The 277,329-nt window shown below is 39.3% G+C and overlaps 2 protein-coding genes across 6 annotated transcripts; one reads left to right on the forward strand and one right to left on the reverse strand.

Annotated features, from left to right (window-relative positions):
• Positions 1-39,280: 39,280 nt before the first annotated feature.
• HS2ST1 (heparan sulfate 2-O-sulfotransferase 1) lies at positions 39,281-192,028 on the reverse strand. 5 transcript variants are annotated; one of them, XM_036256674.1, is made up of 8 exons: positions 173,907-174,032; positions 168,046-168,217; positions 70,175-70,413; positions 59,354-59,439; positions 49,593-49,731; positions 43,279-43,376; positions 41,289-41,446; positions 39,281-40,370 (listed from the first exon to the last, which is right to left on the reverse strand). In XM_036256674.1, the coding sequence occupies exons 2-8, from the start codon at positions 168,062-168,064 to the stop codon at positions 40,141-40,143; spliced, it is 969 nt and encodes a 322-aa protein (XP_036112567.1). In that variant the 5' UTR covers positions 168,065-168,217; positions 173,907-174,032; the 3' UTR covers positions 39,281-40,140. The 5 variants fall into 5 exon arrangements, with proteins under 5 accessions (XP_036112567.1, XP_036112570.1, XP_036112566.1 ...); XM_036256677.1 differs by lacking the exon at positions 173,907-174,032 and adding an exon at positions 168,353-168,469; XM_036256673.1 differs by lacking the exons at positions 168,046-168,217; positions 173,907-174,032 and adding an exon at positions 191,502-192,028 and having other exon boundaries at positions 39,281-40,367.
• Positions 192,029-192,529: 501 nt separating this feature from the next.
• On the forward strand, positions 192,530-228,973 carry SELENOF (selenoprotein F). Its single transcript, XM_036257321.1, has 5 exons — positions 192,530-192,652; positions 199,357-199,524; positions 218,871-218,934; positions 227,147-227,196; positions 228,097-228,973. The coding sequence occupies exons 1-5, from the start codon at positions 192,569-192,571 to the stop codon at positions 228,226-228,228; spliced, it is 498 nt and encodes a 165-aa protein (XP_036113214.1). The 5' UTR covers positions 192,530-192,568; the 3' UTR covers positions 228,229-228,973.
• Positions 228,974-277,329: the final 48,356 nt, after the last annotated feature.

Genomic DNA, 277,329 nt, shown 5'->3' on the forward strand with positions numbered 1-277,329 from the left:
TTCGAGAACAGCAATGGCACTGGGCTGGAAAGGGGACGCCATCAGAAGAGTCGTGCCTCGCACGGCAAACACACAGCCAGGAGCCTCCTGCGCACAGTGGGTGGCCACATCACCCAAAGCTGATGATCATGTGGCGCAGGGATGGTCTTCAGGTCACTCATGCTTCTTGGTTTGAATCAGCCTTCTTGATTCACTGCTCTCCCCAGGCCTACTGCAGACCAGACCTTCTGAGACCAACTCCTACAGTTCTCGTTCTTCCAACACCCTTCTGGCTCTTAGCTCAGGATCATGCCAAGATATTCTGGAGTGTGTTGACTGGGCTGTGCCTACTGGGATTGCAGGTTTTCATGTTACGTTCCCTCAGAAGGTCTGGCACAAGGCAGGCCATAGAGACATCATCAGGCCCAGGAAGTTCCCCTGCAAACGATGACTTTAGTTCTCCATGACGACTCACTCGGTGATCAGTCTTTTTTATACTGTTGTTTCCTATCAAATAAAGCATTGCCTTTAAAAGAATTCCCATCCCCAAACTTCCTATAATTTCATCATACCCTGAATGCTCATGTTCTAGCACCTGTGCCATTTGGCACTCATTCTAGTTCAGGGGCTATGCGCCCAGGGAGAAGTCTGGTTCATCCTGACACCATTCAACACATGCCTTCCTGGAGGCCTTCTGTGGGGCAAGACGCTGGGAGGGGCTGAGTCATCAGCCAGTTAAGTGCCTTCCTGACCCATACTGTTGAGTCATCTAAACAGTATTCAGAACCGTTGCTGTTTGCTCAGCAACATTTTAACACTTTGACATTTATCCTCCATCGGGAATATCCAATCTCCTTGTCTGAGGTTTATAACATTCTTTGAAACAGATAACATATTTTTTAATGAAAAAAATAATAAAACCACATGATTACTTATCTACAGAATGGGCAGACCTCTGCCAGCCCAGGTGGAGATGATGAGCACCGGGGCTTGATTTCCTAATTGCCCACAGCTTTTGGATGGGGGTGGCTGGAAGAACACTTTACTCCTCTCCCCGTAGTCATGATTGCTCTGTTGCAGCTAATCAAACTCTAACTCATTAGAAACCAGGACAAGAAACAGAAGAGAAAAATAAATAATGGCTTCCGCCAGCCCTTCAAGCCCTATGGGAATCTCTGATTAAATCTGGCACCTGGGCCCTGCTGGAAGGAGCACTCCATGAGAGCCGAGCCTGTGTGGCCGGCTCACCACGGACCTCCAACACCTAGATGAGTGTCTGGTGCATTGTGGTCACTTAAGTATTTGCTGAATGAAGCAATGGATGGATGGATGGATGGATGGATGGATGGATGGATGGAAAAACGTATGAACAACCAGGCCAGAGTCATTTAGAGCCACAGAGGGGCTAATGTCATAGTGGACAGAACGTGCACTTGAAATCAATGCCTTGGGTTGAGTCCCAAGTCTTCTGACTGAACGAACTGGGGTGGATTGCCTTACTTCTCTGAGTTATTTCCCTACCATAAAATGGGAGTGAAAGAAATATATATCCCACAAGGCTATTTTGCATATTAGATTATAAAATGTGTGTGAAAGTATTTCATAAAGTACCCGTGGCCCACACTAGAAATCTGAGTTACACGATATCCCACTGCCTTGCTCACCCCAGGCGCCTAGCATCACCCCCGCACCTCGTCTCCATTCCCACCACTGCTCTAACTGTGGTTCTCACGACTCACACCCAGAGAGCTCCCTGCCTGAGGGTTCCGGCCCTGCACCTGGCTCCCCTCTAGTTCCCTGCTGCCAACAAGCTTCACGGGTAAGTGGCCCTGCAGTCGCACAGGGCCCCACATTTCAAGATTAATGTCCTGTGGTTGCCATCCTGAAATTCTTAATGGCTTAGTGCCGTGGGAGAGAAGTCCACGGGACAAAACTCATGCACTGGGCACTCAGGGCTCTGGCTCACCCTCTCACCACCTGCTTCCTGGGACAGGTTCTAGCCACCCACCCACCGCACGCGGCGCCGCAGGCCTGCACAGCCTCCCTCCGCCCTGAGCCCTCGCAGTGACCACTGCCAACTTCTGCCCTGGCAGGTGCCTGGGCACAGCTGTGGGAAGGGTCAGGGCTGGGTGAACAGGCCTCACAGTGGCTAGGGGTGGTCATGGCAGTGGCTATTTCCCCCCTAGCTGACAGTGTCACAGTGTACTTGTCAGGGGACTTGATATAGGTAAGCCTTGTGCCCACACCAGACCCAGATACCTGACACAGACACTGCACACCCTTGTGCGTTGCCTGTCCACCAAGGTCTGGGGCACCGGGTCTCTAGGAAGGATAGACGCCTGGCTCCACCTTCCCACCTCTAGCTGGGTGCAGCCCATTAGTCCCACAGCTAATTGGCAGCACATGTCCCAAGTCTCAGGGTAGGGCCCCAGCTCCTGGGAGGGTCTGCGCTTGCAACATGAGTATCCCTGTCCTGGGGGAAGTGACATTAAATAGCAAATTGAAACAACACCATGACAGATTGAGAGACTGCAGAATAGAGGGGAAAGTCCTGTATTTTAGTACCTCTAACAGCATTTTTTCTTCGTTTTTGAATAGAGGGCCCCACTTTTCATTCTTCACTGGATCCCGGCTCCCAATATCACCTTCTAAAGCATGACCCTGCTCCTGGCAGGTACCTGTGCAACTCCTTCAGTGCTTCCCGTAACCTGAGCATAAAGCTCTAGCTTCCTGGTCACAGCTCCCCCCCCGACCCAGACCTTCCTCCTCTGGCATGTGCTGACCTCCTCTGCCTCATCCCCTCCACTCGCCCCCCCACCCCCTCCCTGGTCATTGTCATATAATAGCAGCTTCCTCGATGTGCCTTGCTGCTCCGTGTCTCATATTCTTCCCTCTATTACCGTTCTCCTACCCCCACTTCCATCTGACTGTGTCCACTCAAGCCCCACTTCCTTCCGTGGTCTTCCCTGACCACCCCCAGCCCCCAGGCTGCGTGCGCTGCCCCTGCACTGTGCTCCCACAGCACACCCCTCCCAGGAGACCCTGGTCGCACCCTTATCACGCTGTCCCATAATCAACTGTGCTCCCACCTGGCCTCTCCGCCAGACACATGCCACCTGGTCCTGATAACAGGGATCACATCTTAGACAGCTTTCGATTTCTAGCACCAGGCATAGTGTCTGTCACTTTTTTGGGGCAGCTGAAAATTTTTTTAAATTTTTTTCTTTATTGATTTTAGAGAGAGAGGCAAAGAGATAGAGACACTGATGAGAGAGAACATTGACTGGACGCCTCCTGCATGCCCGCTACTGGGGATCGGGCCCACAACCTGGGCACATACCCTCACTGGGAATCAAACCGGCGACCTCCTGGTGCATGGGGGGACGCTCAACCATTGAGCCACACTGGCCCAGCTGGGCAACTAAATTGAATACTAACCTGTTCATGCTGGCTCACTCTACCCATTCCCTTCACAGCCTGCTCAGGGAGGTGACCTGAATCAAACAAGTCGGTCAGATCAGCCACTTTCTCCCGAGAGAGTTGTCTTTTTAATAACACAGATGCCCAAGCACCTTTTTAAGCCTATTTTATTGACCTACCACTTCCTGACTGTGTTACCTTCAAGCTCGTGAAACCCTCAGGTTTCAGCTCTGCTGATCACTAAATATCCACCGCAGATATTGGAGACAGAAAACATTGGAGTCATTTTCTTAAGAGATTCAGTCATTTTTTCTTTTCAGCACATTCATGAAGGTCTAGCAATTCAGCCTCAGTATGTGAATCTTCCCTTCACCTCTCCCATGGAGAGCAATGCCCATATAATGGCATTCATGATCTTGGACCCAGAATCTCAACATAAGCTTATTGATCATGTGGTTCAGACTCCTCCTTACAGTTGTAGGAGGCCAAGTGGCTGCCCCTGATTCTGACCCCTGGGCCCATGCTCCTTCCATGGCTCCCTACAGTCTCTCACGAACTAGGAATATTATTTCCTGGCTTTTAATCTCTTTTACCCATCTCTCTTTGAAAATACAAGGTCATCCTTTCTTCTGAGTTTTGGGGGGCATACTTCAGGATCCCCAGACTACAGTGTTATCCCATCAATTGTCTGGTAACTTAAAACCTACCAGCCAACACTAAACTAACACATAATTCTGGCATTCTCTGTAGTCATTTCTCACCAATGCTTTTGCCCCCTTTGAATGTCCATCAGGTGGTTGAGTGAAAATTGGGAAGGGGAGTGATGAGGCTATTGATAGCCATCCGTGATGAGACGATACAGTTTACTTCACTAAAGTATGGGGGAGCTGATGATAAAGAAATGATCCTCGTTGACACGCAGTATTGACACAGTAGCCACACAAACCACATTCAATATCTCTCTAAACCAGCTGCTTGCTTGCTTTTTGGGGCAGTGTAATTGCTGCTACCGCGATTTGATGAACAACCCCCTCCTTATTCCACCTCCATTAATGGATTTGTTAACACGCTGGTAGGGTTCTGTTCCAGGCAGAGAACAATCTGCAAATCAGAAGCTTTCCAAATTGCCTTGAAAAGGGTAGTAGAATTGTACACATCCCCAGTCACCTTGCTAACAGCCATCAGGTTTCAGAAATGTCATCAAATGTTCCTTTCAAGAAACACACGCCCCCCTCGATGTGACCCACCTCCTCACCAGCCCCTGCACATTTTCTCCATCCTTCGGGCACACTCTACACTGAGAGAAATGTGGCCAGGAGAGAGTTAGATTACTTAGTGTGATGCAATACAGCCTGCTCAACTTTTGCATAGCAATTCAGCAAACACAGTTTTAAGCATTCGATTCTACTTCTACAGCTTCTTAAAATTCCCTGCAATATAATTATACTGATGGGAATGCAGAAAGATAATTGCTTTTAGAGGAAAGTTCCTCCTTTGTTCCATGTTCATCTGGCTTCCAGAAATGGAACAAGAGCCCTTGAACAGCAGAAATACGCTTCCATGTGTCTCTAGTTATCATTTATTTACAAAGATAGACCTTGACAAATGTAATTTGTTCAATAAAATTAAAAGGATGCACGATAATTCACTTAGACAAAGAGACTTGAAAGGGGACGTCATCGGCAGCAGCGCCGTCCATCATTCCAAATGATCAGCTGACTTTGAAGAAGTGGCAGGTGTTCCCCTTTGGAATGCAGCATTGAAATAGTATTTGGGGGGGGGGAGCTAGGGATTGGAGCAATGCTTTATTCAGGCAATAATTATACAAATTAGATCTATGAAAGCCAGAGAATGACTGTGCCTTGAACCCTGTCTGTGTGCATAGAACAATGGGGAAATTAATAATTAAATCTATTACATATGCTCATAATTCAATACAAAAGATACCTCAGTAGTTCAAACACTCCTGTATTTTCATTTGAATAAGGCTTTCACACATTCTCCTCATTATATATGTCTTATATTTTAAATTTAACAGCTTATTTTGTTGCCTTTATGTTTGAATTAATAAGGGCACACTTTAATGCACTAATGGGGGATTGCATTAGCTGGCTTTGCAGACATAACTTTGAAAAAGCTCCAGGTTCCCAAGGGTGAAATCAATTTGCCCCATAACATGTTGTCTCGCAGACACATCTGGAATCTTGGAAGAACAGCTCCCCTCGACGAGCTTCTGATTTGTGCCTCTGTATCTCCGGCAGGCTCCCCAGACTAGAAACCTTTGCTAAACTGAACAGGCCCATCAAGATCACATTCTGGATTTTGCAGCCTCTTAGCTGACATAGTTTCCATGCCTGGTCCCTGTTATTTTTCCAGAGAACAAAAATCATGTTCTTATGAAAAAGCGAAGGTTTATTTTGAAACCAATAATTAATTTTCTCTTTTTCGCTCCCTCCCTCCCTCCCTCTCTCCCCCTGGATCTCTTCACATTCCTACCTTTAACTCTTCCTATTACCTCTGAGCCATGGAGAGTGGCGAAGACAAGGAAGTGAAAAAAGAAAAGAGAAAGTCCATCTTACGGTGGATCCTAGGGAAGGGGAACCACGATGGCCGAGGTGCCAATGAACAGCTCCAGAATTACTGGGGTTCTGCGTCAGGGGGAGCATGGGTTGAACTGGAACATTGTAATTCAACAGAGCAAAATGAGTTCTGGGCCAGTTTGGCTCAGCGGTTAGAGCGACAGCCGCGGACCAGAGAGACCCGGGTTCGGTTCCCGCTAAGGGCACGTACCTTGGTTGCGGTTTGTCCCCAGCCCCGGTTGGGGTTGTGTGGGTGGCAGCCAGTCGATCTCTCTCTCTCACATCGATATTTCTCTCTCCCTCCCTCTCTTTCTCCCACTCTATCTGAAGATTAACGCAATAATGTCCTCTGGTGAAGATAAAATAAAAAAAAAATTTCACAAAGTGGGGGTCCCAATTACCTAGAAAACAGAGTGACTTCATTGGAGGATCCGATTCTATGGATTTAACCAACGGAAAATACCCATCCGTCTGCAACGCAGAAAAGAGACAAAGAAGTCAGTAGCTGGGAGAGAGAGAGGAGAAACTTAACCAAATGATCGCATTTTGGTGCGAAGTGGCTGCCAGCCTACCCGGCGCACACGAGCAGGCACTTCTGCTGCTGCCGCTGCGGTGTGACAAGGGGTTTGTGCCTTCGGAGACGCGCCAAATCCAATGATGCTAATTGCATTGCAGATTTCTAGCATCATTAGCAATTCTTACAATTACATTTGCCCTGCTTAGGTTCTCTACTTCCAGCTTGGAATACGGAGGGGGCAGTCTCTGAAGGGGGTATGGGTTACAGAGAAATCCAATTGGACACTCTGGCTTCAGGTGTGCAAGGTGGAGGCTGGCCAGGGGGATTCACAGACCAGGAAAAAATGCTTGCTTGTCTTATTTTAAATGCCGATTGCCGGGAGAATAAACAAAACCCACAGCTAAATGGGCCTTAGAGGAACCCTGGGAATTTTAGAAAGAAGAAAAGCCTGACCAAATATGGTTGGAACTAGCCCTGCTGGTTCTATGGTCATGAGCACCATCCAAACACCCCAAGCGATGGAGTGACTTGCAATTGAAATAGTTGGTGCAGAAATAACCACTCCTCCCCTCTCCTTTTGTTTGTTTGTATTTAAAACAAATGAATAAAATCCAGATGAATTGGTGTTTTGCTTTGTTTGGTTCCTTAAAGAGAACATATTTGCTCATTAGGAAAGCTAGACAGCCAGCTCCAGAAACAAAAGCTCCAGTCCATGTCTCCTGTGCCAAGTACACTTTCCCCCAGCATCTCCCACTCAAGTGTCTTAACACCTTTGGGAGGAGAAAAGGTCATCCCAATAGGAGAGCAGAGGTCAGAGCCTGCCTCTCCCAAGACTGCTGGCTCCTGACACTGTGGCAGGGCTCTGTGCAGCTGGGACTTCCCTGTGGGGTCACTGAGAAGCCACCAATGCTGCCCGCTCGTAGGGTGGTCTCTACTCTGAATCTAGCAACAAAATGGAAGCTGGCTCCTGGGTATTTTTTCCAACAATTTGTACCATGCAATTAAATTGTTAAGGATATATATATATATATATATATATATCCTTATACACACACACACACACACACACATACACACAGTTCTATGTATAAACACACACATAGAAGGAATGTGCAGCTTTTAATTAGGACGTCTTTTAAAAATAATTAAGCCAGTGTTAATGAATTACTGTCTAAGGCCGCTGGCAAGCAGAGGAGCCTCTTTTGCAAAGCATTAATAAACTGAGTCCTTCGCACGAGAGGGTGGCTAGGTGTATCAGCCACTTGCCTAGCAGCTATTAACAAAGGAGCTCTGCTCCCTGCCACAGGCCCAGGACCGCAGGGTCAAGAGCACTGAGGCAAGAGCAGCAAGTCCAGGCCTCTCCTGTTCCCCTGGCTGACTGTCCCAGAGCTGTGGCAGGGTTCAGGGTCGAGAACAGGAAGAAAGGTTTGTTTCCTCTCAGACAGGATCACGGCAGGAATCCAAGTCCATTTGCTCTGCCCCTGGAATGACAAGGTGACCAGCTGCAGGGCTGGTGGGATCTTCAGAGCTCCCTGGAGCACCTGGGGGAGTGCTGCTCCCAGACCGGGGACACAGCAGACTGGTGCCTCAGTTTCCTCATCTACACAGTAGAAGATACGTGCTTGTCATCCCCATATATCAATAAAATAAAAATACAGACAGCCTTACTCAATTGTGAGGTGTTGACGGTGTTAATATTCTAAACTCTTAAAACGAGGGTAGTACACCTTGGACAAATACAAAGTTACAAGTCAATTATATCTCAAAAAAAAAAACTGGAAGTGAAAACAGAGGGTAGACATTCTCGAACAGCACATGGAACATCTCTGCAGGGCAAAACAGGAATTTAAATAGGACTTTTCTTGTATTTTGGGCAGCAATAGGTATTTAAAGGCAAAGGAATGCTTGGTTTGATTTTCAGTCAAAGAGATGGTTTACACAGTCTCATACTGAGAAATCTTTACAGACTCTACTGACTTTCACCAAAAGCAAAGAGATGCTGCAACTCACAGGTCCATTCCAATGAGGCGGTTCAGCAGTATTTGGTGTCCCAGGATATTTCTGGAAGGGAAGGGGCCCGTGTGACATCCCGGGGTACAGGGAGGAAGCTGACATACCCTACCCCCACCCCTTGCACACAGTTTATCCCCAGGGGATTGGATATATCTTGAATTCTTCCTCAAGAGTCCTGGGAAAAGAAACTAAGCCAGTTACCTCTTCCTTTCTGCGGAGGAGAGGGGAGGACATTATAGCCCAAGAAACAAAGGAAAGTACTAATAATTCAGGGAAAGTTTCTCCTAATCCCAACACAGTAGGAAAAGCAAGCACGTTGGCTGTCGGTACAGTCAGTTTGGTGAAAGATTGGAGCAGTGGCTTCGATGGGATCCCTGCTAACAGCTATCATATATTAATTAGCCTTTGTAATTTGCCAGGAGGGCACTTCACAGCCATCGTTCATCATTCTCACCACACCCCTGTGAGGCAGCAGTAGTATTCCCATTTTACAGAACATGAAACTGAAGCTCAAGAAGCCACGTCATTTACCCCCAGTCCAGAGTTCTCCGCCACCCCGAGGCCTGCAAACACGGGCCCTGGTTCCTGTAACCCTTCCTCGTCCTCCCTCTCCCTTTTCTTCCGCGCTCATCCCGCTCTGCCTGGCCTCTCTTTGGCCTCACAGCTGAGGCTACTGTAGTTGAAATTTCCATCAACTTTCCAGATCTGAACTAGGACACTGTCAACTTCTGGGGCAGAAAGAGAAACTGTCCTTATCCTCAACCCATTTCCTGATCTGACTGCCCTGGTCAGCAGGAAAGTACCTGAAGAGGCCTTTCCGCACGAAGAACGAAGAAAAGGGACCAAAGTTGGCTAAATCCCCGATTCTCCAGAATCGGCAAGCGGAGGGGAAGCCTGGGCAAGGGGGGCACCCCGATGGGGCCTAAATCAGTGCCTGCCGGGTCAAGAGCGGAGAGGAGTCCTCCTTGGGAGCCACGGGCCGCGCTTGGCGGGGCGGAGGGGCGCAGGGACCGAGGCAGCGGGAACCGGGGCCCAGACGGGGAAAGGAGAGACAGCAACTGACTTCGAAGTGGGGAAATCTGATTGCGATTCGAGAGGCAATTGGGAATCTCTGCGGGACCCGGAGAGGGGAACAGAAAAGTGGAGGCGGGCCTGGCTGCCGCGGGGCGCCCGGTGGCGGCTCCCCGGCCCGCCTCCAGGGGGCGCGCGCGGCGGCAGGGCTGGAGCAAAGGCCGGTCCCGGGCGCACCTGCCGGCGAGCGCGGGGACCGCCCGGCGCCTGGCCGGCCTCCGGTCCACAGTCCCCCGCAGCCTCTGGCCAACTCGAGGCGCCCATCTCGCAAGCCGAACTTGTATCACGTCTGCAGCCTTTTAAAATTGGGAAAGCAGGGAGGTATTCTTCGCGCCCCCGAAGCCTTGTAACGCTGCCTCTTAAAGACAATGAATAGGTAATAACACCTGGGGCCGGGCGGGGCAGCGACTGATGAGGGACAAACAGGATTAGCCCTTTGGGGTTTAAAGTGATGAACTGGGGGCAGAAAACTAACGCCAAATGGGTCACGACTCCCTTCGCCAGGCAGGACACCACCAGGCTTTTCCCCAGAGAGGAGCCGTGCTTTGAACGGGAGGATAGGGTAGCGAGAGGTGACCCGCGGGACCCTGGCCCTGCGTGGAAGCCCGAGAATTCCGCAGAGCGGCAGCGTCCTCCGGGGCTGTAACGTACCTGGGGCCGCGAGGGTGTTCCTGTGGCGCCACCTAGCGTCCGAGGCTCAGACAACGCCCTGGCGAAGCTGCAAAGACAGGCTGAGATCACTTGGAAACAGTCCTGGGACCTCAAACTCAGGCCCACGACCTTGGAATGGGGCTGTCGTCCTGTGGACCAGTAGCACCCTTTGGCTGGGCAGAATACCTCCCAAGACCCCTGTCCCTACAGCCCCCAAACCTAAATAGAAAATTTACCAAATGAGTGGAATAAATGACTCTTTCTCGATGAGACATCATCCATGAGGTGATGTCTGGTTTTTCCTAAATACAATGGCAAGTCGATTATTAATTCATTCACAAAAAATATAGATGCTGTCATCGTATAAACATGAGTCCCAGCAGAACTGAGCCTCAGAACATCTGGAGGGGACATGTCTGAGAAACACTGAACTAGAACTTTGGGTAGGACACAGAAGCAGCTTTGTTTATTGAACGGTAAATTGAAGACCTCCAGAGAAGATTCCACGGTACAATGGAAAGCATAGAGATTTGGGAGCCAGAATACTTCCTGCCCCCAATTATCAGTGTGACCTTGACCACGGCAAACGGTCTTTACGTCTCACAACAACGCTGTGACGTCTGGATTATTATCTCCACATGATAGATGAGGACACAGGGGCTCCAGGAGATTAACCATGGTCAGACAGCAGGCCAGAGTCAAAGCCAAGCTTCAAATCCACGCCTACCCAACTCTAAAAAGCACGTTGCTTTCCCTCTGTGCTTTGGCTTCTTGGTGTACGGCATGAAGGAGCTGTGCCAGGCGGGTCACTTGGTCCCTTCCAGATACAGCAGACTCTGATCTAAGGTCTCCCTGGTCCCTTAAAACCCACTTTTAGTGCTCACAACCCCCATGGTGATAACAAAAGGGCCTTTAAAAGGGATTTATCCACCTATAAAAATCGTTAGATTTTATTTTTGGTTATGGGCCAAAGAACATCAAAACAGACGTGATGAAACATCAAACCTCTTTTGAAATTGAGGACAGTGAAGAAAGAGGAGAAATCTGCACGGGTCATGGAGTGACAACCTATGGATCAGTGGCAGAAACCAGACCTGCGGGGCACTGCTTATCTCTTGAGCCACTGGCCTCCCAGGGGATAATTGCCTTCAGATAATTGTTCGGACTTGATAAACACATGAAATCGGGCAGCCAGCAGTTTATCTAGCTACCAGTTCAGATCTGGACAGAACTAGATTAAGGAGTCAGGCACATTTGCAATAACGTCAAAGATAAAACCTTCCTATCTGAGGCAGTTTATCTCCTCCTCAAGGGTCATGCTGCCCAGTAACTGCCACCTTCAGAAGAAGGAAGGGAGAGACACACCAAAGGGCTCCGAATCGGCTTTGAAGCCTCTCTTCCTGCTAACCCTCACAGGTCACCAGCTTGAGAGCAAGGGGGTGGGCCTCTGCCCTTGTCTGGAAAGCCTGGGAAAATATGTTGGCAAGATGGGAACTGGGCAATGAGACCCCAAAGCCAAGGTCTCCTAACTCAGTGTTGTCCTCAGGGGTTCTCCCTCTACCTCAGAGCAGCAAAGAGCTTCAAACGTTCCAGCAAAGACAAGACCAGGAACTGCAAATCAGATCTTAGACCCTGCTGGGCCACAGACCCCGGTGACCAAAGGCGAGCTAGAAGTTCTCTGCGCTTCAGTTTCCTCAACTCTAAACTCAGGGCTTGAAGCTAAAGAATCTCTAAGACCCAATTGAACCATTTCATTGACCTGAGTCGAACCAGCTGGTACCTTGGACCAGGTTGAGAACCGCTGCTAGGGTTTCAAAGAGGACACCGATCTCTCTGAAAAACCATCTTCCCCACTTACATTCTTTCTCAGTTCCGTCCCAGCCTGCACTCCTCGCATTCCCGGGACCTGCCTGTCTGGGGCCTGTCTTGTTCCCTGGCCACACCCCTCCACCCTCCAACTCCTCCCACTGGAAGCCGCGGCTCTGCCAGGGGCTAAGGAGACCAGGGGAGCGTCGCCCCACAAGGGCCCTGCTGGCAGGACCTGTGAGCACGTTCTCTGGGTTGGGGACACTCCTTTGAAGTGAGGCCACTTCTTGTAGCTTTTCTCCTGCCATTAGCAGACTCCTCGGCTTCCACAACATTCTGTTGGGGGATGGGAGGGTCTTCCTCAGACAGGATCACTTGGGGTCAGATACTGAGCCAGCCCCTGCTCGGCCGCTCCTCCTCCCTCCTGCCCCAGCCCTGGAGTCGGGTTTGGTAGGAAAGTATTGGACTCAGCAGGCAGCAACCAAAGTCCTCTTCAGCTGCCCTGCAGCCCTAGCATCTTTAAAAAAAAAAAACAACTACTTCAGTAGCCCTTTGCGGACCCATAATTGAACTTTCCAGGAGGAAAAAAAAAAATTTTTTTTTAAAGAAAGGAATAAAGTACTGTTTTTCCAAGAGCCTTCTCTCCCTCAAGAAACTCAAGATAAACTAGGAATCTTGCCCGTATTTCCCCTTTGGTTGCAGAAGAGGACAGGGAAAGAGCCGCCCGCGGCGGTGACACTGTCTGCTTCCTTCAGTGCCCTGCGCGGAACGGCCTCGCAGCGGCTTTCACAGGCGCTGGTTCTTGAGGAGGCGCAGCGTTGGGACCAACTTACTGAGTACTGGACAGTAGGTTATAGAACCAGATACCCTTCAGACCAGCCCCAAGCTCTCCGCTTCCCTCTCCGCCCAGCCCCAGCCCAAAGCCGAGGGAAGAAGCCAAGGTGTGCCAGGCAGCCCTCTCCTCTCCCCTGGCCAGTGTGCATCCCTGGGGGCCTCCGCCTGCCTTCCCCTGAGAGGGATTCATGGCAGTCATTAGGGAGGAAACAGCATCTTCCACTTCTTTCTACCTCTTCTCTTATCTGTACAGGCTTCTTATTAAGCATTGTCTTCCAACTCACTTATACGATGTCACGCTGGGAAGCAGTGTGGTCAACGTGCCATTTTCCATGAGCACCGAAGTCGATGGAAAGAAGAGCCATGTCTCCACACAGCATCTTCTAGAGGCATGCCCCGAAGCCTGGGTACCCGGAGAGAGAGGTCTGAGCCCCCAAAGCATTGCTCGCCTTTCCTCCCCTCCTCTGGAGGGATTGGTCCAGGGAGCCCAACATCAATACCCCTTAGAAGCCAAGTCAAAAGCGAGGACACAGAGTCATGGGGGGCTGCCCATTGCCAAAGAGTCAAGTCATTGCCCTTCATTTCACTGTTTTGTTAGTTCCTTCTTGAATGTTTTAAAAGATACACAGATATATGTCTGTCGTTCCTGCTTTCATCCTGGAAAGGATCGGGCATGAAGAAGTGGCGAGGGGACAACGAGCCCTGGAGCATGTCAAGGGCGGAGCACTGCTTGGGGATCTGGATTCCGACCAGCCCTCCAGTCCGGGCCAGTGGGGAAAGGGGTGGGCATCAGCCCTGCTTTCCCGTTTGAATAAATGCTTATATTTGAAAATGTCTTGAACCACAGACACACATGGTGGAGAGTCCCCAAAGGATCTCCTCATCTTCTCTGATGGCATCTCTTTCTTCTGGTCAAATAGACCCCTCTGCACCCTCCATCACTTCGGTCACGCACGTCCCTTTGCCTTCGGTCCTTCCCACTCTCCACACCCTCGTTCCAAACCCCTTCCTCTCTTCAAGACCTATTTAGACATCATCCTCAAGAAAGCTTCCCTGACCCTCCTGTCCGATTCCACCTGGAGGGCACCCGTGTGCACAGGTGCCTGGTGTCCCATGTCACCACGGTGTTAGTACTCTGCTTATCCGTCCGCTCCCCCGAGTTACTGTGAGCTCTGTGAAGACAGGGCCTTGTTTGCATTTGCATCCCCTGCATCCATTGGTTGAATTCTCTGCCACCACTTGCCCAAACAACCCCTCTGTAGTCTAAGAAAAACTTGCCCTTCTGGAAGAATGTAGGCCTCTCTCTTCTACCCACCCTGTGCGTACACTTGCAGCCTCCAAGTAAGTATTGGCCAGCACGACTCCTTGTTCAAATCAGAAAAAGATGCCCCTTCCTCCTGGTGGATGCACTTCTACAGCTGAAGCAAGGCGTGGCAAGGAGTACGTGAGCTGCTTTCTGTGGTCACCTGCCCCTGTGCCCAGCCAACCTGCACAACCGTATTGGGTGGCCCTGGCTGAGTCAGACACTCAGTAATGAGCACAGTGACCCACTTCTGACCTCTGGCTCAGTTTCCAAGACACCAGGCTGCTTTTCTACTTTGCTTCTGACCGCTCTCCGCCTAACCACAGCCGCTCATCAAGTGAAGAGCATGTGTGTCTCCAAAGTCACAGTGTCCCGCGAAACGCAAACACACAACCCAGAAGAGTGAGGCTGAGAAGGTCCTATTTGTTCCAGGCCCGGTGCTGGCCTCTGTTCAGGCCTGGGCATGTGGGCTCGTTTACATGGCTGGTTTGGAGCCTTTGGCAGATGAAAGTGCTCAGATAGTTTTATGTGTGTTACTCATCATTAAACCTCCCCTTCAGGGTTTCTTGCCGCGTTTGGTTTGTGTCTCAATCTGGAGCAAATTTAAGCAAAAGTTCAGACCTCTGTGTTTCCTTGGTTTAATTAATAATTCATAATAAAAATTTAATCAAGGCATAAGCTTTTGTGGAAGGTTATAAAACACTTTTAGTTGCCCTGGAGATCAGAATGACCACTTTCTAAATCTGTGAAATGATTTTTTTTTTTCCCCAAATGAGGAAATTTTACTCTCAACTGTAAATTTCAGCCGTTTGCCATATGTAACCACAGAGAATCTGTTTATTGACTTAGTATATTAGAAGTAGTTAGGCAGGAAGAAAAATAAACCCAAACTCCAGACAGGAGAAAGTGTGGGGAGGATTGAAGAGCAGGAGGGAGGGTCTCGCTAACTCTAGCCTCAGAGGAGGAGGAGAGACGAATGACTAGACCCACCTCCCAAGGGAGAGGACGAGGATAGTAACCAGATGGGAGACAAAGAAATTGGCTGGATGGTAATCACAAGCTAGTCGGGATCTTTGGCGAAACAAGCAGAGACTGCAATGGGGAAATGGAGCGATAGAAGCATATCAGACCCTGGAAGGGCTCCCTTGGGGTGGCGCCCTGCTTTGTCTACAGCACCGGGGGGCTCCCACCTGCCTGGGACAGCAAAGAGTTCTTGCTCGTGGGGGAGGGAGGGGCTAGACAAAGGCACTCAAGCCCCACACACACACCAGGCCAAACCACTAGGAAAGCAACTTAAAAGCGAAGATCTCTTGGCATCCCCGACAAATGCCTTTGAAAGCTCAGCAGGGGACCCTCACGTGCAGCCAGTTCTGGGAACCAGTAGTCCAGGTGACCTTTCGAGGATCAGCACCAGCTCTCTGAGATTCCTAAAAATTAGGTCTAGAAAGGAAAGATAAAGTTGATGCTGAAGAGCTTGGGCAACATCCATCCATGGATTCAGACGCTAGTGTATAACAATCTGTGGTCCCTGCGATTCTTATAACAACATGTTACTAAGTGTGTGGCTTTCCCCTGTCATCTGAAAACACCCCAGCAAGAAGGGACTGTAGTCCCGGTGTACAGAGGAGGACACGGACTCAGGGCGGGGAGGGGCCAAGGCCACGCTGCTCGAGGGCGGGGGCACGGGCCGGGTTCTCCCGCTGCAGGTGCCATCAACATTTACAGCCTGACGGACCGGGCCTTCCTCCCGTTACCGCCTGGAAGTTAGACAAGGGTCCAACAACGGCTTTGAAGGCAGTACAAGTTACAGGAAGAAGCCCTGGAGACCCCAACCAGCACCGGTTCAGGCTTGTGAGGAGAGCCCCGGAGGACCATGAAGAAGTAAACCCTCGGGGCCTGGTGGCCAGCAGCATCTTCCCATGGAGGAAACTGACTCCAAGAAAAAAACTCAGATCCTAGCTTGGCAGCGTTACCTTTAAATAAGAAGTCCGGGCCTTTCCTCTTTCAAGTTATACCCCGCACCTCCAATCACAGCCTGAACCCCAGTCTCACCCAGACTCCCCCGCCCTGGCCAGCGCGGCCAGCCCACACTGGGAAGCACAGGACTTCAGAGAAGAAGTCCCTGCAGCACCCAGATGCTTCAGGGTTAGACCCCGGGCCACAGGGGAAGTTCCTGGGCTGCTCCGCGTAGCCGGGGCTGCACTGACTTCAGGGCAGAGGGAGTCGGCACCGCGAGAGCATCAGTCCTGCTCCGATCCGCTCCCTGAGCTCGAGCGGGAGCAGCCATCTGCTCCCACGGCCGAGGGTCAGCCACCAGCCAGCCCGGCCTCCTGCACGGGCCCCGCGCGAAGGGCCTGCGACACCACCACCAGTGCCCAGTTTAAATGAGACTTGCAGGGACTGCAGATCCTGCCACTTGACCATCAGCAGAGTTAACACTGATGCGGGGCAGGGGTCCCCAAGTTCCCAGGCTTCAGGGCTGAACTCTTCCCTTAACTCAGCATCTGTGCCAGGAGGCTGCGGGAAAGCCAGTCCTCAGCGCGCCCCCCTCCCAGGTGTGTCTGAGAATCCCGGGGAATGCATCCCCTCACCAGAGGTCAGGCTGAGTGTCACGTGTCACATTGCCCGGACCGTGCTCCAAGCCCTCTACGTCTCCTCTGGATGCCCCATAGGTTGCTGGTTCCCCCATAGCAGAGACATAGGCCCCTCTTCTCTTTCCCCAGAACACAATCAAGACCAACCTATAAATAATACTGATCGAGATTTTCCGAAAGCTTACAGGTAGCAGTAAAGAATTACAAAATAGAAACCAAAAGCCGAAGCCCTGGAGAGGGGGCGTCCGAGCTGTCTTTGTCCTTGACCAGAACCTAGGCTCCCTGGTTCTTTCAGGCTCCAACAAGAGAGAGAAACACTCGGGCTGGCCTCCAAGTCAGTGCGGTGACCTCAGACATGCCACTCTGCACACAGAGGGGACACCCAGTCACATTATTTTACAGAGCCACCTACCTCTGTGACTCAAACATCTCCATTCCAAGTAGGCTTTACTTGAACATGACCCAGTGTCCACGAAGGCCCTTCCTCCAAATAGGGCAGCCTTTCCCTCAGCAATGAATCCTAACGTTGCAATGAGTGCATCTCCAGGTCTCGTTATCGTGTTTCCAAGTGTGGGGTGCCATCTGAGTTCCAGAAACACCCCTCTCCACACCATGCAGCGGAGCGGAGGGCTGGGCCTCGTTCCCCCTGCCCGGCCTGCCCCTCTGGCGGTGGGCAGGATGGCTTCCCATGTTTGTGGCTTGGTAATTTTTGGACTCATTTGCAAGGCAAATGTACACTGTCTAAAATTAAGGTTCAGTGATGTGGGCGCTAGCTGAGGATTTTGTTTGTTTTGTTTTAAAGCCACAATCTTGCTCTACAAGACTTGTTGTCACAGGTCGAGATGGGCAGAGCGCTTTCTGTCCCATGTAGTCTACTCTGCTCCTCCCGGTGAAGCTTGGCCCACTCCGGCCTGATGGAAGGGACCGTCAAGGTAGGGTGGTAGCTGGTTGCAGCTGAGTGCCAATGCCCTGGGGTCAAGGCCCAGCTGCAAAGTTGGCTGGGCCTGGGAGCTGCTTTCTGTGCTGGAGTTACCGGTCAGAGTCCCCAACGGGGAGGCTTTGGGCTCTGATTTCTCTTAGTGAAGTGCAGGGGTGCAGAGTGTTTGGTCAACTTCAAAGGCCCATGCAACTTCCTCAGATCTTTATTTCATATTCAACCCAAGTCTGATCCAAATGTGGGGGCTGGGGGCGGGGAGGGGCAGTGCCGCGTTCAACTTAATTTACTCTTAGCAAAACAGATCCTCCCAGGTCTCTGGGGGAAAAGCAGCTTAGACAGACGTAAACAGGCTCTGAGGCCCTTTGGACATCAAATAGCATGAGCAAAACAACGTTTAGATGAGTTAAGTGTAAATCAATCAGAAACATATGGGCTACATTTCCCTGAAAATACACAGGGGTTTACAAATTACAGGCACTGGGGTTTGGCACATGCAACTCAGGTTTTGCCAAACCTAAAATGCTTGGAGAAGATTTAAAGAAAGTAGACTGACCGAAAATGCCTTCAACTCTGTCCATCCCTGACACTGATCATACCCCGCACAACCACAAGCATTTAAGTGCATGGGTTTTAAGAGATTTATTTGTTGAACAAACTTAACTACTCACAACAAGCTGAGATTCTTTTCCAGGCGAGCGTCCACAGAAAGCAGAGACTGCCCCTAACGGCACTCACAAAAGGGAGGCAGCATCTACCTTTCGAGCTGGGCCAAGGAGGTGTACCTACATGCTTCAGCTTGCAGCCAAATGGTGTCCTGAGCCTGGAATCCTGTAATTGCGGTTCACAGAGCACAGGAGTTCCCAGCGCAAGGCTGTCTTTGCGTGACCGGTGCACAGGCGCATCTGTGTGTATGGGGACAGCACGGTGCTACACTCACTGGTGTCTCTGTGGCGTGGTGACTGTTCCACGCGTGGCTGTCAGCTGTGAGGTATTCCTGTCTCAAAGGAAGGTTGTCCCCATGGAACCGAGATCCAAAAGTTTAGGTTTGGAGACTCAAAAGTGAGGACACGAAAGATGTATGGACTTCACCCTGAGATGAGACCAGGTCCCAGACTGGCACAGAGACCATGAGCGCAGATGGAGAATGAGACTCTGAGTGGGGTCCCTGACAAAGTAGGGACCTGCCACCTGCCACCCCACGTCGCACTCCCTTCTGGAGGTGAGGGGGAGGAGGGAATGGCCAAGAGGCTGGGACCGAAGAACAAACCAGGGCCGTGACTTCGCAGAGGCCTGGGCCCCGGCCTGAGTGGGAGCCGGAGAAGTGAGTCCTGGTGTGCGGGTGAGACCTGACAGCCCCGCCGTGTCACACCCAGGAGCAGTGTGGGGGGACGGCAGGACTCCCCCAGCCCTCCTCAGAAGGGGAGAGAGACCAGCGCAGGCCCTGCAGTGGACAGACTACGGCCACAACCCTGCATGGCCAGAGGCCCAGCGTGGGCGGAAGAGGCTGGTGTGGATGGAGAACCTGGGTCAGAGGCCCCCCTCTCCACCGTCCCCCACCGTTCCCCATGCTGTGCTGGCACTCAGGAGCCATGCAAAATGGGGACACAATCCCCAGGGACAGAAAAGCTATCCAGCGGTAACTGAGAGTGGCAGCCACCAAGCAGAATGGAGATTTGGAATGGAAATGACATTGACTTAAACAACAATATCCCTGGCACCCGTGTGCTGTGCTCTGAGATTCCCACCCTCTCCTCCAGTGGGTGAGGTCACCAAGGGGGTCAGAGGTGGCACGTCGTTTAGACTGTTCCGGACACAGCCCAATGTCTGGGAGACAGAGGAGCTTCCCCCAGCTCAGTCCACCCGAGGAAGACGGGGGACTTGATCTGGGAGCCGGAGGAAAGGCCGAGGTGGGAGGGGAGGGAGGGGGCAGATTGCCCCGAAGGAATGGGATTGTGAGTGGAACTGGGGCACGCGGACAGTCCTCTGCTGTGTCTCTCCTCACGATCCCAAATAGCTGAGCAGCTGCTGTAGGGAGGTGGGGTCCAGAGACAGTTGGGAGACGACCTCTGTCCACCCGCCCTCCCCCAGAGGAGGCCAGGAAGGCCTGAGAACACTGCACAGGAAAGCAGGTGCAGAGCGAGGGCGTCCTTGACAGGTCTGTCCCCAGGCTCCCTGAGAAGCGCGGCCCCTCGGGTGAAGGCTGGGTGGGGCGAGGGATGGGGAGGCCGTGCCGGTGCCTCCCAGGGAAGCCCAGCGCCTGCTCTGCCACTGACCAGCGCAAGAGTTTGATTTCCAGTCCCAGACAACGCAAATAATAGCAATTAAAAATATATAAGGAATATATCATTGTTGGGGGTCTTTTGTCACTTAAAAAAAATTCTTGCTCCCATAGTGGAGATCTCTGTGACGGGGTTATGATCGTTCTACATGTTGGTGGCTGACAGTAGGGACAACCTGGCCACTCCAAAATGAACAAAAACTTGGCTTGCTCTGTCCCTAAAGGCAGAGGCTGGAATTTGGGGACAGAACCTGTCTTTCTTCTGGGGGTTCCCTTTAGTGACTCTCTAAGTGGGTGTCAGTCACGTGCCCTCTCTGGTCTTGACCTTGGAGAATGTAGTTTAGACAGGGGTGTTGGCGCAGAAAGTCTTCACTAGTTAATAATTCTGGGGTGTCCACTGAATAGGAAACTCCTTGAGAAACAATTTTATAGTAAACCAGAGGGGAGTAAGAGGTTTGATTGGGGCCTAAACTTGGAAAATGAGACTCAAAACTATGAAATTATGCTTTTTAAATATTGAAGACAATTTAAGTTATTATAAATATGTATTAAGTGTTGCCCTGAACAAAGAAATGAATCATTTATTCTAGAAAAAGATTTCAAAAGCACTACATCTTTTGCTTTACATTTTACGTTCGCAGCTGATCATAAGAAGAGACGTTTTCCACAATAGCAGGATCTCTGTGAATTTCCCCAAAGGCTTTGCATAATTGTTTTTTACATACATCTCTCTCTTTGAGGTGCCTCTGGGGTCACTGTCTCTGCCAGCTTTTTCATTTCCCCATTAACTGGCTCGCCCTCACCACGCCCGTTTTTCACACCTTGCTATGGTTGGAGGAATTCCACACCTTCGTTTTCCTCCGCACCACAAAGTCCTCCATCTTTTGCAAGGCTTGGAACTTGACTTTGAAACCAATTTTCATAGGGCTCATTGTCCTGTCAGGTGTTTATAACAGTCCACAGTGGTCAGGAGGCCGGTCCAGACGGGATCCGTGGGGGGGAGGGGGGCTGAAGAAGGATGATGGGGGATGTTGATGAGCAGATATTTTTGTGTTTTCCTGTCCCTACACAACTTTGTCACTACAGACACTCGAATAACGAATGTTTGGGTAAGCTCTCTCATTCCGCTTATTAAAATCGGGGGAAGCAGCAGTACATCTCTACAGACAAGGCTGTTGTTTTGTGAGAGTTGGTTTTGTTTTGTTTTTAACTCTTCCCCTTCCTCCCTCCTTCCTCTGTTGGCCTCTTGAGGCGGACGTCCGGCAGCTTCAGCCTCCAGCCAGGCCTTGACTGCAGTTCAGAATAATTCCCGGATGTTTGCAAGAGTCCTTGGCGGCTCAGCAGAGAGGAGGCTGAACAATGATCGGAGGCCAGAGCGCTGAGTAGAAGGACGGTCATTTGCTGGGGGTCCGCGGAGCCAGAAATGAAAACAGTGGGGATGACAATAGTAATGCCACAGCCGGTGTCTTCCACAGTACAAAATAAAGACTGTCATCCGAAAACACTTCTGCTTGGCCCCCCCCGCCTGGCCTAGCCAGCCCCGTGGGTTCCTGCCCCTCACCCCTGTGACACCTCAGGCTGACTAGAGCTTATCCTCATGGTGGAGATAACTGAGTCTCTGGTCACTTCTAATCACAGAACAGACACAGCTCAGGAAGTAACATGTCCAGTTCCATGTAACAATGGAAAACGCCAGTCCGGGCTCCCACCCCGCAGCGTGGGCCTGCTTCAGGGCGGAAGGCCCAGAGGGAAGGGGGGCGGGTGGAGGGGGAGCTCAACTGTTCTATTTCTCGGCCCACAGTTCTGCCCTTGTCCCTGGTGCTCGTGGAATCGGGCAGTGGTCGCGGGCTCTTTGAGAGTGAGGGGGGCGGAGGAGGAGGGGCCCAGGGGCTGCCCCGGGTTGCAGGTGGTTGCCTCTGACCTTGGTGGAGGGCCACTCTGTCCGTTCCTGTCCAAGCGGGGACAGTTCAGAGAGTGAAAGTAGATGTGCTTTACAATTACACCAGAACAACAGATACCGACTAAGACTGACCTGGGCAAACCTGACATGAAGTCACCCTATTTACAGCTGACTTCGCTGTGGATCCCCCGGCCTGGGTTCTCTCATCTGCTCACCCAGGTGACGTGTCCTGCTCCGCCCAGCTGCTCACTTTCCCCTCCTGCCTCGGGAATTCTGAGGTCCCTCTACCCTCCCCAACAAGGTCTCTTCTGGGGCCCACTGCCCCTCCAGAACCCTCTTAGACCTGGAAGACAATCCTGGCCACCCTCCCAGGGGCCCCCCAGGCCGCTGCTGGTGTGTGTGTGGGTGTTACAGAACAAAATATTTCTTGTTAAAGAAATTCTCTCTCCGATCTCTGCTACTCTTTTGGCCTCTGAATCTTCTGAGGGTCAGCAAGTCACTGAAAACCAGTTCTGGGCCACCTCCTCTGCATATCCTGCTTTGCTGGCCAGCGTCTCTTCATGAAAATGGGAGACATCTTCTTAAGGCTTCAGCTGAAAGTACAGCAGAAAGGGTCCCCTCACCATCCTTTATAACAATGAAAATAACGACCATTGTTGTTGCCCTCCTTCCTGTTATTATAAAACAGTGACTAGGCCTGGGACTTGTAGCATCATCTCATTTAATCCTTACAATAACCCCATAAGGTAGGTACTATTCTTATCCATATTGTAGAGATGAAGAGACCGAAGTTCAGAGAAAGTAAGTTTGCGGCAAATCAAACTTGGACATCAGAGATTCACACATATTTCTCTCACCCTAGAGGATTATGGAATTCAGAACCTTAATCATTAGGAGACTCTACTCATGATAGCCACTGGGGCCAGTTAATTGCACCCCTCTGCTCGTTGAGGGATGAAACATCAGCTCTATCGCTGGACAAAGCTGGGTAGGAGAATGCAGCTGAACCTGTAAGCAGCAAGCCTTCCTGCTCCTCCTCCTCTGAGTTGAACTTACCTCCTTGGTCAGAGGCTAGGGCAGCAGGGCCTGCCCAAGGCACCTGCCAGGGCAGGAGGCATGCACAGGGGCCAGAAAAAGTGCAGTCCCCTCAGGAGCCAGATTTCAAAGTCAGAATGTCTTTCGTTTCCCTTCCAATAGAAGTCACGCCCTGGCTGGCCAGCGGTCCATCCACCGGCTCTGGGAGAGCAGGGCAGGCGGGGTGAGAGCCATGAGGAGTTCCATGAAGGTCAGCATGCTCGACCAGGGCTCTGCTTGGAGAGGAAGACGCTGAAGTCAGAGGAGGGGCCTAGAGACACAGGAACTGTGGGGAAGGGAGACACTTGGAATAGCTCATTGGATGCCCTTGGCTCCGAGAGGCCTGCAGACAGGAGCTGAGCTGGGAGAGAAGCAGCAGCAGCAGCAGCGGCAGAGGAAATTCTAGGTTTTTCCCTGCTTGTGTGGCACATGGTTTGGTGCAAGGGCCAGCCCACCTTCTCCTTTGCCCTGCCTCTCGTTGCTCGGTTCAAGCGTGGTCCCAGGCCAACGGGACTTGGAGCAGTTGAATGACTGTGAGGTTGCATCCGTGTCCATGAAAAGCACGCAGAGATTTTGCATAGGCCTCGTTAGCATGAAATGTCGGGCGAAGCTACAGTAACCACCCCGTCCCCACTCCTCCTTGGATTTCTATGGCTGCTGGAACAATTGCCACCAACGTGGTGACTTATAACAACACAAACTTATGATCTAACAATTCTTCAGGGGAGAAGTCCGAAATGGATCTCTCTAGGCTAAGTCAGGCTGTTATCAGGACTGTGTTCCTTTCTGATCTGTTTGCTTACCTTTTCCAGCTTCTAGCAGGGGTGGGGAACTCTGGCCCGTGGGCCATGGGAGGCCCTTGAAATCAATACCAGTTAACATCACACGCCTCCCCAAATCAGCCTGACCAAATACAGCAGGCTCATTTTTAAGCTGATAATTTTGTATGGCCCACGAGTGATGTCATAAATATCTAAATGGCCCTTGGCAGTAAAAAGGTTCCCCACCCCTGAAGCTGCCCATACGCCTTGGCTCACGGCCCTTCCCATCTTCAAAGCCAGTAATGGCCTGTGGTGGTCCTCACACCACACTGCCTGGCGCTCCTTTTCCTTCCTCTTCCATCTTCTAGGGACCCTTGTGACTACACTGCCCCCCTGGATAACCCAGGATAAGCTCCCTATTTCAAGGTCAGCTGGTTAGAAACAATTAAATCTGCACCCTTAATTCTCCCTTGTCATGTAACACAACATATTCACAAGCTCTGGCAATTAGGACATGGAGCTCTTTGGAGGTCATTGTTCTGACTAGACACTCCCTTCAGCTGCCCAGTGGTGGCTGGCACACGTGCACACACATACACACGCACGCACGCACAGGCGCACACATGCACACAAAACCTACCTTAAAAAGTCCCAAAGAAATAATTTGAACAAGCTCACTCATCTAGGGGTTTCTGCATCTGTTTTATATGATCCCTCTTCTAAATGAGGCTGGTTTTTACTTTTTCGGGCATTCGAGATTCACAGCTTGCTGATTTTTAATCTGATATAAAGTTGGAACTGCTTTAACCCAATTAGGAACAGCGCGTTGCATTCCGATGTGATCTCAAGCCAGTTATTTATTTATTTCAATCAGGCGTCAGCTGAGCGGAGCCCTTTACTGCCCGCCCACTCCCGGAGGTGTGCTCCGAGCTGGCCCCACCTCCACACGGCGGCTGCACGTTTCAGAGCCGATTCCTAGCACTGGAAGTGTTAACTGCATGATTAAAGATCATGAGAAGAAAGGAAGATTTTATACTTTCAAAAACCCCACAGTTATCAATCTTTATTATAAAAAACATATGTGCCTCCCCTTCTGTAGTAGACGTGTTCCTGACTGGGTATATGTAAATCAAATTCTTTATAAATTGAGTCATATTTTAAATGCACCAGGGGAGCTGGCTATTTAAAGGGATCCCTGCTGTGAATCGTTTTGTCAAGCCAAGAGGCTGTTTGTGATGCTAATTTTCGCCCCTTAATTTGTCTGTTTTGTAGGTGCAGATTTTCATAAAGTCCTCCAAATTCACAAACCAAAGCAAGGCACACCTGTATCCTATTATTTCAAGGATATCTTTTTCAGAAGAGCTCAAAGAGCTGTCATGGGGATTATCTCATTTATCTTCCCAACATTCTTCCAAAGGAGTTTGGGGCAGTCATTATTATCCTCAAAGGAGGTGTAACTGTCTCCCAAACAGCCACTGCATTGCAGGGGGCCCCATGAAAGGAGAAGCGTGCTCAGATGAGAGCTATTTATCTTCCAATTAACAATAGGCTCTGTCCCGGGAGGTGTGCTTCGGGAAGTTTTTCTTAAAGCCTAGAATATGCACTTTTTGCTCTTCTTTGTCACTACTCTCCAGATAGAGAATCTGAGAAACAGGTAAATTAAGTGCTTACCATGTTTTAAATGTTTACCAAACGCCCACTGTGCACAAGAGGTTTTGGAGTTGGGTGGGGTAAGTGCCAAGATGGCTGACTTTGGCCTTGACCTAGAACTCGCCACCTAATGGAGGTGATGGGTATTGACACCACCTGGAATGCAACATTAGGAACCATGGACACCTTCAGCTCTCCCAGAATTTTCTTCTCCCAAGCGTATAAATATGATCTCATTCAATCCTCACACCACTGTAAGGTAAAGTAGGCTTTGGTTTTACTTTTTGTAGCACAAGGAAATTTAAGAGATCAGTGATTTTCCAAAAGTCACATGGCAGGCGGGTGAGCAGCCAGGACTTAATTCCAAGTCTGTCTCATTCCACAAGCACGTGCTTCACATGCCGCTATTATTGAACATAGGCATGAGCAACGGGCTTTGTGTGTGTAGTGGCAGGAACAATAGATTCTGACCCTCAGGATTAAAGAAACTGTCTGAACCAGGCTTTGAAAGATTAGAAGCATTTCTATTGAGGATTAGAATAAAATGGGCAAAGGCATGAAAGTATGTATGAATAGTCCAGTGTGCCCAGGTTACTATAGAACTATAGTAGTAAGCAAGGCTAAAAGGGGGTTGAGGGATGTATCACAGAAGGTATAAATACTTCATTAAAGGAGAATTCCTTCCCACAGTGGTGGAAGGCCATTGAGACTTTTTGAGAGAGGAAGCAAATCCTCTTGGGAGATACAATTCTCTCATCAGTGTTCAAGAATGAGTTCAAGTCACAATATCAAATCTCAATACTTAAAATTAGATAGTATTTTCTCTAACAGAAAGACAAATCTTTTGTACACTGCCCAAACCCCTGGTGAGAATAGGGACTATCAGACCTAAAAGCTATGTTGCCTGACTCCAACACTAATCCTCTTTCCCTTTTATCAAATGCAATGGCTGGAGCCTTGAATAAAAGGAAGGTCTCGTCCAAAGCCACCACTGGCTGGTCTCCCTGCCTCTACGCCCAACAGGTCCAGGCAGAGGAGTAGGCTGTGGTCTGTATGTCCCTTCACCCTCTGATATCTGCACGAGTGCTGAGGATGGGGGTGTGTGGCCAAAATCTAACTCTTGCCTTTTCAGCCAACAATCCTTTAAGGCATCTGTGGAAATCATTCTTGTTGTCTGTCCTAAGCCACACAACAAGCTGGGCTCAGTGAGTGCCCCTGGGGGCATGACAGGCCAACATAATGTTACTGAACTTTACCTCTGCTTCTAAGACTCAAGTTTATTAGACTCATCCAAATGGAGTTCCACGGTCTTTGAGCTGCAAAACCAGAGGAAGAGAAGATGGTCACAACTGGTAGGGTCTGAGGCAGGAGAAAAGCCTCAGGTCTCCTTCACTCATCCATACCTGCCCATCCAAATTCATAAATCTTCACTAGCCACCCTCCACAGCAATATGCAAGGCCGTGGAGAATTGAAATAAGGTGTCTATTTTCCCTCAGTTTCTATATTTTGGCTTGCAGCATCATTCTTGCATTTGTTAAAGACCTGGGGGCTCCTGGAAGAAAGGAAATTTAAGTACAAAAGCCATTATAATCACACTGCTATTAGCAGTAGTGGGTTTGGCATGAGGCCTGGGCCACCCGGACTCCAGAGGCCTAAGTGACTAAATGGGAGGCCCAGTCTGACTCAGATGGGTCTGATCTGTCAGCCAGGGAGGGGCTGGGAAACTTCCCGGAACACAAAGGGAATGCTGAGGGCCCAGGGCAGGGGAGGCAGGAGCAGAGGGCAGCAGCCTCGGGGGGCTCTAGAGAGTTCAGAGCAGGTGCCACCTATGAAGTGAGATCCTTGGGGGCCGGAGGATGCGGGGCTCCAGCAGGCAGAGATTCATTCCTTTGGCTTCAGGCCTTGTGTACACTGTAGAAACTCAGCTCTGCCCTCCACCCTGACAAGGCCGGACTCACTGGGCATGGAGAGCTTTAAACCCGACTTTGCAGAAAGGCCCACAGTGCATAGAGGAAGAATGTGTGAACAGTAAGCCACAGAAGGCAATTAGGGATGACAGGAAGGAGGAGCAGGGATACTGGGAGACATCTAGACTCTTCTGGGTCCTCATGCTACATATGGGCCAAGTCCGCTCCGTGCCCAGGAGGAGACATAGCGGCTCACACCTGCCGCCTCCCCAGAGCAGGCTGGACCCCCTCCTGCCGTGGAGGCTGTTGTGCAAAGGCAAGGTTTGCACCTGGAGACCCTGCCAGAAGCCAAGAGCCCCAGGAGAATTCAAAGGCTGAGCCCAGGGAGCTGAGGACTGGGACCTGGCCGCACCCACTCTCAGGCATACTGAAAAACAGACCCAAGGCATCTACAGCGATTTTTCCAAACACCGAAGCTGGGAATCTGGTTACTCTTTAGACAGTCACAACAACAAACTACCATGCATTGACCTGAGAATGAAGTATGAAATCAGAATAGGAGGAAGCATTAAAAAGAAAAAAATGCTCTAAGCATGCCCCTCCCAACTTCCAACTGGAATCCTTGGGGCTGGAGGCCCCGCCGAGTTACAGATGCAGCTGCAGCCCACGTGGATGAGTGCCACAGCGCCAGGGTCCCACTTCTGCGGCTGCCAAGCTCTGTGGGGCTGTAGGAAAGAGGCTGAAATAGACACGTGGTAAGACTTTCAAAACAAACCCTCTCCCTGCCTGTCCCAGCTGTCAGAGCCTACGTCACACAATGATTAACCGCTGGAATTCTGCAGTTGGACAAGGACTTGCGTCCTGCCTCTGCCACTTCCTAGCTGTGTGACTGGGCAGGCAGACCTCTGTGAGCCTCATTTTCCTCTTCTGCACAATGGGGCTAATAGCAGCACCTTCCTCGGAGAGTTACGAGGGTGTCATGAGATACCAAATGCAGAGAGCTTGGTACAGAGCACATAGGAAGTGCTCTGTACGCGGGCAAGCCTCTGTCTTTCTCTGTCTCTGCCTCTCTCTACGACAATGTGCTGAGAATGCACTACACCCGGAGGCTCGGGCTGCTCCTCGGCTGATCTCTGGAGCCTGGGTCAGGAAGGCCTCGCCACGCAGGAAGGGGATCAGTCCCGATGGCCCTGGACGCCCCTTGAGCTATGGACTGAGTCTTGGTTTGGGCTCTTGCTTCAAGGGGAGAAAACACAGATGGAATTCATGAGAAACAGGTGGCACTTCTGTTTGAGCCGCACAGCTAGAAGAGTCCGCATGTGACCACAGGCAATGAACCTCAGCTGGGGAAATACTGCCAGTGGGGATGGCGGCAGGGGTTCCAAGTAGCTGTGGGTATTCCCACACTGCCCCCCTCCACCGCTCCAGATGCTGCCGCTGCAGGGAGCAAGGCGCCCCCTGGCAGTGAGCCCACCACAGTGCAGCACCAGGAGGCGCCCCGGGCCTGGGAGTGCTCTGGGTGAAACGTGCTTCCTCTGGAGAGCGTTTTGGACCCGCAGCCGAGTTCCTGCTTTCCCTGCCGTGGGCATTCCCGAGCCACGGTGAGGGCCATCCCCCTCGTCCCCTCTCCCGGGAAGCTGAACTCCGCTGGGGCCGAGTTTACGCCTTACTGCAGAAGCCTAATCCAGAGACCCCCTTCTCCTTACTGGGCTCTCCTTTTCCCCAAGGTATTTCAGAGAGGAATTTACCAAGACTAGTAAGGAGCCCGCTGCAGATAAAACAGCACTGGAGCCAGCCGCACCTGGGCTCAAACCCAGCTCACAATTTCTGTGACGAGGCCGCGGACGGGTCCCTTAACCTGGCTCCAGTCATCTCCTCCGTAAAATGGTGCTTTAGCCTAGTGGGTCTTGAACCTACGGCTGTTGTCAGAACCACCTGGAGGGCTTGTTGACAGCTGGCTGACCCTACCGAGAAGGTCTGGGGCCTGGGAATTTGCCCGTAACCAGTTCCCAGGTGGTACTGATGCTACTGGTGCAGTAGGGGCTGCACTTGAAGGACCTCTGCAGCTGTCCTGTGTGATGACACCTTGCTCACTTGGAGACGGGACCTGGTGGGCCAGGACCGCAAGGGCTGGGTTAGCCCATCCTCCTCCTCCTGTCAGTTCCCGGGATTGTAAAGGAAGGATAATGATATTCACCTTCAAGGGAGAATCTAATGAGACAGTAAGTGTGAAAGTGGCTTGTGAAGTCCGACCTTCTATACAAGTGTAAAGGATTGAGCATGAGGATTACTCTAAGGGGGTCGCGCTCACAGTGCAATGAGAGGTCTGCACTGGAGTGCCTGGCACATAATGACTCGGTACATATTGATTAAATTAAAAAAGATACCCAATAACTAAAAATAGCCATTGACTCCACGCCAGAGATTTCTGTCTCTGCCATACATTATAACAAAAAAAAAAATGGTAACAAAGTTACAATAAATGACATTTATATTCCCGTTATGGGTGGCGGGGACCTCCTTCTTGGCTTCTGATCCAATTCATTATTCAAATCCTTTTACCACGAGTGCTCCCCGCTCAGGGTGGAACCCACTGTGGATCTTGATAAGGGGAAGGCTGGGCTCTGTTTCCACCCTCTTGGCAGTCCTCAGGCCTCCCGTGTAACTTTCTTACAAAATGAATGGTGCTGGCTCCCAGAGAGACCAATCTAATTTCATCTTGTCCACTTGGAAGATCCGTATCAAACGTTACAGACAGTCTGACGGCAGGAGGGGGCATCTGATTCCATCTGGGTTTGGATCAGGGTTTAAACGATCAAGCAGGGAGCCATTAGCATGGTAGAAATAGAGAAGCAAACTATAACTGGCCCACTTTTTAAACATTGTTCTTGTCTAAGGCTTTCTTCGAAGAGCCCTCACATGAGACAAAGAGAGAACGAGTGAGAAAGCGCTAGAAAAGGGAGCTTTACGCCAGTCCATCGCCACCTCTGAAACCCGGGGAATGCGTCAACCTCCTGCATTTCCACTGTTTATGCGCATGAAAGTCTGATCAGATAGCCCTGCTATGCCAGGAGGCCTAATTACCGAGCCTTTCGAGAATTTAAATTACTTTTAAAGGAAAAAAAACCAACAAAACCCTCTCCGGTTATTCTTGGTGGAGCTGAATGTCTCTTATTTCCAGACAGCCGTTTTCAGAAAGGTGCCGCCCACCCCCGACGGAGCCAAGGCCGGGAAAGGTGCGCTCCAGCCAGCGGGGGCTGAGACGCTCAACACCAGTTTCTAACCCGTAAGGCTGCAAACGTTCTGCACTGCTTTTAAAAATTATTTATTTTTGTTACAATTGTTTCTCCTTTCCCCCCACTGATTCCCCCTTCCCAGTCCCTCCCTGCCCTGTCCCCAGCTTTGTTGTCCATGTCCACTGTTCATGCACACATGCATGTAAGTTCTGTGGTTTATCTCTCCCCCCCACCATCCCCTCTTCTGGGGATTGTCAGTCTGTACCCCACTTCCACGTTTCTCAGACTGTTATGTTCATTATATTCCACAGATAAGTGAGATCATATGATACTTGTCTTTCTCTGTTTGGCTTGTTTCACTTAGGATAATACTTTCCAGGTCCCTCCATGTAGTCTCAAAGGATAGGAGATCTTTCTTTCTTACAGCTGCATAGTACTCCATTGTGTAGATGGACCACAGTTTTTTTATCCATTTGTCTACTGATAGACATTTGGGCTGTTTCCAGATTTAGCTATTATAAATAGTGCTGCTACGAACATGGGGATACATATATTCTTTCTGATTGGTGTTTCAGGCCTCTTGGGGTATATTCCTAGAAGTGGGATCACTGGGTCAAATGGAAGTTCAATTTTTAATTTTTTGAGGTAACAGCACATTGTTTTCCATATTGGCTGCACCAGTCTGTATATTGCTTTTTTACATCTTGACCTGACTGTGTTATTAAGGGGACAGACAAAATTAGTCAAATGGATAAAAATGAAGTGTTATTGCCACAAACACTGTAATAAATCTCTAGGGATGCTATGTGAAATACCCTGATTTAGGTCAGATTGGTTCACATTTGTGAAAGAAAACCAAAGTTTAGAAGCCAGGTGACTTGGGGACTGTAGGCCCACCCTTTGCCAGATATATATATATTTTTTATTCCTCACCTGAGGATACTTTTCTATTTATCTTCAGATAGAGTGGGAGGGGGAGAGAGAAACATCAATGTGATAGAGCCACATCGACTGGTTGCCTCCCGCACGCCCTGACCAGGGCCAGAGATGAACGGCAACCAAAGTACGTGCCCTTGGCCAAAATCGAACCCACGACTCATTGGTCCATGGGCTGACGCTCTAACCGCTGAGCCAAACCAACCAGGGCCCTTTGCCAGATTTTAACACTCAATTAGATGCAAGTTAAAGCTTTGATTTGGTACTGGCAGAATACACATTTTTTTTGTTTTAAATCGCAAATTAGGTGTTTAAGTGTCAGAGCTTCTTTGATGTTGTTTCCACCAAGAGACTAAGTGACTAAATGTTGGGGTTTCTGGCCTGAGACCCCTCTGCTTCTCCCTAATGGTACCCCGGCTCCCCGAGAACTGCAGTGGCCTCCTCCTCAGGTTCCCAGGTCCCCACGTGCAGTCCCAGCGGGGCGTCCATTCTCCCCACGGCTGCGATTTCCTTAGAGACACTCCCTGCAACTCCCTCCTCCGCTTACACCACCCACAGAGTCAAACACAAACCACTCAGCGGAGGATTCAAGACGGAAAAATGTCCCTGAGAAAACAATCCCCGGGAAGGACACAGCCCTTCGATTCCTCTGCCTGAATGAAGGGATAGTCCACGGATGTTTACCCGAAAGCACCTCTTGTGGGCGGGGCCCACCTGTACAATTGGTTCTACATGGATCTCCAACATCTAGTTCGTGATGAGTTCTGAGAACACAACTCATTTGTAACATGGGGACTGTGTGGATTGCTTCATTTGTATTTCTTACTGTTTAAATGACTCTGGAATTGAAATAGAATTAAAAATTACATGTGAATGTCAACAATGCCTCTCATAGAAAACCTTATCATTTTAACCTCTGAACCTAATCGAGTGTCAGAAGTGCAAGGACAGACTCCTGGGTCATGACACTCAGCCTGTGACACCGATGGACCTGGAGGTTTACATTTGGGAATGGTCCTAGGCATATAGAACGCGATGCCAGGGCCAGGGCAGTACTTCTGCTATTTTAATGTTAAAACTAAGAGTAAGTGCAGTAAATCAAAAGGTCCAGGGGTGCTGGTGGCTATGACTCCTTAACAACAAAAACAACAAAAGAGGTGGTTTATCAGTGAGGCTGAGCTTTTTGCATGACGCTTTGTATTTCTTCAGCTGAGAGAGGCCGTGCCTCCTGTTGACCTTCCGTATTCCTCAGGCCTGGCACGAGTTAGTGGGTTGAGTGGATATCCACTTCAACCCAAACAGATGATCTCTCACCTTTTTCTTTCACATTCATCATAGAGGGTATTGTCAGCAGGCACTGAGGAAGTACTAAGTAAGCTTACATGTATATTATCTCACTTAATCCTCAAACCCACTGCTGATACTGGTGTTATTCCCATTTTGCAGAGGAGGAAAGGCAGCCCGAGGAAGGGTACTTTGCTCGAGATCAGATAGCGAGTTAAGTGGCAGACTCCAGAGCCCATCTTCTAACTACCACACAAACTGACTCGTTTCACAGCCATGCGCGGATCTCTCCATCCCCTGTAACTGCATCTCTCAAAAGTGACTTTCAGCTGTCCAGCTGAGACTCTCTGGAGCAATAGCACACATCAATGACTGTAGGAAAAAGAGGCAGTGCCAAGTCACAGGGGAATGGAGAGGTCAAATGATGTCTGAGACCTCAATTTTCAAGGTAAAAAGCAAGGATATCAGGTTTTTCCAAAAAGAGGATGTGATGATCTCACCGAGTTGGTCATCTGGTTTTAGATAAACACATGGCCACAAGGTGGGAAGAAAGTAATAACGACTAGCTAACTCTCAGAGATTATCTTTTTTTTTGAATCCCCACCGTCACTGTTTCCAAATAAAAAAAAATGATATATTCAAGCGACTGTATTCTCTCTCGAACAATGAAATAGGTGAAAGGCAAAAAAACCCCAAAACATCCCTCCTATATTTTTCCTGTTGTTTCCCTTCCTCACAGGTGGCAAGTGCTAAAATTCTTACCTAGAAGTCCATTATTCCTTAAGTAGACCCTTGAAACTTTCTGACCTGTTTAGTCTCATGCTACAAAAAGAAATATAGCCCTGGCTGGTTTGGCTCAGCAGTTAGAGCATCAGCCCTCAGACTGAAAGTTTGAGAATTCAATTCCCAGTCAAGGGCATGTACCTGGGTTGCAGGTTCAATCCCTGACCCTGGTTGGGATCATGCAGGAGGCAACCCATTGATGTTTCTCTCTCCCTCCCTCCCTTCCACTCTATCTAAAGACCAATCGAAAGATATCCTTGGGTGAGAATTAACAACAACAACAAAAGAAAATGTAACAAATCACAAAAAGAATAGTGACTTTATAAAAATGTTCCTTGTTTGCTCAAGTGGTTATTCCTGGAGTAGAAGGGGGAACATGGCATTTTAAAGTCAATTTTATTGTTGATGCTGCTTTATTTTCTGTTTTGTTGCAAGGTGCACACCGGTGCTCTGTGGTGACAAAGGTGAGAGGTGTAATGAAGACAAGGTAAGGTAACAGGTGTGTGTGGCGGGGGGGGGAGGGGGGGATTCTCCAGAGAAAAACAAGTGGACAGTGATCTGAAATTTGCACTTTTTCATTGTTATTACTGGAAGAAAAATCAGAAATTTCAACTGTTGCTTTAAAAAATAGCTGGTGACAGTAAGAGGACAGTGAAAACGTGCAGGTTTAGGCAACAATCACTGCCAGGCTTAGATATCCTAACCACCTCGAATTCTGACTCGGTCAACTAACCCTTACGGCAAATGTCCTTTCCTTTTCTTTCTTTTTTATAATCTTCACCCGAGGATATGTTTTATTGATTTGAGAGAGAGGGGAACGGAGAGAGAGAAGCATTGCTCAGTGGCCTCCCAGATGCGCCCCGACCTGGGATTGAACCTGAAACCTGGGTATGTGCCCTGACCAGGAATCGAACCCGCCACCTTTAAATGCCCCCTTTTCTTACCAAGTATGGATCGTTTCCTTTCTGGTAAAAGAATGCAAATCATTTTACTCCAGGTTGTCCACGCTGCTAAATTATTGCCACTTCTGGAAAAAGAGAATCCAGACTCCTTCCGAGCAATCACCAGTAACCCCGCACCCCATTTCGCACAGGAAATGTGCAGATGGAAACAGCAGCAGGTAACAGAACCAGGATATTATCTAAGCTATAGACACATAAGTCAGGAGGCATTAGGATAACAGGTTGTCAGTAAGAGTGTAAAATCCAGTGCCATCCAAAAATATGTATAAAAATATCTTTTATAAAATGACACAACTAGTGTTCTGCAGGGTCAGAAGGACGGGCCAGCTTCCCAGCACGCATACAGAGCTCTCCGTTATGAAGTCTACCTGGGCCAGCACTTTGCATCTATAACGACCGACATTTACAACAATCCTGTTCTCTCCATTTACTAAAGTCACATTGCCAAATATAGGTCTATCTGATCTCAAATCCACGCTCTCCGTTCCACCTCTGTGGCTACAGACCAAATTCTCTGTTTAGAAAATTTATCACCGAACTGCTATTTCATTCAACCCAATATCATATCATGTGAAAACAATCAATTGCTTGTTTCAAACAATGAGCCAGTAGCTGGAATTGGAAATCTATGTAATTGAGAGTTTTCCCTTGAAGGGTAAAAAAACATAATCATTGGAAATGTGTATTCCCAAAGAAACATTACGGACAGGTCTAAAACTATGCAATAAATGTTAATCAGTTAGCTTTTTTCTTTCAAATTTTCTTTTCTATTCTAAGTTGTCAGCCCTTTCCTTCCTTTTTTCCTTCTAATTAAGTGTACGTCCTCAGTATGCCTTGTACATTTTCTATCCGAAACCAACACGGCGAAGTACGAAGCAGAAAGCGGCACAGGCATGCTCATCTGGATACAAGACCGTCAGGAATGCTCCAGATACCTTTCTGGGGGCAACGACATCGGAGAGGGCGGCTGATGACTCTGAGCACGGTGTGCACTCGGAAAAGGCCCGCCAGCACCAAGGCTACCAAGGAAAATATTAAAACAGGACACCAAAACATTTCCCCTTCCCACTGAGTGTTTATTTTATAGCTTTTGCATCAGGTAATCAACGGAAACACTTCAACGACAGAAAGCTGGCAGAATGTTAAGGGAAAGGAGTGATTATCTCTGCAGCAGATGTAACAAAATGGAGTTGGAAACCGTATTGCATAAATGAATCAACTGAATGGGGGAGGGAGCAGAGACAGCAGGGAGTGAACATCCTCCAGTGTGGATTGTGAGGGGGGAAAGGCACTATTTAGCTGTCTGTCTGCTTATAAAATCAAAATCAAAATATATGATCCATGTTTCTCAAAATTACATTCGACACTGCTTTAGAGATGCTCCCATAACTCTGAATAGAAAGCTACAGGAGCTGTCTACAAAAGCAGGCAGGCAGCACCTGTGTCTAAATCATAGGCTTACCAGGACTGCGTTCTAAAGAGATCATCACCATCGGGGTCCTTTTATAAATAGTACTGCAAAGGTCACAACGCTGCACGAACTTAAATTATAGGATAAATCTGACAAACCGATCACCCATTTCAGTCTCTCGAATTCCCACTCCAGGAAGTCAGAAAGGAAGCTCCACTCCAGAGGCGCTGAGTTGGCGGTGCAGCTGAAACAGGGCCACGCTCCCCTCCACAGGCTGCCTGAGCAGCAGTTTTGCTGGCATCAGACAGCAACTTTGCACAGGGTAAATGGATGCAAAATTTAACAGCAATTGCCCTGCTTCCTCTCAAACTAAATAGCACTAATTTATGAAGAGGCAAGTTTTCAAATCATAAATTAGAAGCACCACCTGGGCCTCTTAAAGACAAACTTCCTAAAAGGTTACAGTACTGGGTGCTTCTCATAATAAAAGATTCAAGGACCATAGGTGTGTTTGACGATGATTGCTGGGAAAACCCAAATACCATGGTTTACACAGATGTTCTCTATGTAGAATTTAAATATAAATGAAAATACCAACTATGCATTTGGGAACCAGCCTTTAGTTAAATTCTCTAGTGCTTTTAGAATTTTTATTTCATTTTATTAGAAAAAGAGAGAATCATTGTCTACAAACTATTTTCTTTCTAACTATGCAAATACAATGAGCAAATCATCTGCAATATCAAAATACTGTTTGTAAATCACTGATGGCACTAACAAGTTTAGGAATTTTCAACAGGACATACATAGAGAAAGAACAACAGTAGATTTCAAATTGTAGGTGTTAACTTAATTTTAAGAATAGAAAAAAATTAAAGTTTAAAAGTCAGTAAGTTCGAGTTCTCTGATTTTCAAAAATGTAAACGGAATTACCAGGAATTCAGAAGTACCCCATATGTTCAAAGTTGCACAAATGAGTATGGATGGTAGAAAAGTAACCCCCATGCAATATCTTACGTGTTGCTATCGGGTATATTTAAGTGATACTTTACAGATTAAAGCTGGGTAAAATCAAAACATACCCTCCCCGTTACATTTTAAAACAGTCACAGTAATTTATCAACAGTTGCCATTTCACAGCAATTAGAAAACAGGAGTTGATACAAGTTGAACAAAAAAGTACTTTTCCCTCTTTTAGGAAATAACACATAGAGATATAGATATATATACACACACATACACACAGAGCATTATCTTTTAAAATTCAAAGTGGTTGATTTGCTTTTGTATTATTAAAAAAATTGTTTTTCCCTATGATCAAAATACTGAAAAAGCGCAAAGGCTAAAAAAAGAAAACCACGTTTGCCATTTTAAAAAAATACATTATTGTCTCAGTGGTTCTATATATTTAATTACAAAGTTAGGTCATTGGAAGGACTCTGCACTCAGCAGACTCCTCGGGCTGTACTGGACCAGATGGAATGAAAGCAAACCCTTTCTCAGCTTCCAGGAAGGATACTCCTCACCCAGCCGAAAAGGTGACAGAATAAGCCCCAGTCTGAACTGCTACACTGGGAAAGAAAACCTGGAAGCAATCTAAGTCAGAAAAGTTCATGAATCTGTGGGAGAGACTGCCTGAATCAGAAAGCTATTCTTTGGATAGGTTAGGAGCTTTTGGAAGTATATAAACTCTTAGGCCACTAGAGTACAGATTCAAAACTTACTTCTCCATGAATAGTGGTCTCTCTGTTTCAGGGGTTGGGAAACTACAACCCCTGGTCCATATCTGGCATGGACCTGTTTCTGTAATAAAGTTTTATTGGAGAACAGCAATTTCATTCATTTCTGTATTGTCTGTGGTGTGTTTGTGCTACAAGAGCAGAGCTGAGTGGTTGTGGCCGAGACCACGTGGCCCGCGGAGCCTCCGGGTTCACTCTCTGACAAAGGATGGTGACTGACCCCTGACCCCGCACACCACGTGCCCCTCTAGTGCCCCTCAGGGAGCAGCGACTCTGAGAATACCCTGTATAACACTGGGGCTCCTCAGCAGAGAAATGTCAAACTCCCCACCTTGAAGTGGTGCTATAGTTTGGGGTAAGGAAATAATTTGTATATATTTTCAACAAACATCTGTAAAAGTTAATATACACGAAAAAGAAAGAAAGCCAAATAAAAAAAGTAAGCCTATCAATGTTCTCTATTTTTCAATTACTGGGGGAAAGGGGTATGGAAATGATTCTGTCAATTAACTCCCTTTACTTTTTCTTTAAATTTGTTCAGAAATGGTTTTTGGTCAGGGGTGCCCCCACGCAGCGAACGGCCCTGACAGCAGCCTGCCTGAAATGCTTCCACAGTGGGTGAGGCCCTGTGTGGCAATGTTTGATTAAACTATACATGTTAAAGGTAATTCTTTGAGAAAAATGTTTCTAAAATTCTTTATCTCTGTCACTCTAAGAAGGGGAAGAAAGTAAAGAATGCCCAGGAAAATTAAACTCTGCAAAATATACCTTAAACACCAGAGATATAAAATAGTTACCACTTCTGAATGGTAATATAAAATAAAAAGAGAAAACTCTTCCAAATTTGAAGAACAAATTTTCCCTGCCCTGAGTCAGCTAATGGAGTCTCTTTCAAACAGGGAACCTCCTGAACTCAAGCAGCTGCTCTTGGAGCGTTAAGAACTCACAGGTGTTTCACATTTCAATAGTTGAAACAGGGAAGATAAAACTCTGAGAAGATATTTATCAAACACAAATTTATATCAAGATTAAATCTTTTTCAAATAGCTTGTAAGTGGACTTTCCCTTTCTTTTTTCAAAAAATGAATGGTACGAAACTATGTTAAAGGTGTTTCCATAATACCTTACATTCATATAGCGAGCGCTTCACGATTTTCAAAGTGCTTTCACAGGCCATCTCATTTAATCCTCACAACACCCCTGCGAGGTAGGTACAGCAGGTATTATTACCCTCATCCTCGGATGAGGAAATTGAGGCAAAGAGAGGTTAAGTGACTTACCCAAGATCACACAGCTGATAGGTGGCAGAGCCAGGACCAGAAATCAAGTTTTCTGACTCCTTATCCAGTACTCTTTCCACTATAACTACTGCCCCCAATTATGAACAATGTACTGTGTATCAAAATCGAAAGGTTCTTGAAGTTAATTTCAGTGATATCTTAAAGTTAAATGAGAAATACAAGAACAGTAGGTCTGATGGTTTTACTTGACATAATAAAATTGGTGCAAAACCACTTTTGTCTAATTACTTATAACCTTTTGGTCCAAATACATAAAATATGCAATATTTACAGCATTTTCCTTTTTTTTTTTTTTTTGTAAATGTAATGCTTTAAAACACATTATAAAGCACCTTAGTAAAAATAATCTACAAGTAAAAGTACAGAAGTAGTAGGAACATCCTACCCATACCACAGCTCACTAATGGAGTTATAATATGGAGTCACAGGTATCCGATTACAGCTTTACAAATAACCCACAGAGAAACAAATATTAAAAATACTAAACTTACTTTTTTGATATTAACACGTGGAAGTCTTAACTAAAATAACATTCTTTGCAGTGTCTCCACAATCTTAGATACTGGGGAGACAGGAATGAGAAATACTGCTTTGACTCTTTTTACAGTATTAGTAATAGTTTAAATTTTTTTCAAACACTAATGACAGTTATTTTGTAAAGGAAATCAACATGACCTAGATAAATATGGGCAATTCCAACTACAGCAGACATTTCTTAGCAAACATGATCGAACATTCCAATCAATTTCATGAGACTTGATTCACGAGAACAAAGCGCACGCTGCCAAACAGCACGGCCGCTCAGTAGAGCCGTGCAGCCCGAGCCCGGGGCCAAGGCGGAGGTGTACACGATTCGTCTTCACTCCCGGTGAGTTGAAAAAAATGCTTTATCAAAAAACAGAGTATCAGCACTTTCTCTGAAATTGTATTTAGCCTTTTGATTAGAACTGCTATGTATGTATTTTAGGTGATATGTAGGTTTTTCCCAGGCAGGAGGTTATAACTCCCACCAAAATCTAACCAGAAAAAAAAAAAAAAAGACGGAAACTTAAAACTTCTTAGACCACTGACATACCAGCCGGCATCTACTTCCTTGACGTCATTGTCTGTTTCCTAACTCGGCTCAATAAGAATTGTGGACCTGAGAACTAAGGTGAAGACAGGGTCCAGGGTCAAAGTTCTAGTTCAAAAATCGAATCATCACACCTTGTACTCAGTTCGACTTAGGGTAAATCTTTTCATAGAAAAAGTTTTGTGTGAGGATGTAGAGGTCTCCGTCTTTTTCTCGTACCGCGTGGGCTCTGATGAATTGGAACTGCTCTAGTGCGAATTCATAGAACTCATTCTCCATTTTCCAAATGTCAGATTGCTGCAGTTTAGCAATGGTTTGTTTAGTGGGGAGTTTCTTCTCCGTGGTTTTCCTAAGATGAGATTTCTTTCCTACTTACAGAGGAAAAAAAGAAAAGGTAAATAATTCTGAGAACACACAGAAGATCACTGCCTCTTCATTCGAAGAGATGGTTTAAGTTAAGAGCGAAGGACAAGTAACAACTGTTTTAGACAAAAACAAAAAAACCAGTGCCCTAATCATACTGAAACCGTGATTTACTCCTTAACTTGTTAAAGACTTAATGAGCTGTCAAACAGTTAAAGTAAGGACTGCCAATCAGTGAAGTGTGGGCCGGCACAGCGCACGCTGTAACTCAGGTGTTCTGACTCGTTCACTTTTGAAAATATGATCAAATATCTACTTTCAACCTTCGCACTAATTTCTCATTACCTAAACTCCATATAATTATATGTTAGACATTAGGGCATACGTCTATGCCAGAAAAAGAGCTCCTATGACTCTGTCTTACCAGGGAATTGCAGAACAACCAGCACAAAGAAACAAAACCACCCAGACTGCACCGCAATCACTTTCAGACTGAAGCACACTCTCAGGACTGTACAGATCCGCACATGGTGATCATCAGTGAAGTGACCAAGTCCTCCGACCGGCCTCTACTCTAAACGGCATGAGGCAGGTCTATGGGCAGAATATAGTCATAATGTCTGGTATCTGGGATTATAAAAGACTGCACATATCTGAAACTGGTTCTGTAGTTTGTATTTTTCCTACAATGCCTTCTAATTATCACCTAATACATGTTCATTCATTCAAAAAATATTTACTAAACACCATCTGTGTGCCAGGAATTGTTTTGTATTGAAAATGGTGGGAAGAAACAGACATTTTACCTGCCTTTCTGGAGTTATTTCTTGTACTTTACTCAAGACACTTCAAATCACACATATTTCTCAATTTGCAAATGAAAAAAGTTGAAGAGGGCTTTAAAAAGAAACCCATCGTTTATATACCTGTACGGTAGAGTTCTGTAGCACCCCTGAAGAACCGGGGCAAAGCTGCCTCCAAGAGCATGATAAAATCTTCAAGCTCTTCAGTAACTCCCACCAGAAAGTACTCATTAATTAGGTTATACTTGGCTTGATCCATAGCCCACCTGCTTCCCACATTCCTAAAACCAAGAAAAGAAATTAAGAACCTGGTTGTTCAATCTGCTAAGTATATTTTATGCCTTTGCCACTGTATTTATGGAAAAAATAGATAAACACATGTCCATCCAAAGCCTTAACACTCTTTGGTTAATGTCTTTTGGGAGGCACACCTGATTTTAATTTCCTTTACCTCTATCCCCAGTTTCTGCTCAACTATGCAGGGCTAACTCAGGCTTAACAGCTTACTATTAACAAAATTTAGTTTGAGGGCAGTTAAAAAAATGTGTGTGTGTGTATATATATATATATATTATATATATATAAAACATATTTCTCTTATCTGATTTAGTGTGAGTGCATTTAATTTTTTTTTTTAACTAAACTAACTTTGTTCATTTTAAAAGCTATCTAGCAAGGTCTAAGCAATTTGTGTTTAGTGCTTATCTTCATTTAATTTGTGAGCTTAGGTTTTTCTGTCATTTTTGAGGAACAGAAGTAAGATAAGAAATGGCTCTGCCAGGAACCTTTTATTTTTTTACACTGTCAGCTAATGGCTATTAGTAGATTTGGCTCTAAATAATTGATACTTTTTGGTTCTTTTTAGCACTGACACTCCCTAATCCTAAGTTCAGCCCTGTCTTTAATTGGCATGGTATTAAGCTGGTGACTTTACCTTTCTAACTTTTTCTCAGCCATTAAAAATTTGTGTGTGTGTGGGGGGGGGAGATAAATTAGCTTATTTCTAAGGTCCTTCCCAGTTCTATGAATCTGTAAAGACGTTCAATTAAAATCTCAACAGTGCCCAATGGAGCAATACTCTTCATTGTTCTAAGGCACCAGTTGGCAAACTTTCTATAAAAGGACAGAGAGTAAATATCTTTAAGTTTGCAGGCCACATGGGTCTTGGTCACATGACTGAATTCAGCTCTTGCAGCATGAAAACAGCTATAGACAATAAGTAAACCAATGAATGTGGCTGTGCTCCAATAACACTTTATCAAAACAGGTGATGGCCCAAACTTGGTCTCCAGGTTATAATTTGCCAATCCATGTTCTATGGAAATGATTAAAAACTAAGACATTCTTCCTATGCTTCCAATTCTTCTAATGCTATATTATACTTAGATATAATCTATTGCGTAGGACTTTAAAGTTCACAGTAATCAAATGATACATCTCAAATAATGAAGAAGAGAACAGAAGGCATTCCTTGCATCTCACTATGGTTTTAAGAAAGACACTAACTTTGAATGTGTTCCTGTTGTTTCAACTTTTCCTATTAAAATTATTGATTATATCAAGTGAAAACAAACCATTATTTTTTAAAATTGAAAACTCAGCACATTCTGAGGAAACAAACTCTTTATAAAAGATAAAATATCTTTATTTTCCATTTCATGTTTGTTAGCAGACTAAACCACAACCATAACCTTCTCTCCAAGTCAAAATCAGTTTAACAGTAAAGCCAGGTGACTACCCATTAGGACAAAGGTCCTATTTGATCTGACATAAATGGCTATCACAGTAAGCTTAGGGGAAAATTAGGTTTATGAAATGACCCCTGACCTCTACTTAAGAGCTCTGCCGAAAAAAAGCCAAACATGTAACACTGCAAACAAACAAAAAATTCAAAAACCAGCATCTGAGGAAATATGCAAGGATATTTATACATGAAGAATCTTTTTAATGCACTTAAAGGTAACCACAAAACTAAGTATTACTTAATTACATGCTTTTTTAGTCTGGTCTTTCACCCATTTCCTTATACCTACCCACTGACCGACACATTCACACTTGGGAAGACCGAGCACAGATAACGAGGACGACCAGTTAAGCTAACTTGATCTCCTACCAGCATTCGGAGCTGTGGCCGCAGAAGAAGGGGATCTGGAGCCAGAGCTTCTCTGGGGCACAATCCGAGCCGCCCTCTGCCACACACTCGTCGAAGGTCTGGAACGCAGACAGAGCGGCACATGTGAGCCGTGAACCCAGGTCTCCCCTACCAAATATCTGAACGTGGTAAGTTATTAAATTAATGGGTGGCAGTGGCTGTCCGTTCACCAAGATACTGAATTAAAGGGATAGGCAGGTTATGAACACATTCCTGATACTGAGGCAAGTTAAACAAGGATTTTTCTCATGTCTTTGTTTTATACCAATGCTTATGTGAGTTCTTTTACTATATGAATGGAACCCCCCCCCCATAAAAATTTGTCCTTGAAACTAAGTACTGGATCTTATGTTAAATCTGTGTATTTGTACTTTCTAATCCCTTACTAAATGAAAATTAAATAAAAACAAGGCTAAGGATACTCTCATTTCTTTATAATAGTATGATTATAATCGTTTGTGAAACAATCACTTGAAAAGACTATAAAGAACTTAAGTTCTTTTTCCCTTTCTCATTAAAATGAGCTAAATCATTGTACAAAGCAGAAATGACCTCAAATACTTAAGAACTGCATGCCTTCCTCTCCAAGTGCATCTGACTGAAGTAATTAAAAAGGAAAGAGACTCACAGCTTATGTATCTAAAGTACCCAATTTCACTTTCCTGAGCCCTTACTGTCTGTCACAGGCATTTAACGGTAGGCATCACCTATGTGAAATGCTATAATAATGAGATGTCAGAGAGCCAACTTGAGAGCTGTGGTTGTTGCCATGAGACAGCTACAAATACCATCTGCTTGCTTTCTCTCTCTCTTTCTTTTTTTTTGTGGTACGTGCCCCTAGCGGGAACAGAACCCAGGACTCTCTGGTCCGCAGGCCAATGCTCAACCGCTGAGCCAAACTGGCCAGGGCCCACCTGTTATTTCTGAGCAGAGGAAATAGGAAGGAGCAGAAGGAGTCCTTACTCGGAGTCCAGGCTCCTGACTTTCTAGATCCAGGTTCCTTTGTTTTAGAAGCTTCGCATCTACTCTAATTCACCTACCAAATGATTGATTAGACAATACAGAAGTAGAAAAATAGTTTGGGTTTCCACCTCATTCTTATTATTTGGGGGAGGTGTTTTGCCCCTATCAGCTAAAAGAAACAACCCAAAGATGACATGGAAGATGTGGAGAAAAAAACAAAACAAAACTATGAATAATCAAAAATTGATGAACATACATGTGTGTGTCAGATCTTAGCATATAACTGAAATTCTCCCATTTCTATATAAATATTTGAATAAAGTAAGCCAAGTATTTCCTAATGAGAGAAACCAAATTAGGACAACTCAATACCATTTTTACTGCATACAACCTGATGAATCAATGCCCTGAGATCTTAAGATGGACGGTCGCGCTGACTCCAACAGTGACATCAATACCTGGGCTTCTCTACTCAGATCACAGAAGACTGTCACTCAAATGCCTGGTCACCAAAAATTCCCTGCTTATTTGCTAACTTCTATTAGCCTTCTCCTTACATTGTGGTCACATTTCAGAGCTCAAATTTTCTATAAATAAATATTTTTCTTTTATAAAACTTCCAAGTACTTAAAAAGCCAAAACGTAAAATAAAAACACTCCAGACTCTACCTTGTCCACAAAATCACCAAAGGAACAAAAAGTTATGATCAACTTTCTCACTTAAAGTCCATTTATGGTTTTCAGAAAGAACAATTCTTTGTGAACTAGACACAAATGTTTTTAAAAGCATGAAATATAAAAATATTTTAGACCATTTATTTTTTTAGACCATTTAGATTTTAGTTTAGATATTTAACTCCTAAAATTAAGTTAAAAGGATCAAAACAAAATTTGATGCTTGATAGTAATGGCAATTATATTTACATTATATATGATTTTGCAAACAATTTTGTTTCATGCTTTATATAGAAAACTGAAGCTAAGTGTGAATTCCCTTAGCTTCCTGCTTAGATGAAAGTTTATCTGCATCTGTACCCCTAGAGCCCTCAGCTTTAAAGAGACATTTCCTTCTCTATCTTTGAACACTATTCTTACCCCCTTCTGAGACCCTGCTCCACCAACTTTTCTCCAGTTCCTTGTATGATCACCCCTTGCTGTCTTCAGATATATTAATATGCCCAAGTGTCTGTCATCTTAAAGAAACATTTCCTGCCCTGGCCAGTTTGGCTCAGCGGTTAGAGCGTCGGCCTGCGGTCCCGAGAGACCCGGGTTCGGTTCCCGCTAAGGGCACGTACTTCGGTTGCAGTTTGTCCCCGGCCCTGGTTGGTCGTGTGGGTGGCAGCCACTCGATGTGTCCCTTCACGTCGATGTTTCTCTCTCTCTCCCCCTTCCCCTCTCTCCCTCCCACTCTATCTGTACAAAAAATGGAAAAATATCCTCGGGTGAGGATTAAAAAAAAAAAAGAAACATTTCCTGATTTTTTTTTCCCATTCCTTTCAAAGCCAAACTTCTATTTCAAGAGGAGTCTTTCCTCAGGGTCAGTCTTAACGTATGTCTCACTTGCTTCTCAACCCTTTGGATTCCATGTGAACTCTTTTCTCTGACATCCCTGATGGACTTGCCACTGACAAACGAAGGAACAGATTTCAATCCTCAATTCACTAACCTCTTTGCAACTGAATTATTTTCTTATCTATTTCAAGGACTTGGCAGGTTTGTCTTCTGACTCTCTGACCTCAGTCTCCTTGGCATGCTGCTCTTTACCTGCTGGCATTCCCCAGAGCTAAGTGTCTGTACCCTGCCCACCTTTTTCTTCTTCCTTTTCCATCGGGTCCTCTTTTCATACTAAATATGTCTCAAAGTGCAATTTCATTCACTTCCTTGTTTCAGCTCCTGCCTAATGTTGCTGACTCTCAGGTCTATGATTTAGCTCGGACCTATTTTTTGAGGTACAAATACAATTTCTAGTGGATACCACCACCTACTTATACATGACTAAAAATAATGTCCAATTTCATCTCTTTCTTCAACTCCATTACAACGAACTCTTCCTTCTGTTTTCTCTTTTCTAGAGAAAGAAACCACCTATGGTCCAACCAGAAACCTGAGAAGAAGACAGGTCAAGACTGATTCTGGGTTACATACCTTTTACTGAGATTAAGAAAACTGGTCTACAATAAAAAGTTGCCGAACCTATAAATATGTCAACTGCAAAGATATTATATTGTTTTCCTGTACTTTTTTACATATAAAACACTTTCTAAGCAAACAGTAAGTTCTTAAATGCCTTTTGTGAACTGCTGAGCTCTATGGAGGCAGTATTCTGTAGGCCAAGGTAACATCAGGTAGTACTAAGTATGATTTCCTTTCAACTTTACTATCTTTTATAAATTAATATATAGGTTAATATATATAATATATAGGTAATATATATTATATTATATATATTAATATATATATTAGGTAGTATATTTTAAATTCATTATAATTGCTATAGCTGTTGATAAGCCTAGTTAATTTAAAGAAATACAAAAAGGTAATTGAGGTAGGAACTGGGATCTCTGGGACCAATGAGTACTTCTTAACACAAACTAATTCATCTTTAGATTGTTATTTAGTGCACATAATTACTTACTCTTTCCTTAAGTATACACTCCCCTTTGATGTTCTGCTAATAAAACAATAATTAATAAAAAGTGTTTAATAATCTATAGTGCAATACACAATTAAAATAACAAGAAAATATTTATATATTTAGAAAATGTGTGCGATGAGATTTATCAGCACAGTTAATACTATTCGGAAGCCATTAAGAAGGCCTATGCTGAAAGGACAAACTACGGCTATTCAAACTTGGGTTATTTGGTAGACATTTTCTCAAAATAAACAAAGTATGCTTGCCTGTCACTTGAAAGAAAACACTGAACAGTGCTGGCCCAGTGATGCGCCACTGAAGCTGTTTTGGCTGTCAGGTAACATTTGGCAGCGTTGGAAGACATTTTTAGTTCTCACAACCTAGGGTGTGTGTGGGAAACATGTTACTGGGTAGAGTTAGAGATGCTGGTAAACATCCTACAATTATAGGCAGCTCCCACACAAAAAATTATTGCTCAAAACAACAGTATCAAGGTTGAGAAATTCCATGTTAGCCAGTGATATAAGTTAAGCTTTCAAGCAAAAACAAAATAAAATTTTGGAATACTTGACCAGCCACCATGAGCTTGACTGTCTCCCAATACTTAAAAACTTTTGGCATGAGATCGTGGTGATATTAATCAATGTAAATTTTTGATATTGTATAATAAAATGTGTGAACATTTGGAAGGTCCACATAACTCAGTTAACTAATATGATCCAAATGACCAATGCATGATGTTACAAAATTATGCTCAGTTAAAAATCCATTCAAATGTAATGTATATCAATTGGTGTTAATGTAGCAGAGCATAATGGTTCACTGCTATGGCTTCAGACTCTACACTTCAACAACTTCAAGAAACTACTACTTGTCGAGTTTTAGTGTAGTATTAAAGAAGAATATCCACAATTTTCTGAAAAGGATAACCCATAGACTTGTACAAGCTACATGAAAAGAAAGATATATATATATATATGTATAAAACTTAAAATAGTGCTTACAGTAAGTACTCAGTAAATGTGAGCTATTATTATTGTTACATTATTATTAATTATTATTATTATTATATGATTCTCCAAACCATGGTATCTAGGGCTGACAATGACAAATGGTAGATGGTGGCACCTACCTGACTGCAAATCTTTTCCTTACCAACATTAAATTCCTTTGGTGGAAAGAAAGAGATGGATGGATACATTTACTAAGTAAGAGCTAATGTAAACGATAGGGCTTAAAAAAAAGTAGTAAGCATTGAAATGAATTTAAAAATAACTATCAATACATTCTAAAGTACTGGGTCACAAAAGAGTTATATTAGTAGAGTTTATAAAATTTTGCAGAATCTCTATAATATAAGTATATATATTTTTAGGAGATTAAGTAATACTAAGAGATCAGTAGACATTAAAAGTAATATTTTTGTCAGTTATCTGAGCTTGGATTAGTACCTTCTGCCTAAAGCTTTGAGACTAAGGAAAGAAAGAGCAATTTCTAGAAACATAAAGAAGTCAAATAAAACAAAAATTATTGACTCCTCATGTAACACTGAGGGCACTTAGGAAAAAAATTAATCGTTGGATAATAACTGTCCTAATACATCAAATATCTAGCATCACTATCATGTAACACTTGAGGACTAAATAAAAGGTGCAGAATTCACTCATTCAACCATTTGTTAAGCACATACAGATGAAGTAGGCACAATGCTAAATACCGGGGAAACAAAGATTAATGAAATAGAGCTCCTTTTTTTAGGACGTTTCACAACCTTTTGGAGAAGATGTATATGTAAACAAATAATTCAAATATCACAAAATAAATGCTTAAAAGAAGATCTGAATGGAATGCTCTGGGAGCCAAGACTAATGCCTGGGGGTACCAGAAAAGACCTCTTGGAAGAGGCAACATTTGAGCTGGACCTTAAAGGTGGACAAATCATTTTACAGAGTGAAGGAAAGACATTCTAAATGTAGGTAACAACACATGTACTGAAAATAAGAAGTGATAAGACTGGAGGACAGTGACATTTCACATGTCTGAAGCACTGGGTGCCTTAAAGAAAAGAAGGCAGGTCTCAGGTTATGTCAGATTGTGCCTCCTTTGCCTTGGGCAGTCCTGTGAGCAATGAGGTGCAGGTAAAGATGTTCCACCAGAAAAGCTGACAAATCAGTCTGGTTTTTTAGAAAAACAAGTCTGGTGTTCATCTGGAGGATGTACATAAACAGGACACAGCACAATACTGAACCTGCTAAGAACTCTGTTGAACCACTATTCTCTCCTTGTTCTTCTTCTTCTTTTTTAAAGCTGCCTTGGCAAAAAACAGTGTCCCTAAACTGATGATCAGCAAGACTAAGAGAACCAGAGTACATACACAAATACATCATATTAATGAATAATTATAATGGTCTCACAGAATATTGTTAATATAATAACTATAATAAAACAAATAGCCTTGGAACATAAGTAAAATATTTTTTTAATGACAAAAAATTATGTATATTCCAAAATATCAACTATAAAGTAGTTTTACTTTTGCTTCTTTATACTTTTGGGCTCTTTTCAAAATTTTTACAATAAGCAAATAGCACATGCATAACCAGTAATAATTTCTAAAAGCACATTGTTCATTGCATTTCATAAACAATTATCTTTACAAAAATCTTTAAAATATTACCTTTTTGTCTCCTTGTTTTCGTCTTCTTAACCCTGGCCTATAATCATCTCCGAATCTCAGAAAGTAATAGTAAGAAACTAGCCTCTCAATAGGATCCCTTATGACATTAATGTAAACTGGCTTCTTTTTCACACCAAATCTGAAATAGAACAAATTTTAAAAGGTAAAATTGACATTTCACTCTATTTAGGAGTGTCCTGAAATTATAAATTTAAGGTACTGATTTTACATGAAAAGTAGAATATGAATTAATTTAAATAAAATAGAGTATATGGAGATTAGAAAATATTTATGATTATTTATGTTATAATAAAGTAATAAGAAATGAGAATTTTAAAATCATGGCTGAAAATAAAGGCGAGAAGGGAAAATTAAATAAAAAATAATTTAAAAATTTACCAACAAAATTACATAAAACATTTTAATTTTATATAGCAATGATTTCTCATTTCTGGCCCACCAAACTAGATAAATGTTATGGATACAGCATAAGTCCACACAATTACGACCATTTGAGTCTGCTCTCTACTACTGCTGATTTTAAAGACAAGATAGAGGTGAAAGACATGTTTTCAGCATCATTTCCTCGTGGAATGAGATGAAAGAACACAGGGCTTTTACATTAGCAACCTCTGCAGAACCTAGAATTGTCCAGCTGGCTATTTTAATATCCTCAATTGTCCCAGTCCTGAAACTTTGGTGCTATCTTGACTCTTCACTTTCCTTTATTCTTCTTTAGTACAGTTGCTAAGTCCTGATTTTTTCTTTTGCAGGCTTTCTCACAGATCTGACCTTCCTTCACTGATGGTTCCCTTTTCCTTTACCACTGCCCTCTCCCTAGGTCTCCTGCTTAGATTATTGCAATAACCTAGTTGGTTTTCTTACATCCAGTCTCTCTCCCTTTCAATCTACCTTCCATACCAATTCTCAACTGATATTCCTAAAACACTATTTGTTAGATCACTCTTCTTAGAAACCTAAAACAACTCTACAGTTTATGTTGACATCATACCCACACTCCACTGCCTGACTGTTAAAATTTGTTTGCCTTATGTCTTAGGTACCACCGTATTGATCTAACTTTATTTTCAGATAGAAGACCATCGATCTGTTATAATTAGGCCTGCCTCTTCTACCTCCTCCTGCTACTGTATCTTATTATATTGATTCCTATTTCTTCTTACATGTCTTTGCCCATTGTCTTTCTTAACTAGAATGCCATCCTTATTTTTCTATTATATTAATTCACTCAAAAATGCTTTTCTGTGTACCTAATATATACCATGCACTATTCTAATACTATAGAGATAGCAGTAAAAAAAAAAATTCCTTGTCCTCTGAAGCTAACATTCTACCCAGGGGAGACAGAATATAAACAAATAAGCAAATATGTCAGATGGCAAAAAGTAGTAGGAAGAAAAATAATGCAGTGAAAGGAAAAGGGGACTGCCAGGAGAGGCGGAGAGTGGGCAATTACAAATAGTTTTTTTCAGGAAGGCATCACTGGTGTTATGTGATGAGAAGGGAACCATGTAGATATGTGGAGGAAAGTGTTCCAGAAAGAAGAGACTTCCAAATATGAAGGCCCTGATGCAGCTAAGTGCCTGGCATTTCTGAGGAAAAGCAAGATCAATCTGGGTGCAGCAGAAGCAGAAGGGATATTAACAGGGTATGAGAATAGAGAAATGGGGTGGGGTAAAGGAAGAGCACATTATGTGGGTCTTGTAGGCCATTATAAGAATCAGGAAGGATTCCTGACTGAGATAGTAGAGAAGTGTCATGATAGGGGACCTAATATACAACATAATGCCTATAGTTAACAATATTATACAATATACTGTAACCAAAACCCAGGTTTGGCTGCCTGCCACAGTGAAAGCCAAACTTGCAAGACAGGTGCTTGTGAGAAAGAAAGTGGTTTATTCAAGTGTGGGCCAGTTGGTAAGATGCGGGACTTTCATCCCAGAGTGCATCTCAACATCTTAGTATAGGCAGAGGTTTTTATAAGGAGGGAGAGGAAAAGAAGAACAAAGAGATCAAAGGGAGAGAGTTGAAAATTTTTCTAAGTGCAGAACAGCACAGTCCATTCCAATAAGGATCTAAAAACTGGTCAAGTGATGGTCTAGTGTATGTCATCCTGGTTTTCTTCATTCTAGATTTATGTGATCATGGTTTTACAGTTGAAGGTCAGCAAATCTCCCAGAGCTAGGATGGCTGAAGATTGGAGTTTGTATCTTTTGAAACTAGTTCCTAGAATTCTTATACAAACATGCTGTTTATCTACAAGCTACATTTAGTCAGAGTTGGCATTTATAGAAACAATGTCAAAAGAACGGTAGGGTGGCTACAGTTCACCACTGTTACAATACTTGAAAGTTGCTATAAGTGTCAAATTTAAATGCTCTCACAACAACAAAAAGGTAACCATGTGAGGTGAAGGATATGTTAACTAACCTTATTGTGGCAAACATTTCACAATATATACATTTATCACATTGTACACCTTAATGTTATATGTCAATTATATCTCAATGAGATATCTCAATATCTCATTGTCTCTGAGTAAGAGACAATGACAGTTGCTTCTTCTTTTAACCACTCTTGATACGCTCACTCATCTGTCCACTGAAACCTTCAATTCAGATAATAGCTTATAACTTAAACTTCCCATCTTACTAAAATCTTTCCCCAACGGCACTAAAAAGCATACAGTTAAACTAATTTCACAGTTTCCCTTTACTTCTGCCTATTACAAACAATGTCTTATACACAGCTGGTGTTCTATAGATGTTTTATACTAAAGTCTTAAGCAAATTAATAATAAAAAGAAACCACAAAAGAAAAAAAGCAAGGGGCCCAGATAACTTGATTATTTCAGTGAATTATTGAAAATTAACTGAACTTACAAATATCCTGACTTACAAATAGGTTGGACTGCTTTGTGGGTAAAACTGAACCCTAGTCCTTTTCTCATCATGAAGTAGCTCTAATTCAGCAAATTCTTTGTACATATGGAAATACTGAAAACTATAGAGAATCCGTTTGCAAAACATTATTATACCGGTTGTGAGTTGATTGATCAGAACTTGGTATACTTTTTTCCCACTGAACAACTCATTAACCTATAAATGCAACAATGCAGTAAAACGTTTTTGACAATTTTTTAAAAGGAAATAGTACTGCTGCAGATACATGGCACTGTCACATTGGGTATTAGAACAGAAGTTCCAGGAGGTCAGGGGCTGTTCCCTCTTGTTCATGGCTTTAACTCTAGTGTTCAGCATGGCGCTGGACACACAGGTGTTAAATATTAGTAGAATTACGTTGAATAGACTTGTGAAATAGCCACTTAAAAGCCTTTCTGTGGGAGAGCACTCAGTACTGAGAAGAGGATAGAGAGGCATCAGGAATACCAAATTGCTACCTTAACTGAGAGAGCTGAGTCTTATAATAGGAATCTACAAGAAAGAGAAAACACCAGATAAGGGGGCAATGACTCCATTCTTAAAATTATGGGTTTCCCTGGGAACTGCCTTTAGCCTCTCCATTATTAGCTGCTGAGCAGCCCTGAGCCATTCCCTTACCTTCTCCCAGAAGACCACCTCCTACCAAGCTTCCTCTTTCCTCCCTTCCCCTAGTTCCTGACACGTGGAATGGACAGCAATTCTGACCAAGTAGCAGTGAAAAGGGGGTACGGCACTTTATAAACCTCTTCTTGCTATTGAGAAAATGACTTTCTGGGGCATGGCTTTGGGTGACATTTATATGTATGATCTTAATAAGATAACGTGTGTGAACTTACTTGGAAAATGGATATGAATTATTATTTGTAAGTTAGGGCATAATTATATAGACATGGAAGCAAAAGATTATAACCAAACATAGGCATGATAAAAATAGGGCCTGGGCCATTCAGCTCAGCTGGTTAGGAAACAAGCATCCTCTATAGGATTAATTCTTTTGCCACCCAGGTAGTTTTGTACAGGGGGAAAATATGTGCTGTGGCCACAGACCCCACGTTTAACCCTGGTCAGGCATCTGAGCTGCTCCTCAGAAGGGCTCAGGTGAAAGAGAAGGAAACCATCTTCACCCCAGGAAAAATAAACTATTATTGACATGTTAGAACATGATCTGCCTGGGAACAGTAGAGCATGTTTGGTAGGAATCTGTGATGTTATACAAGAATCAAAAGGGGGAAAGTATAATGTGAGCAGCAGGTTGGTAAACAGACATTTTAGGAACCTTATTCTTACCGTGTCAGTGTACGTGGTATGACAAAGCTAGGAGCACAAACTCGGCTCATTTCTTTACAACCACAGTCCTATGTAGCTCAGAGGGATGAATGAGCATCAAGAATGGTTAAAAGAACAAGCACTCTCAGAACATCTGAAGGGAACCTTGTCAGCTGGCTAGACAAACCTAAATGGAAGACCATAAAGCTGAAAGAGGGCTGAATAGCCTTTGGGAAGCATTATGCTTTGAGATATCTGCTTTATGCTAGTTTTAACATCTCTAGTTAAACAGCAGTCTCACTGACAACATGGATATCGTATACAAATTTATTTTGGACTCTCTGAGACCAAAAAGGTTCATAGAAAGTTCCAAATCCTTCTATTGGCAAGTCCCATTGTCTTGCTTCAAAAATAGTGGATGACAGCCCGGGCCAGATAGCTCTGTTAGTTAGAGCGTCACACTGATAGGCCAAGGTTGCAGGTTCAATCCCGGGTCAGGGCACATACAAGAATCAACCAGTAAAATGCATAAACAAGTGGAACAACAAATCGATGTTTCTCTCAAATCAATAAATAAAAAATTTTAAGAACAACAACAAAAAATAGCAAATGACTTGTTGGTATATGTTGGTCCCACTTATGATAATGTTGTAAATCAGTAATTTTTTAAAGTATTTATCTCTTAAAATGGGCATCCATCTACTATACATCCATTAGAATGGCTCCAATTTAAAAAAGAAAAGGTCTAACAACACCATATGCTGGCAAGGACACACAGCAAGTGCAACTCTCATGTACTGTTTGTTGGTGACATTGCAAAATAATACAGCCACCTGGGAGAACAGTTTGGCAATGTCTTACAGAGTTACCACACACTCTAGCAATCCCACTTGTACGTTTTATCAAAGAGAGATGAGGACATAGATGTCCACACAAAACCTGTATGCAAATGTTTTGGCAGCTTTACTAATAATCACCAAAAACTGGAAATAACCCAAGTATCCAGCAACTGCTGAATGGTAGAAATTGTGGTGTGTCCACAGAATGGAATACTCCCCAGTAACAAACTAACTACCGACACATGCATCTGATTGGATACATGTCAAAGGCATTATGCAAGTGACAGAAGTCTGACTCAGAAGACTTGGTGACTGATCAGATATATGTGGTGGGGAAAAGGGTTGTTCAAGATGACTCTAAAAAGGGTTGTTCAAGATGACTCTAAAGTTTCTACTTGGATGTCTTCATAAATAAAAATGGGTAATAATGGAAGTAAAGATAAAGTCTTGAATAATGCTTTATTACGAGTTTGAAATATGAAGAGCCAGCAGATTCAAACAGGGAGGAGACAGAAACACTAGGAAGATAACATGGTAACTGAAAAACAGAATTTTAAAAGAACAAAACACTGATCTGTGAGAGAGACAGAGCTAGGTGCTTCGCATACATTGTGGTATTTAATCTTCACAACCACCCATGAAGCAGTTACATCAATTATCCTCATTTTACAAATGGGGAAACGAAAGACCGAGGTCACATGACCGAGACCACAGAGCTGGTAAGGGACGGCGTGGATGTAACTGTAAATCTGACTTCACAGATGGCTCCTGACAACCTAGATCATCACCGCTGTACAAAGAACTGGTAGTACAAGGTCAATAAAAATGCAACTCTCACATAGTACCTGTAATGATTAAAATTATTGTTTAAATGTTTCTCTAGTGCTGTGACATAATTGTTGAAAGTTGTACAAAATGGAGCAAACTTCAACTGGTTCAGCAGAGAAGGAAGAGAGACAATCTCACATTAATCTATATACTAATAAACTCTTCTCAGGCCTAAAACATTGTCACTTGACTACTCTCTAGGATATTTCAGACCTAGTGAAGCATTTAGTTATTCATTTTTTACCCTGATATATAAGCTTTTTTACTGATTCACTGCAACTGTCCTGAAAAAGACAGTAAGGGTGATATGGACTAACCAAAATGACAGCGATGAAAACCCATCCTCATTCCTGGCGACAACTACAAAGGTACGTACCTGACGTATACTTGAATAAAACTGACGCTATACCAAAATAATTTCCAAGTGTCTTTCTAAAACAGATGCTGACATGTGACCCCTAGGTCACTAGATCATAAAAAATCACTACATAGTCTGATCAAAACCAGTATGAAAACAGTTTTCTTTTAGCTGAACATTCATTATAAAGAAAAATGTTACTGAAAAGGTTTTTGAAAGAGATGTTCTAATGTCTTCCTCTTATAACATTTGAAGAAAATCAAAGTGGGGTTAACAGAAGCTGCTGATCAATGAATAGTATGAATTTAAAAGGGAGGGCAATCTTTAATATTTTCAGTCTTTATAAAGAAAGAAACATAATGAACTGATAATTACAAAAAAAAAAAAAAAATGAGGTTTCAGTGAACTCTTTGAGGATAAGAACTGCAACCCACTTAAGAGGATAAGAACACCACCCTATGACCTTTGGAAAATGTCCAACCTATACAATGTTTTAACTGAAAAAAACTATAAATTTATGACATTAATTTATCATATTTACATTATTTTTAAATTGTTGTCTACCAATTAAAAGGATAACAAAATAAGTCATTGAACATGAAAGGAAAAAATGGAAAAGAAGAACTAGAAAATGTACTTTAAAAATATCAAGAATGAGATTAAGCCATGGCTGGCGTGGCTCAGTTGGTTGAACATCCTTCTAGGCACTGAAGGCTGCAGGTTAGATTCTGGTCAGGGCACATACCCAGGCTGCAGGTTCAATCTCCAATCAGGAGTGTGTATAGGAGGCAACTGATTGATATTTCTCTCTCAAATCAATATTTCTCTCTCTCTCCTGTTCACTTACTCTTTCTCTGAAATCAATAAAAATGTGTCCTCAGGGAAGGATTTTAAAAAAGGATTAAAAACCCTGGCCGGGTAGCTCAGTTGGTTAGAGCACTGTTCCCTATAAGCCAAGGTTATGGGTTTGTCCTCAGTCAGGATACATTCAAAGAGCAACCAATGAACGCATAAATAAGTGGAACAACAAATCAATGCTTCTGTCTCTCTCCCCCCACCTTCCTCTCTCTTTAAAAATCAATAAATTTTAAAAAAATGTTTTTTAAAGAACAGAATTAGGACAAAAAGTAGTAGTCAGGAAAGGAATACAAATGTGTAACAAGAAGATATTTTTGTTATTATTTGAAAGTTCTGAATAAAACCACATAAATATAACCAAAACTTGCTTGAGCAGAAATAAGCCTGCAAATAAAATGTGTGCTTCTTAGTAATCAGTCTAAATGAGGAAGCACTTCTCATTTTTTATTTCTCTATCTTATTTCCTGGGTTTCCACTCTTTTTGTATCTCTAAGGTAATTGAAAGCTATGTGATTAAATATTTCTTTCACCAAATGTGTCCATTTTCTCCTGAAGGCAAGTATTTTAATAGATTACCAAAGTTACTATCCCAGTAAAGAATATGTTTTGAAGAAAAAAGTATTTGAAAAATTGGTAAGATGACATTTCTTTCTCTTTCTTTACTCATTCATGGTACGTATGACTATCAAACTAAAAATTTCTTTAAAAATACACTAGTTATATCTATAATAATTCTTGACTACATATATCAAAATATATTTCCTCTAGTTCATTTTTTTAGGTATTTGTTTAAAATCTTGTAAAAGTCTATTAAAAATTCTCACAATCCTTTTCACTTCAATAACGTGAAACCTATTATAAAAATATTTCAACTCTTAAACATTCATGTTTGTATTTAATAAACCAGATTAATTTTTTCAAGAAGCTTTATACTTTTTCAACTGCAAGAACTCCAGCATATACCAGAGCTTCATTCTGTGTACAAGACTTTTGCCAAAAGCAAAAGTATTCAATATATTATTTTAATAATGAAAACCTCAAGTATGAGAAACCAAGCTCTGTGTGGAAAAAAATAAATCATTTAGGTGAAAGGGTAACAAACATTCAATTGAAGGATAATGCAGCCCTGAGGGAAATATGCATATGAATGAAGTTTACGAAATTGGTTCAATGCCTCTGCAAAGAAAAAATAATTAGTTTATTTTAAAGCTGCCTATAAAATGTTTTCAATATTGCAGTATGAATTATTTATAGAAAAATTCACATCTACGGGGTGGGGAGAGGTAGAGGAAGGTACAGAGGGGATAAATGGTGATGGATGGAGACTGGACTTGGGATCGTGAACACACAAAACAGTGTACAAATGATGAGTTGTTGAATTGTGCACCTGAAACCCGTATACTTTTGTTAAGCAGTGTCACCCCAATAAATTCAATAAAATAGAAAGAAAAATGCACACATAACTTTAAAGCAACCATTTTATTGAAGATCTTGAATACTGTGAAAACAAGTAGAAATAAGGATATATTGTTTTGTATATGTAATATTTGGGAGATTCCTTTTTATTTACATGCTTTTCAAAAAAGTTAAGATTTATTATGAATCTGAATCAATAGTATTTCATTCAACTTTTTCTTTTCAAATTTAGGAACTTAAATTGATAGTGGGGTATCAATTTAATTTTCAAATTTTACACAGAATGCTCTTTAAAGTTGACAAATGTATTACTTTGAAGTCATGACTGCTAATGAAAAGACTGAGTGAACATGTCTAAGCTTAAATAATTTTTAAAATATATCTTAAATGTTTTTGAAGTTGGTATAAAATCTTATTAGGGAAAATACTTGGATTTGGGGTTACTATAATGGTACTCTATGTGCTACAAAAACATTTAAGTGGATTCACAAGCTGCCTATGTTTAGAATATTCCTTTTGACCAGTTTTCTGATTAGTACTTACCACAGCACAAACTCTACAGGGAACCACATAGTTCTTGGATGCTATAAGTAGGCCTGTAGTTTTACAAACTTTTCTTGAGAACACTATGACAGAAATTCACTAATCCAATTACTCCCCCAAAATATGGGAAATGAGTGTTATTTATCTGTAGTTTCAGGCAAATAACTATAAAGGAAAATCACTATATTTTAAAAAGTCTCCTTTGAATACATCTCAATGTTAAAACTAAAGCGAGGCAGCCCAAGAGAACGTGTATACTTGACTGTGTCTTGGATGAGGAGCAGAAACACTGGGGCACCAATAACTCAGGGGTGACTTCTTTGCTTTCTCAGCTCTCAATGACATGTTAAGTCATACTCTGGCCCCTAAGCTAAAACTTGGGGCTCTCCTAAAATAGTGTAATTTGGTTGTACAAGAAAAATAAATGTAATGATGATAAATAACTATTTAAAAAAACGAAATTTAATCTACCTAGAATTCTAAAATTACTATCAAAATTATCAATTTATGAACACTAGAGGGCAGTAAAACACTAAAAGGTATATTTAAATTACATAACTAAAAGTGGCAAAGGCAAAGCAGTACTTTTTAAAAAAAATCAAAATCTTAACAATTTAATGAATGTATTCCTTTTTAGGTTGCTAAAGACAAATCATTCTTTAGTGTGTCATTTTAGGTATAACTTACTTTGCAAAGTCCAAGTAAGAAATGTGTCCATGATAAAATCCTGGTTTCATCTCTTTCCAGGAAGTAATATTCTTCACAAAGCGCACCTGAAACAGGAGAACACACTCATTACTTAAGTACACTTTAAAGAAAATGAAATTTAATGATAGCAAAACACTTTCCATGTAGGCATTTAAAACCAATCATACCAGTTTGACAATTGCAGAGCCTAAAACACAGGTTTCTAAGGGAAGTATAGTGTGATCTAACTACTAATTCACTGAGGGAGAGCGATCACCACAGTCAGAAAAGAGTGAAAGAGGACCCTGAAAACCAAATGGCACAATGCAATTATTTACAATGCTACACAGCGCATACATTCACACAGGCTGAGGGGAGGGTGGGTACCAGCACAATGATGAAGCAGGCAGCACTACATTATAGGAAGAGACTATGCAAATTGAGTTTCTTCTCAGAGACCTGTTATTCCTAAAAATTTATTTTTATTAACAATTCAACAAATTAAAAAAATTAACTGCTAAATCAAAATGATCAAAGGAAACATAATGATTATCAGAAGACTTTAAAGAGTTAAGAGTAGAGCCCTGGCCGGTTTGGCTCAGCAGTTAGAGCATCAGCCTGCGGTCCCGAGAGACCTGGGTTCAGTTCCTGCTGAGGGCATGTACCTCGGTTACAGTTTGTCCCCAGCCCTGGTTGGTCGTGTGGGTGGCAGCCACTCGATGTGTCCCTTTCCTGTCGATGTTCCTCTCTCTCTCTGTTCCTCTCTCTCCCTCCCACTCTATCTGAACAAAAAAATGGAAAGATGTCTTCAGGTGAGGATTAAAAAAATAAAACTAAAAAAAAAAAAAGGGGGGGTTAAGAGTAGATATCATAAGTTTGTTGATAAAAAAAGATAAAATTAGAGATGTGATACAGGTAAAATACAATTTTTTAAAAATCTAAATATTAGTACTTTAATTCATTACAATTAAAAGTATACAAAAGATTAGTATAAAAAATTCTTTAAGTATAAATATACTTTTAAAATTTTATGAACTGTTTAATATAGAACTTGATAAACTTAAGTATCACCAGCTACAAAGTAGTGATACACAATTTCTCAGGGAAATGATAAATACTTCTGATAAGCAAATCTCTATATGATGAGCAGCAAGTGGTTACGGATCGCTTCTGGAGACCAGACACAATGGGATGAGAGTAGGAGTGGGAATAAAGTAGGAGGTAGGGATGAGGTGAGGGGTGGGGGTTCACCACCTTAGACTGAATTGAAAACATCTACAAACTAGGACTTCAGCCTCTAAAGCATAGGACTGTCAATAGGCACTTTTGATAATTTATCAGTCTTTCATCTACGTGTTAGAATAAAGTTAGTTACATGGAGATATTCTGGCGCACTTTTTAGCAGATTAGTCAATAAGTTAGTAACAATGAATGATGACGGCTGCGGCTGGGTTAATGACATTGGTAGGGCAGAGTAGGGAAAAAGTGCAAAAGTGGCCATATGTCAGAGAATGTGAACTAGAGAAAAATGGAAGGTTCTGGAAGTAAATTTTATTTTTTAGAGGAAGCATTAATAATGCATATTGTAGAGAAATAATGGAGTTTTTAGAAAATAAAATGAACCCTATCTTATTATCTTCCTCATACACACACTCATATTCCCTTAAAATCTGAAAATTGAATGTAGATAAAATTATGTTGCATTAGAAAATATTTTAGAAGATATTTTCAATTTCCCCCCACCAAAACAAAGAGCCAAATAATGTGTGATTTTAGGTTTTCATGTTCTTTCCTATTTGTTCTTCAACTAAGGCACCAAACAGAATGAAAATAAACAGCAAACGAGAAAGAAACAGACAATAAAAAATTAGATAACGCAGAAACTGAATCCTTAAAAAATGTTGTATGTTGAATATTAAAAGTCATTCAAACTGCCACTTAACGGTAAATTATTTCACATAAGCCTTTGGTTCTGTAAAAATAAGTTCCAGTATTCCAGGCAAAAATGAGGGGACACAGAGGCAGAGAGAATAGGAACGGGAAGTGGTAGTTCAAAGGGTGTTTAACACATATTTAGCAACTCAGCTCTATTTTCCAGAAGCTGATCTTTAATACGGATGTGATAGTATAAGAAGGAAATAAGAGAAGGTGCTAGATTGAAGACTAAGAAAATAGTGTTATATAAATCAAATATTAGAGAAGATCATAATACTACAAACTTAAGAGTACACTGTTGTGAAAGACTCACGTAGAAACGAGTTAGGTATAAGCTTCAAGTACCCTTTCCTCTACCCTTCCTAAGAAAGGTCAGGATTAAACAAAACCCTCCTAAGAACACAATTCATTCAACATGTGTTCTTTACTGGGAGAGAAAGAGCCCAGGAAGCTGGATAATGCCTGGACTGCTTCAGGGCTTCTCAAACTTCCATGTGCAAAATCCTCTCGTTAAAAAGCAGATTCTGATTAGTAGGTCTGGAGTGGGGCCCGAGAGTCTGCACTTTTTAGACGTCTCCATGTGTAGGCCTAGGAGCTAACTCTTGCAAAGGTGGCTCTTTAACAAGGATATTTTCTTACAGTCACTGTTTTTATGATATGGAAAATAGCATATTGAAAGAGAAAATTTTTAAAGATTGTACATATATAAAACAGAAGGGGGAACAGGAGCAGAATCTTCCCCTCACAGTGATACCTGAGGTACATTAGAACCAAAGTATTCCAAGAAACACAGTTTGAAAACTAATGGAATAAGAAAAAAGGGTAGTGTCACTAGTTGGATTCAGGGAAGTTTAATCAAGGGAGAGAGCAGAACAAGGCCATGAACCTTCCACTGCTGCCTGTCAAAATGCCTTGTTTACAGAATCAGTGTTTCAGAGGTGAAGGAATCTAGGAGATCCTGTACTCTTTATTTTATACATAAAAAAACTGAAGTCCAAGAACCATGTTCTTTAGCTTTGGGTCCAACCATCCCTCTACACCACTGGCTAATTTCCTTAACTTATTACTGTTCAATTTACACAAGGTATTTTTTAAAAATCAGAAGGATTTGAAAGCAAAGAAGAACAGCTATCATTCATGTCACGATTCTGATTTAAAAACTTGGACATTAAGAATTTTAGGTTTTATCCACTAAGGAAACCCCTCAAATCCAATAATTAAAACTCCTCAACCTCTAAGATCTCAAAGTTCTATTGATATCTCTCTCAATTGCTTATTTTCTTCAGTACATTCATTATAATCTCAACTTCTAAACCTCTCTGTCCACCATTCTCGTATTGGACAATCATTTTTCAAGAATGACCACTGACTTATTCTTTCCCTTTTCATTGTCTTGGGTAAACTTGGGGTGTGCTGAAGATTGCCAGTCAAAACTAAGAGACATGTCTAAATATCTATGTAAGCCCTGGCCGATTTGGCTCAGCGGTTGGCACGTCGGCCTGCGGTCCAGAGAGACCCGGCTTCGGTTCCCGCTGAGGGCACGTACCTCGGTTGCAGTTTGTCCCCAGCCCTGGTTGGGTTGTGCGGGTGGCGACCACTCGATGTGTCCCTTTCACGTCAATGTTTCTCTCTCTCTCTCTTCCTCTCTCTCCCTCCCACTCTATCTGAACAAAAAAACAAAACAAAAAAATGTCCTCGAGTGAGGATAAAAGAAAAAAACCTTTAAATATCTATGTAGGACTTTGAATTTTATTTCCCATCTTCATTCTGAGGTAAATTTAGGTGGGTTGTTGTTGCTTTTAAATTCTCTTACACACATTGTTAAAACCTCCAAAAAATTCTGAATATTTCTCTAATCTCCAACTAAGAGAATACTGAAGGCAACATACTTGATGCATATGTATTCTTTCTTCCATCTCATCAACATTTAACTAAGGCAATATGTTAAAGTCTCATCAATAAAATTGTGGCTGACTTGCCATTTGCAATCAATCAAAAGATGCTGAGCTGAGATTTACCTTCCCTATAAAGAAAAAAGTGCTAAGTAAACAAACAATGTCAATAAGGTTAAAGTGGCTCTTCAGACATATGGAGAGTAGTCTGAGCCTTCCAAAGTGTCATTTACATGCTACTGACGGTCTATTCCATCTTAATCTCTTCTTCCAAAGTGAGTTCCAAGGACATAACCTACTCAATAACCCTCTTTGAAGAACAGTATTTTTAATTTTTCTATTCAAATTATGAATTTAGCCACTTCTCCCTTTAGCCATGTTTAACATGTATCCTCTTATTTCTCCAGAATTTTCCCCGTCTCTCCTCTCTTCCCCGTCATGTTTTCCCTTTAATCAGTCTGGCTGCAGTTCCTGCTCCATCATTGCCTTCTCACCTCTCCTACAACGCGTGCCTTGTCTTTCAGTATTTCCTCTGTGTTTTCTCTACAGTGGAGCATTCTGCCCACGACCTTGATATAAAGCTCTGGAGTACAGAGGAGTAAGAGGAAATGGAGAGTAGATGATTTTTTATGGATTCTTACTGACTATACCTGGCACTGGACAAAAAGGAACAAAACTAATAGTATCGAATGAAGTTATGGAGACTGAAGACACCGAAAACTCCGGCTTGGGGAGAAAAAACAGTCACCATAGTGACTTTCTTCAAAGAGAATTTCCGTACTCTGATTAAAATAGGCTATCAAGAAGGATGTCTCGGCAGTAGTAGTTAGATATAGTAGATGAAAAGAGATGTTTTTATGCCTAGCCTGGAGCAGATCCTAAACTGTGATTTTTGTCAGATTTTATAACTGAAGCAGAGTCAGGCTAGCAAGTAATCAGAGAAGACCTTCAGGGGAAACTCGCGCAATGTGGGGAGCGGCGCTATGATTTATTAGCTCTCTGAGTCAGACCTGAACCAGTGCTGCAGGAAGAGGCTATGAAAGCACCATCTCACTAACAGTGTATCTAGACCTATTCTTAGTAAGACTAATCTCAACACTATGATTATCTGTTATCACAAAAGAACTCGTTTTCACTACCTAAAAGTAAGAATGCTATTCGGAACATCTTAGCCAAATTCCAACTTTGTAATTACTACCTATTAAATGAATACTACTATTAACTTGGGTAACTATTATATACCAAACTCCTACTCATGCATATACTTAAAATAAAGATTCATTGTACAGCATGGGTTTTTTTTTTTTTTTATGAGACTAAACTAAAGAATAAGTTTTCCACACAAAGTGGAAAAGTAATTGTTGGATAAAAATATAAGAAAGGTCAGCAGCAACAGAATACTATCTTCACTGAAGTTCATAACTGTGTTGGGTCAACCCTTTTTCTGTGGGAAGGTAGTGGTGGTGATGAGGTGTTCCAAATCACCTGAAGGATAGGTTACATTATTACCATCCATCAGAGGGGCTCATTTTGCCAATTATAATCCTGGTATTATGCTAAGAACTACTTTCAGAATCAAAATTGTTCATTTGTTCATTCATTTAACAAAAATGTTTCAGGCACTGATATTAAGCGCAGGAGACACAGTGCTGAGCAAGACAGATAAGTTTCTGCCTTTAAAGAACTTTTATTATAACAAAGGAAAAAACAGACAATAGGCAAGTAAATCAGTAATAGGAAAGATACAGAAAGAATGATGATACGAAGTAACTTAGAAGAGGTTTCTTATATGTAGATATAATATAGATATATTACATATATGATGACCAAGCAAGGTTTTTCTAAGAGAATGCCATTTATGCTGAAACCTTCAACTGGTAACATGAAGCAATCATGAGAAGCCAGGAGAAGTGCATTCTAAGAAGAAATGTAAGTGCAGAGGCCTTTAAATGGACATTTGGTGCATGAAATGAACCAAAAAGCCTGTGTGGCTAGTAAATAAGAGGTCAGAGCACAGGACAAGGACTTGACTAAAAAGGGCTTGTTGGTCTAGGTAAGGAATTTGGATTTTGTTGGATATTAGTACCTCACCATTCTGAGAAGATTATAATACACATGTTCCCATAACCCCACTGAGAATCATGTTCTAGATCTTTGCTATTCCAACTGTGGTTCAAGACCCAGAAGCAACAGTTTTTGACATCAGGTAGAAGTTGTTGGGGAAGGCCATCAAGAAGACATGACTCTAAAGTCTAAAGGAAAAAAAAGCCCGGTCAGTGTGGCTTAGTGGTTGAGTGTTGACCCATGCACCAAGAGGTCGCCGGTTCAGTTCCTGGTCAGGGCACATGCCCAGGTAGCCAACTGATATTCTCTCATTGATATTTCTATCTCTCTCTCTCTCTCTCTCTCTCTCTCTCTCTCTCCCTCCGTCTCTTTCTAAAATCAATCAATAAAAATAAATAAATAAAAAGAAAACACGACTGCTGGTTTGACTCACAAGCTGGTCAGGGGCAAGTGGAAGCTCCCACTCCTTCCCCTGGGCTTGGAACATGTGCCCTGCTTGCCTTCCCTGTGTTAGAAGCTACCCAAAGACACAGCCTTGAGATAGAGATGTGATGATACAACCATCTGGACGGTACATGACAAAACCCGGTTAAGGCCTCCTGCTTCTCCCTGCCCTCCATGTATGGATGCCGGTTTCATAGATTATTTTAGATTACCTTCTAAGGAGATTTCAACGCAACAGAGCTTTTTAAAAATTCAGAATATCAGGCCGCATCTTAGTCCTTCTGAGTTAGACTCTGCATTTTAACTGGTGATTAGATACACATTAGAGGTTGAGAAGTATTCATCTAAAGTGCTTTGCTGAAAAACCAGTATGCACAACTGATATCAAACCAAGAGAACAAATGACCAGAAGCTGGCTTAACAGTGAATTAAAAGAACAAAAAATTACTGTGTTGTCTACACAGAATGCAAATTCTATGTATTTTCAATGTCTTAACAGAAAGGGGTAAAATATAATCACAGACCTAAATATATGAGAGCAGAAAAGAATTACAAAATATCATAAAAGATAGTACCACTTACTATTTGACATAGTTATCTTAAAGACAAGACATTCTCTAATACAGAGGTATTTTCATGATAGCAGAGTAAACTTCATTTTCCAGTTAGAACAGCTGACTGAGTACCTGTCTCCTGCCAACTGAATAAAGCCCATCTCAAAAACACACTTCTCATGACTTAGTCTGCCTTATTCTTATTACTTAGTATTCTCATGTCTTACGTTCTCAAATGTCTATCTTTTAATCTCCTTGTTCTAACTTTCTTATTTTATTCTACCTTCTTAATTTTGAAAAATTCCTTATCTACAGAGAAGTTGAATCTCTATATATAGAGATATATATCTATATCTATATCTAAATTTAAATCTAAATCTGTATCTATATCTATATCTACACATACAATTTTTCCTGAACCATTTGGAAGCAAGTAGCAGACACTTTTGATCAAGGATCCAATCACTGATCACATTATATTTGGCTTTCCTTTCTCTTTAGTCTCCTCTAGTCTAGAGAAGACTAGCCGACCCAACCCCCGACCCTGACTTTTTGGTTGTCATGACATTGACACTTCAAAAGAGTTCAGAACAGTTGTTCAACACGAATCAGCCTGTTTCCTCAAGATAAGGTCTCTGTCAAATACTTGGGTGAGAAATATTTTTGGTTAAACATTTTGGTGAGGACACCATATCCTGATGTTTTCTTTGAATAGTCCTCATAGCTCCTGTGTCTGTGTTTTATATTCTCAAGTAAATTATAAATAAGCTCCCTGAAAGATGTAGCCTTTCTTTTTTTTCTTTGCTGTTTCCCCAAAGCCTTAGCACAATCTCTCTGTATATTACATACTTAGTAAATGAAAACTTAAAAGCAGAGTTAACAACTGTTTCTAAAATAGCAGAATATGTATAACTATTACACATTGAATAATTTTGTACTAAACTAAAAATATTTGAGCTTTGCCTCTAAAATTTTTGAGAGAAATAATTACACATGTAAGCAGTTTAGCGCAATGCCTAGTATAGTATGTACAAAATACATCTAGGAAAGAGCTAGGAGTAAAAGCAGATATTAAGCTGACTGAACTACTAAGGTTGGAAGGTGAGGGAATAAACAGAGTGGTTACCTATTATATCCCAAAATATTTTTATGAGTAAATTGGGCTTTAAATGAAAGATTGAGACAATGGCAGATTTAATAAAAATATATTTTTTCTTTATTGATTTTAGAGAGGGGAGGAAGGAAGAGAGAAATAGAAACATTGATGAGAGAGAACATTAATTCACTGCCTCCTGCATGCCCCCCACTGGGGATTGGACCCACAACCTGGCATGTGCCCTGACTGGGAATAGAATTCTTGGTACATGGATCGATGTTCAACCACTGAGCCACACTGGCTGGGCTAAAAAATCTAATTTTTTAAAGTCTCATTTCAGTCAGATATTGATTAGAAACTATTTCTCAGAGAAGAAATAAGAGCAAAATAGGTCATTTAATTCCTATTTGAATTACAAAGCAGTTGAGGACAGCACACAAGAACAAAAGTATGGTATTAAAATCAAAGTATGTTATGCAAAATAAGGTTCTTGGAATATTTAAAAAAATGTTTCAAGACATCTAGTATAATTTAGAAGTTTACATTTAAATAAAGTTTACTACTGCCCAGCCGGTGTGGCTCAGTGGTTGAGCATCAACCCATGTACCAAGAGGTCGCTGGTTTGTTTCCTGATCAGGGCACATGCCCAGGTTGTGGGCCCAATCCCCAGTGGGGGGCATGCAGGAGGTTCTCTCTCATCAATGTTTCTATCTCTCTCTCCTTCTCCCTTCCTCTCTCTCTAAAGTCAATAAAGAAAAAATATTTTTAATTAAAAAAATGTTTACTAGATTGAATAAAAAATGTTATCTAATATGTCATGTACAGGAGAGGGAAGCAGTAACTATAACTTGTCTGAACAATTGCTTCTATATATAGCAAGAGCCCAGTAAGGAACTTAGATATGGTGAATTAGAGAACATTTGGTGTGTAAGCTGTTCCTAATTAAAAGCAGGTTCTCGACCACCAGCTGCCATTTTGAAGTATGTTCGCTAATGATTAAGACTATTCCTCTCCTCTCCCCATACAAATATATTTTAAGTATTGTTCATTATGTAATCCAATTGCTTTTCAGATAGTGTTTACGCTTCTCTTCTGCTGTTTTCCCCTCCCTATCACTAGCAAGCTATTGAAAGAAAAACAGAAGTTTTATCTCATCCAAATGCAACTGGGAAAATATACCACTACATGATGCCTATAAATGTCAAATTTGGTAAGCTTCTGCAGATTTATATTTCCTAAAAAATATGGTCGATGTCATTGTCAGACATCTTGTAGCTGCCAGAGAACTCGGTAATGCTGGACACAAAACAACTTTAAATATTGAACAAGCAAGCTAACTTTATCTTTCTAAAAAATACTACTAAAGAAATATAAAATTATATGAGCATTAAGAAATGTTCCTTTTAAGCCAAGATATGTTCTGAAAAGCAATCATGCAAATAGATTTAAAATGTACCATATTATGTAAAAACTGATTATTTAGGATACTTGCCTTTAGGTATACAATATTACATAATGAATAGTTTTTATGACCCACTTAGCTAAATAAGCTCATGTTTCTTCTCATTTATAGACACGTTATTTGGTTTAGCTGACAGATGTAGATTTTTAAAAAAATCCTCACCCAAGGATATTCTTCCGTTCATCTTCACATACAGTGGGGCACAAAGGGGGGGTGGGGGGGGAGAGAAAGAAACATCGATGTGAGAGAGACACCACCTGACCAGGGCTGGGGACCGAACTGCAACAGAGGTACATGCACTTGACCGAAATTGAACATGTGACCCTTTAGTCTATAGGCCAACACTCTAACCACTGAGCCAAACTGGCCTAAGCGACAGATGTAGATTTTTGGTTCTATGAAAAAGAGTAATTGAGGATGCTGCAGAGAGCCAAGAATTACATGGGCAGATGATATGCCATATACTGTTGACCTTTATCAACAGCTCTCTAGCAAGAAAGTCTATGCATCAATGTTATTGTCTTGCTTCAATGTTATTCTCTTGCATATAGATATGCTAAATAATAGGATAACAGAGTCAATTTTGCAACTAATAAAACAAATTCACCTGCTTTCAAATAGATACATTTTATGAGTATCACAAATATCTTTCTAATAAGGCTACCCCAATACGTATCTAACCCTAGATAGTATTTCAAATATTATCTTTTCTTCTTACCTGGCTCAATACCCATTCTCTTCAATACTTGTAGAAAGAACTGTATTTATTTATAATCATAGTTAGAACTTCAGATGTGGAGAAAATGTGTACTATTACTGATTAAGAGGTGACTAAATTTCATGAGATAATTTCTTCCACTTTTCTTAAAACTATTCCTATAATTACCTATCCATCTGTTTATCTAAAGTATGACAACTTAAAAGGCAAGATTATGTTAAAATATAAGACACAATGTCTGTTTTCCAAAAGTTTATGCTAATATTTATATAAATTACTAGTAAAGATAAGATAAAATACATAAAAATTAATCCATACAGAATACAGGTATTAATCAAATAAAGATTTTGCTATCATAAGTTGAGAAAATATAATGTTTTCCATTGTAGGGTATCTTGATAATAATAAAATATATGTTTAAAAAATACCATATTAAAGAGCATCAATCTTCTCCTTAAAAATTCAAGCTATTAATTCATTTATTTCACATGTATTTGAATATATACTATATGCAAGGAAATGTACCAAATACTGTGAAGAATGTAAAATTAGAAAAGAATATGGTTGTTCCCTTCTCCCAACAGACTTATTTGGGATTAGCACACATATCTCTTAAAATGCTTTGTCCCCAAACATGCACTCCTTAAGTGGTTTACCTGATCTTGTAGTGACATCACCGGATTATTTTTGGTAGTGTTGATGTGAAGAACATGGTATTTATTCTTTGCACACAGGTCATAGGCAATATTGGTAAAAGAGGTGCTTGCAGTTTTGGGGACTCTGTTATAAATGATCACCATATCCTCTTCCTCATCTAAAGCTGCATCTTGCCGAGGGCCATCCAATGTATGACGTTGCTCAATTTCCCGGACTTCATGTCTTGCAATAGCCCTTTCTGCAAAGAAAAGTAGATATAAACTCAGTTTTTAAAGAGACTACAGGAAGTTATAAAACACTGAAAATAATTTCCTACACCTAGAATACAATGTTCTTTTTCAAGAATTGGGTAAGAGCAGCTGAAGAAATGTTTTAAGGACCAAACTTCACAACTACCTTTGAAGGATAATACATATGTATATAAAACAGAATGAAAGAATGCCACAAACCAGAGAGTTTTTCAGTGTAGTTCAAACGTCACTTTACAAGTCTAATAGAATTTCCACAGTCTGAATTAATTCTCAAACACACAATGACAGATTATATGGAATACTAAATCTCATAGTAAAAGATGCACTTAGAAAATAGGTCACTTAAAATTTAAGCAAAGATTTTGAAATGTATTACTCATCATTTAGTTATTCCCTGGTTTATCAAAAGGTTATCAGAGCAGTGATTATAAGAGCTGGTGTGATTTTAGGTAACAAAAGTAGAAACAAAACCATCACAAAACCTTTTACTTCTTGGTGTTGCATTATAGATATATCCTGAGTATGTTTACTCATTAAATCCCATGGTTCTTCTAATTCAAATCTCTGTCTACCATACAGTTTGAAAAGCAGTTACATTTTGTTTTCTACTATTCCCTATTTAATATACATTTCAGCTTCAAATATTTTTTAGAGTAAGAGAGCAAGAAAGGGGGAAAGAAGAACTGAAAGGGGGAAAAAATCTCTAACAAGATTGCACATTTCTTTGCACAAACAGCTGCACACACATAGCATGCACCTACTATCACTAGGTCTTTGTGAAAGCTATCACACCTGCCTTACATGAAAACACTCTTCCATTCTCTCTACTCCAAACCTGCCTGGTGAACTCCTCAACCCTCACATTGAATTTAATCATCACTTGCAAGGAAAGCATTATCTGCTCTCCCTAATTAGGTCAAATTACACATGCACATGTATGTATGCACAGTGTACCTCATACTACATGTCTTGTACTTACCATAATTGCAACTTTACATGATATGTATTGCTATTAGTGCCCATGATTTAGTAAAGTGACATGAAAAATCAGTGTGCTATAGCCCTGGCTGGTTTGGCTCAGTGGTTAGAGTATTGGCCTGCGGTTCCCACTAAGGGCATGTACCTCGGTTGCAGTTTGTCCCAGGCCTTGGTTGGGTTGTACAGTTGGCAACCACTTGCTGTGTCCCTTTCACGTTGATGTTTCTCTCTCTCTCCCTCTCACTCTATCTGAACAAAATATGGAAAGGTGTCCTCGGGTGAGGATAAAAAAAAGAAAAAAGAAAAAGCAATGTGCTATAATTACAATAACAAGTTCAGACTTCAAATATTGCTGGACCACAAATATCAAATTTTGGTTCAGAAAATAAGGTCACCATGTTACAGACAGTACATTCTGAGCTTAGGATTCACATTCAGAAGACTTGAATTAAAGTCCAGGCCTGCTACTTATTAGCAGTGGGTTTTTCAAAACAGGAAAAGGAGCACCTATAGTCCATATATATATGTATACATATGTATCCTTTTTTTTTACCTTAGGACAATTGGTTGGAAATGTAAGATGGGTTTCATATTGAACATGCTGTTGGATTACCTGAGACATCAAGAGGTGTTATGGAGGTAACTGGGCATATATTGAGAGTTGAGAATAAAGGTTCAAGTGATACTGTCATAATTAGCTAATTATTTAATAATAGGAAAGGAGCAAAGGGAAAGCCAGATATTACAGGCATGTTCCCTGCAAAACACTGGGGGATGGGGACTGGACAAAGGGAAGATAGACACATGCTCGGGAAAGTTGAGATGACTAGGGAAGATGCTTGCTGTCAATCACACCTGTAAACAGAGATCATTGGCCAGACTGGACACAGCCGCTGCAAGCACAGGGAAATTTGGGCTATATAATCCTCTGAACAAAGAAGTTCACTGTCTTGGTTCCTTGTAGCATGCTTGGCTTCCTGGCATTCTCCTGTGTGGCCCATGGCCATGAGGACCCACATATACCATGGACTAACAGCCTGCAACTAGCCTAATGCTGTGCTGGACCCTGCTCCAACATGGAAAGGAATCTCTGGACATTGACTTTGCTTCTAGCTCTACTGAAACCCCAGTTATGTTTCTTCTGTGACTGGACTAAGGGAAATGGGACTTTGGAAACCCAGGGATGTAATTCCACACAAATAAAAATCACTCGTTCTCCTGTGGGAGTCTCAGAAAATTCTTTTTCTCAGGATATTATAAGAAGTCCACCCCCCAGCAGCACCCAATGGGGAAGAGCCCCTCCCCCCCTTCATCCTGTATCACAAGTAGAAGACATTGGGGAAACCATGGGAATGAATAAAATTGCCTACATAATCTAGAATATTTGGCATGGAAAGAGACCATAGGACAGAATCTTAGGAAATACCAACACTTAAGTGGCAAGTAGAAAAAGACAATACATAGAAAGAAGCTAAGAAGAAACAGAAAGAAAAAGAAACAGGACAGAATTTTAAGAAGCACATACCACATTTTAGAAAGCATATTTTAGATTGACAGTGCTTTCCAAATGAACCTATAAATCAAGGTAATGTATGATGCTTATAGCATGGAAAGGTAATGTATGATGCTATAAGCATCTACAAAAGATTTGTAAGTCATCTGAAATTAAATTGAGCAAGTATTTATGACAGCCTATGTACATTATTATATTAAATAATATTTTTAAAACCTTATCTTCCAAAGAACCTCAAACTGTCATCATATCCCCGAACTATTATGGACTTATGTCCGCACACCCTCCTTTTTCTACTCCGAGAGAGAAAACGCTGCTGCTGTCATTCAAGTGCTGACAGACGCGTGAGGGCTTTCTCCAGCAGCATAGGTGTGTGTGAAATTGCCTTTACAATTAAGATTCGCCTACAATGGACGATGCTAAAACTTACTTTCACTAGTTTTTCTGCAATCAAATATTTAGAAAAGTAGATATTATGTTAGTTTGCAAATGGGTATCCATTCTACCTATAGAAAACTGTGATTAAAGAAAAACTGCAATATTAACAGTTTTTGTAATTCCACTTAAAAATTTTACATGTCCAATAACTGCTTTGAAAATTAGTTAATAAAAATAATTTTATTATGTTTATTAATTTTTTTATCCTCACCTGAGAACATTTTTTTTGCATTTACCTTCAGATAGAGTGGGAGGAAGAGAGAGAAACATTGATATGAGAAAGACACATTGAATGGCTGCCACCCACACAACCCCAACCGGGGCTGGGACAAACTGTAACCGAGGTATGTGCTCTTAGTGGGAACCGAACCTGGGACTCTTTGGTCTGCGGGCCAACGCTCTAATCACTGAGCCAAACTGGCCAGGACATAAAAATATTTTTTAAAAGAACTTATTTACTCTGTGGAATTTTATTTTGTAAGGTGCTAAAACTCTAGCTGGACCATGAAAGTAACATATTTTCAAAACTAATCACTGTTCTTGTTTCATTATGCATTAAATTATATAAACTATATATTTCCCACAATTTTAAAAAATTTCTTGCCCTGGCCGGTTTGGCTCAGCGGTTAGAGCGTCGGCCTGCGGTACAGAGAGACCCGGGTTCGGTTCCCGCTAAGGGCACGTACCTCGGTTGCAGTTTGTCCCCGGCCCTGGTTGGTCATGCGGGTGGCAACCACTCAATGTGTCCCTTCACACTGATGTTTCTCTCTCTCTCTCTTCCTCTCTCTCCCTCCTGCTCTGTCTGAACAAAAAATGCAAAAATGTCCTCGGGTGAGGATAAAAAAAAAAAAAAAAAAAAAATTTCTTAAATTATGAAAGGGTACAAATATGGGAGTCAATACTTTCCTCATTTAAATAATATATTTATATGCATTTTCTATTTTTCAAATGTTTTTATACTGTTTAAACACACATAATAATTATTACCATAGGGTAATGCCTAAAACTACATAAAAGATAAAAAGTTTTTGCCCTGGCCAGTTTGGCTTAGCAGTTAGAGTGTCAGCCCACGGACCGGAGAGTCCTGAGTTTGGTTCCCACTAACGGCACGTATCTTGGTTGCAGTTTGTCCCTGGCACGGTTGGGGTTATGTGGGTGGCAAATAGTCGATGTGTCTCTCTCACATCGATGTCTCTCTCTCTCTCTCTCTCTCTCTCTCTCTCTCTCTCTTCCCCCCTCTCTATCTAAAGATAAATGCTAAATAAATAAAGTTTTGAAAATTAAGATAATTTTTGTTAGTAATATACCAAATCTCGGTTAACTGAACAGTAATAGTAACTAGTTAACGGTAAACTACGCTTTCCTTCTTTCCTACGCAAAACCACTAAGACTGTAATATGGCCATAGTCTTTACTTACTAAGCATTTGATAACTCTAATTTTTTTTCCCAAAGATGTTCTGCATCTACTTAGTACAGCTTCTTCTGAGACTCTCTTAAATCAATGGGGAAGCTTTATTACAGCATGTTTGTGGTGCACTTAGAGAAGGTAGGCATTTTGAAGTAATCTTTTATCATGTTTGATTAATGAACTACATAGCCTCTGCTATGCAAGCTATTTCAGAACCACCACAAAATGTATAGCCTGCAAACAACATGGGGTGCAGTCTGAGAGTCATGAAATTACAGGCAGGCCAGGCAACACTGGGCACTAATGTGCCCCACACTGAACTCCATGGCAATTCTACTTTTTCTGGGCTCCTGTTGAAAGTGGCACATATCTCAACTTAATAAACTTTCCATGTGGCAAATGATCAACAAATTCAAGTGTTTTAAAAAACCATTCATAATAGCAATAAATACCTATTTCTTCATTGACGGTACATTAAAGGCCTCATGTTTTGAAAGAATATAATGATCAAGTATAAAACATTACATTAAATAGACTAACCTAAATTCCACACAGCATTAAAGTCACAATGATGTGTGTATGTGTCAGATTACAGAAAAACTAGACAAAGAATTGAAGAAAATATATTTTTTAAACCACAGTGTATCTTTTAATGACTAATTTTTTAAATATTGAGATTGTTGTTTTGGGTAACACCTTTTCTCTTTGAATATTTAATTAAATGTTCAATGTATTACATAATTTAAGAGAGGAATAAGCTATGTGTTTTGTATAAATTAAAGGACCGATGACTATAACCTCCTCACTCCACCAAAGATCAATTTTTCAATGTTCTCGGCAGAAAATAAACAGTTCACAAATGTTCAAAAAGTGTAGTATTTCTGTATTGTGGATAAAAGTTTAGGACTAGAGGGATAAAAGAAACAACAAAAGAAAAGAGGAATAAATTGCCTTCCCTTCAAATGCTGAAATTTCTATATGTCAAGTAAAAAATATGTAGATAGTTAGACAATAGGTAAATAAAGGTGAAGAACATTAAGAAAAAAATGACCAAATTTTAATATCTATAATTACAGGAAGAAAACATAGAAGTTGACATAATTTTAAGATTTCAGTAAATAATAAGCTAAGATTGTAAGAGATTTAAACCACATATGTATGCATAATGGAAGAAAGCAAAAATATGCATTAGTGGCTCATAATGATTATTGGGGGTCATGAACTCCTTTGACAATGTGATTTAACTACGGACCCCCTCTTCTGAAAAGTTGACTTGTGCATTGCACGGCTTCCTCTTAGAGCCCAACCATTGGCATGCATGGGTGAGGGAGGGATGACCCTAGATTAACAATTTCTAAATCAATGGCTCCTAGGATGCATGGTCGTATAATAAACTGCATAAAGTTATTGGTGTGTGTGTGTGTGTGTGTGTGTGTGTGTGTGTGTGAGAGAGAGAGAGAGAGGGAGAGGGAGAGAGGTTACTCACAAGTAAGGATTGTAAGCAAAGAGAAATCACAGAGAAAGCTGGCAGTGTCTATCTGAGAAATGTTTATGAGTGAGGGTGCCTTGGCACAAAACTTGAGCTGTCAAGACTCCCTGGCAAGTATGCCTATTTCAGAGCTGGGCTCTAAGAGCTTGATGCTATCAAATACCTGAACTAAAGTGGATCCTTAGCATTTTCTAGGGATAAATCCTGGTTGTGTGAATCCCCCAATACTATTAGAAAGTACAATTTATTGCCCATAAATTGTGTACACAAATGAGAAGTAGGAAGCAACAAAGTTGTACCAAAAGAAAGCTATTTATGAGGCTACTTAATCCTTTCTTCAGCACCATTTACTGTGAACATACTGCCGCCCAGCCAAACACTATCTGATGCTTACGGAAGTAATATTTTGTAATCATCTGAATTAAATAAATTGGCTGTCTAATTGAATACATCATTTTCTTATGAATATGTATAGCCTAAATAAGTCTCCTTAAATTCAAACACTATGGGGACTGACAAAATAAATTTCTGTATGGAAGGCTGAAGGCTCTACTCGGAACACCGGCCAATGCTTTCTTGTGTGGCTTCCAGGCAGTACACAAAGGATGCATGTGTTACCATTAAAACTTACATTGATCATCTTATGAAAAAAGAGCTGATAGCACCTCCCACTTCAAGGAAGATGAAGTAGAGCTGAGTTTTCCTATTCCTCCTATTAGGTATAACTAAGAACCCTGGGCATTATATGTAAGATTAACATAAGACTTTAAAAGGTAGAGGGGATGCCCTGGCCGGTCTTGCTCAGTGGTTAGAGCATCCGCCCATGGACCAAAGAGTCGTGGGTTCGATTCAGGTCAAGAGCACGTACCTCAGTTGCAACGTGGTCCCAATCAATGTGGCAACCAATCAATGTGTCTCAATGTGTGTGTCTCTCTCACATCGATGCCCCCCCCTTCCCTCCCTCCCACCCTATCTAAAGATAAATGGAAAAATATCCTCAGGTGAGGATTTAATAAATAAATAAAAGGTGGAGGGAAGAAGGCAGACTAGTTAGGGCTCTTGGGGCCTGAAGAACAACATGTGGAGTGTTTCTTATGTTTTCTTTTAGCCTCATATATTCCCAGACTTGAAGCAGTAGAAGCTGGTAATCCAGAAACAAGCACACACAAAATGAACCCAAACCAAAGCCAGCTTTCTCTAGCAAAAGGCCCAGGAGAGAGACAGCATGGCAACACAAAACTTTTAGACAAAACCACTCTATTTTAATCAAACTCCACAGAAAGAACGGGGGCCCCCACCTCCACCCTCACAGAACAGACTTGGACTTATACACAGAGCCTAGATTTCCACCCTCACAAGGTGGTAATGAAATACTCAGTGTCCCTGATGAGGTGATGTCAGAGAAAACAAAGTAGGGAGCCAGGACTTTCATTCCAGGCAGTAGGTGACAAAGCACCTCTGCAGTGTTAGTGGCGACCTAGTAAGGAGCCTGGATGTCTACTTTTACATGACAATAATGAGAGGCCCCTTCCCCTCCCAGCTTGGTGGTGTCAGAAGAGACCTAGCGGAGAGCCAGGAGTTTCACCATCATTGAGTGTAACACGACCACTCCCACTCCTACCCAGCCCACCAGGTGTTGATAGAGGCCAAGTGGCAAATCTGGACTTCTACCACCACTTGGTGGTAACAAAGTGGCACCCAGAGCATGTTGGAAAAGTCAAATAAAACAGGTTTACATAAGGTTCAGAATCCCACAACATAATACAAAAATGTCCAGGTTTCAATTAAATACTATTCAATATATCAAGAACCAGGAAGATCTCAAATTCAATGAATAGAAACAATTGAGAAATAACACCACCGGGTGACAGAGATGTTAGCATTATTAAAGATAATGCTTTCATGAACAGTTATGAACAAGCTTAACGCAAGTGAAAAAAAAAAAAGAAAGCCTCAGAAGATAGGTTCAGTAATGAAATAGGTATACATAGAACTAAATGGAAATTATAGAACTCAAAAAATAAAATGAAAAGCTCAATGAATAGGTTCAACAGCAGAAAGGAGGGGAAGGAGGAAAGTTTAGTGAACTGGAAGCTAGAACAAAAGAAACCCAATCAGAATAACAGTGAGAAAATATACTGGGGAAGGGGGGGGGGGTGGACAGAGCCTCAGGGAACTGTGGGATATAACAAAAGATCTCTTGGAAGGAGAGGAGAAAGAAGGCAGCACTGAAAGAGAACTCAAAGAAATTATGGCTGAAAACTTGACACATTTGGCAAGAGATACACAAACATAAAGAGTCAAGATACTGAACAAACTCCAAACACGATATCCATGACAAGACACAGACACATCGTAAGTAAACTTGTAAAAACTAAAGGAAAAATAATCTTGAATACAGCCAGAGACTACGAAGTTCTCATAGGAAAAAAGTGGGAATAACAGCAGATTTCTTATCATATATCAGAGAGCCAGAAGGAAGTGGCACATTGTTTTTTTAAGTACTTAAACAAAACAATCCTATACCTAGAGAAAATCTTCAAAAAAAAAAAAAGAAAAAAGAAAAATAAGGCATTCTCATATAACAGAAAATTAAGAGACTTTATTGCCAGTAGATCTACCCTAAAAGACTGGCTAAACAGAAATAATATAATTAAAAAAAACAGAAACAAAACCTTAACACACCAGGAGAAAAGAACAAAAAATGGAAGAGTGAAAATATGGGTGACTACAATCAATTTTTCTTCTCCTCTTGAGTTTTCAAAAATGTTTGACAGCAAATATAACACCATGCAATGTGGTTCTAAAAGTATGAAGTATGCAAAGGAAACAATTTAGACAATTATAAGTGACAGGATAGGGATGTAAACGGAGGGAGGGCTTCTATACTTCACTTGAATTTGTCAAATGACGATGTCAGTAGACTGTGATGAGTGACAGTCACATAACGTAAAGAAACTATAAAAAAGCTTTTATAAGGACATTAAACTTTAAAAACTATAGGTAAACCAAAATGTAATTCTAAAAACATAAAAGTAATCAGAACTAACAAAAATAAAAGTTATACAGAAAAGAAAACAGATATTAAAAAAACAGAAAGAACTAACAAAACAAAAATATTAAAGTACCAAGAAAAGTTTTAAAAATACACTGAAGTGAATGAAAACAAAATTTGTGGTATCCAGCTAAGGCAGGACTAAGAGGGAAATTTACAGCACTATGTGTATACATCAGAAAAGAAGAACAGTCTCTAATCAACAATCTAATCCCCCACCTCAAAAATCTAGGAAAAAAGCAAAATAAACTCAAAGCAAGAAGAAATGGAATAATAAAGATAAGACCAAAAATCAACTAAATAGAAAAAAGGAAAAAAAATGAAAGAAATAGTTGGTTCATGGAAAAGGTCAATAAAATGGATTAACCTTTAGCAAGACTCACAAAAACGAACACAAACTAACTGTACCAGAAATGAGATGAGACGTTGCTGGAGATCCTGCAGACATCAAAAAAAAAGAAAAGAAAATACCACAAATGATGCTACATACATACATTTGATAAAATGAACAACTTTCTCAAAAAATACGAACACACCCAACATGAAATTTATAATCTGAATAGCCCGATAACTATTAAGAAAATCTAATTAATAATTTTATTAAAAATTTTTTTTTTCTTTACTGATTTTAGAGAGAGAGGAAGGGTGCTCTGCCAGGTTTGGCTCGGCAGTTAGAGCGTCAGCCCGCAGACCAATGAGTTGCGGGTTCAATTCCGGTCAAGAGCATGTACTTTGGTTGCAGTTCATCCCCAGCCCTGGTCTGGTAGTGAGGGAGGCAACCGGTTGATGTGGCTCTATCACGTCAATGTTTCTCTCTGTCTCTCTCTCTCTCCCTCCCTCCCTCCCACTCTATCTGATGATGAATAGAAAAGTATCCTTGGGTGAGGAATTAAAAAAAAGAGAGGAAGGGAGAGGGAGAGGGAGAGAGAGATAGAAACAATGATGAGAGAGAACATCGATTGGCCGCCTCCTGCATACCCCCTACTGGGGACTGGGCCCACAACCTAGGCATGTGCCCTGACCAGGAATCGAACCGGAGACCTCTTGGTGTAAGGGTCGACGCTCAACCACTGAGCCACACTGGCCAGGCCTAATTAATAATTTTAAACGCTAAAAAAAAAAAATTCTCCAGGTACAGATGGGTCACTGGAGAATTCCACAAAATCTTGAAAGAATTAACATGAATTCTACACTCTATTACAGAAAACAGAAGAGGAAACATTTCCCAATTCATTTTATTACCCTAATACAAAACCAAAGACATGACCAAAAAAGTGAAACTACAGACCAATATTCCTCATGACTAAAGATTACAAAATTCCTTAAAAAAATATTGCCAAATAGAATAAAGCAATATACAAAAAAAACACACACACACACCATTATCAAGTAGGGTTTATTCTAGGGATGCAAAGAAAGTTCAATATTATAAAATCAATCGCCCGGCTGGTGTGGCTCAGTGGTTGAGTGTCGACCCATGCACCAAGAGCTCACCGGTTCGATTCCTGGTCAGGGCACATGCCCAGGTTGTGGACCAGAGCCCCAGTGGAGGGCATGTAGGAGGCGGCCAATTGATGTTCTTGCTCATCGATATTTCCATCTCTCTCTCCCTTCCTCTCTCACTAAAATCAATAAACAAAAAAAATTTTTTTTTAATCAATCAATGCAATTTGCCATATTAATTGGATAAAAACCAAATGAGCATTATAGATCTATACAGAAAAGGGATATGACAAAACTGAACACGTTTATAATAAAATATCTTAGAAAAATATGAATAAAAGGGACCATCCTCTACAGAAATACTACAACTATCACTATACTCTGGTGAAAGCTTTCCTCCTAAGATCATGATGTACATACAGTCTCACTACTCTTATGTAACATAGTGCTGGAAGTTCCAACTAGTGAATTAAATAAAGTTAATGATAGCAATAATCTCATGTTGTTTTGTACAGTAACATGCTGCACAGCTTTGCAGCCTGGGACAATAGGTCATATATATCTCCTATAGTAAGGCTATACCAGCTAGGTTTGTGTGTGATGTTCACACAACATCACACATTTGACACGATATGTGACACATTTCTAATGACACATTTCTCAGAATGCATCCTCGCATCACTAAGCAGCACATGACTGCATATGCATTATCTCATGTTTTGATTCTTTCAACAACCCTAAGAGGCACATATTATGAGGAAAGTGAACACTGAGGTCAGGATACCATTCCAGGTCAATCCGACTCCAGAGCTTGTACTCCACAATATAATGGTTATCTGAGATTTAGTCTGTTTCTATATTAAGGACTGCACAGTTAAACACAACATGATAATATTAGAGAAGTAACTATATATTTTGCAAATACCTATTTTTAAAATATAGTCTAGTTAAAAATCATAGGTGAGCTGGCTTCAAGACTTCACTCATACATGTCTCAACCACTTGAAATGAATACTCTCATAGAACATGGGGAGTCCACCTAATCTGCTTTTTCCTTTTCTTAAGTTATACCAAGATATTACATCTCAAAATATCCTTTACCTTTCTACAAACTTCTCCAGTGATTTATTCCCATTTTCAATTTTCATCTTGTACAAAATCAAATGCCACTGTAATAACTGCCATAAGAGAGAAGAACAAGATTCAAGAATGGGGGGAGGGGGACTTCCAGAGAAAGATACACTGAATAAGTTTAGCCTTGAAAGGATTGGGCTAGCTTTCGCCCTGGCCAGTTTGGTTCAACGGTTAGAGTGTCAGCCTGCGGTCCAGAGAGACCCAGGTCCGGCCCCATGCTAAGGGCATGTACCTCGGTTGCAGTTTGTCCCCGGCCCTGGTTGGGTTGTGTGGGTGGCAGCCACTCGATGTGTCCCTTTAACGTCGATTTTTTTCTTTTTTTCTCTCTCTCTCTCCTTCCCACTCTATCTGAACAAAAAAATGGGAAAATGTCCTCGGGTAAGGATAAAAAGAAAAAGAAAGGATTGGGCTAGCTTTCAAAATGGGTCATGGAGGAAGACACGAAAGCCTGCAGAGTGGCAAAAAGTAGATAACTAACAAAATACTAGTACAATTTGATTATACAATTATTAACAACAGCAGTATGAAACATATACAAAAAAATCTATGACAATTTTAGGCTACACTAATAAACATATAATTATCATAGTAATAACTGCTCCACATATTGGACCTTTACTATGGGCCAGAAAAACGCTGTGTATTTAAATGTACATTATTTAATTTGATTTTTACAAAAACCTTATACCATTTACCTATAAGGTAATATAAAATTTAGACTCTGTTCAGAATCCAAACCCTCAATTTGTCTGATAGCAAAGCCTACATTCTTAACCAAAGGTAGTAATTACTGTCTTAAATCACAGGAAGGCACAATTCCTAAGAAATCTGTGTTCAGTCGCACAGGGATATTATGTATCATTTCAGGCACACACCAAAAATAGAGTACATTCAAAATGGGAATGAGCTGGATGAACTGTGCCACACAAAGAACTGTTTCATAAAACTCAACGCACTTAGAGAAATTGCATAAAACTAAGCTATACACCTAAAACTGGTACAAAATAGTACTTAATGTAAACTATAATTTAAAAAAATAAATAAAAGTTCTTTAATCTCATCAACCTTTTTATTGCTTGGTGTCCAAATTCCTAATAAAATCTAATCATTGTTATTGTTTTAAAGTATCTTGAAATATTTTAAAAGTTACCGTGACAAGCAGATATCCTTTCTGTAGTATTATTCCAGAAGACAAAATAGACTTGCTCAGGAGAGAATGGGCCTTCAAATAATTAGGGGCGCAAAGTAAAGATATATATATGCAGTTTAGGGCAAAGTAAGATATCAGTTTCTAGAGATACTCAGAGGATGCATGGGGACTGGTCCCAAATGATGATATAAAAAGGTTTTCTGGATTAATGAGAGTTCAAACCAAGGGACTTCTATGGTCCATTTTCACTAAATTTCATGAAACTATCATATACATTTCTATTCTACAGTATAGATGTGTTTTGGACAACTGCCTCCACCAAGCATAAATAAAGACACAAGCAGGCCAGTGACAACCGAGCAAGAGGGAGTGGAGCGCTTATGCACTTTCCCATAATCTTGTTTTATTCAGTAACACCCAGATACATCTTTTTCTATCTTGAGAAAGACAAAGACTGTATCTCCTGTGATTACTGTAAGAATGCAATAATGAGCACAGTCATATTGCACTATGTAGCTTTGAGTAATGAAAATTTTGTAATAATTTACAACCAAGTTCTTTACACCAGCTTCATTAACTAATTCCATAAACATTTATCGAGAATCTATTAAATTATAAGTATTCCATCAGGTCCTGGATATAAACCTACTCTTGGAGAGATTGGTGGCATTAACATTATAATAAAAGTTTATACAAGAATGCAATGAAAGCCCCCAAAACAGGATGGTTAGAAAAGGACTGACAGGAGGTGACAAAAAGACAAAGTACCTTCTGAGCAGAAAAGGAAAGGCTTTCCAGGCAGAGGAGACGGCATGAACAGTGTCCCTGGACGCATAACACCGCACGGTATATTTAGGCCCTGAAAGTGGTTCTTGGTAAGCTTAGAATATGGGAGAAGGGGTAAGGATAAAATAAAACATGAGGTAGACAAGATCACAGTGTCTGAGAATATGAACTGCATCCTGTAAGTCAGCAGTTCTCAAACTTACTTGTCTCAAACCTCTTTATACGCTCAAAAATTGAGGACTTCAAAGAGTTCACATGGGTAATATCTATCAATGGCATATTAGAAATAAAAATGATAAAACTTAAAACATTTAATTCACTTAAAATTATATAATAAAGCATGTTAGCATAAATGACATTTTGTGAAAATATTTTTCGGAAACAAAACAAATTAATAAAGAAAGTGGCATAGTTTTACATTTTTCCATAGCTTATAAAATATCTGGCTTAATGGAAGATAACTGTATTTCCATACTTCTCCATCATACATTATTTGGGTTAGAATCTATGAAGAATATCAGATTCATATAGATACACAGTTGGAAAAAGAAATATTTGAATAGCCTTTGCAAATAATTAGAAATACTCTTTTTTGACACACTAAAACACAAGTGATATCGTCTTAAGGTTAGTTTCAATGTGATATAAAACTATATTAATAAACTTTTCCTACATTTTTTACTGATCTACTTTGTATTATCATTTGGAAAATACAGGGTCAGGAAGTTATCCAGATTCTCCAAATGTTAATACATTCAAATAATACAATTTCAAAAGACAAAACAAAAACCACATTCATTACACCACCACCAATCTCATCAGAAAAGGCTCTCAGTATTGGGAAACTGTCACACTCATGGTGGCAGATACACATTTTCTCAAGTTTATCACTGGCAACAAATACTGCCAGTTATTTTCCTTGAAGTGACAAGCTCACTTTGTTCATTTCTCAGAAAATATCTGCCAACTACCAAAGTCTGAATAAACATAGTTTGTCTGTTGGTTGCTCCTTCAAGTAAAAACAGTGTTATAAGAAAAAAGTGGCCTGTTGAGCTCAGGACTCAATCAATCAATACAAGTGCTTTTCCTCAAGACAACCATTATACTTTGGTATATAGAAGTGCTTGGTGCGCTTTCCCGTTTGTCACCAAATATTAAAAAGACATGGACTAAAGAGTCAAGATTTAATCAAGTTCATCATTTTGACTGCTTTATAAAGGACATTCTTACATGGAAATGGCCTTTTATGGGGGGAGGTGGATAACTGTGAATGCAAGGTTTTAAAGAATACAATGGTTACTAGTACAATTTGGTACCACTATTGCTTTTGTACCATGAGTACAAATGTCAGCCAGTGAAAAGAGCAACTACTACCTTAGAAGTTTTATGAAAATAGTTGTGAACTATTTTGTGAACCCTCTGAATGGGTCTTGAAGACCCTGAGATTCATGGACAACACTTGAGAACATCTTCTATAAGCAATGTAGAGCCATTTTTGAAGTTTTACATAACTTCCACAATGCAAGACTCCATGAGGCATCGTTTGATAGATACCCCTTTGAGTTGAATAACAATGTCCTGAAGACATGCATAGTGAGGATTAAGACCTGAAGGCAGCTGCAATAAGGATGAAGCTTGGGGACTGGCAGGTGATAAGTAAATGGAATAGAAGCTTAGGTGAAGAGTAGATGAGGAAATTGGAAGAGGTTAAGGTGTTGTCTCTATGCTTCTGTACTGAGGAAGAGGAGGAGCCATAAACTAAGTCTGAGAATTAGGGGCAATAGAAAGAAAAACTGGGACAGGAGAATAAAGGAATTCAGGATATTTGGAAATCTACACTGAAATTCAAACTGAGAAATCAAATATGTAGGTGCCCTGTTGAAACATCTATTTCTCAAGGGCTTTTATTCCGTATTTATATAGCAGGTCAGGAAAGTAGGGTAGAAAAGGCACCACAGCGGAAAAGATCTGGACTGCACAGTTGAATATCGCATCTGTTCCTCCCCAGCCTCATGGATGGCCATATACCCACGTGTTTGAGTTTTGGGAGAAAGGGAACACAGGATGACAAAGGAGCTATCTTAATGAAGGGCTCTGTAATACACAGGGACACTATTTAAGTTAGGGAAACATTAGCTACTAGAATAAATAAAATTTCAATTGTTTACTACAACAGCAGTTTAGTTCTTATTCAAGTACCAATGTGCATGTTCCTGGTTGGTAGGTGGTCTTTTATACAATGATTCAAGGAAATCAGGCTCCTTTCTTCTTGAGACTTTGACATTCCCTTAGAACCTCAACGTCTTCTGCATTCAGTTATCAGACACAGGAAGGCAGAGAAGAGAAAACACAATAGTTTCTTAACTGTCTTGTCAAACACTAATCATATGGCTACACCTAGGTGCAGCGGTGATTGCTAAGAAATGCAGTCTTTGGGCGGGCAGTTGCTTCCTAGTAATAAAAATAAGTATATGAGAAGACAAGTATAAATAGTTTCTTCACACAGGCACACAAAGATTCACAAGTGATAAAGGATGACATGCACGGGAATATATGAGGGTTCTAGTACTTTCTGTCATTTTTTTGGGGGGTAGCAGCAGAGACTATGATATTTGATTGGAAATGGTCGCTCAGTGGATAAAAATGTGACCATGCAAATGCTTGGAGGTAGAGGAGATTCTGCTTTTTCTTTTTTTAAACACATGTGAAACATCTCTGGAAGATTTCCAGAAATACTAGAGTGGCATTTTAATTGAGAATGAGATCCTGGGTGAATATCTGAGGTGAACACCAAGTGAAAAATAGGCTATTACATAACTCTAATTCCATACACATTCACAGGGTTAGTGCAAGGGAAACTTGGATTATCAGTTTTTTGGACATAGTTTCAGTTGCCCATGGACCATCCAGGCAGTTTTAATATATAGGGTGCTGAAGACATACCTCAGGAGAAAGTTCTGAACTAAAGATAGAAATTCAGGAGTCACACCACAAAGGCAGCAACTGACATCAAAGGAGTAAATGAGATCACGAAGGCAAAGTATAGAATTAAAAATAAAGAACATCAAAGCAGACGCTGAAGAACAACAGCCTTTGACCTCTTTTACCACACTACCTACTTATAACACATGTGCAGTAAAACCAAAAATAATCCTGCAATATCACTGCAAAATCATGTGCTTACGTGTTATTTGTATTTTTGACCGTATTGTTCATTTTTTTTTTTTATCCTCACCCGAGGACATTTTTCCATTTTTTGTTCAGGTAGAGTGGGAGGGAGAGAGATGAACAGAGAGAGAGAGAGAAACATCGATGTGAAAGGAACACATCCAGTGGCTGCCACCCGCACAACTGACCAGGGCCGGGGACAAACTGCAACCGAGGTCCGCGCCCTTAGCGGGAACCGAACCCGGGTCTCTCAGGACCGCAGGCCGACGCTCTAACTGCTGAGCCAAACCGGCCAGGGCCGTATTGTTCATTTTTAACCATCCATATTTAGTACACTTCAACATACACAGCAGTTGTGAGACATATCCATGCTTCACATTTTACAGATATGTCTTTGGAGTGCTTTTTGAGGGCTTGATGAGTTTTGCAATTCAAAAAACATATATTTGGGCCTTATTACTATAGAATGCATTTATAAAAATAAATTTCTGCTAGGAGTTTTTTAAAGTAAAAATAAAGATATGATAATGTGGAAGATGTAAAGAAGGTAGAAAGTAAATTATTCAGGGACGAGACAAAAAGTTGTTTCTTAAAACTAAAACATTGGAGGAAAAATACAGTGAGGGACAAATTATATGTAAACTTTGTAATCCAGCTAAAATATTAATTTTGATATTGAACTGGCAAGAAGATTCAGAAATTTCCTCAACTTTTAGCACAACTCCAAACTGCCATTAAAATAGATGTGCTTTGACTACTGAAATAAATTCCATACAAAGAAGAGGAAAAGCATTTTCAAAGTCAAGAACAAAATGCCAATACTGTCTACAAAGCTGAATTATTTTCACACTTCAACAACTGCACCTGGTGCTCCATTGACTAGTAAGTAAAAAGAATAAGAAGTAACTAGGACTCAACTCCAGCTGGGTTTGGAGATCATTAACTAAAAGCTAATGCAGCAGCTGTTTGAAAATTAGAATTAGCACTGCTGAAAACTTGCTATTATTTCACTAGCGCTTGAAATACATCATATTCTCAAGCAGTGGTTTTCAACTTGACCATGCATCAGAATGACTTGCAGGATTTGTTAAAATACAGACTCCTGCCTTTTCACTTTCTCCAGTTTCACTGGGGTATATAGATAATTACTCTTAATGGGCAAATATCAATTTTTGTAAGTATAAATAAGAATTTAAAATTTCAGTTTTACAAGATCCTATCTAGTAACCTTGTTCCTAAATTTTGATTATCCTTAAAAACTACTTTGTTTTATTTAGAGTTATTATGTCCAGTTCATCTTAGGCTACTAAAGGAAAAAAAATTCACTATATTAACAAGCTAAAAAGAAAAATACGATCATCTTAACACATGTATAAAAAGCATGTGACAAAATCTATATCCATTCATGATAAAAATCTCAGCAAACTAGTGATAGAACTTCCCCAAACTGATAAGAATATCTTTGAAAAATCTATGGCTAACATCATTCTTTATTAAAATACTGAATCTTTTTACCCTACGATTAGAAGGAAAAAAGTTCACTCTCATGCTGAGCTGAAGAAGCCAGATCCTACCATCCCAAAAAAAGCATACATACTATATAAGTATATATAGTAATAAACAACAAAGTTGCTAGTTTCAAGAAGTTCACTTTTTGGGTAACTGTTGGTTCCCAAACCAGTTTATACCAGTTATATCTAATATTGTAATTGTATAAGTCAATGATATGTAAGTGCAAAATGTAAGAGGGCTGTTGAAAATCAAATTGGACACTCAGGGAAGACCCAGTGAAAACTGGTCTTGAATCAGATATTGACAAGACAATTGCAAAAGACTTGAGAAACAAAAAAAGAAAGATCTAGATTACTCTATAAAGGTCTTAAATTTTTTTCATTACATTTTTAAAAAGCCCTATATGAAAAATACAGACTATTTTTGGTATGTGTTATACAACAAAAATAATGTGGAACTCCTATAAGTAAACCTATACTCAAGGAAAAAACATTCTTTTATATTTTTGATATGTTCATGAATGAATGCACATGTATATTCTGACTTAAAATATTTAAGTTCAATTCCCACATGCATCAAACAACAAAACAGGGGCTTAATACTAATGAATAACAAAGGTTCCCAGGGTCTTTTTTTTCTTTCTACTGTAAAAGCTAAAAACTCCAGAAAAAGATAGACTCTCAAAACCAGAAGGAAGAAAAAAAATAGCATAGCTCACCATGCAAAAAATAACCACTGTACATATTTGGGAACATTTCCTTACTGGTTTTTTCCTATGCTTTTATTAAACAGTAATCATAACATATAAACACTGTTGTATCTTGCCTTTTCCCCTTAACTTTACAAATATACTATTTCCCTTGCATTACTGAAATCTCTATTATTTCAAATAGTTGTATCTGACACAGGCTTTTAAAATTACAGAAGCCACATATACACATATTGAGGTTATACTGAGGTATAAAGAGAGTCATTCATTTCTCTTCTTGAATTGAAAAGTAGGAATTAAAGATAATATGGACTGAGAAGAGCTAAAAATTGAACTCCTGATGAAGACACCATAAATGCTACTTTTCTTTTTTATAAAAAGACCTGTCCTATTATTTCTCCCCTGTATTCTCATTTATTACCTCAGTATATTCAAATTGATAACAGCATCTTTTCAGAAAGACTAAAACAACCAGAAAATTACTGCTAACTCAAAATACAACCTGTGGCAATTATCAAAGCACTTCCCACCTCAAAGGAAAACAGTGAAAACAATGACCTACCTATGTAGAGTTTTTAAAAGGAGTTTCAAAAATATCCCTTACTTATGTGTTAAGACAGAAATATATCCTGACATTTCATGCTTGGTATCTAGCTGCTGCTTTTTTATGTTTGCATTCTAGGGAATCAATAAAATAAATATAATAAAGATGAAAGAAACGGTAATGGTGTCAACTGGGAAGTTAAGAACAAGTTGTGAGCTCGGCCAGTGTAGCTCAGTGGTTGAGGATCAACTCATGCACCAAGAGGTCACCAGTTCGATTCCTGGTCAGGGCACATGCCCAGATTGTGGGCCAAATCCCCAGTGGGGGACATGCAGGAGGCAGCCAATCAATGTTCTCGCTCATCGATGTTTCTATCTCTCTCTCCCTCTCCCTTCCGCTCTCTCTAAAATCAATAAAGAAAAAAAAAAGAACAAGTAGAGATAAAATGTTCCAAACTGTAGATACTGACTATAATTGTTATTTACTTAGTGGACTCTATTTCCTTATTTTTAAGTTCCATATAACAAAAGTAATGTCACATTTCAAAATTATATGACTGAATAGAGCTATAATTCAATATTAATAGAACCCTTCTGGCGAGTATTTTGACCTGTTGATTATTATTATTATTATTTTTTATCCTCACCCGAGGATATTTTTCCATTTTTTGTACAGACAGAGAGGGAGGGAGAGAGAGGAAGGGAGAGAGAGAGAGAGAAACATCGACGTGAAGGGACACATCGAGTGGCTGCCACCCGCACAACCAACCAGGGCCGGGGACAAACTGCAACCTAAGTACGTGCCCTTAGCGGGAACCAAACCCGGGTCTCTCCGGACCGCAGGCCGACGCTCTAACCGCTAAGCCAAACTGGCCAGGGCCTGTTGATTATTTACCAAAGATTTGTTCTAAGCCCAACTTTCAATGTTTCTACGTAGAATGTAAAGCATTTTACCTTAATCACTCTGAGATTCAAAATACAAGACACTTTCAGTTATCTCCCAAATTTTCTAAAATAAACATTATTTTTGGAACCCAAAGAAAATTTATTCTCACAGAATATATTAAGACTAAAATACAGTCACCCACTAAAATACAAAATATATTTCTATACATGCATTTTGTGACTACATGTACACATTTGTTGATAAATAACAAAGCTAATAATAGAAACAAATACCAGATGCATTTAGTCAAGTCCAATTTTAGAATCATTATTAATGCACATAAAAACATACACATCTTTCGCCCTGGCCAGTTTGGTTCAGTGGTTAGAGCGTCGGCCTGCGGTCCTGAGAGACCCGGGTTCGGTTCCCGCTAAGGGCGTGTACCTCGGTTGCAGTTTGTCCCCGGCCCTGGTCGGTTGTGCGGGTGGCAGCCACTCGATGTGTTCCTTTCACATCGATGTTTCTCTCTCTCTCTCTGTTCCTCTCTCTCCCTCCCACTCTACCTGAACAAAAAATGGAAAAATGTCCTCGGGTAAGGATAAAAAAACAAACAAACAAAAAAAACATACACATCTTTCTTTCAAGAAAGATGTCATTTTGGTTCCAAATGCCCATACTCAGCAGGGCATAGCCTAACCATGCACAATATGAGACAGGACTAAACATCAAAGTCTTCTTTTAGTTTCACTTCTGACTACATTAGAATGCAGTAAACACTAAATCGCTATCAGTTGGTTCCTCAAGATATATATATATATATATAAAATTCAGTAATTGTTCTGCTTTATCATAAATTTAAATAAAATTTTTTGTTGGTTATTAAATCAGTTATGTAAAGTAAACAGCACTTTTAACAGGTTTATTTGGTCTCTAAAACTGGTTCAACTAAAGGCTTAACTTAGCATCACCTATAAAATAACCATATAGACTAGTCCTTACAATGGTAACCTTCAAAGTGTAACAGTTCTTAAATTTACAAAACTGCTTACTGTCTACCCAAAATCATCAATGGCAAATATAATTAATTCTAGCGATATGGATCTAGGTTATTACCCCTTCCCATCAGCCCCTCTTTCCCACAAAACAGAACTTAAAATATTATGAAGATACTGTCTTTCCAATGTCACTTCTTTGCCTTGTAGCATGTTTTGAGTTAGAAGGCACAATTAATGAAATGGTACTCTATATGGAAATATTTGTTATATCATCCCCTTACACAAATTTGGCTGTTATTCACAAGCAAAATCTAATCTTGGAAGGGTAAAAAGAGAAAGAATAGAATAACATGGCTCTTATTCATCTTCATTTTAAATGGCTATCATAAAGGGAACTGGATTTTAGACATGCTTTTAGTAAGCATGCAGTCATTTAAATTTTTTCATGTGGTCTATAGTTTAAAAAAATCTGAAAAGGAAATTCTGATGAATCATACACTTTTTAGAGTATTCATTTAATTATTTCCTAAAATACAGTATTACAAAATACAACTAAATGGAAATATATAATCTCCAATGATACATTTATCATCTTGATGCTCTGGGAAAACTAAATAACATAGTCTTCTTTTCATCAGGAAACTAACACGTTTGAAGGAAAAGGCATATATGTTTAGGCACAGTTGGTGGGTAATGCAAGAGAGCATGTCTTCTCAATTTAACACAGCTAAGGTCTATCCAAAAATAATGAGAGAAGGCATGCATAAAAAAAAATGGGCTTTTCATTTTTCTTTTTTTGAATCCTCACCCAAGGATATTTTTCTCCTTATCCTCAGAGTGGCGTGGGAGGGATGGAGGGAGAGAGAGAGAGAGAGAGAGAGGGAGAAAGAGAGAAGAGAAACACTGATTTGAGAGAGACAGACACATCGAGGATGTTTTACCATTTTTTGTTCAGATAGAGTGGGCGGGAGGGGGAGGAGGGAGAGAGGGGGGGGAGGGAGAGAGAGAGAGAGAGAGAGAGAGAGAGAAACATTGATGTGAAAGGGACACATTGAGTGGCTGCCACCCGCACGACCCAACCAAGGCTGGGACAAACTGCAACCAAGGTACGTGCCCTTAGCAGGAACCAAACCTGGGTCTCTCTGGACCGCAGGCTGATGCTCTAACCGTTGAGCCAAACCAGCCAGGGATGTTTACTGATTTTTAAAGAGAGAGGAAGGGAGGGAGAGAGAACAACATTGATGTGAGAAACATCCGTTGGTTGCCTCCCGTACTCGCCCTAACGAGGAATTGAACCTGCAACGTAGGTATGTGTCCTGACCAGGAATCGAACCTGCAACCTTTTGGTGTATGAGACAATGTTACAATTAACTAAGCCACCGGGCCAGGGCTCATTTTTATTTTTAAAATATGAAGTTCTGTAAAAAGCAATAACAATTCAAAATGAATTAAAGACAAATATAAAACTTGAAACTATAAAATTCTAAGAAAAACATAGAAAAGCTTCATGACATTGGTCTTGGCAATAATTTCTTGGATATAACATCAGAAGCAAAAGCAAAAAAAACAAAAATAGACAAGCAAAACTACATTAAACTAAAAAGTTTCTGTACAGCAAAGGAAACAATCAACAGGATAAAAAAGCAACACATGGAATGGAAGAAAATATTTTAAACTATATATCTGATAAGGAGTTATTATTCATAATATATAAGGAACTCATAACTCAGCAGCAATATAAAAACCCGACTAAAAAATGGGCAAAGGACTTGAATATACACTTCTCCAAAGAAGACATCCAAATGACCATAGATACAGGAAAAGATGCTCAGGATCATTCATCAACAGGAAAATGCAAATTAGAACCACAATGAGGTGTCACCTCACACCTGTTAGGATAAACATTAAGGGGGATGGGGGAGGGGACAGGAATAACAACAAAGAAAATGAAAACAACCAAAAAATAACAAGTGTTGATGAGGACGTAGAGAAATTGCAATCCTTGTGCATTGTTGGTGGAAATGTAAAATGCTGCAGGCACTATGAAAAATTAAATATAGAAGCAGCATATGATTCAGCAATCCCACTTCTGGGCATTTATCCAAAAGAACTGAAATCAGGATCTCGAAAAGATATTCGCATTCCCATGTTCATTGTTGCACGATTCACAATAGCTAAGAGGTAGAAACAACCTAAATGTCTGTTGACAATGGATAAAGAACATGTGGTACATACATATAATAGAATATCATTTAACCTTGAATAAAGAAGGAACTCCTTTCATATGCAAAAATATGGATGAACCTGGATGACCTATGGTAAGTGATATAAGCTAGTCACATTAAGAAGGACAAATACTGCATGATTCCACTTATATGAGGTATCTAAAGTAGTCAAACTAGCCCATCCAGTGTGGGTCAGTGGTTGAGCATGGACCCATGCATCAGGAGGTTGCAGGATCGATTCCCGGTCAGGGCACATGCCCAGGTTGTGAGCCAAATCCCCAGTGGGGAGCATGCAGGAGTTGGCCAAACAATGTTCTCTCTCATCGATGTTTCCATCTTTCTCTCCCTCTCCCTTCCTCTCTAAAATCAATAAAGAAAAAAAAATTAAAGTAGTCAAACTGACAGAAACAAAAAGCTGAATACTGGTTGTTAGAGGCTGCGGGATGGGAAATGAGGAGTTGCCATTTAAATGGCACAGAGTTTCAGTAATACAAGATTAAAAAGTTTTGTTGTAAAATTTTCCAGAACATCTGTGACATACAATATTAGCTTTAGTTCCAAAGCCTTCAATTAATTTTACTGAACTCACATTTTCATTCAACATTTAATTTGGAAATTTTTTTCATGACAGTAACCCTAAGAGTAGATGATAGAATAATATACAAAAATAATTTAAGTACTTACATGTAGTGGATATTGAGTTTCAATGATGACACCCCCAAGGCCAAAATAAAATGCATGAAGTGTTAAATACGTCATGTTCTTTTTTTTTTTTTATTGATTTTTAGAGAGAGAGGAAGGGAGAGGGAGAGATAGAAACATCGATGAGGGAGAACACTGACTGGCTGCCTCCTGCATGCCCTTCCCCCTGGGGATTGGGCCCACAACCTGGCATGTGCCCTGACTGGGAATCAAACCAGTCAACACTCAACCACTGAGACACACCAACCAGGCAAATATGTCATGTTCTTAAAAAAATTAGTTCAGTGGTAGGGATGGACTTTACTCATCTGTACATTCATTGATATATTTCACTTTTTTCCTTATCAGTAAAAGACTCATTATGAGGTAAATGATGAGTGTTAAGAACACAGCATATTGTTTTCATACAACAGACCAAAGCCACCTTGATATAATGGGTGATCATGATCTAACAAAACATAATTTGACAACTTTTTAAACTGTAATATGAAGAAGGATTATAGTTAAGTTTATGGCTATTTGTAACTGAAACACCAATGGTTAAAATACAGTATCTTGATCACTAATTCTATAAAGCTTTTATTGTTATTCTCCCATAAAAGCATCCAAAATCAAATCTACTAGATGAATGCATAGAACACTGACCAAGAAACAAGCTCCCAATAAAATGTTAAATGAGAAAAGGCAGTCACAAAAGTATATAGACAATGTCAATTTTGTTAAAAATAAAAATTATACACACACACATAAACACACACAATATGTTGAGCACAAACTGGTACAATCATTCTGAAGGCAATTTGGCAATAAAAAGATGTGCGTCCTATACCAAGAAATTTTATTTCCTGGCATCTCCTAGAAAAACGATTGTTTGTGTGTGCCAAGAAACATGAATAATAATGTTGACAGCCAAATTGGTTATAATTTGTAAAATAAAACAAATTAACACCTCGATACAACCTAAAAGTCTACCTGCAGGAGAATAAATAAATAAAAGATAGTACATATATGAAACACAGTAGTTAAAAGAGCTAGATTTAGAAATATCAACATTGCTAGCTATCAAAATTATTGAGTGAAAAATGCAAGCTGTAGAATGGTATATACACTATGATAAAAATCTCTGCAAATGAAAAAAAATAATTTTCTAGGGTTACATACATGTGAGTAAAAATATTTACCAAAAAGTACTAGATACACACCCAATATATAATAGTTAAGTTACCTGTAAAAGAGAGATAGGAAATAAAAATTAAGCATGGTTGTTAATAGTAACTTTAGCTTTATTTGAAATGTTCTATTCTTTAAGAAATAATTTATATAATTTTTAAAATGTAGCTATGGCTAAAAGTCTAAAAGTAAATATGCCAAAACATTAATATTTGACAATTCTGACAGAATAGGAATGATTTATTTCCTTCTTTGTACTTTCCTGTTTTAATTTTTAAAATGTTTTTTAAAAGAAAAATATTGAAGATGATTTATGCACAGATTTATTGGATCAGATAATTTTATTTTACATTATAATTACAAACATGCAGAACACACAAAATAAATAGAAAACATTTTAACTTGTATTTTCCAGCAGCACAGTATGTTGAATATTTATAATAGTTATCCAACTTCACAGGCTTCAATGGCTATCTTATAGGAAGGTATTTTTCACTTTGGGGGCAAAAGAACTTTCACCAAGGTATTAACAATTCACAATGTTATATAATTAATAAATATTCAGGTAACTCTTTTTTTTTTATTCTCACTAGAGGACTTTTTTTCCATTTTTGGTCAGATAGAATGGCGGGGGGGGGGGGGGGGGCATTGACGTGAAAGGGGCACATCAAGTGGCTGCCTCCCACAGGACCTCAACCAGGGCCGGGAACAAATCACAACCAAGGTACGTGCCCTTGGCTGGAATCGAACCCTCAGCTCATTGGTTCATGGGCTGATGCTCTAACTGCTGATCCAAACCGGCCAGGGCCAGGTGACTCTTTTATAACCAGAAAATGAGCACATTCAAATGACAAAAGAACAAAAGTTTGGAACTGATTAAAAAAAAGTTACTATCTTTATATTACTCATTATATTAAAAGTGGGGAAAAACACGAAATTACCAAAGTGAATAATGCTTCATTTAATACATACTGTTGAGAAATGAAGTGGCATATACAAGCGAATTTTCTAGGTAACTGGAGCTTATCATTTAAATATCAAAACCTTTCAATTTAACCATTCTAATGAAAATCTCTAAAAAATCTCATGCTTCCCTGTGGTTTAAAATACATATATTGAACAGAACATTACGACGGTCTTCCTTGTAAAGTGTAAGTCAGCATTCATTCATTTACTCACTCATTCAGCAAATCAGTTCTGTCTTCAAAGAGTTTACAATCTAGATATTCTTATCTTGATATTAAATAGTTTGATCAAGGTAACTTTACAATCATCTCATCAATTGAATTAAAAATAAAATTCTACAAAAACAAAAATACCTAAGCATTTTATACTTCATGCCAGTATTACCTTTCCCTTTTCCCTATATAAATCTTCTAGCCAAATTGTTATGTCACCATAACCTAATCCATGTCTTCACATCTTTGAGCCTTGGAATAGCCTCTCTCCAACTGCTACCAAAACCTACTCATCCTTCAAAGTCCATCTCGAATCTCAACTATACTGTGTATTTCTTATCTTCCTAATGAAATCAACTGTGCTAAAAATCTAAGATATTCACTTTTGTAAACAACCTGTTTTACTTCCTAAACATTACTGAAAGTTGAATTTTAAATCCTGCTAGGAGGTAAATATTAACAAGTATTAATTTATTTCAAACAAATGAGTCACAGGGTCACACTCAGGTCCTCACCTTTAAAATACAGATAACATCAAACCTGCAAGGTTACTGTGGTACCTATTTATATACATATATATATACAATATATTAATGATGAATACATAATAGATGCATTACAAATTGATAAATATCATGATCTACACTACAAGTAGAAAAACAAGCCAAGAAGCAAAATTATCATTATAGTATATCTCATGGGCATAAGGAACATCAGAAAATATTCTGGGCCATGGAACCATGGAACTCATCTGTGTAATATCTCTAAGAGAAAAAACCAACTTGGAATAGGGCTCATTTATTTTCCCTGAGTACATAAAAAGTGAATCCTAAAGGAGACTAAACTTTTCAAGGAACAACATATTTTTAAAAATTGTTAGAATACTTACACCAATAGGTCTATGCTACTCTTCAAAGTTGTTCAGTGTGTATCTCCTATTGCTGTTATAACAAACTATCATAAATTTAATGGTTCTTAAGAACACAAATTTATCGTACAGTTCTGGACATGAGAAGTTCTAAAATCAATGTTGTATTACCTCTGGAGGCTCTATGGTCAAGTCCATTTGCTAGGAGCTTCTAAGGGCTATTTGCATCCCTTGACACAAGGCCTCTATCTCCTTTAAAAGGCAGCATCATGGCATCTTCAAATCTTTCTCTCTCACTGAGTGTGACAACTGATTCTGTCAGCACATCTTTTTTGACCCTGACACTTCTGACTCCCTCTTACAAGGACCTTTGGTGTTACAGTGGGACCACCTAACAATTCAGGACAATCTCCTCACCTCAAAATCCATAATTTAATCGCATCTGCAAAATCTCTTTTGTCATGTAAAATAACATATTCACTAGTTCTAGGGGACCGTTATTTAGCCTACCACAATGGGTAGTTTTATTGCTTTAATTTTGTAAAGATTACTGACACTTTAACTCTTTGATTAAATTTTTAATAATCTTTTAAAAGGAAAGCTTACCACAAATACTTAGTAAAACTATAATAGTTTCTCAACTGATGGAATTTGAAGGTTTATTAATCTTCAAGATGCTTTCAAAATGAGGTTTGATTTCGTAAAGACTCATTCTACTAGCCTGAGACACTATACAGGTATTTGCATTTTTTAAAGTGTAGTCATTAAATGGTAACACTTTATAAGCACATTTACTTTTAGTAAATAATTTAAAATCTCATAATGAATAGAATTACAATAGCTTGAAGAATAAAATTATCACTCCATTATTATTTTCTCTGTTTCAGGATTTGGGGAAACCATACATAAGTTACCCTGGAGGCCACATATCACAGATCACAAAAATTAAAGGGAAAAAAACCCAACTGCTATAGAATATTGACTTTCTGTTGTGTACTGTATATTGGCTATTTTCCTGTACTACTAATATCTGCAATCTAAAAGAGGTTATATTTTTGTTTGTCATGGAATAATAACACTATTGCCTTTTTCACTGGTATCTCATTCTTACCACTAATTAAGTTTTGTTTTAACACTTTGAAACAAATTAAAGGATAGGTGATGTACTCATTTTTAAAGCTATAAGAGATATTAAATTTATTTATATTTGAAAATATTTATTTATATTTGAAAATAAATCCTTGCACATTTGAGAAATATTACTCCTTAGGTAGGTTAACACAATCAGTTCAGCTACTGTGTCTCAACTGAGAAACAAGTAAAATCAGTGTTTTTCCACTCCTGTGTCAAACTCATAATTGCTCACTGTGGTACTGAATATTATTAATGATAAGGAATTATAAGTTCACCTAAAACAGAAATGGCACTATGTAAATTAAAACATTTACCAGTGCAAATAGAAATCTGCATTCAAGAATCAACAGAGAGAAGATAATTTAGAAGTTTCGCTGTGGAACTGCTGTGAGCACATGTCATACACTGCAATCTTAGTCATATAGTTATTATGTGACACAGTTTGTAAACTCCAGCAGAAAATTCATATTTCTTTTTAGCAAAGATTCTTCACTACCAATTACTGCTGAACACCCAGCGGGGTTCTTAGACTTCATCCATTATATCAATTATGTGTCAATAATCCCCATGAGAAATATGGATAAAATGATATGATGTCTGAGCTATGCTACAGTGGGTGGAAGTTCAGATAAAATATGATTGTATATGAGTTGATAATTGTTGTAGCTTGGTGATAAGTAAATAGAAATTCATTTTACAATTCTAGTTATACATATGTCTTGAAAACGGCCATAATAATTCAAAAATACATATAATCTCAGCTTCCACAACTTATTAAAACATTTAAACAATGACATTTATAATTATTATTTTTCAATCCAGAGGCTCACCATGATTAAAAGACTGGGTTTACAACACCCTAAATGGATTAGAAAAAAATCAAAGACTGGGAATGAGTCAGATGAAAGGAAGAAAATTATTTTTATAAAGGGCAGTAATCACAGATGGTCAAATTGAACCAGCTGTTCATCCAGAAAATCTGTAGAAGTTAATCTGGAACCTATTCAAAAGTTTTAATTACACTGGTTTTCCATATACACACATTTCATAGTTTTTTAGGCCAAGAATATCTGTTATTGGGACTACCTTCAGTGCCAAAATAATTGGGGGGAGGGAGCAATAAAAAGAAAAACACAAAATGCGTTATTATTGAAAACAAAAGATCAGAGTAGATAAATTGTAAGCAGGACCATGGAAAAGAGTATCCTGCTTACTTTGAAAATTAACCCGATAGTAAAGAGCTGCCATTGCCAATCTAGAATGCTCTATGAGAGTGTATGAATACTGGCTCTGAGATAAACAATTAAATAATTTCCTACACTAATTTACAAATGAATCAAAAAAGAAAGTCTCAAATGTAGTAGTAACAGAAATATAGTGACCTTAAGATTAGAAGGCAGTGGTTCAAATCAGACCTTCACTTAAATTAGCATTTTAATATTAAGATCTATTTTTGACCTTTAACAATGTAAATTATGCAGAGTTAAGAAACAGAACTGACATACCAGTTATTCCAAATAGGTTAATTTTAAACCAATACTGTTTACTTACAATACTACTATTATTAAATACAAAGGAGTTTATGAATGTATAAGGTTCACATCATACAATTATTTTAGATGATTTTCTATAACAGTCAAAACTTTCTCAAGAGCTTGGTATCCTCAGTCCACTCATGAACAATCTTTGTAGTATAAGTTATTTGCAGAATAATATTTATTGATTAACTGATACATTTAAGAGCAATTACTTTCTTAATTTTCTTTAGCTATCATTATTGCAGTCCTCTTAAATGTCACAGAATATTTTACATTTTAAAACTACCTTGCAATAATTTTTAATAATTAACTATGTGTAATTCAATTATCTCTGTGATAATGAAGAAAGAATGGTGCACTGAAGCAGTAAATTATGCCATAAGTATTTGAATTATAATACCATGGTGATGGAGCAGAATGTTTTCCATTTTAATAGACCGACACCTAAACTTTTTCATTTGTTCTTTTAAAAAATTGCCACCCTACATTTGTATATTTAACTTTTCAAACTCTGCCATTTCTATTATCTAAATAACATTTTGTTTATTATAATTTTAATTAAAATTGCAATAATGACTTTAATTAGCAAATTTTAAACAACTAAATATTAAGTATTCAGTCACAGAATTTAAGAACTAGAAAAGAGAAATGCCAAAGTGCTCCTTTCAGACCAAATAAGGACCCTGTGCATGAGTGAGTGTAAATTACATTCATTATTTCCTTAATCAATAAAGTCTTGTTACCAAAAAAGAAAAGAAAAAAATCAGCCAAACTAAATAACACACTGGAGCTTTAGCTGATTTGCATTCTGGCACAAGCTCTGCATGTCCTCATGGACTTGTAATAAAGTTTGTAGATGGGCAAGCAGTCTGTGGACCACACTCGGAATAGTACTGTCTTACAGATCACCTGGTTCAGTGGTTCTCAACCCTGGCTCCATATGAGAATCAGCTTGGAAGCTTTAGGAAATATGAACACTTGGGCTTCACCTTCAGAGATTCTGATTTAATTGGTTTGGTCTTGGTTAAGGTGAGGGCGTAATTATTTCTGCTGATCTAGGCCCATTCCAAGTAACTTTTAGTTTACGAGACCTGAGAATCAAGGAACTGACTTTCAGTACAGTAGTCCCCCTTATCCATGCTCTTTCTTTCCACGGTTTCAGTTACCTAATGTCAACTGCAGTCCTAAATATTAAATGGAAAATGTCAGAAATGAACAATTCTTAAGTTTTAATTTGCATTCCATTCTGAGTAGCATGATGAAATCTCATGCTCTGTTCTCCTGCTCTGTCTGACTGGAATATGAATCATACCTTTGTCTAGCATATCCACACTGTACATGCTGCTCACTCTTTAGTCACTTGAGTAGCCACCTTGGTTATCAGATGAACTGTTTGGGTTATTATTTGTGTTCAAGTAACCTTTATTTTAATAATGGCTCAAGATGCAAGAGTAGAAGTGATGCTGACAATTTGAATATGCCAAAGAGAAACTATAAAGTGTATGTGTGTATAGGAAAAAACCCAGTATACATAGGGTTTGGTACTATCTACCATTTCAAGCATCCAGAGTGGGTCTTGGAAAGTATCCTCTGAAGATAAGGGCTTTCCACTATACCCTATGCATAAGATTAATTACAATTATTACAGCAGAATTCTATATTTAGGATACTAGGAAAAAAAAGGAACATTTGTGAGATTTTTGCTTTCTTATTATTAATGTAAGAGGTGATAAATTATAAGGAAAGCATTACATGGTTAAATTTAGGTTACCTGAAGGATTAATTATACCTTCCTTAAGGTACAAATAAATTAATTGGTTACTCAGGAAAAATCCAAAAATGGATATTACTAAGTTAAATACTTTGTGATTTTCTTAAAAATATTTATCCAGAGGATAAAAAGAATGGGATATGATTACAAAAAGTCTAGAAAGCTAGTTTAAGATTTAAATAGGTAGCAAATGAGATACTATACGCATGTTCCAGAACAAAGTGGTAACAAAGGAAAACATTCTTTAAGATTAGTGTGGTAAAACTGTGTAATATGGCTTGCAGTAAGAGTTACAAAAAACAAACAAAAAAAACCAACTTTAAACCAACATGTGCCCTAAAGACACTAGAGATGAGGTGACCTAGAGCTGATAAGAACTGAGATGTAAAGAACACTGTAACCCATAATTTTGTGTCAGATGTCAAGGAAGTTAAAGAACAAATTCAGGTGGAAAACCTGGGTCAGGAGCTCCTTGATAATTCATTATTTCACAGGTAGGCCTTGTTTTTGATCAATTTCTTTCAAATATCATCACATTCTATTACCATCAAAACAAAACACACACAAAAATAACTAAGTACTCCCTGCACCACTATTTACACAACAATGCATTCAATCTAAAAGAAAACACTTGGGAAGGTTTGTTTCTCATGTCCAAAACAAGGATATCCACATGGTTAAACCAGGAATGAAACAGGAGAGCAAATTTTGTTTTGTTACCTTTGTATAAAATAGCCTCTGATTTCAGTAAAGGTTTAAAAAAACAAAAACAAAAACACTATACTTTTTAGAGGAAACATATTTTCCAGCAGAAAAATAATAAAAGAATGGTGGCAGTAAACTTTTTATATATCAGCTTTTCTGTTTTTAAACTTTTTTTTTTCACATAATCCTTTTCAACCAACCAGTCTAAAAATGAGAGGCCAGTATTACCTTTAGCCCTGGGAAAAGAAACTCAGTATCTCAGTCTTAGGCTGTTCCACTCAAACTACCTGCATTTTAGAAATTCATTTAAAAAGATGTTGCTATCTCCTCAGAATTAGACTCTGTAGGTATGTATATGTGTGTATCCATATATGTAAGTAGATATCCACTGTTTAAATATCCAAAATGTAAGGTTTTAATTCAATTTCTAATTTTTCCACACTTTGTTTACAAGATGGTAAATAACACAATGTTGTCAGTTTCATGTGGAAGAATAGAGTGCAAAAACTCTTAAAAAAAGAAGAAATCTCCCAAACTGAATATGCCAACCATGATAGGAAAATGGTATTTGTGGGAATGCTCTTTGATGGTTATTCAAATTATGTTTTCAAAGACAGTGAAATTATTTCTTCTCCTAATGAAGTCTTATGTAAATAACCCACCCCCCCAAAGTGGAAGTGCTATGATTTGAGGGTAATTCAAGCCCAGTGGACTGCTACCCTGCCTCTCAGAGTTGGCCCACACACACTTCTGTGGGACTCTGAGCTTCCCTGGTGCACTTAGAAATCACTGCTCACAGTACATCAGTTGGGAGGCTCAATTTGAAGTTCTCCTGACAGTAGACAGATGCCTACTAGATATATCTGAATGGTCTACTGAAAGTACTTACTCTTTTTTTTTTTTTGGTACATGCCCCTAGTGGAGACCAAACCCGGGACTCTCTGGTCCGCAGGCCAACACTCCAACCGCTGAACTAAACCGGCCAGACCTCTTTTTTTTTTTTTAATTCCTCACCCAAGGATATTTTTCCATTTATCTTCAGATAGAGCAGGAGGGAGGGAGAGAGGAAGACAGAGAGAGAAACATCCATGTGAGAGAGACTCATAGATTGGCTGCCTGCTGCACGACACCAACTGAGGCAGGTACGAACTGCAACTGAGGTACTGCCCCTTGGCTGGAACTGAACCCTGAACTCTCTGATCTGGGGGCCGAGGATCTAACCACAAAGCAAAACCAGCCGAGGCAAAAGTATTTATTCTTAGTTGTTATTCTCTATTGTTTGGCCCTTCAAAGGAATCTTATTAGACTTAAGAAGCAGGAGGGAGATAACAGTTAATGCCACAAAAACATCCAGATATAATCTAAGGCAGTATTTCTTAACATTTTAAAAACATATATCCTGCCCTGGCCAGTTTGGCTCAGTGGTTAGAGCGTTGGCCTGCGGTCCAGAGAGACCCGGGTTCAGTTCCTGCTAAGGGCATGTACCTCGGTTGCAGTTTGTCCCCGGCCCTGGTTGGGTCGTGCAGGTGGCAGTCACTCGATGTGTCCCTTTCACGTCGTTGATGTTTCTCTCTCTCTTTCCCCCTCCCACTCTATCTGGGCCAAAAATAGAAAAATGTCCTTGGGTGAGGATAAAAAAAATATGTCCTATTCTGAGAAACATAAAAAAACAAAAAACAAAAAAAACTACCATCCTTCTCAATTAAGAATATATAATCTTCACCTCTACCAGTTATTCATTTTCTCGGTTTAAAATTATGCTATCATGTTAAAAATGCTTTTTCTAATCTTATTACCATCTATTTTGATCTACCTCTAGGATATGATTCTAACTGAGAAAGAATGATCTAACTTCTATACATTTTCATTCAGGTTTTGAAAATCATGCCTCTTTCATATAATTTTCAAACATGTTGTTTACTGTTTTCTTCCATCACACTGATCAGTAGTAAAGTGAATCAATTACAGAGTTTATCTTATAAATCTCCACCATGTTGAGTAAGTTATGACATAAAACCACAAAAATTTAATTATGCAATTGTACTTATCTGGTAAAAGGAAGTGGACACTAAATGAAGTCTGTGGAAGCAGCTCATGAGAATAAATGCTGGTTAGAATTCCCGCTGGAGAGAAGGGTTAACGGAGGGAGCTATACATTGCTTGGAAATGACACTGGCATCCCAAGGTATTCCACAGCCAAAAATCTGTACTGCTCTCAACTAGAGTTCACTGACCTTCCTAATTTTCATGGCTGGTAAAAAATACAAAGAAAAATAATTCTAGGCACATGTCAGTCTGTTTCAGACTATTACCAACATATATAACATTGTTGTGGAGGGTTCATTATGATTAATATAAATCAGGAAATCAAATTGCCTTTAATTTCACTATTAAAATAAACACATTAAGAAGTGGGTTCTATTACATTTAAGAATATCTTAATTAAGAGTTTTCTGATCTTTATACCTAACACATTTTTCTGTTGAGCTGGTAATTAAAGACCCTAGTTTTATGTTACCATTCCGCCAGAGGTTGTGGTGCAGATTTCACATCTAAAGCTGCCAAATAGCCCCTGAACTCCACCCCTGGAATGCCAGTGAAGGTAGGGCACAAAATTTAAACCTAAGAACTGATGACATGAAAGGATACATCCAAAAGAATTTCTTTGAAACTTTGCTAATACATTTTGTTTTCTATTTAATGATATTTCTTATTTAATAAAAACTGCAACCAAACTATAAATTTTGAATAATTTTGTGAAATGCTTGCTTAGAATATTTGTTTTACTAATGTAAAACGTGAACTCCTCAAATAAAGGTATTAAAGTATTAAGATACTTTACTAACATTTATTTAACTTCTATAAACCACTATAGTGCTGTGTGTGACCAATTCACATAATTCCCCCAATCTGCCCTTAGGCATAAGAAAAGGTATTTTGAAAGTATGGTTCTACCATATTTTTACAAACGCTGTGCGCTAAAGCATGCATTCAGAACAACTACAAGTATTCCTCATTAGAAAACAAGAACACATCTCAGTGAAAGCAAAGGCCAATAAACAAAGGCTTCATTGGAAACTGTATAAGCAACTGAAATTTAATGGACGTCTACAGCTATAACAGAACTGTCAATGTGTCTTCATCATATCAGCACAACTGCTATGGATATCAGTATCTGGAAAAAAATTACTTCCTTCAAGTAATGAAGTGGCTCAGTGGTAAAGAGGGTTGGCCTGCAGGCTGAAGGGTCCAGGTTCAATTCCCAGCCCCAGTTATGTGGGGTGCAACCAACTGATGTCTGTCTGTCCCCTCCCCCCCCCCCCCGCAAAAAAGTGTATGCACAGTTAAGTCCCTTCTCACGAAAAGGATTTCAAAAATGCAAGTTTTCAATACAAAATACATGTAAATATAGTACTACAAATATAATAGAAATATTTCATAAACTGTGCCAATTTTTAAGCTATTGTCTTTTAATTCCAAATTTACCCTTCTATATTCTGCTTTACTATCCTGGGGCTAGGGATTTGCAAACCAGTTTTGCTCATTCAACCCAACACCCATGTAACTAAAATTCACTATATTAAATTTCCTCTATTGAAATGCATAGTGAATTTCTGTGGTACTGACTGAACTCTGGATGGTAGTCTCTACTATGATGCTTGTAGCTATTTAACCTTAGGTAATTACCTTAACTGCAAAACATCTTTTAATTATTAAAATACACATGAAGCATAATTATCACACTATAGGGGCATTTACTAATTTCTGAAAACACAAAATTATTATTTTTTGCTATGATAATTCTATCACAGACATATATAAATGTACACTTAAAACAACACGTAAAATAAAATTTATCAAATACCAGCTTCAGAATGGATCTTAGAATCCAAACAGTATAACCTGGTATCCCAAAAAATTCCTACTTCAATGGCAATAGTACCAATTTATTGAGAACCTATTATAATATGGTGTTGGGTACTTCACCTTTTCTTAATCCTCATGGCAATCCTATGAGATACATTTTACCACAGTTAAGAAAAATGTTTAAATTAAGTTTATTACCCAAGACCACAATAGTTCGTAAATGGCACAGCATTCAAACACAGATCTGCTTGATTCTAAAAAAGGACTACGTATCTCTCATTTCACCATCAATCCTGACAGAAACCTCTGTACAAGCAATTGCCACCTATAGCCTTTATGACAATGCTCTTTCAATTGTTAACTATTAACATGTTCTTATATTGGGCTGAAGCCAGTCACCCTGTATCTTCTATATCCATTAGCCCTATTTTGCTCTTTTGAGAAACAAAGAACTTCAGCTTGACCCCAAAAGATAAATTTAAATAAAAATCCTGAAAACAAAAAACGTTCTAAGTATAGAGAAAAACTCATTTCTTGAAAAAAAGTAACATGAATAAATACCTTAATGACTCAATCATCCCCAGTCTTCTGTTTTACATTTGGAATTTTGTGTATCAAATTTTCCTAAAGACATGAATTCAAACAAACATTCATTGATCCTATTCAAATCCGATGTTACAAATTTTCATTCTATTTCAAATAACCTCCCTTCCACCACTTCACAATAACTCACAAGGTGCAATTCTTCCAACATGGACTTACACAAGGAACCTTCAGGTCTTCATTTCTAGGTAAAGTGCCATATGTATTGTAGTTTAACCATTTAACATGGATAACACTTTTTAAAAACAATTTTTATTAGATTCTTACATTTTTCAATGTATGCCACTGATTAAGTTTTTTTAAAATCTTTATTGTTGAATGTATTACAGATGTTCCTCATTTTTCCCCCACTGACCCCCTCCTCCCCACTCCTGCCCCCCTCCCGCCTTTTCCCACACTATTGTCTGTGTCCAGGACGGGGACCCCTCAGTCCTCAGGGAGGACCTTCCCAGCACAGGTATCCTCCTGATTTTTATCTGCCGCACGTGGGTGTGGGACCAGCCCATCCGCCTCCGCCCCTCCTACCAGTCTCCATGTGGCTGCTGCTTTAATTCCGTAGTTGTAGGACTTCCATTCAGCTTGATTTCAGGCATTTTTGAATGATGGTTGTTCTGTAATTTAGTTGTAACTTTGATGTGGTTATGGGAGGACGTGATACCATGCTTACCTACGCCACCATCTTGACCGGAAGTCCTGATTAAATTTTTGAATGTTGTGCCCAACCTCATTTTTCACAACCCTGTGTTTTTTTATTGCACAATTTTGTCTAGCACAGTGATTTTTAGGAACATGTATGTCAAAATAAGGCAAAACCCAACTCTCTCATAACAATGTATGAGGATGTCTGTTTTCCCATTAAAACAGTTCACTGGAAAGATTTTAAATTGTATTAATAAGAAATGTAATTTAGGGTTAACTTGCATTTGTGTTTTTAATATGAAGAAAATTTATCTTTAAAAAATAAAGATATCTTCCCTGACCGGTTTGGCTCAGCGGTTAGAGCGTCAGCCTGTGGTCCAGAGAGACCCAGGTTCGGTTCGCGTTAAGGGCACGTACCTCGGTTGCAGTTTGTCCCCGGCCCTGGTTGGGTCGTGTGGGTGGCAGCCACTCGATGTGTCCCTTTCGCGTTGATGTTTCTTTCTCTCTTTCTCTTCCTCTCTCTCCCTCCCACTCTGTCTGAACAAAAAATGGGAAAATGTCCTTGGGTGAGAATAAAAAATAAAAAAAATAAAAAATGAAGATATCCATTTTTCCACTTAATAAGACTATTCAATTGTTTGTCAAATTAAAATTACCTCTGTCAAAATAGATCTATTGCCTTCAGCCATTCTATTACTTTTCCTTTCTAATCTCTCAAAATAATTTGGAAATCCTGTGCCAAAACAGCACACCTGGTCCCTTTTTTCATATAATTATTTCAAAGTCCAAAACTGTCAACCCCAGACTGTTGTGTGATCTGGAACACCACATACTATAAGAAGCAGTACATCATTTTCTAATTGGCATAAATGAGAACAAAACTTCTGGTTGAAATATAGTCAGAGCTGATGAATCTGTGATATCACCATCTGTATGAAAACAATAGTCTTAACTACCAACTACTATCTGATGAGCTTTATTTAATTTTTGTTTGAAAGATATGAATTTTACAAGCAAGCTGAGTACCCTAATTTAAAAGATTCAGGGATTCATTGAAGATGAAATTTTTGTAGGAAATGCAATAATTGGCTATAAGGAGAAATCAATATCATGTGGTCTCTGAACAAGGTCAAATCTGTGTACCTCTTGCAAACTCAAAACAAGTATGCTGGAGCGCTGGTGGGATAGGCCTGCATCGCCCCCATATCATTTGTACAGAGTGAAAACATGATACCAAGACAACTAAGTGGAAATCTTCAGGTAAACACTCTCCACTAAATCTCTTAAATTACCCCTTTTAACTAACTTCCAGTCTACATCTAGGATAGGGAAAAAGGTCATCCTAAATGGGAGGGGAAGTGCACCTAGGATACAAAGATAGTAAAGATAGGGGAAAGGACTCAGTGAATCTTTATAGACTAATGATAAAAATTGTTGATGAAAGTAAAACATCTTGTTATGGGCTGAACTGTATTTACTCTATGATAATATAATATATATATATATATATATTTGGTCTTCACCCCAGCTCCTGGCCAAAGCTCCCAAAACCCCTGTAATTTCCTAAGTAAAATAAATGAAAGAAGCATTTTTTGTTATAATATTTGGTCTTTTGTCCTCTGTTTCTGAAATAGCTCCAGAGCATTAAGCAAAAATTTGTCTTATGTTATTCTCATAACATGCTCCTTTTAATCACACCTAAATTTATATTAATGAGGTGACTTTTAGAAATTAGCTAGATAGCTTCAGGATGAGGACTGGTTGTCAGGGGAACCAACCATGTGATTACAAGGTTGGAAGTTTCAGCCCAGCCCCTCCCCCTAAGAAAAAGGAGAGGGATTTGAAGGTTGAGTTAGTCATCAATGGCCAATGATTTACTCAATCAAACATTCGGAATGAAGCCTGTATTAAAAAAAAGGGGGGGGGGGTTTTGGAGAACTGCTATATTGATGAATACATCAAGGTGCTGGGAGGAATGAACATGCTATGCTATTTATATTAGTCTAACTATAGAATATAACTAAAATAAGAATGTACTAACAAAGCAATCCATATTTATCTTGATGGATATTAAACCAAGTTTGTTACTCTAACCTGATATTGTTCTCTTGAAACTAGAGCTTACATGTTAAAAGTTTCTTTTCTAAGTATACATTACTAGAATCAACAGTTTTAGTTCCTGTGTTAAACCTAAGGAGCAGCCTGATCTTCAAGGCCCTGGCTAATGCCAACTGTCCAGACACAGGAATCCAGATGGCCAACTCAAGGACACTGATCATGAAAATCCATATTGGGACCAGCAAAGACACCACTTTCATGTCCACAGATCCTCCCCTGATTCCTTTGTTATGCTTATCTTCTCCCTTTTTATAAAAGCCTCTGTCTGCACTAATATGCTAAGATGAGATTTTGAGGACATGAGTCCCTGTCTTCCCAAGTCGCTGGCACTGGAATAAACCACTTTCCTTCTCCCCAGAGCACAAGTTTGGCTTTCACTGTGGCAGGCAGCTGAATTTGGTTTTGGTTTCTCTTAGAGAGGGCATGGAAGCTCCAAACCCCTTTTCCCATACCTTTTCCTATGCATCTCTTCCACCTGGCTGTTCCTGAATTGTATGTATCCTTTTATAATAAATCAGTAACCTATTAGGTAAATCTTTTCTGAGTTCCGTGAGCTATTCAAGCAAATTATCAAACCTGAGGAGGAGGTTGTGGGAACCTCCAATTGATAGCTGGTGTGACACAAGCTCAAGCGACAAACTGAACTTGCATTTGAATGAGGAGGAGGGTGGACTTGTGGAACTGAATTCTTAACCTGTGAGTTCTGATACTAACTCCAGGTAAATTTGTGTTATAATTGAATTTTATAACACCTAGTTGGTGTCTGGTATTTAGAAAATTGGTTGTTGTAGTAAAACTTACACATCTGTTATCTGTAGTGTAGTCGAGTTACAGAAAGCAGCAGAGTTTTTCCCCTAACACCCTCCAAATTCACATACTGAAGTCCTGATCTAGGACTTTAACATATAAGCTCTAGTAACTTAGAATGGGAGTGGATTTGAAGAAAGGGTCCTTATAAAGGTAATTAAGGTGAAATAAAGTCATATGGGTAGGCCCCTATCCAATTTGACTGGTGTCTTTATACGAAGAGGTGAGGACACACACCAGCACTGTGAAAACAGGGAGAAGACAGCCACGTACAAGCCAAGATGAGAGGCCTCAGAAAAAAGTCAATCCTGCCAACACCTTGACCTCAGACTTCTAGCCTCCAAAACAGTAGAATGTACTAACAAAGCAACCCATATTAATATTGATTAATTTCTATTGTTAATAAATTTCTATTGTTAAAGCCAACCAATTTGTGGTACTGTTATGGCAGTCCTAGCAAACTAATACAGATCTAAAGAAAAGGAACAATGACAATGAATCAAATTAAGAACTACATGTATCTAAAATCTGTTTGAAATTCAGAAAACATAGTACTACTTTGTGATTAAAAGTGCAGTAGAGCTTTGATGGAGGGAAGTGTGGTATTCCTCATTCACTTTAGTAATGCATCTAGAGTAGGAAGATGAAGTAAATGACCAGAGAGCAGCTGAATTCTGAGATGCACCTGTAACAGAGGCAAACACACACTGTGGGAACTAAAAACCTTAGCATTACTCAACACATTATGATACTTCAGGGACCATAATTTTTAACTCCTTTCTTCTATCCTTTAACTTTAGAACCAAAGCGATCTGAAATGGCTAGTTCAATGGGGTAAGGGGAACTAATGTCAATATGACCCCAAGAATAAAATTTAGCAAAAACTATATTGCCACAGAAAAGTAGATAAAACTTAAAATAACACCTCCATCCTGCACCCAGAGTGAAGCCACGCAAAATAATGAAAGATACGTTTGTTCCCCATGGTAATAAAAAAAATTTTGAAGGATATTTAAATTGACTTATACAATCTCTCCACCTGTCTGGCTTCCATTATTAGTATACATATGAGCAAACTAATCAACTTCTATGGGAGTCAGAAAAAGTTTTTATTGTTGACAGCACAAATATACACTGTAAAGCAGATGCTGTCATCAAATTGTAGTACTCAGTTACTCTACTTTGAAATTAAGTGAAGTACTTGTTTAAAAATGTCTTCTCATTAGAATATACAATGATCATTTTAAATTCTATCTGCTGTAATAGGATATTTCTATCACACTGCAATCTGGACTGTGCCATAAACACTATTGTACTTGAACAGATGGAAATCATAACGTGATATTTAGCTACAAATTTCCTGTCATAGAGTTTTGCAAACTGAAAAAGGAGAAATCAACATTTGCAATCAACTAAAAACAAAATACTATCTAGTAAGCTAAAGTAATGCTAATGTTACATAGGAATATAAATGCCTTCAATTTAGTGTACTGTGGTTTTCAGGGGAAAATATATTAAAGTAACAACCTCACAAAGTTAGTAAAGATTGTGATGTGGGGGGACAGAGCTGGGAGGAGGGGTGATATGTAAGATATCATGCCCGGTATTGCACATAATACTTTTAACTAATCAAATGATACTTATTCTAGTGAATTTACAACTTCAAGATTATTAAGGAATACCCTTTGAACTTTGAAGCCTTAATTTCTTCTTATAGAAAATGGGGTGATGATACCTGTAACCCAATTCGTGAAATCACTAAGGATATTAATAAATTTATGCAAATTACTAAATATTGAAAAGTGATTTTAATTCCCTAAAGGATTTTAAAAAAAACAACTCATTAGTATATGGATATCTAATCTATTAACCACATGACATAAGATGACATTGCTAATGCATATATCTACAATTCTGAGTTTTGAACTTATAGTTTGAAAATCAATATAGTCATCAAAACTACCATTATGGTGAAATATATGACATACTTATGTGCTAAAGAATACAATTTAAAGAAGCAACTAAATTAATGTTATATATATATTAGACTCCGTGCATTTTACCTGCCATAATTGTGAAGCTCTCGAGCATCCATGGCAATAAGAAAAGTCACTCTCTTACAGATAGCTTCATTAAAAATGAGGAAAAGAAGATAAAGCTTTCATGCAAAATAAATTATCATGGAAACTTTTCATATGTGAAATTATATAATACAACAATGTCCTCAGCAATAGTTCTCCAGTAAACAGAGAAAGAGAATTGTCGAAGCTGGATCTTCCAAAGACTTTCAAAAAAGTAGAAAGTATAAAACAGCTACAGCTCGGTAATTTTATAGAACACCAATGGGATTTGGTCCAAGTACATACCCTTCTACTAACCCAAATGAACCTAAGGAAAGGATGTAAAGTGCTAGAGGAAATGACAGGTTGCTTGTTCTATAGACAGTATGTTTCTAAATTATACTCTTTAGAGCCAAAAGTGTTCTCCCAGAATACTAAAAACGACAGGTTGGTATAGAACAAAAAGTAAGAGAGGGCAGGAAAAGGTAGAATTCTAATCCCCTTTGTAAATCAGAGCCACTCTACTTTTACGTATATATACAGACATTTAAGCTATAAACTGTTATAAAAGCTGCTAATGAGGCAGAATAGTAAGAAGCTAGGAAAAAAATTCCTTGGCAAGTAGAATGAAGAAACTAAGACTGACAGCTGAGCAATTTACAGTCAGATACAGAAGGTCACCTCCCTAGATATAACATCTATGCCTCAGCTGTATTTCAGCTCCAGGCCCAGAAAAGCAGCGAAACCAGGTGGGCAACACCAGGACCAGTTGCAATGATTAATGACCCCCTGCCCTGACACTGAAAGTGTACACCTGCCCTGGCAATGACCAGTCAATAGAGACCACAACCCTGAAAGGGCACATCTGGGAAACTGATGAATATTCTGCTGAAACCCTCTCCTGACACCTCCCTTAAGATTCCTGCCTGCAAGAGAGAGATAAAACCCTTACAACAAAGGACCCAGCTGACCACTCTCCCTCTCGAGGCACCTTTCCCCGTCCCCCTATTTTTCCCCCCACAGGCAGGCACCTCCTGTACTCTAGGGGTCCCCAGGAGACTTGCAAACAGAGGAGCAATGGGCAGTGGCAGCTCATCTCAGGCTAACCCCCCGAACCTGTCCCCAAGGCCCCTTATATCTGACTTTCCAGTAGCTAAAGTAGTCCTACCTCGGCTTAATTCTTTCCTATAACATTTTTAGAGGGCCAAAGCAGCCCTGCCTAGGTCTCTCCTGATGTTTCTTCTATGCTAATCCCCTCCTTGTTTCACTATCCCCAGCTTTAATAAATGTACCCTCATAATCACCAGGACTCATATTGTGAAATCTTTCCTGAACAAAGTCCAGAACCCACACACTACCAGCTGGGCCTAAACAGACCTGCTCAGGGTCAGGTCCTGGTAACGCTAGGAAAAAACGTTGTGTTCTTTCTTCAAAGTCATGCATTATAAGTAATTGGTCTTAGGAGAAAAAATAGGGTTAGTACAATCCACTAAAATCCTATGCAATTTGAACCAGAGAAATAACAGACTCTAATAAATAACAACTCTAATAAAATAAATAAGACTCTAATTACAATAAATAATAAAAAGACTAATAATAACTCTAATAAAATATGTTAAATTCCTAATAAATAATTACTATAGTAAATATATAGCATTATTTTTAAAATAGAAGTGAAGAGATATTGATAGAAAGGGATATGAGACAAATGAGTTATGGAAAAGGGACATAGTGAACAAAAATTGTGGAGCAAAGAGAATAAATACTTCCAGAGCATGTGGCCAAAAAGAACCAAAAGGTAGAAGGTGGAGTGAATGGGCTGCAAGCATTCATTTTCAACATTCAGTTTAGTCTGGTTTGCATTCAACTGCTATCACTTGAGATGCTGGGAAATAACACTATAAATCATGTCTACTTCCGTATTGTACTGACATCATTCCTTACTTACTAATTGTGTATAAGCCAAATTATTCTCTGAAATGAACAGTGTAGTAGAATAGATTGTGCTGTTTCTGAAACATTTTATTTGAAAAAAAATTCTACTAAAAGGAGGGAAGAGGGAAGTACAAGAGGAGGAAAGAGAAGGAGGGAGAAAGAAAAAAAACATTAAGAGTAAGACATTAATTAATTAACTGATTGATTAATTTGGAAAACAATTTGCATTACACTAGCTCCCTTAAAACTGACTTCTCCCATCCAGGTTTCTCATGGGAGGTGAAGAGGTATTGACCTCAAGGTTAAATATCACCAATGACGAGCTGAGATTCCTGGAAGCTATGCCGTTCTATTTTTACCTGGGTCTATCCAGAGTGGGTTGGCACATGAGGCTTTAAATGCCGAGTTAAAAGAAGATATAGCCCTGGCCGGTTTGGCTCAGCGGTTGGAGCGTCGGCCTGCGGTACACAGAGACCCGGGTTCGGTTCCCGCTAAGGGCACGTACCTCGGTTGCAGTTTGTCCCCGGCCCTGGTTGGTCGTGCGGGTGGCAGCCACTCGATGTGTCCCTTCACATCGATGTTTCTCTCTCTCTCTCTTCTTCTCTCTCCCTCCCACTCTATCTGAACAAAAAAAGGAAAAATGTCTTCGGGTGAGGATTAAAAAAAAAAAAAAGAAGATATAATTACTAGAAAAGCCTTCCTTTTTATTGACAAAAAGAACTAAATTACTTTTCATTGGCTCTAATTTCCAACTCTATAATAGAAATTCAAAACTGTATCACTCTAAATCAGAAAATTTACCTTAGGGTAAGATAAATCACCTTAAAGCATTTCCTTCCAAGTGCTCATCTATAAAACACTTAACAACAACAACAAAAAAACTGATACCAAGGAAAGGTATTGCTGAGTAAAGTCATGTTATAAAGCTATTCCAAATTTGTATTTGTGAAATGAATGTTGGTGGTGATGGAAGAATTTATGATTTGGATACAAGCACCAGCAAAAACATGAAATACTGATGGGGAATAATGCTCAAATGAAGGGGAAAAAAGGTGGAGATTTTCTATTCTCTAAAAGCAGTGCAAGATAATATTGTGTAATAAACAACAATGACAACATTGTGAAGAGGTATGAATCAAATATTATAAATAAATGCATCGCACATATACTGAAGGAACGTTTTGATAATTACATGTTACTATGTAGGCACAAAAAAATGAATTGAGCAAGAATTCAAGATAACCTTCCTGAGACACTAAAATGTAAAAATAATCCATACGTACTATGTATGCTACTTGCATCTTCAAAATCACCCATAAAGAAGAAAGTTACAGTATCAATTCCTCAAAGTACATACCTGAGACCTAAATCTGTCATGCTGACAAACTACCTTAGGCTTTGGACTGTATTACTACCAAATAAGAAAAATTCTTGTCTATGCTGACAGAGGTGCTTAATATGATATTAAGATTTAAATTATGCTGATTTTTCTAGATAAGATAGATGGCTGTCCTGTAAAATATAATATACAATGCCCTAATTCTATTATTGATGAGTGAATTGAGTAATGAAAAGGGTAGAGAACAAGTTTATAGAATTAAACCTTTCAAATGGTATTAAGAATACTGTGGATTCGATTTTGGTAAAATGTAAATGTTAATAACTAACTGAATAAAAACACAATAAAACTGGTGTCCTGTTGACATGACAAAAAGGAGTTCAGGAGCTCTATTTAATGTTCATAGTGATTTTTGTCCATGAATAAGAATACTTCTCTATAACATATTTAAAGAAGCCTGAAAAATACTTATATTGAGACTAAGATGTCAGTATTGTTACACAACCTAATGTATTTTAAGGCAGGGTAAATTTTTAAATCTCACTTGGTTATCACCAGGATACTATCCTGTCTAAAAATTTCCTCTAAAATCTTAACAACAATGCTACAAGGTTGGAACTATTCTTACAGATGAGGAAACTGTACCAAGAAGAGGTTTAGAAATTTATTCAAGATGACAAAGCTGGTAAGGAACAGTGCTGAGATATAAGCCTAAAATAAAAGTTTCTGCTTTCTATCCTGTGTAATTAATACTAACAGCAGTTAATCTTCTGGGTAAGTAGATATTGTTTATTAAATGAAATTTCCACATGAAAAACAAATGATGAATTACAAATAACACATTTTATAGAACAAAGCCTTTTTTTGTAAGTTGGGAACACTTTCTGTATCTCATCACATCTACTGTCTTGGATGGAATAATACGATGGGGAGTAAAACACAGGTAGATGTATCAAAGGAATGTTAAACAGCAGAGCCAGACACGATGGCATTCTAGTATAATAAATGCTGTTGAAATTAGCAGGTACTCAATTCCATTTGGTTCAAATACTTACTAATTCACAGTTCACTTTGTTCTGTTTTCTTTACCTTTTTTTTTTTTTTTTTTTTTTTGTGGTACATGCCCCTAGAGGTAACCGAACCCAAGACTCTCTGGTCCACAGGCCAACGCTCATCCACTGAGCCAAACTGGCCAGTGCTGTTTTCTTTCACTTTGAAGATCTACAAAACTAAAGGATTAAACAACAGAAATACGTTTTTTCTACTGCTCTTTGATTTCTTAAAATCTCCATGTGTTACTTTTTTATCCTCCATTTTCCTGCCTCTAGTAATTTTCTATGGCCCCGTAAATTACCTTTTAATCATCTCTCTTCTTTTCTACTTTCATTTGGTTAATTCTTGGAATTATCCTAGAAACTTTTGTTAGATCCTACCTTTCCATCTACAAGGCCACTGTTATAGTCTCACTTATTTTCTTCTTTAAACTTGGATGTTACAATTGGTTCCCTTAAAAGTAGAAACTCTTACTTGTTGTTCATGTTCCACAAGGGAGATAAAATTTTATAACAGAAGGGAGGGGGGAAAGTTTTTTTTTTTTTAAAGTTGATGCCATAAATCCAAACACCTTCAGTTGACAAACAAAGCTTTTAGCAATCAAGGCCCAAAGAATTACATTTTCAGTATCCATGTCCATTTTCTTACCCTCGGTGGATTTCTCCCCATTCCTTGTTTAACATAGTCGTGTATGGTTCCCTCCACTGTAACTATTGTCCCTTCTTCCTGGAATGTCCTTCTAAACCTCCTACTCAATCTTCAAAATCCAGCTCAAATCCTGCCTTCCTTAAAGACAACCTTCCTCTAGACATTCAGTTACAATAATCTGTTTCCATCTACATGATAACAGAACACATTTTATAGCTTTTTTCACTATTTACATGTCTTCTAAACCAGAGGAGGTCCTGAAGGATAGCAAGCATATTTAGCTCATGTTTATAATCCAAACTTCTATTCCAGAGCTTGGCATATAGTAGATTCTTGATTAGTATTCACTGCTTACAGCATTAAGAGTATAATACTGGAATGATATTAGCAAGATGGTAGAATAATAAGCCCTAGCCTTCTTTCCCCATGGAAATAGCAATTTAATAATATAGGAGCAAAATACCTTTCTAAGATTTCCAGATTCTGGGTAAGCATTTGCAGTTCCCCAGGCAAGCACAAAGCCAAGAACAGTCACAATGAGATAGGTAAGAAGAAAACTGCACTGTACCCAACTCAGTCCCTCCATCAAGCCAGGTCAGATCAGCACCAGTTTTACCTGGGTTAAAACTTCTCCTTCACTGAGAGAAGAAAAGGATGAAGCATGCATTGAAAGTTTCGTCTTTTCAAAAAGAACACTTGAAGGACTAGTTTTTGTCTCATCTAACACGTAAATAAGGAGGCAAAAACTTGTACACTAAAAATTACAAAACATTGTTGAAAAAAATTAAAGAAGACACAAAAAAATGGAAGGATATCCCATGTTCATGAACAGGAAGACTTAATACTGTTATAATGTCCATACTACCCAAAGTGATCTACAGATTCAATTCAATCCCTATCAAAATCCCAATAGAAAAGCAATCCTAAAATTCATATGGAACCACAAAGGACCCCAAACAGCCAAATCAATTTGAGAACAAAGACCAAACCTGGTGGCCTCATACTTCCTAATTTAAAAACATATTACAAAACTACAATAATTAGAACAGTATGGTATTGGCATAAAGACAGACATATAAACCAATAAAACAGAATAGACAGCCCTGAAATAAACTCATGCACATACAGTCAAATGATCTTCAAAAAGGGTGCCAGAACTACATGATCTGGAAAGAACAGTCTCTTGAACAAATCATGCTGGGAAAACTAAAATACACATGCAAAAGAATGAAATTAGACCCTTATCTTACACCATACACAAAAATGAACTCAAAATGGATAAAAGACAAATGTAAAACCTGAAGCCCGTCTGGTGTGGTTCAGTGGCTGAGCACTGACCCATGCACCAAGAGGTCACCAGTTCGATTCCCGACCAGGGCACATGCCCAGGTTGGGGCCAAATCCCTAGTAAGGGGCGTGCAGGAGGCAGCCAATCAATGTTCTTTCTCATGGATGTTTCCATCTCTCTCTCTCTCAAATCAGTAAAAAAAAAAATTTTTTTTTTAATGTAAAACCTGAAGCTATACAACACCTAAAAGAAAAGACAGGGAAAGAAGTGTCACGACATTGGTCTTGGCAGTGATTTCTTGAAAATGGTACCAAAAGCACAGGCAATAAAAGCAAAAATAGGTAAGTAGTAGCCCGGCCAATGTGGCTCAGTGGACTGAGCATCATCCCATGGACTGAGAGATTCCCAGTCAGGGCACATGCCAATCTCTCACATCGATATTTCTATCTCTCTCTTCATCTCTTTCTTAAAAAAAAAAATCAATAAAATCATATTTTAAAAAATTGACAAGTAGGACATCAAACCAAAAAGCTTCTACATAGCAAATGAAACAATGAACAAAGTGGAAAAGCAACCTATAAAATGGAAGAAAATATTTGCAAACCACATACCTGATAAGCGGTTAATATTCAAAATATAGAAAGATCTCCTATAACTTAATAGCAAAAATGCAAATCAATTAAAAATGGGCAAAAAACTGGAATACACACTTCTCCAAAAAAGACATACAAGTGACAGACAAAAGATATACAGGTATCAGAAAAGATGTTCAATATCACTTATCAACAAGGAAATGCAAATCTAAACAACAACAAGACATTACCTCACACATATTAGGATGGTTATTATCAAAAAAACAAACAAATAACAAATGCTGGCGAAGACGTGGAGAAACTGGAAACCTTGTGCACTGTTTGTGAGAATATAAAATAAAATGCAGCATCTTTGAAAAAAATACTATGGAGGTTCCTCAGAAAATAAAATATAGAAGTTCCATACGGCCCTGGCCAGTTTGGCTCAGCGGTTAGAGCGTTGGCCTGTGGTCCAGAGAGACCCAGGTTTGGTTCCCGCTAAGGGCATATATCTTGGTTGCAGTTTGTCCCCAGCCCTGGTTGGGTCCTGCGGGTGGCAGCAACTCGATGTGTGCCTTTCACATCAATGTTTCTCTCTCTCTCCCTCCCACTCTATCTGAACAAAAAATGAAATAAATAAATAAATAAATAAATAAATAAATAAATAAAAGCTCTCCTTACAAGGAAAACAATCCTACATCTGGGTATTTATCCAAAAGAATTAAAATCAGCATCTCGAACAGATATTTGATCTCCCATGTCTACTGCAGTATGATTCACAACAGCCAAAAAGTGGAAACAACCTAAATGTCCACTAATAAATGGATAAAAAAAATGTGGTATGTACATAAAACTGAACATTACTTAACCTTAAAAAAAAAAAAAAGAAAAGAAAAACCTATCATATGCAAAAGCTTGAATGAACCTGGAGGACATAATGCAAAATGAAATAAGCCAGTCACAGAGGAGCAAATACTGCATGATTCTAGCTATATAAGGTACTGAAGTAAACAAACTCATAGAAACAGAAAGTAGAATGGTGGTTGCCAGGGGATGAGGGTAAGAAAAAATGGAGAATTGCTGTTCAACAGGGCATAGAGATTCTGTTAAGATACTTTAAAGATAAAGTATTAGAAATACAACATTGTGTTTTATAGTTACAAATACTGTACTGTACACGTAAAACTTTTTTTTTATCCTCACCCGAGGACATTTTTCCATGTTTTGTTCAGGTGGAAGGAGAGGGAGAGAGAGGAACAGAGAGAGAAACATCGATGTGAAAGGAACACATCGAGTGGCTGCCACCCGCATGACCGACCAGGGCTGGGGACAAACCACAACCGAGGCACGCGCCCTCAGCGGGAACCGAACCCTGGTCTCTCAGGACCGCAGGCCGACGCTCTAACCGCTGAATCAAACCGGCCAGGGCTGTACACTTAAAACTTTAAGAGGATGTTGGGCTAGTGTGGCTCAGTGGATTGAACATTCTTCCATGGACTGAGAGGTCCCAGTCAGGGCACATGCCCAGATTGTGGGCTTGATCCCCAGTAGGAGGCAGTCAATTGATGTTTCTCTCTCACACCAATGTTTCTCTCTCTCTCTCTAAAAAAAAAACTTTAAGAGGATAGAACTCTCACATTGTGTTTTTTATGACCAAAAAAAAGAAAAAATTACAATGTTGATGATGTGTCTGTTGAAGTTCTCAGACTACCTTAGGAAAAAGCAAAGAGCTTGCTATAGCTCTGCAAGTAACAGGTGGTTCAGGCTGTTGGAACTGAAATGTGTAATTTTACCAAAGAGAAAAACTGTAATAGACACAACTTCCAAAGTAGTAATACTAACCAGAACAAAGACTGTGTCAAGTTACTATTAAGCATAAACTAGAATATGTAAGTACACGGAAACATACCTAAAATCGGAGTAGAGAGGAACTGGGAAAGAAAATATATTCTGATTGATAGGGTTGTACATTTGAGAGGAGCTTGAGGTTCATTTTCACTGTGCAGTAACCACAAATAAAGAAACCATAAGTAAAGCAAGGGTAAAAGGGGTGAGGCACGAGATACAAACTGATACAGTTGTCCCTCGCCACTTCCCACTTTGACTTTTGCAGCTTCACTCTATCGTGGTTTTTTCAAATACATTCGTTAAAAAGTTGATCAAGACAATGAAAATGATACAGCGTGTGCTCGGATGTCTGAGTTAATTATACACCCCTATATAAGAATTAAAATGAAAATTACTATGTGTATGGACTGTAGGCCTATGTATTTGAGTACCCCCACAAATCCTTCAATGCCAGGTACAACCGCTCAACCACTCCTTGTGTGTGGGCAATCAATAACTTTTTTCCAAAAAATCAGGTGTGGTGAAACCAAGCCAATCAGAGCGTGCTGTTCACTGATTGGCTATCCTATCCTCTTCCTATCCTGGCCACTGATTGGCTCAGCCTCATGCAAGTTCATTTCTCTCATACATGATTCTACATCACTAAGCATTGGGAGCATCTTTGCTCCTGTAAGTGTTTGCAATTTCTGAGAACTTTTATCTGAGCCCCACGATGGCTCCTAAATGTGCTGCTGCTTCTAAGCCTTCTGATGATGAAACTAAGCGCCAGAGGAAGATGCTTACCATCCAGGAGTAGGTGAAACTCCTGGATATGATTAAAGATGGAAAGAAAATCATGGAGGTTGCCCACCATTATGATTTGAATGAGTCTACTGTTCACTCCATCCGTAAAGATGAAAAGAACATCCATGCAATAGCTACTATCTCTTTCAACAAGGAAGCAAAGCACGTTGTGACAAGTTGTAATAAGTTCATAGTGAAAACGGAGTCTGCCCTAGCTGTCTGGATCAGCAAGAGCCTCAACAAAAACATTCCATTGGATTCGCTGGTCATCCGGGAGAAGGAGAGGCAGCTCTATCAGCATTTTATGGTGGACGAACCTCAACCAGGACCTTCTTCTGCAATGTTCACGGATTTCACGGCGAGCAAAGGTTGGTTCCAGAAGTTCCAGAAGAGGTATCATCTGAACAGTGTCGTTCTCCACAGAGAAGCTGCCTCTGCTGACCAGGCTGCAGCAGAGGACTATTGAACAACATGTTCCAGAAGATCCTTGAGGAGGGCGAGTATCACCCACAACAGGTGTCCTTAACTGACAAGATCTGGTAGAGATGACTAAGTCTGCGAGTGAGGAGGAGGAAGAGCAGGCAGAGGTTCCTGGGGGTCAGGAAGAGGAAGTTGGCCTTACACTTGAGCGTCTCTTGCAAGTCGTGAGAACTATTAAGGTAGTACAGGACATGACTGGCGAATGGGGCCCACAAATGATGCATGCATTGTGGTTCTGAAATGCACTTGATGGAGCGATAGAACCTACAAAAGCCTCCTCACACACATGAAAAGACAGTGCCAGCAACTGCCTATTACGATGTTCTTCAGCCACGCCCCCAGACACCCACTGCCTCCTCCTAGTGCTCCTTCAGCGGAAGATGACAACGCACCTGCTAAAGACACTGCACCACCTGAAGACTCTCCTACTGAGGTCATGCCTTCAGAGGAGCAGTACCTTGCTATGCAGTCCATCTCTTCATCTTCACCACTTCATCATCGAACAAGTAGCACTATTTTCATAGGTTAGTGGTTGTGTGTAAGAACTGTGTGTGTGTAATTAAATGTACAATAATAATATGGTATTTGTAATGTCTAATGTCTTATTTTCTCTAATATATTGGGTAATACGTATAATGGTGACTAAAGGGTGTTATTTCATGTCTAGAGGGCTCTAATAATGTTAAAATAATGTATTTAGAAGGTTGTAAACAGGTTTTCTATGCTCTAACTACAAAAATATTCTATTTATAAATAAAGAATCCTACTTCACGGAAATTCATTTATCGCGGTAGAGTCTGGAACTGATTAACGGTGATAAACGAGGGCCAACTGTATCCCAAATTCTGGACATTATTTAAGAGTCAAAGTTCTCTGTGAAATTCTTATAAACAAATATTACTTCAGTATCTAAGCCAAGAATTACTAAGGAATATGATTTATTGAGAAGAGTGTAATCTATCATGAAGCTTGAGAATATCAGCTCAAATGCTGGCATGTGTTCTCTCATTAAGAAAGAAAAATATGTAACTTGGGACCATACACAAATCAAACTCTACCCTAAATTTGACATTCTCTTAAATCAGACAATGTATATAAAGTGCACTACAGTGCACTCAGACATAAAGTCAGAGATGTTATTTATAGTTGTATAGGTTTATATAGTTACATACTGTTAATAATATTTATATATTATACTCACATAGCAATATGCATATATTCTGAATTTCTACTGTAATATGTGAGTTTCGTTATTTTATGACACAGATAATCTCAGCCATCTCGATAGCTTTAGTATCACATATAAATTATTAGTAAAATTACACTTATTTTCTGTTTATTTAATAGTAAAGGTGAAACATCAATTTTTAGAATGTCGTATTCTAGTTAAACTAACATTTATCTAGTATTTCATTATTTTTTCTTATATAGCATCAATCTTATGTACCAGTCCTCCCTACACAAAGTAGTTTATATAACACTAGATAAGCACTAAGAGAAATATCTTGTCATTATCTCATCTCATTTTATAACTCCATATCCTAGAATCCAAAGTCCCTTGTATTCATTAGATGACAGATATTTGTTAATGATATGTTTCTAATTCTAAGCAGAAAATTCATCATTTTAATAATAATGTTAATACAGGGTGAGGCAAAAGTAGGTACACAGTTGTGAATACACAAGTTTATTTTTGTATTATTTATTAATTATTGTATTATTTTACACACAAACAACTGTAAACCTACTTTTGCCCCACCCTTGTATAGTATATACTTAACATTAATACAAAAGCCATTTTTAAAATTCCTACACTCCTTTTTACTTTCTTAAAAGCTATCTATAATAAATATGTAGCTTCTGAATTTACATATGCATCCAATCTTTTCCCTTCATCTTTATCTCTTACTCTAATTAAATTATTTTTTATAGTCTAGTTTGCCTTTTTATCCCAGTAGGTTGCCTCAAATTCTTTGTGCATTCACAGAAGCTATAAATAAATGTTTAAAAAGAACATTTAAAAAGTAAAACTAATTAAATATAATTACTCAAAACAATTTTAATTTCTACAAAAATTTTGGAACTGGATGATATTCTGCAGTGATACAACATGAGAGTTGGATTTAGTGGTTTAATTTTAGAAAAAAGACTGCATCAAGTAAACAAAAAACTTTAAATTAGCCTAGCAACTAAACACAACATTTATTATTACAATGTTATGATTAATCTGTGCAGATAAGGGAAGCACATTTTCCATTTACACTGGTGATGGAAATGTACTGAAAATTATGAGAATACTGTTTCAGATCTGGTGTTGGTTAAGGTCTTAATGAGGTACAGCAGTCTTTCTTTATCATTGGGAAACACATTCCAAGACCTCCAGTGGATGCCTGAAACCATGGATAGTCCTGAATTCCTTATATACTGAGTATTTTCCTATTCATACATACATTTAACAGTTTCTCTTTGGCATATTCAAACTGTCAGCATCACTACTCTTACACTTTGGGGACATTATTAAGTGAAATAAGAATTAGTTGAACACAAGCACAGTAATACTGAAATGGTTAATCTGATACTATGTGACTAATGGGCAGGGAGCATATACAACATGGATAAGCTGGACAAGGGGATGATTTCACACCCTGGGCAGTACTGAGTGAGTACTGAGTGGGACAAAGCAAGATTTCATCATTCTACCCAGAATGGCATGTAATTTAAAAATTACTTTTAAAATTTCATTTCTGAAATTTTCCATTTAATATTTTCAGATTGAAGTTCACTGCAGGTAATTGAAACCTTTGAAAGCAAAACCACAGATAAGGGGGGACTACTGTAGTCTCTAAGGGGTGGGTCTCAAGAAGCCCACACAAAGGTGGAAGACCAGAGGAGGCAAGACAGCTGAAGCCTAAGGAAGTTCCGACCGCTTGCTCCTAGCACAGAACTGGACTTGAGGCTAAACTGCAGAACATTCAACTTGAAAAACCACCTGAAAATACTCAGGCTAATATTCTTGATGAACATAGATGCCAACATCTTCAATAAAATACTAGCAAATTGGATCCAGCAATATAGTAAAAAAATTATTCACCACAATGAACTGGGATTTATCCCAGGGATGCAGGCTGGTAGAATATTTTAAATCAATAAATGTGATATACGAGTAAAAAAAAAAAAAGGAAAGCCCCAGCCAGTGTGGCTCAATGGTTGAGTGTTGACCCATGCACCAAGAGGTTGCCAGTTCGATTCCTGGTCAGGGCAAATGCCCAGGTTATAGGCCAAATCCCCAGTAGGGGACATGCAGGAGGTAGCCAATCAATGCTCTCTGTTCCTCTCCCTTCCTCTCTCTCTAAAATCAATAAAGAAAAAAATTTTTTAATAAAAAAAAAAAAAAAAGCTAGTCCAGATGGTGTGGCTCAGTGGAGAGAGCGTCGTCTCACAGACTGAAAGGTCCTGGTTCGATTTCTAGTCACAGCATATGCCCAAGTTGTGGGCTCCATCCCCGGTAAGGAGCATGCAGGAGGCAGCTGATAGGTATTTCTCACATCAGTGTATCTCTCGCTCTTCCTTCCTCTCTCCCTAAAAAATCAATAAAATCATATTGTGTAAAAAACAAAAAGAAAGATAAAAATCATATGATCATATCAATAGATGCTGAAAAAGCACTTGAAAAATCCAATACCCATTCTTCATAAAAACTCTCAGCAAAGTGGGAATAGAATGATCATACCTCAATATAATAAAGTCCATATATGACAGATCTATGGCCAACATCATACTCAATGGGCAAAGACTAAAGGCATTTCCCTTAAGAACAGGAACAAGACAGGGATATATGCTTTTGTCATTCTTACTCAACATAGTACTTAGCCACAGCAACCAGACAAGAAGAAAAAAATCAAACACATCCAAACTGGAAAGGAGGAGGTGAAACCGTCATTATTCGCAGATGACATTATATTGTACATAGAAGACCCTAAAGAATCCACCAAAAACCTACTAGATTTAATAAGTGAATTTGGCAAAGTGGCAGGATACAAAATCAATATCCAGATAACCGTTGGCATTTTTATACATCAGTAATGAACATACAGAAAGAAAACCTAAAAAAACAACAATCCCATTTACGATTGCAACAAAAAAATTAAGATACCTATGAATAAACTTAACGAAGGAGGTAAAAGACCTGCTCTCAGAAAACTGCATGACATTGAAAAAAGAAATAGAGGAGCCCTGGCCGGTTTGGCTCAGGGTTTAGAACACTGGCCTGCGGTCTGGAGAGACCCAGGTTTGGTTCCCGCGAAGGGCATGTACCTCGGTTGCAGTTTGTCCCCGGCCCTGGTTGGTCGTGCGGGTGGCAGCCACTCGATGTGTCCCTTTCACGTCGATGTTTCTCTCTCTCTCTCTCTTCCTCTCTCTCCCTCCCACTCTATCTGTGCAAAAAATGGAAAAATGTCCTCGGGTGAGGATAAAAAAAAAAAAGAAAAAAGAAATAGAGGAAGATATTAAAAACTGGAAATATATACCATGTTCATGCATTGGAAGCATCAACATCATTAAAATGTCCATACTACCCAAAGCAATCTATAGATTCAATGCAATCCCTATTAAAATACCAACGGCATGTTTCACAGATCAAGAACAAATACTCCAAAAGTTTATATGGAACCAAAAAAGAACAGAAATCTTGAAAAGGAAGAACAGAGTTGGAGGGATTACAATTCTGGATATAAGGTTATAATACAAAACCAATGTAATCAAAACAGTCTGGTACTGGCACAAGAACAGGCATATAGATCAATGGAACAGAAGGGAGAACCCAGAAATCAACCCAAGACTTATACTCAATTAATATTTGACAAAGGAGGCAAGAGCATACAATGGAGTGAAGATAGTCTCTTCAATAAATGGTGCTGGGAAAAATGGACAGCTACATGCAAAAAAATGAAACTAGACCACCAACTTACACCATACACAAGAATAAACTTGAAATGGATAAAATACTTAAATGTAACTTGTGAAACCATAAAAATTCTACAAAAAATTATAGGCAGCAAAATCTCAAACATCACATGTAGCAGAATTTTTATTGGTACATCACATACAGCAAGAGAAACAAAGAAAATAAATTAATAAATGAGACTAAATCAAACTAAAAACCTTCTGCACAGCAAAAGAAACCAGCATCAAAATGAAAAGGGAACCCACTGTATGGGAGAACATATTTGTCAATGATACATCAGAAAAGGGGTTAATTTCCAAAATATATAGAGTACTCAAACAACTCAACAAAAGGGAGATAAACAAACCAATTTAAAAACAGGCAGAGGACCTGATAAGACATTTCTAACAGGACATATAAATGGCCAAGAGACCTGTGAAAAAAGGCTCAACATCACTAATCAGAAACATGCAAATTAAAACAACTTTGAGATATCACCTGACACCTGTTAGAATGGCTGCCATCAACAAAGCATCAAACAAGTGCTGGCAAGAATGTAGAGAAAAGAGTACTCTAGTACACTGCTGGTGGGAATGCAGACTAATGCAGCCACTATGGAAAACAATATGGTGTTTGCTCAAAAAATTCAAAATGAAACTCCCACTTGACCCAGTGATTCCACTTCAAGGAATATATGCTAAGAAGCCTGAAACACCAATCAGAAAGAATATATGCACCCCTAGTTCATAGCAGCACTATTTACAATAGCTAAGATCTGGAAACACCCCAAGTGTCCATCAGTAGACGAGTGGATAAAAAGACTCTGGTACATTTATAAATGGAATGCTATGCAGCTATAAGAAAGAAAGATCTTTTACCCTTTGAGATGAAATGGAGACACCTGGAGATTATTATGCTAAGTGAATAAGCCAGTCAGAGAAAGACAAGTGTCACATGATCTCACTTATTTGTGGAATATAATGCACAAAATAAGCTGATCAACAAAATAAATCCAGAGACATGGAAGTAGGGAACAGACTGACAAACCTCAGAAAAAAGAGAGGGTAGGAAGAAATAAACCAAAGAACTTAAATTGCATATATGCATAACCAATGGACACAGACAACAGTGCGGTAAAGGCAGGGTTCAGGCAGGAGTGGGGAGGAGGGTGTCATTGGGAGGAAGAGGAGAAATATCTGTAATAAACAAAATTAATCAAAAAAAAATTTTAAGTAGAAGACCATTATAATGTTACCCAATCTCGAAAACAGATTAACAATTAAAATAAAACTGGTTTTATAACAAGTTCAGCCCTGGCTGGATAGCTCAATTGGTTAGAACATGGGCCTGACATGCCAAGGTTGCAGGTTTGATCCCCAGCAGGGCACATACAAGAATCATCCAATGAATGAATGCATAAATAAGTGGAACAACAAATTGACGTTTCTCTCTCTGCCTCCCTCCTTCTCTAAAATCAATTTTTTTAATTAAAAAAATAGATAACAAGTACAAACTTCCATTACAGCACTTACATTGTTTATTTACTATCAGTCTTTTTCAGAATAACCAAGACCTAAAAGATTGTAATCAGTCACTAGTCTGCTGAATTAATGAATAGTTTTGCTTTTTAAAGAACTTTTGAAAGATTCTACCCTCCAAAATGTACAAAGCAAAAAAAATTCAAAAATAATATTTACATTAAAAATAAATGCCAAGATGTGCAAACCAGATGCAAGATATGATGGAACAAAGAATGAAGAAAACTATTCAGGTATACTAAAAAACAAAAGTCCACAATTTACAAATAAAGTAAGGACCCAAAATATATTAAGATGTACCATAAGGTATGCTTTAAAAAAAAAAGACAGAAATTAACCTTGATAAATTCTAGGGTACAGTGATTCATATTTTAAGCACTTGGTTACTAAATCTGTGTGACAGATATATGTACCCACAAAAATTATAGTCCTTTTCCAAATATTACTATCAAAGGTTTGATTAACATTATGTAAATATACCCCTTTTTCTGATCATGACCAAGCAGAGCACTTCATTAAAATAATGCACACAATACTGCATAACTGAAGTTAGTTCCCATGATCATAACATTTCTACAGTAATAACCAAGTAATAAGAATGCAGGTTAGATTGTGGAGGGTAATGAAAACAAAAAAAAACAAACATCTAAAAGTAAAAATAAGAAAATTTATATTATTTTTATCAAAGTGAAAGCATGGAAGTTTCTTTTATGTGCTTTTAAACTATTTTATGTTTTTGTTGATTTTCAAAAGAGAGGGACAGCTGCTCCTGCACACCCCCTAACTGGAGTTGAGCCTGCAACCCTGGCATGTGCCCAACTGGGAATGGAACCGGTGACCTCTTGGTGCATGGGACTATGCTCATCCAACTGAGCCACACTGGTCAGGGCTTTATTGCAGTTTAAATAATAAGAAACCTTAATTTTAATTTTATATCCATATGAATACAGAAGCAGAACATCTACTCTTAGTCTGCATACAAAAAAACCCTACTGGATATAAAAGTGTAAACTGCACAGTCATTTCTTAGTCTAAATTTCTCTATTGGTTCCTTAACCCCCTGAAAGGTAGTCTATCAAAAAGAAAAGCAAATAAAAGATCATTTTTTTTCCTACATTATTGTCAACTTTCTTTTTCGTAGTAACTCAGAAGTCACTAGTATGGATATGCTCTCTAAACTGATCTCTCTACATTCACCAGTGTCACTGATTTTACTGTTACTTCCAACTACAATATGTAAATAGTAATTATGAAAAAACTCATAAAAGCTAAAAAAAAAAAAATCTGTTCTTTTCTATCATAAACGTTAAGAGTAGGGGCAGTGGTTGAGGATAAGACCAATGTTAACATTACAACAGACTTTATTACTATTCTAATGTTAGCCACCCTTCCTTTACTGGACCTATTCTTATACTTACTGAGTAATATATTTCCTGATAGCTGTATTTCCTGCTTTCATTTGACCCACTTTTACCATTGAAATGTTACAGTGACAAGTGCCCATTCCAAAGAGAAACTTCCTATAAGTTCCATCATCTTTTTCCCTCTCCTTCAGCCTAGGTTTCAGAAGGAAAAGGGCATAGAGCAGACACACAGCAGATCCATAAAATACACATAAAATATGAATAAATAAGCCCCTGGGCTTTTGGAGTTGTTTGCTATCACAATTTAGCAAAAGATATCTAATACACCCTATCTATGTCAAATGAGAAAGGTGCCCAATATTATAGATATTAAATAGTCAAATGGTGCATATCCATGGCGACTGCTCACTACAAAGCCTATTTCTGTCTCCATAAGCATTATCCTAGCTGAATGTCAGGAGACCACTATAACAAGGCCAGCTGCTTCCATTACTTGATGTCCTTCTGATGTCCCTACTGCATTTAATTTTAGCCTTCTTACCTTTTCTTTCTACTACTTTCCAAAGATTACACGAAGTCATTAATTGCACGTATTTTATTACACACAGAGCAAGAAAATGGGGCAAGGTAAATACATAACACACACTGCTCAGAACAGAGGAAGTTGCAGCCAGCTGGACATTAGCTATACCGAACACAGTAATTTTCTATTCTCATACTCCTTTGGAATTTTTCATTTGGGTAACTACAGAATTAGTACCTAGATGTTAATATTAGCTATGAGGGATTTTAACATAATGGGGCTTGCCTAACCTTAAGATATAGCCAGCCGAACATAAACAGTCATTTAAAATCTTTTAATTTTTATTCTGCATTGTTTCTTAATAAATTCACCTACGTGCCATTTTAAAGGCTTGTCAAAACATTAATTTATGCACTGGGCTGAAAGGTTACTTACTGCTGAATCTAGAAAGTTCATCAAAGAACTGTTTTGAAGCTTTTAGATAATTGATGATGGAGTAAATGTAATTAAATAAGGCATTCATATGTCATTTCTTACTCAGCAATTATATTTCAAAATATTAGTATATAAATGCTTTGTCAAAACATGGCACATGCAATTAGTCTTTATTTTCATGTAAGTGCTAGATATAACTTAATTACCAAATTTCAAATATGAGCCATTAACTAATGGTATATGTCCTATAACATGTCAGACATTATTTTGCCCTAAGAGCATGTGTTGTGAAAAGAAAACAAAACAGATTTCCATGTAAGACTTGTTGAACTTGTCCAATTATTTTATAGTCACCCCATATATGTTGATTCTCTGTAGGGAAGACTTTAAATAAAATTCTCTGAGATTTAACAGAGGAGACATTCAACTTAAACCACTTGTCAGGAAGACTAGACCTAAAGCAGCGCCCAAGAATACCCAATTTCAGTCATTTTCTTTCTAACACAGTATTATTTTCTATGATTCAGAAATCTGAGTACCTTTTTTAGATGTTATATGCTACAATTTAAAGAAGCAATTTTTATTTTAGATTAATTTTACAAATCAGTTTAAAAGGTAGAATAAGCTGTATAATTTTATTTTACAGAAAATAAAGATAATATAGTTGAGATTGTTGAGAGTTTTAAAAAATAGATATACAGGAGTATACAAAAAATCATATGTATAGTATTTAAAGGAAAATTCTATGCTATTATGTTTAAATGAAAGAGAGACAAGGACATGGGTACCAAGAAAGGAATGGTATTATGCATTAGCATTGTGCATAAAGGAAAAACTATGTTCACACTATAACATACTGTTTAAAAATACTGAAAAGCCATCCAGCCACTGTGGCTCAGGGGTTGAGCGTCGACCCATACACCGAGGTCACCAGTTCAATTCCTGGTCAGGACATATGCCCAGGTTGTGGGCCAAATCCCCAGTAGGGGTCACGCAGGAGGCGGCCAGTCAATGTTCTCTCTCATTGATGTTTCTCTCTCTCCCTCTCCCTTCCACTCTCTCTAAAATCAACAAAGAAAAAAATAAAATAAAGGTACTGAAAAGCCAAGAATCATGGAATAGGCTTAGAATGGGAAAAAATACTGCATAGTTGTGTGTCTTTGGAGATGTTGGAGGAGTGCCAAGTATTTTCAGGTGCAAAGAGTTTTTTGAATGGGAAATAACAGGTGAGAAGTTAAATAGGAGGTAGTTTCTTCTATCCCAGTTTCACCATCCTTGCTACGATGGCAGTGCATTGGTACTAGTATAAGTCTCTCATGTTGCTTGAGTGCATTTCCTTCTGTGTATTCTCTATAAAACCCAGAGACCTGAGCCTATCACTGTGGGAATCTTGGCAAGATCTACAAATTAAATATTTGGTAGGTAGTTTTATTCATGTGCTAGGAAGCCTAGGACCACAAAATCTAAAGTAGATGGACAGATGCACATACATACATATGTATCTCTTAGAATTTTATATGAATTGCCCAGATGGTGTGGCTCAATGATTGAGTGTCAACCCACACACCAAGAAGTTGCTGATTCGATTCCCGGTCAGGGCATATGTCCAGGATGTGGGCCCAATCCCCAGTGGGGGGCATGCAGGAGGAGGCCAATCGATGTTCTCTTTCTTCATTGTCTCTATCTCTCTCCCTCTCCCTTCCTCTCCTTCTCAAATCAATAAAGAAAATTTATTTTTTTTAAAGAATTTTATATGAATGTATGTGTGTGAAAGTATGTATTTAAAAGTGTATTCTGGAATATAGCAATATAGCCTTTTTTAAAAGCCAAAACAGTCTCATAAACTCTGATGAACTTGAGTTCCTAAATTACTTCTATCAGTTTTCTAATGTGACCATGGGGCTGAAGAAAGAGATTAAGAAGTTATTTAGGTACAATCCATATGGAATTTGTTGATCAACAAGCTCTTATATTATTGTTAGTAAAGAACCTGACCCTTGCCCTGGCCAGTTTGGCTCAGCGGATGAGCATCGGCATACGGACCAGAGAGTTCCGGGTTCCGTTCCTGCTAGGGGCACGTACCACAAAAAAAAAAAAAGAATCTGACCCTTCTTCCTATTGCAATGGACAGCATTACCCACCTACTTAAAAAGCCTTCTCTTATATGGGATGCTATTTCACTCAATCTATATTATAAGGCAAAATAACTTTTAAGTTGAAAAATACTAGTGACCATATAATGAAAAGACTAGAAGAATTATACAACAGAATGTTAATCATGACTTGTCTTTAACTCAACAGCTGCTGGTGAGCAAAAATTATTGCTAATAAAGGGATTAAGCCAATACCCATGTTAGCAAATACTTGAAGATTCATTTCAGATTATTCATATGTTAATATTTGGAAAATTGACTAAAATTATTCAAAACTTTACTTAGAATATTCATAGCATGACTTAACTTTAAGTAGCAATCTTAAACTTTAATAATTTCAAGTAGTGCCCTGGCTGGTTTGGCTCAGTGGTTAAAGTGTCAGCCCATGGACCAAAGGGTCATGGGTTCAATTCCAGTTAAGGACACATACCTCGGTTGTGGTTCATCCCCGGCCCTGTAGTGTAGGAGGCAACCAATAGATATCTCTCTCTCACATCAATGTTTCTCTCTCCACCCCCCCGCCACTCTATCTGAAGAAAAAATGAAAAAATATCCTTAGGTGAAGATTTTTAAAAATAATAATTTCAAGTAGAATAAAGCAATGTGATAAGGCAATCTATTTCATTCAGAATTTATCTTGACCATTCTCATTAATTAAAATCTATAGTCATTAGGCTATGAATCATTTGTGCAAAGAATTACTGGTGTTGATTTTGATAAATACAATCTCATGGTAATAGGCATCATCAATCAGCAGGCAGGCATTGCCTACATATGCAAACCAGCCCCTGCTGACTTCTAAGTGCTCTGTGTGCATTATTTACTTTGATGCCCCTTATTAAAGGATTCCCTGTTTGTTTGAATAGTGCTATAACAGTGAACTAACTCAGCAACTCCTAAGGCTCACCACACTACTAAATGTCTTCTGGATATTTTAGCAGCAAAAAATAAGCTAAGGGGATTATGTCAATGCTAAACTTTTTTATTAATTCACTACTATCCCTAGGCATTAGTAGTGCATTTTAAGATAATGGAAAACATTATGAGGAAAACAATAAGCATTTCCCTAAATCTCCCTGGGACACTAAATAGCCTATTACAAAACTTGCCAGCATGTTTCAAGAGTTTCATAAAAATATTTACCTAAAATTCTGTTTTCATAAAAGACTAAACAAGAATTCCTTCTGTTCTACTTAATATTTAAAATACTAAGAAAAACCCTATTTTAATATAAAAATAATATGGCTCTAGAAATCTTTCTCTTTACTCAATTAAAAATGTAACCTTTTCATGGAAGTAGAGGCAAAGGTAATGTAATCTTCCACTGCTCACAAAACAGCTAATAGAAATCCACTCTTCTGAAATTATTTTCATCCTAAAAGAAATCTAATAAAAAGTTATTTTACTAAAAGAGAATTCCTCCAAATATACCAAGTTCTGGTAATGTGATTAAAGGAGAATAAGGACTGGCATGTGCTGTCTCACTAATTACCTTTAGGAGCATCCCAGTTCTAGCAAGAGAATCTTTTAAACACGCCACTACCCAACAAGTAATAATTTATAATGGAATAGTAGAAACATATTTATCTTACTCTTGTTGTCCAATCTGATCGAGTGGGTTGGAAAAACATCAGAGGAAAACATATAGAACTTTGCCACTAATACCTAGGCCCAATTAATTTGCTACTATATTTTTCCTAAGATTCTTCTATTTATAGTTACTCTGCATCTTGCCAGAATCTTTTTTTCTCCCTAGTTTTCTCTATTAATGGAGGCTAACAGAAATATACACTCATTTAATCTTTAATTACGGAATCCAGAAATGCTACAGGTATTATATACTGTTGTTATTATCGCCAATTGTTATATCACTGACATCTATTTAAACACAGAAGTTCTAATATCCCTAAATTTTGGCTTTTAATGTAGTTAATTTTCAAAGGACTATTCCTTAATATTCACTATATTACTAAATATAATGATTCTTTTTGTTTCTTCCTTAATTGATTATATAGAGAGGAAGGCAGAGAGATAGACAGAAACATCAATGAGAGAGAACATTAATTGACCACCTCCTGCATGCACCCCACTGGGGATCGGGCTCACAACCTAGGCATGTGCCCTGACCAGGAATCGAACCGGTGACCTCTTGGTGCATAGGTCGACGCTCAACCACTGAGCCACACCAGTCGGACAAATATAATGATTGTTAAGAATTAATTTTTTAATACATGAAAATAAATTAAAATATTTCTTTACCTAAACAGTTATCAGGATTGATTTATTTGAACATTTAGGAGACCTATGGATCAGGTACCCTCACAAAAGTTCTCAACCTCTGAAGGCATGAAACATGAAAAGCTCAAGTATACAGAAGAGAATTCTGCTTCTAAGTGGGCAAAATGAAATTCATGCAAAACAAATGATCCTTCTGAATTTGAGTTTTATAGCAAAAGATATATACTATGTATTTTTTTTTAAACTTATTGAAAGAACATGACTCTCTTTAAACATGTGAACTGCCATCATGTGGAAGGCCAGATTAGAGTAGGCTTAAACTGTTAACTCCAGAGGTCAAAACTAAAACCACAGAATGGAAAATAAGAGACACCTTTAGTTCAATAAGGAATTTTCCAACAGTGAGAGTTACTTAAAAATAAAATTTACGAATGTTACTGTTTCTAGAAATTTTAGAGAGGACTGATGCTGGCCTATTAAAAACAATGTGGAGTAGATTTCAATATTGGTTGAAAGGGTGAACTACGTGGCTTCTAACTCTCATTCTAACTCTTATTATTCTTTGAAAAACTTGATGCCCTACAACACCTTAGTGTTCACCATGAAACCTACTAATAGGATATTTATTCTTTTATATTCTCATATCAAACTACTGTATCAATTAAGTTCAGTGAACACAAACTGGTGCATAAAATTTTGTCTTCAGATGACAGTGACTCCAATACAAAAGTTTTATAAACGCTTATAAACAAAATTTGCTGGATGATGCACTCCTTTGACAGAAGTGAACATTATTTTTTTAGTTTCTGTGTTTCACAGTTAACAAGGTTTCCATTGTTTAATCAACTCTTAAAGTTTGATTGTTCTTTGGATTATTTTCTGAAGGCTTTTAAAGGAAAAGGCCTCTTTCCCCTTTAAGGGTTAGGTAGAGTAAATATAAGTACTAGGAAGCAGGCTTTTAAATCAGCTTCTCAAACTTTAATGTGTATAGAACTCGCTAGAGCATATTAAAATGCAGATTATCAGTCAGTAAATCTTAGGTGGGGCCCAAGATTCTACATTTCTAATAAGCTCGCAATAAATGGCCACAGAATTCTATGGCCATCTATGGCCATTCTAGGACCAAAGTTTGAGTAACAAGGTTTTAGATAACTGCCTAAAAACTGGCCATGAAATTTGATTTCAGGAAGAAAGTTAGCAATATATTATAGTTAGTGAATTTCATCGAAAAGTTCCAATACAAGATGCCTGAAACATGGCAAAAATAAATTCTGATCAAAAGAACACTTTTTAATGTGGGTGTGCAAGTGTGTAAAAAGAAAGCTAAAATATGTGAAGACCTCAAAACCCCATAATAAAAGAAAAAACAACAAACTAGTAATTCCCAGTAAGAATAAAAGAGGAATGACTTTTGTACTTCAGAAGTAAAATTACTGTGGACAGTAGGTAAACAGAGACATTGTCATTCGAGAGACTAACAATTTGTTTAGTGTTTTTGCTTTATGTATTGCCTGGAAAATTTCTAGAGCAATAATAGACTTACTGACTTAGACAAGCATATTTGAGAAGGAACTTTAAAAATAATTCTCAGCAATAGTTCTGTAGAAAATTCACTGACCAGACAACAATGCCAGGGAGGGGTAGAAGGGGAGGGGGAAGAGGCAGGATGGGGAGAAGGGTGTCTAGGGGGGAAAAAAGAAAATTCATTGACCTGTAAAACACATGCTCCTGAGTGCTGTATGTTCTGTGGACGCTAAATGCATTTGGTCATGCATTAACTGTGTTGGTCAATCCTGGGGACATTTTAGTGCTTACACCAAATTTCCCTATGCAAAGTTGGTTGTATATGAGAACAAAGATAAATTGGAAACTTAGATTAAAAAAAAAAAAAGACTTAAAGAATTATGTATAGATCAACACAAGGAAAGCTTTGACCTCTAAGTACTTCTTACCTAATTCAGCAACCAAGCAGAGCAAATGAAAAGTTAGTAGGGATCATACCTTGCTTTGTTCATAGAATGTACAGTTATGACCCAAAGATATATTATTTAAGTTTAATCTTTAAAAACTCAAACAATATTTGCATTTGAGACACAGTCTATCTCTCCAATATTTTATAAAAGATCACAGTATCTGGCCTATTATTAATTTCATTAAACAGATTTTTCTTTCCTCTTTAAAAGCTCTTAAAAACAAAGTAACTATACACAGGTGAATATTATCAGCAGGTATATATATTTTTAGATAATGGCTTAAGTTTGCCATGTACTACTTTTTGATAGACTTGAATGCTCTGTATCCCCCAAGGTAGATGACATTCCTGCTCAGCTCTTCAACTTCAAATCAGGGTTGTCTGATGGGTTTCTAAAGTCCAGCTCTGGTCCTGGTAGTTATTAAACAACCATACTTGAGGAAGAGTTTATATGTATAATTATATATAGATAGTATATGTAGAATATTCACTTATCTGTAGTTCTCTCACCTCTGGGATTTAGCCTCAATTTTCAGCTTCTTTGGACCCTTAGCCCAATAAAACCGCTATCTTCAGCTTGATCTCTATTTGGCATTGAGATCTGAAAAATTCCCTCAAGGAAAAAGCAGAATAAATAGGCAGATCACTTCACGAGCTTTTCCATTCTCAAGAATCTTAACCTCTCAATTCCAGCTTACACTGGTTGCTCTTCAAGGCCTTCAACTAGTTTTATATGCATATCTCAACTTTTTAAAATAGGTTTAAGTAGGAGGATTCACTTGATAAAAGTTAATCAGGACAGTCTGAAACAGAAGGCTAAAAAATTTTATCTGGTTCCTTTTCAAACCTGCTATGCTGATTTTTTATGGTTTCTTTGCAGATATTTTCATGTGTGTTATAATTTGTAAACTCAGTTATTTTAAATCTGTGTCTAATATTTTCAATATCTGAAGTCTATGGGGTTCTTAGTTTACTAATGCTGGTTCTTATTCAACTGTCTGTTTTTTCACATGCCTTGTTATCTTTGACTACTTGCTTGAAAATGCTTTTCAAGGGGTTCACTGTTAAGATAATGTGCTGCATCTATAGCAGCTTACATTTACATTGAGGAAAATTATCAGATTGGACCACCTCCAGGCTAGTTGGGCTACATGTACTTGTGACCCAAATATGTATGAAGGCTGTCTCTGGTCATACTTCTCAGTTACTTCTTTTAAAAATCTCTTTCCATTGTATTCTCCTGTTCTGCTCAGCATTCAAACATTCCTCACTTTTCAGTCCAAATCTGGTTACAAGCTGTTATTTTAAAAATGATTATCTTTTCAGAGCTTAAGTATTTTTAAAGCATTTAAAAATATTTCTATCCAATATAGTTCAATTTCATTGAAAAAGTTGATCTGAATAATTTAGCTTACCATTTTAAGAACCCAGACACCACTATTGTCCTCTCATCTTCTTTTTATTGTTTTATTCTTCACCTGAGGATATTTTCCTATTTATCATTAGACAGAGTGGGAGGGAAGAGGGGTGGAGAGAGACAGAGACAGAGACAGAGACAGAGACAGAGAGAATCGTTGTGATAGAGCCACATCAACTGGTTGCCTCCCACACGACCTGACAGGCCGGGGAACAAACCGCAAGCAAGGTATGTGCCCTTGACTGGAATCAAACCTGAGACTCATTGGTCCACAGCCGACGCTCTAACCACTGAGCAAACTGGCCAGGGCCCTCTCATCATCTTAATGATCACCCTTTCAGAGACCTTCCTTGAGCACTAAATTTTTTTTCTTTATTGATTTTAGAGGGAAAGAAAGGTGGGGGAGGAGAGAGAGAAACATCGATGAGAGAGAACATTGATTGGCCACCTCCTGCATACCCCCCACTGGGGATATGGCCCACAACCTGGGCATGTGCCCTGACCAGGAATCAAACTGGCGACCTCTTGGTGCGTGGGTCAATGCTCAACCACTGAGCCATACCAGCCGGGCACTGAATCTAAAATAGCTCCCCCAATCACTCTATCTTCTATTGTTTCTTTCATAGCACTTGTTACTCCATTAAATTATCTAGTTTACTTATTTTTTGCCATCCCCAAATAGAATGTAAGCTCCAAGGAAACTCCAATGAATTAGAAAATGTGTCTATTGTGTTTAGTAGTATATCCCCCAAATTTATCTAGCACAGTTAATAACATAGTGTGTTTGTTCCAATATATGTTAAAGGAATACGTTAAATCAGTAAGTAGATTAAGAATCTAAGATTTCCAAATAAACCAGAAAGCTCTGGGAAGAGACCTTCATTTCAATTCTCTCTTTAGACAAACCTCCAATTTCTAATAGCTCAGTTCCAAGTGGCCAGATTTAATGCCCCAAATCTTACTCTTCATGTCATCTCTGTGTTGCCAAGGAACTGCTAAATACAGAAAGAAATAAAATATAATGTTGGTGTTTTTAAGAGCTTTCAAGTTTCAGACTGTGGAAGTAACTGCAGATCATATCCCGGTAAATACATTAAAGCTCATCAGAACACTTAAAACACCAAGGTGATAAGAGTAGCTATTTTTACTAGAGATGTTGATGCTTAGGGTAAATGGCTTAGAATACATTTAAATTTTTATATTTGAATGTCTACTTTTGAAAACAAACGGGTCAATTATAAAATTAACTGTCAACTTTTGTTTTAATTTCCCAACTGAAAACAAGAAATCCAACAATTAAACAACCATAGAGGTGTGAACTCTTTCATTTCAAGGACAGTGTTAAGATAAGAGAGTTGCAAAACAGAAAAAACTTCCTACAATTTTATCAAATTGAAACTTTTTATACATTTAACACATATAGCACCTTTTATGTCAAAAATTTTAAGCAAGCAATAACTAACTTTATTCTTTATTCTGAATTAGTATGGTTAATGCTACAAAGAAAGTCTTGTTCAAAGAAAAGAATAATTAGAAATCTGAAATATTTATATTCCTATTCTAAGCACCCTTACTCGGGTAACTGAATTCCAGAAAATTTCATTATTTAACAAAATAATTTACTTTCTGTTACTTGAACATACATGCGAAAGTACTGCAAATCAGATGTTAAGCAATAAGCATGGATTTTTAGTTTAATTCTTCAAGAAATAATACAGCTTCCATTTTATAATAGAAGACAGAGCCTAAACGTTAGCTTTACGTGTCCCAACATTAGGTTTAATATTGCATCCCCACTACAAAGTAACATTTTATAATCGTAGATTACAGTACACTTTCACACCTTCCTTCTGAAAATTTTATTAAAAATTTTTAAAGAAACTGAATCCTCCCTAAAAGGGGAGGAAAACATATTTGGGTTTAAAATTTCAATCTCACATTATAGCTTTTATCACAAGTACTTCTGTACCCTAGAATCAGCCAACAGTCAATTTGGAATTGTTTTTACTATGAGACCTAGCAAGCTGTAACAAAGCAAAGGAATTTTGTTGTCCATAGAGAAAGTATGCACCTCATTCAATTACTGTACACACCAAACATATATATCCATTGAAAAACTGAAAAACAAAACTGTATGTTCTGTGGACATTACTTTGCATCTATACAAACACCAGTTTACCAAATTATATCAAGAGAAAATATAAACATATTTAATAAATTACATTACTTATGAAATGATATATTAAGTTTTCCCTCTTGATGTAATTTGGCAAATGTGAATTTATGTAAATGTGCAATGATGCTTCTTAAGTAATGTAATTCACAGAGAAATGGGACTAAGGTCCTACATTAACATACTTCTAAAACACTACATTTATAAACTCTAAGTATCGATATAGTTGCGTTTTTTTTAATACTATTAAGATACAAGGACATGACAGATACAGAATCAAAACAGGTCAAACAGTAAGCATATACACATATCTTAGTGATATCACTGCATTTATAAGCCCCTAAGAAGAAGGTATATAACCAATTGTTACTTATCTAGAAATAAAGACAACAAACTTTAAAACATCATGCTCCAACTGACACATAAATAGGAGTAAAAAATACCACTGCTGTTTTTTTGCAATGGGAAAACAATTTTCATCTAAGTACGATATAAGCTTTGGAGCTTATATAAAAAGCTTTGGAGAGACTTCCGGTCAACACAGCGGCGTAGGTAAATTACAACTACATTAGAGAACAACCATCATTTAGAACCGCCTGACACAGAGCTGAATGGAAGTCCTACAACTACGAAATTAAAGAAGCAGCCATACCGAGACTGGTAGAAGGGGTGGAGGCGCAATGGGCTGGTCCCACATCCATGTGTGACAGATAAAAATCAGGAGGGACACCTTGGCTGGGAAGATCCTCCCTGAGGAGTGAGGGGTCCCTGTCCCACACCAGGCACCAGTTCAGGCAGGGTTCCAGTACCAGGAAGAGAAGTCCCCATCACTTCTGGCTGTAAAATCCAGCGGGAACTGACGCTGAGGGAGGCTGAGGCCTCTGGAGTCCCAGGCAGCTCCTCTTAAAGGGCCCGTGCACAAACTTACTCGGACCCACTCCCTCCAGGCTCCAGCATGAGGGAGGCAGCTTGAAAAGCACCAAAGACATACAGTGAAAAACTGAGTAGTTTGGCATTGGAGTGAGAGCTGAAGAAGCAGCTTTCTCCTGGACAGACTTGTTGTCAGAGACCGTTCATCCTTTGTTTCCTCATTTAGGCTACTTCCGTGTGATTATTTCTATGTATTAGGTAGAGTTGCTATGTCTCCTAGGCTTCATAGGATGGCCTATTGTTGTTGGTGTCATGTAGGATCCAGTGGCACAGCCTCTCTGATCACCTCAGCTGGGCCCTCGAGGTGCATCCCTAGTGTGGACTCTAGCAGCCCGTCCCCAGGGCAGCAGACAGCCGCCATATCTGGGACTCCAGCAACCTGGCTCACACTGTTTGCCCTGCACTGGTGATTCCCTGAGGCCCCGCCCCACACAACTTTCAGGCCCACCAAGTTGTTTCCAATGGCTTTACCACAGAATTGGCCTGTCTTGGATCCTGCTTCAGATTTTCCTAAAATTTCTCAAACAAGAAGTATCTGCTCTCAGCGAGACCCATACCTCTTGTTAAGTGGCCCCAGGCCTGGCACTAGAAGCAACCAGCCTTGGTCCACAACTTGGCTTTGCCTGGGTACCTCCAAGCCCAGCACAAGAAGCAGCCATCTGCAGATCACTTTGTAGCTTATGCCTGGTGGCCCCGGGTAGAACACAGGCAGTGGCTGACCTTGCTCTAGAGCCAGCACACCCACTGGACAGCTTCAGACCACATCAAAACACCACCACCCACCCACCTCCACAAGTGACACACTCAATGAGTGGGCTCAGTGGGTACCAGGACCCTGCTGAAATAAGTCTTGCTCGGTGGGAAGGGCCCCTACACAGCTAATCTTCCAAGGTAGTCAGAGGCCAGTGGTCAGTGGATACAGCAAGTCCTTGCAGCTGATCAGCCTGAGTGAATCCCTCCCACTGACATGCTAACAGCAATCAAGACTCAATTACAACAGAAGGGTGTAGAGTCCACACTGGGGCCCAGCTGAGGTGATCAGGGAGGCTGTGCCACTGGATCCTACATGACACCAACAACAATAGGCCACCCTATGAAGCCTAGGAGACATAGCAACTCTACCTAATACATAGAAATAATCACATGGAAGTAGCCAAAATGAGGAAACAAAGAAACATGTCCCAAATGAAAGAAAAGAACAAAACTCCAGAAAAAGAACTAAACAAAATGGAGATAAGCAATCAATCAGATGCAGAGTTCAAAACACTGGTTATAAAGATGCTAAAGGAACTTAGTGAGAACCTCAAAGAACTTAGTGAGAACATCAACAACATAAAAAAGGACCAGTCAGAAATGAAGGATGCACTAACTGAAATAAAGAATAATATACAGGGAATCACTAGTAGAGTAGGTAAAGCCAAGAAACAAACCATTGATTTGAAATATAAGGAAGCAAAAAAACACCCAATCAGAACAGCAAAAAGAAAAAAGAATCCAAAAAAGTAAGGATAGTGTAAGGAGCCTCTGGGACAACTTCAAGCATGCCAACATTCACATCATGGGGGCGCCTGAAGAAGAGAGAGAACAAGAAATTGAAAACCAATTTGAAAAAAATGACAGAAAACTTCCCTAACTTGGTGAAGGAAACAGACATACAAGTCCAGGAAGCACAGTGTGTCCCAAACAAGATGAACCCAAAGAGGTCCACACCAAGACACATCATCATCAAAATGCCAAAGGTTAAAAACAAAGAAAGAATCTTAAAAGCAGCAAGAGAAAAGCAGTTTGTTACTTACAAAAGAGCTCCCATAAGACTGTCACTGATTTCCTCAAAAGAACCTTTGCAGGCCAGAAGGAGTGGCAAAGATATTCAAGGTGATGAAAAGCAATGACCTACAACCAAGATTAGGCTATCCGGCAAAGCTATCATTTAGAATTGATGAACATATCAAGAGTTTCCCAGACATGAAAAAGCTGGAGGATGTCATCACCACCAAGCCATTATTATATGATATGTTGAAGGGTCTTCTTGAAGGAGAACAACAAAAATATGATCAATAAAATGGTAATTAATACATATCTATCAACAATTGAATCTACAAACAAAATGAGCAAGCAGAACAGAAACAGACTCATAGATACAGAGAACTTTTTGTTGCTTGCCAGATGGGAGGAGGCTGGGGGGATGGGTGAAAAGATGAAGGAATAAAGTAGTACAAATTGGTTGTTAGACTAATGAACCTTAAAGGGAAGGGGGGAGGAAGGGTGGGATGAGATAAACCAAAGAACTTCTATGCATATATGCATAACCAATGGACACAGATAATAGTGTGGGGAAGGCAGGAGGAGGGTGGAATTGGGGAGGAGGGGGCCAAGGGGGGAAAGCAGGGGCATCTGTAATACATTCAACAATAAAGGGGGGGAAAGTTTTTGAAATAAAAGCCAAAGGAACATAAAATTAAATTACTACAAAACTCCAAGTAACTTTCAGAGTATGAGTTTCTCAAAATAGGCAAGTTTTCCAGATAGTTAAAATCTAATGTCTTTGAGACTCAAAGTATACTTGATAATTTCAGTTTCTAAAATATATCTTCCTTCGAAGAGTATTTTGCACATACTTTTAACCTCTTGATACTTAAGAAGAATAGAATGTGCCACCCCAAAATATGACTGAAAGTTCAGGACATGTCACCCTAAAATATGTTGCGTTAGTTATTATTTTGAGCCATAGGCACTTGAGAAACAGCAAATGCTGGGCGAGGCTTTCTCTGAATTTCCCTCACCTGCCTAAAGACAAGTCCTCCAAAAGGAACTCAACTGCCATAAATGTCTCAATCGCCATAAATGCCGCTGCCTGGAGTTTCAACCTGGGAGGACTGATTCTTATCACAGGAGCGGGACACTAGAGGTCCACACCATACCCCAACAAACTGTCACAAATTATTATACCTCCCATCTATTCTTCTAAGTGCCCATTCATCTTTCTTTCCTTTTTTTTTTGGTATGTGCCCCTAGCAGGAACTGAACCCAGGACTCTCTGGTCCGCAGGCCAACTGATACTCAACCGCTGAGCCAAACTGGCCAGGGCCCATTCACCTTTCTTAAAAACCATTTACAGTCTCCTAAGAGGCCTATATCCCCTCAACCCTTTCCCTGTTAAGATGGTATATAAGTTTAATTCTAAGCTATCTCAGAGTATTCATTTTTCCCTGGATGTCTCCCATGTGTCTCCTGTTTTTCTCTTATTAACCTGCTGTTTATCACAGAAATCTCAGTTAAGACCTCAGAAGGGTAGAGGGAAAATTATTTTTTTCTCCCCCACATTATATTAATACAGACATCAAAGAGCTGGCTAAACTATGCTGGATATTTTTATACATGTTCTCTTTTAATCCACATAACAACTCTATGACACAAGTCTTAGCTCATTTTGCAGAGAAGAAAAAGGTTAAATTCTTAAGAAAGTGGCACACTTGGGATTTACATTTAAGCATGTTTAACTCCAATTACAGGTTCTCTTTAAAATTAGTTGTTCACCCGATTAAAAAAAAAAACCTATTAACATGTTTTTTATCTGACATGCATATACAAAAAGCTTCAGTAGCAAAGGTAGTCCTACTATATACTGAGTCAAAATCTTGAAAGAGTGGAAAAGAGAAGTTATGTTACATTCTAAAGTTTTCTTACATTTCTTGGTATAAACAAAAGGTAAAATATTATTTGTGATGTAAAATAAACTGCAAGTGTCTTTAAGACAATGGTTCATGTCCTTCTGAATCCTCTACCCCAAGAGAATTAGGAGTGACTTATTAACTTGATTAGAGAACAAATAATTTGATTAGAGAACAAAATAAAGAGAGTAACTCATATCTAGGAAGACTGGGGAGAAAGGGGGTGAGGATGAAGACCATAAAGAAAGAGTTGAAAAAAATTCAAAGGCATAGCAACCATGGAAGGCTCTTATCCTAAGTGAAAAAACCAATCAGAGAAAGACAAATATCACATGATCTCACTTATTTGTGGAATGTAATGAACAAAACAAGCTGAGGAACAAAATAGACCCAGAGGCATGGAAGTGGGGTGCAGACTGACAAACCTCAGAAGAGGTGGATGTCAGGGGAATGAAGAGATAAACCACATAACTTATAGGCATATACATGTAAACAAGGACATAGACAATAATGCTGGGGGCCGGATTGGGAGGAGGGTGTCAATGGGGGGAAAAGAGAAATATTTGTAACAAAAATAAATAAATAAAATAAAAAGGATACATTGTAAAGTGCTAAATATTCATAGGAGGGGTTCCCTCTTACATGAGGGGAAAAAAAAAACAATAACAACAACCTAGAGTTTAAGGACAAAAAAGAAAAAAAAAATCCTAACGAGGAAAGCAGAGACTGCGGGTTATTGAGATGTGTTATGTTGTCATTTGCGTTCTGGCCTTTTGAAATGCTAGCTTTAGAACTGACCTACAATTTCTTCTTCCCACAGGAACAGCTAAGGCAGGAAAAAGTCCTGAACAGCCACAATGACATTTCCTATCAACCCTGCCACCATCCTTCATCACCTTTGCTTCTATTCACAGTAATTAGAAGATTTAGAAGACTTATTTTTATCTTACTTTCCATCTTCTTGATGGGACCTCAGAAGGAAAGGCTTTGATCTTCACTCAGACCTTCATCTCCACTGCAAATGAAGCTGAAGTGGGAGAGACTAGCAACTCTTATTTGGATCAGCAGGGGATGTGGCAATGTGTTTCTCATCCTGGGAATCTGAATTGTAATGGGGGCGAGGGGGAAAGTGACTCAGTGGCCAATGACCCAAAAAAGGAAGATGGTAGTAGTTAGCAAAAGGCAAAGGACTAATTCTATAAATCCGAAGGAAGTACGTGTATGTGCTTAAGTGATCATGTGACTTACACATTAAGCAAATGAATTACCTGTTACCATGCAGCAGCTATATGCATGAATTCTTTTTTATTTTTTGTTAATCCTCACTCCAGGATATTTTTCCTTTTTTTTTTTAGAGAGAGAGAGTTGGAAGAGAGAAACATAGATGTGAGAGAGACACATCAATCGGTTGCCTCTTGCAGGGCCCCAACAGGGGCCAGGGATCAAACCTGCAACCCAGGTACGTGACCTTGACTGGGAATTGAACCTGTGACCCTTTGGTCTGCAGGCTGATGCTCTAACCACTGAGCTAAACCAGCCAGGGCATAATTTTCTTCTTTATCCTCACCCAAGGACATGTTTATTGGTTTTAGAGAGGAGAGGTGGGGAGAGAGAAACTTCCATGTGAGAGAGGAACATCTATCAGCTGCCTCCCCTACGCATCCTGACCAGGGATCGAACCCGCAACCCAGGCATGTGTTCCAACTGGGAATTGAACTTGCAATCTTTTGGTGTACCAGACTATGCTCCAACCAACTCAGCCACTCAAGCCAGGGCATATATATTCTTGAGCACAAACTTAAGACCTAGTAGAAGAGCATACTGAGTAGCATAAAAATATTCCAGGGGTGGGGAAAATGACCTGAGATGCCTCAAAAAGAGAACAGGGAGAATATACACAGGTCAACTGGTACTCTTAAATGATTAAGTATAAACATCTGCTTTTAAAACACAACATCTGTTCTGTGAAATTTCTCAAGAGTTCTGTTTGAAAATATCTGGGAAAATAAAGTAAGGAGAGCAAGGTTAGTGTATGGACTGCAAGTAATATGAAGTATGTCTATTAATTTTGAATATTTATTTTATGAATAAATGTATGAGATCCACCAAGAACCCTCCCAGGAGCCTTGATGCAATCAAATCATGGTTCAACCTTTCTTAACAATATATCCACCATGAGCCACATCTATAAAAATAAATAATCTTACCCTGGCCAGTTTGGCTCAGCAGTTAGAGCACAGGCCCACGGATCAATGAGTCATGGGTTCGATTCTGGTCAAAGGCACATACTTTGGTTGCAGTTCCTCCCCAGCCCTGGTTGGGGTCGTGTGGGAGGCAGCCAACTGATGTATCTCTTACATTGATGTTTCTTTCTCTCCCTCTTCTTCTCCCTCTCCCTCCTTCCCTCCATGAGAATTTAAAAATAATAATAATAATCTTGAAGTAAATATTATCTAGTCTTGAAAACAATGATGGGAACAAGGGCAAGAAGAGTTGGTGCTCTTTCCTTTTCCAACTAGTATGGAAATAAATAGCTCTTGATATTTAACGCTTAATTTTGTGGTCCATGAGGGTAGGTTAGAGGGACCTGGAATAAACCTGTTCACTACCATTAATTCTGGTTTACACAAATCAACATCACTTACAGGACAAGCAACATTTAGGAAAACAAAACAGGATAAAACAAGAGTGTTCCTTCTAATACAGAGAATACATATAAAGGGCAAAGAGTTGAAAGAATTTTAATATGGAACTAAGGAGAGAGCATAAGTAAGATTTCTTGCAACCTACTCAATTATCCATAACAGAATTCAATATAATTGAAAAATTAAAATACAGATCAACAAAACCCTCTAATTATGACTATTATTTTCTAATTTAGGAATCACAACATTTCTTCAGTTGCTAAGTTATAAGACTGATTTACATTTTACTACCAACTAACTGCTAACCTCTGACATATTAATAAGCAGGTAGTAAGAGTTCTATTTTTTTTTAATTTTACATTTTGAATTACTCTTTCTTTGAATAACCAATGAGTTCACTTCATATGTCTACTATGAAATGAGTGTATTAATTTTTTCCTCCAGGTTAAACAAACATTTTTTTTAATCTGCATCGAATAATGGTAGTTTTGCAAATCAAAAATAAAGACACTTTTTGAAATTTACATTCAACTGCTCTATCATATTTTTAGACAAATTATGTCAGTAAAAAGATTTCTATTCTATAAATGAACACTAGAATTTATGTAATTCTAGTGAAAAGCTGTGTGCAAAGACAGAGAAGTGACCCCATATTCTGTTAAATTGAAAGATTTAGATCTGTAGGGGACATGACAGTAAATACAGTAGTAAAAGTAAAATTGAAAGTAATTCCTCTAGCACAAAGGAACACACTGGTAAGCTATTCATATTTTACAATAATACTCATTTAATCTAGATATTAAAGATTACTAAGGCCACATTGAATGGAATTCTCATTTAGAATCAAAGAACCTCAAGAAACTAAAAACAATAGAATGGGCCATGCAGTCTTTCCAAGTCTTGAAAAACCAAAGCGTTTTTTTTTTTTTTTCAGGAATGTGTACTCATGTCTTCAACAAATATTTACTGAGCACCCACAATGTTTTGACATTATTATAGGCACTAGATATATCAACAAAGAAAAATAATCGCTCTAATGGAATGAGGCAGATGATTTTTTTTAAATCTAAATGAGTAAATTACGTAAGTATATTACAAGATGATAAATACTAAGAAGAAAAATAATACTAAGATGATTGGATATATTCATATAGGAGTGAAATTTGGAACAGGAGGGCAGGTAAGGTCTTTTATTGCAATAGTGTTATTTACCCAAACAGTTGAAGATGAGGAAGTAAATCATCCAGGTATCAGAGTAAAGGGTTTCAGGTGGCAAGCACAGCAAATATAAATAAATGCCCTGTAGCAGGAACAGCAAGACCGTCTAGAAACAGCAAGAAGACAATGTTTCTAGACCAAAATGAATAGGGACAGAGTAACAGGAGATTAGGTGAGAAAGGTAATGGCAGAGTCAGACAGTTTGCAGCTATGTGGATCACAGTAAGATTTAGGTCACGGTAGAGGCAAAAGATCTGGAGCCAGGAGCCAGCAGCTAGCAGCTGTGGGAGCAGCTTCCTGAGTCTCTGGCTTCCAGATCAAAGCTGAGGTCGTTCCTTCGTCTGTCTAGTTCTGCAGTGGGGTTTTGAGATCCCTTCCTGGAAGGCTCAGCCTGTTTTTTAGCCCTCCCAACAATTCCCTATGATATGAAACCTTTTAAAAATTCCCTGTCCTAAAACTAGGTACAGTGGATTCTTTTGTCTACAACTAAGTACTCTGGCCAAAACAACCCTAATAATGGAGGAGAGGTCTGTAGTCAGCAGGAAAAAAGCAGTCCTAGATTGAACAGAGAATATCTATCTAGGCCTCGTGTGAGTAATAAAAAGCAAAGATCTTGGGAGTTGGGGGTATTATTTTTCTATGGATGTCATAAAAAATTACCATAAACGTAGTGGCTAAATAGACAAATTTATTCTCTTACAGTTCTGAAGATGAGAAGTCCAAACCAGATCTCACTAGGCAAAAATCAAGGTGTCAAGCAGGGCTATGATTCTTCTTGGTGTCCCCAGAGAATTCCTTTTCTTGCCTTTTCCAGTTTCTAGAAGGTGCCTCCAATTCCTTATCTCATCTTCAAAGCTGGTAATAGCCAGTCAACTCTTTCTCACATGGCATCATTCTGATGCTGAAGCTCCCACCTCCCTCTTCCACATTTATGGATCCTTGTGTTAACAATGGGCCCACCTGGATAATCCAAAATAATCTCCCTATTTTAAAGTGAGCTGATTAAAGTAAATCAATCATCTGCTACCTTAATTCCCTTTGCCATGTAAAAAACAAAACAAAACAATATTCATAAATTCCAAGGGTTTAGACAAAGACATCCCTGGGTAGCCATTAGTGCCACAGGCAAAAAATCCTAAAACTAGCTGACTAATAGGGTGCTTAAGATAGAACAATGTTTAGCAGCAAAATACCAAACTAGTGGAACTAATTCAACCCTGGAGTTGACAAAGTATGCAGCTAAGGTAATTATAACAATCATGGGCCAGGAAAGGTTTGGTTTTGTTATCTATCTATCTATCTATCTATCTATCTATCTATCTATCTATCTATCTAATCTAGATACATATTAACATTAAACGTTATTTTAAAAATCCACCAGATGATATAAACCTTGTCATATATTAAATGAATCATTTTTAATAAAATAGAGAAGTTAAATACATGAGAGAAAATAATCCTTGACTGTATGAAATTGGGCTTTCTAAAAAATCTGGGAGGAGGCTTGTTTTATTTTTGAAGAAATAAAGCCAAGCTTGTTAATGCATTGCAAACATGCCAGGCAAAGTCCATAAACGTAAGGTGATTTTATAAAAGGAAAATAATTTGTGTTGCTTTCTAAAAAACCAGGTGTCAATTCTTACCTTCTAGGTGAACAGAAATGGTTGGCTTCCTTTGTATGCTGTAATTTAAAATTATTAAATGTAGGGGTGTATGAAATGGGTCAAGGTAGCCTAAAGGTACAAATGTCCATCATAAAATGAGTAAGTCCTGGGGATGTAATGTACAGCATGTTAACTATAGTGAACATCACTGTATTGTTTATTAGAAAGTTGCTAAGAGAGTAGATCTTCAAAGTTATCACAACAAAAAAAATGTTATTATGTATAGTGATGGATGTTAAAAAAGTATTAGTATAAATTCATGTAGAAGTGAGGGGGAACAAGCATGCAGTAAAATATTATAAAAGGTTTAGAAGTGTCTGCCCTTGAAAATATGTCTATCTTATAGATAAAATAATCCTAGAATATGAGACAGAGTGTCAGATATTTTGTCAAGCAAACCATGTAGGATTTTTGTGTTTTGAGGAAATTAATCTCAAACACATTGAAAAACATCACTTGTAAATATGTACCAATATTGAAATAGGGATTATTCTTAGGAATACATATACATTTATTTATTTATTTATTTACCTCTGTATTAAATTCATTGGAGCAACAATGGTTAACAAAATTATACAGGTTTCAGGTGCACAATTCCACAACAAATCATCTGTGCACTGTATTGTGTGTTCACACCCAAAGTCAAGTCTCTGCCCATCACCCCATACCCTCCTCCACCTCTCCCCACCCCCTCCACCTAGCAATCACCATCCTGTTGTCCCTGCTCATGAGTTCTTTCTCTTTTTTGCTCAATCCCTCCACCCCCAACCCAGACCCACCCACCCGAACAGCTGTCAGCCAGCTTTCTGAGTTTGTCTCTATTTTGCTTGTTAGTTCATTTTGTTCATTAGATTCCACACATGAGTGAAATTGTCTCTGACTGGCTTACTTCACTTAGCATAATGTTCTCCAGGTTCATCTGTGCTATCACAAATAAATATAAATAAAAAGGAATATATATACTTTTAGAAACTACTTGACCACAAACACTAGAAGCAACTCTGTAGAATAGGTTTAAATTAATGAAATTCCAACACTTTTATATGAACAGCATTGGGGCAATAACATTATTGGCTTAAAATTAACCGAAAACTGGCTTTACATAGATCTATAAACAACTCTGAGAAACTAATTCACATTAAACAAAGAGGTACATAATTTATAAACCAGAATATCAATTTCCAGTATTAATTAATGGGCAAAGCTAACACAGGGGAGTCTCTATCCCTATCTTTTAAAGACATTTCAGTAGGCATCTCCATACAATATATATAATTTATATGTATAATGTAAAATGTATTTAACTGGTAATTAGTGGATACCAGTAATTAAGAAGTAAAACAAGAGCCCTGGCCAGTTTGGCTCAGCGGTTAGAGCGTCGGCCTGCGGTCCGCAGAGACCCGGGTTCGGTTCCCGCTAAGGGCACGTACTTCGGTTGCAGTTTGTCCCCGGCCCTGGTTGGTCGTGCGGGTGGCAGCCACTCAATGTGTCCCTTCACATCGATGTTTCTCTCTCTCTCTCCCTTCCTCTCTCTCCCTCCCACTCTATCTGTACAAAAAATGGAAAAATGTCCTCGGGTGAGGATAAAAAAAAAAAAAAAAAGAAGTAAAACAAGAATAATGGATATCAACATTTAGGGAACTGAGAGAATTTTCAGTATCTTTTAATTTCCTGAAAATGTTAATAGGATCCTTAATATGTTGCACACAATGTGAATCTACTTAATGCCACTGAGCTGTACACTTAAAATGGGAAACATCGATGTGAGAGAGAAACATTGACTGGTTGCCACCCACACAACCCCAAACGGAACCGGGGACAAACTGCAACCCAGGTACATGCCCTTAGCAGGAACCGAACCCGGGACTCTCCGGTCAACAGGCCGACCCTGTAACCGCAGAGCCAAACCGGCCAGGGCTATTTTGCCCTACCTTTTGACACTGCTCAATATAATGTATTACCTAGAACATGCAAGGTACATAATAGTTGATACATTCTTAAAGTTTTCTAAAAACTTAAAAATATTTAGCATTCTCTAAGATTTTTATTAGCTTTTATATATGTTTTAACATCACACAAATCAAAGCATAAATTTGGGGGGGGGGGTTACTTTTTAATTTATGGTGTAATGGCCACACTTCCACAAGACTGACCAACAGAAAATAAGTATTACTTTCAGCTAATATATTCATTCTCTCAAGTAATTAGCCTTAAAAACATTACCAAAAAGCCAACATCAATTGATAAACTGTCTGTTGATAAACACTGTCTTGCTTTCTCTGAGGCTTGAGATTAAAGGCCTTTCCTTTTTTTTTTTTTTTTTTTTTTTATCCTCACCCCAGGACATTTTTCCATTTTTTACTCAGATAGAGCGGGAAGGAGAGAGAGGAAGAGAGAGAAACATCGATGTGAAAGGGACACATCGAGTGGCCGCCACCCACACGACCCAACCAGGGCCGGGGACAAACTGCAGCCAAGGTACATGCCCTTAGCGGGAACCGAACCCGGGTCTCTGTGGACCGCAGGCTGACGCTCTAATCGCTGAGCCAAACCGGCCAGGGCAAGGCCTTTCCTATTTGAAAGGCTATTTATGTAATAATGAGTATCCTCATTTAAATACAAGATTTTTGATATTTTATTAGATGGTCCTTCACATGATCAGATGACCAAGGAATTATAATTCTGTCTCAGAAAATGTCACCATAATAGCTGCATTACCTCAGGACATGGCATTACAAATGTGTAGTATGTCTTAAAGCTGTCAAGCCAGTATGATACAAAATACCTCAAATTAATCAAAGAAATGTCTGCCGGCCTTACAATATACTCCGATACTGCATGTATACTGAGAGTCAAAATCACAGAAATTGAGGGTAATAGTACATAACAAATAGTATGCCAACAAGGCTTACCAAATAAAAGAATGGTACTTTCAGAGGCACACACAATGTAGTAAGAATAGTCTCCCCAGCAATCTCTCTGATAACAAAAAACAAGACTAAGTTTTAGTTTAGAATTAATATCTATCATGTAGATAATTATTAATCTGAGAAGAGTTGAATTACTATTCTTCCTATAAAAAAAGTTAATGTAAAACAAAATATTCAGTTAGTCTTTAAAAATCACTTATACCAAACAGATTAAGATGTCATGGTTTTCAAGAGAAGTGGAAAAATGAGGAGCACAGAAGGCACAGATATGTACATTCTTTTAAAAACATTGATATACAACTTTCTCTTTAAAGATCAATTTATACATTGTCTCAACTCTAGAAATAATACTTATTCCAATAAAAAAAAAACAACCCTTTTCATGACATGTTATTTAGATAAGTTATTCATTGTATTAGTCTAAAGTAATGCTAAATTGGGCTATTTTTCTTCTTTAAATATGTTCTAGCTTTATCTTGCCTGTTTTTAATTGAGAAGAATCTTTTCTAATTATACCTAACCAAAGCCAATGGTTTCAGAAAGCATTAGTCTCTCTAACTTTTATATTCCATTAGGAGGCATTCAACATTGTCCTAATGAAAGCTTTCCAACAGCACAGTTCATCCTTCCCACTCACCGGAACAAGCAGCCAGATCAGTTCAATGGTAAAGATAAAAGATGAGACAGCAAGTTACTTTGCCATGGCAACAACTCTTAAAATTCTAAACAGATCACTTTCTCCTATTGAAATATAAATACGGTCTTTTAAAGCAGCTGCTATGATTGACAAGTTCCCATGAAGGTTTCCAAGGTAGAATATAGCATGTAGCAGTATCTGATACTGAACAAAAACAGAAGCTTAAAATGTATCATTCCAAACTGTTTCAGCTACAGATATCTAAATTGCAGCATTGGAGACTAATCTTTATCAGATGTTTAATAAAAGTATATGTTGGTTTATTCTAGAAAATTAGTATATTAAAAAATCTTAAAGATACATTTGCCTCTGTATTTTAAGTTTGGGTTTGTAACGCTGGATCTCATAAGAGTTATTTTTTTTCCTTTATTGATTTCAGAGACAGAGGAAGTGAGAAGGAGAGAGAGAGATAGAAACATAGATGACAGAGAACATCGATTGGCTGTCTTCTGCATGCTCCCCACTGGGGATTGGGCCCACAACCTGTGTGCTGGCCAGGAATCAAACCGGTGACTTCTTGTTGCATGGATCGACGCTCAACCACTGAGCCACACTGGATGGACTCAAGTGTTCTTCCTTGATTCTTCCTTTTCCACACAGAAATTATCCTGATTTTTAGTAATCATTTCCTAGTTTTTCTTTATATTTTTACCATCTACATATCCATCCTTAAACAACATAGTACAATTGCATTATACTGTATGAATTCTTTAGCCTTACTTTCTTACACTCAACTTTATACTTGTAAGATTTGTCTACATTGTTAGGTACACGCATAGTTCATTTTATTGCTTGTATAGCCAATGGAGATATTTTTTTAAATTAACAGATTTTATGCATTTGAGGTTCCTCCACTGTATAGATTGTACCAGTTTATTGTCCATTCACTTACTCAAGAACATCTTGGTTGCTCCAAAGCTTTAGAAATTATGTTACAAATATTCATGTGCAGGTTTTCGGTGTGGACATTAAGTTTTCAACTCTTTGCAGTAAATACCCAAGAGTGTAATTGCCAGATCATATGGTAAGAGAAAATTTAATTTTGTACGAAACTGCCAAAGTGTCCTTCAAAATGGCTGTACCATTCAGCATTTCCACCAGGAATGAATGAGAGTTCCTGTTGTTCTATATCCTCGTCAGCGTCTGGTGTCAGTGTTTTGGATTTTCACCATTCTAACAGGTGTTGTTTTAATTTGCAATTCCCTTATAATATATGATGTTGAGCATCTTTTCATATGCTTATTTGCCATCTTTATATCTTCTTTGGTGGTGTCCATTCAGATACTTTGCTCATTTTTAAAATTAGATGGTCTTCTTATTGTTGAGTTTTAAGGATTCTTTGTATATTTTGGATACCAGTCCTTTATCATGATTTTTTTCCCCCAAAAATGTTCTCCTAGTCTATGCCTTGCCTTTTCAATCTCTTAACAGTGTCTTTTACAGAGCATTTGTTTTTCGCTTTAATTAAGTCCAATTATCAAGTTTTTTTCTTTCCTAGATTGTGATTTTGCATTGTGTCCAAAAAGTCAGTGTCAAACCTGTGGTCATTTAGATTTTCTCCTATGTTAACTTCTAGTAGTTTTATAGTTTTGTGCTTAACAACTGAAGTCCGTTAGTGTCAGTCCTCTGACTTTGTTATTCTCCTTTGCTACTATCTTGACTATTTTGGATCTTTTACCTCTACACATAAACTTAGAATCAGTTTGTCAATATCCATAAAATAACTTCCTGGGATTTAACTTGAGATCACATTGAAATTGAATCAAATTGAAAAGAAATGACATCTAAACCATATTGAGTCTTCCCACCAAAGACAGAGCAACCAGGCTGAATATCTTCCTGTTTACTTAGATTTCTGATTTTTTTTTTAATCAGAATTTCTCATTTTCCTCTTACACATCTTTTACACAATTTGTTAGATTTTTAAAATTTTGGTGTCAATGTAAATGGTATTCACATTTTGATTTCAAATCCCCACTATTAGATATATACCTATTTTATTTTTTGTGCTAATATAAGTGGCATTGCACTTTTAATATTAAATTTCAGTTGTTCATTGCCACTTTATAAGAAAACAATGGACTTTTGTATGTTAATTTGTATCCTACAACCTCACTGTAATTGCTTATTCCAGAAGACTTTCTATTGATTCTTTGGGATTTTCTACATAAACCATCATGTCACTTTTAAGCAAAGTTTTATTTATTCATTTCCAATTTGTATATATTTTATTTCCTTTGCTTGTCATATTTCATTAGCCTGGACTTCCAGAATGATATACAATAGTAGTCAGAGGGGAAATAATTGTCTTTTTTCCTGATCTTAACAGAAAGCATCTGTTTTCTCACCATGAACTATGACATTAGCTGTTGTTTTTTTAGTAGGTGTACTTCATCAAGTTGAGGAACTCTTCTTTATTCCTAGTTTCCTGAGTTTTTATCATATAGAGGGGTTAGATTTTGTTGAATGCTGTTTCTGCATCTATTAATATGGTCATACAATTTTTTCTTTCTTTGCCTGCTAATAGTAATGGATTACACTGTTGTTGTTGTTTAATGCTGAGCCAGCCTTGCATGCCTGGAATAAATCATATTTGGTCATACTATACAATTTTCTTATACATTTCTAAATCCAATTGGCAAATATTGAGGATTTTTGCATATATATTCATAAGAGATACTAGTCTGTAGTTTTCCTTTCTTATATTGTCTTTGGTTTGATTAGGGTAACACTGGCCTTAAAGAATAAGGAAGTATTCCCTCTGCTTCTGTTTTCTAAAAAAGATTATAGATAATTGGTATATTTTTTCCTTAAATGTTTAATAAAATCAAGAGTATTTAAACAAATAAAACATTTAGCTTTTCAGGCAGAAATGTGAAGGTAATAGTGGTTGCATATTTTTAAACCCCTAATATCCTCAAGGAATTGGTTCTAATATTTTAAAATAGTATCTCTGTAATCTTTTCAACAAACTTACGAATTATTAACTCCCTTATTAGTCCCTTAACACAATTTTTTTTTTACAGAGACCTTGAATAAAGTACGTACCTTGCCCATGGTCACGTAACTAGTATATAGAGAGTTGATGTTTTAACCTAAGTATATTTAATTCAACATTTCTTCTATTTCCTCTAGATTTTACTATTACTAAAACAAGAAAAATTCGGGAGTTAGAAGGCAAAAGAAGTAAAGGGAATGAAAGATTAGACACCTTGACAATTCAGGGTTAGGAGCATAATGGGAGGTAACATGTCACAATACTGTTTATTCCATACACTTGGAGAAGCATAACATAGTGGTTAAAAATAAGAATACCCAGGTTTAGCCCTGGCCGGTTTGGCTCAGCGGTTGGAGCGTCGGCCTGGGGTCCAAAGAGACCGGGGTTCAGTTCCCGATATGGGCGCGTACCTCGGTTGCAGTTTGTCCCCGGCCCTGGTTGGTCGTGTGGGTGGCAGCCACTCAATGTGTCCCTTTCACGTCAATGTTTCTCTCTCTCTCTCTCTCTCTTCCTCTCTCTCCCTCCCACTCTATCTGAACAAGAAATGGAAAAATGTCCTCGGGTGAGGATAAAAAAAAAGAATACCCAGGTTTAAATCTTAATTCCATCACTTTCTAGAAGTGTCACTCTGGGCCACTGTCCCAGTGTTTCCTTCTCTGTAAAATGGCATGATTACTTACTCTTCAAAAGTTTCTGTAAAGATTAAATTATCAACTTAAATAGCCTAGTGTATGTAAATAACAAGTAAAACTCAGATATTTTTAAATAATTTGCCATTGCTTTTTAAGATGACACAATTTTATTTTAAAAACAGACTCTAAATGTTCACAAATTTGCTAATTACCTAAAATTCATTTAGTACATACTGACAATTTGGAGTCCACAATTCTCTGGCTAATTTAGGTTAATAAATCCCCCTTCCTAAAATAAGGAGCAAAATGTGGCAGATTTTTTCATATTACCATTTGTAATTTCAAATGATAAAACTGGAAATGATTTCAATGTCAAACATAATGCATTTTTACTGTCTAAAGATGATTCAGTAATGAGGAGAAAAGTTCTATTTTACAGTTTCTGAATACACTCCCAAATTCCTGAAATTCAACTAGCAAGAATCTGTATATGATTAACAAGAAAATATTACTCAAAATCTGAAGAGAGAAAATCATGTAGCAGTATGAATCTTTCTAAATGAAGGATAATTTACAATGGAGATGTATCAAGTACCAAAGAGTAAGGAGATATTTTCCTGGTAGGGTTCTTCTTACTGGCATCTGTTAAAGAAGCCAATCCTTTCTATTTAAACTATAGGTTTTTGCCCTGGCCGGTTTGGCTCAGCGGTTAGAGTGTTGGCCTGCGGTCCAGAGAGATCCGGGTTCAGCCCCCCGCTAAGGGCACGTACCTTGGTTGCAGTTTGTCCCTGGCCCTAGTTGAGTTGTGCGGGTGGCAGCCACTCAATGTGTCCCTTTCGTGTCAATATTTCTCTCTCTCTTCCTCCCTCCCTCCCTCCCTCCCACTCAATCTGAACAAAAAATGGGAGGATGTCCTCGGGTGAGGATTAAAAAAAATAAACTAAAAAAATAAACTATAGGTTTTCCTTTAAAAAAATCACAACTCAAGACAGCTGAACAAAAAGCCAGATCATAGGAAATGACTGGAAGTAAAAGCATCACAGGGAGATAATCTAAAGGGGAAAATATTCCTTTTACCATTAGTTCCTTTGGACAGGTTCACATTGCTCAAAACCAGATTTTAATGGGAACATTAGGGATATTTTTCTATAGCCTCATGACCAGCTGAGAATGTTGTTTGAAATTATCTTCCAGTTAAAAGTATGTAGGTCATGTTATGTTTTAAAGTATTTTGAGGACTTCACTGATTCCATTTCAGCATTCAATCAGACATAAAATTGTTCCTTAAGAAAAACTTTGACTTTACCTGCAGGTCCTCTATTGACCTACTTTCCTCGGAATGTGGAACAGCCTTAGATTCAAAAGGAAATTTTTTTTTTAATCCTGAATTTTCAGACCAGGAAATTATCGCTTGTATATTATTCCTTAAGGCAATAGGTCCACTCCTAGTTGATAATCCAAAATAATTGCTGCTCAAGTCCTTTCTCTGCCCAGTTTTTATAAAAAAATATTTACAGAAATTACATATGTACACATATAATATATACATTATACACAAATATGTATACAAATATACATTTATACACATATAATTTATAAACATTATATATGTAACAAGAGTGTGTGTGTATGGAGAGAGACAGAGAGAAAGAGAGAGAGAATATTTTATTTGACGGATATACCAGTCAACCACTTCTTGATATAATCTAGGTAATTTTTGGATAAAGATTACTTATTTAGCTCTCCATACTTAATCCCAATAAAATTACACCTCAGAGTTCACTTAGAATATGGTAAGAAAACAGCTTTGTGGAACTCATTACATTCAACAGCTTTGTGGAACTCATTACAAACTCATTATATTCAATACTCCCTATGTGAGACCCCATTCAAGAACTTGCTTTTAAAAATTGCCCTAGGAGCCCTGGCCAGTTTGGCTCAGCAGTTAGAGCATCGGCCTGCGGTCCCGAGAGACCCGGGTTCGGTTCCCACTAAGGGCATGTACATCTGCTGCAGTTTGTCCCTGGCCCTGGTTGGTCGTGCGGGTGGCAGCCACTCGATGTGTCCCTTTCACAGCGATGTTTCTCTCTCTTCTCCCTCCCTCCCTCTCTCCCTCCCACTCTACCTGAACAAAAAAATGTCCTCGGGTGAGGATAAAAAAAAAAAAAATTGCCCTAGGAAAAGTTTTGTACCCTCCAAGAACTAGTGTTTTTTATTTTAGGGTTTCGACAGAAAGAAACTCTCATAACCAAATTCCCAGCTCAAATGCATTAAGGAATACATGTAATACTTACACATTTTAGTGTAGGTAAATTATAACTCAAAAGAACTTTTCATCTCGACCTTGGTAAATAATTAAGGATCTAAGACAGCATATGTATTCTCACTACTCATATAGTCTTTTTTTTTTTTTTTTTTTTTAATTTTTTTTTCTTATCCTCACCCGAGGACATTTTTTTTGCATTTATCCTCAGAAAGAGCAGGATGGAAAGAGGGAGGAAGAGAGAGAGAGAAACATCCATGTGAGAAAGACACACTGAGTGGCTGCCACCCACACGACCCCAACCGGGGCAGGGACAAACTGCAACCAAGGCACATGCCCTTTAGCGGAAACCCAACCTGGGACCTCTCCGGTCCATGGGCCAACGCTCTAACCACTGAGCTAAGCCGGCCAGGACTGTTTGTATAGTCTTCACATTCTACTCTAGCTCATATATTTTACCCTAGTCCTAAAATTTTCTTCCTCTTTCATCTATTTTGTTTTCCACAGGGAAAATCTAAAAATGCCCTTGTAACATACACAAGAAGAAAGCAGAACAAAACAGACAGGAACTGTGACATAGCCAATCCTGACTAGTGAATTATCATTAGTTTTCTAGAGAAGAAAGATAAAATTCAAATGGGTTACTTATAGTATACAAAATACTTATAATTAGTTGAATAATGTATAATTAAATAATCTGATAAACCTTTCAACAATGTATTTATATTGTGTGTGGTGACATTTATTATCAAATAAATGTCTAAATATTAAAATCCCAACTCAAGAATCTTAAAAAGATATTACTTGCTACAAATATCTGAATCTAGGTGGTCAACAAAATGTTTAAAAGGCAGAAAAAGTGTGAACAACTATATGCCAACAAAATGGACAACCTGAGAGAAATGGACAAATTCCTAGGAACATACAATCTTCCAAAACTCAATCAGGAAGAACCAGAAAACCTGAATAGAGCAATAACAACTAATAAAATTGAAGAATTAATTTTTTTAAAAAGATCCCAGCAAACAAAAGTCCTGGACAGGATGACTTCACAGGAGAGTTTTACCAAACATTCAAACAACAAGAACTATATAACACCTATCCTCCTCAAACTATTCAAAAAAAAATTCAAGAGGAAGGACGACTTCCAAACTCTTTTTATAAGGCCAGCATTAAAACCAGATAAAGACTACAATGAAAGAAAATCCCTGATGAATGTGGATGCTAAAATCTTCAACAAAATATTAGCGAATCGGATCCAGCAATATATTAAAAAGATCATACACCATGATCAGGTGGGGTTTATTCCAGGGATGCAGGCTGTTATAATATTCACAAATCAATAAATGTGATACATCATATAAACAAAATGAAGGATAAAAATCACATGATCATATCAATAGATACAGAAAAGAAATACAACAAAATCCAGAACCCATTTTTGATGAAAACTCTCAGCAAAGTAGGAATAGAGGGATCATACCTCAACATTAAAGGCTATATATTACAAACCTATATCCAACATCATATTCAATGAGAGAAAACTAAAAGTGTTTCCCTTAAGAACAGGAACAAAACAGGAATGTCCACGTTCACTGTTCTTATTCAACATAGTACTGAAAGTCTTAGCCATCATGATCAGACAAGAAGATAAAAATAAAAGGCATACAAAATGGAAAGGAAGTAAAACTGTCATTATTCCCAGATGACGTGATACTATACATACAAAGACTCCACCAAAAAACTACTAGATTTAACATATGAATTCAGTAAAGTAGCAGGATAGAAAATTAACATCCAGAAACAGATAAAATTTTTATACATCAATAATAAACTCTAAGAAAGAAAATCTTAAAGAAAATCCCATTTACCACTGCAACAACAGAAAAATAAGCTACCTAGAAATAAACTTACCCCAGGGAGCAAAATACCTGTACTCAGAAAACTACAGGACACTGAAAAAAAGAAACAGAGAAAGATACAAACAAGTGGAAGCATACACCATGTTCATGGATTGGAAGAATTATCATTTAACTGTCCATACTACCCAAAGCAGTGTATAGATTCAGTGCAATCCTATTAAAATACCAACAGCATATTTCAGAGGTCTAAAATAAATACTCCAAAAATTTATATGGAACCAAAAAAGACCCCAAATAGTGGCAGCAATCTTGAGGAAAAAAAACAAACTTGAAGGAATTACAATACCAGATATCAAACTATACTACAAAGGCACTGTAATAAAAATAGCATGGTACTGGCACAAGAACAGACATATACATCAATGGAACAGAACAGAGAACCCATAAATCGACCCACATCATTATGGTCAATTAATATTTGACAGAGAAGGCAAGAACATACAATGGAATGAAGAGAGTCTCTTCAATAAACTGTGTTGGGAAAACTAGACAGGTACATGCAAAAAAATGAAACTAGACTACCAACTGACACCATACAAGAATAAACTTGCCCTGGCTAGTATGGCTCAGTAGTTAGAGCATCGCTCCCCACACCAAAGGGTCACAGCTTCAATTCCAGGTCAAGGGCACATACCTGGGTTGCAGGTTTAATCACTGGCCCCAGTCGCAACACATGTGGCTACCACACCATAGCCGTTTCTTCCTTTCTCTCTCTCTCTCTCTCTCTCTCTCTCTCTCTCTCTCTCCCCCCTTCCTTCCTCCCTCCTCCCCTCCCTCCAACTCCCTCTAAAAATCAATGAAACAAAAAATAATAAACTCAAAATGGATAAAAGACTTAAATGTAAGTCATGAAACCATAATAATTCTAGAAGAAAGTATAAGCAGTAAAATCTCAGACATCTCACAGGGCAATTTCCACTGATACATCTCCTAGTGCAAGAGAAACAAAGGGAAAAAAAACCTAAATGGGACTATATCAAACTAAAATGCTTCTGCACAGCAAAAGAAACCATCCTCAAAATGAAAAAGGAACCCACTGTATCAGAGAACATATCCGCCAATGATACATCAGATAAGGGGTTAATTTCCAAAATATATAGAGAACTCATACAACTCAACACCTAGAAGACAAACAATCCAATTAGAAACTGAGCAAATGACATGAACAAACAGTTCTCTAAAGAAAACATACAGATGACCAAAGACACATGAAAAAATGCTCAACACCACTAATTATCAGAGAGATGCAAATTAAAACTACAATGAGGTATCACCTCACACCTGCCTGAATGCCTATGATCAATAAACAAACAAACAACAAGTGCTGGTGAGGATGTGAAGAAGGGAATCCTAGTGAGCTGCTGGTGGGAATGCAGACTGGTGCAGCCACTATGTAAAACATTATGGAGTTTCCTCAAAAAATTAAATATGGAACTGCCGTTTGACCCAGCAATCTCACTTGTGGGAATATATCCTAAGAATCCTAAATCAGAAAAATTATATGCACCCTCATGTTCATAGCAGCATTATGTACAATAGTTAAGATCTGGAAATAGACCAAGTGCCCATTAGTAGATGAGTAGATAAAAAAAAAGCTGTGGTACATTTACACAATGTACTATGCAGTTGTAAAAAAGAAGGATGTCTTACTCTTTGCAATACAAGCCAGTCAGAGAAAGACAAATATCACATGATCTCACTTATATTTGGAATCTAATGAACAAAATAAACTGACGAATAAAATAAACGAACAAAATAGGTCCAGAGGCATGGAGGAATGGAACAAACTGACAGATCTCAGAGGAGGCTGGGGGCAGGGGAGATGGGAAGAGATTAACCAAAGAATTTATATGCATAGCTCATGGACACGGACAAGAGTGGGGTGAAGGCCTGAGGTGGGGTGAGGCTGGGTGGAGGGGGACAAAGAAGTAGAAAATGGGAGACATCTGTAATACTGTCAACAATGTCTTTTTAAGGCAGAAACAGGCAATCCCTAATTGAGTCTATGTGTTTCTTACCTGCTGAGATACTCAGAGCATCTGTCAGTGAAAAGTGATATTAAAAGAACTGATATATGCAAATACTTCTACTATGCATTCCAATTTGCAATTACAAAAAAAAAAGAACAAATCCGAATAATATACTGTGAATAAATTCTGGCTGAAACAAATATTAAAACATATTAACTACTAAAATGCTTTTACTATGTTGTTTCCTTGCCTGAAATGCCCATGCTCCTACTAGTTGGTTTAAACTCCTTATACAACACCTTGAGGTGTTCAGCTCAACACCTTCTTTTGAAAGAGCTATAGAAAACTGACAAATCCATTCCATTGCAATCAGACAGCAGGTGCTGTACACATCAGGTGCTGTACATATATTTTCATTTAATCCTCACTATGACCCTCTAAACAAAAGCATCCTTTTTAAGAAAAAAAAAAAAGTTTCAGAATGAAATTACATAATTAGAGCAGAGTTCTCTTGAACAAAATACATTTAGAAAACTAGGGTCAGTTAAACTGTTAATTCAACTTGTACTTTAATATGCTAAAAATGTTATGCCAGAGTAAAAGCATTAGTTGGAAATAACTAATAGCTAACAAAAAGGTCTAAGTTAGACATTTTATTTAAAAATTAGCAACACCTGTACTATTCTGATTAAAAATAAATGGCACACGGAAAACTTTAATTTCTAATGTCACTTATTGCTTAAGAATATAGACAATACTATACATGGAGCAAGTGGTAAGTTTTTCCAGTCAACAGGCAAACATAGAGATTTGGTTAAAGCTATTTTGAAATTTTATAGAACTATACAGGAATAAAAACTATGATTTAAATAACAAACTTATAAGCAGTCTCCTCAAAATACTGATACCTTTTATACTGAAGTATTCTAATACTAAAAGATATATATTAAAATATTTCTCCCCCTCTTCCTACCTCACCAAAAAAAGCAACAACAACAAAAAAAAACAAGAGATATGAAAAGTCTACATAGAAGGTTTCATATATGATAGCACAACCAGAGATAGATACATAAAATCAGAACTTCACTCCGATACAGTGAAATCTGCTAAACCTGCAACAGATAAAATTTAAAACTTTAGTTTAAAAAATAGGTAAAAAAGGGCACCATCTATGGACCAGAAAACAGGCTCTCACCAGACACCAAATCTGCTGGTGCTGTGTGTGACCTTGAACTTCCACCCTCCAGAGCTGTGAAAAATGAATGTCTACTGTTTATGAGCTACTTTATTGTGGTACTTTGTTATAGCAGCCTGAACAGACTAACACAGGATCTAATACTTTAAAAATACCAGCTATTACTAGGCATTTTTAAAAGTTTAATGCCCTGGCCAGGTAGCTCCGTTGGTTGGAGTGTCATCCTATGCCCCAAAAAGGTTGCAGGTTCATACTAGGTTGCCGGTTAGATCCCTGGTCAAGGCTTATGAGAGGCAACTAACTGATGCTTCTCCCTCTCACCTCCTTTCTCTCTCCAGAATTAAAAAATTTTTTAAATATCCTCAGTTGAGGGGGAAAAAGTTTAATAATGCAAAAATAAAAATATATAACCCAATAAAAAAAACTAAAAAAAATAAATTAGTATCAGTATCATGATACTCATAATTCTCCACTGTTTCGCTCTCCTTCACCTTCACAGAGTTCATTGCTCTCCTTCTTGGAATGCCCTTTGCTCCCTATCCCATCTTCTCCAAATACTTTGTATATGCTGTTCACGCTACCAGGAAAAGTCTTTTAACCTTTGGCCTACCCTGTCTCCTTCCCTCAAATGGCACAGGATTGGTGTGAGGATTATATAAAAATAAAAATGCCAGGCATGTAACACTCTGAATAAAAGACACACAATCTTTCATATCAATATACCCAGCTAGCATACAGTAAGTATCTGGTCTAGGACACACTCTAAGTATTTCCTAAAATAAAAACAACAAAGAGAAAAAATATTTTAAGGTAAAAAGAGGAATATAGCCCAGCCGGTGTGGCTCAATGGATGAACACTGACCCATTCACCAAGAGGTCGCGGATTCGATTCCAGGTCAGGGAACATGCCCAGGTTGTGGGCCTGATCCCAGTGGGGGGCATGCAGGAGGCGGCCAATCAATGATCTCTCTCACTGATATTTCTATCTATCTCTCCCTTTCCCTTCCTCTCTCTCTAAAATCAATTAAAAAAATTTTTTTAAAATAATTACGTAGAAAAATCAGGTCTTGCAAGTCTAATTTTTTTTTTTACTTAATAGTTTTACAGAACATATATGATAGTCCGATCAAATGTCTTTTGTGAACACTAGAAAGAATAACTTTCTGGTATCCATCTGCAATGCAACCTTTAATTACATTATTAAGCTACCTGTTTTCTAGACACTTGTTTTCAAAAGGTAAGAATATTTTGCATGTTTTCTAGCCACAGGGCCTATGCTTACTGATTAAAGATGTCCTTGAAATGAAGGACTCTTTAGCCAAGTGGTTTTTGTTGTATGTATTTTGTGAAAGTCCCCCTGATTCTAATATATAAATACCTATATCTCACCCAACTAAAACCACTCCTTTAGAAATCCAGCTTCACAACCAGCAAATGACACCTACTATTATGATGGTGGTCTACATATACCTAAACACTGGAAGTAGTGCAATTGGTAGAAAGAGTTCTAGTCCTAGCTGTAGTTCTAACAGCCTTAAATGAATAAGTAACTGCAGCCGCATCATCTATTCCATGCTTCATCTGCCTTACCTGTACAAGAAGACTTCATTGGATAATTACTAAGATCCCTTCAACTCTAAAATTCTTTAATTCACATGCTCCTATAGTTACTAAAATTGCTGTGGTTCAATGGAAGGCATTCACCTCCTACAACAATGGCAAATATACTTCAGCTTGGCATTCCTTCAAGACAAACAATGAGCTAGAAAAAAATGAAAACAAACACATTAAGAGTGAGATTCTAAATTCAAGGAACCAAAAGGTAGGTAGCCAGCCATATTATTAGTAAAATCAGATGCTTTTTGACCCAGACCTAAATTGTCAAATACTTACGTACTGGATAGAGTGATGGTGGTCTCCTTGAGCATTTGGACCACAGGATTTTTTTTAACGCCTCATATATCAAGAAGTTATTCTATTATTTAACATAAACACCTTTCTTTCTAGGGTCACTGGTTTATGTTCCTGAAATAGTGGATTTATACATCAAGTTATTCTGAAACTTGGCATATTAATAATCATGATTCTTCCCTAATCCAGCATAATAGTAATCACCCAGTTTATGAGAACAAGTTCGAGATTTTTACAAATTCCTTTTTTGTTTTTTTGTTAATCCTCACCTGAGGATATTTTTCCATTGATTTTTAGATAGCGTGGAAAGGAGGGAGGGGAAGAGAGAGAGAGAGAAACATCGATATGGGAGACACACATCAGCTGATTGCCTCCCACACGACCCCGACAGGGCCAGGGATCAAACCTGCAACCTAGGTATGTGCCCTGGACCAGAATCGAACCCGCAACCCTTCGGTCCAAGGGCCAACACTCTAACTGCTGAGCCAAACTTGTCAGAGCTACACATTTCTTGTATGAATTCTATGTCACTGCAAAGCAACTTTAATTAGCTAAAGAGGCCTATGATGGAAGCATATTTTAAGAGCTAGGGATTCAAATCTAACTTATTAGCTCTTTGAGTCTTACCAACCTATTTAATCTCCTTCAGCTCCAGTTTCTTCGGAAGATATTATCTGACACACAGGACTATTGTTTGTAAGAAGTCAATGAAATTACTTTACACAGGATCTAACACAGACTTAGACAACGAGTATGCATTCAGTAAATGATAGCTAACATTACTAAACGACCTGGAACTCAGTGAGTTCCATGATCTTTTCCCTATCTTCCCAATGGTATATATCCTATTATATCCTAACAATATTGCACATTTTTCTCACACCATATCACACTTCATATGTTGAATAAACCTTATGGGCCTCCATTTTCATGTCATATTCTCGGCCTGAATTTTCCCTCTCAAATTCTTATCAATTCTAAAAATCTTCTATCAAATTAATTCTCCTTCAAGAGAACTTCACATACGCATTCCTTTCAGAAGTCAGTCAGAACCCTGGTATTTGCAGCTGGTGCTCAAGGGAAACAAATTATTAACTTCCATAAAAATGTAGAAGGCTGTAAGGGATACAGGTGCTGGCTTCACAGAAAGGAGAAACTATCAGTTTGAACACTGGAAATAGGAATAAATCTTCATTTTGAAGCTAAATTTGTAATGAAAGCAAAGACGTCAGAATGTCCAGGAAACACAGGAGTTGCTTCATGACTATTTCTGAGGTAATGATTATAAGAAAAAAAGCCTTATGAAGTTTAGAATGCTACTTTTCACTATTCTTTGCAGATTTCAGGAACTGAGATAAGCTATGTTAGAGGAAAAGGCTCACCACAGCTTTTATAACCTTTAAGCAAATATGCTTTCCACCATTTTTTAAAATCTAAATATAAGATACCATTTAGAAAAACATGTCAATTTTTACTAACGTTTCATTTTCTAAGCCATTAGGTCAAAAAATTTTCTATCATTCTGGCACGTAATATTTTCTAATTTAAATACTCAAATTTACCTTTCACTCAACCTCAAAAGTCAAATCCTCTAAAGCTATCTGTCCTCAAACTTTGTTTATGCTTCCTATCCACTCTCCCAGACATCTTTTCCCACTAACAAATAATTGGTTGTCTTAATTTTATAGTATATGCATAAGACCAAGCTATAGTCTCTCTTAACAAGTTATGACCCCCAAAGGAAAAAATAACAGAAAATCATTCAAAGTAACTTCTGAAGTCCTAAGAAGCCTTCAGAAATAAAAGTTATGAATTAAAATTTTTATCTTTGGGTACCAGGTTCAGGAGTTGGAGGGTCACACTTGCCCAGATGCTGGTTATAAGATACTGAATTTTCTCTTCTTTCTTCAATAAGAACCCAAAGGTTTTTCTTCAGAAAAAGATGCAAAGCTCAGTATTAGACATTTAAACATTAATAAATATTCAATGATTCATATATAATATTAATACTAAGACCACACTAAATACAAAGTTCTAAATGTCTTTTTCTGAATTTTTAGAATCTTTTTATATGAATCTGACCAGTACATTTTGTTAAAAATTTATTATTAATATTCCTTCAACAAGCCCTTAACACTACATTCAATTTTAGATCTTAAAAGTCATCATAGTATTTTAAAGCTGGAAGAAACCTTGAACATCTCATCTTGTTATAAAATGTAAAGCTCAGCTTTTCTTCCCTGACTGCTTAAAGATCAGCCACCATCATGACCAATAGAGTTAACTATACGGGCCAGGAAGCTCATGACCAACAGACTACAGCAGAAACGAATGGTCATTGATGCCCTTCACCCAGGAAAGACAATAGTACCTAAGACAGAAATTAAAGAAAAACTAGCCAAAATGTATAAGACCACACCAGATGTCATCTCTGTATATGGATTCAGAACCCATTTTGGTGGGGGCAAGGCAACTGCTTTGGCATGATTTATGATTCCTTGGATGACGCAAAGAAAAACTAACCCAAACATAGACCTGCAAGACTGGCCTGTATAAGAATCAGAAGACCTCAAGTAAATAGTGAAAGCAACGTAAGAACAGAGTGAAGAAGGTCTGGAGACTGCAAAGGCCAATGTTGGTGCTGGCAAAAAGTGAGCTGGAGATTGGACAATAGAAGGAATCAAGATTCTTCAGTGATTTTAATCTGTGGTGATTGCACAGATTTTTCATGAGAATATTCATAAACTAAGAATTTTTTTAAAAATGAGATGCTTAAAATAAGCCTAGAAGAAACAAAAAGGTAAAATCTAGAGATTCTGGTGATTGATCATACATAAAGGAAAAAAAAGAATCAAGGATGATTCCTAGAATTTTCAAGCCTAAGAGATATGGAAATACTAAGGAATCAATGACAGTCGTATTCAGAGGAAAACTAATTCTGAGGGCAGAAGAGTGAAATAAGAAAAAGGTTATTTTGTTGTTGTTTTAAATATAGTGAGCATTTGCTAATACCTTACCTTATCAATGTAGAAAAGCATATTTCTTCTTAGAGACATTGTAGGGACTAAGGTGGAGAGGAAAGCAGGCTACTCACTGCCTCAGCTTCGAGCAGTGATTCTCTGTCTCCAACCCATACACAGATCCTTTTTCATTTCTTCTGGGGCACTAATTTAATTGTTTATCAGTGGAAAATGAAAAAGGATCTAAGAAGGCCTCCAAAAACTTGACTTTTCTTAAAAATAATACAAAATATTTTCATTACTTCTGAAATAATTTTATTTATATATTTAACCCTAAAAAGATTCATAACTTACAATCCTTGTTCCACCCTCTTCAGCATTACTTAAGCACATCTCATGTGAACCAAATAGCATAAAGAAACACAATATACTCCAATCAACAATAACATATTTTAGCTGTGCATTGTAAAGTCAAGTCTAACTGAATTCTACTCATTATCTAAAATGTTTTAAAGACACTAATCTCTTATTTAAGAGAGCATTTACTAAGGATAAAAGAGTTGGCTGGTTTCAGTGGTGCTGGCACTGTTCACTATTCCTGCCAAAATCCTAGTCCCATAAACACTGAATTCTGTGCATCCAATGGTTCCTTGTCAACAAGCCATAATCACATTTTGACACACTTGAGTAGATTTTAACAAAGAATTAATTCTTTGTGTCCTCTTGTAGCCTAGGTTTGCAAGCTTTTAAATTTTTTTAACAGGAAGTCTTTAAACAATCAGTACTGAACATTCAGATACAGAAGGATGAAAATATCTAGATGCAGATTTGGTTTTATCCCTAATAATACCGCTAAGTAGTGTATCAAGTTTCTCTTCATAAACATTTTCTCCCCCAATTTCACTCATTTTGATTTATTACTTAAGAGATTGATTTGGTTCATGAAAATATTCCTAGAAAAGATCAACTCCACACTACAGTTACCTGTGCAGAGGAAAGGAGGAAAATGAGTCCAGTGAAAAGTACCAGAGGCTTTGATGTATCTGTTGTTATAACTGTGGAATATTAATATTTAATAAAACCAAGTAGTGGGTACACAAGCTATATGGTAAATATATAGTTGGGGGAAAGTGGTATAAATTGCTTTATCAGTCTCTCAATCCATCATCCCCACAGCCTATCCCCAATGAAAGCTCTATGGCTAAGAAAAATTTTGGTCAAGGAGAAAAGAAATAGTTTGGAAATATTATACATTTCACAGGAAGGCATATCTAGGTACTCTAAAGAAGGTAAATGAGAAGAACAGTGTCATAGCACTAGAGATAGGAGGAAAGATTCCAAAAAACAGGCCTGCACCCAATACAAACTATGGTTATGATTTTGCAAAGAATCGGCCTAGATCAGTAACTGTCCATGGAGATGCTTCTACAAGTATCCTTAATACCATTATTTTTTTTCCAGTTCTACAGCTGATTACAGGTGCTTGGGCCACAATCTTTGATTAGTGTGTGAACAGCTTTTCTAACTTACAATCTATCCTTAACAGTCGTATGAAAATTTTGGTTTAATTTTCTCATACCCAAATATGCTGAGATAATACATAAATAGCAACTAGCCTTTCTCCAAATGACATCAATTACTGTGAGTAGAACATTAAATATCAGTTTAAATCTAACTGGACTTCCCACCGTAGCCTACTGAATTTAATAATAACATGTGATGTCATCTAAAGAAGCTATTAAGCCTGGCTGCTGTGGCTCAGTGGTTGAGTATCGACCCATGCACCAAGAGGTCGCCAGTTCGATTCCAGGTCAGGGCACATGCCCAGGTTGTGGGCCTGATCCCCAGTGGGGGGCATGCAGGAGGCAGCCAATCCATGCTCTCTCTCATCGACGTCTTTGTCTCTCTTCCTCTCTCTCTAAAGTCAATAAAGAAAAATTATGTTTTTAAAAAAAGAATAAGCTATTTAACATGCAGCTTTAAACAGTAATTATTAGAGTAATGGATCTATTTTAATAACATTTGCATGTGCAACTTCAAAAAAACTCTGTTCCAGTTTTAAGAATGTGAGAGAAAAATTACTAGACCACAAATGGAGTTATACAACATCTTGTGAAGAAAATACTGCTAGTAGGAAATGGACTGAGATTTTATTCATCCCCCTGGATTATATGCAAAGAAACAGTATTCCTCTACCTATCTTATAACTTCTTATATTTTTTTTCCATCAGCATTTATCCTCCTTATATCTTCCTCCACCTCCTCCCACAGCCCCTGTAATTTCTTATATCTTGAAGAAAATAACAGCTCACAATTAAAAGCCGTTAATTGTTAAGCTTTTGATCTTTTGGGCAAATTTGGTAAAATGTTTCAAAATACAGCAGCATTAACAATGCTCTGTTTACATTGACCATGGTAAATTCAAAAACATACTTTAAAGCACTCATGATATATTAGGCATATAAGTATCACAAGACTTTTTAGGAGCTAATAAAAAAACATTATTGTGCATTCGAACTGAGTAGGTTCACTCTGAGTCTAGAACAGAGGCTTTCAACCTTAGCTGCACAAGAGACTCACCTAGGGAACCGAGGCCCAATCCATACCCCAAGTCAATCAAATCAATCTTTGGAGGGTGGGACCCAGACACAAGCATTGTTGAAAGCTTCAGAGATGATTTCCAATAATTGAGAACCATGGCTGAAAATCCTAACAATATAAACCTGATTCAGTATTCCACAAAGAGAAAACACAAACACATACATGATATGGAGTAAAAATATAAAATAAAATTAAGTAGTCTGTTGTTTTTTTTTGTGGGACAGCACAGCATAACCTTCTTCTAAGTCATCCTGACATACTTCAGCTCAAACAAAAGAATTTTCCCACACCACAAAAGCAAACTCACAGCAAATTATCAGGTAAAAAAGGCCACGGAACTGGGAGGAATGGAAACACCTTTTTACAACTGATTACTGTACATAGCTGCAACTAGTCTGTACCCTGAAATAAATGTGAAAGAAAACATTTATTTTTCCTAAAGACTTAACTTATATTTCACTCGTCTTAAATGAAAATAAATGTCCCAATGGTAATGATGAAGAACTGGTCATCCCTATCACTGAGAAAGAAAACATCAAGTTTGAAAGCAAACCTCAAGAAGCCCTCCTGCACATTTTATATGGCAAGATATTTAAATTGAATTAATTTGCATAAACACTTCATAACTATATTTAAAAAAACAACAACACTTAAGTTATACATATGTTCAAGTACTAATTAGTATTCAGAAACTTAAATCCAGTCTTTTCCTTAAAGGAAGTTTTTCCTACCAGCTGAATCACTTTTTTTCTTCAAAGCAGCTTTTGCTTGATCATAATACTGTTTTGGCTCTTCCTAGGCTCTCTAAGAATTAATTAGTCCATCCAACACCTCTGTGAGATGGATACTAAGCAGTTACCCACACATTATTCTCAAGTCCTTATTTCTAAGACTAAAAAACTTACTCATAAGCAGTTACTGAACTGAGCCAAGCAAGGTGAATGAGACAAAAGAAATAACTGAACACTTGCCAACATTCACTGTTTTGAGGGTTTCTTTGTGTATGCATTTTATTTTTTTAACTAATCCACTACCCAGTCAATAGAAGAAAGTTATAACATGTGAACCTTTATCCCACTGTTTTTCATAATTGGGTTATCACAAAAGCTATGTAGGAAGTCCACATCTCCCCTCACACCCCCCCTCTGGAAAAATGCTGTCAAAGAGAGCAAACATAAAAACCTCAATTGGGAACAGAATAAAAAAGCTGAAGAGAAATGGGTAGGAGGAATTATTCACAGCAACTTAATTAAAAGTGATTGATATTTTAAGTATTGGGAAAGAAAATTCTAATTAAAATATTAAGCAACAGTGCATTGAGTCTAGAAAATAACCCATTCCCTCCCATACAAAAAAGTCTATGAAAACTTCAATTTCAAACACTAAAACTGATTGGCTCAGATTTGAAAGGAACATATATACACAAGATAGAAGGAAAGACAATCTGACAAGAAATATGTAAGAGTGGTGCCGAATTAAGAAAACTATTCAAGACTGTAGCTAGGAATAAAAAAATGAACTCTTTCCCCACAAATAACGTGCTAAAAATTGTTAGAGAGGGAAGCATTCCTATGCTGGGAAGGAACCTAATTAAAATATCCTTCAAGACTCCTTTCAAATGAAAGAGTCTATTATTTTATGATTCATTTGCTCTAAGTCACAGTAAAAGTGACATCATCTTAAAGTCATGAAAGTCATCAGAAATAATGCAAACTTCAGAGGAGTTAACATTTGATGTTCTTCAAAAAACTAACTATACATTTTTCTTCATAATTAAGTATTAACTTCTTTGTACAATTAATTCCATATACATCTAACTAAAAAAAAAAACTGACACATTTAGCTACTCAATATTGACTCTACTCCCAATAAATAAATACCTGTGGAATGGAGGGAGGAAGGAAGGGAAGAGCAAGCTTAATACCACCATCCTTTAAAAACAAATAGTTTTGATAAATCTACTTAAACAATGAAATACCAGTTTGTAAAAACTGTTAAATCTGAATTTTATGGAATTTATTCAGTTCTAAAATGACACTTCCATGGTATAAATGCACACCCTAGAATTAAATTCATCTGAGTAGCTTAAAATTCATCTTTTCTATTACTACAGGAGGTAATATAAAAGGTTAAATGCAAAATGAATAAAAAATAAATAAAAACTTAGGTGTGAGCTACTTCCTAAACTATGTGACCTTAAGCAAGCAAAACAGAAAACACTGACAACTGTTTTAGGAGGTTGTAAGGATTAAATGAAATGGGTGATTAGAATTCCCAAATGCATATTCAAAAGAATACCACCACCACCACAATTACCCTGAACACAAATTTGAAAAAGTGATTGAGACTTTTTAAACATTAATATATAATTTACACTATGGACAAGGCCTAAATCTATATAGAAAGTGAGACACTAATGTTAATAACTTATTTTCTCATACTTTATCTTTACCAATATCTGAAAACCCATGAATTAGCCACAGAATATTTTCAAATTGTCCATTTTAGAAGTAATGCTAAGTGGATAAAATCAAGTCCTCTGGGCTTAATTCATGAAAGACGATAACATCCGAAGAGCAACAATTCTTTCAAGTCAGTCATATTTTTATTCTGTCAAAGAGAAAACTTTCCTCAGCCAATTAGTGTTTTAGAAATAAAGGTTTACTTTGGCAAACTAAAAACACTCATATCTAAATATTTTGTCAAATATTAGATTAGCAAATGGCACAACAATTTCCTTCTAGCTTAATCTAGTTTCCTTCTTTGACACTGAACAATAAGGAATAAATGTGACTGTCAGTTAAATTAGCTAGGTCTGGCTCATTAAGAATATGCTTGCCATCAGAATACGTCTTTTGTATCTCTATCAGAAGAATACAAATGAAATTCAGAATTAAGTGAGATTAAAGATTCAATTTGAGGATCGGACTTAAAATAGGAAATAGATGCTTCAGAAAAAATTAAAATTTCACTATAATTTCCTCCAACTGCCTGATGCTCCCAAATTCCACAATATATTTTCATTCCAAATTACAAAAAAATAGATGAAAATGACAAAAACTAGCTCCTTTCAGGGGAACTTCCATTTAATGCTCAATGGGATGTATTTTTTAAAATCTTTAGATCAAATACAACTCTCCCCCCTCCCCTCCATTCTACTTTTTTAAAAATCAATGGAAAAAATATCCTTGGGTGAGGATTAACAACAACAACAAAAAAACCCAGAAAGTCAATTACAAACTTTTAACTACAATGAACACCATTTAAGTAAGTAAAAAATTTCAAAACCAGCTATAACATACATCACATAGAACTCCCTTATGGAGACTATAAAATAATCTATTACTTTTACGAAACAATTTTTATTTATTTATTTATTTAAATCCTCACCTGAGGATATTTTTCCATTTATCTTCAGATGGGGGGGGTGGAACACATCGACGTGAGAGAGACATCAACCAGTTGCCTCCCACACAAGCCTGACCAGGGCCGGGGACCAAACTGCAAACAAGGTACATGCCTTTGACTGAAATCGAACCCGCGACTCACTAATTGGCAGGCTGATGCTCTAATCGCTGAGACAAACCAGCCAAGGCTACTAAACAATTTTTAAAACAACCTCTTTATCTCAAAGAACATTATTTTTAGAGACAGGAACATTATTTTTCCCCATTAACTGGTCATTCCCAAAAAGCATTCATTCAACATACTGTTAGTTTTACTTTTATCATTTCTTTTAATGTTTGAAAAAACTCTCTCTCTTACCTCTTTGCCTCATCTCTCTTAACAATTTTCCTGTAAGAGCCAATATTACTATAAGCACCTTAGTAGACAGAACAAATAAATACTCAATTTTTGGTGTTTAGGAGATTACTGATTCATGTAAGGAAGGCCGGTAAAAGTTTTCAAATTAAACTCGTAATTCAAGGTGAAGAAGAGTGGAAAAGAATGGTGTCCTAAGACACTGCTTAAACAGAAAACAAAGCAAAACAAAGCACAGCCCACTTTTCCAATGTTAATATAAATTCAGGATAAAATCTATTTAGAAAATTATACGGTCCCTTGATAATGTTCTTCTAGATGGTAATTCCTCAAGGCCTAGACTAACATATGCTTACATTTTTGGAACCCAAATGAAAATTTGAGATATAATCTACACTTAGGAGGTACTACACTTCATATTAGGATAAAGAGAGATTAGGTGAAACGTAAAAGATTCATGGAGGTTTTTTTTCTTTTTCTTTATTGATTTTAGAGAGAGAGGAAAACATCAATGAGCGAGAACATAGATTGGCTGCCTCCTACATGCCCCCCACTGGGAATGTAGCCCACAACCTGGGCATGTGCCCTGACCAGGAATCGAACCGGCAACCTCTTGGTATATGGGTCGACACTCAACCACTGGGCCACACCAGCCCAGATCATGGAATTCTTTAATTCTGTCATCCTCAATTCTGGATTGGTAAACTCACTAAGAAATGAATTAAGGAAAATCTTGAAGGCACAATTGAAATGCAAGTAACTAGAGCTCCCAACAAATCCAGCATCTCATTTAAAATGTTTTCACTGCCAATTAGGAAAACCAAGAGTTACCCACAAACATAAAAAGTTAGTATAATATGCAAATCAAATGACTGCTCTATTCATGAAACTGTATAGCAACTTCAGTAAGGTTGACCAGTACCTAAGAATAATGCTATACTGCAAGGAAAAAAGTAGCAACAATAACATATGATGATAGAGGTGATCACAACATAATTTATGTCACATAGTCTCTATCATTCTGGCCTACTAAATTTTCTGATTACAGAATGGCAAATAACTGTTGATCTGATTAAAAAGCCTTCAAAGCTGTGTATGATTCAAGAAATCTATTCTTTGGAATTTTTATAATCCCAAGAATAATTCTAAAAGTACAACCTATTCTTTTCCATATATTTAAAATTTTTAACTTTTTTTCCATTTTTATATTTTAAATTTGTTAAAAGGCTTCATGAATTAAAATGAAGGATACTGAACACGTTTTCACCCTCTGTTTGAGAATATGACAATGAATCACTGTGGGAAAACTGACAGTAAAGGAACTATCACATAAAACATTTTCCATAGTGAAGAAATAGGCTTGGGTTCCTCTTCCTTCACTAGTTTGACTATTAGTGCTTTAAAAAAATATTTAGAAGCTAAGGAGTTATTTTATACAAGTATGCATATGCACAGAAATTCCCTGTCACAATTCAAATTTAATTTGCATTTTCTAAAAATCTATCCTTATGCCAAGTTGGCAAGGATTAGTAGAAAAGAGTGAAGAAAGTTCAGGCATGTTAAAATCTCAGGGCTTTTTGATAATTTACATAAAGGTAAATAGATCTCTATCTTTAGGAATAAATAATAATATTCATTGCCAGTGATTTTTACTCTTTCCTAAGAGAGGAAAGAAATAGCTAGTCATAATGTCAAATCTATAACTCATGTAACAGTATCATTTGATACACCTGAACACTTATCAGACAAGTGTGATCCTATGAGGTGAGGCACTGAGGAAAACAGCAAGAAATGTAAACTCTAAACCACATTAAACCAAAAAGGCAACAACAGCAAAGAGAAAGTAGATATATTATTATCATTATCAACAACTTATAATTATAGTTTTATAGCTTATATTTTCACATTCATTATATCTTTTGAAGATCTTTGATTTTCCCAATAACTCTCTGAAGACAGCAGAAGAATAAGCATCATTTATATTAAGTTGTACATTTAAAACACTTAAAATATGCCCACTACACAATAAGTATTCAACAATGTTTAGTAATTAAAGTCTGTTGCACATGCAGGTTCAGAGGTCACTATGGATTGCCATTGGTGGGAAAAGCAAAATACCATTTAAGAAACAAAGGTACAGAGGGAAGATATTCTAAACAAGTAAAAAAGACCAAAGGGAAGTCAGAGTGGTCATGAGGAAGAACTAGGCTGTAACTAGTCACAGGCTTAATTAGTCAGAGTTCCAAACTAGGACAAAAGAAAAAGGGCACACAATGGCATCTCATCAACAGACATTTCTGGATAGGCTCATGCCTAGTCACAGACAATCACTAACAATTTCCAGGTTCAGGAGCAAAAGTCAAACATACCCCTAACTCTCCTGATTGAGAAACCTATTTTGAGACACTAAAATATTATCAGAAGTTTGTTTGCTATTTTTTGTTTGTTTGTTTAACCTTCAAAACATGAGGGGAGATAAATTTATTCTAAAGGACAACAGTGAATGGTTTTTATTCTACACTATTTAACAAAATTAAGAAGCTGCCTATTAAAATATACCTTAAGATGAGGTCAAGCCAGTATTTCTAATCAGCTCTTGTAAATAGGAAACAACTGAGCTAAGTTGGTTTTGTGCTAACGGTATATAACACACCAGAAACATGGAACTTTATTAAAGAGATGGGTATGTTTTATTAAAAAGCAATAAAATAATGAAATTTAAATGCTGGCAATAAGAGGCAGCTTCCTAAATCCAAATACAAAATAATCACAAATTTCTTAGTCATATTAGATCAAGAATCTTAGTGTCAAAACTGATGGCTGAACTAGTTTCAGTTTTACATGCACTTAACCAACAAAGTCAATGATGAGGTTGAAGAAGTATTTTATTTTAATCCAAGAACTCAATTTATTTAAAGCTCCAACATTCCTCCCTATATTCAAAATATTACATTTCTTATCACTAAATACTTCAGATAGCATCCCTTTACATTACACCTTCAAAAATGAAAGAACCATAGACAGCCCTAATTAATCACAAAGCTCTTCAAAGGAATGAAAATAGGATAGAATTTACAACTCTGTTTATTGAAGACCAAATCAAATTTCACATTTGTAGCAGGATTTTAGTTATGTTGTTTATTCTGTGCAGCTAATTTTTTTAAAACTTCATTTTTTAAAAAGTTACTATTATTGCCCTGGCCATTTTTGCTCAGCGGTTAGAGCCTTAGCCCGAGGACCAAAAAGTCTCAAGTTCGATTTCAGTCAAGGGCTCCTACCTCAGATGCAGTTCAGTCCCCAGCCCTGGTCGGAGTCATGGGGGAGGTAACCAATGGATGTCTCTCTCTCACACTGATGTTTCTCTCCTCTCTCTCTCTCTCCCTCCCTCCCTCCCTCCCATTCTCTCTCCCTCCCTCCCTCCCATTCTATCTGAAGATAAATGGAAAAATATCCTTAAGTGAGGATTAAAAAAAAAATTACTACCAGTAAAATAACAGGTATATTATCACAATGCATTATTTTGAAAGCACAACAGTAATACAGGAATTCATACAGAATTCACTGTCTAAAGACAAGTATGAAAACTCAGATATAGATACCTACTGACTTATTTACCAGAAAAAAATAAACTAGATTGCTCAGCCCATTTCCTATATTGTTTTGCTTCAAAGCATAAAGGAAATATGTATCAGAAGTATATTATCAATGAGCCAAAAAACCTCTGAATTACATTAAGTCCAGTTTAAACATAACTTATAATTATAAATATTGCCAAGAGCTAGTCTGCAACCACATAGCCAATAAGCCTCACTCCAATCCATAACCACGCCAAGCAAAATTTAAGGTATTTCTCAACAGAGTTCCTTTTTCCCAGCCCAGACATCTGATGACTCTGCAAATTCATTTGTGTGTTTAACTGCACAAATCACTTATTTCTAGCCATGTCACAATTTTATGAATAAATAATGGAAAAATATAAGGTAATACTAATGGATGATTCCTAAATTTCAAGTGGGCAGTACTTTCCATCTAAATCCAGTTTTAAACTGCTACAAAAATACAAAATCAATTTGCAATTTTTCAAACCACCCTCTTCCAAAAGGAGGATCCAACAATTTTAATTAAAAAGAGTTGTCCCTGACACTTTATAATACCCATACATTCAATACAACCTAACTACCTTTGGCAAGAATTTATATCATGCAAAGCTGAAGATCTGGTAACTATAATACAGTCATGCATCGCTTAACGATGGGGATACATTCTAGGTAATCCACCGTCAGGCAATTTTGTCATTGTATGAACATCATGGAGAGCACTGACACAAACCTAGATGGTATGGCCTATACACACCTTAGCTATATAGTATAGCATATTCTCCTAGGCTGTAAACCTTTACAACCTGAACTGAATACTGTAGGGAACTGTAACACAATGGTAAGTATTTGTGTATCTAAACATATCTAAACATAGAAAAGGTACAGTAAAAATACAGTATAAAAGATTTAAAATGGTACATCTGTATAGGGTACCTACCATGAATGGAGCTTGCAGGACTGGAAGTTGCTCTGAGTGAGAGGTGAGTGAATGTGAAGACCTAGGACATTACAGTACACTACTGCAGACTATACAAATACTGTACACTTAGGCTACACTAATTTGTAAAAAAAACATATCGTTCTTTTTTTTCAATAAATTAACTGTAGTTTATTGTAACTTTTTTAATCTATAAACTTTTAATATTTTTTAACTTTTTAACCTTTTTATAATAACAGCTTAAAACGAACACATTGTACAGCACTACAAAAACATCTTTCTTTATAGTCTTATTCTATAAGTTTTTTTATTATTACTCTATAAATTTTGTTAAAAAAATAAGACACAAACGTGTATCAGCCTAGGTCTACAGGATCATCAATATCACTGTCTTCAACCTCCACATCTTGTCCCACTGTCTTCAGCAGGGCAACAACATGCATGGAGCTATCTTTCCTATGATAATAATGCCTTCTTCTGCAATACCTCCTGAAGGACCTGCCTGAGGCTTTTTGTGAGGAGGTGTCCCTCTTTTCAAAAATATGTCCATGGTGGTTTGCTTGTTTTTTTGTTTTCCATCATAAATTTTCTTGTGAGTAGTTAATACAGCATGAACATTCCTCTCTATTAATGAAAATCTTCCAGGGTTGGGGTCCATGTTTTAAAACTTGGTTCCTTTTCTTGTCTCTTCTTCAGCTATACACTTTGTTCCAGTTCCAGCCACCTTCCAACAGTCATTTCCCCGAGAACCAACTTGAAAAGCTGTTCAATGTCATCCTCATCCACCCCCACGTTAAAGTTGTTTGCTATCTCAACCACAGCCTTGTTGATTTTTTAACCTCCCCAGCCTTGGAAAATCCTTTGAAGTCATAGACAAACCTCTTCAGTGTCTTCTTCCAGATCACATTCATACACTCTTTCTTGGTGACATCACCCAAGACCAAGCAAGACTCTTGATGCAATCACAGATGTTGTAATCCTTCCAAAATAGTATCAGTGTCTTCTCAGCAACAGCCTGGGCAAAGGTCCTCCACAGGTATTAGGTCTTAAAAGCTGCTACAACTCCTTAATCCATTGACTATATCAAAGGTGGTATTTGTAGGAAGAAACACCACTTTAACAATGGCATGAAGACCATCATTAAAAGGAGGATATCCAGGAACATTATCAATAAGCTTTTACTCCAGGCTGGCAGCAGAGAAGTCTGAGAGGATAGCAGAACTACATGACAGAAGGTACCCAAGACCCTGAATCAAATCACCCATGTGGAAGAAAATCATCCCAAAATGATCACCTAATACAAAATGAGAATTAAAAAGTTATTTATATTGCCCTGGTCAGTTTGGCTCAGCAGTTAGAGTGTTGGCCCACAGGCCAAAGAGTCCCGGGTTCAATTCTGATCAAAGGCAGGTACCTCAGTTGTGGTTCGTACCCTAGCCCTGGTTGGAGTCATGCAGGAGGCATCCAATCGATGTGTCTCTCACATCGATGTTTCTCTCTCTCTCTCTCTCTCTCTCTCCTCTCTCTCCTTTTCTCCTTTGTCCCCCCCCCCCCCACTCTATCTGAAGATAAATGGAAAAATATCCTCAGGTGAGGATTATTTTTTTTAAAAAGTTATTTATTGTGTTTAGGCAATCAAATTGTGGAGTTTGTTTTTAAAAAATAGCTAGCATTGCCCTGGCCGGTTTGGCTCAGCGGTTGGAGCAGCCGCCTGTGGTCCGGAGAGACCTGGGTTCAGTTCCCGCTAAGGGCATGTACCTCGGTTGCAGTTTGTCCCCGGCCCTGGTTGGTTGTGCGAGTGGCAGCCACTTGATGTGTCTCTTTCACATTGATGTTTCTCTCTCTCTTTCTCCCTCTCTCTCCCTCCCACTCTATCTGTACAAAAAATGGAAGGATGTCCTCGGGTGAGGATAAAAAAAAAAAAAAAATAGCTAGCATTAGTCTAATTCAGAAAACTTCTAAACATTTTATGCAGAGTAACCTGATTTGATTTTCATTTTAAAGGGAGGACTCTAGCTGTTATATTAAGAATAGTTCATATGGAGGCAAGTATGGAAGGAGACAGACTAGTTAAGACATGGCAATAATCCAAGGAAGAGATTATGGTATCTTGATTTAGGGTGATAACAGTGAAAGTGTCGAGTAGTAGCTGCAGTCTAGAAATATTTTGAAGGTAAAGCTAACAAGATTTTTCTGACATTAGGTGCAGAATGTGAGAAAAAGGAAAGTTAAGTGAAACCCTAGCAATTTGACGAATGGAGCTGCCATCAACTGAGACAGGGAAGGTCAGAGATAAAATGGGTTAGGGTTAGATGGGGTGAGGCAGTGGACAGAGGATTAAAAAAAAAGAAGAAGAATACAGCAGAAAGAGAGGAAATGATGATTATAGGAGATTGAGGGAAAACTTCTGGAACCATGTCTTTAAGTAGGTAAAGGAACAGGATCTGAGGCAAAGTGGCCCAACAAGCATTTAATCTATAGTTAACAGGCAGAAAGGCACAGTACATAAATGCTGTTACAAGTAGATAGATAGGTCACAGTAAATAATTAGGCTATAGTGAACCATGATTACAAAGTCCATCTATATCCAGGACATCCCTCAAAAGTGGTCTTTCTGGAGAGCAGTGTTTGAATATTCATTATTATTTCAAATCCACTAAGTGCCAAAAAGTTATTGGAAGGCTCAACAGAGTGGTACAAAGACATCCTGGGATACCTTAATGAGAGCAAATGCTTCAGGTGACTACTCCATGGCACGAGATAGTCTATACAGGACTCATAAGAGAGGCACCACTGAGCAATTCTAGAATAACTGCAGACCAATTATCTAAAGTCCTCTAAACAGTCACTACTGTGAGGTTTTCAAACAATTTCAGAAGTAGAGGAACCTATCATTCTCTGGAACATTTTAGAGGTATTGTATGGTTTCAGACACTTGTAAAAACTACCAAATTCCAAAGAGCAGTCTCAGCCTTGGCCCTGGAACCATTAGTTCATTAGTTTAGCAGAGTTTTAAGAACAGTGCGTAACATAATTTTCACCAATGAAAATGGCTACATAATCCATTCTGAATTATTGTCCTCATAGAAAAGATTATGTCCTAAAGCATTTATAAACTTATGTAGTGGTGTTTTAAGCATATGGACAACAAATATTATCTTAAATGTTTTAGCCCTGTAGAAAATAATCAAGCACATAATTCTAACATTTATGTAACAAAGGTTTCATTACACTTTTCCAACAGTCAGCATTAGCAACAGGTGTGCTCTTGAGATTCAGAAAGAATTTCTTTGTAAAAAAAAAAAAGAGCAAAAAATCCTGACACATACAGTTCTAAGTAACTAGTAAACTAAGTAAGTTTTCATTCTGTCTCCACTTCATTTTTCATATCTCATCAGGAAAATTAAGTATGCATTTTAATAAAATTTTTTTAGTGTAACACCCCAAAAATGTTTTAATAACTCATATGCTTGTATCCTACATGTAACTACAAACTGCATGTTGTAACATATTAATATTAAAAACAAACAAAAAACATACTCTATTAAATATGAACCATCTATTACAAATCAATGATTTTTACCATTAACACAATCTCATACTCCTCTGTGAATCTGATGAAAGCTATGCATATAATTTTAGGGAATTCATGGATGCCCTGAAAACTACCTATGGGTCCCTAAACATTTAAAGACTCTCTGATTAGTGGAAAAGAATGGAGTCCCAAACTGATCCAAGAACATACAAAAACTAAATATATAAATAAAAGAACTATAACATACAGTGAGAAAAATAAATGATTCATTTTGGTTTTTGTTTTTTTTTTTGGTACATGCCCCTAGCGGGAACCGAACCCAGGACTCTCTGGTCTGCAGGCCGATGCTCCAATAGCTGAGCCAAACCAGCCAGGGCTGAATGATTTATTAATGTAATATTTGCCATAATCCACTGAGAGATATTACAATACATTTCTATAAACATATGAATGCTTTAATGAGCTAAATGTAAAAAATAAAAGTTATAAAATGCTATAACAAAATATAGGGAATGTACATAATCTCAATTGGGGTAAGTCTTCTAAAACAACATAAGAAACCTACTTCCCTAAATTGATATATTTGACTGTGTAAATGTTATAATTTCTGTATAAGCAAAATACACCAGTAAGTCAAAGGGCAAAAGACAGACTGGGAAAAAACAGATGTAAAACATATGACAGATAAAAGATTACTAATTCTAATTTTGAAAACAACCACCGCCGGTTTGGCTCAGCAGTTGGAGCCTCGACCGCAGACCAATGGGTCGGGGGTTCGATTCCGGCCAAGGGCACGTGCCTTGGTTGCAATTCATCCCTGGCCCGGTTGGGGTCTTGCGGGAGGCAGCCACTTGATGTGTCCCTTTCATGATGTGTCCCCCACTCTACATGAACAAAAATGGAAAAAAATGTCCTTGGGTGAGGATGGAAAAAAAAAAACAACCTAAAAATTGGTAAGATCAACCACCCAACAGAGAAATGAAAATGAACTAACAAGTAAATTTTAAAACTCTTAAACTATAAAATGCATATATCCTTTGTCCCAGCAATCCCATAGACAAAAGAATTTATCTCAATGAAAATGATATCAACACACAAGGAACTAAATGGGCATATAAAGATGTTTCTTATGTTTCTTGTAACATTGCTTATAATACCAAGGGAAAAAAATGGTAAAAAAGCAAAAAGAGTGCTGAGGGGGGATACTGAATGTTCATTATTGGCATAACAGCTTCATAATTTCTGATACATGCAAACTATGCAATATTACTCAGCTATTAGAATGAGTAAGTCAAATTTGTATGTATGGACCTGGAAAGCTGTCTACAGTATTAAATGAAAAAAAGGCAAAATACGGAGTAACATGTATACAATGATCCCATATTCCGTTTTTTAAACTATATTACATGGTATTGGTTTTTTTTAGGAATTCGTTTATGTACTTAATTTGCCAACTAGTAGATGAATATATAAATACACCTAAATTTTGAGCATATCTATGATTCTATTAGGGGTATTGCCATCAAAATACTCTCAAATTGAGGTGCATAAGGCATTATCAGTCAATACAATCCTTTGAAATCTTCTACAACACAATAGACAAGATAAACAATAAAAACTACTTTTAAGTTCTGGCTGGTTTGGGGCATTAGTTAGAGCAATGGCCTGTGGACTGAATGGTCCAGATTCAATTCCTGGTCAAGGGCAAGTACCTGGGTTGCAGATTTGATCTCCTGCCCCAGTAGGGCTTGTGAGTGAGGCAGCCAATAGATGTGTCTCTCTCACATAGGATGTTTCTCTCTCTCTCCCTCCCTTCCACTCTATCTAAAAATCAATGAAAAAATATCCTCAGGTGAGGATTGACAACAAAAAACTTTTTTTTCTTAAATCCTCACCTGAGGATATTTTCCCACTTATTTTCAGAAAGAGTGGGAGGGAGAGAGAGAGAAAGAGAAACATGGATGTCAGAGAGACACACAGATTGTTTGCCCCCTCTACCACCCGGACCAGGGCCAGGACCTAATCTCAACCAAGGTACATGCTCTTGACAGGAATCAAACCCAGACTCTTCCATCCATGGGCCGACACTCCAACCGTTGAGCCAAACCAGCCAGGGCACAAAAAACTACTTTTAAAAGCAAAAATATCTAAGTTTTTCTAATGGCAAAATAAAAATGATTTTTGGGCTCTGGCCGGTTTTGCTCAGTGGTTAGAGCGTCAACCTGCGGTCCTGAGAGACCCAGGTTTGGTTCCCGCTTAGGGCGCATACCTCAGTTGCAGTTTGTCCCCGGCCCTGGTCGGTCGTGCGGTGGCAGCCACTCGATGTGTTCCTTTCGCGTCGATGTTTCTCTCTCTCTCTCTGTTCCTCTCTCTCCCTCCCACTTTACCTGAACAAAAAAATGGGAAAATGTCCTCGGGTGAGGATAAAAAAAAAAAAAAAAAATGATTTTTGGCCCTGGCCAGTTTGGCTCAGCGGTTAGAGCATCGGCCCGAGGACCAGAGTCCTAGGTTTGGTTCCCGCTGAGGGCACGTATCTAGGTTGCAGTTTGTCCCCAGCCCCAGTTGGGATCATGTGGGTGGCAGCCAGCTGATGTGTCTCTTTCACATCGATGTTTCTCTCTCTCTCTCTCTCTTCCTTTCTCTCTCCCTCCAGCTCTATCTGAAGATAAATGCAAAAATGTCCTCCGGTGAGCATTTTAAAAAATGATTTTTAATGTTGTGACTTTACACATACAGAAAATGACCACAGATTTTTTTTCCTGTAGCAGAAATAAGCTATTTCAGTTGCTTCATTGGGTAACATAATTATGTTCATTATACAGATATAAACAAGGGCCAGACATTGCACTAAACAATTCCTTTGTGTCAGAAATTGAATTTTCTCAGAATGATATTCATTCTTCACAATAAATGCAATTAACATGGTATTACAGTTTAAAAATTCTATTCAAACTGCTAACTCTTAGTGTAATGTTAATATTAAGTCCCAAGCAGCCCGATAATTAAAGGAACACTTGATTTGAAATCAGATATAATCTGGGTTCCAACACTGGTCCTGACACTTACTAGCTATGTGGTCAAGTAATATAATCTTTGAGCCTGTTCCTGCATCTGTAAAATGGCTTTCTTTTCATCTTCTTGGAAGATTAAATAAAAATATCACATATGGAAGTGCCTACTACAAAGTCCGGTTGTCAAACTATGACTTCTGCCTTCCTTTCCTAAAGAAGATTACTAACTGGCAACATCTGTTTCAGTACTGTCTTTTACAAGACTTTTTAAATAAAAAGACTGCTGATATAAATACATGTTATTTGCCATGCTTCTGCATCTCCAGAGTATTAGTCCCTTCAGGTATTTTGTATTTGAGGCTGATTTCATGGCTCATTTTTCAGAATTATTTAATTTCATCCATATTTATTATTTCTCATTGAATTTAAGTTTCTTGTAAAAAAAAAAAAATCACACACACACACACACACACACACACACGTTAGCCCTAGCCAGCATGACTCAGTGGTTAGAGTGTTGGGTTCGGATTCCCAGGCATATACCTGGGTTGCAGGTTTGATCCCTATCCTGGTGGGGAGCATATGGGAGGCAATCAGTAAATGTGTCTCTCTCACTTCTTTTCTTTTCTCTCTTCTCTTCTTTCTTCCCCTTCCCTTCCCTTCTTTCTTTTTCCTCCCTTCCTCCCTTCCTTCCTTTCTCCCCCCCCCTTTCCACTCTCTCTTAAAAAAAGAAAAAAGGGAAAAAATATCGTTTGAGGATTAACAACAACAAAAAAAGAACCTATTATTTTCTAGCTGTGCTCTCTACATCTTCAGATAACTCTCTTTTTAAAATCATTCAGGTTGTCTATGAAAACCACTTTCAGGTATTATGAAAAAAAAATGTTAGGCAAAGAAAGAAAATCAGAAATTGAGATTATCCTAACCCACTGTCATGTGTCTAAGAAATCCATACAGCAATACAACAAAGAATAAGTACAAATTTTAATTTTAACATAACTCAAATTTCTCTAAGAGTCATTTTTTTCCTATAAAACTGGATCATTATTGAGGCCACAGTATGATCCTGGATGCTAAGTGGATTCAAACAAAAAGAAAAAGTGTATTGACCAACCTTCAATATCTAAAGTGGATATTTTTCCATCATACAAGACTCACTAATAAAATCATAGTAAATACATTTTATATCTCTTCAAGGCTGTGCAGGGTAAGTTACCCTAGAGATGAGGACAGGAATTATCCTTAGCTTCAACTTTTGTTGCACTTCAATTAGATTTGATGCTCTTTGATAGACTGCTCTTTATAATATCTCCAAGGCTTTATGCAAAGTATACCAAAACAACAAATAGTCAGAGACTATTGGTAATATTACAATTATTTGATACATTTGTCTTAAATACTAATCACCACCCACAGCAGCATTTAAACTCCTTAGTCTAAATTATACTGCTGCTAGTATTTCTTGTTTCTCAAAAAGTATTCAAAAACGATGCTGAAGTGAAAACGTATGCATAAAAACACTTCATATTCCTTTCCCATGTTCAGCCTCTTGAGCTGATTTTTTAAGTGCCAAGTACATTTTGATTTAAAAATGTACTTGGCACTTAAAAAATCAGCTCAAGAGGCTGAATTTTTAAGTGCCAAGTACATTTTTAAATCAAAATGTATTGCTGACATTCTTTTCACACCCACTTCCCACCCCAAGCTCCTCCCAAATGCCAAAGTTCCCTACTACTCTGAAAGTACTTATTAAATCTGTGCCCTTTTCTGGTCTTTCACAACTTCACTATCCCACCTTTTGTAGTTCAGACCTCTACACCCATTAAAGTAACCACTGTTGTTAACTCCTTAAGCTACTTAACCATATGGTTAACTTTTTGCATAATCCTACTTTTTCCCTTCATGAACTTAAATCTCAATAATTTCCCTTCAGCGTTCCCTCCTCTTCCAAATTCGTATCAACACTGCCGCGAGGCAATGTTTTATACACACACACACACTCACACACACACACACCTATCTTAAGCCCAAATATGAATCAGTTTATTGCCATTAAAAATCAATTTAAAAGCCTGGTTGACTCGTTTCAGTGCCTCGTTGAAGCGTTTTATTTGCTTTCCTGTCCTACCTAGGTAGCTTATTTGTCCCGTCAGTTGTATGGCCCCTTGCTGCCCCCAGTACAAGGGTGCAAACTCACTACAGTGTATTTCTTTCACTCACCATCATTCCCAGTATCTCCCTCCATCTCTGCGCATCTAATCCTTGATGAACCTCCTCATCCCCAAAAGATTCTGTACCCAGGTGCCCACATCTCAAATTAGAACAGCCCTTGCATGACATTGCCTGGGTTTTCTGGACGACTTCTAAGAGAACACGCAGGCTGAGCGTTTCTGTCTCTTCCAGCAGTACCCGCTCCCCACCGAGTTCGGTCTTGTCTTGCTCCCTCCCGGTGAAATGCCTACTTCGGGGTAACCTTCTGGTTCCGGGACGCCCAACCTTGCAATCTCTGTCCCGTGACCTCGCGAGCCCAGCACACCGCTCCAGCTTAATTCACACGATTCTTGGAGCTTGTGCTCTCGATGTCCCCAGTCCCAGCTCTCTGTGAAACCTCTCTCAGCCTCCACGCCAGACCCCAGGTTAGACGAACGCCCACTTGCTCAGGTTGCAACGCCTCCCTGGCCCGGCCCCTTCCACACCATTCACTCAGCCCGGAGTGGCTCTGCTCCTCACCTAGCTTCGATCGGGACTCCTCCAGTTTCTGGATTTGGTTCTCCAAGAAGAGCATCGCCACCGCGAAGGCCACCACCGCCAGCAGCTGCAACTTGGGCGGCATCATAATCCTGAGGAGCCCCATGAAACCCGCTGCTCGGGATCAAGACATACCGCGGAGGGCGGGGAGCGGGGCCCTGGAGGCGAAGGAGACACCGGGAGGAGCCCACCGAGCCGGCAGAAAGGCAAGGAGAGCGCGACAGCAAAAGAACCGCCGCAGCGACCCCCCTTCTTGCCTCCCCAGTCCCCCGCCTCCAGGCGCCAGCACCAGTGCCGCCGGTGCCCGCTTCTTCTCGGACGACTCGACCGCCGCCCCCTCCAAAAGCCCGCGCTGCAACACAGCTCGAAGCGGCTGCCGAGCTCTCGCCTCCTTCTACTGCCTCAGTTCCCGACCCTCGAACCCGCCTGCCTGCCTACCTCGCTCTCTTCCTTCCGTCCCTCCCTCCTTTGCTCGCGGCCGCGCGCTCCTCCACCAGCGCTGCGGCTGCGGCTGCGCCGCCCCCGGCCCCGCCCCCCACCCATCCCCCTCCGCCACCACGCGCACGCATCCACGTACGCTGCTCGGCAACCAGAGACCCCACCCACTGCTCCGTTCGGTTGTGCTTATTGGACCGAAGAACCCCAGCGCTTCGCTCTCGGTTCATGTTACGGTTGGTTTCCTTTGCCACAGGCGTCAACCAAAGCGTCATGCGATTGGGTAAATTCGGAGAAGGAGGCTGGCCGAAACTGTCGAAGGCGGAGCTTCTTGGCTGCTTGACGAAATGTCGTGAAGGAACCCACAGAAGCACAAATTTGGGGAGTTTAAGAAAGTGCCTGACGTGGGTTATCGAAAGGACCCACGACTTTATATTTATATCAAATGTAAAGATGTTGGATTACCTTTAAGCTTCCGTATGCCCTTGGGTAATCCCTCTCTGCAGACTAACAGATTTGATGGCAACCGACCTTAAGCAGCCTGTTTTAGATAAGGCTCTGGCGTGGACTACCCTAGCTGAGGGGTCCTTTGAGCAGCCGGAGACTTACGGGAGATGGTAGCGATGGCGGCTAGGCCCAGCGGATGGCTTGGGCCGGCGTTTGGGCTGAGGTTGCTGTTGGCGACTGTGCTTCAAGCGGTGAGTGGAGATCACCTCTGCAGCAGCCCCAGAGCGAGTGGGAGGGGACTGCACTGAGGAGAACGGACCCTTCGGTCCCATTTGGGAGCCACTTGGAAAGGATGGAAGTACTGGTTTCCTTAGCCACTGCTGCGGCTGGAATGCTACGTGGCTTATTTCCTCATCTGATGTTTATCCTTCCCGGCTCGGGGTTTCTAACGGTTCTTTCTCCTGGCTTCAGACTACATTGAGTAGTTATCTTCTTTTGCAGATCTCCTGCTAAAAAACAATCTGTAAATCACACGGTGGGGGGAGGGGAGAGGCAAGAAATCTTGGGGAGGAATGAAAATTGTTTTTTAAAGGGAAGACATAAAACCGTTCTTTATAAGATTTCCAGATCTTAGCGGAAAACCTTCAAGCCCTGGTCCAGGGTATACTTCCTATTTACTTCTTTCTCTCAATTACTAGTGTTCTCTTAATTCACTGTTAGACAGCCGTCACTTCCATTCTCTGGCTTTCATATACCTGGGTGCACTTCAGTCCGGGATGGCTTCATTTTTAGTTGGAGCTTACTGTCAGCTAAGGCCACTTGGTTCTCCTCCACATGACTTCTCATCCTCCAGTTGGCCAGACCAACTTTTTTATGGCAGCCTCAGGGCAGCATTCCTAAAGAGCAAAAGCTGCAGTGCCCCCCACCCCCAAAGCCTAGTCTTAGAAATCGCATCTATCAATTCTACCGCACAAAATTTGTCAAAGCAAATCACAAGACCAGTCTAGATTTCAAGAGTGGGGAAATAGACTCCATCTCTGCATGGGAGGAATGACACAGTCACATAGTAAAGAAGTGTACATATCAGGATAAAAGGGATTTAGGCCATTAAACAATCTACAAGTGACCATCCACAGAATTTAAGCCAGAAACTTGGGTGTCATCTTTGACTCCTTCCTTTCCATCCGTACTTCACACCCAGGCTATTACCAGTCTTAATTGATTTTACTTACTAAATTTCTCTCAAATCCAGCAACTTATTCTCAATCCCTCATTCAGGCCACCAACATCTCACTCCTTAGAAATAGCCTCTTGGTTCACTCTTCACATTATCAGAATCTAAATGGTTGGCTTTGCCAGCTTCCCAGTTGCCTAAGCCAGAAATTACTCATTTTAAATTCTTCTCTTTTCTCTCACTCTCTAAATCCAGTTAGTCATCGAACCCTTAAAATCTCTAAGCCAATCCACTTAATCTTTTCTCCACTTAGGTACTACCTAAATTCAAGCCAACATCTTTACTTACCTGTAATTACTGCATCAGTTTCCTTAACAGGGCTCCCATCTCCTTTTCTCACTTTACAATCCAGTGCATCCAAAGTCATCGTTTTGAAACTTAAATCTGTCATTATTTAAATTCTTCAGTGGCTCTCTGTTGCTCTTAACGTGAAGCCTGTCCTCCTTCACTTCCCTTAATCAGGCCTCTTGACCTGTACTTGTCTATGGAGGCTTAATTCCCAGTGATGACCTCGAGCAAAAATTAGAATGTAGCCAAAGGGAACACAGGGACTGTTTTTTTTAATATATTTTATGTTGTGCCTTACATGTACTTGTTCATTTAAATCCCTCTGAAGTGTGAATAGCCTCCTAGTTCATTTGTGTTTGTACCTTGCTATTAAAGTCATCAGGATATCTGTAGTTTGTGTAGAGCAGTGAATATAGAGTGATAGTGGATGACACCCACTCCTACAAGTACAAAATGACTGAAAATAGAAAGTGAGTCCTGAGCAATTCACCCTTATTGAACTGTTTTGACTTCCCTAAGATTTATTCCTGGCTTTTCTGTAATGACTAGTATTTTTAAGAAAAGAAGGCAATAAAATTCTTGAAAATGAAGGGGGGAAGAGGGGAAGAGGTGTGTGTGGAGGATTGTTGGAAAATCACTTAGAAGTTAGAAAAACTGCATTTCACAGTTAGCCTGAGGGAGTGAAAAAGACCAGGTGGAATAAGTAGTTTTGGGTAATTATATATATCTGGAACCTGACATTGAATAAAAGAAAATAAGGGAAGAATTTCTCAGCACCCTGGGGTTGAGCTACTGGTATGAATTTAGTTCCTACTTTAATTCACACCTCTGAGTCCTTAGACTAGACAAGTGAGTTTTTATCGCTGACTATGCCTCTGAATAGTTCTAATTTAAAGTTAATAGCACTGTGTAGTTATCAGCATTTCAATGAGGTGACAACTGGGAAGATATAAAGTAATTTAATCTGAAAATACATTCAGTATGTATGATTAAACATTAGAAAAGTGATACTTTAGTATGGCCTAAAGGAGCTCTTTTCTAGAGTGCCCCAGAACTAAGTGATATTCAATTCTTTATTCAGCTCTTATATAATTTTCTACATTCAGAAAGGCACTGTACTGACAGCAGTATAGACATTGATTCTGACACAACCCCCACCTCCAAACCCCTTTTCTTCACAAGTTAACTTCTGGATCAGTCTATTTCAGTGGATGGCACAATTATGATTGTCGGCGTTTTTGTTGTTATTCTTAGTGGCATGTACAATAATGGTGCATCATGGATTCTGTGAAACATGGTAGTTAATAACAGTGGTTAAGGGTTTTGCAGGAAGGCCAGGATTAGAATCTTGATGCTACCACCTATTGTTTACTGTGTTGTCTTAGACAGATTACTTTAACTGTCTGTCCTGTGCCTCTGTTTACGTCTCTATGAAAAAGGGATAATAGTACCTTCTTCATAAATAAAATAATGATGTAAAGTGCTTAGCAAGATATGTGGTGTAAGAGCTTGATGTTTCTTGTATTCATTTTCATGGGGTTTGTCTATTTACTTTTGCCTCAAATATGAAAATTATGTGAGAAACCTGTTATTTTTCTTAACGACCAATTAAGAGGTGACTATATATATGTATAAGTATAATAAAATGTATAGCTATACCAGACCTCTGCCTGAAACGGTAATGTTACAGTATAGTTTATCCAGTTTCCCTGCTAACAGCCCACATCTACAAGGAACTCAATACCTCCCGGGGGCGGTGGGGGGTGTCCATGAATAATGCATGGAAGAGAGAATGGAGTCTTATATTTTGTCAATCCTACTTTGAACTGGGGAAAGTTAAACTGTTATTAAATGGTTCAACCAATCAGGGTTATCCTACCCTGTCCTTAGAATCTTTCTTTTTCACACATGTGGCTATTTATTTTAAAATTTAATATTTGACCTGAATGTGCACATTTAAATGCTGTTCAGTTACTTTTTGGTAATTAAAAGATAGGCAGGCATAATTTGTAATTTTGAACTCCTCTTCTGTAGCATTTAGTGTTTATCTGTGAAGTGCTTAATAATATGTTCTAATGTTTTAGATTCAGAGCCTGAGTCTGCCAAACCAATGGTAGAAGAACCAGAAAATAAATATATCACTCATGAAACTCAAGATACCTTGTATCTCCCATACACTTATACTCTATCCCATGTCTAAACAACGATTGAAACATAAATAGTACTCTTTAATCCTCATCTGAGGATATGTTTTTTATTGATTCTAGAGAGAGAGGGGGGGGGGAGGAACATCAATCACTATGCACCCTAGGGGGAATCAAACCTGCAACCTAGGTATGTGCCCTGACCAGAATTGAACCCGCAACTTTTAGGTGTACAGGACAATGTTCCAACCAACTGAGCCACCCAACCAGAGCTGAGGTTCTTGATTGTAAAACATGCTTTGGTAACAATTTCTTAAGATTGTTAAGCAGTTCACAGTTTCAAAGTGATTTCACTTTTATCACTTGTTTTGGTTACTATGGCTGCAAGATAAATCATCCTAAAATTTAGTTGTATAAAACAGTTGTTTATTTTGCTTTCAAATTCTGTGGCTCAGCAACTCAAACAGGGCACTGCAGGATGGCTTGTGTGTTCCATGCTGTCTCAGACCGCAGCTGAAATACTGGGGCCAGAAATATGAAGGCTCTTTACTCACATGTCTAATAGTCAATGATGCTGGTTGTGAGCTGGGGGCCTCAGTTGCTGTCTAAATGGGTCTCTTTTTGTTGGCTCTAGTTTAGGCTACCTTACAACAACTTCCAAAGTTGAGTGTCCTGAGACAGACAGACACAGAGCACATGCAAGCACTAGCCTAACAAAGGTTGTTTCCTTTTCAGTGACTTACCCTCAGAAGTCACAAAGGGTCCCTTCCACTACACTCTGTTGGTCAAAACAGTCATAAGGCCCTGCCCAGATTCAAGGGGAGGGAACATAGACTCCCACTTCTCAGTGGAGGACTGCCAGTCACATCGTAAGAGGAACATGTAGGGTGATGTATATATACTACTGCAGCTATCTTCGGAAACTACAAATTATGAAAAAGATCAAGCAGATCACGTTAATAATGAAGAAATTACTCAGAGTACCACAGGTCTCTTAGTTTCCTCCCACTAGACTGGAATACTTGATCTATTTTGAAGATTAAATACATTCCACATTATTACTGAGATAGGTAAAAGATGTATAAGATATCAAATTAGGGTGTTGACTAACATAAAACCAATGAGATGATTAGTATTTTGGAGGAATGTGCCAGCAATACTTAGTTTTTTACATTGAAAAATGCCATTGGGTTTTAATCTGCCTGGTTAGTCAAGAAGAAGGCTTACACACTACAGTGGGTGGGTCAGATCCAGCCAGCCCTGTTTTTATGAATAAAGGTTTATTGGAACACAGGACACCCAAGCATTTATTATTGTTTATAACTGCTTTTATGCTGCAGTAGCTGAGTTGAGTGGTTGCAAAAGAAACCATAATAGCCACTAAAGCCTTATGTAATTATTATCTAGCCCATCATATAAAATTTGCAAACCCTTGGTCTAGATAGAAGATCAACCAGTTGCAGTCAAACAAACTGAAATTCTCCCTACTTGAAGCTGTAGTTTTCACCAATTCATTTGTCTAATACATATGAAAATAGCACAGTGCTGAAAATAAGAGAAACAACTTAATTGCCTTTACCAGTTCACAGTATTGTTGGGGAATTCTAGGATTGTCTGTGTTTGAGTAGGACTTTTATACTTCTAGGTACTATAGGAATTCATTATAGCTGAAAAGTAAAAAGCAGAGCTATGATGACTGTCAGTGACCATTTAAACCACTCAGGCAGGAAACTATTTGAGAGCTCTATTAAGAGACAGAGTTCTCAAAATTTGTTAATTAATTGGTTGTAAGATTGGTGAAAAGTATGGAATCTGGAATGACTGACCTGGGAAACTTCGTGATGAGGAAAAATGGTGCCTTTTTGCATAGATAATACATTGGGGAGGAATAGATATAAGAAGAAAATGTAAGTTTCACTGTTGGATATTTGGTGGAGGTAGGGGCATTCTTTGCTTTTTTTTACTGTTGGAAATTTTGAATTTTCAATACATTACACAACATCTAAATGAGACATCAACTAGGTTGTTGGCATTGGAAGCTTGCCATTCAAGAAAAAAACTTGAGAGTTTTCAGTAAATCGGTATTTTGAATCCATGGAAAAGGTGCAGTCATCTGTGAAAGTATGTAAACCAAAGAGAGAACCAAAAATAGAATTGGGAAACAATAACGTTTAAGAAATGCAGAGAAGAGGAAGGAGGATAAGCCCAGGGAAGGGGCAGCTGGAGGAGAACAGTTTGAATGCCTTTGTATTTAATGATTTTTGGCAACTTCAGTCCAGTGGTAGCATCAGAAACTAGACTAGAGCAACAATTTAGAAATGGTGGAATGTGGGGAGAACAATTAGAATCTAGTGCTTGAATACACTAAAGAATTATTAAAATTAAGTCCCTATGAAGATGGCAGAAGCTAGAATCCGAAGCACAGGTAGAAGAATTAGTTTAAACAGATAAAGGTATACCACATTCACTAAAACATGAAAGAAGAATGGGTGAGGGAAGAGGACTAATATTTTTTAAAGCCTGCTTTTGCCAGTCATTGATTATATAAGTCATTTCATTTAATCTTTACTTCAATCTATTTTATGTAGGAAGTACTGCTCCTTGCTTTATCAGTAAGAAAATGAATGCTTAGGGAGGTTATCTTGCCCAGTGTCACACATCTTGTAAGTGGTGGAACCTAGTACGTAAACCCCAAAGTTTTATTTCTGAAGTGCTCCTCTTCTCCCCTATTTCATCCCCTTCCCCACTCTTCCCCTGCTACATGTGAGTGAAGATAAGTCTTTAGGGTGTGGTAGGGACCTAGAATAGAAGTTAATGTTACTCCATAGATCCACATAAACAGGTATTAAGTTTTTTTAATGTAATGGAAATTTGTTATAAAAAGCTATTGAATGTCATGTATCTTCAGATTGGGTGGGGGAGAGAAACATTGATGCGAAAGAAACACATCAACTGGTTGCTTCCCGCACAACACCAACCAGGGCTGGGGACCAAACTACAACTGAGGTACATGCCCTTGACCGGATTCATACCCGCAACTGGTCTGCAGGCAGACACTGTGACCACTGAGCCAAACTGGCCAGGGCAGAAATAATATATATTTTTAGCTAAGCAAAAGAATGACACATTTTTAAGAAAAAAATTTGGGAGGGTTGGCAAAGACCAATATAAGGTTATACAGTAACTTATCTCCAGTGTATTAGATTTTGACAACCCCGGTTTCTCCTTTTTTTGGAAGCTTTATAATGTAAAGATCTAATTAAGTTATATGTCTATTTTTTATTTTCAGGTGTCTGCCTTCGGGGCAGAGTTTTCATCAGAGGCTTGCAGAGAGTTAGGCTTCTCTAGCAACTTGCTCTGTAGCTCCTGTGATCTTCTTGGACAATTCAACCTGCTTCAGCTGGATCCTGACTGTAGAGGATGCTGTCAGGAAGAAGCACAATTTGAAACCAAAAAGGTGTTGTTTTCTACTATCTTTCTTCCATTAGATGGTTTGTAGCTAAAATAAGGTAAAATACTAAATCAGCTTAAATATAAAGAAGTCTTCAGCTTTTACATTTTCTAGTTTTAGAAACTCAAATAGATTTCTTGCTTGGCCTATTAGATCAAATAGGAAGGAAAAATACAGTTACAGACCAGGACCCCATGCTACCCTGGTTGTCCAGCAGAGGGGGAGCAGAATTGCTATAGCATGCTTGGATCCTAAAGCTCCCCAGTCTTTCTAAATTATGGCCACATTAAGTAAAATAATAATTAATTAGATGTTTTTATTCATTTGTAATAAGAACTCAGTTTTATAATGAGATTTGGGATGAAAATAAAACACCCATTACCTGGCACCAAATTGTAGACAATAAATTATCATTTTTAATCTGGTTAACAAATAATATGGTCTGTTCATTTACATACATGTAACTAATATTTCCAGGCACCTAACCTTACCTTTAACACATGAAAACAACCAAGGTTAGGTAGTTCTAACTATTCAATAAAATCTGCTATGTTGCTTTTTTTTTATCCTCACCCGAGGACATTTTCTCATTTTTTGTTCAAATAGGGTGGGAGGGAAAGAGAGGAAGAGAGAGAGAGAGAGAGAGAGAGAGACATCCACATGAAAGGGACACATCGAGAGGCTGCCTCCTGCATGACCCAACCAGGGCCAGGGACAAACTGCAACCAAGGTATGTGCCCTTAGCGGGAACTGAACCCGGATCTCTCTGGACTGCAGGCCAATGCTCTAACCACTGAGCCAAACCAGGCAGGGCAAAATCTGCTATGTTTTGACCCACTGTTGAAATAATAGTAAACTTCTTTAATTTTTATTACTTCTTTTATTTTACTGTTATTGGACAAATATTTTTTTTAAATATCTTAAATACTTAACAAAAGTAAATCAAGTATTGCTTCAGTTTTTCAAGTGTCAAAGTCTTTGCTATAAAAAATAGAACCTTTTATAAACTAAAGATTACAATTAAGCTACATCAAGTTTAATAACTGCACACCATTTTCTTTTATGGTTTTGCTTTAGTGCTTTACAAATTTCCAAACTGCTTCTTTACAGTGTATAGGTTCACATTAAGAATGTATGAATACAGCCACATACAAACATTTTACATAGTAATGGTTCTTGTTAAATATATATAGAGAGAACATAACACAGTATTATTGTGCCCTAAAAGCCACCACTTAGAGCCAGATGTGTCACCATACAGAAAGAGACGTAGATGTACAAGCATTATCTGACATTCAAATTAGCACTACAGTTATCCAGGACAACATCTTCATGAGGGATGTCCGGTTTAATGTTTCTAGACAAGACATTAAATCTTAATGTATACTAAATCATTAGTTCAACAGCCTTATTCATTAGAAAAATACAGTGAACTTAAAATATTTCTTAGTACATTAATAAACTTCCTTAACTGATAAATCTTTCTTATTACAGCCCTTAGACTTCTTTAAATTGTAAAGTAGCCTGGAAAGATCATTTATATTATTTAAATAAAACTGAATTAGTGAGATCTCTGTGTTTGGGGTGGGAGGAAAATGGTAGCATCTCTCTGTTACATTTCCTTATAATATTCTTTCACTTGTACATACTGAGGTATTAACATACATTTCAGGTGTTAACGGCTTGCAAAACTTTCAAACAGTAATTGTATCTTCTCAATATTAAGTAGTGAACGTTTATTTCTAACTTGAAAGTACCATTTTGTAGTTCTAAAAGAAAAACAGACAAGATTTAAAAATATTAGTGTTCAGCCAAAATTTATTACTTGATTTCTCACAGTTGTGAACCTGAAATTCCCAGTGTCCCAAAATTGGCTTTCAAGTCTTCCATGTTTTTTATTTTCTTGGTTCAAATATAACAATAATATAGTTTAATGTTTAGAAGATTCCCATACATGTGTTAGTATTTTTGCCTGAAAATGATATCTAAACAAGTTTACACAAGACTGACTTAGTTTAGTAGGACCCTTCCCCCTTGTTTTTTGTTGGGATAAATTGCTGAAGGAATCTGTATGAGTCATCCTCTCATCTTTAAACTATGGTCTTCCATGGTTCCTACCTGTTCAGTCAACAATTATTATTTCCTGAGACACAAAACTTCAAGGATTGAGTAACAAGAGGTGTTCTGTAATAAACAATCGTTATGACACACATTCCTTTGTAATTAAGAGACAGTCGAGAGGTCCTACCCTTTGACTGAAATTAAATGTTCCTGAACTAAGTGCATAAAAAATCTATTTTTACTTACAGCTCTTGGTAGGATTTTTATCTAATACTTGATAACAGATTTCAGAGGTTTAAGAAAATTTTGGAGGAGAAAAGCTTAAAAGTGATTTTTTTTAACTCTACAGATTGAGAAGAGATTTCTTTTATTTGAATTTTGGAACATCTTGGTCTCATTCATAGAATACCAGTAGAAGCCAAATTATACCATTACTGGTTCTGGAAAAATAGTTCAATAGTTCAGGTATTTGATGTAGGGCTTTTTGTTTTTTCTTTCTTCTTCACTTAAAAATCTGTACTTTATAGGTAATACTAAAACAAAATAAAAGTGTTCTTAATAAGTTTTATAATTCACTAGATTTGAATAAATGGACCTGAGTACCATAGTGTATAAATAATCTTAAGAATATACTTAGAGCCCTGCCCGGTTTGGCTTAGCAGTTAGAGCATTGGCTCTCAGACCGAAGGGTCTCGGGTTCTATTCCTAGTCAAGAGCACGTACCTGTGTTGCAGGTTTGATCCCCATCCCCTTGAGGTCATGTGGGAGGCAACCAGTCAATGTGTGTCTCTCACATCAATGTTTCTCTCTCCCTCCCTCCCTCCCATCCTCTCTAAAACTCAATGGGAAAAAAATATGTATAGTTAGATCCTCTCCATTTTCTCACTCCAGTGCCCAATTGAAGTTAGATTAATGTTAATTGGCCGGCTTTATGTAGTAGAATCCCCATGTGTATAATATTCTGCCTTCACATTTACCTGCACTCAAAGCAAGCTAGAGAAAGTACAAAGATAATGTTAATGTGTATATAGTTCATTGGATGTTTATCCCTTTCTCTCCTTTTATAAGAGTTTTCGAAAAGTTCAATTTTTATCTCAGCTTCATTGCTTACTAGCTTTGTGACTTCTAGCCAGCAAATCATTTTTAGTTTTGTTGTGATAATTACATTGTCTCACCTTTGAGTATTTCTTTTACCTTGGTTATGTGCTGAAGTGTTTTACCTATGTTATCTATTTAATCACACAGTAACTGTATAAAGTAAATACTATTGTTCCTATTCACAGAAGAAAACTAGGGTGTGCCCTGGCCGGTTTGGCTCAGCGGTTAGAGCATCGGCCTGCGGTACAGAGAGACCCGGGTTCGGTTCCCACTAAGGGCACGTACTTCGGTTGCAGTTTGTCCCCGGCCCTGGTTGGTCGTGCGGGTGGCAGCCACTCGATGTGTCCCTTCACGTCGATGTTTCTCTCTCTCTCCCTTCCTCTCTCTCCCTCCCACTCTATCTGTACAAAAAAAGGAAAAATATCCTCGGGTGAGGATAAAAATAAATAAATAAGTAAATAAAAAGAAAACTAGGGTGTAATCTTCCCAGGTACCCAGCAGTTGGGTACCATAACTTGACTTTATCTCAGATCTATTTGACTCCAGAGAGCCCCTAGCATTCATTAAGTGCTTATTATATGAAGGTACTGTTCTAAGCATTTTATATAAATTAATTTATATAATCCTTATAACAACTCTATAAGGTAAGTACCATTATTATTTCCATTTCATCATTAAGTCTGAGGCATAGAGATCTTGCCTAAGGTCATAGAGCTAATAAGTGACTATAAATAATGTATCTATCATATATTTGTGTAACACGTTTTAAAGTTTATTTTGTGGCCCTGGCCGGTTTGGCGCAGCGGTTGGAGCGTTGGCCTGCGGTATTGAGAGACCCGGGTTCGGTTCCCGCTAAGGGCACGTATCTCGGTTGCAGTTTGTCCCCGGCCCTGGTTGGTCGTGTGGGTGGCAGCCACTCGATGTGTTCCTTTCACATCGATGTTTCTCTCTCTCTCTCTTCCTCTCTCTCCCTCCCGCTCTATCTGAACAAAAAAATGGAAAAATGTCCTCGGGTGAGGATTAAAAAAAAAAAAAAAAAAAAAGTTTATTTTGTGGATAAAAAAGCTATGGTACATATACACAATGGAATACTATACAGCTGTAAGAAAGAACTGTTATCCTTTGAGACAACATGGAGGGACCTGGAGAGTATTATCCTAAGCTAAACAAGCCAATCAGAGAAAGACAGATATCACATGATTTTACTTATTTGTGGAATATAATGCACAAAACAAGCTGATGAACAAAATAGACCCAAAGACATAGAAGTAGGGTACAGACTGACAAACCTCAGAAGAGGGGGACAGGGGGGTGGGGGGAGAGAGAAACCACAGAATTTATATGCATGTATACATAACCATGGACATAGACAACAATGCTGGGGGTGGAGGGGGCGGGATTGGGAAAAGGGTATCAATGGGGGAAAAAGGAGAAACATCTGTATCAAAAAAAAACCTTATTGATGAATGATATTACTCAGTCTTTTCTACAGTTACACAGATGGTGTTTTTAACTCAAATGATAGCCTTTAATTTATATCTATTAAATATTTCGTATTAGAACCAGAAAAAATAAAATAAAGTTTATTTTGTATAGTTATATAATTGAACTGAAAATATTTAAATTTTTTATGTTTTCTAAATGTGACATTTCATCTGGCTTTAATATGAATAGTAAATGTAGTCAGTTTTTTTAGTTATTTACAAATTAGGACCAGCTTCTATCTAAGCATATTAAAACATCTGTCACATTTGCATATTATATTTTAAAAGGGTGTAAGCCCTTAAAGTAATTATCTATTCTTGGGTTATCTTCAACCTCATTTCTTAGACATACCTACCTCAGTCAAAATAAACTTTCCATTTATACACTCAATATGTCTTTTTGGTATACGCTCTGAGAATGCCAAAATAAGACCTTAGACACTGTCCTTGAAAAGTCGAAGAACTAGACATGGAAACTGAACTACTAGAATGTAGTTAGCAGCATATTGTCTTGAGCTAAACCTAATATCCAATGTTATAAAGGTGGTAACCACTAAAAGAATCAAATAAAAGTTGGAAGAATGGGGGAGTCAATAAATCTCTGAAAGTTGTTATATTGAGTACTATAGGTATAACCATGTTAATCATTATGGGAGTGACCAACAGAAGAACCTAAAATAAACGGTTTAAAAGTTATTGAATGGGAGCAGAGGAAAACTTTTACTTATTTTATACCCTTCTATACTGTCTTGTTTTTGTTTTTTAATTTTTTTATATTCAGGTGCATTGATTTCTTTAAAGAGTTCAGTGAGATATGTACTATAAAAAAAAATGTGATCATGTAGCCCTGGCTGGTTTGACTCAGCAATTACAGCATCGGCCTGCAGACCAAAGGGCTGTGGGTTTGATTCCAGTCAAGGGCACATACTTGGGTTGCAGATTTGATCCCTGGTCCCAGTTGGGGTTGTGCAGGAGGTAATGAACAGATGTGTTTCTCTCACATCAATATTTCTCTCTCTCTCCCTCCATCCCACCCTTCCACTCTCCCTAAAATTCGGTAGGAAAATATCCTTCGGTGAGGATTAACCAAAAATAATAATGATAATGATAATAATCATGTGCTGTGAAAACACAGAAGGGCCCTGGCTAGTGTGGCTCAGTTGGTTGGAGCATCCTCCTATATACTAGAAGGTGGTGGGTTCGATTCCTGGTCAAGTCACATACCTGGGTTGCCGATTTTATTCCTAATTAGGGTGCCTATGGGAGACAACCGATTGATGTTTCTCTTTTTCCCCCTCTCTTTTTCTCTTTCTCTAAAATCAATAAAAAAGAAAACAGAGGGAACGGTATAACCATTTTACAGGTCAGGTAAATATTACCACCTGCTTATGTAGAAGTTGATGCCTATGATACATTGGAAAATAACTGAGGAAAGGTCATCTCTGGCAGAAGGAAAAGTTAATGAAAAGGTGGAGTCATGAGAAAGATGGCCTTCTAAGATAAATCAGATAACTTGGTTATGATAAAAGATGGTGACTATTAAGTGAGGCCTGTGTGCTTTGCTCAATAAGAAATTTGAACTCTATCGTATCCCATAGGCAAGGGAGAAAATTAAAGAGTTTTAAACAATCTACTGGCATCAGATTCGTAATTTAATAACTTTAGTTGGTGTAAACTGTAGTTGGTAGGGCAGAGGAGAGAACCGTTGCTGGAAAGATAACTTATATAGCAAGATATAGGGGCTTAAGCCAACACATTGGTAGTAAAAATGGAGAAGGGACAGATCTGAAAAAGATTTAGGCAATATAATTTACAGGATTTATTGACTTAACTGGATTGGAAGGGGAAGGGATGCGTGAGGATGCTTCCCAGTGATCTTGAGAAACTGGTCACCCCAGCACAAGAAAGCTATAATGGACTTGAACCAGTTACAAGGTAGCCCCTTAAGACAATGGTGGATGGAGGAAGGGGCAGCAACAGAGGGTAACTTTTAAATATGTTTGTTGGCTTTTTTTTTTTATCCTCACCCAAGGACATTTTTCCATTTTTGTTCAAATAGAGTGGGAGGGAGGGAGAGAGAGAAAAACATCGACATGAAAGGGACACATCGAGTGGCTGCCTCCTATACGACCCAACCAGGGCTGGGGACAAATTGCAATCGAGGTACGTGCCCTAAGCAGGAACCAAACCCCCCGGGTCTCTCTGGACCGCAGGCAGACGCTCTCGTTTCTTTATTTTTAGAGAGAGAGAGAGATTGAAACATCGATGTGAGAGAGAAACATCGATCGACTGCCTCCAGCATGCCCCCTACTGGGGATCAAGCCCACAACCCAGGCATGTGCCCTGACCAGGAATCAAACAGGGACCTCTCAGTCTATGGGTTGATGCTCAATCCACTGAGCCACACTGGCCAGACAAGAGTAACTTTTAATAAAACATACTCCTTAGCAACAAACTGCCTTTTCAGTTTACTTTTTGGAGAAATGGATTAAAAGTTTTTATTTAGCCCTGGCCAGTTTGGCTCAGCCATTAGAGCGTTGGCCCTCTGACAAGAGAGTCACTGGTTTGATTCTGGTCAGGGGCATGTACTTCGGTTGCAGTTAGGTCCCCAGTCCTGGTCAGGCTCCTGCGGGAGGCACCAATCTATGTCTCCTCCCCCCCCCCCCCCTCCTTCTCCCTCCCCTATCTGAAGATGAATGGAAAAGTGTCCTTCGGTGAAGATTTAAAAAATAAAAGTTTTAATTTAGAAGGCCATGAATTCTAAAATTGATAGTATACTTGTCAAACAGTGGGCAAAAATAAAAATGTGTCTAATGGTAGTCTTTTGTTCAAATTTTATATTGTTGCTCTTAAGTTTTGAATAATTCTATTTAAGGTTTTGGATTATTATAGGCTTTTTTTTTTTTTTTTTTGGTACGTGCCCCTAGCGGGAACCGAACCCGGGACTCTCTGGTCCGCAGGCCAACGCTCCAACCACTGAGCCAAATCGGCCAGGGCTATCCTTTTTTTATGTAATTTTTTTTCAGTTCTCACCCAAGGACATGTTTATTAATTTTTAGAGAGAGAAGGGAGAGAGAAAAAGAAAAAATCAATGTGAGAGAGAAACATTAATTGGTTGCCTCTCCCGCACACCCTAACTAGGGCTGGGGATTGAACCCAAAACCCAGGCTTGTGCCCTGACTGGGAATCGAACCCGCAACCTTCTGGTGTACAGGACAATGCTCTAACTAGCTGAGCCATGCCGGCCAGGGCTGTATCTGTTTTTAAACATTGAATATCTTAGGTGATTATTTTCTGTAGATTGAGAGAAACCATAATTTGTGCTGGCTTGGTTTTTATTTTAGATATTTGTAATCTTTCTTAAAGATGATCATAATTGCCTCTTTTTATGGCAGTTTTTTCAGTAATGGAATGGTAATAGCAACACTAACACAAAGAAATGTGTTCCCTTTAGAAAAGTAGCTTTTGCTGCCATATAGCGAACCATCATGTTCCACTGTTGAGGCTGTTGGAAGTTTAGAAGTTGAACCAACCATATTTTGTCTGGAGCTCAGTTTTTCAAATTAACAGGAAATAAGTTGTATTTTTTAAACATTTAGGAGTAAAAAGACATTGTATTTCTATTACTGAGTACTCTGTACTAAATAGTTTGCCATTTTCTGAAATATTTTTACTTTTACTTATTAATAAGGGGACCCAATGGTTTTATTAAAAACTATTTAGTATATTTAAGCTTAAACTCATTGTTACCAAATCTTTGGGTAATTTTACCTACTAATGTGTCAAGTTGTTTCCTTTCATAAATTATCTGTAGAATTGAGTGCATTGTTCCCAAGTGATGACCTGGATTATTCATACTTGCAGCTGAAGTATGTATGGGGATAGGTTGTTTTTCTTTCTAGGTGAAAATCTCACCAAACATTCTCACCTCTTGCTGATGAAATTGTTTTAGGTGCATATAAACTATTCCGCTTCATAGTATTGAAAGAAACCTTGTTCTTTTTTCTCTCAGATTTCAGAGTTTGAATGTTTTAATTTAGAATGGGGTAATGTCAAAGAAACATTTTTATCTTATTTTATTTTATTTTTGTTCATTTTTATTGAGCTTTCTTAGTGGAACAGTGATTGTATATTTATGCAACGATTCCTCCAGTGTTTTCTTTCCTTCTCTTTTTTTTTTTTATCCTCACTCGAGGACATTTTTCCATTTTTTATTCAGACAGAGCGGGAGAGAGAGAGAGAGAAACATCAATGTGAAAGGGACACATCGAGTGGCTGACACTCACCCGCACAACTCAACCAGGGCCAGGGACAAACTGCAACCGAGGTTCATGCCTTTATCGGGAACCGAACCCAGGTCTCTCTGGACCACAGGCCGATGCTCTAACCGCTGAGCCAAACCGGCCAGGGCTATTCTTTTCTTCTTTACAGCATAATCTGAGTTAGGTAAATGTTATCTTGCTTATTTTGTAGCTTTCTCAATCTTAAGGCAGAAACTAAAGATACAAAAAGGAATAACATTTTAATAGTGTAGTAGAATAAGTTTTAAACTTAAGGAACTTCCTTAGACATAGTGATTCATTGCTTTATATTTTTTCAGAATTCAGTAGAAAGCACCCTAAAATGAATAGTATAATCTCAGGGGTATAATATAGAATTATGTTTTCCAACTTGGTTTGCTAAAATTGTAAAATTTAAATTTATTTTCCTAATCCTCCACATTCATTCATCCATTGTTTATGCAAGTATGCCATCAGTCAGAGTGTATATAGAAGTGTCAACAGATACACCATTTGCTTTACATATCTGCTGCGTCACTGACTTAATCAAAGTGAAATCTTGACAGAAGCTTGCTATTAGATTACAGAAAATTTATTACCCTAATTATTAATCCACGTAATTGTGGCATATTGTTTCTAGCACTCCAGGCATTCCTTGAAATATCAAAATATGGAATGATTTGATGATGAATAGTGAATTAAAACTTAAAATATCAGCAGATCACTAACCATGTGGCTTTGGTTGAAAACATTTTTCCTAAGAATTAACTGGCCAGATTTTGCTAAAAATAGCTTCTGCATGTTTGAAAGGAGTAAAGTTGATTTTGAGAAATTACACTGGATACAATTAATGTTTGGAAGAGTGGCTCACTTATATATTTGAGTGTATTATAATTATTTTTCATTTAAGATCTCTAAATAACTTAATACTCAGCTTTCATCATTGTTTTAGTCATATTTCCTTATTTTTAAATTCTTACATTTTATTCAAGGGAAAGCCTTCAGTAGACCTATAAAATAGTTACTCCTCAGATCAGAATTCTGGTCAGCAGTTAAAATTTTCTTTTTATTTCACCTAATATTACAGCACTTTCTTCATATTACTACCTAATAGTCAAAGTGTTTCCAGTTTTTTTTAATCATACCATTGAATTTCAGTAATACTAAAGTTTTGCCTTTAAATTAAAGAGGATTTCAAAAATAAGAATGGCTACAAGCAATACTTCATAAAGGAAGATAGAATAGTGCAGCATTTGTCTTGCTTTAGTCAGTCCTTACCTGATTTATCTTCTAGAATTAATTTGTTTATAGTCTGTTGAGCAAGAGCCTACTGTTTGATTTTTTTGTAATTTTTGCTTCATTACTAGTTGACTATAGGTCCAAGGCAATGATTCTATTCTCATCCCTGGCTGCCCATTACAATCACTTTGGTAGCTTTTCAAGTAGTAACAATAATTAAAATACTGATGCCTGGATCTCACCCTCAAATATACTAATTTAATTGGACTGGGATAGGTTCCAGGGATCCGTAATTTTCTAAATCTTTCCAGCTAATTCAGGTGTACAGTCAAGGTTGAAAACACTGCTCTAACCTAATTTGAATTTGAAAGCTTGAGAAATTTTTGGACTGGCCATTCTAATTACAGAGGAACAATGAATGATAGCCCTGAATAGTCCCAGAAAAGAAAACAATTAACTATGAAAATGGGTTTCAAATATACAACTTAAACTTAACCAATATTATGAAAGTATTATCATAATAGCTATTGTTACTTACTGAGCATCTAAGAAACCAGGCTTTTTGCATTTTTGTTAACTCCTTATAGCAACTCTGGGAGGTTGGGAATATCTTTTGTTCAAACAGCAAACTGAAGCCATCCAAGGGGATATGCTTGTAAATGGTAGAGCCAGGATTGGACAACATACACATTTGATTTTTATAACTTGAGATCTTTTCACTATTTTTTTTTTCTTTTTCTTTTTTATTTATTTAATTTTATTTTTGTTACAGATGTTTCTCTTTTGTACCCCATTGACACCCTCCTCCCCAACCCCCCTGCCCCGTCCTCGGCTTTGTTGTCCATGTCCATTGGTTATGCATACGTGCATATAGCTTCTGTAGTTTATCTCTTCCCACTCCCACCACCCCCTCTTCTGAGGGTTGTCAGTCTGTACCCTACTTCCATGTTTCTGGGTCTACCCTATTCCTCAGACTGTTATATTCATTATATTCCATATATAAGTGAGATCATATGGTATTTGTCTTCTTCTGCTTGGCTTGTTTCACTTAGGATAATACTTTCCAGGTCCTTCCATGTCGTCTCAAAGGATAAGAGATCTTTCTTTCTTAACACCTGCATAGTACTCCATTGTGTATATATACCACAGGTTTTTATCCATTTTTCTACTGATGGACACTTGGGCTGTTTCCAGATCTTAGCTATTGTAAATAGTGCTGCTATGAACGTGGGGGTACATATATTCTTTCTCATTGGTGTTTCAGGCTTCTTAGGGTATATTCCTAGAAGCGGGATCACTGGGTCAAATGGAAGTTCAATTTTTAATTTTTTGAGGTAACACCATAGTGTTTTCCATAGTGGCTGCACCCGTCTGCATTCCCACCAGCAGTGCACTAGAGTCCCCTTTTCTCCAAACCCTCACCAACACTTGTTTTTTGATTATTTGTTGATGGCGGCCATTCTGACAGGTGTGAAGTGATACCTCATTGTTGTTTTAATTTGCATCTCTCTGATGATTAGTGATGTTGAGCATTTCTTCATATGTCTCTTGGCCATTTGTATGTCCTGTTTGGAGAGGTGTCTATTCAGCTCCTCTGCCCATTTTTTAATTGGGTTCTTTGTCTTCCTTTTGTTGAGTTGTATTAGTACTCTATATATTTTGGAAATTAACCTCTTATCTGATGTATCATTGGCAGTGATGTTCTCTCATACAGTGGGTTGCCTTTCCATTTTGATGCTTGTTTTATTTTGCTGTGCACAAGCTTTTTAGTTTGATGTAGTCCCGTGTGTTCATTTTTTTCCTTTCTTTCTGTTGCCTTAGGTGATGTATCAGTGAAAATTCTGCTCCGTATGATGTCCGAAATTTTATTGCCTACATTTTCTTCTAGAATTTTTATGGATTCACTGGTCACATTTAAGTCTTTTATCCATTTTGAGTTTATTTTTGTGTATGGTGTAAGTTGATGGTCTAGTTTCATTTTTTTGCATGTAGCTGTCCAAATTTCCCAACACCATTTATTAAAGAGGCTGGCCTTACTCCACTGTATGCTCTTGCCACCTTTGTCAAATATTAATAGAGCATATTGCCGTGGGTCCATTTCTGGGTTCTCTGTTCTGTTCCACTGGTCTATATGCCTGTTCTTGTGCCAGTACTAGGCTGTTTTGATTACAGTTGCTTTGTAGTATAACCTGATATCTGGTATTGTGATCCCACCTACTTTGTCCTTCTTTTTCAAAATTGCTGTGGCTATTCAGGGACTTTTTTGGTTCCATGTGAACTTTTGAAGTATTTGTTCTAGTTCTGTGAAATATGTCATTGGTATTTTGATGGGGATTGCACTGAATCTATAGATTGCTTTGGGTAATATGGACATTTTAATGACGTTAATTCTTCCAATCCATGAACAAGGTATGTGTTTCCACTTTTTTATATCTTCCTCTATTTCTTTTTTCAATGTCCTGTAGTTTTCTAGAAATAGGTCCTTTATTTCTTTGGTTAAGTTTATTCCTAGGTATCTTAATTTTTTTGCCAGGATGGTAAATGGGATTGTTTGTTTAGTTTCTCTTTCTGTGAGTTCATCATTGGTGTATAAGAATGCCGTTGATTTCTTAACATTAATTTTGTATCCTGCTACTTTGCCAAATTCATTAAGTCTAGTAGATTTTTGATGGAGTCTTTGGGGTTTTCTATGTATAATATCATGTCATTTGCAAATAATGACAGTTTCACTTCCTCCTTTCCAATTTGTTCTTCATGTCTGATTGCTGTGGCTAAGACTTCCAGTACAATGTTAAATAAGAGTGGCGAAAGTGGACATCCCTGTCTTGTTTCTGTTCTTAAGGGAAATGTTTTTAGTTTCTGCCCATTGAGTATGATGTTGGCTGTAGGTCCTTCATATATGGCCTTTATTATGTTGAGATATGATCCCTCTATTCCCACATTGCTGAGCGTTTTTATCACGAATGGATGGTGGATGTTATTTAATGCTTTTTCAGCATCTGTTGATATGATCATGTGGTTTTTATTCTTCATTTTGTGTATGTGGTGTATCACATTTATTGATTTGCGAATATTGTACCAGCCTTGCATCCCATTTGGTCATGGTGAATAATTTTTTTGATGTATTACTGGATCTGATTTGCTAGTATTTTGTTCAGGATTTTGGTGTCTATGTTCATCAGGGATATTGGCCTGTAGCTTTCTTTCTTTGTAGTGTCTTTTTCTGGTTTTGGGATTAGAATTATGCTAGCCTCATAAAACGAGTTTGGAAGTCTTCTTTCTTCTTGAGTTTTTTGAAATAGTTTGAGGAGAATGGGTGTTAGTTCTTTTTTGAATGTTCAGTAAAACTCCCCCATGAAGCCATCTGGGCCTGGGCTTTTGTTTGCTGGGGGAGTCTTGATTACCTCTTCAATTTCCTTAGTTGTTATTGGTCTGTTCAAGTTTTCTATCTCTTCCCGGTCCAGTTTTGGGAGACTGTGTTTCTAGAAATTTGTCCATTTGCCTTAGATTGTCGAATTTGTTGCCATGTAGTTGTTCATAGTAGCTGTTAACGATCTTTTGTATTTCTGTGGTGTCAGTTGTTACTTCTCCTCTTTCATTTCTGATTTTGTACATTTGGGTTCTCTCTTTGTTTCTTGGTGAGTCTAGCTAAGGTTCCATCAATCTTGTTTATCTTTTTGAAAAACCAGCTCTTTGTATCATTTATCCTTTGAATTGTTTTTTTTGGTCTCTATGTCATTTATTTCTGCTCTGATCTTTACTATTTCTTTCCTTCTACTTGCTCTGGGGTTTTTGTTTGTTTGTTTGCTTTCTAATTCTTTAAGTTGTAAGGTTAGACAGTCAATTAGAACTTTTTCTTGTTTCTTGAGGTAGGCCTGTAGTGCAGTGAACTTCCCTCTTAGAACTGCTTTTGCTGCATCCCGCAGATTTTGTGTTGTTGTGTGTTCATTTTCATTGGTTTCCAGGAAGTTTTTAATTTCTTCCCTTGGAGCATTCAGTCAATTTACATTTAAGGTGATTATTGATATGTACTTATTTATTGCAATTTTCGTTTAGTTTAGTTATATTTTTCTTCCTATTTCTTCTAATTACAGCAGTCCTTTTAACATTTCTTGTAGTGCTCATTTGGTGCTAATGTATTCCCTTAACCTTTTTTGTCTGGGAAGCTCTTTATTTGACCTTCTATTTTGAATGACAGCCTTGCTGGGTAGAGTAGTTTTGGATTCAGATGCTTGTTTTTCATGACTTTGATTACTTCATGCCATTCCCTCCTGGCCTGTAGTGTTTCTTTTGAGAAGTCAGCTGAGAACCTTGTGGGGTTTCCTTTGTAGGTAACCTGTTGCTTATCTCTTGCTGCTTTTAGGATTCTCTCTTTGTCTTGAATTTTTGGCATTTTATTTACTATGTGTCTTGGTGTGGGCCTGTTTGGGTTCTTCTTACTTGGGACTCTCTGTGCTTCTTGAACTTGAATGCCTTCTTCCTTCACCAAATTAGGGAAGTTTTCTGTCACCATTTTTTTAAAATATATTCTCTAATCCTTGCTCATTTTCTTCTTCTTTGGGGACTCCTGTGATGTGAATATTATTACGTTTCCAGTTGTCCCACAGTTCTCTTAAGCTGTCTTCCTGTATTTTAATCGTTTTTTCCTTTTGGTTTTCTGATTGGTTGATTTTTTTTTTCTACCCTGTCTTCTAATTCACTGATCCGGTCCTCAGCTTCCTCTGCTCTGCTCTTTAGACCTTCCAATGTGTTTTTTATTTGTGATATGTCACTCTTGATCTCTTCCTGGTGGTTTTTAATTTCCAATTGGTTTAATTTTAGCATCTCTATGTCCTTACTCATGCTGTTGAGCTTCCTCAAGATCATGGCTCTGAATTCTAGCTCTGTTAACTTGCCTAACTGCTCCACATTGATACCATCTTTGGTGGAGGTCTCTTGTTCTTTCATTTGGCTTTTGTTTCTGTGTTTCACCATTTTGGCTATCACAGTGGGCTTTGGAGCCTGCCAAGTTTTCCCTGTAGGTATTGGTGTTCTGCTGTTTGTGGCTCCCTCTCCTGGTTTAGATGAGCGAGGGAGCACCCACGTTAAACACCACTGTCAAGTCTTACTTACCTGGTTAGAGTTACTCACCCAGGAATGGTACTATTATCCTCTAGCTTTTTGCCTGGAGGCTAGCAGTCCAGGTTATTTGAAGAGTTAGGTTATTAGTTGATTGATAAACTCCCCCAGGTGCTCAGCATAAGGGGATTTCCTGAGGGTGGGGCAGATGCTGGTTGTTAGTGAGCCTCAATTAGCACTTCAATGGCCCATAGGGTGGGGTTGGATCTCCGAGAGAGGGGCTGCTGCCTCTCCCCAGAGCCCTGGGAAGGAGCAATATGGCCACCGTCCTGCGTGGCAGGAACTCAGCAAAAGCTCTGAGCACCCTCCAAATCCCGAGTGTCCCCACACAGTTCCAGTCCAGTCTGCCCTCCCTCTGCCGGAGCCCAAGGTGAGTGGCTGTGGCTGTTTTAGCCTCTATCCCGGCTCTGCGCTGTGGGGCCGCCTGGGAGTGTGACCCGAGGACGCCGCTCCCAGCTAAGGCGGCTGCCGAGCTGTCGACCGTGGGCTCCCAGCCCCCGTCTCGCGCCTTCGCAGTCCTACTAGGATCGAGTCAGTGCCCCTGGTTATATGGTCCTCGCAAGCTGCTTTTCTGTTGCTTTTTCCCGTCGATTTGTCTGTGTTATAGTTGTAATTCCAGTTTCGTTCTGTGTAGCTTCCGTTCACTCTGCTGCCATTTTGGAAATCTCTCACTATACTCTTAAAAGATAAACTGAGGCATATTAAAACTCTTAATTGTTTGAGCAGAAATCAATTCAAATCCAGCAACATCGGATGCAAATGGTTTTTTTGAAGCATCCCACCAACAGAAGTTAGGGGCAAGACTTTTATTATAGAAAAATTGCAGAGGCAAAGCAAGGAAATTACTTGATTGGCTATAGCTTAAGCAGTTGCCTTAGTAAAGCCTGGTTGGCTGTATCTGATTGATTGTCTTGGGTTTTGATTTCTTAACTTTGAAGTGTTCCCAGGCTTAGGTTTTGGTTTGATTACATAGGCTGCTAATACCTTAGAACCAACCCAGTCTAATGGCCTCCTTGTTTAATTTAACAGTGTCATGCTGTATGAAAATTTTGTTATTCAGTTTGACTTATTTTATTTTAAGATTTTCTTACTGTCATGTTTCTTTAGAGCCATGGATATCATCACCAACAAAAATATATTAATAAGTGCTTAGTGTTGGAAAGCAGTAGAATATTCCTGACTTGGACCAGGTTTATAGCTTTGTGTTGGTGATGTGATGGTGGCAGTAAAAGAAAACAAATGCAACACTTTTTTTTAAATTCAGAAAATGTAGGTTGTGGGTTCAATCCCCAGTAGGGGGCGTGCAGGGGGCAGCCAGTCAACATATCTCTCTCATATTGATGTCTGTCTCTCCCTTCTCTTTCTAGAAAATCAATAAAAACTTTTTTTTTTTTAATTCAGAAAAGGTATATAACTCATGAGTGTTCCCTTTGTTCATTGTTATGAATTAACTTATTTTGGCATCTAGCTATATGAAAAATAGCATAAGCCATTTTTTGTCTTGCTGTTAAGCTAAACTGTTTTGTAGCAACAGTTAGACTTTACTTACAGCAAAATTATCACCACAAAATAAAATTTGTTGGCTTTTTCTATATATGAAAACCTCATTATAAGCCCTTTAAAATTTTATAAGATGTGGGTCATGTGGGGGGTGGGAGGGGAAAAGTTATATTCTAACAGTAATTTATCAGGGAAATCTTTCTACAGTGAAAATAATATGAAATGTACAAAATCTAAAATTGATATACATACAAATCTTTATTGTACTTAAAGTATATTTATATAAATTGAGGAAAATTTGGCTAACCTCAAAGCTGAAATTTAGTTTAAGAATAATAAGTAAAAATCATTTTTAAATGAGAAGAAAGTTAATACATACAAAAGTCCTGTTACAAGTAAGGTAAATTAGTTATATATATATATATCGCTCACATAGGTAGATTTCTAATTCCAACCAGGAGGATTCTATCAGAAGTTTAGGAAAACCTGCCAATCATAAATAATATGAAAATAGATATGGATTCCAAAGGGGGGAAAAATGCAATTTTGGGTATCATTTTTGTATTTTTTCTGAAGATGTCTATGTATTTCTATTTAAATTATTTGGCTAGTACTATAGAAGCCTAATGGAATAATGACCTATAGTGCCTAGAGTTAGACTTTTTATACAAATAAGACTTCTCTAATGCATATACAAAAATGGCCTATCAACTTGCTGTTAAAAGTACAACCTTGCTATATAAAAGTTATATAACTTCTTTCATTTCTCTTCTATTAATATTTTTGTATAAATGTTTGATGGTCAGCATTTTTTTTAGGACAGTGATATTAATTTAAAAAGTAAAACTGTGCCCTGGCCGGTTTGGCTCAACAGTTAGAGAGCGTCGGCCTGTGGACCAGAGAGTCCCAGGTTCAGTTCCCTCTGAGGGCATGTACCTCGGTTGCAGTTTGTCCCTGGCCCCAGTTGGAGCTTGTGGGTGGCATCCAGTTGATATGTCTCTCTCACATCAATGTTTCTCTCTCTCTCATCCTCCTCCACTTCCTCCCGCGCTATCTGAAGATAAATGCAAAAATGTCCTCCAGTGAGGATTTAAAAAAAAGGTGAAACTGCACTTACTGGTGCGGCTCAGTTGGTTGGAGTGTCCTCCCATGCACCAGAAGGTCTTGGGTTCAGTTCCCAGTCAGGGCACATACCTAGGTTTTGGGTTCAATCCCTGGTTGGGGTGTATATGGAACGCAGCCAGTAGATGTATATCACATTGATGTTTCTCTGTCTCCGTCTGTCTCCCTTTCTCTCCTTCTACCTTTGTTACCTCTCTAAAATCACTTTTTTTTAAAGGGGTAAAAGTCAAGGAATTGAAAGTTTTAACCTTTTTTACTCCTTTCATCCTTTATGCCCTTGAAAATTTCTGTTATCATAGCATGCATTTCTTTGTGTGTGAATCTGTGTGTACCAAAGATGGTTATGATCACTTTATAAGGCATTGAACATTTACCACAATTTGTAGTTAATTTAAATTATTTATTCACCATGAAAAACAAGTGTTTTCCTCTGAACACTGCAAATTCATAAGTAAAATGCCAACTTAGCATCATAAATTAAATCTTTTAGAATTTGACTTTAATAATCTAATGCAGCTTTGAATTACATTTTCTTTCTGTTTACCCTAGACTGGAACTAAATATAGTCTACTTTACAAAGTATGTCAGAGAACTTGAAATATTTTACAAGTTACATGATGAAAAAAAGCATTTAATTCTGTTAAAGGAATAATTCTCTCCATTCAACACACATACATTGAGCAGCTTTGTGTCCAGTTCTGGGGGAATTATGGTAAATAAGACATTTCCTGTCCACAGTGAAGTTGTAGATTATTTATAAGTCATTATGATGAGAACAGACTTCTGTGAAAGTCCCTAACTGAGAGTAGGAGACCAACCAACAGAAGTGTTCCTGGAGATGGTAACATCTGAGCTGCCTGTGTTTCTCATATTTTTAATTAATCAGTTGGTGTTATGTGGTGCGGAGAAGTGCTTCCCATGAATTGCTTACAAGTGTGCTAGGATACTGAGTCCTTCAGTCCTGAGGACAACCAGATGAGCAGGAGCCCCAGTTGTAAACAGCCTCCTGCTTTTTCCCAGTGCCCCATACAGTTGTTACCGTTTGCCCTGTGTGGTGATACAAAGAATATTGGGAAATAGTGGTGTAGGGAAATGCTACAAGGAATGGATTCTCCACTAGAGATTCCAAGGGTCATAAACTTGCAAGTAAAAGATAAATCTAATAACCAAATTTTAAAATGGCCTTATTTTTTTTTCTTAAATTCTGATAAAATATACATAACAAAATTCACCATTTTAACCTTTAAGAGAGAGAAAGGAAGGGAGGAGAGGGAGATATCTTTAGGCCTCTATTTCCTTTTCTGTTGGACTAGAACTAGAAAGTTCTATCCAACTTTTGCATTTATTTGCTCTATATATCTGCTTAACTATAATGTTTATACTGTGAAATTTTATATTTATTTTATAACTACATTTTTAAATTTATACCAGTTTTTTGTTTGTTTTGCAGCTGTATTCAGGAGCTATTCTTGAAGTCTGTGGATGAAAATTGGGGAGGTTCCCACAAGTCCAAGGTATGTAAAATTAACTTTAGTAAATTCTCAGTTTAATCATTTAAAATCAACATTTCACAAGAATAAATTTATTAAATATTCCCTTGAATAAGAATTTTTAGGATTACACTTTCTCAACAGCATATACATTTTTTCCGCATCTTTTTTCATGGAAATGTGGCATTTTATAGTAATTGTTGAATACTAGGTTACTTTAAGCAAGTATAATATATGAAATTTAGATGTAAATACAACACATGACGGGTGGCTTTTTTTTTAAAGGAGAATCTTTCCTTTACCAACTATAAATTTTACAAGACCCTTTCTTTTACCAAATGTTAATGTCATCTCTTTTTTTTTTCTCCTCACCCGAGGACATTTTTCCATTTTTTGTACAGATAGAGTGGGAGGGAGAGAGAGGAAGAGACAGAGAGAGAGAAACATCGATGTGAAAGGGACACATCGAGTGGCTGCCACCCGCACGACCAACCAGGGCCGGGGACAAACTGCAACCGAAGTACGTGCCCTTAGCGGGAACCGAACCCGGGTCTCTCCAGACCGCAGGCCGATGCTCTAACCGCTGAGCCAAACTGGCCAGGGCAATGTCATCTCTTTAAATAGCATTTCATTGGAGTATATTTTAAATGTAAATTGATTCACATAAAACTCCTAAGGAACGATTATATTAGTGAAACTATACCTGTCCTAAATGACAAATCATCTAGACTAGAATTAATTACCATAAAACCTGAAGTGCAGAAGAGAGGAAGTTATACATATTATATATCTCCAAAGGAAATTGTAAGGAGAAATATTTGAAAGGATAATTGTAAATATTCTTTTGGCTGAATAATCAAACAGTAATGAAGCTTTGCAGCTCCAAAAATACTTGAGCTAAGGCTTTTTTCTGTTCTGTCCTTGTATGTCACTTGAAAATCAGTTTTATGAAACTGAACTTGTCTGAAGGTGTCAACCCGTGTGGTTGTTGGTACCTGTACAGTACCAATAGGAATCCCAATTTGGAGTGCAGTGAAGAAGGAAACTTTATTCATTGGGAACAACTCAACTGTTTTATAGCACAACTATGGAACAACATGACTACAAGACAACCTCTCAGGCTAAATGGCTCTGCCCCACACTGCCCTTCTTTGGTTCACTCCACTGGATCTGCTCTGCTGTGGACCAACAAAAAGTCTTCAGTGTTTCAGCTACAGCCAGGGAAACAGTTTTCGTTCTCTGAGCCAAAGTGGAGCTGACTTATACAGAGAGAAGTGCCTGCCCCTGTGCCTGATTGATCCATCCTCATGCAAACCAGGACTCCAAATCCTCACCATTTGATTGGTTCAAAAGGCACTGTCCTAACTGGTCTGAATCGGGCCACTCTGATTGGTCAGTGAAGATGCTGACAGGAATATAGCTGCACAACTACGACTGGACAAGGAAAGTCTCAGTGCTATTGATTAAAATGGGATTCTAGGAACCTCCTTATGAGGGTTGGCTCAGTTGACAGGAAAACTGCGCATGCAGGCAGCTTAGTGCCCTTAAGCATGGATTTGACTTGGGACATTTTATCTGAGGCCCAAAGTAGATACACATCTAATTAACTACATTCCTTGTTAGAATAAGCACAAAATCTAATGTAGCACAGAATATAACATCTACATCTGCTTAAGGAAAAAGAATCTTCTCTGTATTTTTTTCCTCAAACACTTAAATTCAGAATTGTGCCATAGTTGTTTTTATGTAAGTTCTCTGAATGCTAATGTGATCTCTCTTATTCCTAGAAAATTTAGAAGTTACTTTTTAATTGTATTGATAATTCATATTTACTGACTTGTTTTATTAATAATCTTTTGTGAGTTAGCTTCATGAAGTCAAGAGTTGTTTTGATACTGCAGTTATTTCTGTGTGTGATATCAGGTTTTATTATGTCCATGGTAATAATTTGCATAGTTTGTAGCTGTCTTTAATTTTTTTTTTTTTTTATTGATTTTAGAGAGAGAGGAAAGGAGAGGGAGAGAAAGAGAGAAACATTGATGAGAGAGAACGATTGGCCACCTCCTGCATGTGCCCTGACTGGGAATCAAACCAGCGACCTCTTGATGCATGGGATGACGCTCAACCACTGAGCTACATTGGCCGGGCTGTAGCTGCCTTTAAAAGCTTGAGTATAGCCTGGCCTGTGTGGCTCGGTGGATTGAGCATTGTCCCTTGGACTGAGAGGTCTTGGTTCGATTTCCAGTCAGGGCACATTCCTGGGTTGCAGACTCGTTCCCTGTAGGGAGCATGCAGGAGGTAGCCAGTCAGTGTATCTCTCTCATATCAATGTTTCTATCTCTCTCTCTCTCTCTAAAAAAATCAATGAAAACTTTTTTTAAAGCTTGAGTATAGTTTCTCAATTTTTATAGTTGAACTTAAATTATATATATTTTTTGTATATAGTTAAATTATTAAACTTGTGGATACATATAGTCATAATGTCTTTTTCTTTCAAAACAGTTGGATTTTAATTGTGTGTAAATACTTAATTAGTACAAGCTTACTTAAAATGAAGATGATTGTTTAATTACATAATGCATAACCATATTTAATGTAAATACATACAACACCATTATTTTCTGAGCCCATGAGAAGCTGGTAACCCATTCCCACTTTTAGACTCATTTTCTTAAAGATGTTCTGGAATAGGGAATGAAAGAGAACTTCCAGTTCTTACAATAATTACAAATACCAAACTAGTTTTCATATTGTTCTTTGTCAACAACATCGGGTAGCTTCTGGGACTAGCATGATAACTTTCATTATACTTTAACTTACAATACATTGTCAGTTTTTTAAATTGACTAAATTTAAATTAGCCATGTCATAATATAATAAATTAATTAATGTTAAATTTTTTTAAGAAGAGAAGGAAATTTAAATTTTGAAACCTTTATCCACATTTAACAACTGTGCTTGAGGAGTCCCAAATCATATTTCTTAGCCAATTCCAGGTATGCCTACTAAACAGTATATATAATAATTTCTCTTAATAGATTGAACCTAGTGTTGTTCACTTGTGGTGACATCAAAAGTAATAATGTAAATAAGTATGTTTTCCTTCTCAAGCAGCATGAGTTTTATCATGATAAGAATATGTCTGTCTCTCCAAATAGTGCATTTTCTGTAATTTTTTAGATCATGACAAACTTTTTCTGTAAAAGGCTAGGTGGTAAAGATTTTAGGATTAGTTACTTGTTACCTGGTGTACCAGTCTCTCTTTCCTTTTGTTACTGCTCTTGCCTCTTATATTCAAAAAGACCTTTTCATAAGGCAGATTTGATTGTGTGGCCTTTTGCTTAAAATCTTGATAGTTTCCCATCACATACAGAATAAATATCCAACTCAGTAGCATCATAGGAGACCCATCACAACATGGTAACTTTTTTTGTTGTTCATATGCAGAACTACTTGCAGTTCTCTGAACTCTGAGCTCTAAGTCTTTGCACACACTATGTATATCTCCTGACTTATGCCCCTTCTTAATTCTTGTGGCAGACTCCTGTTCCTTCCAAGTTTGGTTCAAGCATTAATTTTGGGTGGCTGTTGAACAGAATTTTTCACTCTCCTCTGTATGTTCCATAGCAATTCCCACATAATACTATATACATTTTATTTTATTTCATTACTTTCTGTCTTTTTGCCTCTACCAAACTAGGAATGCCTTAAAGCCCAGAATTTTACTTTTTTTTTGTCATTAATATACCTAGAATCTACCTAACTGTGTATGTCTTACTACGCAGAATTCAATTATTGAATAAATGAATGGATTTACTAATTTTTTATCTCATTAAAGCGTGCCCCCACTTTTGACAGATGTCAATCTACTAAAAAGCCTTTGTTTACATCGGTTATATACCGATGATGAATTTGTAGTCTTCAAACATTTCTTTTCTGGCTTTACTTTTCTGAATGAGAACTCATAATTCTTTTAGTTTGTCTTCTCTTCATTATTGTACCTCCAATCTCCCTAAATTCTCTTAATTATTTAAATTGCCCTTCTCTGAATATTTTTAAGTGCTTTTAAATTGTCTTGTTGGTAGGACCCAAATGACTTATAATTTTGCACTCCAGATGGTTTTTATGCAATAATACATTTTTCTATTTTAGAAATACTCTTTAGATACCCAATATCTTTCATTGAGCACTGTTAAGAATTCAGTTCTATTATTATTTGTTGTTCTCTTTTTATTATTGTTTCTGGATATATGACATTTTTTTTTTTTTGCAATATGTTCTGATTCAAGTATATTTGCTTCTAAGCAACAGGAAAACATCTAATTATTATTCCATGTAATTTTATATGACAGTTCATAAGTTTTAATTATACTTGTCATAGGCCCTTATAATCAAACTACATCTTCAAAAAAATTTTTTTTCTTTATTAAGTTGAGAGAGAGGGGGAAACATCGATGAGAGAGAACATCGATTGACTACCTCCTGCATGCCCCTCACTGGGGATTTGGCCCACAACCTGGGCATGTGCCCTGATCGGGAATTGAACCAGCAACCTCTTGGTGCATGGGTTGACGCTCAACCACCGAGCCACACCAGCCAGGCTCAAACTAAATCTTAAAACCAATAGAGTACATTGTAAGACTACTTGTAATGTGATCAAAGGTATATTATTAGATCTAACTGAGTATATTTTGTCTCTTTTCTATTTATATTTTAACCTGTTTATAATTTTTAAAAATAACTTATTTAAGCATTTTTAAACTTTAATCTCAAGACGTAACCATTTCTATTACCCACTCATACCCACTTTTATCATTTTGGAACAAAGAAGAGGATTTATTTATTTAACAATTTTTTTATAGTTAACTCTGAAGAGTCTCTGAATTATAAGAGTTCCATGACTTTCCAAGCAATGTGAATAGCAAAACTTAATTTCTCATAGAGATTTGCACAAATGAAGTGCTGATAAGAATCCCAAGGGAAACGCTGAAACATTTAATCTGTTTTCTAATCACTTCTGTATCTTTTCATTACTTTGAAGTGTATTAACCAAACTGCCTTTCTGACAGATAACTAAATTGGCATAATAACATTTTCTAGAAATTCAGTGACTAGTTTAGGAATCTCCAAACTGATATTACTGTGCTATTTTTAAATAGCAGAAAGTAAAGTAGAAAATAAATACTCTGAGGTCTTTTTGCAAGTCCCCCATAGTCTCATATAGCCTGTGCTAGTGCCATGTGTATATAATAAGTACTCAAATATCTGTTAAATGATTAATTTACTGCCTATAAAATGTGATTTGCTACTACAGAGCATTTAGCAGATACTCTCCTCATTCAAAATTAGGAGACTTATGGATCTATGCTTAGCAGAGAAGAGAACTGATTAAAATAGTCATTAGTGACTCATCTTAATATTTCTTTTTAATTTGTTCACACCATTACAGCCTGTTAAAAATCTGTTAAATGAATGAAAAAGTAATTACATGTGCCAGGTTCTGTTATGTATGGATAGAACAAATATAAGAATAGTCCTTTTCTCCAGAGAGGTTTCTTACATAGTAGGGGGCATACTGTATATTTAATGGTGTTTTGCACAGGTGTGTATTAGTCAAAGAGATGGTAAAAATTCAGCAGCATATCATAAGATCATTTTTGTTTGGAGATTCGGGAGTCTGCAGAGTATTTGGACAAATCCTAAGGGATAAAATTAATATAGAAGATATTCTAATACATCAGAATAACAGTCTTATTTTGAAATAAATTTGTAAGGGAAATTTAGATGGGATATGTAACTGTTCCAGCAAGTCCTCAAAACCTTAAAAGAAAAAGGAAAACCATTTACTAATCTTTGTGTTGTTGTCCTAAATGCGAGTATGTAAAGACCATAATGGAACATGTCTATATGGCTATTGCTAGTTAATGCTAAGTTCAAAAAATAAATTCTCAAAAGCATGTGTCATTATAAAATCAAAGTAAGGAGTATGTAAACTGTAACTTAGAACTGGAATTAAGAACCATCAAATGTTGCCCTGGCTGGTTCTGCTCAGAGGTTAGAGCATCGGCCACAGACCAAAGAGTTGTGGGTTCGATTTTGGTTAAGGGCATGTACGTCGGATGCGGTTCAGTCCCTGTCCCTGGTCCGGGTCGTGTGGGAGGCAGCCAGTTGATGTGTCTCTCTCACATCAATGTTTCTCTCTCTGTCTCAGATAGAACCCCATATTAAAATAGTAATAGTTAACATTTTTTGTTTTGCCATGTACTTTATATTTTCTTGCTTGATTATTTTAAAGATTTTGCTTGGTGCGTCTGGGCTTTTTTTCTTTGTAAATGAATATTTATGGATAACTATATAATATGAACATAAATGTATAAAAAGAATGTTTATCTTTGTTAACAACCATAGGAAACAAATCTGCTTTATGTATACATATTTGCTTCTATATCACTAATTATAGACTAATGTAATTTTTAATTATCAGATGCATTCAGTAGTGTGGTTCATATTAATTTCGTTAACTAATAGCCTTTACATATTTCAGTTACTTCCAAATTTCCAGACTTGGTTAGCAGGACCTTATATAACATATCTTTGAATTATTGTGTAATTATTTCTTCAGTATAAAGAAATTTCTAGAAGGGGACTTGTAGGTTTAAAGAGTATGTACATTTTAAGACTTTTGGTTCATTTTGCTAAATACCCTTCTGGAAGGATGAATCCATTCTTATTTTTCCCACAACTAACCCCCAGCAAAATTCTCTCTAACCTTAAATTTTATTTTAATTTTTGTCACTCTGAATGAGGTTACCTCATTGTTTTATTTGACACTTATTTGATTATTAGGCTAAACATTTATTTCAAATGTTTGTCAGCCATTTATATATTTGTACATGACATGTCCCTATCTGTAGTCATTTCTCAACCTAGTATTTATTTTTTTAATAATTTATAGGAGTTCTTTTATAAATTATGTTAGAAATGATTTTCCCACTATATTTTATTTTACTTTTAATTTTATTTATAGTACTGTTTTGCTGTCCTGAAATTTCCGTTTTTATATAGGCATATCTATAGAGCATTTATTTTAAGGTCATGTTTAGAAGAAGAATTTTATTTTCTATATTCAAGTTGTCTGTATTAAATTCTATGATAGTATTCTGAACTTCTGTTTTAAAAAAAAATTTTTTTTTAACTGAAAGTATTAGTTGTGTGACTACATGTTCAGCATTTTTTCTTCCCTGCAGAATGTAAACTCCTTAAGATCAGAAATGATGTCTGTTTTATGTAGCTTTATCTCTGTTGTACAACATGCAGTAGGTACTCAATAAATATTTGTTGAATGAATTTAAATTGTTAATCCATCTATAATTTATTTAGATATAAGATATGATGTAGACACCTTTTTTTCTTTTTCCTCAAGTATTTGACAGTTTTCCCAAAAGTATGCATTGACTAATTCACACACACATCCCAGATGCATGCACATATAATCAAGGTCTCCCTACCTGCCTCTCTCTCTCATTTGATAGCTTAATCATATTAAAAAATTCCTACAGATATTTGTATCTCTCTAGATTTTCTAATTTATTTATTTGTTTTATCTGTTCTGGTATCAGTATCATATGTTAAAAAGTAGTTGAACACATTTTTTTTTCTTATTTTTTCTAAACTGTGACTATCCTCACATTTACTCTTCTAGTTGAACTTGACTACTATTATTATTATTATTATTATTATTTTCTTTTATCCTCACCTGAGGACATTTTTCCATTTTTTTGTTCAGGTAGAGAGAGAGAGAGAGAAACATCGATGTGAAAGGGACACATCGAGTGGCTGCCTTCCACACAACCCAACCAGGGCCGAGGACAAACTGCAACTGAGGTGCATGTGCCCTTAGCGGGAACCAAACCCGGGCCTCTCTGGATCGCAGGCTGTCATTCTAACCGCTGAGCCAAACCGGCCAGGGCGAACTTGACTATTATTTCATCAAGGCTTCAGAATCCCACTGGAATTTGGGATTTTGATTAATTTAAAACAGTTAACACCTTAAAATATTTTGTTTTCCCATTGAAGTGTATGGGGTGTGTGTGTGTGTGTGTGTGTGTGAATCTCCTTAGTTGTTTCATTTAGGATCTAATATTTTACTTAGTGAGTTTATTTCTTTTTGTTTTGATCTTTGTATCTAGCTTGAATTTAAAAGTGAACAATTTGAATTTCTTTCTTTTCTCTTAAGCTTTTGTCAGAAGTGATAAACCGAAATTATTCAAAGGACTGCAAATCAAGGTACGGTGACATTTTTTTCTTCTTTTTTTTGATTTATTGATGACAGTATTACAGATGTTCTCCATTTCTCACCCACCCCACCCCCCTTCGCCCTCCTCCAGCCAGCCTCTGCTCCACCGCAGGCTTTCCTCACACTGCTGTCTGTGTCCATGGGCTATGCATATATGTTCTTTGGTTAATCTTTTTCCCTCCCCCACCCCTTCCCCTCCCCAAGGTAAGGTGATTTTAATGCAGTCCCTTTTTTCCAGCATTAATTTATTTATTTTTTGAAAATTGATGTCTTAAGGAATGAGGTCATGTTTGTTGTCACATTTACCCAGAGTTAGGATTTTGCAGAGGTCTCTGGAAAAATATTGGACCCAGCCAGTGGGTTGGAAGTTTCAGAAATCCAGCCTAATTATAATTATAAACTAATTGCAACAAAATTGTTAGATTTCTTAAATCTAAAGTCCAATGCAGAATTCTGTCTGATGATTTGTATACACAGCCTATCTTAGCATTGCTCTTGTACAGTCATTCTCTCGGTAATTATTTTGAACCTATGTGCTTCATCCATTAGATGTTAAGCTCTTTTGAGAGTTTGAGACTATCATATATGTAATAAATATTTGTTACACTCAATAAGTATAACTCCCATGTAAACTATGTTGATACTAACAAGTGTTTTTTTTTTTCTTTAGAGGTCAACTGTAATTTTTTAAATTGTCGTTTTTTTATGGAATATATTCAGTTCTTTCCCAAAAGACTTTCTTTAAGACCTGTTGTGATGTTACATCTAAAAGGTTTTTTGTATTACCATTAAATTTAGTTAAGCTGGATTGCATTGGTTTGGATTTTGGTTGAGGCTAAGAAGGCTCTTCAAAGGAGGTAATAATAATAATGATGTCCATCTTTTTGTAGTATGTTCGTGGTTCAGACCCTGTACTAAAGCTTTTGGATGACAATGGGAACATTGCTGAAGAACTAAGCATCCTCAAATGGAACACAGACAGTGTCGAAGAATTTCTGAGTGAAAAGTTGGAACGCATATAAATCTTGATTAAATTTTGTCCTATCCTTTTGTTACCTTATCAAATGAAATATTATAGCACCTAGAAAATAATTTAGTTTTGCTTCCATATTTTGATCAGTCTTTTACTGTGAGGCATTAAACATCTAATTAAAAGTTGAAGTGGCAGCACAGCCCATGATATATAAGGACTTGGCGAGTTTAGCAAAATTCATGTTTTATAAATTTCTGTCCTCCTACATTTGTTGAAACTATTAACAAAGCACTATGTAATAGACTTGTGGTTAATTATGCAAATGATAGTTTGTGATAATTGGTCCAGTTTTAAGAACAACAGATTTTTTAATTAGGGAGGTTAATAAGGGAGATGATTACTACTGTGCCTCATGTGCTGTGTCCTGTTTGCAAGTAATGACAGTAATCTACAAAGCAAATAAGGTAGACCAAGCCTTCACAGATTGCTTGATCCTCAGATTCTCTCATATTTTTGTATCACCTAGCTTTCCTTTTAATAGAAATGCTATAGTATATAATGAATGAATTGCATAAAAACTTTATGGCTTTGTATTGTGAAACAGATTCAAGATCTATAAGAGTGAAATATTCACAAAGATTTGCGTTAATGAAAACTACACAGAAAACCTTTTTGAGGATTGTGTGGGTCTGATATTTAGCAAATTCTTGTGCTTTACATTCTTATAGAAAAGTCAATTTGAAAATGATTATTTGTAAGACCAAAATATAAATTAAAAGTTTCAAAAATCCAAATTTGAAAGCCTTCTGATTTATCATTTTATGTTTTAAAAATGACACATTTCTCAGTACACTTTTCTTTTCATATAAGCCTTTATTTTCTTTAGCCAAAATGTGAAATGGCTGCACCATTTAAAACTTATAACTTAACTTCTTATTGTGGGTAATAGTGCTTCATATTTGTCTAGCAATTTTTTAATTTTTCTAAGTGCTTTCATTTATGAATACATTTTTGTTAGCTTACATAAGGACTATCTCTTAAAAGATAGAATTTTTATGAGCTATTATAAATGATTATTCTTCAGAAGCTTTTGAGATCTTGTTCATCAGTTTGACTCAGATAAACTTTTTTTTTATTGAATTTTTTGGAGAGAGAGAGAGAAACATCAATGTGAGAGAGATACCTTAATTGGCTGCCTCCTGCACACCCCCTATTGAGGATCAGGTCCACAACCCAGGCACGTGCCCTGACTGGGAATCCAACCGAGACCTCTCAGTCCTTGGGACAATGCTGAATTCCCACACTGGCCAAGCTCAAATAAACTCTTTTATAATTTTTTTTTTTTTTATCCTCACCCGAGAACATTTTTCCATTTTTTACTCAGATAGAGCGGGAAGGAGAGAGAGGAAGAGAGAGAAACATCAATGTGAAAGGTACACATCGAGCAGCCGCCACCCACACGACCCAACCAGGGCCGGGGACAAACTGCAGCCAAGGTACATGCCCTTAGCAGGAACCGAACCCGGGTCTCTGTGGACCGCAGGCTGATGCTCTAACCGCTGAGCCAAACCGGCCAGGGCTATAATTTTTTTTTTTAATGATGATTTTTCTTTGCTTAACCTTCTGACTGGTGAAGGTGACTTCACTTCATAAAATGTAGTTCACTAAGAACACCTTTCATCCAAATGATTTGAGGTCATTTCAACTGCTTACTAAAAATTGGTCAAAATCCTGTTATGTCAACTTAATGTCAGGATAAAATTTCTTATAGAAACTTTCTTAATTTTTTATTTTGAATTAAACCATCTTAGTGAAGGGTATTTGGAAGCCTTTAAAGACAATTCTACTAGAAATATTTATAAAATGTTTATTTTTCAGAGAGACTTGTTATTAATCTTTACTAACATTGTGTTTCATGTTATATTTAAAATTAAGAAGTATATTTTTAAAGCCAGCAAGAGAATGAATAAACCCTGGGCAATTTGGTTAGTCAAAATAAAATACTATGAGAAGTCCTGGCAAGTAGATTATGGTCAACTTTTGGTCATCTAATGGAGAGGGCCATCACTTTGATAATACAAGGCCCTGGATAAAGTGGCACTAGTCCATGATGGTGGTTATTACTTCAGAACAAGAGGGAATTGAAGCCAGTCATGGAGTGGGAAAATACCAAGAGAGGCGGTGCCACCACATACAGAAGAACAGAGGGCTAGAAGGGATAAAACTAGAATTTATGGGATTGGCATAGAAAACTAATTGGACTGGTCTACAGGCAGGAAGAGCTTGTTAAGTGAGTAGCTGGCACTGGGATTTTTTTTTTTTTAAGTGAAGAAAAGCCTAAAATGTCTATTATATTCCGTTTATTATGAGAGATGAAAAGAGACTGAAGAACCCACGGTATCTTAGAGCTTGAAATTCTTGAATAAATGTGTAACTACCAAGCTTCACTCTTTTAATTGGGAGGTTTGAGTTAATCAGCCAATTCCAACTCTCACCGATTTCAAAGAATAGCTAAAAGCTTTTCAAAGAAAAAAATCTTGATTACAAAAAAAGGAGTATAAGTACTGATCCAAAAAGTACCATTTTGTAGCCAAATTCTGACATTTGATTATGCTTATTCAAGTTCACAAATGTGGATATGTAATAGTCACTTGATATTTATAAATGTGCTCCCCTTGCCAAACTTGTTACTTATAACCTAAAACAGTTAATTTATCTCTAAATTCCTGAATTTGGCAAAACCTCTTACAAGAAACTCTGAGCAAGAACTGACATTTCCTGTTTCAAGAGGATTTGAGACTTGAAAGCTAGTCTAAAACTAAAGTTAATAAAGTGCAGAAAATACCTTTGAAAGCAAATACTGCAAAACTTTGGAAATTAAAATTGGCAGTAGCTGGTATGTGAAAGCATGTTTTCAAATACATGGGAAGTAGGCATACAGATTTCAGATAGCAAAATTAGGTAAGTTTTGTTGTTGTTAATCCTCTTCCATTGATTTTTAGATAGAGTAGAAGGAAGGAAGAGCAAGAGAGAGAGAGAGACATCAGTGTGAGAGAGACACATCGATTGGTTGCCTCCTGCATGATCCCAACCAGGGCCAGGGATCAAACCTGCAACCTAGGTATGTGCCCTTGACTAGGAATCGAACCTGAGACCCTTTGGTCTTCAGGCCAACACTCTAACTGCTGAGCCAAACCAGTGAGGGCCGTATTTCTTTTACCTTAAAATTAAAGTACCTTTTAATTAAATTTTGTTGAAACAAAGGACTTTAATAGGAGGAAAGAGCCTGCATTTGTGCTAAAAAATTCAAACTTTTGCTGATTAAATGTAAACATTTTACCTTCAAAGTGGCCCTTGGCCCAAGATTCAGTAACATGAAATAGGGTTATTTAGAAATACTGAGGGGATTAAACTATGAATAATTGTGTGAAGCCTCTAAAACTTTTCTTTAATCATGCTTTTCTGTTAACCATTCTTGAAACAAGTTCTGCATTTTATCTATTTAGCATTATGACAACATTGAAGTTTAGACCTTAAAATTTAAAACTTTAAAAAAACCAAACCTTTTTGGAAGAAAAACTAAAACTACAGCCAATCCTTATTGGTGAATTTCTTATTTGCATATTTACTTACTGAACCACCAAAATGTAATTGTAACCCCACAATTGCAATACATACGGCACTTGTGAAGTCATTGGCAGATGGGATGTAGGCAGAACAGTGAGCAGTTTGTCACCCAGTGCATGCATTCCCAGCCAAGTCAGAACAGGCGACACTGTCTTGTTTCAGCACTCTTGCTGTTAAATATCCTTTTCACAGCCTGTGTAGTGCTGCATGTTTGTGCTTTTTGTTGGTGATTTAGCTTTTTAAAATGGTCCCCAAGCATCGTGCTGAAGTGCTATCTAGTGTTCTTTTTTTGTTTTTGAACATATGTTTTTGGCTTTTTTTTAGAGAGAGAGAAAGAGAGAAACATCGATCGGCTGCCTCCTTGAACACCCCGTACTGGGGATCGAGCCTGAAACCCAGGCATGTGCCCTGACCAGGAATTGACCAGGATTTCGCAGTCCATGAGACTACACTCAGTCCACTGAGCCACACTGGCCGGGCATATCTGGTGTCCAAGTGCAAGAAGTCTCTGATGTTCCTTATGGGAAAATAGATGTCTTAGATAAGTTTTGTTCAACCATGAGTAACAGTGCTATAGGCCATGAGTTCAATGTTAATAAATCAACAAAAGATATTAAATAAGATATCTTTAAATAGAAACAAATAAAGCAAAGGCATGTATAGATAGGTTGACAATACTGTTGTGACCAGAAACAAGAACCTAACTTTGGATTTCCCTTAAGAACAGTATTTGCTGCCCTGGCCGGTTTGGCTCAGCGGTTAGAGCATCAGCCTGCGGTCTGGAGAGACCCGGGTTCGGTTCCCGCTAAGGGCATGTACCTCGGTTGCAGTTTGTCCCCGGCCCTGGTTGGTCGTGGGGGTGGCAGCCACTCGATGTGCCTCTTTCACGTCGATGTTTCTCTCTCTCTCTCTCTCTTCCTCTCTCTCCCTCCCACTCTATCTGTGCAAAAAATGGAAAAATGTCCTCGGGTGAGGATAAAAAAAAAAAAAAAAAGAACAGTATTTGCTAATTCAGTCTTTGCAACAACTTTACAAAGCATAATTAACTACCATGAGTACTGCGAATTGACTATAACTCTTTTAAAACATTTTTTATGAAGATATAATTTATATTTAAAATTTACCCACTTAGTGCAACACAGTGGGTTTTTTAGTATATTAATTTTGTGTCACAAAACCACAGTCTAAATTTAGAACATTTTCATCACCCTACCTCCAAAAAAATCCTATACCCACTGGCAATCACTCCACCCCTTATCTCCCCAGCCTCTAATCTGCTTTCTGCATGGATTTGCCTGTTCTGAACGTTTCATGTAAATGGAATCACGATACATGGTCTTTTGTATCTGGCTTTTTTTACTTTCTGTGTCTTCATGGTTCATATTACAGCATGTATCAGTACTTCGTTCCTTTTGTGGCTGAATAATACTTTTTTATGAATATATCACATTTTGTTCATTATTTGGTAGACATTTGTGTTTCCACTTTTATGTATAATGAATAATACACATTCATGTACAAATTCTTGTGAGGAAATGTTTTTCTCTTAGGTGTATATCTAGAAATGGAATCGCTGAGTCATATACTGTCTGTGGAACTTTTTGAGGAACTGCCAAACTTTTCCAAAGATGCCATTTACATTCCCACCAGCAATGTACATGGGTTCTAATTTCTGCACATCCTGCCCTGGCCAGTTTGGCTCAGCGGTTAGAGCGTCGGCCTGCGGTCCAGAGAGACCCGGGTTCGGTTCCCGCTAAGAGCACGAACTTCGGTTGCAGTTTGTCCCCGGCCCTGGTTGGTCGTGCGGGTGGCAGCCACTCGATGTGTCCCTTCACGTCGATGTTTCTCTCTCCCTCTCTCTCCCTCCCACTCTATCTGTACAAAAAATGGAAAAATATCCTCGGGTGAGGATAAAATAAATAAATAAATAATTTCTGCACATCCTAAATTTCCTGATATCTCATTAAAAGTACTCATTTTATAGTCTTAACAGGGCCCACTGAGATGTGTTAAGCACTTTGCCCTCTACTGAGTGGCCTTCAGACTGCAATTCTTTTTTAATTCTTTAGATGGCATGTTTTATTCTCAGTTTTACCTGCGTCTTCTGCTTTCTGTCACTTAACTGGATTTTAACTCATTTTTCTCTTCCCCAGCTTCAGTCATGAATAAAAACCATACCTGTAATGTCCTCATATCTGACAGTGATCACATGCTACTGGGACAGGCAACCATTCCATAAAAGTACAACTATGTCATTGCAACTACGGTAAATGATGTAATACAAAAAAGTTGCTAAAAGAGACTTACAAAGGAAACTAATAGTGTAGGGATCTGAAGGATGTGACATCTAAACTAAGGCCTAAAATGTGAACAGAAGCGACTAAGGAAAAGAATGAATTGCAGTGCCTTCCACTCGGAAGAGCGTGTGCCTGACAGTAGAAAGTCTGGACCTCTCTCATCCCTGAAAGGCCGGTGTGTCTGGAAGCTAGGGAGCCAGAGGGAAGGATGGTAGGAAATGGGAAGGTAGGCAAGGAGGATCCGGTTCATGCCACCTTAAGAATTTAGCTATATTCTAAATTGCTTTTAGAATAAAACCAGAAAAAGAACAACCTTAAGCAGGGAAATGACAAAATCCAGTAAGATCAACTTTACACATCATGAAGAGTCAGCAAATAGGCATGGCCCTGGCCGGTGTTGCTCAGTGATTAGAGTGTAGCCAGAGCACTGAAGGGTCATGGGTTCAATTCCCAGTCGAGGACACGTACCTGGGTTGCGGGTTTGTTCCCTGGCCTCAGTTAGGTTGCGTGTGGGAGGCAACCAATCAATGTGTCTCCCACATTGATGGTTCTTTTCCCTCTTCCTCCCTCCTTTCTACTCTGAAAATCAATGGTAAAAATATCCTCAGGTGAGGATTAACAACAACAAAAATTAAACAAATATTCAAGTGTGCCCGTGTAAACACTGTGTGCTTTAGCGCTTTCATTAATGATCAATAAGCTCTTTAGGAGCCTCTAGTATACAATTTGCTTTTTAAAGGTTCTCGTCAACTTGCTTTGAGAACAAAACTTAGCCTAAGGATAAATGTTGATTTTATGAGATTCCAATGTTCATTTGTATTTATACTCAAAGGAGTCAGAATACTCAGTAGTTATGTGAACTAGTGGAAATGCCTTAGTTCACACCACATTCCCTCCTTCCTCCGCGCCCCATCTTTGAGCTGAGCACTAATCTCGATTCTAGTTCCAGTGAATGACCATATGAGCTCCAGCCTTGGAACTATCTGACCCCATCTCTACGACACCCTGTCTTTTTGTCACCGCCACTATAATGAGTACCACCGTTCTTGCTGGTTTTACCTCCTCCTACACTGAGACTTTGGACCTAAGTTCCTGTTCCTGGTGCCTTATGTCCCGCATCATGAGTGACCATGGAACCCAGCTAGACTAAGATTTGCCATTCCAGATTTTGAAATCTTTTCTCTTGGCCTGAATTGTATTTCCATGTCTTCTTTCTTGGCTTGAACATCTGGATACTGACCTACAACCCAAACTCTCTTATCTGATTTTTGTGTTTTCCTACCTACCCTGATCCTATGAATAATGAGTGACTGATTTGTCTCCTTTAAGTCCATATATCTTATCTCTTCATCTTAGTCCAACAGCACAGGACTCTTCGATTATTCCCCATATGGAATGAAATATCCTTGTCTACCTCTATCCTTTGCCTATCCACTCAGCATCAGCTAGATCTTATTTACCCTGCAAGCCCAGCCCAGATCTCAACCAGGCATCTTCTAGTCTAGCCTTTCTTGCTTTTTATTTTTTAATTGATTTTTTCAGTGACAGGGGAAGGGAGAGGGAGTATGAGAGAGGAAAATGATGTGAGAGCGAAGCATCAGTTGGCTGCCTTCTGCATGCCCCCTACTGGGATTGAACCTGCAACGCCAGCATGCGCCCTAACCAGGAATCGAACCAGTAACCTTTCAGTGCATGAGACAGTGCACAACCAACTGAGCCACACTGGCCAGGGCTTCTAGGCTAGTTTTTATCACTGCATAACAAACCACCTCAAAACTTAATGGTTTAAATGTTTAAAGCAATGATTGTTTATTTTACTCACAGATGTGTCCTTTGGACAGGGCTCAGTGAGGGCAGCTCATCTCTGCTCTACAGGTGTCAGCTGGACCAGCTCAAGCAGGGCAGGAGGATCCAAGATGGATCGCTTACACAGCTGGCAAACTGGCACTGGATGCCCACTCCTTTCCGTTAGGCAGCTTAAGCTTCCTTGCAGCGTGGTGACTAGGTTCCAAAAGCAAGCATCCTAACAAGCAGGGAATGGAAACTGCCCACTTCTTAAGGCCTAGAGGTAGCACAGTGTCACTTCCGCCATCTTCTATGGGTCAAGCAGAGAGTCCAGATTCGGAGGAAGGAGACATCAATGCAATGGAGAGTGTCGAAAGAATTATAGAGCCATTTTAAAACGTCCATTCCTATTCATCAGTATCACAATGCATTTGGGTGATAATCATTTTCTTTTGTTTAAGTGTGTTTTCCTTCTGCCCTGCTGGATATTTTTCTTACTTTAGATTTGCTTTTAGTGCTCTTTGTGAAATTCTTAGTTGCTACATGTGGTTCTAGGTCTATCCATCGATTAGGCATTCCCGGTGATTTAATTAGGGACACAAACTTGCTTATCAGACTTCTAATAGAGCAAAGCAACTTTGTCAGTTCTGTGCTGTTAATTTCCAAAGTAACGTGAACATCTCTAAGTTTGCTTCCCGTAAGACCCCACTCACTTTAAAGCAGGGCTGAGGCAGGACATCTGCCCACTCGCCCAGCACTAGTCAATAAGCCTGTGTCCCTGGTCTCCTTATTTCTAACTGGTATAAATAAACACATTCGTGAGTACGATGATTTGTTTTAAATAGTTAATATTCCCTTTGTGATGTGTCAAGTTAGCTAGGCTATGGTACCCAGTTGTTTAGCCAAACACCAGTCTAGCTGTTGAGGTAAAGGCACTGTTTAGAGTAATTAGCAGTTATCATAAGTAGACTTTAAAGCAGATTATCTCCATAATATGGGTGGGCCCCATCATAATATGGGTGGATGGCCTTTAGAACAAAGACTGAGGTTTCCTGAAGTCAAAGGAATTATGCTCGAGAGGGTAACACAGAAACCTGGCCCAGGTTTCCAATCTGCTGGCCTTCCCTGTGGATTTCAGACGCAAGGCAGCCACATCAACTCTTAACTGAATCTCCAGCCTGCTGTACTGCCCTACAGATATCAAACTTCCCAGACTGCACAATCTCATGGTCCAATTCCTTACAATACAAAGATGACAGGTAGATGATGATAGATAGATAGATAGATAGATAGATAGATAGATAGATAGATAGATAGATAGATGTATTATATAAATATGTATATATATTTATACAAACTAAATAGATTCTATTGGTTGTTTCTCTAGCTGACTAATATACCACTTGCAATGTTCTGTGCATTAGTGATTAACTTTCAACTATTAAGCTTTGCAAGAAAATGATCAACGTAAGTCTAGACTAATCTAAGTTTCTTATCCACCCTATGTTCAGAGATTGTCAGACTGACAGTATTTCAGTTTTAACAGAATTTTGACAGGCTCCTCCTCATAGTCAGTTAGCCAAAGTGTCTTTGTCAAGTGGTGGTGTTTTCTCCATTAGCTGTAACATATGGGGCTGTGTTTATGTTTGATTGTATACAATGTATACCATCAAAGCTGATTAAATGAGTTGTTTAACACTGTTTACAAGAAAAGACTTAACAGATGTAGAAAAGAAAAGATTATCTTTTGAGTGTCAACAATGATGTCAGTTGGTTCAGAAGTTTCTGAAACAGAACAATAGTGGGGAAAATATGTTTTATGATTGATTTGCAAATAGAAGTGGAAAAGTTACTCGCATAGCTCTGGAAGAAATACCTCTTTTCAAATTAATGTAATCTTTTTTTTTTTTTTTGGCAGAGTTATTGGCCTGTTAGAATAGGGAGAAATGATGGATGTAATCTGTACTCACTGTAGCCAGATATTTTATCCTGTGTGACATTACATGGTTATTTGTAAACTACAAAAAAATGTAACACCTCAGCTCTTCAGTGGACGCCTTGGAGAATGCTGACGTGTTTGTTCTCAGTTACTTTCAATAGCCCAGTTTTAACAGAGAGCAAAGCTAGTGGCATCTGCAGGTTTCCACTATGACCTGACTTGCTAAAACCATGGGACTTGGCAGTGAGTAGCCAAGGGGTGGGGATGACATTCGATAGGGGATTGGCTTACTCCTTGTCACTTTTCCACTGGCATTTGACTTTTATTGTTTCCCCTCCCCGTGACTTCTCTTGGAACAGACGACACATGGGCTTGTCTCGCACTCCCAGGTGCCAGCCATCTGTGAAGCTAGTCCTCAGCCCTCTCTTTTCATACTTGGCAGCACGTTGATTTTTCTCATGAACATTGGGTGCCCTGAAGCTTTGTCTCCTCTGCTCTCATCACAGTTTGAGGCCCTTAGGCTTAGGACTTCAACATATGAATTTGCGGGGGACACGACACGATTCTGTTCATAACACTGCCAGAAACCTGGTTGCGGGGATGTGAGGAGAGGAGTAAGTTGAGAATTTGGGTGGTGGAAAGGAGATACAACTGTTTGGAGAAACTGGAATAAGACTGGAAAGAGCTAGATTGGATATGAGAGTAGTTAAAGGAGGAGTTTTTGTTTCAGCCTGAGAGACACTTCAGAGTGTTCATAAACAAAAGAGAAGCCAGCTATGAAAGAGTGAAGTGAGGGAGAGAGGCACGGATCAGATACACCTGTGGAGAGACTTGGCTTCCACCAGAAGGGAAGTCCTAGGAGACAGGAGGTAATGATGGGCCAAAGCACAGCAACATGGCAGGAAGATAATATGGAAAGCTTGGGCACCTCAGCTTTCTCGGGGACCGAGGCGCTAAGGTCATCCATCAGCACTTGAGAAAGCAGACAAAGGGCTGAGTCATGGATTTGAAAAGGTCTGGGATGGTTGCTGAGGAAAGAGAAGAGGACGCAGAGGACAGCTCAGGTGACACTGACCTTTCTAGTTGGAGTGAACTCTAGGTCTTCACTAAGCTGCTAGGTGACTTGGGCTAAATCATCTAATTATTCTTGTCCATGTCATTCTCATTGGTTAAACAGGATTGCTAATAGCTACTATGAACACTCCACATGGCTGTGAAACTTAAATAAGAAAATGGTGCCCTGGCTGGTTTGGTTCAGTAGTTGGAGCATCAGCCCTCAGACCATTGAGTCATGGGTTCGATTCCAGTCAAGGGCACGTACCTCGGTTGCAGTTCAGTCCCTGGTCCTGGTTGGGGTCATGCGGGTCAGTGTGTCCCTCTCACGTCAATGTTTCTCTCTCTCTCTCTCCCCGCCCCCCTCCCTCCCACTCTATCTGAACATAAACAGAAAAATATCTTCAGGTGAGGATTGAAACAATAATAATAATAATAAAGTTCATTTAGAAAAAACAACAACATCAGATTATAAAAAAATAATAAGAAAATGGTTAGGCCCTGTCTGGGTAGCTTAGTTGGTTAGAGCATCATCCGATATGCCAAGATTGTAGGTTCATTCCCAGGTCAGGGCACATACAAGAATCAAACAATGAATGTATAAATACATGGAACAACAAATCTCTCTCTCTCTCTCTCTCTCTCTCTCTCTCTCTCTCTCTCTCTTCCTCTCTAAAACCAATAAATATATAAAAATTTTAAATGGCTAAATTTCCAGTGACATTATTGGTAACATTCTTGTTCTTAACATTACCCAACACTAGTGCCTGGTTTAGCAAAATAGCTCTTACTTATTATTTTTGACTTCTCATTTTTCTTTTCTTAAGCTTCACCTGGGCCATTGATCAAGGGCTGTTTGTGTGATCACATAGATTTATAATGGTAACACTCCCATTTCCCATTCAAAAGGGAAGCCCAGAGGTACTACTTTGCCCATTTAGTGTTAACTAATTCCAGAACATCCCAAATGAAGCCTGTTTTCTCTCAAAGAAAATAAAACATATGCATACCAAAACATTTCGAATTAAAATAGGCACTGAACAGACATATTTCTGCCAAGAATAATCTCTGCTCTACACAAAGCTGGTTTACAGGATTGTAAATTGAGACCAGCCTTTGCTTTTTACTCGATAGGGGCGGTGAGTCAGGATTTCCTGAAATTGAGCAATCATGTAAAATGCATTAGTGGCTTCTAGAAGACCTCATGCTTCCTTATGCCAAGAACTGACCTGTTTTCTACTTGGCATCTCTTTTATATTCCCCAATGATCTTTTTTTTTTTTTTTTTAATCCTCACCAAAGGATATTTTCCTTTATTGATTGTAGAGAGAGAATAAGGGAGAAACAATGATGTGAGAGAGAGGTTGCCTCTTGTACCCACTCTGCCTGGGAATTGAACCCACAACCTGGCTATATGCCCTGACTGGGGATCAAACCCACAACCTTTTGGTGTATGGGATGATGCTCCAACTAACCAAGCCACCAACAGGTCTATTCCCCAATGATCTTAGTTAATTAAGGTCCTTCTATCAGAATCAGGGTCAGTATGACATTGTAGCTAAGATTCATCAATCAAAGTTTATTTTTTCTAGAAACATATAAGCCTGGTGATGATTGCTACATATCAGTGAGAGGGTTGAATTCCAAGCCTGAATCATGATTTTTTTTTAGTCAAAGCTACACTATCTATTTAGTCCTAGTTCAGTTTCTTGCATTGATTACTCCAATGGTAATCTGGTTTCAGTCCCACCTCAGAATAGTAATTTCCAAATTGCTAATCCCTTTTTCTCACTGTATTTGAACTTTCTGCATCAATTTCACTTCTGTCTCAAACACCTTTTGCCTCCAGACACTGCTTTTTTCTACTTCTCTTCCATCCTTCATTAGTTACTTTTCCTCTACCTACCCCACAGACATCGCAGGTCGCCCCTCTTTGCCCCTCCTCTCTGTCAGGTGTCAGCAATTCAAATAGCATCAGGGGCCAGGCCAGGCAGGTTAACCTGAAGGTCAGATATAAATAAATAACTAAGGAGTGATAAGAACTCGGGCAAAGATAACATGCATATTCCATATAAAGGCACCACAAATGAACATTTTTAAACATCATTTTGACCAAAAACCCTTTCATTGACCAGATTGAACTGTACAGCTATTTAGTGACAGGCTGTTCTCAGAATCCAGGTCTTCCTGTCCAGGACTCCGAGGACAGGACTCATTTATAGGCTGTTTTATGTACCAGTGAAGCCCTACATAATAAGCAATAATAATTTCTGACTTTGAGGTCAGGGTCCTTGGGTAGGTCACCCAACCTGATTTACTTTTAATCTGTAAAACAGGCTTCCCTAGAGGCTCACTTAAATTTGTTTTTTTAACATGAGACAAACAACATTTTACTAAGTGGAAGGCACATCATTTATAGCTTCAGTGTTTCCAAAGGGCCCTTTTCTATTTCTCTACCTTGGAAGTGTCCCCTCCATGCACCCTTCAGATCTTGTCCTTCTGTGTGACCCAGCGTAACTTACACTGTTATGTCTGACATTTGAGCAGAACTCATGAGGGAACATCACACTTTGTAAGAAAGGAAGAACTCGCCTTCTTCATCCCCGAATCTTAATTTGTTATACTCTGCCAGTGTGTAAGGGGAGGTTTTATTCTCCCACATATGTATTTGTTTAACGTCCTTTCTTACTGAAGTTCAATTTTCTACGAGAAAATGTGTTTCAAAGAAGACTCCGAATGAAAACCCTGCGTCTGAAGATGTTTTCCTTGCACATTCAGAGCAGACATTTTTCAAATCTATAGGAGACTATTTTCTGAAAAAGTTTCTCGAAACGATGCACGATCTCACATGGTAGTTTTCACGTGTTGCTGAAGCTGCTACAAAGACACCAGAGGAATTACTCGAGGGGGCAGAGCGTGAAAAGATACCACTGCGTCTGCATGATGTGCTAACACCAGCTCAGCAGGGCAAGTTCAATGTGGCTCAAGAACCATGGGTCCTCATTCTGCAGGGTCCTGAACAAGTGAAACAGTCCCTGCCCTTAGTTCGAAATAAAAGAGGACCTGATTGTTGGGATATCAGACAAAAAGAGACACAGGAAGAAGCACAAGGCTGAAGTTCAGGCTTCCCACCACCCTCCCACACTCACTTGGCATCCATTCCCAGTTCCCTCTACCTCAGCCCCTCTGCTCAGCACAGATGAGAATTCCATGGGCTGTCATCAGTCCGCCCTAGAAGCAGTTACTTTATTTTCATCCTCCTCCAGCTCATCTGGCCTTCCCTTTCTCTCCAACTTTGCCTCTAACAACTGCTAGGAATAAATGCTGTCTCCTTACACTGATGTTCCCTGCGTGCCCTGCTGGGATGTACGTTACACAAGGCAGAGACTCTGTTCTTCTTATCACCATGGTAGCCACGGGGCTGAGTCCTGGGGCTGGCGCTAAGAAGGTGCTTTAGAAATATTTCTTAAAATCAACGGGACGTTCGTCCACAGTGCCACATCTTTGTCCCAGTAATTCTCTCTACCTGGAGTGTCCTCACTTACTTTTGATCTCCAAATTTTTAAGCCCACGTTAATCTCTGTCATGGACTAAATGTTTGTGTCTGCTCAAAATTTATATGTTAAAATACTACCTTCAGTGTAACAGTATTAGGAGGTGAGGCCTTTAGGAAGCAATTAGGTCATCGAGATGGACCCCCCTTTTTAAAAATTTTTCTTTTATCCTCACCCGAGGACACTTTTTTTGCATTTATCTTCAGAAAGAGCATGAGGGAGAGAGAGAGAGAAACATCGACGTGAGAGAGACACATCGACTGGCTGCCACCCACACAATCCCAACTGGGGCCGGGGACAAACTGCAGCTGAGGTACGTGTCCTTAGTGGGAACCGAACCTGGCTCTCTCTGAACCGCTGAGCCAAACCTGCCAGGGCAGGGTGGACCCCTCTTAATGAGATTAGTGCCCTTATATAAGAGACCACAGATTGCCTTCTCACACCCCTCAACCATGTGAGGACACAGCAAGAATACAGGCGTCTGTGGAATGGAGTTTATGAGTTGTCCAATCTGTGACTGGAAGCAAGCTCGCACCAGACACGGAATCTGCTGGTGCCCTGATCTTGGACTTCCCAGCCTCCAGAACTATTAGACGTAAATTTAAATTTACGTTGTTTATGAGCCACCCAGTCTATGAACTTTGTAAGAGAAGCCTGAACTGACTAAGACGATCTCATTCTTCTAATGGGAATGGCATTTCAAGTTTGCCCTGTACAAGTTAGCATGTAAATATATCCCACACTGGTAACACCTTTTCGATTTTCAGGTAGACACAGTGGACGAAGTTCCTTGCCGCTCACGCATTTGGCTGCCCAGTGAACACTGCAACTCCTGAAGGAGACAGTTGCTTATAATATCTGCAACTTGCCAGAAGGAGCTCCAGTCATATTTTAAGTATTGGGACTGCAGCGCTCAGCTTTCAGATAAGTTAGCTTAATTCCAGTTAAGTCTCAGTAACTGTAAGAAATTAGTCAGGAAGGATAGAACAAGCAGCCATGATCCAAGGAACACGAGATCCTCTTTATAGCAAAATCATTTTCTAAGAAGAGTGATAAATTCCCTTGACAGACACATTTGGGCCTGATTTTTCTAAAGATCCTATTCTTCCCATCCACACAACTCACCCTTGCTCCCTTTTTTAAAAATATATATGTTTTTATTGATTTTAGAGAGAGAGGAAGGAAGAAAGAAAAACGATGAGAGAGAAAAACATTGATTGGTCACCTCCTGCATCCACCCCGACCAGGGCTCAAACCCACAACCTGGGCATGTGCCCCAACCGGGAGTCGAACTGGCAACCCTTCAGTGCACAGAATGATGCTCAACCAACTTCACCACACCAGCCAAGGCTTTCGTGTATCTTTTCTTTTTTTAAAAAATATTTTTAAATTGATTTTTAGAGCAAGAGGAAGAAAGAGAGAAACATCAGTGTGAGACATCGGTCAGCTGGCTCCTGCATGCCCACTGCTGGAGATTGAGCCCAAAACCCGGGCACGTGTCCTGACTGGGAATCGAACCAGCGACCTTTTGGGGTGGTTGGACATCGCCCAACCAACTGAGACACAAGGGTCAGGGTTTGCTCCCATTTTTAAGTGGACTGAATAAGAACACTTCTTTTTTATTTTTAACTTTAAATGTTTTTTTTCTATTTTTCAATTACAGTTGACATACAATATTATGTTAGTTTCATATTTGGAGACAGGGGCCTCTGTGATCATTTTGTCTGGCAGTCATTCAAGTAAGTATTTTGGGCTCTTGTTGACCACTTGCTGTAAGGCAAAGACTCATGGGAATACATGTTTCTCCTTCGAGACAAGAAGGAGATAAACACCAATTAAAATCCAACTGTGGTGGCAGAGACACATGACCTCAGTCAAGTAGCAGTTGCGGTTTGGACTTGGAATTGTATCCCCCCAAAAGTAGTTTCCACTTGATGACAGAAATGGTCAATTTTCTACAATTCGGCAACCAGTGACGTACTAGATTAATTAAGTTCATATTTATCAAATGGAAACTTGTACCAGGACTCTTTCCATTGTAAAGATATAAAGCTAACTCGAACCAGTCTAAGACAGAAAGACAATTTAGCAGCAAACCTAACTGAAAAGTCCCAAGGTTGCCTGGCTTTAGGCCTGACTGAGGGCAGGAGTTGGCAAACTATAAGCCATTGCCTGTTTTTGTAAATTAAATTTCATTGGCACAGAGTCATGCTTGTTTTTTTCCATATTGTCTACAGCTGCTTTCAAGCCACAACAAGTACTTATAAGAGACACATTGTAGCCAGAAAAACCTAAAATATTTATTATGCAGCCCTTTCCGGGAAAAGTTTGCCGGCCCTTGGCCTAAGGGCCCAAGTGATGTCATCAGCATTCTCTCCCTTGGCTATGCTCTTCCCTGAGATGGCTGCACTCCCGGGCTTCGTGTGTCCCCAGAAGCCTATGCTGATATCACCCCATTCTTAGAACAGTCCTAGTTGAGAAGAGCACATCTTTTCCAGTCACTTGTGAAGGTCCTAGGATTTACTGTAAACTGACAACTTGGGTGAGGTACCCATCCTTGGATTGATGCCTTATATGAGGGCAGGAGGGTGGATTTATACTGATTGCAAAAGCCACCCCCAAGCCACAGGGGCTGGGAATAAGGGAGAGGTTCTCCAAGGGGGAAGGATGCTAGGCAGGCAAAAGCTACACATGTCCATTATAAATCTTCTTGCTTCGCCTTGTGGTTGATCACATTTCTGGTCCTGGGCATTTCCCAGGGTGTGTCAATGAGACTTTGATATGATTTCAGAGGCCTTTGAGGAGTTCCTGTTAACAACAACAAGCAGTCCTACTGATGCGGTTTCAGAGTCAGCTACTATTCGAAGCACTTCATAAATATTACCTTGTTTATCCTCCCAACAGCTCTAAAAACTAGGTGTTTTTATTTCTATTTTACTAACGAGGCAACTAAGAATGAGGGGCTTTATAATAACTTGTTCTAAAAGTCCCAGAGTCCAGAATGGAACCTAGATTTGTCTAAATCCGAACTTGAACTATGTGCCTTGTCTCCCCAGCCTACTAGAGCCTCACATGTCTGGAAATTCCCTGCCACCCCCCGGTGCCTAAATAATGCGTCAGCACTGGACTGGTGACCACGAAGCCTGAGTTCCAGGGAACAGGTCTGCCACTAACTCACTGGGTAACTTTTAGCAAGGTAATTAATCAACTTTTGGAATTTCCGTTTTCTCATCTATCAAATGAATAGTTTAAACCGTCAGCGATGTTCAAACTATGTTCTACAGAGCACAGGGGCTTCTGTGGCAGTGCAGGGGGACACCCAAAAGTACTCCCTTCACACTCATCCCATCACATCAGCTCCACTGCTTTCTATTGGGCTTTTTCTTAAGTCTAACATATAAAGAATACAGGTTTCTGTTGTAAAAAAAAAAAAAAAAATTAACCATGGGACTAGGAGACCTTCAAGATCTTTGTCAACATTCTCTGTTTGTTCTTGCACGTCTCTGTGCCTATCTGTGTCCTGGAAGGCTGACCTGTAGGGATGGTCCATACCCCTGTGCTCCAGCTTCCTCTTGAGTTTGGCCAATCGGTGAGAGTAGCGGAAAAAGAAAGCATGGAAGGAGAGAGAGGGTGCGGTATTGATTCCCCGGCTCAGTGGCTAGGTTCGAAGACCACAGCTCCTATTGGATGGTTCTATTTCTCAGCTCTCTTCGGGTTTGGGAAACTGCTCCATTATCAGGTCCAATGCTGACTAGTACTGGCTCACTGCTACTGTTTGGCCTGGGGTTCATCACTATTCCTTGGAATCTTGTTGCAATGGAAATGTGTCTGGTTTATGTAGACATCGTGGTCAATAGTTCCTTCTTTAAATACTCCTCCATTACCTATTGTGAGTGGGCCACCGGAACTCTGTATGATCCATTAGGACTCTAGGATCTGTGCTTCTACCCAGAGTAAACTTAGGTTCACCTAGTCTACTTTTACATCCATTCCCGCACCACTTGCATGTCTGCTAAATGCCAGGCACAGCTGACAGTGCAGAGTTCCTTTGGCACTAACATTCAGCTTATGACTCAAAACCCCTTATAGAAATTATTTTAGTACTCTCTTTTTATAAAGCAGAAGTAGGCAAAAGATAGCAAAATAAACTGACACCTGGGATTTCTTTCAAAACATTTGAGTCCTGGCTGGTGTGGCTTAGTTGGTTGGGCATCGTCTTGGGCACCAAAGGTTGCTGGTTCAATTCCTGGTCAGGGCACATGTCCAGGTTGCTGGTCCGATCCCCAGTAGGGGGTGTGCAGGAGGCAGCTGATGGATGTTTTTTCTCTCTCCCTCTCCCTTCCTCTTTCTCTAAAAATCAATTTAAAGTAAAATAAAAGAGAAAGTACTACTTTCCCAATCATTGCTTTTTATCCCTTCACTCCACCTAACAAACATTTATGAAATACCTGTTGTATTCTAGACATTGGCTTGGCCCTGGAGATACAGACCCAGTACAAGTGTCAATGATTTCCCAGATCCTTGAAGGAAAGGCAAGAAAATGAGGAATTTATCTACCATACTCATTCTAAGGGGAATACCCATTTCCAGAATGATTCACTCTCAGACACAGAACTATCCTGCAGAATTAATGATGGCTCAGTATCAATCTTTCAATAAGGGTTGCAATGAATATATGTCTGGTTAACTTCACTTTAGTTCATCTGAAAATAAATTTTACTGTTCCAATGTAATCTGCCTCTTAATATAATAAATTCTCATTCTTTGGGATTCTACTGATCCAGATTTTAAGTTATTTATTAAAGTATTTACCTTTACTACTAGTTAACATTTCTAAATATGGTAATTTCCTCCTCTGCAGAGTCTTTTTCAGTAACAAAAGTTCAACCCAAAATTTAGGGTCAATTGAGTTAAGACAAACATATAAATGACTAAAACATATTGAGACGATAGGCGATATGAGAAGCACCGATGCTCAGAAAAAGAAGGGTGGGGAGGAGACAGAATGTGAACTGTGAAGGCCAGGCAGGATTGGTCTGCAGAGCATGGAGAAGGGAGATCAAGTGTTCTAGATCGAGAGAGGAGCATGTCCACAGGCCAGCCCACAGGAAATTATAAAGTGTGCTTCAGACACTACAAATAGTTCAACTTGACTCTAATAAAGATGTGGGAGACATCTTGTTTTTGCCATTCAACAACCACAACCATTCATACTTCATCTAGTAAAAATGATATCCCACATTGTATTTGGAGAATAACCCCACCCTGGTGTTCTCCATTAAGTAGGAGAGACATTGACAACCTTTAGCTCCAAGGGTGAGCCCCAACTGGTTTCAGTTAATCAGCATAATCTAGCTCTGCGGCTAAAGTGATTGGTTCAATGACGGGCAGGTAACTCAATTTAGAGCAATTAGAATTGGAACCAGGACTTGTGTTTGAATGTGGCAGAGTTGTAGCCAGAATTCAACTGGAAGAATTCTCTTTCCACTGGATTTGAAGTTAAGAGGATGTAGAGGCAAGAGCAGCTGCAGCCAGCTTGTGACCATGAGGGGAGAGTCTGACTAAGAATGAAGCCGGCACAGAGGAAGTCATCCTAGAGATGGACAGTGAGGAACTGGATTCTCATCAATCTATTCCTGAAGCTGAAATAATCCTCTAGTTAGCATTCTATTAACTAAACAATTATTACATTAATCAATAGATTTCCTTAATTTCCTAAGCCAGTTTTAATTACAATTTCATGTCTACTTAAAAACATGTACAAGTAAAAGAGTGTTAATACTGGAAATATTGTTTGAAACCAGACTTCAAAAGACCTCGAATACTAGGTTTTGAATTAGATTTTCAGCAAGGATTGACATAATTCTTATGTCAGATTTCCCTTTCAGGTGTACAAGCGGTTTTACATAAATTACCTCACTGAATTTTTATGGTTATCCCATGCAGTACATCTTGATATCCATCATTCATAAACAAGGAAATGGAGTCCCAGGAAGGTTAAATGACTTGCCAAAAGTCACACAGCTCATGAAAGTCTCAGTCTTGGATCTTTTGATTCTGAACCCATGATGCTAATATCACAGCTGTCTCACCAACACGCACAAAGTGCCAAATCACGAAGATCTCAGAGGGTTCTTACCACCCGGGTACTGTTCTCATTTCATGACCTATGGGAGTTGGAATGGATGTCACTTCTGGACAGAATGAGGTGGTGCTTGTACAGATCTCTTCTGATGCTACGAAGCATCGAGAGTACATTGCCATGGGAAGAGCATGGGCTTAATACATAAGGCACTTGACTGCTCCCCATCAGCATGGCCACTGGGCAAATCACTTAGTATCTCCTCACTTGTAAAATGGTGATAATAATAATTCCTACTTCATTGGGTCCAAAAGTAAATATGCGAAGTTCCTGGCACATAATAGGCATTCAGTAAGTTGGGTCTTGGTATTATGGAAGGCAGTAGAAGCAAGGTTTTCAAATCAGACAGACCTGGGTTTAAATCCTGACTTTGCCCCTGACTAGCTATAAGGCAGCCACCTAGACAGTAAGTTCCTGGAGGTCAAGCACAATACCTGTCCTTATCCCTGCCGATGGTCCTCATGGAGGGCCTACGAGATAGTTAGTAAATGCTTAAATGGATTTAAGCAAGTGACTTAAATTTCCTAACCTTGAATTTCAAAAAAATTGAGAAAATATATAAAACTATTATAAGAAATAAAGGATACAATACACCTAAAACACTTAGTTTGATGATTGGCCCATGTAAGTACTCAGTAAACAATAATAATTGCAGCTAATTTCTGTTCACTGCTTACCACTGTTCTGAACACTCTACCTATTTACCTAATTCTCAACACCACCCCACTTCCCTATTTCACAGATAAATCAGTGCAGGCCCTATTTTATTATCTAAATACTTGATCCCACTTTAGGCCCCATGACTTGTGAGTCCAACTCTTTCTTTTCTTCTTAAAGTTTGGGACTCGTAAGCCATCGAATTCACAGTCCCTTAAATAATGGCTTCTCTTTTTTTCTCGTTTGCATTATTAGAAAGAAATAAAAGCTTCTTTCTTTCAAAACACAATAAAGACTTTTCTCTTGGTCCTTCTCCTCCTTCCTCCATTATTCCCAGAGAGTGAGGTTTTGTCTGGCAGAAGCCCTTTAATTCAAAGACTGCCAACAACTCAATCAGCCAGCCAGGCCTTTGCCCTCTCCTGGCTGACGCTGAAGCAGCAGCCTCAGACCTCCCAGCTGGGGCTGTCTCTCGTTCTTCCCTGAATTGCCTGCTGCCACCTGCTGGCCAAATTAAGTTAAAAAAATCATCATTTTGATGTTTTCCAAGTTGCCAAATGAGGCTCCAACTGTTTCTCACCACTGCTTCCTGAGGGGCACCGTCAGGAGCCGCTCCAGAGATGGTGTTGGCAGACAGACCAATCTGGCAAGTTTGCCGGCCTCGGTGCAAAGCTAAGACGTTCAGGCAAAGACAGCGGCGCCTGACTGCCCTGCAGGAACATGGAGGTGAATTTTTATTTCACCATACTGGTGAGATCAGGGGACCTCCCAAACCATTATCCCCACACACACTTCCTCCTCCCTTATCACCCACCAACCTCTCTGACATTCTTTTTTTTTTTTCTTTAGAGAGGAAGGGAGAGGGAGAGAGAGTTAGAAACATTGATGAGATCAATTGGCCCACAACCTGGCCATGTGCCCCAATCAGGAATCGAACCAGCAACCTCTTGGTGCACAGGTTGACACTCAACCATTGAACCACACTGGCTGGGGGTCTCTGACATTCTTTCACCCACGCTAACAACTTGCACAAGACTGCTATTACCATGATAATAATAAACTGGATTTTTTGTTGTGGCTTGGAAACAGTGATTTGAAAAAGTTACAAGAATAGTACAGAGAAATCCCCTATTCTATCCCCAAGACCCGATTCACGTTTTCCCAATGGTCTCAGTTGCTCCTTTGTAGTGAAGGGTTCAACCCAGGATCACATGTTGCTCCGGTTGTCATATTTTTCTAGTATCTTTCAGTCTGGAACATTCCTTACTCATTCCTTGACTTTTATAACCTTAGTATTAGAAATAAATTACAGGACAGTCATTTTGTAGAACGTCCCTCAGTTTGGGCTTGTCTGATGTCTTCATGACAAAACTAGTTTCTGCATTTTTGACTAAAATAGAACGTGCTATGTGTTTTCACTGTATCCTCTCTCGTGGCATGCAATGTCTTTTGCCTGTTTCTGGTGGTGTTAATTTTTATCACTTTTTTTTTATCCTCACCTGAGGACATTTTTGCGTTCATCTTCAGACAGAGCGGGAGGGAGAGAGGAGCGAAGAGAGAGAGAAACATCGATGTGAGAGAGACACATCGAGTGGTTGCCACCCACACAACCCCAACCAGGGCTGGGGACAAACTGCAACCAAGTTACGTGCCCGTAGTGGTAACCGAACCCGGCTCTCTCTGGTCTGAGGGCGAATGCTCTAACTGCTGAGCCAAACCAGCCAGGGCAATTTTTATCACTTTTATTAAGATAGTATATGTCATATTTCTCTACTGTGAAGTTATCTTTTGGCCTTCTGTAATTGTCGTAGTTTCCTGTTACTTTTGTTACAAATTATCACACACGGGGTGGCTTAAAACAACACACATTTATGATCCGACCATTCTGGAAGTCAGAAGTTTGATGGGCCTCTTGGATCTAAAATCAGAGTGTTGGCAGGGCTGTGACTTCTGACTGTAGGGGAGGATCTGTCTCCTTGCTGTTCCCACTTCTGCAGGCCACCTGCCTGCCTTGGTTTGTGGCCCTTCCATCTTCAAAACCAGTAGCATAGTGTCTTCGCATCGTCCCTGAGCCCTGCTTCCATCACAATCTCCTCCTCTGACTCTCCTGCCTCTCACATACCGGGACCCTGTGCGTCCGTTGCACCCACCTGGAAAATCTCCCTATACCAAGATCATTAACGTAATCACATCTACACAGTCCCTGTTACCATGTAAGGTAACATGTTCACAGGTTCTGGGATAGGATGTGGATATCTTTTAAGGGCCACTATGCTGCCTACCACAGCAATTGATACACATTTTGTGGAAAGATACTTTGAGAATATGAAAACTCCTATTACGTGTCCCATTCTCACCCCTGAGTGTTGGCATCCACTGATGGTTCTTACCTGATTATTACTGTAATGATTACTGACGCCAAATGGTGATTTTCTAATTCTATCATTCCTTCTACATTTAGTAGTTGGCTTTCTACTGCACTAAGAAGTTTTCTCTCCATTTATTTATCCATTTATTTATTTACATCACTGTGGATTCATGGGTTTCTTATTTTGTTCAATAGATTATAATTTGAGATCTAGGTGGTACGTGTGCTCATTGCTACTGAGTGTCACTGCACCTAGTCCTTCAGTCAGATCTAGGAAAAAAACATACGTACACACACACACACACACACACACACACACACACACACACACACTTATGTCTCTCTTTATTTCTCTATCACTATATTTTGAAAACCAAGAGTTCAGCCCTGGCCGGTTTGGCTCAGTGGTTAGAGTGCCGGCCTGTGGTCTGGAGAGACCCGGGTTCGGTTCCCGCTAAGGGCACGTACTTCGGTTGCAGTTTGTCCCCGGCCCTGGTTGGTCGTGCAGGTGGCAGCCACTCGATGTGTCCCTTTCACGTCGATGTTTCTCTCTCTCTCCCTCCCACTCTATCTGTACAAAAAATGGAAAAATGTCCTCGGGTGAGGATAAAAAAAAAAAAGAAAACCAAGAGTTCATAATGATACCTGCAATCCCAGTCTACCATCAGTGGGTTCATTTTAAGGTTTTCTTTTTTCCTTATTTGTGCTGCCTTTGGGAGAAACCTAACTGAGACTTATCTTCAGTCTACCTACTTTTTGCTCAGTCTTCCGGTGTGTATTTGATCTCTGGGCCCCACTGTCCTCCCCTTGTGCAGGCTACTGTGCCGCTCAGGCCTGCCTCCCCCTGGGCTGCCTGCCCTGTGGGCTTGCCTAGTAGCTTTCAGAGGAAGGAGGAGCAGGAGGAAAGGAAGAAGGAAAGCAAGATTCTTTTAAGGGAAAGAAAGGAAGGAGGAACAGACAGTCACATACACTTTAAATGGACCTCTTTACCACTATTGCAATGAATTATTTGTTTAATAGCTATTTTCTCCCCTAAAACTTAAACTCCATAAAGACAATGGCCATGTCTGCCTTGCTCACTGTGGATCGAATCCCCAGGGCGAAGCACAATGCCTAGTATACCGAAGGCACTTCATGTTTTTGAATAATGATTGTCATGTAAAGCAACAGTAGCGAAATTGTAACTATTGAATGATTTATAACACAACCAAGGGTTTTCCACCTAAACAATTACCAGTGTCTACATAGCTCAACTCATCTGCCACCTTTTTCAACAAGGAACTAAATAAATTAACTTGCCCGCCCCCCAACCCCCGGAGGCTGAGCACCCTGAGGTAAGGAAATCTCATTTATGGAGCTTTTGTAGTTATTAAACATTTGTTTGGTTTTAGAGTCCAATGTTTTAAACAGATCTTTTGAACTAAGAATTTCAACACAAACTTGTATTTCAAACATCCCTATCCTGCAGCATTTGGTAAAATTGATGTTGGCCAAATAAGCCTGAGAACAGTGTGTTCCAGAGTTTTGTTGTGAGAAATAACTTGTCATACCGAGCAGTGTGCTAACAAAATGGGCATATTCCTTTATGCCAGGCGTGCCCCATCATTCTCCTACAAGCATTAAAATAAATCGCTGTAATTATTTGCCCCCAACTTCTACTAGCAAATGTCAAAGACAGTCTTTTCTAGGTATGCCTTCCATCTCCCCTCCCCGTTTTCCTCTCCGACACAAAGTCCTAACGCCTGTGTCCTTCCCCCAGGTGAAAGGTGACCTTCTCAGTGACTGGTGGACTCTGGCAGAAGGTGCATCAGAAGTGACAGGCGCCCAGAATGCCACAGAGGCTGAAGTGGCTGATTGGCACAGAGGGCTACACTTCGAGCATCAAGAGCCACCTTTTTTCCCGTCGGCTAGTTCGGCTCAGCGGTTAGAGCGTCAGCCTGCGGACCAATGAGACCCGGTTCGATTCTGGCCAAGGTCAAAGGCACGAACCTCAGTTGCGGATCATCCCCAGCCCTGGTCTGGGTCGCGTGGGAGGCAACCAGTCGATGCATCTCTCTCGTATTGATGTTTTTCTCTCTCTGTCTCTCCCTCCCTCCCAATCTATCTAAAGATAAATGGAAAAATGTCTGCAGGTGAGATTAAAAAAAAAAAAAAAAAAAAGCCATGCTTTACCCTCACGTAGAAAACCTGCCTTTCAGGGGTCACTTTGGCTCAGCGGACTAGAAGCAGAAGAGGTGCCCCCAGAAGCTCTAGCATCGGCCAGGAGCAGGAAGGGGCCCAGCCCAGAATGCACGATACTATTAGTACCAGTCTGGCCTCGCACTGGTCTCTGTGGTGAGGCCTAGATGTGTCCCCCCAACACCAACACCCCAGCTATGGCCAGGGCTTCCTGGCTGTACCCAGAAAAGGTTCAAGGTTTGAAATCCCAAGGGCTGCTTCTGACTCCAGACCCTGGGGACAGCAGTGAACTGACCTCCCCACTTTTAACTCTCATCTGCAACCAGACCTCCTAACCCAGTGGTCCTCAGCCCTGGCTGCCAAGGACCATTTCATTAACACTCCAGTGCCCAGGAACCGCGGCCAGAGATTCCGATGTCATGGGTTCAGGCGGGGCCCAGGCGCAAGTCCATTCAGAAGCCGCTCAGGGGTTCCTCTGTGCACCACGGCTGAGGGCCACTGTCCCCTTCCCGTGGTCCTCAGCCACCTCAGGGCGAAGCCGAGAACAGTTTGCCCGAGCTTGCCCTCAGCACAGCGGTGCTCTGTCACGGCACACGTTACAGTCATCTAGGGAGCTTTTCAAAAATCCCAGTGCTCAGGCTGCTCCCCAGAAGAATTACATCATAACCTCTGGGAGTGGGACCCAGGATCTGTAGGTTTTAAAAGCTGCTGGAGATGAAAACGGGCAGCTGAGCGTGAGACCCGCGGAGCTCACGTAACTCCCAGTCTTTTCCGAGATGGTGCTCTGCTTCCCAAACTACCTGTGGTAAAGGAGCAGCTGTGGGGTCCGGGTTTTTTCATTCTTTGCTGACTGGTACTTTCGTCAAGTAAAAATAAATCACTAGAAAAAGTGATATTAGAAAGCAGACACACAAGCCTAGATATTTTGATTCAGAGACACAAAACTGCTGAGAAAAGTTTTGAAACGGGATCTGTTTCTGCCCTGGTCTGTGAACAGCTGTGAACCCCTGCTGGTCTGCGGGCCACACTTTGAGTGAAACTGTTCTGGGAAGCACCATTAAAGGAACCGCAATACGGATTGCATGGTGGGAGGGAGGAGTCAAATAGCTTTGATAAATACAGCAGATTATATTCCAAATTTAGGACATGAAGGGAACTAGGCTATTATAGTCTCCGAGAGGTTCTGAGATAACAAACCCTGTTTTGTTTTATTTAATCTGCTCTGTCCCAATCTTATAGGATGGGGACACATTCTTGCCGCTGCCCCAGCAGCTTTATTACACACTGTGAAGTGTAATCTGTTTAATGATTTATTCTCCGTTTTATGAAGCATGCAGACTCACCAAAAGGAGATACATCTCTGCAGTTATTTCCTTTTGTTGCCCATTCCCAGATGTGCCTCATTCATCTGTGGCTCCAATCTCAGTAACGGGCATTAGCAGCCACTCTGACGTCCAGTGGTCTTCTGCCAGCTCTTCCCCTAGACGGGTCTGGGGCTGTCCACTGGCCCTCCCTGGGCTGGTCACCAGTTACCGGCTCTCAGATTGCTGACACACCCTCCTTGCTGGTCTCTCTGCCCCTGGTGTGCCCACCACCCTGATCTGTTCTTCACACTGAAACCAGAAAGAACTTGCTGAGATTCAATCTCATTGTGTCGCTGCCCTGCCTACAACTCTGCTTTGGCTGCCCATTGTCTTCACCTTGGCAAACAAAGCCCTACTGAACTAGTAGCAATTCACTAAATACATGGAAGTGACTTCTACTTGTCCCCACCTCCCCCTCTCACTCTGCTCTCTCTGTTAATCCAGTCTTCAGGGTCAAAACAATAGCCGCCTGGTGTTAATGAATCAAAATTATACCTATATTTTTTTGTCAGATTGGCAAAAATATATACGTATTTTGGTGTGCCGCAGAACTTTAGTAATTTGTTTATGTGTGCCATGAGATAAAGGTTAAAAATCACTGCATACATACATATATACATACTGTTGTGATTGTCTGTTGACCCCACTAGACTTGAGTTCCTTCAAATCAGGGTTTGTGTCTTATTCATAATTTTTTTTCTTTTTATTGATTTTTAGAGAGAGAGGGAGAAATAGGGAGAGAGAGATGGAAACATCGATGAGAGAGAACATCAATTGGCCACCTTCTGCACGCCCCCCACTGGGGAGCAGGCCCATAACCTGGGCATGTGCCCTGCCGGGGAATTGAACTGGAGACCTTTGGTGCATGGGTCGATACTCAACCAGTGAGCCACACCGGCCAGGCAGGTTTGTGTCTTATTTAATGGTCTATCCTTAGCACCTAGCACCCTGCCTAAGACAGACAAGGAAATCAATACATCCCCATTGAATGAATGGATTAATGAATGAACAAATACATTGCATGCCACCCATGTTTGAATCATAAAAGAGCCATGAAGAATGCATTTCAACATCTTGGAAAGTCCCCAATCCCAGCCAGTACCTCTACTCTAAACTTCATCATCAACCCAGTCACCCAAGGGCTCTCCTTTTTCCTTTTCCTTTGGGATTCTGACTCTTCTCAGCTCTCTCAGGCTGACACTGCTATTGGACCACCTGCCTGGTTCATAGTTTGGGTTTTCCTTTCTTTGAAGCTGCCTCTTGATCATCCTCAGATTCATGGTTTATACAACAAGCATTATCTGGGGTCCACATTTCCTGAACCCTCAAGAACTTGGACTCCTACTTTTCCTGGCAGAGTTGGGTCATCTATCACTGGCTACTGCACCTACTTACCACTGTCCTCTACACCAGGCTGGGGAGGACTTTTCAAGACTTGTGGAATTATAAACCCGCCCGGCTGGTTACTCAGGTGGCCCCTCTGTGCTCATTCTCCACTCTGCTCTGTCCTCGCTGTGCATCAAGTGGGCTTCCTTGCCCAGTGGGTTCCTGTTAGCTAACACGAGGCACCAGCAAAAGGTCGGAGGTCGAGAGGAGAGAAAAGTCTGGAAGGTGTTCCTTTGCTCTTTCCCGCCGAGCTGGGGTTAGGTTGGGCCTGAACCTAAACCTCCATGACCTCCGTGGCTTCAGTTCTTCTACTAGCATCATTCCTTACCCTGCGCCTTTCACCCCAGGGTGGCAACGCCGCCTGCTGCAGCAAGTTCCTGGGCGCTTCGCTCTCTCCTGTGGGCTCACTTCCCCCTGCCCACACCTCTGTAAATAGTCCCGGGCTGAAACTCCTCAATTAGCCCACGAGTGCTCTGTGTTTCCCTGAGACCCTGTCCGGGGAGGTCTTCCTCTAGGACAGCATAGCACCTTCATCTCACAGCAAACAGAACCAGCAGCTCCTGGACCAGTCCAGTGCTCTTTACACCCACTGTCATTGCCCCTCTGCTCCAGAGTCTAGACTCTAAATAGTAAACAAATAACGAGCCCTGGCCAGTTTGGCTTAGCGGTTAGAGCATTGGCCCGCGGACCAGAGAGTCCCAGGTTCGGTTCCCACTAAGGGCACGTACCTGGGTTGCCATTTGTCCCCGCCCCTGTTGGGGTCGTGTGGGTGGCAACCAGTCGATGTGCTTCTCTCACATTGATGTTTCTCTCTCTCTTCCTCCATCCCCACTCCCCTCCTGCGGCTCTATCTGAAGACAAATGCAAAAATGTCCTCAGGTGAGGATTAAAAAATAATAAATAAACAAATAATGATAATAGTAATAATAACAGTTATCATTTGAGTTTTTCTTATATGCCAAGCTCTGTGCTAAGTGTTCGACATGAATGATCTCATTTAATCCTTATAGCAAGCCTGTGCAGCAACCCTGTAAGGCAGGTGTTTTTTATTATTTTAATCTAAAAAATGAAAAACCCAAATCTTGGAGAGGTTAAGTAATCTGGGCGACATCATGCAGGAAGTAGACAGCAGAGCAGGGACTTTTGTCTGGCTGCTGGACTCCAAAGCCAGCACTTTTATTACTACTGGGGTGTTTGCTCTGGGGTGACCCATCACATTATTGACTCTTCGAGCTCACGCTTGACCTAAACCCCATCAAAGGATAGATGTGGTCTGTCTGGAGCCTGCTGGGAAATCGGTTTGAGGGGAAACTAGCCCAGAAAACAGCACTGAGACAAGATGGTTCTGCTTAAAGAAAGGGGTTGGCGAAGAGTCATTGTTTCAAAGGCAGTGGTGGCATCTTAGCTAAAGAAAGGGTAGAACAGGCCGCAGGTGAAAAGGCTGTGGGCAGCTTAGATCACACCCCTGAAAGCGACCACCTCCGTGCACAGAAAGCTAAGTCACAAGAGCCCCAGCGTTCCCAGAGAGTCGGACTTGTGCTTGGATTTTAAAGAGCAGGACAGCAGACTTGGCCACTGTCTGCTGGGAGCCGGCACACGGCATCTAGGCCAGCGTCAAAGTCAACACTGTCTATTCACCACTGACATGTCCGGGGTAGGAAAAGAAAACACGAGCCTGCAAACGCAGAAAGACCACAACTCTCTCTGGCATTCCTGTTCTCAAACGGCCCCAAAGAGATCAAAATGAGTCCTTTATTTCGTCACTCACTTGTCCCCCAATAAGAGTAAGAAACCTGAGTTCTATACATTTAAAAACAAAATTGTTTTTTATCCTCATCTGAGGACGTTCCATTTTTGTTCAGATAGAGTGGAAGGGAGGGAGAGAGAGAGAAACATCAACGTGAAAGGGACACATCAAGTGGTTGCCACCCACACGACCTAACCAGGGCTGGAGACAAACTGCAACCGAGGTTCGTGCCCTTAGCGGGAACCAAACCCAGGTCTCTCTGGACCGCAGGCTGACACCCTAACTGCTGAGCCAAACTGGCCAGGACTGAGTCCTATACATTTTTAAGCTACCTTATATATGTGTGTTTAAAATTTTTTTTAATCTTTATTGATTTTAAAGAGAGATAGAGACATCGATGAGAGAGAACATTGATTGGTTGTCTCCTGCATGCCCCCCACTGGGGATTGGGCCCCCAACATGGGCATGCGCCCTGACCTGGAATTGAACCGGTGACCTCTTGGTGCATGGGTCGGCGCTCAACCACTGAGCCACACCGGCCGGGCATTATGTGTGTGTTTAAAATAATTTTTGCTCTTTATAAAAATACATTTTTGTGAAAAATTTAAAAAACACAGAGAAAAAATAAATAGAATCACCTTTAATATCATATCCATAGATAACTACTAATTGCGTTTTGATAAATCGTATGGTTTCCACGTCCCCCGGGAGAACACACAGACGGCGTTCCAGGTCCCGACTTGGATTACACCAGAGCTGCTCCCGGTTCCCTTCCATTTCCTCCGTGGGTTGGGGCTCTGCAGCAGATTTTCGAATGGGGTAACAAAGCTGCTTTAAAAAGGCAAAAAAATGACTCATCTGCATCTTCATTTCTAATGACTTCATAGATATAGGCAGGTCAGAATTTGTTAAACCAGCCACCCAAAATGACACGCTCTGTCTTCAGAGAGGACAGTGACAGTCAGCTCAAGAGAGTCTCAAACACCTTCCCAATCACGATGGCATCTATTTTACTAGAATTAAATGGAAAACTCCCCAGTTCTCAAATCAGTCCTGTTAACACCTCAGTTTCCCTGTCCATCAAATGTTGGATTAAATTACCTCCATGAAGAATAAGCATTTGAGAAGAGAAAAATTATGACATTGAATGAACGCAGCAGGCGCTCGAATGACGGTGTTTCGTGCAGTGCCATTTTGTTACAACATTGGTGCAATGCTCGGGAACTTAGTGCTTGTTTATATGAATTACCCTAAGATAAAACTGGTTTCGTTTTACGTTGTTTTGCTTAAAATCACAAAACCTATTGACAACATTAAGCAAGGATTTACTCCATCTGCAATTTTTGCTCCCCTAGATAAATTGAGAACTGAGGATGAACCCCTATATTTAAAGATAGAGTAAACTACTCTGAGATGTTTCCCTATGAAACACGGGAGTTTTTTCTCTCTGTTCTAAGTAACAGAATGAAGTTCTTAGTGCAGTAATATTTCTACATTGTAGGGTTAGCTACAGATGAAGAAAATGGATTGCCTGTGTTATAACTATTTTCCCAAGCTCACTTCCTTTTATGTCCTCTGAAGAGTGAAGTTACCGAGTATGTACCACCATGAATACTTTTGCATGGAGAACTATAATTTCAAAAGCACTACATGTATGAGGTGGTAATTTTGGAAGACAGTATTAAATGTCTGATGGACTGAGTCATCTTGCCTTTGAGAAGCAGCAAATGCTCTCAACAGAAAGCATACTTCTGGAAGGACGAGAAGGGCCAAGGGGCCAGGAAGGAGAAAGAGAGGGGGGAGCTGGGTAGCCTGTCAAGATGCTGTCGCCTTCCTTTTGTACAAATCACAGCACCTTTTGTGCAGCTCCGCCTGCATTTTCTGTCAATGCCTCTTGTTAGGATTTGGAAGCCCCCTACGACCCTCCAGCCTCATCCCAGTTAAGAGGGTTAAGAGCATTTTATTTGTGGAAGGATTTCAGATCTTTCTTTTTATTTTTTTAAGTAGCCATTTCCCAATCCATGATTCCAAATTTAGCAGTTTTCCTTCCACTTATCATTGTGTAGAGACATTTGAAAGCTTTGATTCATTTTGTAATACTAAATAGTTCCCCTTTAATCGTTCATGTCAGACATCTATTAACATTTCTTTAAAATTTATAAAACAATTTTGAGCTGTCAGAATAAAAAAGCCTCTTTGAAATTCAGATTATTAACTTGCTGCTTGCTCTCCATGTTAATGTGCTTTCTATCAGTCACTGGTGTCAAAACTATTTGAACAAGGCTTCATATTCAGAAAGTAATTTTATATTTTTACACATGGAAAATGTTTTTCTACACCCCCCCTAGTCTTAAATACACTGCCTGTCAACCTCTTCTATTTGTTATATTTTGCTTTATCTTTGACCCTTGTCATGCCTGTCATCTGAGGCTGATGACCACCACCTGGGGGAAACGAGGCAGCCATATGGAGCGTGGCTTTGGACTCAGACAGGCTGGGTCTGAGTCTTAGCATGGTCTCTTCCCATGTGAATGCAGGTAAGTTGAAATCTTCTGAGCTTCAGATTCTATAACCGTTAAACCTTAGTAACTGTTTTATAAATTGTAGCTACACACACACACACACACACACACACACACACACAGTATGGCTGTTGACATTGTGGCAGTTACTGTCTATCCTTCCTTTTCAGGGTGAGACAGCTGAGAGCCATTTCTGTCACTCGCAGAAACAACCAGAATGAAGTCTGAACAGAAGGCAGCAATTGGAGATGGAGTGTTTGTTATCTTCATCTACGGCATCGGAAGTCGTCTAGGTTGGTGGAAATCTTGGGCATGGATAAGAACTTATCTAGACAAGGAAATAATGTAAAATGAGTTACAAAATATCACTGGACATCGCAGAGATTCCTTGTCCTAATTATGTACCCCTAGTTGACTACAAATCAGAGATTTCAAATAGGCATGATACATGTGCAGTATGTTACTCCATACCAACACTCTGCAGAGACTAGAAGCCCTAGAACATTCCTGCTCGGGCAGTGGAGAGAGGCCCTGGAGGCTGGGTTCAAATCCTGGCTCTAGACCTATTTGCTCTGGGATTGTGGGTGAATAACTTGAACATTCCTCATGTGTAAAGCAGGGATAAGAGGAAATATCTTACAGAGGTATTGTCAAAGAGAGACAGTGAATGTTAAAGTACATCCTGATGTCTGGTCCAGAGAGAGTGTTCAATCAATACTAGCCCCTTCCCTGTAAGAAAGCTGACAGATTTTGCAAGGAGAAACAGAAAAGAGAGTTCAGCTGCTAAGCTGTTACATGTCATCAAGGGCAGGGAGAGAAACAGGTGTATCTGGAGTGGTGCGTGAAGGCACCCGGAGGAGGAGGCTGAAAGGATGCAGATGAGGAAGGATCCCCCATAAACCTTTGAAATGGAGGAGGAGCCTAAATTTGGGCACTAGTACTTCCTGAGGAGCACAACTCCGTCCAGCCCGTGGCTGCCTGCTTCAAGACAGCCGGTGGGTTGCGCAAGCGAGCAGCACGCTGACGCCCAGCGCACTGGGGCGGCCCTTCAGGGAGCCGGTGTGGGCAGAGTGTGGCAGGACCAGGGAAGGCCCGTCAGGCTGTGAAAACTGGAGGGGCCCTGCCTGCCATCACCCCGTTTTTAAACTAGAATCTCCTTCTTGTTTTTAACAGCTTTATATTTTAGTTTTTTAAAAGGAAAGAGGAATCGTCCAGCTGGTGTGGCTCAGTGGTTGAGCGCCGACCCATGCACCAAGAGGTCGCCGGTTTGATTCCCGGTCAGGACACATGCCCAGGTGTGGGCCGGTCCCCAGTATGGGGACATGCAGGAGGCGGCCAATCGGTGTTCTCTCTCATCGATGTTTCTATCTCTCCCTGTACTTTCCGCTCTCTGTAAAATCAATAAAAGAAAGAAAAAATATTAAAATAAAATAAAATAAAAACAAAGAGGGAATGAAAGTGCTTCCAACAAAACAAAACTCCTGTGCTGTCTCCTTTTGTCTAAAAAAGTCCCTATCCTCCCCTCATCTGGCTTCTTTGGAACCCAGGAGCGTCTTCCTGGCAGGTCCCGGTGGCCCAGAGGCACACAGAGCGACACCTCTCCCGGGGACGGTGCTTCCCTGCTCTGCACCTCACTGACCTCCCTGTCTCCCTTTCCCCCCTGTTCTCTGACTGCAGCCCAGGAAAAGCTCCCCGGAGGGGAGAGTCCTAAGAAGCAAACTGAGGGACCAAGCCGCGCTCTGGAACCTACGCAACGCGTGGTTATGCCCATGCCCTCTGCAAAGGGCCGCTCCAGCCGCAAATGGCTTTCTTACCTCGGATGACTCCCTGTGGCAGCGGGACAGTTCTGTTTGTTCCAGGGCACCAAGTAAACAGAGAACTGTGGTCACATCTTCCCTTTCCTCCAGAGAGCGAAAATAAGAGCGAGAGGGGGGGAAACAGCCACAGATATGCTTCCGAAAGTCTGACACTTGCCAGTCCTGACAGGGCCTAGCAGGGCTGTCCCTAGCCTCGGTCAAGGCCTCCCAGGCCACAGCAGACACCGCTCCGCCTCCTGTGGGACCTGGGCCCAGAGCAGTGGGAGGGGGCAGGGCAAACAGAGGAAGCTGATTCCTTGGAGGCTCCAGGCCTCCCAGTATAAAGGCTTCCTAAGGGCTTGTGAGCAAAGCCAGCAGCGGATGAAGGAACAAGGATGAAGGAACAAGGATGAAGGAACAATGCCCTGCCACTCGGAGCAGCTGGAGGAAAGAGGGCATCGGTCTTCCAATGTGAAAAGAATTGTTATGGGGAAGAGAGATTAGGTTTGTTCTAAATGAACTTGGTCCAGGGGGTGGATCTAGATTTGGACATCTGTCTCCTACTTTTTTTTTTTTTAAGAGAGAGAGGAAGGGAGAGGGAGAGAGAGAACACTGATTGGCTGCCTCCTGCATGCCCCCCACTGGGGGTCTGGCTCACCACCTGAGCATGTGCCCTGACCGGGAATAGAACCGGTGACCTTTTGGTGCGTGGGTTGACACTCAACCACTGAGCCACACCGGCCGGGTGGGACATCTGTCTTCTAAAAGGCTGAATTGTTCAAAGAAAAGGAAGGGACTTATCTTGAGTCTGTTGGGTCTCGTTTGCCCCCAGATCAAAATAATCCACATGCCAAAGTGGCATATTTTGGGGTGGCCTGATTCTGAACCCCTTTAGGTCCATTTCCTGTGTCACTTCCTCACCTCCCTTCTGGGAATTCTTCTACCTCCAAAATTAGCTACTGTACTCAAATCTTTGTCTTAAGGTCTACTTCTGGGGAACCCAAATTAAGACAGGCCTATTTGTTAAACATGACATTATTCATTTTCAAATTTTGTTAACTGCTGGTTGAATGTTAAAGCATAATTTTTAAACTGTTAAAAAGATCATTCTCATATGATAAATAGTATGTGTCAAGGTTTTACTTAACTCATTGATGAGGGACTGGCAGAATAACAAAGCTGAGTCTACGTATATCATCAGGCGAAAAAGCAAAGCTGAAATAAGATTGCTAAGTTAGATGTAAAACTGGTTAAAGTCCTGCAGGGCAATAACGTCATAACCTTTGAATTATATTATCACGTAGAGGAACAAACATCATCATAACCTACCAGCTTTCTACAGAGATAAACTCTTACGTTATAGACTTTTTAAAGGTCTGGGCCTCTGATCAATTGATAATAGTCAAATGATGTTAGACACTACCCACATTTAGATGGGCTTATTAGCAAATCTCCTTGCATGATCAAAAGGTCACACAATTGTTCTTTTACTTATTTCCAACTTTGGAATAATTTTTCTGAACAATAGGAGGATTTGAAGGTGGTTCATAAGTAATCCATGACCTGATGAATGCAACATTCTTAGTGAAAATGTCACGGGAAAGGGGACCCGGCCCTAGCAGTTCTGCCTAGGGCCGGCTGTAGCGTGTGGATTTTTTGCTTCACGCAGGAAAAATTTCACAACACAAGTCCAGGTGCATTTTAGACGTTTATTAAATGTTTATTAAAGCTGGGGACAGTGAAACAGGAAAAGGCTGGGGACATGAGCCTAAGCTGAGAGGCTTTGGCTCACTAAGAAGTCAGAAAAAAGGGGGCATTGGGGACAGGCTCAGGGGGTTTGCCTGGGACAAACTGCCACTGCCCATTGTCCCCTGGTTGCAAGCCTGTGGGGTCCCTTAGCGTCTAGGAGATGCGTGCCTGTGGGGGCAAAGGCACAGTGCTCCCGGGAGGGAGGGAGAAGGGAGAGCACACCCTGGGACCTCATTCTGAGGGTTTTCAGAGGTTGGGAACTTAGGGGAGGTCTTAAAGGAGGTTCTCAGTAGCATATTCATCAGCTTTATGCTGATGTACCAACATGAGATTCCATTAACTTCATCTGACTTGGATGTGGTTGGCAAATGACACTAATTGAGTTTCTGCTGTCTCCCTGAGTAGGTGATTGAAACTATTCACCCTGGTTGGGGAGAAGTACAAACCATTTACTCTCAAGTATCCCTGGTTTAGGGAAGATGGGATTTACTGGATGGCTGCAAACTGCTTGTTTAACTCTCTGTCTCAGTTTCCCTATTCTGCCTGTTCTGGCTTACTGGCCTGTCTCAGATCAGTAATTTGTGAAATGTGTGTGTTTGTAATGTCTTTTCTTTTTTAATCCTCACCCGAGGATATTTTCTATTTATCTTCAGACAGAGTGGGAGGGAGAGAGAGGTAGAGAAAGGGAGAGAGAAACATCGATGTGAGAGGGACACATCGACTGGTTGCCTCCCACATGACCCTGACCAGGGCCAGGGACGAACCACAACCGAGGCATGTGCCCTTTGCGGGAATCAAACCCGTGACTCACTGGTCCTCGGGCCGACGCTCTACTGCTGAGCCAAACCGGCCAGGGCTGTAATGTCTTTAAAAATGTTAATTTTACCTGTTTGTGTTTTGAAGCCATTATCAAAAATGAGAGATGCTGCACAATTTAATATAGAATAAAAAAATGTGACCTAGATGATCAAGAACAAACTTCCCCTCATGCAGGTGTTTAGTTTTTTTCTGTTTTAATTTGTATTGTGTATCTAGCAGTTTTGTGAAATTATCTGTAAATTCTAGATCTGGAAACTGGTTACAAATGTAATGTCTCCAGATTTTCCTCATTGGCAAAGGGTCTTTGAAAAAACATCCGTTCTACTAGTGTTAACATAAGACAAGAGGCCTCCAATGGAATCACTTGTGCTAAGCCCCATGACTTAATTACAGTTACAGCTCTCCCAGAAATAAAATCTTAAACCAGTCCATCAGCAATCACCTGGTCAGCATTCGTTAGGAAATCTGCCTGATAAGACCCTGCCATCCTCCAAAAGAAAGTGACCTTGGAATAATCAATCCACTTTTTTTGCCTAATATATATCTCCCTTGTTTCTGCTTTCTGTCTGTAAAAGTATTTTATTTTGTACAGCTGTCTGTTTCATGAATCACTGAATAGAGTCAATAAAACATCTCCATATTGGTCTTAAAAAATAAATAACACAGGACATAGATCACCATCCTTTGAAAATTGTAATTTTTTGTTTGTTTTATCTTAAAGGAATCTGAATGGACTTCTTTAAGATCACCATATACTTTTCTTCCCTGTGTCAAAGTGTGATTAATGATGTCAAAAGATAGCGATAATAAATTTCTTCCTTCCACTGTACTTGGTTATAGAGCCCTGAAGGATCGTCCTTATCAGCTAATGAGACCCCCCGGCCCACTGCAGAGTCTGGTTAGACACTCAACCTAAAAGCTCCAGAAAGGCACGTGAGTAGCTCCCCTGCTCTCTGACACCAGGCAATTTGGAGTGGAAAACTTTGCATAGTATCAGGAATTAAGTGGAGGTAGTTTCGGAGACATTCTCAAAAGGCAGTTCTCAGTGGCTTTCCCCCTCCTTGATCTCTTTGAAAGCCAGCAACTGCTGAGTGCGGTAGGAGAAGGGAGCCTTCTCTCTTTGTGAATTGAATGACCTGATTTTTATCTCTAGCTGGATTCCAGGAGGAAGCATGATGTCATTTCAACCACTGGCCAGAAAACTTCTTGCTTAATGAGCACTTTGAGCTTACTGGCAGCCAAGAAGGCCCTTGTTTCCTGTGCTTAGAAACAGAGGTCAAAGATCCTTTCTCTGGCTGTAAGGAACAAAGGGAGGGCTTGCTAACCAGCCCTCGCTCTGTGAGCAAGTTCCAGAGAATGGCAGACAGAGAAATACAACATTCTCCCCCAAAAGGTTATAAAGGCCAAGAGGTCAAGAGGACAGGAGAGAGAAGGAGCTGAAACGCCATAAAAGGTGGGTTTTCTGCCTCCTTATTATGGTGCCTAAGTCATCCCTATCTGACCCCAAGTGTGGGCTGAGCTTCAGCCCAGCATCCTGTGGCAGGTGTGTGCCCGTCTCCCTGCCCCCATCTCTCACTAATGCTCCAGTTTCCCTCAGCTGTTTGAGCAGTTGTTGACTGGCTTGGATGACCTCCACCCACTGGCAGCTGTTAAGATGTATTCTGAGGGTGCAAGCAGGTCTCTAGAACTCTGGCTACTAACTACTTAGGGCAAAACCAGCAATATAAGAAGAGGAGAAATGCAGTGGGTTGATGTCTACTTGTGGTGCGTTAAAAATTATATATTAGACAAAAGAGGTTGAGTATTAAGGCAAACACAGTCAAGCCTGCTCTCCAATAGAAATAGCATAAGCCCCCTGATATGTCTTTTTTAAATACAGCTTTACTGAGGTATAGTTGACATACCATAAACTGTATATGATTGATGTGTACAGCTTTATGATCGGCCTATGCACATGATTGTGAAAATCTATCACCACAATCAGGATCACCACCCCCAAAAGTTTTCTCCTGCCTCTCTGAAGCCCTCCTTTCCATGGCCAGCCATTCCCACACCCCCCTTTCCCCGTCCCCAGGTGACCACTTGCTTTCTGTCACTACAGTTCAGTTTGGATTTCCTAGAGTTTTATATAACGCAAATCATGCATTATATACCCTTCTTTCCCCACCTGGCTTCTTTCACTTAGCTTATTATCCATGTCGTTTTGTATATCAGGACAAATGCTTTTGTTTCTCTTGAGTACATACCTAGGAGTGAAATGGTTGGGTCATATGGTATGGGTATATTTAGCTTGTTCTTTCTTTCTTTCTTTCTTTCTTTCTTTCTTTCTTTCTTTCTTTCTTTCTTTCTTTCTTTCTTTCTTTCTTTCTTTCTTTCTTTCTTTCTTAATAAAAAGAATCCTCACCTGAAGATATTCTTGTTAATTTTAGATGGGAGGGTGAAGGCGGAGAGGAACATTGATGTGAAAGAGAACATCAATTGGTTGCCTTCTGTATGTGGCCTAACCAGGGATTGAACCCATAACCCAGGTATGTGCCCTGACTGGGAATTAAAACCACAACCTCCTGGTGCACAGGATGATGCTCTAACCAACTGAGCCACACCAGCCAGGGCATATTTAACTTTTAAAGAAACTGCCAAACTGCTTTCCAAAGGGGTTGCACTATTTTACATTCCCACCATCAGTGTCTGAGAGTTCTAATCTTTTGCTTTTGGACAATCTAATAGATATGTAGTAGTATTATACTGTGGTTTTAGTTTGTATTTTCCTAGTGACTAATGATGATCAACATGTTGTCTTGTGTTTATTGGCCATTTGTATATCTTGTTTGTGAAGTGTCTGTTCAGATCTTTTGCCCATTTTTCATTTTTTAAAATTGGGTTGTTCACTTTTTTTATTATAAGTTTTTAAAATACTCTATGTATTCTTGTATATATTCCTTTATCAGCTATACTATGCAATTATTTCCTCTCAGTCTGTCTTGTCTTTTCATCCCATTAATAGCGTCTTTTGAAGAGAGGAAATTTTCTTAATTGATGAATTCCAATTTATCAACATTTCTGGTGATGTTTCTAAAAGGTTAGAGCCCTATAGATACTGAGAGGCACTTGATGTCATCTGAAGTGCCTTCTCCGATTTATGACTTGATTTTTAAATATGGCCTACTGTTGTGCAAAGAGCCAAGGTCCGAGAACACCTCAGTGTGTGGTTTGTGGATTCCAGAGCAGCAGCCTGGAGGACCGGCTGGGAGAGACACGGGTTTATCAGGACTTGTGCGCACACCGGGGGCGGCCTGCCGGTGAGGTTTTCCACCAGCGTCCCATCTGGCCTGCCCACAGGCCGTGGCGTGGGAGCAGCTGGCTGGTGAACTTTCACCGCAGCCCGGACTTTCCCAGTACGTGGTTATATAGGGTGGAGAACACAAAGCAAAGCTGGCACATGCCGCAGGAGGAGGGGCCGTGCTCACGCTCAGGCTGTGTGAGATCACAACGCTAGCGATTTCTCTGCCTGGTTTCCAGTCCAGGCTCACATCCAGAAGCAGTTTTTGTTCGACTGTTTCTTGACCAAGGAGCTGGCCAGGCTCCCGCGGTCGGTCCCGCGGTCTGCGTACTGGCGGCCTTCCTCAGGCTCACAGCGGGTGAGGGGGGCTGGAGCCTGGAAAGGGGCCCGTGTTCCCACTTACCATACCCCTCCAAGCTATGTTCTGGTCAAATCTTATTACCCAAACAATCAAATAGCTACAAGAAATCCAGGTTCCAGCGCATAACTACTTATTTCAAGCCAAATTTGATAAAGCGACTTTCCTTACCAGAAGGAAATTGGAACTGAAGCAGAAAAGGGTATTGGTGATATTTTTATAAGTGCCCCTCCGGGAAAGAGAAAGCGGCAGAGTTTCTGGGGGCTGTGGGGAGAACAGCTTTGTCTTCAACCACAGGGGTTAACAAGAACCAGAAAACGAGGCCCAAATCATCCGTGAACTAGGGATAAGATTCCAGTTCTGTCACTGGGGAAGAGGTGAGCCTTAGCCGCCTCCACATGTCAGCAGGGGGAGTTCCCCACATGCCTCCATAGGAAGCCAGGGCCTTGCTAATTATAAATTATTTAGAATTTAGGTAAAGGACCATGCCTAGACCCAAATACTAAAAATAGTGGTTAACATGCTAGTGCTTAAGCTTGCTAGAGGTCAATGTTTTATCACAGTATCTCATGTAACCTCCCACCAACCCCGTGCGGGAGGTACTGTTATATTTCCTGTCACAGAGGACAAGAGCACAGGAAGGTTAGGTGACAGGAAAGCCAGACTGTCTTACTTCGGGTCTACACCAGTGGTTCTCAGCCTTCCTAATGCCGCGACCCTTTAATACAGTTCCTCATGCTGTGGTGGCCCCCAACCATCAAATTATTTTCATTGCTCCTTCATAACTGTAATTCTGCTACTGTGATGTCTTAGGCGACCCCTGTGAAAGGGTCATTCGACCCCCAAAGGGGTCGCGACCCATAGGGTGAGAACTGCTGGTCTAGACTCTTCCTCCCTTTGCTCTACCGCCACTTTTCACGACACCTACATAATTTGACTCTTTGACCTCTGTGAGTGGCCTCTTCATTAATTGTATCTTATTTTAGTCTATTTTCTATTTACGTCAACTCAAATTAGGGAACAGAAAAGGTCACAGGATGAATATGAGGAAAAAGCTGAGCGTAGGAGGGGTGGTTGATGCAACTTGGCTGGTGCCCTTCCTGTGTCCCCAGCCCCATCGCCTGCAGGCCCAGTGAGCTGCCCTCCACAGTCACTAAGTGGGAGGGTGCACTTAGCAGAGTGTCTGCCAGACTGCAAGCCTCTGAGGGTAGGGCCTCGCTTGTTAGTGCCAGCACGTGGTGCATTCTGCTAACTTTGGATTTAGTTTATTTTTCATTTTCTTGTTCTTTTAGGTATAAAGTTAGATTGTTGATCTGAGATTTTTCTACTCCTTTAATGAGGCATTTACTACTATAAATATCCTTCTTAGTGTTGCTTTTTCTGCATCCCGTAGGTTTTGGTGTGTTGTGGTTTTGTTTTCATTTGTCTCAAAACATTTTCTAATTTCCCCTGTGACTTCTTCTTTGACCCACTTGTTGTTCAAGAATATATTGTTCAATTTCCACATATTTGTGGATTTTTGAGTTTTGCTTCTGCTATTGTTTTCTAGTTCCATTCCATTGTGGTCAGAAAAGACACGTGGCATGATTTCAATCTTCTTAAATTTGTTAAGGCTTCTTTTGTGGCCTAATATGTGCTCCATCCTAGAGAGTGTTCCTTGTGCAACTGAGAAGAATGTGCACTCTGCTGCTATTGGGTGGAGGGTTATGTCTGTTAAGTGCAATTAGTATTTTGTGTTGTTCAAGTCTCTCTGGTTAATCCATCCATATTGAAAGTGGGGTATTGAAATCTCCTTCAGTTGCATAAAAAATAATCTAATCCTTTACATTTCCCCCCAACTTTATGCTGTCAATGTCATAAATTACATCTTTTTAAAATGTGTATCAATTAACTAATTTTATAGTTATGGTTATTTTTATGTTTCTATTTTTTTTATCTTATAGCTGAATCATTGCAGTATAATACTCTGTATTTGTCTATATATTTACCTTTACTAGAGAGCTTTATATTTTCATGTTTCTGTGTTGCTATGTAGCTAGCATCCTTTTGTTTCAACTTGAAGGACTCCATTTATCAATCCTTATAAAGGCAGGTCTAGTGATGATGAACTCCCTCAGCTTTTGTTTATCTGGGAAAGCCTTTATTTCTCCTTCATTTTTAAAGAACACTTTGCTAAGCCCTGGCCGGTTTGGCTCAGCGGTTGGAGCGTCCGCCTGCGGTCCGGAGAGACCCGGGTTCGGTTCCCGCTAAGGGCATGTACCTCGGTTGCAGTTTGTCCCTGGCCCTGGTTGGTCGTGCGGGTGGCAGCCACTCGATGTGTCCCTTTCACGTCGATGTTTCCCTCTCTCTCTCTTCCTCTCTCTCCCTCCCACTCTGTCTGTACAAAAAATGGAAAAATGTCCTCGGGTGAGGATAAAAAAAAACAAACAAAAAAACAAATAAAGAACACTTTGCTAAATATATATAGTATTTTGGGTTGGCAGCCTTTTTTTTTTTTCTTTCAGCACTTTAAATATATCAATCCAGCCCCTTCTGACCTCGCATAATTCTGCTGAGAAATCTGCTGATACTCTGTGGGAGTTTCCTTGTAACTGATGAGTTGCTTCCTCATCATGTATAAGGGAGCTTCCAGATGAACAAAAGCTGAAGGGGTTCATCATTATTAGACCAACTGATGCAGTTGAAATGAAACAGCTTTTCTTATCCATTTCAATGTGGCTGGCTGTTCTTGGCTTTGAACTTGCCTGGGGTACTATGACTTCCAAACTGGTTTCTGCAGTTCTCATAAAGCTTTTTGACTGTATATTGTTGTTAAGTTAGTGTCTCTATGGGGGAAACAAGGTCTTAGACTTCCTATTCTGCCACCTTGATGATGTCACTCCATAACCTATTCAGTATTTTTGTTTAACTTGAATTTAAACATGAGAAGATAATCAAACAAATTCAGGGACAATCTGAATAAATCTAGCATGAATACTTAACAAATGTGAATATCATGAAAGTCCTTCCCACCCCCCACCCCCCAAAGAAACAGAAAGTGTTGTAGATTATGGGAGACAAAAGAGATGTGACAGTAATACAGTGCATAAAGCTTGATTAGATTTTAAAATTTAAAATAAAGCCATAAAATTCAGTTTGGGAATAATTGAGAAAATTGGGATATGTACTGCTTTTTAAAAACTCAGTGGTAAATGTCTTAGGTATGATAATGGTGAATATATAGAAGAATGCCCTTGTTCTTTGGAGATATATACTAAAATATTTAAGGGGGAAATGTCATGATGTCTGCAGTACACATACAGACACACACAGAATGAGCAAACACATGACAAAATGTTAACTGTTGCTGAATCTATATAAAGGTTATAAAGGTATGCTTTAAATGTTTCACAGGTTTATTTTTTTAAAAGTTGGGGAGAAAAACTGTGAGATATTTTTCTTATCAACCCTACTTTACAGATAAGAAAATTGAGGTTCAGAGTGATTAACTAGTTCACATAATAGCAAAGCTTGGAATTCAACCTTAGTAGGTATACAGAACTTTTATATTTTATTGAAGTGAATTCACAGTACTTGAGGTACATACTGTTGTCATTGTTTTTTAGAGAGAAGGAATCAGAGCCTTCAGAGAGGAGGTAGAAATTTCAGGGTCATAGGGTGTAGGAGACTGAGTCAGAGATACAGCCTAGTGTTGTTGTTTTTGGAGTTTGGTGCTCTTTCCATTATCTGTTGCTGAGAGAGAGACACAGACAGAGACAGACAGAGAAAGACAGGACAGGTGCTAATTTTCTCTCCCTGATAACATCCCCATCCTTTACCCTGACAAGCATTTAGCAAGATCTGGGAATGGGACCAGCCATGAGATATGGAAATAGTCAGCTCAGTTTATAGTCTGATAAACATGAAGCACATGCTGTTCTCTTTACCTGATTTCTTCTCTCCCTATACCTGCCACACCTTCGCCTTCATAGCCTGTCTCTCTCTCTCATACTCTCAGCCCTATGGGCCCTACTCCTACTCATTCTTCAGGCCTCAGATTAAATTCTATTTACTGTATAAACATTTTTTTAACCTGTACCAACCTTCCTCCTCTACACCCATCCCCATAGGCTAAGACCCCCTTTCTTTCAGAGATCCCTGTAAGCATGGTTAATATTTACAGGGAACTGATTATGAGCACTTAACATGTATGAACTCATATAGTCCTCAAAAATCTATGAGATCAATAATAATATTATCAACCCCATTTTATTTATTTAATTAATAAATTAATTATTTTTATCCTCACCCGAGGACATTTGTCCATTTTTGTTGTTGTTCAGATAGAGTGGGAGGGAGGGAGAGGAAGAGAGAGAGAGAGAGAGAGAGAGAGAGAGAGAGAGACATCGATGTGAAAAGGACACATCGAGTGGTTGCCACCCACACGACCCAACCAGGGGGGCTGGGGACAAACTACAACTGAGGTACGTGCCCTTAGCAGAACCAAACCCTGGTCTCTCTGGACCACAGGCCAATGCTCTAAGTGTTGAGCCAAACCGGCCAGGGCTCAACCCCATTTTATTACAAAGACATCAAGATACAGAAACATTGCCCTGGCCGGTTTGGCTCAGCAGTTAGAGTGTTGGCCTGCGGTCCAGAGAAACCAGGGTTTGGTTCCTGCTAAGGGCATGTACCTCAGTTGCAGTTTGTCCCCGGCCCTGGTTGGGTCGTGTGGGTGGCAACCACTCGATGTGTCCCTTTCACGTCGATGCCTCTCTCTCTCTCTCTCTCTCTCTCTCTCTCTCTTCTTCTCTCTCCCTCCCACTCTATCTGAACAAAATATTGAGAAAATGTCCTCGGGTGAGTATTTAAAAAAAAAAGATACAGAAACATTGATTAATTCTCCTAAGATAACACAGCTGGTAAACATTTAAACACAGCATGGGTATGTGGTTAAGAACCCAAACTTTTAACCACTATGTGTTCATTCTTCTTAGCACATGTAACAATTGCCAACTCTTTGTTTACTCTCTGTCTTCCCTGTTTAACTGAAAGCCCATAGCTTGCTCACTAGCATATCCTGGCACTTAGCCTAGGGCCTGTATCATCAGGGCTCAATACATAGTTGCTGAATAAATAGTCATGTAGGTAGTGTGATGAGATGAGCAAGGCATCAGAATTCAAACAGGCTAGAGTTTGTCCCCTGGCCACTTCCCAGTGAGGTCATTTGGGATAAGTCAATTGGCTTTGCAGTGCAGCAGTTCTGTATCTGAAAAATGGGAATTACATTATTGTGTGAATTTATTGCTACTCTATTGAAAATTGCGTTATGAACTGCATTCCTGTATAAATATGTGTTATGATGGTTCCTTGTACCTGATGGGTAAGGGGAGCATGGTTCTTTCCAGTTCACGAAGAGAAACAAGGTAGACACTGTGACCAGAAACAAGACACTCCCTGCCTATGTCGAGCCGGCCCTCAGGATAGGCCTGAAATGCTAAGGCCACAGGAACCTTTGGCTTCCCGAAGCGGCCTGGCGGGGAGCTGGCTGGAGTGTCCACCTCTGCTCCTGTCTGTGCAAGCTCCGCCTTGGGTATGAGACTCAGCGTGTTTATGTGGAGCTGAGGCTGAACCTAGGGGTGGGGCAGTGCTCAGGGACAGTGCGGGGGCCGAATCTGAGAGCAGGGAGAAGGGGAACCTGGGTCCCCACTCAACAACACAGCCGTCTGACCCCAGCGGAGGACTGTGAGGGACGGGCGGTCACTGCTGAAGAGGGTGCTGTGGGTGCAGGGGTATCGGTCCCTCCGGATGCCCTGTTCCAACCGCCCGTGCGCTGCCACTTCTGTCTGGACACAGGGGTAACACTGGGACAAGCAGGCAACTCTGTGATCGATGCAGTTAGGCCCATCCTGTGATGTTGGGGAAAAGAAATAACGCAAAGTAAAAAATCTCGGAAAAGCTTGGCCTCCATTTTGTAAAGCCTAGAAGTCAGGCGAGTTCTTTAAAAATGTTTCTTAACTGTTTACGGCTATAAGTTTGGCAGGATTCTAGTATGATTATTAAACAGACGTTTTGCACAGACTAAGAAAAGAAAGTGGCACCTCTCTGAGCCAGAACGAACAGGGCAGGAACAGATGGTGCATTTACTTAAAAAGGTTGGTTGCTTCATGATAGACCAGGAGAAACTACAGACCTGGCAAGCCTGGAGTTCATTAGACAAGATCTCCTGAAGGACATGGGGAGAGAAATGTGTATTGGATGCAGCTGCTTGCTAGACCCTGGGCTGGGTAAAGAGGTGGATCGAGCCCTGGCTGGTTTGGCTCAGCGGTTAGAACGTCCGCCTGCGGTCCTGAGAGACCCGGGTTCGGTTCCCGCTAAGGGCACGTACCTCGGTTGCAGTTTGTCCCCGGCCCTAGTTGGTCGTGCGGGTGGCAGCCACTCGATGTGTCCCTTCCACATCGATGTTTCCCTCTCTCTCTCTTCCTCTCTCTCCCTCCCACTCTATCTGTACAAAAAAATGGAAAAATGTCCTCGGGTGAGGATAAAAAAAAAAAAAAGAGGTGGATCGAGATGAGCAGGCACAGTTCTTGCCCTCAAGGAGCTCTCAGTTTAGTGGATTTTTGTTTCAATCAATACTATGCAGTTACAAAACAAATCACAAGGTGGGTGGATTAATGAATCGTTAACTGAGTTTCAATTTCTAGTGGAGTGCCATTTGACTTTTAAAAAAATCAAAAGTGCCCTGGCCAGTTCGGCTCAGCGGTTAGAACGTCGGCCTGCGGTCTGGAGAGACCCGGGTTCGGTTCCCGCTAAGGGCATGTACCTCGGTTGCAGTTTGTCCCCGGCCCTGGTTGGGTCGTGTGGGTGGTGACCACTCGATGTGTCCCTTTCACGTCGATGTTTCTCTCTCTCTCTCTCTCTCTCTCTCTCTCTCTCTCTCTCTCTCCCCCTCCCACTCTATCTGAACAAAATATCAAAAAATGTCCTCGGGTGAGGATAAAAAAAAAAAATCAAAAGTACGGGAACACAGAAGGCATAAAAATTGATGTTTTAGGTGACAAAAAATCTAGGAGGGGCAACTGAAAGGTTGGATAGCTGAATCAATACTTCTGAAAAGTTCTCACAGATCAGACTTATTAGGTACAAACTGTATCTTAACTTAGTTTCAAAATAATTAGTGAGGTTAAGTTTAATAGCATCTAACATAGTTTATGTTAAAAACAAAAAAACAAAGTAATGGTTTCGTCAACCACAGGCTCAGCCTCAGTGTGAGCCAGGGGCAAAATGTGGTTGCTGCAAAGGTGCAGACGACCAGAGGAGGAAAGGGAAGTAGCACATCTGGAACAAGGGAAGTGATACTACAGCTGTTCACTGTTCTGGTCTAGTCTTTCCTGGAAAGAACAGTGAATGGTTTTGAATAGGACATTTTAAGCAGGATATACTCGTAAGTTCCCTCTCCCTCCATAAAGTGTCATTCATTGTGGACAGACTGTTGAAAATGCATTGAGAATTTTGATAATCACAGAGCCAAAAAAAAAGTATTAATTAATGAGTCAAACTAAAGACCCAGAAGCCAAACTACTCCTGGATAGAGATTAGTCTTTGGCTTTCTGGACCTTGTCATTGCGTTCCACTGTTCTCTTCTTGAATTGCCTCCATGACACATTGTCCTCTTTATTCTTTTCTTTAGGTTATGATTTCCCCTCTGACAAAGACTCTCTCCTTGACAGGGCTTTAGTTAGGCTCCGCTGAGCCTTCTTCCGGACTAGGCCTTGTCCTTAGGCCCTGTCTTCAACCTGCCTAGTCCAGTTGTAGCAAGAATCTTAAGTCATTTTAATGAGACACATGCCTCCCCACCCCTAATCCACCTGATCACCCTTGCTAGCCTCTGGGAAGAATCTTAAGTCAATTTATCAAGAGTCCCCCTCCCCTTGATGTCTCCTTTCAGTATTTTCCATCCATTGACCCCCACACTGAGAACTGCCCCCCAGCTGCCAGTACTGTATTTGGAGTTGAGTCCTCGCTCTCTCCTACAGTGACAGAGGCCTACTGTCGCAGGCCTGAAGAAAGTCTTTCTTACCATTTTAACCAGTGTCAGAATAATGTTTTCTTTAACACCATCCCCTGTAATTGTGGGTATTTCTAATTGTTGTCACCAGACTCCTTCTCTTCTCTTTCTCCTTGAGAAGTTATCTGCTCCTGTGGTTTATGACTTTTTACTTCTTCAATAACCTAGAAATGTGTAATTGCGTCTTGGGTGTCTCCTTGAACTCCAGTGCTGTGTTCCGACCATTCAAGGGGAAAGAGCACAGGATAAGACAGTTAAGATGTATGTAGCACTGCTTTGCCTATGTAATCTCATTGAATTCCCATAATAACCCTGTTCTGTTCAGGTGTTAGCATATCTATTTTTCATATGTGGGCACTGAGCTCAGAGAGCCCAAAGTCAGACTTTTGTAGAGTGACAGGTTGGTGATTTATACTTAGGTCTCTGGCTCCTATTTTAGAACCTTTTCAACTATTGCATAATTGCCTCTCTTTTAGAATTTATGAT

This window comes from Molossus molossus, unplaced genomic scaffold (assembly GCF_014108415.1).
Source record: "Molossus molossus isolate mMolMol1 unplaced genomic scaffold, mMolMol1.p scaffold_m16_p_12, whole genome shotgun sequence".
NCBI classification, from domain to species: Eukaryota; Metazoa; Chordata; class Mammalia; order Chiroptera; family Molossidae; genus Molossus; species Molossus molossus.

What these genes read in the sequence shown, in the direction of transcription:
- HS2ST1 (XM_036256672.1), bottom strand. Translation starts at nt 191,625, where the DNA reads ATGGGGCTCCTCAGGATTATGATGCCGCCCAAGTTGCAGCTGCTGGCG. An exon ending in GGAGTCCCGATCGAAGCTAG is followed by an intron (nt 70,414 to 191,501) that starts GTGAGGAGCAGA and finishes TTTTCTTTGCAG; the next exon opens with AAAGGGCTATTGCAAGACAT. An exon ending in TGATGTCACTACAAGATCAG is followed by an intron (nt 59,440 to 70,174) that starts GTAAACCACTTA and finishes CTCCTGTTTCAG; the next exon opens with GTGCGCTTTGTGAAGAATAT.